Here is a 243,793-nt window from a genome sequence, read left to right on the forward strand (position 1 = left end):
CTTCTACTGTCATGATACAACATACATACTAGCTGTTAGAGCTTTTTGCAGAGTTTGGAAGCATGATACCCTCTGTGGCTGGAAAGGTGTTGAACACTCAATGCTGGAAAACTCAAAATATGTGATGTGTTTAGAGGTGTGCATCTGGTACACACCAAGAGAAAATAACATTCACACCTTCTGTGCCTTTTTACCCCGCTAGTCTGAACCTAAACCAACATCATCATGAGCTAATGTTTAGTTTTGTTTAATTTCCCTGTACCCTCTCATTAATATTTATCATACAAGGTGAAGAGTGAATTAAGGACAGGTTCTGATGACAAAGGTCTGATGATGCTTGTTTGTTCAAAGTCTCTGAATGCATGTTCTCTATCAGCGCGTGTGCATCTACTCTCTTTGTTCAGATGATCCCTCGGGGTGCATTAGAAGTCGCAGGGTCAGTGTCTCCTCTGTTTGCCTCTGAACTCACTAACACTGTATTTAATTAGGCCTCTAATCAGCCACTAAACACACAATAAAATGAGACAATCTGTATCTGTTTACCTCCCTCTCAACTCCCTAACACACATACACACACACTCTGCATATTTGCATGTATAGCTGGTTAAAAAAAAAAAAGAAAAGAAAAAAAAACACATTTATCAGGGAGAAAGATCAAGGTCATGACTCCTCTTCACACCCGATTCCCTGAAACCAATTAAACTGCCGGTCGGTGAAGTTCAGTTGGAGGACACAGATTGGAAAACAATAGCAGATGACAGCTTCTCTCCACTATCTCTGGCTGGGTTTTCTTGCAGCAGTAATTATATTTGCAGATTCTGTCATTAAGACTAAAAAGCCGAAGAAGTTTTGCAATCGGTCGGAAATATTCGAAACGTTCTGCTAAGTGACGTTATCAGGGTTTGGAAACAGAATGTCAGACGTTGAGGAGTGTGATTGGAGGTCAGACCTGTGTGAAAACTTTAATGGGGGGGTGGATGTGGTCTGTAATGGCAAATCAGTTGTGTAGGCTTTCATGAAACGCAAACACGTCCAAGGCAACGTTGTGCAGTTGGGCTACTTGTTTGGACAACACCATGCTCAATGATGGTAACGTATTGTAATTTAATATGATGACCTTAGTTATGTATTCACTAATACTCATTGGTGTTGATGGACACTGCAGTTTATAGTCCAAAGGGGAGAAAGGAAACATGATTAAGTTGTCCCTGCTGATGGCGAGAGAGAAGGACTCCCACAGTCTGACAGGTGGTTTAGTAGGTGTCACCAGACAAGAGCCCCACACACATTTTCTTAGGTATTTCTTAAACCATATTTGCTATTTAGGATTTTGTTCACATTATTTCCATTATTATTTATGATAGAGTGAACAAAATTCAGTTCGCAAAGTGAAGGATGGAATATGATGGAAACAGGGAATGACATATATCCAGATACACAAACATTGTGTTGTATATCGTTTGATTTGGTTTTCTTTAGCAAAGACAGAGTGCAGAAAATGTGAAATAAAGACTGAGGTATATTGCGATGGCAATGTCACTTGGTAGGTTAGTTGGTCCACCACCTTGGTCCAGGCTGCTGAATGGATTTCTGTGAAACTGAGTGCAGACATTCACGGTCCCCAGAGGATATATCCTAATGACTTTGGTGATCCCTTGACTTTTCATTTACCACCACCATGAGGCTAACATTTGTAGCTGTAACTCAGATGTCTCAACAACTATTGGTAATCATTATCGATCACATACTTCATCATACTTCAATTCATGACAAAATACAGGTACAGCTAGCCTCAGCTGTACTTTGTGCATAATACTGTAAACGTTAGCATGCTGACACACTTAACTGGGATGGTGATCAATATTAACACAGCAAACCTGCGTAACAGTGGCACAATAGCATTATCAGTGTGAGGATATCAGTATGCTGATGTTACAGCCTCACAATGAAGCATGGCTTTAGACTCTGAGAATAAATATTACAGTTCCTTGCATTTCCTACACTGACTTTGACACACCATAAAAACAAAACCGCAGCATCTTTATTTCCAAACTTACACTCGACACTGTTACCAATTAACACCAAAGTAAATCTTTACCTGAGAACAGTCGCACTGCATTGCAAATCATGTGCCTCTCTGTTGTCAATCATGTGTAATCCTCTCAGCTCCAGGTACTTCACATTTTAACTGCCCACGCAGGTTTTGCACTGCTGACATTCCTAAATGCATAAAACATGTTGTTCTCTCAGATATATTTAAATGTATGTGAATAATAAATGTCCTGCCAGCTGGAAGTCATGTTTGTAATGGCACTGACCACTGACCTGTCTGAGGTAAATTATGCCATTGGGTAACTTACGAATATCCGTTTAATAAATCACAAGCTTCTACAACTCCTTAGTGTGGGCTCAGTCCCACAGTACATAAACTAGGACAATACCTAGAAATGCGCTACTGTATAACTTGGATTTTTTTTTCCTGGAAACTGCATGAAAATAGGAGGTTAGCTACTGTGCAAGGCTGCCTATCACTGCCTCAGTCGAAACAGAGATGGGCAAGGATGCTTGGATATTCTCAGATCCTCATGAGACGTTTCCCCATGTGGGCTGACCGTGCTGCAGCTGGGAGAAAGGCGCACACATACTGTTCTACACAAGCAGTATAACCAACTTCTCTGCCTCTATGCAAAAGGGAAGGAGAGCAGCAGACTCATTATTTAAGTGGCTTTTGACAGCTGGGGCATAGCATGGGACAGAAAGTGCGTGAGCGCATGGATGTGTATGTGAGTGACACAGAGAGAAAAAGAAAGCATGTGTGTGTGTGTGTGCATGTGTGTGTGTGTGTGTGTGCATACACATGTATCTGTGCATGAGCTTATATGCGTGTCCATCCCCATTTGCATTTGTGTGTTCTCGGCCATGTGCATATGTATGTGTGGCACAGTGGACCAGAACAGAGCTCTGACAGTAGCAGGGCTGCTGCTCGCTGATGCCTGCCTGGAGGAGCTGACAGCGGCCCGGCCTGTCAATCATCAGGCATGCCCACTAGCCACCTATTCGTATCATGCTATCTTGTTAACTCTAAATCTGACCGGGTACTGTTTATATCATGTGTGTGTGACTGTGTGTGTGTGTGTGTGTGTGTGTGTGTGTGTGTGTGTGTGTGTGTGTGTGTGTGTGTGTGTGTGTGTGTGTGTGTGACTGTGTGACTGTGTGACTGTGTGTGTGTGTGTGTTAGTGGGGTGGTGTATTCTTTGCTGTGATTTGTTATTTGTTTCAGTCACTGTCTTAGCTGTGTATGTCTGTTTCAGAGAGATCAGTCAAGACAAAGATGAAAAACTGAAACATGCTATGCTGTGAGTTAATCTGTTATTGTAGGAACACGCCCACACAGTCAGTACAATGCATTGATGTCAAACTGATTATTCAACATATTCAAGAACTATTAAAAATTACAGTTAAAACCCCTTGCAAGTAATAGACATGTCCCTTATCAAAAAAAAAAGAGGCAGATTTAGTCACACAGGGGTTTTTTTTTTATCTGTAAAGTGATCCACACTCTCTATTATAGGCCATGCATTGTTGCCACTGGGAGAAAGAGAGCAAAAGCTCTTGTAGTCAAAGGTAATTATCTCCTCTTGTCACCAACAATGGATGCCTGCTAATGAGAGCTGGACTCGTGATTGGTTGCCCGTGGGTCTGCAGAGATGCTCAGCTCTTTTTGGGTTTTGACAATAGAGCCACAGTGCACTGCCGAGACAGAGTGACTGGACAAGTCATTCATCTGTGCAAATGCCAGCCAAAATGTGACCACCGCCGTACACAAGATCCATTAGGCTCTTAATTGTCAGGGGATACAGGGTGGTGTGTCTGTGTGCATGTGTGTGTGTGGGGGAGTGAGTGAGTAAGTGAATGAGTGAGTGAGAAACAATCTGTGAATATGAGATTGTGTGCATGTGTCTGATGTGTCCATGCATTTTAAAAACTTCCACCTGTGGTTGTAGTAAAGAAAAAAAGGAAGATCCGACAGCCTGGCAGCTGTGTCACTGTGTCATACCAGCAGTATTAGAGTTAATATCCACACTTGCTCAGTTTTAAGCTCATTCCACATCTACACGCTGTCAGATTTGGTCTGATACTGCCTTGAGGCCTGAGATTAAACCCAATTAAATTTTGTCCTCAGTTTAATTTCAACTCACTAATCAGAAAAACCAACTTAAAAAAACCCTCTAATTTCTGGTGTCGTTGGTATTGTTCCTCAGACTATATATGGATATATTGTTTGATAAATTACCAACCTTTCATGAATTTGGATTTTTCAAGAATAGAGCATGGAAACTTACATCGACAGAGACACAACTCAGATCTATTTCACTAGAAGATGTACAGTGGCATAACTGGCCTAGCTTTTGTACGTTTTGTGACTGTGTGACCTGTGGAGTTCCCTAAAAGAAAATTTCTAAATTTCACTCTGATATTTTAAAAAAATGATCATTTGATGAATGATATTCCATGTAAATTTGACCAGTTCTTATACATAAATGCATATATGCATGCACAGTTAAAGTACTGTTACTTTTCTGAGTTTGACACTATTCATGTAATGCATTTCTTACACTCATACTCACACACTATATTACTGTCCACAATTTTCAAAAGCACACTTCTTTTTCTTAAAATTCCTCTTTCACAATTTAAAATATTTTACTTCCTTTCATTTCAATTTCCTGCACAAATCATTTTGCAGAGATCTGAAATATATTTTAACCGCCCTGCATTAATGCTGCGGAGCTCTTTAAACATACATCTAGAAATTAAAGGAAAGGCATTAATAGTAATTTAGTAAAACAGTTACTATTGTTTTATGGTAATACTGACAAGTGACCCTATTATCACTGCCAACTAACAACACAGATGTGTTAAATATAAAACTTAACAAGTGAGTTTCTTCTCCATTTTAAGTTTCTCAAACATTAAAGTTGGTAACTGTAATGATTCTGCATTAATAAATCATCACAGTCATTAATCATCTTAGTAATGGGTTATTACAAAACATACACAGACCAGCACAGCTCCTGTGTTTTCACTTGTTCAAACAAGGACACCTCTACAGGGATTTATGGACTTCTTATTCTCTGGAAGTGTATGTTTCCACCATCTTGTTTTCAAAGTGGCTGGTCTTCCATGCACTCCCTCTAATGAATTTAAGGAACACTAGACACAACAAGGTTCACTGCAGGTCCCTACTATACATCATCCTGAAAGAAGCACCAGTCTCCTGTGGTATCTCCGGATCCAGTAAATGATCCACAGCAACAGGACATTATGGGTCCAAAAAGCTGGCTGAGTTTAAGATTTATGAAAGCAAAGATCTGTGTGCTTTGTTAAACTTTCATATGACACAGGATGTTACCTTTGGAATACAGTGCAAACCTGGGAAAACAAAATATTTCTCAAACCACTAATAACTCACCACGTAGTGCTTTAACCTTTACAGGACACCGGTGTGACTTTGGCTCTTTGTATTTATGGCCATTGGAGAGTCTCCCAGACAGTGAAGACGTTGCCATCTCTTCTCTGGAGAGCAGTGCTTTCATCAACTCACACACTTGTATCGTACCATGACATCTTTGTCGGCTGTGGGTGGAGGGTTTGGTGGGAGGGATGGAGCCACAGTGGAGGTTAGAAGCTTCTCTTCTGCAGAGAAGAGGCTTTTAGCACGTGGGAAACTCTCACCTAGGCTGCTAGCCCCAAAACAAACATACTTTTCTTAATATCTGTAAAAATGTTGATATTTACATCCATTAAAGTTAATACACCACTAGAAATGACACTGCAGCATGCACATTCAGATTACATTAGCATTATTTATTGATTTAAGTACACTGTATCTACATTCTCAGGCATTTGTGAAAAAATAAAGTGGCATCACTAAAGCAAGCAGAGTACTGAAGCCATTAACTAAAATAGTTAATGGCTTCTTTGGCAAGTAAGAACAACTTTCCAATATTTTGTAACAAACTGATAATGATGTTAAACTCACCACAGCTCTGCATCAATGCAGAAAATTGAAAAGAATGGTAAATACTTTTAAAATAAAAGATTAAGCAAAGATCAAGCAAATTAAGCAATTTACAGTGTACATTTCTGGAGGTTTTATGAATGTCAACAGGTAAACGTGCAAAAGTCCTAACATGTTTGTCTGGTGCTGACTCTCCGGTCACTGCTTCAGTCCTGGATGGTGAGAATATGAACAAGGAGCCCACTAGAGAACCAGACTTTGCCATAGACTCCACCAGACTCTCCACCAGTCCCCCTCCTCCTGTGACCCCTGCTGATGAGTCTCCCGAAATCACCATTGCACAGGATGACCTGACCACCAGTGCTGAACCTCCTGCTAATTCTACCATCCACAGTGGTTTGAACAATAGCCTGGATGAAGCAGAGGAACAGCCAGTGCTCAGCCCAGAATCTTCTGTCATTTATCCTCCATTCATCTCCTCCACTGAACCTCCTGCCCACACGGCCCACATGGTCCACACGACCAAGAACGCCAACACCGCCAACTCTACCAACAACGCCAAGAACGCCGCCACCATCATCATCACCATCAGCCAGAAGCACCAACTCTCAGCCCAGAACCAGACTCTACTTTTGTAACCTCTCCTCCCCCACCTGTGATCCCCCCTGCTGATGAGTCTCCTCTTATCTCTGCAGTACAGGATAACCTGATCATCAGGCAGCAGCCAGTCAGGGTGGATGAGTCCTTCAGCACCACAACAGGTAGGAATTATTATTCATGTTGACTGGTGTCTGAGGCATCAGGTCCATTCACAGTGGTTAACTGCTACTTCTGCTGCGATGACTTCAGGCACTGACTGTCCTCCTCTGGTTTTTCAGACAGAGATGAGTGGATTGAACTGCTTCTTTACTTAGCTGAAAGAAAAAAAAAAATCTGCTGCTGCTTCCTGCCTGAAGACAACACAGACAGAATGAGATTCCCTCAGTAAAGCATAATTGTAGTGCTGCACAATAGTTCTGTCTTGCATACATAGTATGTATGATACTGCACACACAGTACAAGCTTGACTTTGTACAAGTGAACCTGAGGGTGTTTTTTTTTATTATTTATTTTTTTCAAACAAACGCTTCTACTTTGGGAGAATCAGAGTTACAAACAGGCAAATATAATGACTGTCAAGTTTTACCAAAAACACAAAAGTATTAACACAAAACTATTAAATATTCACACTGACATGTCTTTGGATATTTTGGCCAAGGTAAAACAGCGACTGCAGCACATATCTGCCTTCGGATTTTATGGAAAAAGTAGGGAAGGTAGCTGCCAATATTTAATATATGAAAATGATTAATTTTCTCAAATAAACCAGAAGACTCAAAATCTGCTGAAACTATAAAATGTTAAATTATGGATAAAATTAGCAGGGCTATACTGTGGTTGCAGTATTGCACAGCCCTGTGTGGTGTGATATCCCATATTGTAAGTGAAAGCTGAAGTAGTTAAAAACTAGAGTTCATCCTCAAGCTGCTCTGTGCAGGTTTTTCAAACAGTTCACTCTGCATCCCGTAGTAACTGCCTACAATTGGCACTACTGGCATTTATGAACCTGTTCTGTTGGGAACCCTGATAAAGAAAAAAGTAAATCACTGCTATATATACATATATTCCAGTGTCTTTTTTAAGAAATACTTTTGCATATTCTTTGCGATGATAAAATTTATATTCACAAACTTTACCAAATAATACTAAAAAATCTGTAGTTAGCAAGCATTTCGAGAACTACAGTTCCCCTAATCCTTTGCTTTAAAATATTGCTGACCGGATGTTGACAATTTGTTGCACGGAATTCATGAGGCTTTTAATGTTCCTGCGTAACTCTTTCTTGTTTCAGATATTCTAAAATCGGCGTGGTCACATATTATTTCTGAACAAAAGCATGTCAAAGATGACATGGCACTGTTTGTCTTCTGTCGTAGTCGTTTGAAAAACTAAGTGATATCCACCTATTCTGTACGGCAGCGGGGCAACTAAGACTAACAAGGAATTTTACAGCATTTATCGCTTTTATCCTCAACTGCTGACTTGACCTTTGTTGGTATGAACTTTATTTTCTAAACTTAATGTCTCAAAAACCTGCCATCATAGAAACATTAGATATTCCCCACACTGTTTTTCGATCTATATTGGTTGATTTTAATGTGCGCTCACTGCGTTTAGTACTGTCCGACCGTCTGAGAAGGCATCACAAGGTAAATGGCAGTAATGTGGTTTAGTGGTTGAAGTGTCCAGCTAAAGGGAAGAAGAGGACTGCTCCTCATGAATGGATATATCGATCTACGTTTAACGTAAATTTAACTTGTTTAAATGTCTCTTTTCTTCTTTGATTGTTACGTCTTGTAGAGCTAGCTACGGAAGCTAACAGTTATGTTTTCACAGCTCAGCTTGTTTGTAGGCTGTAGGCTAGCTAGCTAACGCTGGCTAACTAACACCAACCATTTAACATAAACACCAACAACATCAGCTGGGGGGTTACTTACATGTTATTTTGTTATCTACCATGGTGTTAAGAAAGCAACAGATTTTCCTGGCAGATAGCTTACTCAGGTTAATGTCACGCTAATGTAAAATTGAGAGTTCCAACAAAGTTAGCCAAGGTTCTCGGATAATTTAGCTTTAATTGCTCAATGAATCATCCTCGACAAACGGAGAGGGGTAGAGAAGAGATGGCACTTTACAAGACAGACTTAGCTCATGCTAAAAGCATAACCATTTCTTAGTACCACTGATAAAGCAGAGCCCACTTACTGCCGACTAGCAATGCAAGCAGTATCAATGCTTAAAAAACACGTTTGCTGTAGCCAACATTTGAAAAAACTGGCAACTTTGATTGAACTGTTCTGTTGGCCCGGGGTTTGAAAGGCCAGTCAATTGATAGCAGGGTTTCCAGTCCTGCCTTGAATATTTCTGATTGGACTGTGGTTGTGATTCAACTGTAAACAGGTTGTCCCAAAATGGAGTAGTACTGAAAACCCGTGTAGCAGGGAGGTGTCAGACCCCAGACCTTGAGGTGCCTGGCGTCCTGCAGGCCAGTCCTGCCATTTAATGAGCCACTCTTGATTTGTGTGTACCTTAATCAGGCATGGTGTAACTATCTGCAGAGTCTGCAGGATACTAGTCACTGAGGTCTGGAGAGCTCACGCTAGAACATTTTGATGATTTGGGGTGTTAACATGCGTTTTGACTGTTCATTTTGACCCGACAAACATGCTTTCATGTTAACTTGCTGCCTGCATGTTATCATCACAAAGAATGGTCCTTAATAGAAAAAGATATCCTTCCATCGTGCACAAACAGCAGCATTCAGCCTACCTTTGTTAATACAAGGTGTGTTTGCTAAGTAAGACAGTTTTACACCTGACAGCACATCATAAGTGGTGTCAGTAGGTTTTAAAAGCTAAACATCTCATCTGTAAGCTTTACATTCACGCTCCATGAGCCTTTGTCCTCTGGATGTTTTCCTGTGCTGTAAGTGCTCAAACAAGGCATGGAGCTATTAATTTATATTCTTTTTTTAAATACAGATGTATTTTTATATTTTGTAAAGCTTCCATTTACATTCAGCTAAAAGTCAAATTGACACATATTTCTCCCTTTTTTTGTAAAATAGATAAGCATAAGCATTTGGACCTGCTGTCTTGCTGTTCTCACTCTTGTATGTGTTTGTCTCTGCCTAACCCACAGGTCATGCATGCAGTCAGACCTCTAGCCTGCACTTTGTACAGCCCCAGCCCTTGAGCCAGTGCACTTCCACTAGGTGGAGGCTCTTCCTCCTACTAGCCTCAGTTTCTTCCCTCTGCCCCCGTCAGCCCCAGAGTTCCCTATGTTAACCCTCTTGAGCATGTTTTACTATATCTGTCTGCGGCGACGCTCCAGGAGTGGGACTCGAGGCGAGGCTCTCACCAGTCGACGGGCTGTGGAGTCCGGCCAGCGGGCGGTGTTGCCGGTCAGTGTGGAGGTGGAACAGTATGCAAAGGAGGTTCTGGATTTCAGCTCCCACTATGGCAGTGAGAATAGCATGTCCTATACCATGTGGAACCTGGCTGGGGTGCCCAACGTGTACCCCAGTTCAGGGGACTTCACCCAGACGGCTGTATTCAGAGCTTATGGGACATGGTGGGAACAGTGTGCCAGTGCTCCGCCACCTTTCCGCCGCACCCCTAAAGGCTTCCACAGCCAGGATTATATTGAGCTGGGTTTTGAGGAGCCTGTTTATCCTACAGCAGTGGAGGTGCTTGAGACTTATTACCCTGGGGCCATCGTCCAGATCTTGGCCTGCTCTCACAACCCCTTCTCCCAGAACCCACCTACTGATGTCAGGTAACAACAGCCGTCTGTTTTGGAAAACCATCATCAGTCATTCTTGGTGATATTAAGTTTATTAACACCTCTTAAGAAAACCATGCAGTACCAACTCATTAGTATAGTTTTGAAGTAGATGCCAAGCCTCTAGTTTTTGAAATGAACTTTGGCAGCCTAACAAACATGATCTTATTTATCTCATATCACATTACTCTGTGTTTATTAGAGTTATGTTCCAGTGATACAAAAAGCTTTAAAGGTTCACTTTAGTGAAGAAAAGTGATATTTGATTAATAAATAAACCAATCTGAATTTATTTTGTGATGGCCATGTGTTGTGTGCTGTGGGTAAAATAGCAGGGATGTGTACAGAAAGATATTACTTGTGTGAAACCAAACTGATCTTGTTACAACCAAATGAGAATCTACCTATTAGGAAAACTCAGTACTTCTGGTCATTAACATAATGGAGTAATAAGTGATTAGTATATTTTTGGCCACAGTTTTGTGGGTATGGCGGGTTTCCCTAATAAAAGAAATTGATTCATACTTAAATATATTTGTAGACATACAATAAATAATTAATCAATAAACTTGTCTTTTTTTTTCTCATTCAGCATGCAATAGTGATTGTTGGACAGTGATATGATTATAATGAACTCTACTTCCTCAGCTGTTAGTCTGGTGTCAGCAGAGAATACTTCCTCAGATGGACCTTTGTAGCCCTTTGCCTCCTTAATAGTACCAGAAGAAGTTGAGTTGATAACCAGTGTCAAAATGAATACTACAGAGCCAAATTAATAAAATAAAAATGTCCATAAATAAATACTGGGAAAATAAAAATCTGTTTGAATCACACTGTTCATCTGTGCTCTTATAAATCACATACTGTATCTTCTGTAAGCCAGCAAAAAACACAGCTGCAGGAGGGAGACAGCCCATCTCTGCCCATGAGTTGTCCTTCATAAGTCATTGCTGGTTTATATCAAACCAGCAATCTGTGAAGTTATGAATGAGGCATAGCATTATCCCACACTACTTTTTTTAGAGGTCACTGTGTAACGGTTTCAGTACACGAAGCATACAAAGCTTAGAAACACTGAGCCAGCTGCTGAAGATGAACAGTGTGAGATAAATGTCAGGGTATGTTTTCCTGGTGGGTAATGAAAGTGGTCAGGTGTTATAAGCCATATAAAGCATTGTAGTGCCACTGCTGAATTATAAAAATGAGGTTGAGATGGATGCAGTGCGTTGTACTACAGGTGGACTGTTGTGTATAAATTAGCAGTGTTATGGGCCTATTTTCAGGGGAATAAAATCTGAGATCAAAGATGCCCTCTTGTTATCCTTCATGAAAAACCCGATTTCACTCACCTTTCACCTGTTCTGAGATTTAAGCCAAACTGTCTACTTTCTCTTGTCCAGGTGGGAGGTGCTGTGGTCAGGGGAGCCCACCAAAGTGCTGACACCCCAGGCACGCCAGTTTTCCCCTAACATCAAGCATATCAACTTCCCCACCAACCTGCTGCGTCTGGAGGTCAACAGCTCTTTGCTGGATTACTACACCGAGCTGGATGCTGTTATTCTCCGCGGGGTAAAAGAGCGGCCCATGCTGGCCCTTTATAAGATGCCTGTCATCGACATTAGCGACCTGAGCGACAGTGAGGAGGAACTGTCAGACGTGGGCGGTCCTTTCAGGCAAGGGAGCGACGGCAAGCACCAGAGGACAGGAAATGGCTACTTTGACAAGCTGCCCTATGAGGTAATTACAGACCAGATTGGTGTGTACGCTGAATCAATCAGAGCTGGGAGAAAGAATAGACGCTGGTCTGATTCTGTAAATCCTGATAGGAATAGTTTTGATCAAATGCTGATTTACTAAATATTACATTGAATTGATCATTTCATCCAAAACACAACAGAGTAGAAACTAGTGAGAGGTAGTTATTTAGATTGTTTTTAATAAAACTACAGTGACAGAAGAGAAAGCCGTAGGTTTGTAGCTGAGCTAATATGGAACATAACATTGCCTGGTGTAGCATCCACCAATGCAAATAAGCTCACTGTGCTAGCAAACTTGTCTTTTTAGGTCTTTGTGGCTATAAAACCCTTTGCACTTTATACAGACAAATACCACGACAAACAATGAGTCAGCAAATTACGTAACTAACAACAGACATTTTCATACAGCCCGCACACCAGCTTCAGACTGCCATATTTCCAACTCCCCTGACACTATAAATCACATCACACACACCTTATCTTTGTAAACTAGAAATTAAGGTGAATGTCGGTGGATAATGTTACCAGAAACACAAATGAGACACAGGTACCTGCCTGCTAAATAACCATTTGGGGATTATCAGTCACAAGCACAAGCAAATGGAACAAAGCAATACTGACCTGTTGGGTCTGTGAAACAACTGTCCTCTTCATCCCAAACCAGCTCCAAGTCTGGAGACTGTGCTGTTCTGCTAATGTTTTGGTTCATTAATTTGCTGTAGGATGAAGAACAGTCTGTCTTCCTGTGTTACTGCCTTTTTCTCACCATTCTAACAGAAATACACAGCACTACTTCCTGCAGTAGAGTATTGTTCTATTAACTTATTAGAGGCTATAGTAGCAGTTTGTTCCAACACTGTCTTTGTACAGACAGAGGGTTTGGGTCACCTGTAGAAATTTTTTGCATTGACTTTCATTTATTCATTTATTTCCATTGCTGTAGGGAAACTGTGAGTTAACCAGTTTCTTCATCTCTGAAAAGGCTTCTGTATTAACCTGTATTAATTTACCTGATTTTTTTTTCAGTTGTTGATGACATAAACTTTTTCCTTCTAACATTTAAGGTTCATGTCTGGATTTGAACTGCTGAAATACTGGAAAAATAGACGTGTTCTAAACTGATGAGTAGTGTAACAGAGAAAAGCAGCAAGTCCACACTGTACCCAGAGAATATCTGGCAATTTAGTTTAATTAAATGACTCAATCAATTAATTGAATCATTATTGTTGCTGATTCATTTTCTGTTGATTGACCACATCACAGCCTTATACTGTGAAGGTTTCTAGCAGTTGGTGCAGCAAAAATATGTATATGTACATGCATCTTACAGAGAGTTGTGCACCTTTGACGTGTAAATTAACAAGTTGTTATTTCAGTCGGCTGTAGAACATAAATATTTAACTTTCCTGGTAAAGAAAACAAGAAAAAAGGAAAATCGATTTAGCTTTCTCCCCCCAAATAATAACAAATTTCAACATTATTAAGATTCAGTGAATCATTATTGTAAATTCACAGCAGATTATGATCATATCTTACAATAAATCCTGAAATCATTTGCAGCAGGTAGTTGAAAAATATGTGCCCTGTAGGAGTGTATATACACACTCCATTTAACAGTGTTCCACACAAACACGTGAACACTGTGGCTTGGACCCGTTGTGACACTTGATCTCGTCTGCACTCACGGACACAGAGTCATTTTCATGCCATGCAGACGTATCATGTTGTCTGAGGCGAGCTTCAAAACACCGATGGTACTCTCAATATTAGTTCTCTTATCTCCTCTCCAAACCGCTGCCATTAACAGCAGTCTTCACAACCGGCGTGTGTTTGTTTCAGAAACACAATATAGCTATTATCTGTCAGCTGATACCCGCTTGAACACTGTGTATTGTTAATTCACAGCAACACACACTCACACAAGCACAGTCATTCTTTCTTTTGGAGAGGCGCACGAAACAAAGTGCAAAACAAGCCGGCTCACCTCGGCACTGATCCTGCTATCAGTTCTTTGTGTTCCTGATAACCACTATTTAGATCTGACAGAGGGGATGCAATTAACATTCTCTAATCTACTCTGTTATTCTCTGTTCTCTACAAGGTTCTACTACTCTTTACTGTTCTGTGCTAATGCTTTGCTTTCTGCAGTGTTCTCCTACGGATATCTTTTGTCTCTCGTCTTTCTTCCTCCCCATGTATCCTTTCTTTTCTCCTCTCCTCCCCTAACCCCTCTCCCTGTCCTCCGTCCACAGCTCATCCAGCTGATACTGAGCCACCTGACCCTGCCAGACCTCTGCCGTCTGGCCCAGAGCTGTAAGATGCTGCACCAGCACTGCTGCGACCCGCTGCAGTACACCCAGCTGAGTCTGCAGCCCTACTGGGCCCGTCTGAGTGACGCTTCTCTGGGACACCTGCAGAGCCGCTGCACCCTCCTCCAGAGGCTCAACCTGTCCTGGACCGGCAACCGCAGTGCTCTCACCCTGACCGGCTTCAGCAGGTCAGACTGTCAGCAGCCCACAAGTGCCAGGAAAATAGAAATCACCTTGGAAAACTATCAAATACTCATAAGCATAAGCATGTGTTTAGAGAGAAGGACATACTGAGACAAACGAAACATTTTTCTGTAAATCCTAACAGAAATAAATTAAGAGATCCTTGAAAAGCCTTATCTGAAGCAGGGACGAAGGACTAGGAAGTTGCTAATGCGGGATTAATTTATTTCCTGTTTTTTTTTCCTCTCCTTCCAATCATTTCTCTCCATCTCCCTCCCCAGTTTCATGAAGGCTTGTGGGCTCAGCTTGGTCTGTCTCGAGCTGTCGTGCTGCCATTTTCTGAATGAGGCCTGTCTGGAGGTCATCTCCCAGACTTGTCCAGATCTGCAAGAGCTCAACCTGTCCTCCTGCGATCGCCTCCACCCACAGGCCTTCACTCACATTTCTAAACTAACCCGCCTCCGCAGGCTGGTGCTGTACCGGACCAAGATAGAGGTAGGCACGATCAACAGTGTATCTGGGAAACCACAATCAAAGTAACATTTTCAACTGCAGACTCATATCTGTCTTGTTCAAACACACCAGGTCAACTGATATCTTTGTATCTTAAGTGGTTGCACTGGCTTTGTAATATGGGGATGTAAGTTGCTTAGTTTCCTTATAGGAGTAGGCTACATGCTTCTGGTTTTTGCCAATATTTATTAAAAGGGTCACTTGACATTGATATAGCAGAATATATTTTTGAGCTTGTTTCAGCAATAGTGAAACAACATGGTGATTTTTTTAAAATCAGTTTTACTTATAATAGTTACTACGGTTAAACTACAGGTGTCAAAATGTTTTATGGGTGTATTAATGTATGAGAACTGCATGACTGTGTCTGAGGGGTTCGTCTTTGTCTTGTGTTTTATTATAGGTGGCTTTAAAAAATGTAAAGGCTGAATTTTTTTTTTTATTGAAAGAAAAAACAAACAAAATGAAAATTAACCTTAAATGAATCTTCTTCTTTAGTTACAACTTAGATGTAAGCTGGTCACCAAGACCACAAGAAACCAAAGTCCTCCCAACTCTGTATCAAAGATCAGGTGCCAAGATGCTTGTTGATCTAACTCTGTGCCAAATTACATGAACTAGTTGCGATGTCCCAAAATCATGATCATACGTATGAAAAACATTAGACTGAGATTTTAGGCCAGTACTGAAGAACTTTCCCGCTTCAAGAGATGAATGTGAAAACTGCCTTGTTGTGTCAAAGCCTGCACCTACGTCATTATGCAGAGTGAACCTCCTTGATCATGTGATGTAACAATGACCAAACCCTTTTGAATGTAGGGGGACTTGTAGTTTAAATTCAAATAAACAGTTAATTAATTATTTTTGTTAATTATTTTGTTTTAATTAATTAATTAATTAAAACAAAAATGTATCCAGTTGCTTACACATCCAGAAAATGATTAGTCAGTGTTAAAAGGAGAATATAGCAGTGACGAAAAAATTACAGTACGTCTGGTCACTTAAATGAAGACTAGAAGAAGCTTAGGCTGCGGTTTGTTCAGTACATACTGAATAGCTTCAATAATAACATATACAGGTGTATTGAGGTTTTAACTACAATTTAATAAAACATTCAGAAGCCCATCAGACGTGATGTAGGACTGATGATCTCCATAAGCTGCTTATTTGATGGCACATGTTTTGGGGCAGATGCAGCTAATTCTCTGTTGTTGTTTTTTAAGATGAACTGAGTCAACTCAGAGCTCAGACACGTACTCCAGGTGTTCAGGTTCAGGCCTGCCTGACGTGTAAAACCACTGTCTTTTGTTTTGGTGTTGCACCTCAGCGTTTCTCCAGTGTTTGTCATGTTTCAGAGCGGCATTGTGGGCAGGAGGCAGTGTAGAGTTTCTGCGGTGGAGCCAGGCAACATGCTGCAAGTTGTTTATATCCAGGCAGACAGAGCGAGCTGTGTGTCTGTTTGAAGCCCTGACATCTCAGCTGTCATTACCCTGTCACTGTTCTAATTAAATGGCTAGCTCGCCGGCGAGAGGCGTTTATAAAGATGCCAGCGACAGGCTCGAGTACACACACCAAACACACACAAGAGGCTTTCGCTTTCATGTCTGACACTTTCTCCTGCCACTGAGGTTCATGTGTTGGCAGTTGCAGTGTTGAATTCCCAGATCTCCATCCTAGCTGCAGTGCCACTGGAGAGGTCTCTGTCCTCGCTGTGCTTACTCTGAGAGATGTTAAAAAAAAAAAAATCAGTTGTGCGATATTAAATTCCCTTAAATACATCAAGTGTTACCTGAGTGTGCCAGGCAGCAGACAGGAAATCACTCACGAGGAACTTTGGACAACATGACTGGACCTGTTACTGTTACTTAAACATATACTGTTATTTTAATGTATACCTTTTTAGATTTGCACTCAGATAAGATGGCAGGGGCTTAGTTTGTTGCTGAACATGTTGCTCCAATACAGCAGTTATTTAAGATGTGTCCTTTTTTTCTAGCTATTTTGTCCTTCATTGTTTCCTTCTACTTTTTTGTGTGCAGTCTCTGAAATTTAACCACATTAAAACAGGAAGGAATGATGTTTTAAAAAAATATAAGTAAGCAACTGTGTGTCTTTCTTTGTCCTTGTCTCTCCAGCAAACAGCTATTCTGAGCATCCTGACTTTCTGCATAGAGTTGAGACACCTCAACCTAGGGAGCTGTGTGAGGGTGAGAATGTGTACACACACACACACACACACGCACAAACACAGAGAGCAGGACCAGCCTTGTCACATTGCATGCGTTACTTCACAGAAATAGGGAAGCTGTTAGGCTCTTTACATTCTTAATAAGCAAATTTGCTATTTGCTACCAGAAGTACAGATACAGCTGCCCTGGATCTGTACTTCTGGTTTTTGTACTTGTGAAATCCACCTACTGGATCCTCTAAAACTCATTTGTTTACTTTGTACAAAAACTAATGTGTAAAAAACAACATGAGTTATGTACTAAACCTGTTTTTTTTCGGCTCTGAGGACCTGTAAAACAGCAAACTGGTGTTTTTTTTACACGTGTAAAGTAGCTGTAGCCTTATGTTTAAAAGGGAGATAAGAGAGTGGTATCAGTCTGTAACTCTCTTCCCCAAAATGTCAAACTGTTCATTTAAGTAAACATGTCCACCAGGTTACGCAGTACACAGTATGTGGCATTTATTAGATTAATTTATTAGATTAATGAATGAGGCATTTTAGTAAGAGATTACTGTATCATGGCGATAATGGTGGGACAGATCCAGCGACTCTTAATGCATTTTTCTAAAATGCATTTCAAAAAGAGAAGAAAACTCACCTTACACACAGTTTCCTGGATGTCTAATTTGCTCACTCACCCAGTCTTTAGATGAGAAAATGAGTCAGTAACTCAACCACACACTGTGTCATTAGCTGAGTTTCCATCCAATTGATTGATATTTGATGCAAATTATTATGTAGCAAATGAGAAAATGTGAGAGGAAATCCAAAAATTTCAGCACGGTTTCCTGATGTACTTTCTCTGAAGACATAAAGTGTCATCATTTGTAATGGAAAGGAAATACACAATGACAGCAACTCTTTCAGCCAAAGTTTTAATATGCGTCCACTGCTAACCCAGAGAAATATTCTGCATGCTGTCATTTTTGTGGGTAAGGTGTCTGCACTGGCTGTTTGGCTGTTAAATTGCATTTCTTTGCTTTCATCTGTGGATGAAAAGATGAAATATGGCCAACATTACCTGACACCAAAGAATAATAACAGTCTCACAAACACAAATCATTTCTTGAAAGACAGTTTCTTTTTTTTTTTTTTTTTGATCAAGATGTTCTCTGTTAGAGCTTTGTTGTCTGTTGAGGAAGTGAGGTTATGCACCTCAAACCAGCCAATACATCTAATCAACTATTTATTATCACTACGTTTCAAAAGTTTCTTCAAAATCCACAAAAAAGACAGTTAGAACTCAATTTTATTATTAGTCCTCTTGGCAACCTCAAGGCAAAATACTGAATTCTGTGACTGCATGAAACACAGTGACTGTGTTTTGTTGTATCTATAGTAGCTGAAGCAAACATGACAGATTCTCCCCTGCCGCTTGATAATGCTGCTTACACAAACACAGTAAACATTCATAAATCATCTCCTCTGAATCAGCTGCAACATTTCAGAGGGTTGCTGTAGAGTTGCAGGTTGTGAGAGTTCATTTTCAAGCTGGTGTTGACCCTCCAAAGATTCTCCTTGAAGCTTCAAACAAGCTGCATGCACTGGAAAGAGTGTCAGTCAGTGTTAACTGCTGCCCGTCTCTCCTGCAGATCGAGGACTATGACGTTGTGGCCAGCATGCTGGCTGCTCGCTGTCGCTCACTTTGCTCACTGGACCTGTGGCGCTGCAGAAACCTGACGGATCGAGGCCTGGCCGAGCTCGTCTCCGGCTGCAGGTAGGTTGTGCTGTTGTGTTTCTGTGCGTTATAAATGTTTATCTTCTGCTTATGTTCACTGAGGAGAACAAATAATTTGTTTTTCACCAACATTTCACTCTGTTGCTTTGTGCTGTGAAGCAATCCAGCAGTCGAGATGTCAAAAATGCAAAATGTGTAGAGACCAGTGAAGGCAGCCACTATTGTCAGTGATCCCCTTGTGTTTGTTAAATCACTACATGAGTTATTATCAGTTTTTTGATTGTTTTAATTAAATTAATACCACTATGATGCTGAAAAAGCTGAGTTGTTGCAGATCACAGATCCAGAGCAGATCATATCTGATTCCATTGAACATGTGACTCTGTGGACTGACTCACCCCAGTTTCCCTGCTTTGTTCTGTGGTTGTTTAGGTTGCTGGAAGAGTTGGACCTGGGCTGGTGTCCCACACTGCAGAGCAGCACGGGGTGTTTCCAGCACCTTGCTCGCTGTCTGCCACGCCTGCGCAAACTCTTCCTCACCGCCAACCGCACCGTCTGTGACTCAGACATAGAGGAGCTGGCCACCAACTGCCCCTCACTGCAGCATCTTGACATACTGGGTAAGATTTTATCTCACGCATATGTGGATACCCCTTGACAAACATTTGTTATTTATTAATAATTCGTTAATCATGGCCACAAACAGCTTATTTAAATATAGCTGTTAAGATGTTTTTCATATAAACTTTGCCTTTAGCAAAGCATTTTCAGTGTGGCACATGGTCAGATGTCAGAGTAAACTGCAGCAGACCCACAGCAGCTAGTCTCTGAGGACAAAATCAAAGCCACACAAATATGCAAACATTACCATATGTGTAATGGCAACATGCCAACACTGTTGCCTTGTTCTTCACACCTGGCCATCATCACATCAGTGAATAGGGGACGGCATCAAAGAATCATGGAAATAATTCTGCACGGTCACAAGTGCACTTCATATGTACATGTTCCTGCAAAATGATAATTATTTTTTCCTTGTATTAAATTTATTCTTAAGTTTTAAGTTTAAGAGATTAGAGTCTTACAATTGCATGTGATACTTTTCCCAGATTCAGTTAAAGCTGAATGATTATACAGTACAGTGTGAAAGGTACTTAGTACCTAGTTAGTATGATCATCACTTATTCATATCACTTACTGATTATTTAGCCATGAAAAACCGTAGTTGTGCATATTTCAGTAATAAGCTCACGTATATTATGAATGATTGCATTTATTTGTGGTTCAGCTGGTCATTACTCAATCATCACTTTACATTGGATGGGTCTGTGGCAAGCCCAACCTCACATTTGCATTTGAGAATTTTTCAGAAGCTCCCAAGTTAACTGCAAACAGTAGCCCAAGTAATCTGCTTAATATTGATATGAATAAAATATTGCTCAGTAAGCAAAGTTGCAGCAGCTCACCACAGCAGTAACTTCCGTGCACTAACACTAGGGTCCCGTTTGCGTAAGTTGACGAGTTTGACAGCACAGTAGCATGACGAGCGTAATTCAGGCTGGCTACAATTTGCTGATGTTATCAGTTCTTTGACTTTTACAGGTGTGCTTCAGTAGTTTGGGTCATGTGTATGCTGCAAAGTAAATCATGAGTAGCACGTAATAAATGTGAAGAATGTTATTTTGGTCTGGACTGTGTTGGACTAATTAATTGTATTATTTTCCCTGTGTTTCTTTTATGTGATGTTTTTATAACATATCTTCTTGTCCGTTTGGACACGTCTAACGGACAGGTACGCGGCTGGTGAGTGCTGCCTCACTGAAGAAATTCCTTCAATCGTGTCCCCAACTTCTCCTCCTGGACGTCTCCTTTTGCTCCCAGATAGACATGCGAGTTGTCCAGGAGCTCAGTGGCCTCTTCCCCAATGTTGCCATCAAGAAGAGTTTCACTCAGTGACCCCATCCCTGGCACTGTTTCATTTTCCATTGTCCAGAGGAACTGAGAGCAGGGAGGTGCTCACCAGCAAACACTGCCCCAGAGTGAATACAAGTCAGGTCAGATGCTGGAGGAGACTGAAGATCTGCCTGCTTCTCTATCATAAGATCTTTTAATGGTCAGTAAATAAAGGGATTGGACTGGGTGAGGAGCTTCTTTGGACTAACTGGCTGAACACATACAACCACGGACTTCAAGTATTATAGAACGTGAGACTTTTTTTTTTTTTTGGACACTTGAAATCAGGGTCGTTGCAGTAAAACTGCTACATCTTTCCAGAATATGAATCACCATGTATTTATTGCCAAGAAACAACAAGGCTATAAAATATGCCTTGCTACTGGATGCAAGAGACACAAACAAACCAACATTTGTGAGCAGTCCTCCCGTGAACATCTTGCTAGGACAACGAAAAGGGGACAAAAAAGAAGTGTGAAACTGTGAGGGAAAAACTGGTATTTATTAGTCACACGTTAGCTGGTAACATATTTGAAGATCAGGGCCTCGGTCAGTGCCTTGTCAGAATGTAAGGCAAACATGGGCTAGTTTAATGCTTGGGGGTCATTCTGACGGCATCTGTCAACATCAAGCCTGTTTGATTTCATTATAAGAAATCACACTGGATGCTGTTGTGTTCAGAGGTAAAGGTTAAACAAAGGACTGAACGCAGCCTTATTTCACACACTGCTCTGTGTGGATCGTGCCAACTCAAACCTTAATGCAAGCATCACAAGTTATTTGTTGCTGCAGGCTGACTGCAGAATCGTACAAAGGGTCTCGTGAAGAGATGAAACAACAGCAGCAGCAGTACACCATCGACTGTCCTTGCACCTGAAATTCACTAGCAACGTGTTTGAAAACTTGTGAAAAACCAAACTGGAAAAAAAATGGTTTTAATTTACACGTTACGGATGCACAAGTAAAAAAAAAAAAACACCCAAGGCATCAAATCAACAGCAGGTTTGAAATAAAACCAGTGAAAAGTAACAGTTCAACAGTCTAAAGCCCATAAATATACGAATTACAATGGTATAAAGAGAGAAAAGCAGCTAATCGGCACTTGGATGAAGCTGAAACCTGTGACTGACATTTTGCTTTGCTTTTGAAGAAAATAACTGAAACAATTAGTAAATTATCTAAAGTTTTCAATTTATTTACTCTGAGTTGGCTAATTAATTAATTGAGGAATCATTTCAGTTCTAACCTGTCAACCACATAAGTCTGATGCAACAAATCCATTTAAAAGATTTCAGAAGCAGTATATGGAATTGTTTTCAATGATTATATAAATTAGAAAGAGCTTTAACTGGAGAATGTGGCATAGTAGGTGCCTTTTTAATCAAACACACAAAGCTTGGGTTAAACTGAACTTGAGACTTTTTTTTGGTTTGGATCTGTAGAGAAAGACACTATGTGTAACTTGTAAATTTTTGTTTAAATCTGCTCTTTGACTGAAATAGTGTTTCAGAGTCAAGTTTTTGATTATGTGAGATGCTTCTGAACACTTTATCTGCCCCATGTAAAGCAGTTCAGGTCAGGTTTTTAAGTCAGCCTGGCCAATCTTAATGGTAATTTGATTGATAATTGTGAATGTTAGGTCATACAGGCCGTTCATTTTGTTAGCAATTGTTTTGACTGTTTAATTTTAAAGCAGGTAGGGGTGTTGGTAGGATGTGCTTAACCTGCGTTTGTCCAGCTCGCGGCTTTCTTGGGAGCATCATCCCAGCAACTTCACACTCAACACTGGTCCTCAGCAATACACCCATAAAGTCTGGAATTGGCTGGATGAGCGGCTGTTGAGAAAACTGAAAGGCAGACAAAAACACAGAGATTCCTCCATTAATAGTTAGACGCTCTTTGTCTACAGTTACCTTCCCCTGTACTTACCTAACAAGAAATTTCTGCCGATGGGAAGGAATACCGTGAATTAAGCTGAGTATAATATGTTACAATGACAGTGTTTATACCCTATGTGATCTCAGTATTTGTCCTGAAACTCAGGGGTTATATAGTTCATCTGCTTTTATTTTTTTAACCTATATTTTACTCCAGAAACCAGCACAACACACCAGAGTAAGTCAGCTTTGAGGTTACCTGCTGTAGGTGTTGCTCTTGAACAACAAAAACACATGACACAAATGATCAGTGAGCACTGAAATGACTGAGACAGAGGAAAAACTATTACTTATTGGGTGTTGAATGTTGCAGTAATTGTATGACTGTGATGAATATATTCCTGTACCTAATTATTTAATTTTGTAATATATAAAGCCACAGTTGAAATGTGGCAGAAGTGCTTGAAAAGCACTTCTTTTTTGAAAAAAAAAAAACTTGAAATTTCTTTTAAGCACATGCTGTTAGTCAATATTTGTGCCTTATACTCCTGTTTGAATGTGGTGTGATGTCTATGTGTTATATGTAGATTGTAGTGAAGTGCTTTGCTTTTATGCCCTACAACCAAAGTAATACACAGAAGCCTGGTCATTAGTCCCACTACTATATTTGACCAGTTTATATGCCATATGTTGTATACCAGCCATGTTAATTAATATGCAAAATAATATTTATTTATACTTCCCTGTGTGATAAAAATGTTATTTAAATTCATTATCCTTATAAACATAAACAGTAATATACATTTCAGGAAGTCAGTGTTTTGTTTTCTTACCCAAAATAAAAGAGGAATTATATCAATTTCAGCATTTAGCAGGTCTAGCCTAGCTTAGCACAGAGAGTGGAGGACCTCTTTAGCCTAGCTTAGCACAAAGACAGTAGTAAATCCTAAACTTAAATTAGCACAAAGAATGGTATGTCTACAAAGAATGGAAGCAGGGGGGGGCATTGTTAGCTAGCTCCATCAACAGTAAAACAAACAAAAAATGCTTCCCCAATAGACAAGTAGCACCTCCAACAGTGAGGTGCTAACAGGGGTTAGCAGGCAGAATATGCTCTGAATTCTACTGTGAACAACGCTACCTTGCTACTTTTAGCCTGTGTATATAAGTTAGCTTTGACGCTGTTGGAAGCATATTATATATTTGTTTTCATTTCTGATGGTGTGCACTAGCGCAGCAGCACCTCTGAGGACACTGAAGTCATGTCCTCAGTATTTTTTTTCTGGACGTTCTACAAACTACACATAATGGGACTTTTCTAAAAGCTTCGCAATGGTCTTGATGCTAGCAGTTACCCTCCTCCTTTGTGCTAAGCTAGGCTAAAGTCCTGAGAGACTGGTTATAGTACAGGATGCCCCTGAAATCCAACATTTCAATCTTCCAGTTTAATAATGGGTTTTAGGGAAACCCCCAAAATGCCGCACTGTCCCATTAAAACTGCACTTATACTGAACTTGATATTTTCCAACATTAAAACCAGTTACCAGTTTTAATGTTCTGGCTGATCGTCATATTACTTCAGTGAGTGGAAATCAGATTACTGACGCTGATAGCAGTTCTATTATAGCTGGTTAACGAAAAGCCAAGAAGTGCATACATCACATTTGCCTGCATTTACAGTGCATCCGGAAATGGCACAATGATGATGAGCGCTTCACTTTTTCCACATTTCGTTATGTTACAGGCTGTGGTGGCTCCTGACAAATCTCTGTGGTGGGGGCAATTGTTGTTCAATGAGTAAAATAACCAATGTTACATTGCATTGTACAATTTGGTTTTCCTGGTCACCTTTCCTGTTCAACCACTGGCTAGATGGTAGCATCAAACATGAATTGTACATGCTGTACAATATCAGAATCAGATTTATTGGCCATTTTAGTATAGCTACACCAAGTTCATAGTTAATTTCTTGAGTACAATTATTATGGTTCTACAATGAAACACTTCCACTGTGGCCATCAACAGATACATTGTCATCTATTAGTTTGCCCTCATTTATACCTCTGAAAGTGAAAAAATGAATCAACAATCCCATTGTCTTCATCTGACATTTTAGGTGCAGCAGTTGATTGGATGAATGAAATCAATGTTGGCATAACCTATTTACTCTATATACAGTCATCATCGCAGTAACCATGGCAACACGCTTAAGACAATGATGTTATACTGAAAATCAAATCAAACTATACTAAAATCAAATCATCACAGAGCATATTCAGTATTTACAGCGATATTCAGCAGGCAATGTGCAATCAATACCACTATTTGCAATTCAACATTTAGAGAGTACAATAACAAGGCCGTTTTTAAGCGCTCCTCAAACACCTCGTCTAGCGACGCCACTAAGTCGACCAGTCCACGAAAAATCCCGGGGTTGCTGGACCCCTCGATTTCATCCTTGCCTCCAAGGCTAACTCAAACACGCCACAGATTCTTTCACAGTCAATAAGGCGGCTTAGCATATGGCGGTTCTTACTCACCTCATCGTTGTGACGACACACAGGTACCACGTAGCTCTCATCCAACTGTGTGGCGATGTTAAGTCTTCCAAAAGACGAAAGTTTCAGGCAGCTGTCCATATGCATCTTCGATGTTCCATGTTTTCTCACCAGCTCCGAGAGGTGGTGCATGTCGGTGACACCCGTGGTTGTCCAGGCGGTGTCTGTGTTTCCATCCCGGTGAATCAGAAGGCAGGTGTAGCAGAACAGCGCGTTAGATACTTCGCATCCTGCTAGCCACGTTTTCCGCTCATACCAGCTCCGTGAAAATTCGCGGCTGAAGGTTTTCCCCGCCTTTACAGACATCCGCTTGATATTTAAATTTGGTCTGGGTGGTCCTAATTCTTTGATAGCCAATTTATCTTGATTGCTCCGACGACAGAATAGTTACTGCAATGACACGTTGGAGTTGCTCCGTTGAGTTGCAATGCTAGCCATGTTGAGCTTGAACGTGAACTCGATGCGTATGCGCACCTGACTTCCTCAGGGGGTATGACGAAAGCACGTTGGGGCAAGCCCTCCCGGAGCCCATAGAAAGGCATTGTAGGGTCTACAGTTAAAAAAAAACAAAAACAAAAACTTAACATGTAAGTCTCTGAGAGCGCCTGAGGCGATTTACAATCTGACTGTAAGTTCAGTAAGTTAAGTTAAATCACCTCAAGAGGCTGCTGATTGGACAATGATGTTCATGTTGCTGATTGGACAATAATATTCAGACTTGATAGGGTAAAATAAATTCTTATGTTTATCGTGTGGGTCAAGGACGGCAGCGCCCTATCGCCCATTATTAGCCAGCAGTTTGGTTCATCGCTTTACAATATTGTGTTGCATTTGCTCACCACCTTGAGTGACTGGGATGTCCCTGCTTTCCTGTCATGCAGTATGCATCCTCTCCTCTCCTATGTCTGGGTGTGTGTGCCATTGCTAGGACATGCAGTGATGCTCCCTGTGCTGCCGTGTGTGAAAAGATTGTGCCTCTGTCAGGATGAAACCAGGTGCTTCACTTTCACCACATTTTAAATAAACTGAAGGCTGATGACCGACTACAGAGCAGTTGTCTCCGTGTGTGGCTCCTTCAATTCTTACTGTCATTAACTTGCTAATTAGGGCCCAAGCACGAAACTCGTGTGAGGCCCTATTGATGATACAGTCATAGCGCCACCTACTGGCTGCATGCATTATTTTTAGCTCTATTTTCCACATTCCACACATTGTATTTTAATGAAGTCCTCTTAGGGACATAATCTGATACATTTGAAATGTTGTCTCATGGTTCAGAGGACATTGATGAGTAAAAGTTATCAAAAGCTTTCATCAAAGTTACACAGTGTGGCTGTGGCGCCGCCCCGAAATTGACCCTTCGCCAACACACAGGAAATGGATGTTTTTGTGCCTGTATCTCCCACATACTTCATCCAATGTAGAACGAACTTTACAGTCAGGATGACCTTCAAACTCTCAACTGATTTATATGCTCATTTGATGATACACTCATAGAGCCCCCTGCTGGGAGGGGCACATGTATTTTCTGTTGCTGTAAACTGCTGTGTTTCTGTGGGGAGAAGAGCAGGAGAGAGGAGAGGACATAATCTGATACATTAGAAATGTTTTGTCATGGTTCAGAAGACATTGATGGCATATTTTGACGCCTTACTATACTATTACATTTTTTATGACGTTTTGAGGTCTTACTAAAATATGACTTTTTTTTTTGGCTTATTTTGACGCCTTACTGTACTATGATGTTTTTTATGACATTTTGAGGTCTTACTAAAGTATGACTTTTTTTGGCCTATTTTGATGCCTAACTAAACGATGACGTTTTTTGGCACATTTTGAGGCCATTCTAAAGTATGACTTTTTTTGGCCGATTGTGACGCCTTACTATACTATAACGTTTTTTATGACATTTTGAGGTCATACTAAAATATGACTTTTTTTGGCCGATTTTGACGCCTTACTATACTATGACGTTTTTTATGACATTTTGAGATCTAAAAAAATTTTGACTTTTTTTGGCCGATTTTGACGCCTTACTATACTATGACGTTTTTATGACATTTTGAGGTCGAAAATTTTTTTGACTTTTTTTGCCTGAAAAAAACGCCATACTACACTATGACGTTTTTTATGATATTTTGAGGTCTAAAAAAATTTTGACTTTTTTTGACCGATTTTGATGCCTTACTATACTGTGACGTTTTTTATGACATTTATAGGCCCAAAAAAATTTTGACTTTTTTTGCCCGAAAAAACCGCCATACTATACTATGACGTTTTTTATGACATTTTGAGGTCTAAAAAAATTTTGACTTTTTTTGCCTGATTTTGACGTCTTACTATACTATGACGTTTTTTATGACATTTTGAGACCGAAAAAATTTTTGACTTTTTTTGCCCGAAAAAAACGCCATACTATACTATGACGTTTTTTATGACATTTTGAGGTCTAAAAAAATTGTGACTTTTTTTGGCCGATTTTGACGCCTTACTATACTATGACGTTTTTTATGATATTTTGAGGTCTAATAAAATTTTGACTTTTTTTGCCCGAAAAAAACGCCATACTATACTATGACGTTTTTTATGACATTTTGAGGCCGAAAAAAATTTTTGACTTTTTTTGCCCGAAAAAAACGCCATACTATAGTATGACGTTTTTTATGACATTTTGAGGAATAAAAAAATTTAGACTTTTTTTGCCCGAAAAAAACGCCATACTATGCTATGACGTTTTTTATGATATTTTGAGGTCTAAAAAAATTTTGACTTTTTTTGCCCGAAAAAAATGCCATACTATACTATGACATTTTTTATGACATTTTGAGGTCTAAAAAAATTGTGACTTTTTTTGCCCGAAAAAGACGCCTTACTATACTATGACGTTTTTTATGACATTTATAGGCCCAAAAAATGTTTGACTTTTTTTGCCCGAAAAAAACGCCATACTATACTATGACGTTTTTTATGACATTTTGAGGTCGAAAAAAATTTTGACTTTTTTTGCCCTTAAAAAACGTCATACTATACTATGACGTTTTTTATGACATTTTGAGGAATAAAAAAATTTAGACTTTTTTTGCCCGAAAAAAACGCCATACTATGCTATGACGTTTTTTATGATATTTTGAGGTCTAAAAAAATTGTGACTTTTTTTGCCCGAAAAAAATGCCATACTATACTATGACATTTTTTATGACATTTTGAGGTCTAAAAAAATTTTGACTTTTTTTGCCCGAAAAAACGCCATACTATACTATGACGTTTTTTATGACATTTTGAGGTCTAAAAAAATTTTGACTTTTTTTGCCCCATTTTGACGCCTTACTATACTATGACGTTTTTTATGACATTTTGAGGCCGAAAAAATTTTGACTTTTTTTGCCCGATTTTGACGCCTTACTATACTATGACGTTTTTTATGACATTTTGAGGCCGAAAAAATTTTTGACTTTTTTTGGCTGAAAAAAACGCCATACTATGCTATGATGTTTTTTTATGACATTTTGAGGTCGAAAAAAATGTTGACTTTTTTTGGCCGATTTTGACGCCTCACTACACTATGACGTTTTTTATGACATTTTGAGGTCTAAAAAAATTGTGACTTTTTTTGGCCGATTTTGACGCCTTACTATACTATGACGTTTTTTATGACATTTTGAGGCCCAAAAAAATTTTGACTTTTTTTGCCCGAAAAAAAACGCCATACTATACTATGACGTTTTTTATGACATTTTGAGGTCTAAAAAAATTTTGACTTTTTTTGGCCGATTTTGACGCCTTACTATACTATGACGTTTTTTATGAGATTTTGAGGCCCAAAAAAATTTTGACTTTTTTTGCCCGAAAAAAACGCCATACTATACTATGACGTTTTTAATGACATTTTGAGGTCTAAAAAAATTGTGACTTTTTTTGCCCCATTTTGACGCCTTACTATACTATGACGTTTTTTATGATATTTTGAGGTCGAAAAAAATTTTGACTTTTTTGCCCTTAAACGCCATACTATACTATGACGTTTTTTATGACATTTTGAGGTCTAAAAAAATTTGGACTTTTTTTGCCCGAAAAAAACGCCATACTATACTATGATGTTTTTTTATGACATTTTGAGGTCGAAAAAAATTTTGACTTTTTTTGGCCGATTTTGACGCCTCACTATACTATGACGTTTTTTATGACATTTTGAGGTCTAAAAAAATTGTGACTTTTCTTGCCCGAAAAAACGCCATACTATACTATGACGTTTTTTATGACATTTTGAGGTCTAAAAAAATTGTGACTTTTTTTGCCCCATTTTGACGCCTTACTATACTATGACGTTTTTTATGACATTTTGAGGCCGAAAAAATTTTGACTTTTTTTGCCCGATTTTGACGCCTTACTATACTATGACGTTTTTTATGACATTTTGAGGCCGAAAAAATTTTTGACTTTTTTTGGCTGAAAAAAACGCCATACTATGCTATGATGTTTTTTTATGACATTTTGAGGTCGAAAAAAATGTTGACTTTTTTTGGCCGATTTTGACGCCTCACTACACTATGACGTTTTTTATGACATTTTGAGGTCTAAAAAAATTGTGACTTTTTTTGCCCCATTTTGACGCCTTACTATACTATGACGTTTTTTATGACATTTTGAGGCCGAAAAAATTTTGACTTTTCTTGCCCGATTTTGACGCCTTACTATACTATGACGTTTTTTATGACATTTTGAGGTCGAAAACATTTTTGACTTTTTTTGGCCGATTTTGACGCCTTACTATACTATGACGTTTTTTATGACATTTTGAGGTCGAAAAAAATTTTGACTTTTTTTGCCAGAAAAAAACGCCATACTATACTATGACGTTTTTAATGACATTTTGAGGTCTAAAAAAATTGTGACTTTTTTTGCCCCATTTTGACGCCTTACTATACTATGACGTTTTTTATGAGATTTTGAGGCCCAAAAAAATTTTGACTTTTTTTGCCCGAAAAAAACGCCATACTATACTATGACGTTTTTTATGACATTTTGAGGTCTAAAAAAATTTTGACTTTTTTTGGCCGATTTTGACGCCTTACTATACTATGACGTTTTTTATGAGATTTTGAGGCCCAAAAAAATTTTGACTTTTTTTGCCCGAAAAAAACGCCATACTATACTATGACGTTTTTTATGAAATTTTGAGGTCTAAAAAAATTTTGACTTTTTTTGGCCAATTTTGACGCCTTACTATACTATGACGTTTTTTATGATATTTTGAGGTCGAAAAAAATTTTGACTTTTTTTGCCCTTAAAAAACGCCATACTATACTATGACGTTTTTTATGACATTTTGAGGTCTAAAAAAATTTGGACTTTTTTTGCCCGAAAAAAACGCCATACTATACTATGATGTTTTTTTATGACATTTTGAGGTCGAAAAAAATTTTGACTTTTTTTGGCCGATTTTGACGCCTCACTATACTATGACGTTTTTTATGACATTTTGAGGTCTAAAAAAATTGTGACTTTTTTTGCCCGAAAAAAACACCATACTATACTATGACGTTTTTTATGACATTTTGAGGTCTAAAAAAATTGTGACTTTTTTTGCCCCATTTTGACGCCTTACTATACTATGACGTTTTTTATGACATTTTGAGGTCGAAAAATTTTTTGACTTTTTTTGGCCGATTTTGACGCCTTACTATACTATGACGTTTTTTATGACATTTTGAGGTCGAAAAAAATTTGGACTTTTTTTGCCCGAAAAAAACGCCATACTATACTATGGACGTTTTTTATGACATTTTGAGGTCGAAAAAATTTTTGACTTTTTTTGCCCGAAAAAAAAACACCATACTATACTATGACGTTTTTTATGACATTTTGAGGTCTAAAAAAATTTTGACTTTTTTTGCCCGAAAAAAATGCCATACTATACTATGACATTTTTTATGACATTTTGAGGTCTAAAAAAATTTGGACTTTTTTTGCCCGAAAAAGACGCCTTACTATACTATGACGTTTTTTATGACATTTATAGGCCCAAAAATGTTTGACTTTTTTTGCCCGAAAAAAACGCCATACTATACTATGACGTTTTTTATGACATTTTGAGGTCTAAAAAAATTTTGACTTTTTTTGCCCTTAAAAAACGCCATACTATACTATGACGTTTTTTATGACATTTTGAGGAATAAAAAAATTGTGACTTTTTTTGGCCGATTTTGACGCCTTACTATACTATGACGTTTTTTATGACATTTTGAGGTCGAAAAAAATGTTGACTTTTTTTGGCCGATTTTGACGCCTTAGTATACTATGACGTTTTTTATGATATTTTGAGGTCGAAAAAAATTTAGACTTTTTTTGCCCGAAAAAAACGCCATACTATACTATGACGTTTTTTATGACATTTTGAGGTTGAAAAAAATTGTGACTTTTTTTGCCCGAAAAAAACGCCATACTATACTATGACGTTTTTTATGATATTTTGAGGTCTAAAAAAATTTTGACTTTTTTTGCCCGAAAAAAACGCCATACTATACTATGACGTTTTTTATGACATTTTGAGGTCTATAAAAATTGTGACTTTTTTTGCCCCATTTTGACGCCTTACTATACTATGACGTTTTTTATGACATTTATAGGCCCAAAAAATGTTTGACTTTTTTTGCCCGAAAAAACGCCATACTATACTATGACGTTTTTTATGACATTTTGAGGTCTAATAAAATTTTGACTGTTTTTGGCCGAAAAAAACGCCATACTATACTATGACGTTTTTTATGACATTTTGAGGTCGAAAAAAATTTTGACTTTTTTTGCCCTTAAAAAACGCCATACTATACTATGACGTTTTTTATGACATTTTGAGGTCTAAAAAAATTTGGACTTTTTTTGCCCGAAAAAAACGCCATACTATACTATGATGTTTTTTTATGACATTTTGAGGTCGAAAAAAATTTTGACTTTTTTTGGCCGATTTTGACGCCTCACTATACTATGACGTTTTTTATGACATTTTGAGGTCTAAAAAAATTGTGACTTTTTTTGCCCGAAAAAAACACCATACTATACTATGACGTTTTTTATGACATTTTGAGGTCTAAAAAAATTGTGACTTTTTTTGCCCCATTTTGACGCCTTACTATACTATGACGTTTTTTATGACATTTTGAGGTCGAAAAATTTTTTGACTTTTTTTGGCCGATTTTGACGCCTTACTATACTATGACGTTTTTTATGACATTTTGAGGTCGAAAAAAATTTGGACTTTTTTTGCCCGAAAAAAACGCCATACTATACTATGGACGTTTTTTATGACATTTTGAGGTCGAAAAAATTTTTGACTTTTTTTGCCCGAAAAAAAAACACCATACTATACTATGACGTTTTTTATGACATTTTGAGGTCTAAAAAAATTTTGACTTTTTTTGCCCGAAAAAAATGCCATACTATACTATGACATTTTTTATGACATTTTGAGGTCTAAAAAAATTTGGACTTTTTTTGCCCGAAAAAGACGCCTTACTATACTATGACGTTTTTTATGACATTTATAGGCCCAAAAATGTTTGACTTTTTTTGCCCGAAAAAAACGCCATACTATACTATGACGTTTTTTATGACATTTTGAGGTCTAAAAAAATTTTGACTTTTTTTGCCCTTAAAAAACGCCATACTATACTATGACGTTTTTTATGACATTTTGAGGAATAAAAAAATTGTGACTTTTTTTGGCCGATTTTGACGCCTTACTATACTATGACGTTTTTTATGACATTTTGAGGTCGAAAAAAATGTTGACTTTTTTTGGCCGATTTTGACGCCTTAGTATACTATGACGTTTTTTATGATATTTTGAGGTCGAAAAAAATTTTGACTTTTTTTGCCCGAAAAAAACGCCATACTATACTATGACGTTTTTTATGACATTTTGAGGTTGAAAAAAATTGTGACTTTTTTTGCCCGAAAAAAACGCCATACTATACTATGACGTTTTTTATGATATTTTGAGGTCTAAAAAAATTTTGACTTTTTTTGCCCGAAAAAAACGCCATACTATACTATGACGTTTTTTATGACATTTTGAGGTCTATAAAAATTGTGACTTTTTTTGCCCCATTTTGACGCCTTACTATACTATGACGTTTTTTATGACATTTATAGGCCCAAAAAATGTTTGACTTTTTTTGCCCGAAAAAAAAGCCATACTATACTATGACGTTTTTTATGACATTTTGAGGTCTAAAAAAATTTGGACTTTTTTTGCCCCATTTTGACGCCTTACTATACTATGACGTTTTTTATGACATTTTGAGGTCGAAAAATTTTTTGACTTTTTTTGGCCAATTTTGACGCCTTACTATACTATGACGTTTTTTATGACATTTTGAGGTCTAAAAAAATGTTGACTTTTTTTGCCCGAAAAAAACGCCATACTATACTATGACGTTTTTTATGACATTTTGAGGTCTAAAAAAATTGTGACTTTTTTTGACACATTTTGACGCCATACTATACTATGACGTTTTTTATGACATTTTGAGGTCTAAAAATTTTTTGACTTTTTTTGGCCGACTTTGACGCCTTACTATACTATGACGTTTTTTATGACATTTATAGGCCCAAAAAATGTTTGACTTTTTTTGCCCGAAAAAAACGCCATACTATACTATGACGTTTTTTATGATATTTTGAGGCCGAAAAAATTTTTTGACTTTTTTTGCCCGAAAAAAACGCCATACTATACTATGACGTTTTTTATGACATTTTGAGGTCGAAAAAAATTTTGACTTTTTTTGCCCGAAAAAAACGCCATACTATACTATGATGTTTTTTATGACATTTTGAGGTCTAATAAAATTTTGACTTTTTTTGCCCGAAAAAAACGCCATACTATACTATGACGTTTTTTATGACATTTATAGGCCCAAAAAATGTTTGACTTTTTTTGCCCGAAAAAAACGCCATACTATACTATGACGTTTTTTATGAGATTTTGAGGCCGAAAAAAATTGTGACTTTTTTTGGCCGATTTCGACGCCTTACTATACTATGACGTTTTTTATGATATTTTGAGACCCCAAAAAATTTTGTCTTTTTTTCCCCGAAAAAAACGCCATACTATACTATGACGTTTTTTATGACATTTTGAGGTCTAAAAAAATTGTGACTTTTTTTGCCCGAAAAAAACGCCATACTATACTATGACGTTTTTTATGATATTTTGAGGTCGAAAAAAATTTTGACTTTTTTTGCCCGAAAAAAACGCCATACTATACTATGACGTTTTTTATGACATTTTGAGGTCTAATAAAATTTTGACTTTTTTTGCCCGAAAAAAACGCCATACTATACTATGACGTTTTTTATGAAATTTTGAGGTCTAAAAAAATTTTGACTTTTTTTGGCCAATTTTGACGCCTTACTATACTATGACGTTTTTTATGACATTTTGAGGTCGAAAAAAAATTTAGACTTTTTTTGCCCGAAAAAAAAAAACGCCATACTATACTATGACGTTTTTTATGACATTTTAAGGTCTAAAAAAATTTTGACTTTTTTTGCCCGAAAAAAACGCCATACTATACTATGACATTTTTTATGACATTTTGAGGCCGAAAAAATTTTTGACTTTTTTTGCCCGAAAAAAACGCCATACTATACTATGACGTTTTTTATGACATTTTGAGGTCTAATAAAATTTTGACTTTTTTTTGCCCGAAAAAAACGCCATACTATACTATGACGTTTTTTATGACATTTTGAGGCCGAAAAAAATTTGGACTTTTTTTGCCCCATTTTGACGCCTTACTATACTATGACGTTTTTTATGATATTTTGAGGTCGAAAAAAATGTTGACTTTTTTTGGCCGATTTTGACGCCTTAGTATACTATGACGTTTTTTATATTTTGAGGTCTAAAAAAATTTTGACTTTTTTTGCCCGAAAAAAACGCCATACTATACTATGACGTTTTTTATGACATTTTGAGGCCGAAAAAATTTTGACTTTTTTTGCCCGAAAAAAACGCCATACTATACTATGACGTTTTTTATGATATTTTGAGGTCTAAAAAAATTGTGACTTTTTTTGCCCGAAAAAAACGCCATACTATACTATGACGTTTTTTATGACATTTTGAGGTCTAAAAATATTGTGACTTTTTTTGCCCGAAAAAAACGCCATACTATACTATGACGTTTTTTATGACATTTTGAGGTCTATAAAAATTGTGACTTTTTTTGCCCCATTTTGACGCCTTACTATACTATGACGTTTTTTATGACATTTATAGGCCCAAAAAATGTTTGACTTTCTTTGCCCGAAAAAAAAGCCATACTATACTATGACGTTTTTTATGACATTTTGAGGTCTAATAAAATTTTGACTGTTTTTGGCCGAAAAAAACGCCATACTATACTATGACGTTTTTTATGACATTTTGAGGTCGAAAAAAATTTTGACTTTTTTTGCCCGAAAAAAACGCCATACTATACTATGACGTTTTTTATGAGATTTTGAGGCCGAAAAAAATTTTGACTTTTTTTGCCCGAAAAAAACGCCATACTATACTATGACGTTTTTTATGACATTTTGAGGTCTAAAAAAATTTGGACTTTTTTTGCCCCATTTTGACGCCTTACTATACTATGACGTTTTTTATGACATTTTGAGGTCGAAAAATTTTTTTACTTTTTTTGGCCAATTTTGACGCCTTACTATACTATGACGTTTTTTATGACATTTTGAGGTCTAAAAAAATGTTGACTTTTTTTGCCCGAAAAAAACGCCATACTATACTATGACGTTTTTTATGACATTTTGAGGTCTAAAAAAATTGTGACTTTTTTTGACACATTTTGACGCCATACTATACTATGACGTTTTTTATGACATTTTGAGGTCTAAAAATTTTTTGACTTTTTTTGGCCGACTTTGACGCCTTACTATACTATGACGTTTTTTATGACATTTATAGGCCCAAAAAATGATTGACTTTTTTTGCCCGAAAAAAACGCCATACTATACTATGACGTTTTTTATGATATTTTGAGGCCGAAAAAATTTTTTGACTTTTTTTGCCCGAAAAAAACGCCATACTATACTATGACGTTTTTTATGACATTTTGAGGTCGAAAAAAATTTTGACTTTTTTTGCCCGAAAAAAACGCCATACTATACTATGATGTTTTTTATGACATTTTGAGGTCTAATAAAATTTTGACTTTTTTTGCCCGAAAAAAACGCCATACTATACTATGACGTTTTTTATGACATTTATAGGCCCAAAAAATGTTTGACTTTTTTTGCCCGAAAAAAACGCCATACTATACTATGACGTTTTTTATGAGATTTTGAGGCCGAAAAAAATTGTGACTTTCTTTGGCCGATTTCGACGCCTTACTATACTATGACGTTTTTTATGATATTTTGAGACCCCAAAAAATTTTGTCTTTTTTTGCCCGAAAAAAACGCCATACTATACTATGACGTTTTTTATGACATTTTGAGGTCTAAAAAAATTGTGACTTTTTTTGCCCGAAAAAAACGCCATACTATACTATGACGTTTTTTATGATATTTTGAGGTCGAAAAAAATTTTGACTTTTTTTGCCCGAAAAAAACGCCATACTATACTATGACGTTTTTTATGACATTTTGAGGTCTAATAAAATTTTGACTTTTTTTTGCCCGAAAAAAACGCCATACTATACTATGACGTTTTTTATGACATTTTGAGGCCGAAAAAAATTTGGACTTTTTTTGCCCCATTTTGACGCCTTACTATACTATGACGTTTTTTATGATATTTTGAGGTCGAAAAAAATGTTGACTTTTTTTGGCCGATTTTGACGCCTTAGTATACTATGACGTTTTTTATATTTTGAGGTCTAAAAAAATTTTGACTTTTTTTGCCCGAAAAAAACGCCATACTATACTATGACGTTTTTTCTGACATTTTGAGGTCTAAAAAAATTTTGACGTTTTTTGCCCGAAAAAAACGCCATACTATACTATGACGTTTTTTATGACATTTTGAGGCCGAAAAAATTTTGACTTTTTTTGCCCGAAAAAAACGCCATACTATACTATGACGTTTTTTATGATATTTTGAGGTCTAAAAAAATTGTGACTTTTTTTGCCCGAAAAAAACGCCATACTATACTATGACGTTTTTTATGACATTTTGAGGTCTAAAAAAATTGTGACTTTTTTTGCCCGAAAAAAACGCCATACTATACTATGACGTTTTTTATGACATTTTGAGGTCTAAAAAAATTTAGACTTTTTTTGCCCGAAAAAAACGCCATACTATACTATGACGTTTTTTATGACATTTTGAGGTCTAAAAAAATTTAGACTTTTTTTGCCCGAAAAAAACGCCATACTATACTATGACGTTTTTTCTGACATTTTGAGGTCTAAAAAAATTGTGACTTTTTTTGCCCGAAAAAAACGCCATACTATACTATGACGTTTTTTATGACATTTTGAGGTCGAAAAAAATTTTGACTTTTTTTGCCCGAAAAAAACGCCATACTATACTATGACGTTTTTTATGACATTTTGAGGTCGAAAAAATTTTTGACTTTTTTTGGCCGATTTTGACGCCTTACTATACTATGACGTTTTTTATGACATTTTGAGGTCTAAAAAAATTTAGACTTTTTTTGCCCGAAAAAAACGCCATACTATACTATGACGTTTTTTATGACATTTTGAGGTCGAAAAAATTTTTGACTTTTTTTGGCCGATTTTGACGCCTTACTATACTATGACGTTTTTTCTGACATTTTGAGGTCTAAAAAAATTTTGACGTTTTTTGCCCGAAAAAAACGCCATACTATACTATGACGTTTTTTATGACATTTTGAGGCCGAAAAAATTTTGACTTTTTTTGCCCGAAAAAAACGCCATACTATACTATGACGTTTTTTATGACATTTTGAGGTCTAAAAAAATTGTGACTTTTTTTGCCCCATTTTGACGCCTTACTATACTATGACGTTTTTTATGACATTTTGAGGCCGAAAAAATTTTGACTTTTCTTGCCCGATTTTGACGCCTTACTATACTATGACGTTTTTTATGACATTTTGAGGTCGAAAACATTTTTGACTTTTTTTGGCCGATTTTGACGCCTTACTATACTATGACGTTTTTTATGACATTTTGAGGTCGAAAAAAATTTTGACTTTTTTTGCCAGAAAAAAACGCCATACTATACTATGACGTTTTTAATGACATTTTGAGGTCTAAAAAAATTGTGACTTTTTTTGCCCCATTTTGACGCCTTACTATACTATGACGTTTTTTATGACATTTTGAGGCCCAAAAAAATTTTGACTTTTTTTGCCCGAAAAAAACGCCATACTATACTATGACGTTTTTTATGACATTTTGAGGTCTAAAAAAATTTTGACTTTTTTTGGCCGATTTTGACGCCTTACTATACTATGACGTTTTTTATGAGATTTTGAGGCCCAAAAAAATTTTGACTTTTTTTGCCCGAAAAAAACGCCATACTATACTATGACGTTTTTTATGAAATTTTGAGGTCTAAAAAAATTTTGACTTTTTTTGGCCGACTTTGACGCCTTACTATACTATGACGTTTTTTATGACATTTTGAGGTCTAAAAAAATTTAGACTTTTTTTGCCCGAAAAAAACGCCATACTATACTATGACGTTTTTTATGACATTTTGAGGTCGAAAAAATTTTTGACTTTTTTTGGCCGATTTTGACGCCTTACTATACTATGACGTTTTTTCTGACATTTTGAGGTCTAAAAAAATTTTGACGTTTTTTGCCCGAAAAAAACGCCATACTATACTATGACGTTTTTTATGACATTTTGAGGCCGAAAAAATTTTGACTTTTTTTGCCCGAAAAAAACGCCATACTATACTATGACGTTTTTTATGACATTTTGAGGTCTAAAAAAATTGTGACTTTTTTTGCCCCATTTTGACGCCTTACTATACTATGACGTTTTTTATGACATTTTGAGGCCGAAAAAATTTTGACTTTTCTTGCCCGATTTTGACGCCTTACTATACTATGACGTTTTTTATGACATTTTGAGGTCGAAAACATTTTTGACTTTTTTTGGCCGATTTTGACGCCTTACTATACTATGACGTTTTTTATGACATTTTGAGGTCGAAAAAAATTTTGACTTTTTTTGCCAGAAAAAAACGCCATACTATACTATGACGTTTTTAATGACATTTTGAGGTCTAAAAAAATTGTGACTTTTTTTGCCCCATTTTGACGCCTTACTATACTATGACGTTTTTTATGACATTTTGAGGCCCAAAAAAATTTTGACTTTTTTTGCCCGAAAAAAACGCCATACTATACTATGACGTTTTTTATGACATTTTGAGGTCTAAAAAAATTTTGACTTTTTTTGGCCGATTTTGACGCCTTACTATACTATGACGTTTTTTATGAGATTTTGAGGCCCAAAAAAATTTTGACTTTTTTTGCCCGAAAAAAACGCCATACTATACTATGACGTTTTTTATGAAATTTTGAGGTCTAAAAAAATTTTGACTTTTTTTGGCCAATTTTGACGCCTTACTATACTATGACGTTTTTTATGAGATTTTGAGGCCCAAAAAAATTTTGACTTTTTTTGCCCGAAAAAAACGCCATACTATACTATGACGTTTTTTATGAAATTTTGAGGTCTAAAAAAATTTGGACTTTTTTTGCCCGAAAAAACGCCATACTATACTATGACGTTTTTTATGACATTTTGAGGTCTAAAAAAATTGTGACTTTTTTTGCCCCATTTTGACGCCTTACTATACTATGACGTTTTTTATGACATTTTGAGGCCGAAAAAATTTTGACTTTTTTTGCCCGATTTTGAGGCCTTACTATACTATGACGTTTTTTATGACATTTTGAGGCCGAAAAAATTTTTGACTTTTTTTGGCTGAAAAAAACGCCATACTATGCTATGATGTTTTTTTATGACATTTTGAGGTCGAAAAAAATGTTGACTTTTTTTGGCCGATTTTGACGCCTCACTACACTATGACGTTTTTTATGACATTTTGAGGTCTAAAAAAATTGTGACTTTTTTTGGCCGATTTTGACGCCTTACTATACTATGACGTTTTTTATGACATTTTGAGGTCGAAAAAAATTTTGACTTTTTTTGCCCTTAAAAAACGCCATACTATACTATGACGTTTTTAATGACATTTTGAGGTCTAAAAAAATTGTGACTTTTTTTGCCCCATTTTGACGCCTTACTATACTATGACGTTTTTTATGACATTTTGAGGCCCAAAAAATTTTTGACTTTTTTTGCCCCATTTTGACGCCTTACTATACTATGACGTTTTTTATGATATTTTGAGGTCGAAAAAAATGTTGACTTTTTTTGGCCGATTTTGACGCCTTAGTATACTATGACGTTTTTTATGATATTTTGAGGTCTAAAAAAATTTTGACTTTTTTTGCCCGAAAAAAACGCCATACTATACTATGACGTTTTTTCTGACATTTTGAGGTCTAAAAAAATTTTGACGTTTTTTGCCCGAAAAAAACGCCATACTATACTATGACGTTTTTTATGACATTTTGAGGCCGAAAAAATTTTGACTTTTTTTGCCCGAAAAAAACGCCATACTATACTATGACGTTTTTTATGACATTTTGAGGTCTAAAAAAATTTTGACTTTTTTTGCCCCATTTTGACGCCTTACTATACTATGACGTTTTTTATGACATTTTGAGGTCGAAAAAATTTTTGACTTTTTTTGGCCGATTTTGACGCCTTATTATACTATGACATTTTTTATGACATTTGGAGGTATAAAAAAATTTAGACTTTTTTTGCACGAAAAAAACGCCATACTATACTATGACGTTTTTTATGACATTTTGAGGTCTAAAAAAATTGTGACTTTTTTTGCCCCATTTTGACGCCTTACTATACTATGACGTTTTTTATGAGATTTTGAGGCCGAAAAAAATTTTGACTTTTTTTGCCCGAAAAAAACGCCATACTATACTATGACGTTTTTTATGACATTTTGAGGTCTAAAAAAATTTTGACTTTTTTTGCCCGAAAAAAATGCCATACTATACTATGACATTTTTTATGACATTTTGAGGTCTAAAAAAATTTGGACTTTTTTTGCCCGAAAAAGACGCCTTACTATACTATGACGTTTTTTATGACATTTATAGGCCCAAAAAATGTTTGACTTTTTTTGCCCGAAAAAAACGCCATACTATACTATGACGTTTTTTATGAGATTTTGAGGCCGAAAAAAATTTTGACTTTTTTTGCCAGAAAAAAACGCCATACTATACTATGACGTTTTTAATGACATTTTGAGGTCTAAAAAAATTGTGACTTTTTTGCCCCATTTTGACGCCTTACTATACTATGACGTTTTTTATGAGATTTTGAGGCCGAAAAAAATTTTGACTTTTTTTGCCCGAAAAAAACGCCATACTATACTATGACGTTTTTTATGACATTTTGAGGTCTAAAAAAATTTTGACTTTTTTTGGCCGATTTTGACGCCTTACTATACTATGACGTTTTTTATGATATTTTGAGGTCGACAAAAGTTTTGACTTTTCTTGCCCGATTTTGACGCCTTACTATACTATGACGTTTTTTATGACATTTTGAGGCCGAAAAAATTTTGACTTTTTTTGCCCGATTTTGACGCCTTACTATACTATGACGTTTTTTATGACATTTTGAGGTCGAAAAATTTTTTGACTATTTTTGGCCGATTTTGACGCCTTACTATACTATGACGTTTTTTATGACATTTTGAGGCCGAAAAAAAGTTAGACTTTTTTTGCCCGAAAAAAACGCCATACTATACTATGACGTTTTTTATGACATTTTGAGGCCGAAAAAATTTTTGACTTTTTTTGCCCGAAAAAAACGCCATACTATACTATGACGTTTTTTATGACATTTTGAGGTCTAATAAAATTTTGACTTTTTTTGCCCGAAAAAAACGCCATACTATACTATGACGTTTTTTATGACATTTTGAGGTCTAAAAAAATGTTGACGTTTTTTGCCCGAAAAAAACGCCATACTATACTATGACGTTTTTTTTGACATTTTGAGGTCGAAAAAATTTTTGACTTTTTTTGGCCGATTTTGATGCCTTACTATACTATGACGTTTTTTATGACATTTTGAGGTCGAAAAAAATTTTGACTTCTTTTGCCCGAAAAAAACGCCATACTATACTATGACGTTTTTTATGACATTTTGAGGTCTAAAAAAATGTTGACGTTTTTTGCCCGAAAAAAACGCCATACTATACTATGACGTTTTTTATGACATTTTGAGGTCGAAAAATTTTTTGACTTTTTTTGGCCGATTTTGATGCCTTACTATACTATGACGTTTTTTATGACATTTTGAGGTCGAAAAAAATTTTGACTTTTTTTGGCCGATTTTGATGCCTTACTATACTATGACGTTTTTTATGACATTTTGAGGTCGAAAAAAATTTTGACTTCTTTTGCCCGAAAAAAACGCCATACTATACTATGACGTTTTTTATGACATTTTGAGGTCGAAAAAAATTGTGACTTTTTTTGCCCGAAAAAAACGCCATACTATACTATGACGTTTTTTATGATATTTTGAGGTCTAAAAAAATTTTGACTTTTTTTGCCCAAAAAAAACGCCATACTATACTATGACGTTTTTTATGATATTTTGAGGTCTAAAAAAATTGTGACTTTTTTTGCCCGAAAAAAACGCCATACTATACTATGACGTTTTTTATGACATTTTGAGGTCTATAAAAATTGTGACTTTTTTTGCCCCATTTTGACGCCTTACTATACTATGACGTTTTTTATGACATTTATAGGCCCAAAAAATGTTTGACTTTTTTTGCCCGAAAAAAAAGCCATACTATACTATGACGTTTTTTATGACATTTTGACGTCTAATAAAATTTTGACTGTTTTTGGCCGAAAAAAACGCCATACTATACTATGACGTTTTTTATGACATTTTGAGGTCGAAAAAAATTTTGACTTTTTTTGCCCGAAAAAAACGCCATACTATACTATGACGTTTTTTATGAGATTTTGAGGCCGAAAAAAATTTTGACTTTTTTTGGCCGATTTCGACGCCTTACTATACTATGACGTTTTTTATGATATTTTGAGACCCCAAAAAATTTTGTCTTTTTTTGCCCGAAAAAAACGCCATACTATACTATGACGTTTTTTATGAGATTTTGAGGTCGAAAATTTTTTTGACTTTTTTTGGCCCATTTTGATGCCTTACTATACTATGACGTTTTTTATGATATTTTGAGGTCTAAAAAAATTGTGACTTTTTTTGCCCGAAAAAAACGCCATACTATACTATGACGTTTTTTATGACATTTTGAGGTCGAAAAAAATTTTGACTTTTTTTGCCGATTTTGACGCCTTACTTTACTATGACATTTTTTATGACATTTGGAGGTCTAAAAAAATTGACTTTTTTTGCCCGAAAAAAACGCCATACTATACTATGACGTTTTTTATGACATTTTGAGGTCGAAAATTTTTTTGACTTTTTTTGGCCAATTTTGACGCCTTACTATACTATGACGTTTTTTATGACATTTTGAGGTCGAAAAAAAATTTAGACTTTTTTTGCCCGAAAAAAAAAAACGCCATACTATACTATGACGTTTTTTATGACATTTTGAGGTCTAACAAAATTTTGACTTTTTTTGCCCGAAAAAAACGCCATACTATACTATGACATTTTTTATGACATTTTGAGGTCGAAAAAATTTTTGACTTTTTTTGCCCGAAAAAAACGCCATACTATACTATGACGTTTTTTATGACATTTTGAGGTCTAATAAAATTTTGACTTTTTTTTGCCCGAAAAAAACGCCATACTATACTATGACGTTTTTTATGACATTTTGAGGCCGAAAAAAATTTTGACTTTTTTTGCCCCATTTAGACGCCTTACTATACTATGACGTTTTTTATGATATTTTGAGGTCGAAAAAAATGTTGACTTTTTTTGGCCGATTTTGACGCCTTAGTATACTATGACGTTTTTTATGATATTTTGAGGTCTAAAAAAATTTTGACTTTTTTTGCCCGAAAAAAACGCCATACTATACTATGACGTTTTTTCTGACATTTTGAGGTCGAAAAAAATTTTGACGTTTTTTGCCCGAAAAAAACGCCATACTATACTATGACGTTTTTTATGACATTTTGAGGTCTAATAAAATTTTGACTTTTTTTGCCCGAAAAAAAACGCCATACTATATGACGTTTTTTATGACATTTTGAGGTCGAAAAAATTTTTGACTTTTTTTGGCCGATTTTGACGCCTTATTATACTATGACATTTTTTATGACATTTGGAGGTATAAAAAAATTTAGACTTTTTTTGCACGAAAAAAACGCCATACTATACTATGACGTTTTTTATGACATTTTGAGGTCTAAAAAAATTTGGACTTTTTTTGCCCGAAAAAAACGCCATACTATACTATGACGTTTTTTATGACATTTTGAGGTCGAAAAAAATTTTGACTTTTTTTGCCCGAAAAAAACGCCATACTATACTATGACGTTTTTTATGACATTTTGAGGTCGAAAAAAATTTTGACTTTTTTTGCCCGAAAAAAACGCCATACTATACTATGACGTTTTTTATGACATTTTGAGGTCGAAAAAAATTTTGACTTTTTTTGCCCGAAAAAAACGCCATACTATACTATGACGTTTTTTATGACATTTTGAGGCCGAAAAAATTTTGACTTTTCTTGCCCGATTTTGACGCCTTACTATACTATGACGTTTTTTATGACATTTTGAGGTCGAAAACATTTTTGACTTTTTTTGGCCAATTTTGACGCCTTACTATACTATGACGTTTTTTATGACATTTTGAGGTCGAAAAAAATTTTGACTTTTTTTGCCCTTAAAAAACGCCATACTATACTATGACGTTTTTAATGACATTTTGAGGTCTAAAAAAATTGTGACTTTTTTTGCCCCATTTTGACGCCTTACTATACTATGACGTTTTTTATGACATTTTGAGGCCCAAAAAAATTTTGACTTTTTTTGCCCGAAAAAAAACGCCATACTATACTATGACGTTTTTTATGACATTTTGAGGTCTAAAAAAATTTTGACTTTTTTTGGCCGATTTTGACGCCTTACTATACTATGACGTTTTTTATGAGATTTTGAGGCCCAAAAAAATTTTGACTTTTTTTGCCCGAAAAAAACGCCATACTATACTATGACGTTTTTTATGAAATTTTGAGGTCTAAAAAAATTTTGACTTTTTTTGGCCAATTTTGACGCCTTACTATACTATGACGTTTTTTATGATATTTTGAGGTCGAAAAAAATTTTGACTTTTTTGCCCTTAAACGCCATACTATACTATGACGTTTTTTATGACATTTTGAGGTCTAAAAAAATTTGGACTTTTTTTGCCCGAAAAAAACGCCATACTATACTATTATGTTTTTTTATGACATTTTGAGGTCGAAAAAAATTTTGACTTTTTTTGGCCGATTTTGACGCCTCACTATACTATGACGTTTTTTATGACATTTTGAGGTCTAAAAAAATTTTGACTTTTTTTGCCCGAAAAAAACACCATACTATACTATGACGTTTTTTATGACATTTTGAGGTCTAAAAAAATTGTGAATTTTTTTGCCCGAAAAAAACGCCATACTATACTATGACGTTTTTTATGACATTTTGAGGTCGAAAAAATTTTTGACTTTTTTTGGCCGATTTTGACGCCTTACTATACTATGACGTTTTTTCTGACATTTTGAGGTCTAAAAAAATTTTGACGTTTTTTGCCCGAAAAAAACGCCATACTATACTATGACGTTTTTTATGACATTTTGAGGCCGAAAAAATTTTGACTTTTTTTGCCCGAAAAAAACGCCATACTATACTATGACGTTTTTTATGACATTTTGAGGTCTAAAAAAATTGTGACTTTTTTTGCCCCATTTTGACGCCTTACTATACTATGACGTTTTTTATGACATTTTGAGGCCGAAAAAATTTTGACTTTTCTTGCCCGATTTTGACGCCTTACTATACTATGACGTTTTTTATGACATTTTGAGGTCGAAAACATTTTTGACTTTTTTTGGCCGATTTTGACGCCTTACTATACTATGACGTTTTTTATGACATTTTGAGGTCGAAAAAAATTTTGACTTTTTTTGCCAGAAAAAAACGCCATACTATACTATGACGTTTTTAATGACATTTTGAGGTCTAAAAAAATTGTGACTTTTTTTGCCCCATTTTGACGCCTTACTATACTATGACGTTTTTTATGACATTTTGAGGCCCAAAAAAATTTTGACTTTTTTTGCCCGAAAAAAACGCCATACTATACTATGACGTTTTTTATGACATTTTGAGGTCTAAAAAAATTTTGACTTTTTTTGGCCGATTTTGACGCCTTACTATACTATGACGTTTTTTATGAGATTTTGAGGCCCAAAAAAATTTTGACTTTTTTTGCCCGAAAAAAACGCCATACTATACTATGACGTTTTTTATGAAATTTTGAGGTCTAAAAAAATTTTGACTTTTTTTGGCCGACTTTGACGCCTTACTATACTATGACGTTTTTTATGACATTTTGAGGTCTAAAAAAATTTAGACTTTTTTTGCCCGAAAAAAACGCCATACTATACTATGACGTTTTTTATGACATTTTGAGGTCGAAAAAATTTTTGACTTTTTTTGGCCGATTTTGACGCCTTACTATACTATGACGTTTTTTCTGACATTTTGAGGTCTAAAAAAATTTTGACGTTTTTTGCCCGAAAAAAACGCCATACTATACTATGACGTTTTTTATGACATTTTGAGGCCGAAAAAATTTTGACTTTTTTTGCCCGAAAAAAACGCCATACTATACTATGACGTTTTTTATGACATTTTGAGGTCTAAAAAAATTGTGACTTTTTTTGCCCCATTTTGACGCCTTACTATACTATGACGTTTTTTATGACATTTTGAGGCCGAAAAAATTTTGACTTTTCTTGCCCGATTTTGACGCCTTACTATACTATGACGTTTTTTATGACATTTTGAGGTCGAAAACATTTTTGACTTTTTTTGGCCGATTTTGACGCCTTACTATACTATGACGTTTTTTATGACATTTTGAGGTCGAAAAAAATTTTGACTTTTTTTGCCAGAAAAAAACGCCATACTATACTATGACGTTTTTAATGACATTTTGAGGTCTAAAAAAATTGTGACTTTTTTTGCCCCATTTTGACGCCTTACTATACTATGACGTTTTTTATGACATTTTGAGGCCCAAAAAAATTTTGACTTTTTTTGCCCGAAAAAAACGCCATACTATACTATGACGTTTTTTATGACATTTTGAGGTCTAAAAAAATTTTGACTTTTTTTGGCCGATTTTGACGCCTTACTATACTATGACGTTTTTTATGAGATTTTGAGGCCCAAAAAAATTTTGACTTTTTTTGCCCGAAAAAAACGCCATACTATACTATGACGTTTTTTATGAAATTTTGAGGTCTAAAAAAATTTTGACTTTTTTTGGCCAATTTTGACGCCTTACTATACTATGACGTTTTTTATGAGATTTTGAGGCCCAAAAAAATTTTGACTTTTTTTGCCCGAAAAAAACGCCATACTATACTATGACGTTTTTTATGAAATTTTGAGGTCTAAAAAAATTTGGACTTTTTTTGCCCGAAAAAACGCCATACTATACTATGACGTTTTTTATGACATTTTGAGGTCTAAAAAAATTGTGACTTTTTTTGCCCCATTTTGACGCCTTACTATACTATGACGTTTTTTATGACATTTTGAGGCCGAAAAAATTTTGACTTTTTTTGCCCGATTTTGAGGCCTTACTATACTATGACGTTTTTTATGACATTTTGAGGCCGAAAAAATTTTTGACTTTTTTTGGCTGAAAAAAACGCCATACTATGCTATGATGTTTTTTTATGACATTTTGAGGTCGAAAAAAATGTTGACTTTTTTTGGCCGATTTTGACGCCTCACTACACTATGACGTTTTTTATGACATTTTGAGGTCTAAAAAAATTGTGACTTTTTTTGGCCGATTTTGACGCCTTACTATACTATGACGTTTTTTATGACATTTTGAGGTCGAAAAAAATTTTGACTTTTTTTGCCCTTAAAAAACGCCATACTATACTATGACGTTTTTAATGACATTTTGAGGTCTAAAAAAATTGTGACTTTTTTTGCCCCATTTTGACGCCTTACTATACTATGACGTTTTTTATGACATTTTGAGGCCCAAAAAATTTTTGACTTTTTTTGCCCCATTTTGACGCCTTACTATACTATGACGTTTTTTATGATATTTTGAGGTCGAAAAAAATGTTGACTTTTTTTGGCCGATTTTGACGCCTTAGTATACTATGACGTTTTTTATGATATTTTGAGGTCTAAAAAAATTTTGACTTTTTTTGCCCGAAAAAAACGCCATACTATACTATGACGTTTTTTCTGACATTTTGAGGTCTAAAAAAATTTTGACGTTTTTTGCCCGAAAAAAACGCCATACTATACTATGACGTTTTTTATGACATTTTGAGGCCGAAAAAATTTTGACTTTTTTTGCCCGAAAAAAACGCCATACTATACTATGACGTTTTTTATGACATTTTGAGGTCTAAAAAAATTTTGACTTTTTTTGCCCCATTTTGACGCCTTACTATACTATGACGTTTTTTATGACATTTTGAGGTCGAAAAAATTTTTGACTTTTTTTGGCCGATTTTGACGCCTTATTATACTATGACATTTTTTATGACATTTGGAGGTATAAAAAAATTTAGACTTTTTTTGCACGAAAAAAACGCCATACTATACTATGACGTTTTTTATGACATTTTGAGGTCTAAAAAAATTGTGACTTTTTTTGCCCCATTTTGACGCCTTACTATACTATGACGTTTTTTATGAGATTTTGAGGCCGAAAAAAATTTTGACTTTTTTTGCCCGAAAAAAACGCCATACTATACTATGACGTTTTTTATGACATTTTGAGGTCTAAAAAAATTTTGACTTTTTTTGCCCGAAAAAAATGCCATACTATACTATGACATTTTTTATGACATTTTGAGGTCTAAAAAAATTTGGACTTTTTTTGCCCGAAAAAGACGCCTTACTATACTATGACGTTTTTTATGACATTTATAGGCCCAAAAAATGTTTGACTTTTTTTGCCCGAAAAAAACGCCATACTATACTATGACGTTTTTTATGAGATTTTGAGGCCGAAAAAAATTTTGACTTTTTTTGCCAGAAAAAAACGCCATACTATACTATGACGTTTTTAATGACATTTTGAGGTCTAAAAAAATTGTGACTTTTTTGCCCCATTTTGACGCCTTACTATACTATGACGTTTTTTATGACATTTTGAGGCCGAAAAAAATTTTGACTTTTTTTGCCCGAAAAAAACGCCATACTATACTATGACGTTTTTTATGACATTTTGAGGTCTAAAAAAATTTTGACTTTTTTTGGCCGATTTTGACGCCTTACTATACTATGACGTTTTTTATGATATTTTGAGGTCGACAAAAGTTTTGACTTTTCTTGCCCGATTTTGACGCCTTACTATACTATGACGTTTTTTATGACATTTTGAGGCCGAAAAAATTTTGACTTTTTTTGCCCGATTTTGACGCCTTACTATACTATGACGTTTTTTATGACATTTTGAGGTCGAAAAATTTTTTGACTATTTTTGGCCGATTTTGACGCCTTACTATACTATGACGTTTTTTATGACATTTTGAGGCCGAAAAAAAGTTAGACTTTTTTTGCCCGAAAAAAACGCCATACTATACTATGACGTTTTTTATGACATTTTGAGGCCGAAAAAATTTTTGACTTTTTTTGCCCGAAAAAAACGCCATACTATACTATGACGTTTTTTATGACATTTTGAGGTCTAATAAAATTTTGACTTTTTTTGCCCGAAAAAAACGCCATACTATACTATGACGTTTTTTATGACATTTTGAGGTCTAAAAAAATGTTGACGTTTTTTGCCCGAAAAAAACGCCATACTATACTATGACGTTTTTTTTGACATTTTGAGGTCGAAAAAATTTTTGACTTTTTTTGGCCGATTTTGATGCCTTACTATACTATGACGTTTTTTATGACATTTTGAGGTCGAAAAAAATTTTGACTTCTTTTGCCCGAAAAAAAACGCCATACTATACTATGACGTTTTTTATGACATTTTGAGGTCTAAAAAAATGTTGACGTTTTTTGCCCGAAAAAAACGCCATACTATACTATGACGTTTTTTATGACATTTTGAGGTCGAAAAATTTTTTGACTTTTTTTGGCCGATTTTGATGCCTTACTATACTATGACGTTTTTTATGACATTTTGAGGTCGAAAAAAATTTTGACTTTTTTTGGCCGATTTTGATGCCTTACTATACTATGACGTTTTTTATGACATTTTGAGGTCGAAAAAAATTTTGACTTCTTTTGCCCGAAAAAAACGCCATACTATACTATGACGTTTTTTATGACATTTTGAGGTCGAAAAAAATTGTGACTTTTTTTGCCCGAAAAAAACGCCATACTATACTATGACGTTTTTTATGATATTTTGAGGTCTAAAAAAATTTTGACTTTTTTTGCCCAAAAAAAACGCCATACTATACTATGACGTTTTTTATGATATTTTGAGGTCTAAAAAAATTGTGACTTTTTTTGCCCGAAAAAAACGCCATACTATACTATGACGTTTTTTATGACATTTTGAGGTCTATAAAAATTGTGACTTTTTTTGCCCCATTTTGACGCCTTACTATACTATGACGTTTTTTATGACATTTATAGGCCCAAAAAATGTTTGACTTTTTTTGCCCGAAAAAAAAGCCATACTATACTATGACGTTTTTTATGACATTTTGACGTCTAATAAAATTTTGACTGTTTTTGGCCGAAAAAAACGCCATACTATACTATGACGTTTTTTATGACATTTTGAGGTCGAAAAAAATTTTGACTTTTTTTGCCCGAAAAAAACGCCATACTATACTATGACGTTTTTTATGAGATTTTGAGGCCGAAAAAAATTTTGACTTTTTTTGGCCGATTTCGACGCCTTACTATACTATGACGTTTTTTATGATATTTTGAGACCCCAAAAAATTTTGTCTTTTTTTGCCCGAAAAAAACGCCATACTATACTATGACGTTTTTTATGAGATTTTGAGGTCGAAAATTTTTTTGACTTTTTTTGGCCCATTTTGATGCCTTACTATACTATGACGTTTTTTATGATATTTTGAGGTCTAAAAAAATTGTGACTTTTTTTGCCCGAAAAAAACGCCATACTATACTATGACGTTTTTTATGACATTTTGAGGTCGAAAAAAATTTTGACTTTTTTTGCCGATTTTGACGCCTTACTTTACTATGACATTTTTTATGACATTTGGAGGTCTAAAAAAATTGACTTTTTTTGCCCGAAAAAAACGCCATACTATACTATGACGTTTTTTATGACATTTTGAGGTCGAAAATTTTTTTGACTTTTTTTGGCCAATTTTGACGCCTTACTATACTATGACGTTTTTTATGACATTTTGAGGTCGAAAAAAAATTTAGACTTTTTTTGCCCGAAAAAAAAAAACGCCATACTATACTATGACGTTTTTTATGACATTTTGAGGTCTAACAAAATTTTGACTTTTTTTGCCCGAAAAAAACGCCATACTATACTATGACATTTTTTATGACATTTTGAGGTCGAAAAAATTTTTGACTTTTTTTGCCCGAAAAAAACGCCATACTATACTATGACGTTTTTTATGACATTTTGAGGTCTAATAAAATTTTGACTTTTTTTTGCCCGAAAAAAACGCCATACTATACTATGACGTTTTTTATGACATTTTGAGGCCGAAAAAAATTTTGACTTTTTTTGCCCCATTTAGACGCCTTACTATACTATGACGTTTTTTATGATATTTTGAGGTCGAAAAAAATGTTGACTTTTTTTGGCCGATTTTGACGCCTTAGTATACTATGACGTTTTTTATGATATTTTGAGGTCTAAAAAAATTTTGACTTTTTTTGCCCGAAAAAAACGCCATACTATACTATGACGTTTTTTCTGACATTTTGAGGTCGAAAAAAATTTTGACGTTTTTTGCCCGAAAAAAACGCCATACTATACTATGACGTTTTTTATGACATTTTGAGGTCTAATAAAATTTTGACTTTTTTTGCCCGAAAAAAAACGCCATACTATATGACGTTTTTTATGACATTTTGAGGTCTAAAAAAATTTTGACTTTTTTTGCCCCATTTTGACGCCTTACTATACTATGACGTTTTTTATGACATTTTGAGGTCGAAAAAATTTTTGACTTTTTTTGGCCGATTTTGACGCCTTATTATACTATGACATTTTTTATGACATTTGGAGGTATAAAAAAATTTAGACTTTTTTTGCACGAAAAAAACGCCATACTATACTATGACGTTTTTTATGACATTTTGAGGTCTAAAAAAATTGTGACTTTTTTTGCCCCATTTTGACGCCTTACTATACTATGACGTTTTTTATGACATTTTGAGGCCCAAAAAAATTTTGACTTTTTTTGCCCGAAAAAAAACGCCATACTATACTATGACGTTTTTTATGACATTTTGAGGCCCAAAAAAATTTTGACTTTTTTTGCCCGAAAAAAACGCCATACTATACTATGACGTTTTTTATGAAATTTTGAGGTCTAAAAAAATTTTGACTTTTTTTGGCCAATTTTGACGCCTTACTATACTATGACGTTTTTTATGATATTTTGAGGTCGAAAAAAATTTTGACTTTTTTGCCCTTAAACGCCATACTATACTATGACGTTTTTTATGACATTTTGAGGTCTAAAAAAATTTGGACTTTTTTTGCCCGAAAAAAACGCCATACTATACTATTATGTTTTTTTATGACATTTTGAGGTCGAAAAAAATTTTGACTTTTTTTGGCCGATTTTGACGCCTCACTATACTATGACGTTTTTTATGACATTTTGAGGTCTAAAAAAATTTTGACTTTTTTTGCCCGAAAAAAACACCATACTATACTATGACGTTTTTTATGACATTTTGAGGTCTAAAAAAATTGTGACTTTTTTTGCCCGAAAAAACGCCATACTATACTATGACGTTTTTTATGACATTTTGAGGTCTAAAAAAATTGTGACTTTTTTTTGCCCCATTTTGACGCCTTACTATACTATGACGTTTTTTATGACATTTTGAGGCCGAAAAAATTTTGACTTTTTTTGCCCGATTTTGACGCCTTACTATACTATGACGTTTTTTATGACATTTTGAGGCCGAAAAAATTTTTGACTTTTTTTGGCTGAAAAAAACGCCATACTATGCTATGATGTTTTTTTATGACATTTTGAGGTCGAAAAAAATGTTGACTTTTTTTGGCCGATTTTGACGCCTCACTACACTATGACGTTTTTTATGACATTTTGAGGTCTAAAAAAATTGTGACTTTTTTTGGCCGATTTTGACGCCTTACTACACTATGACGTTTTTTATGACATTTTGAGGTCTAAAAAAATTGTGACTTTTTTTGCCCCATTTTGACGCCTTACTATACTATGACGTTTTTTATGACATTTTGAGGCCGAAAAAATTTTGACTTTTCTTGCCCGATTTTGACGCCTTACTATACTATGACGTTTTTTATGACATTTTGAGGTCGAAAACATTTTTGACTTTTTTTGGCCGATTTTGACGCCTTACTATACTATGACGTTTTTTATGACATTTTGAGGTCGAAAAAAATTTTGACTTTTTTTGCCAGAAAAAAACGCCATACTATACTATGACGTTTTTAATGACATTTTGAGGTCTAAAAAAATTGTGACTTTTTTTGCCCCATTTTGACGCCTTACTATACTATGACGTTTTTTATGACATTTTGAGGCCCAAAAAAATTTTGACTTTTTTTGCCCGAAAAAAACGCCATACTATACTATGACGTTTTTTATGACATTTTGAGGTCTAAAAAAATTTTGACTTTTTTTGGCCGATTTTGACGCCTTACTATACTATGACGTTTTTTATGAGATTTTGAGGCCCAAAAAAATTTTGACTTTTTTTGCCCGAAAAAAACGCCATACTATACTATGACGTTTTTTATGAAATTTTGAGGTCTAAAAAAATTTTGACTTTTTTTGGCCGATTTTGACGCCTTACTATACTATGACGTTTTTTATGATATTTTGAGGTCGAAAAAAATTTTGACTTTTTTTGCCCTTAAAAAACGCCATACTATACTATGACGTTTTTTATGACATTTTGAGGTCTAAAAAAATTTGGACTTTTTTTGCCCGAAAAAAACGCCATACTATACTATGATGTTTTTTTATGACATTTTGAGGTCGAAAAAAATTTGGACTTTTTTTGGCCGATTTTGATGCCTCACTATACTATGACGTTTTTTATGACATTTTGAGGTCTAAAAAAATTGTGACTTTTTTTGCCCGAAAAAAACACCATACTATACTATGACGTTTTTTATGACATTTTGAGGTCTAAAAAAATTGTGACTTTTTTTGCCCCATTTTGACGCCTTACTATACTATGACGTTTTTTATGACATTTTGAGGTCGAAAAATTTTTTGACTTTTTTTGGCCGATTTTGACGCCTTACTATACTATGACGTTTTTTATGACATTTTGAGGTCGAAAAAAATTTGGACTTTTTTTGCCCGAAAAAAACGCCATACTATACTATGGACGTTTTTTATGACATTTTGAGGTCGAAAAAATTTTTGACTTTTTTTGCCCTTAAAAAACGCCATACTATACTATGACGTTTTTTTATGACATTTTGAGGAATAAAAAAATTGTGACTTTTTTTGGCCGATTTTGACGCCTTACTTTACTATGACGTTTTTTATGACATTTTGAGGAATAAAAAAATTGTGACTTTTTTTGGCCGATTTTGACGCCTTACTATACTATGACGTTTTTTATGACATTTTGAGGTCGAAAAAAATGTTGACTTTTTTTGGCCGATTTTGACGCCTTAGTATATTATGACGTTTTTTATGATATTTTGAGGTCTAAAAAAATTTTGACTTTTTTTGCCCGAAAAAAACGCCATACTATACTATGACGTTTTTTATGACATTTTGAGGTCGAAAAATTTTTTGACTTTTTTTGGCCAATTTTGACGCCTTACTATACTATGACGTTTTTTATGACATTTTGAGGTCGAAAAAAAATTTAGACTTTTTTTGCCCGAAAAAAAAAACGCCATACTATACTATGACGTTTTTTATGACATTTTGAGGTCTAAAAAAATTTTGACTTTTTTTGCCCGAAAAAAACGCCATACTATACTATGACGTTTTTTATGACATTTTGAGGTCGAAAAAATTTTTGACTTTTTTTGGCCGATTTTGATGCCTTACTATACTATGACGTTTTTTATGACATTTTGAGGTCGAAAAAATTTTTGACTTTTTTTGGCCGATTTTGACGCCTTATTATACTATGACATTTTTTATGACATTTGGAGGTATAAAAAAATTTAGACTTTTTTTGCACGAAAAAAACGCCATACTATACTATGACGTTTTTTATGACATTTTGAGGTCTAAAAAAATTGTGACTTTTTTTGCCCCATTTTGACGCCTTACTATACTATGACGTTTTTTATGAGATTTTGAGGCCGAAAAAAATTTTGACTTTTTTTGCCCGAAAAAAACGCCATACTATACTATGACGTTTTTTATGACATTTTGAGGTCTAAAAAAATTTTGACTTTTTTTGCCCGAAAAAAATGCCATACTATACTATGACATTTTTTATGACATTTTGAGGTCTAAAAAAATTTGGACTTTTTTTGCCCGAAAAAGACGCCTTACTATACTATGACGTTTTTTATGACATTTATAGGCCCAAAAAATGTTTGACTTTTTTTGCCCGAAAAAAACGCCATACTATACTATGACGTTTTTTATGACATTTTGAGGCCGAAAAAATTTTTGACTTTTTTTGGCCGATTTTGACGCCTTACTATACTATGACGTTTTTTATGAGATTTTGAGGCCGAAAAAAATTTTGACTTTTTTTGCCCAGAAAAAAACGCCATCCTATACTATGACGTTTTTTATGATATTTTGAGGTCGAAAAAAATGTTGACTTTTTTTGGCCGATTTTGACGCCCTAGTATACTATGACGTTTTTTATGACATTTTGAGGTCTAAAAAAATTTTGACTTTTTTTGCCCGAAAAAAACGCCATACTATACTATGACGTTTTTTCTGACATTTTGAGGTCTAAAAAAATTTTGACGTTTTTTGCCCGAAAAAAACGCCATACTATACTATGACGTTTTTTATGACATTTTGAGGCCGAAAAAATTTTTGACTTTTTTTGGCCGATTTTGACGCCTTACTATACTATGACGTTTTTTATGACATTTTGAGGTCTAAAAAAATTGTGACTTTTTTTGCCCGAAAAAAACGCCATACTATACTATGACGTTTTTTATGACATTTGGAGGTATAAAAAAATTTAGACTTTTTTTGCACGAAAAAAACGCCATACTATGCTATGACGTTTTTTATGACATTTTGAGGTCTAAAAAAATTTTGACTTTTTTTGCCCGAAAAAAAGGCCATACTATACTATGACGTTTTTTATGACATTTTGAGGTCTAATAAAATTTTGACTTTTTTTGCCCGATTTTGACGCCATACTATACTATGACGTTTTTTATGACATTTTGAGGTCTAATAAAATTTTGACTTTTTTTGCCCGATTTTGACGCCATACTATACTATGACGTTTTTTATGACATTTTGAGGCCGAAAAAAATTTTGACTTTTTTTGCCCGAAAAAAACGCCATACTATACTATGACGTTTTTTATGACATTTTGAGGTAGAAAAAAATTTTGACTTTTTTTGCCCGAAAAAAACGCCATACTATACTATGACGTTTTTTATGACATTTTGAGGTCTAATAAAATTTTGACTTTTTTTGCCCGAAAAAAACGGCATACTATGCTAAGAAGTTTTTTATGACATTTTGAGGTCAAAAAAATTTTTGACTTTTTTTGCCCGAAAAAAACGCCATACTATACTATGATGTTTTTTATGACATTTTGAGGCCGAAAATTTTTTTGACTTTTTTTGGCCGATTTTGACGCCTTACTATACTATGACGTTTTTTATGACATTTTGAGGTCGAAAAAATTTTTGACTTTTTTTGCCCGAAAAAAACGCCATACTATACTATGACGTTTTTTATGAGATTTTGAGGCCGAAAAAAATTTAGACTTTTTTTGGCCGATTTTGACGCCTTACTATACTATGACGTTTTTTATGACATTTTGAGGTCGAAAAAAATGTTGACTTTTTTTGCCCGAAAAAAACGCCATACTATACTATGACGTTTTTTATGAGATTTTGAGGCCGAAAAAAATTTAGACTTTTTTTGCCCGAAAAAAACGCCATACTATACTATGACGTTTTTTATGAGATTTTGAGGCCGAAAAAAATTTAGACTTTTTTTGCCCGAAAAAAACGCCATACTATACTATGACGTTTTTTATGACATTTTGAGGTCTAAAAAAATTGTGAACTTTTTTGACACATTTTGACGCCATACTATACTACGACGTTTTTTATGACATTTTGAGGTCTAAAAATTTTTTGACTTTTTTTGGCCGACTTTGACGCTTTACTATACTATGACGTTTTTTATGACATTTATAGGCCCAAAAAATGTTTGAATTTTTTTGCCCGATTTTGACGCCATACTATACTATGACGTTTTTTATGACATTTTGAGGCTGAAAAATTTTTTGACTTCTTTTGCCCGAAAAAAACGCCATACTATACTATAACATTTTTTATGACATTTTGAGGCCGAAAAAAATTTTGACTTTTTTTTCCAGAAAAAAACGCCATACTATACTATGACGTTTTTTATGACATTTTGAGGCCGAAAAAATTTTTGACTTTTTTTGCCCGAAAAAAACGCCTTACTATACTATGACGTTTTTTATGAGATTTTGAGGCCGAAAAAAATTTTGACTTTTTTTGCCCGAAAAAAACGCCATACTATACTATGACGTTTTTTATGACATTTTGAGGTCTAAAAAAATTTTGACTTTTTTTGGCCGATTTTGACGCCTTACTATACTATGACGTTTTTTATGAGACTTTGAGGCCCAAAAAAATTTTGACTTTTTTTGCCCGAAAAAAACGCCATACTATACTATGACGTTTTTTATGAAATTTTGAGGTCGAAAAAAATTTGGACTTTTTTTGGCCGATTTTGACGCCTTCCTATACTATGACGTTTTTTATGATATTTTGAGGTCGAAAAAAGTTTTGACTTTTCTTGCCCGATTTTGACACCTTACTATACTATGACGTTTTTTATGACATTTTGAGGCCGAAAAAAAGTTAGACTTTTTTTGCCCAAAAAAAACGCCATACTATACTATGACGTTTTTTATGACATTTTGAGGTCTAATAAAATTTTTGACTTTTTTTGCCCGAAAAAAACGCCATACTATACTATGACGTTTTTTATGACATTTTGAGGTCGAAAAATTTTTTGACTTTTTTTGGCCGATTTTGACGCCTTACTATACTATGACATTTTTTATGACATTTGGAGGTATAAAAAAATGTAGACTTTTTTTGCACGAAAAAAACGCCATACTATGCTATGACGTTTTTTATGACATTTTGAGGTCTAAAAAAATTTGGACTTTTTTTGCCCGAAAAAAACGCCATACTATACTATGACGTTTTTTATGACATTTTGAGGCCGAAAAAAATTTTGACTTTTTTTGCCCGAAAAAAACGCCATACTATACTATGACGTTTTTTATGACATTTTGAGGTCTAAAAAAATTTTGACTTTTTTTGGCCGATTTTGACACCTTACTATACTATGACGTTTTTTATGACATTTTGAGGTCTAAAAAAATTTTGACTTTTTTTGCCCCATTTTGACGCCTTACTATACTATGACGTTTTTTATGACATTTTGAGGTCGAAAAAATTTTTGACTTTTTTTGGCCGATTTTGACGCCTTACTATACTATGACATTTTTTATGACATTTGGAGGTATAAAAAAATTTAGACTTTTTTTGCACGAAAAAAACGCCATACTATGCTATGACGTTTTTTATGACATTTTGAGGTCTAAAAAAATTTTGACTTTTTTTGCCCGAAAAAAACGCCATACTATACTATGACGTTTTTTATGACATTTTGAGGTCTAAAAAAATTTTGACTTTTTGTGCCCCATTTTGACGCCTTACTATACTATGACGTTTTTTATGACATTTTGAGGTCGAAAAAAAATTTAGACTTTTTTTGCCCGAAAAAAACGCCATACTATACTATGACGTTTTTTATGACATTTTGAGGTCTAAAAAAATTTTGACTTTTTTTGCCCCATTTTGACGCCTTACTATACTATGACGTTTTTTATGACATTTATAGGCCCAAAAAATGTTTGACTTTTTTTGCCCGAAAAAAACGCCATACTATACTATGACGTTTTTTATGACATTTTGAGGTCGAAAAAAATTTTGACTTTTTTTGGCCGATTTTGAAGCCTTACTATACTATGACATTTTTTATGACATTTGGAGGTATAAAAAAATGTAGACTTTTTTTGCACGAAAAAAACGCCATACTATGCTATGACGAAAAAAACGCCATACTATGCTATGACGTTTTTTATGACATTTTGAGGTCTAAAAAAATTTTGACTTTTTTTGCCCGATAAAAACGCCATACTATACTATGACGTTTTTTATGACATTTTGACGTTTAAAAAAATTTTGACTTTTTTTGCCCGAAAAAAACGCCATACTATACTATGACGTTTTTTATGAGATTTTGAGGCCGAAAAAAATTTTGACTTTTTTTGCCCGAAAAAAACGCCATACTATACTATGACGTTTTTTATGACATTTTGAGGTCTAAAAAAATTTTGACTTTTTTTGCCCCATTTTGACGCCTTACTATACTATGACGTTTTTTATGACATTTTGAGGTCGAAAAAAAATTTTGACTTTTTTTGGCCGATTTTGAAGCCTTACTATACTATGACATTTTTTATGACATTTGGAGGTATAAAAAAATGTAGACTTTTTTTGCACGAAAAAAACGCCATACTATGCTATGACGAAAAAAACGCCATACTATGCTATGACGTTTTTTATGACATTTTGAGGTCTAAAAAAATTTTGACTTTTTTTGCCCGATAAAAACGCCATACTATACTATGACGTTTTTTATGACATTTTGACGTTTAAAAAAATTTTGACTTTTTTTGCCCGAAAAAAACGCCATACTATACTATGACGTTTTTTATGACATTTTGAGGTCTAAAAAAATTTTGACTTTTTTTGCCCCATTTTGACGCCTTACTATACTATGACGTTTTTTATGACATTTTGAGGTCGAAAAAAAATTTAGACTTTTTTTGCCCGAAAAAAAAACGCCATACTATACTATGACGTTTTTTATGACATTTTGAGGTCTAAAAAAATGTTGACTTTTTTTGCCCCATTTTGACGCCTTTCTATACTATGACGTTTTTTATGACATTTTGAGGTCGAAAAAAATTGTGACTTTTTTTGCCCGAAAAAAACGCCATACTATACTATGACGTTTTTTATGATATTTTGAGGTCTAAAAAAATTTTGACTTTTTTTGCCCGAAAAAAACGCCATACTATACTATGACGTTTTTTTATGATATTTTGAGGTCTAAAAAAATTTTGACTTTTTTTGCCCGAAAAAAACGCCATACTATACTATGACGTTTTTTATGACATTTTGAGGTCTATAAAAATTGTGACTTTTTTTGCCCCATTTTGACGCCTTACTATACTATGACGTTTTTTATGACATTTATAGGCCCAAAAAATGTTTGACTTTTTTTGCCCGAAAAAAACGCCATACTATACTATGACGTTTTTTATGACATTTTGAGGTCTAATAAAATTTTGACTGTTTTTGGCCGAAAAAAACGCCATACTATACTATGACGTTTTTTATGACATTTTGAGGTCGAAAAAAATTTTGACTTTTTTTGCCCGAAAAAAACGCCATACTATACTATGACGTTTTTTATGACATTTTGAGGCCGAAAAAAATTTTGACTTTTTTTGGCCGATTTCGACGCCTTACTATACTATGACGTTTTTTATGATATTTTGAGACCCCAAAAAATTTTGTCTTTTTTTGCCCAAAAAAAACGCCATATTTTGAGGTCTATGACGTTTTTTATGAGATTTTGAGGTCGAAAAATTTTTTGACTTTTTTTGGCCCATTTTGATGCCTTACTATACTATGACGTTTTTTATGATATTTTGAGGTCTAAAAAAATTGTGACTTTTTTTGCCCGAAAAAAACGCCATACTATACTATGACGTTTTTTATGATATTTTGAGGTCTAAAAAAATTGTGACTTTTTTTGCCCGAAAAAAACGCCATACTATACTATGACGTTTTTTATGACATTTTGAGGTCTAATAAAATTTTGACTTTTTTTGCCCCATTTTGACGCCTTACTATACTATGACGTTTTTTATGACATTTTGAGGTCGAAAAAATTTTTGACTTTTTTTGGCCGATTTTGACGCCTTACTATACTATGACATTTTTTATGACATTTGGAGGTATAAAAAAATTTAGACTTTTTTTGCACGAAAAAAACGCCATACTATACTATGACGTTTTTTATGATATTTTGAGGTCTAAAAAAATTTTGACTTTTTTTGCCCGAAAAAAACGCCATACTATACTATGACGTTTTTTTATGATATTTTGAGGTCTAAAAAAATTTTGACTTTTTTTGCCCGAAAAAAACGCCATACTATACTATGACGTTTTTTATGACATTTTGAGGTCTATAAAAATTGTGACTTTTTTTGCCCCATTTTGACGCCTTACTATACTATGACGTTTTTTATGACATTTATAGGCCCAAAAAATGTTTGACTTTTTTTGCCCGAAAAAAACGCCATACTATACTATGACGTTTTTTATGACATTTTGAGGTCTAATAAAATTTTGACTGTTTTTGGCCGAAAAAAACGCCATACTATACTATGACGTTTTTTATGACATTTTGAGGTCGAAAAAAATTTTGACTTTTTTTGCCCGAAAAAAACGCCATACTATACTATGACGTTTTTTATGAGATTTTGAGGCCGAAAAAAATTTTGACTTTTTTTGGCCGATTTCGACGCCTTACTATACTATGACGTTTTTTATGATATTTTGAGACCCCAAAAAATTTTGTCTTTTTTTGCCCAAAAAAAACGCCATATTTTGAGGTCTATGACGTTTTTTATGAGATTTTGAGGTCGAAAAATTTTTTGACTTTTTTTGGCCCATTTTGATGCCTTACTATACTATGACGTTTTTTATGATATTTTGAGGTCTAAAAAAATTGTGACTTTTTTTGCCCGAAAAAAACGCCATACTATACTATGACGTTTTTTATGATATTTTGAGGTCTAAAAAAATTGTGACTTTTTTTGCCCGAAAAAAACGCCATACTATACTATGACGTTTTTTATGACATTTTGAGGTCTAATAAAATTTTGACTTTTTTTGCCCCATTTTGACGCCTTACTATACTATGACGTTTTTTATGACATTTTGAGGTCGAAAAAATTTTTGACTTTTTTTGGCCGATTTTGACGCCTTACTATACTATGACATTTTTTATGACATTTGGAGGTATAAAAAAATTTAGACTTTTTTTGCACGAAAAAAACGCCATACTATGCTATGACGTTTTTTATGATATTTTGAGGTCTAAAAAAATTTTGACTTTTTTTGTCCGAAAAAAAGGCCATACTATACTATGACGTTTTTTATGACATTTTGAGGTCTAATAAAATTTTGACTTTTTTTGCCCGAAAAAAACGCCATACTATACTATGACGTTTTTTATGACATTTTGAGGCCGAAAAAAATTTTGACTTTTTTTTCCAGAAAAAAACGCCATACTATACTATGACGTTTTTTATGACATTTTGAGGCCGAAAAATTTTTTGACTTTTTTTGCCCGAAAAAAACGCCATACTATACTATGACGTTTTTTATGACATTTTGAGGCCGAAAAAAATTTTGACTTTTTTTGGCCGAAAAAAACGCCATGCTATACTATGATGTTTTTTATGATATTTTGAGGTCGAAAAAAATGTTGACTTTTTTTGGCCGATTTTGATACCTTACTATACTATGACGTTTTTTATGATATTTTGAGACCCAAAAAAATTGTGACTTTTTTTGCCCGAAAAAAACGCCATACTATACTATGACGTTTTTTATGAGAATTTGAGGCCGAAAAAAATTTTGACTTTTTTTGCCCGAAAAAAACGCCATGCTATACTATGACATTTTTTATGACATTTTGAGGCCGAAAAAAATTTTGACTTTTTTTGCCCGAAAAAAACGCCATACTATACTATGACGTTTTTTATGACATTTTGAGGCCGAAAAAATTTTTGACTTTTTTTGCCCGAAAAAAACGCCATACTATACTATGACGTTTTTTATGAGATTTTGAGGCCGAAAAAAATTTTGACTTTTTTTGGCCGATTTTGACGAATTACTATACTATGACGTTTTTTATGACATTTGAGGTTTAAAAAAATTTTGACTTTTTTTGGCCGATTTTGACGCCTTACTATACTATGACGTTTTTTATGACTTTTACAGGCCCAAAAAAATTTTGACTTTTTTTGCCGGAAAAAAACGCCATACTATACTATGACGTTTTTTATGATATTTTGAGGTCTAAAAAAATTTTGACTTTTTTTGCCGGAAAAAAACGCCATACTATACTATGACGTTTTTTATGACATTTTGAGGCCGAAAAAATTTTTGACTTTTTTTGCCCGAAAAAAACGCCATACTATACTATGACGTTTTTTATGAGATTTTGAGGTTAAAAAATTTTTTTTGACTTTTTTTGGCCGATTTTGACGCCTTACTATACTATGACGTTTTTTATGACATTTTGAGGTCATACTAAAGTATGACATTTTTTGGCCGATTTTGACGCCTTAGTATAGTATGACGTTTTTTTGGCCGATTTTGATGCCTTTCTATACTGTTATGCCTAGACTAGGGATCAGACCAGGACCCAAAAGCAATAACCCCCAAGATAGGCTAGGAAAAACTTAAAGTTTTTTAATGAACCAAAAATCACTGGAAGTGTCCAAAATACAAAACGTTCTTACTTGCAAACAGAGGAAACCGAGGTAAATTCATGAGGTGGGGAAAAAATGCAAGGCACAGGTACGGGAACGATCACGGGGAAGACACACACTCAGGCAAGGAAACAGACTCGGGCATGGAACACAGACAAAACGACAAGGACACAGGAAAATCACAAGACTTAAATACACCAGGCAATGGGCAACAGGTGAAACCAATTAGGGCGGGGCAGACAATCACAAAAGGAGGGAAACAAGACAAAGACAGGAAGTAGAACAAGACAAGATACACAAGGGCCATGATTTCAAAATAAAACAGGAACAGTGAACAAAACTTAAACTAAACAAGAATCTGAAAAGGTCCTTCGCCAACACACAAGAAACTGATGTATTTGTGCCTGTATCTCCCACATACTTCATCAAATGTGGATTAAACTTTACAGTCATGTTGATCATGTGATTCAGAACAGATTGATGTATTGATATCATGATACACAAATAGCACCAACTACTAGGAAATATGTGTATTTTTGATGTAGTTATGAGTATGTTTCGTGTAGTTCACTGGAAAGCAGACCAGATGAAGAGGGAGAAACTGATCAGCATACAAAAGAGAACACAGTGACATGCTCATATTATGCTACACACATACAGCACCTACTGGGGGAGTAGACATGTCTTTTGTACATGTGTATGTCCCTGTATATCTGGAGAGCAGATGAGATTAGGGCTGTTGGAAAGAAGAGAAGATAGTGGAGGTATTGGTGCAGTTGAGCTCCTTTTACTTGGAGCCATAAATGTTATATAATAGAAATACATACATTCTACATAGATGTGTTAACATGGAGTTGTCATGACAAGCTGTGTAGATTTAGGTTTTTGTGTGGATGCTACATCATCAATCTATTAGCAGGGCACTGCAGGAAATTGAACCCCACCCTAGTGTACTAGGTGTACCATAACCAGTGCCTCTTGCTTTTTCAAGTGATGTAAAGGTAAAGCAAAACCTATATTTCAACAGCATTTCTTAAATATTGTGTCATCAACATATCTAATTAGAATGAGATATGGCATTCATGGAAATGCTGTTGTAATGTAGGAAAGAAAACCTTACTTTGAATAATGTATATGACATATATGTACAGCAGTAACAACTGCTGTACATATATGTCATATTTGATTCTATATATGACATATATAGAATCAAAGCATGGATTTATGACATATAATCAGATAAGAAGATAAGATAAGAAAACCCTTTATTAGTCCCTCAGTGGGGAAATTGCATTTTGCAACAGCAGGGTACAGTAAGTAAATATAAGTAAGAGGTCAATATGGCCGGAACAAGATTAAATAAGCACTATTCCAATAACAGAATAACTAAGAATTAAACTAAGAAAGATATCTGCACTCTGATTTGTCACTGAAGCTGCTCTGCAGAGCTGACAGGACGTCCTACAGGGGGTGGGACTCATGGTCCAGCATAGATGACAGTTTTGCTAGGACCCTTCTGTCCCCGACCTCTCGCACTGACTCCAGAGGACAGCCCAGGACAGAGCTGGACTTCCTGATGACTTTGTCCAGCTTCTTCCTCTCCTTCTCAGTTATGCTGCTGCTCCAGCAGACTACACCGTACATGATGGCTGACGCCACCACAGAGTCATAGAAGGTCCTTAGGAGTGCCCCCTGCACACCAAAAGACCGCAGTCTCCTCAGGAGGTAGAGCCTGCTCTGCCCCTTCCTGTACAGTGCGTCTGTGTTGTTAGTCCAGTCAAGTTTGTGGTTTAGGTGAACACCCAGGTAGTTATAAGAGTCCACTCTTTCAATGTCCATTCCCTGGATGTTCACTGGTGAGGGGGCAGACCGGTGTCTGCGGAAATCCACCACCATCTCCTTGGTCTTCCCTGCGTTGATGAGGAGGTGGTTTGGCCAACACCAGTCCACAAAGTCCTGCGTCACTCCTCTGTACTCTGCCTCATCGTCATCGCTGATCAGGCCGACGATAGCAGAGTCGTCAGAGAACTTGAGCAGGACACAGCCGTCCGTGTTGTGTCTGAAGTCTGCAGTGTAGAGGGTGAAGAGGAAGGGCGCAAGCACCGTGCCCTGAGGAACACCCACACTGCAGGTCAGGGGATCAGACAGACAGTCCCGAGCTCTCACAAACTGGGGCCTGTTTGTGAGGTAGTCCAGGACCCACTCTGCCAGCTGTGAGTCCACTCCAGACTGCACCAGCTTGTCCCTCAGAAGCACAGGCTGAACGGTGTTGAATGCGCTGGAGAAATCAAAGAATAGAATCCTCACAGCACTGCCAGGCTTCTCCAGATGAGTCAGAACACGGTGCAGCAGGAAGATCACAGCGTCCTCCGCTCCGATCCCAGGTCGGTAGGCGAACTGCAGTGGGTCCATCGCTGAGCTCACCTCAGCCCGGAGGTGGCCCAGGACCAATCTCTCCAGTGTCTTCATCAGATGTGATGTGAGAGCCACCGGCCTGAAGCTGCTAGGAACAACAATCTATAATGTGTTATGTATTTTTGCATTACATCTGTGGGTAAGTGGTGATGTACATGCTTGTATATGATTTGAAATAGTTCTTAATTGTTGAGAAAGTAGAGAAAGCAAAGGATCTGGACATGTAAAGAGCACACAAACACAGTAAAAATGTGGAAAATGCACCAGAGCTCTGTTGTGCTCCAGCACATAAAACACAGTACATATAAACATATAAGTTCAGAAAAACAGGTAAAAAAAAGACTGCAACCTATCTCTGTTCTGCATAACCAATAGAAACACAGTCAAAATAAGAATATAAGTAAAGGACAAATGGTAAAAAAGGCTGCGCCACAGCTTTCTTGTGCACCAGCTATTTAAAACACAGGGAAAATACAAATTTCATTAAAGAAAAAAAGAGATTAAAAAGGTTGCAACACAGCTGTGTTGTGTATCAGTAATAAACACATAGTAGAAATAAATTAAGTAAAGATAAAAAGGAAAAAAGGGCTATGATGCACACCTGTGTACATCAACAAGCCACAACCATTGTAAAATTGCTTTTAATCACTCAAACATTCTCAACCTCCATGCACAAACTCTAACCAACACTAAGGTGATTTACAAATAACACACTGTCCATCAAACCAAATTTTTTACAGTTTTTTACGTTTTACTCTTAACATGCAACTTTCTTGTAACCACATTACACATGTAGTCACATAAACACAACTCACTCAAAGTACAAGTGTCCATTAAAGTTAACTTTTTCATATATATATCCACAAATACCAGGATATATTTAACCAAGGACATCCTGGTATTCTTAACATATGTGGCTGAAAATAACACCATTGAAATGTATACACAAACTCTATACAACACTAAAGTAATTTTCAAATAACACACTGTCCATTAAACCAAATTACATGTTTGCACAGATAATCAGGATGACCTTCACACTCTCAAATCATTTATATGCTCATATGGTGATACATTCATAGCGCCCCCTGCTGGGAGGGGGCCATGTCTTTTCTGTTGCTGTATACTGCTGTGCTTCTCTGGGGAGAAGAGCAGGAGAGAGGAGAGGACATAGGAGGACTCTTGTGCGTGGCTGCGCTGGCTGCAACTCCTGCAGCTCGCAAGCAGTGCGAGGGCCCGCCCATCGCTGCTTGCAGCTTTAATATACCATTGTCCTTACTTCTCCAGCTTCAGTGAACAGCACACCATCACTGTCAAAACAAATTGTGCTATCGTGTCATGCTAAGGCTTCGTAGTAGACTCCTCTAAGTGTGACTGGGAGAAAAGTAGGGTCGTCTACTGAATCCACAACAGTGCATGAAGCCTTTAGTCAGGATGACTGACTGGATAGCAGTGGTGGAATGATCCTTTATGCCTTAACCCTCTGCTATTTTACAGTCTATTAATACCACAGGGAGAAGTGACATTAGCTTGTCTTCTTAACGGCCTTTTAATGAATTGTTTATGCCTGGTTTAATGATGTATATTGTGGCCCTGTAATGTGCCCTAATGACGGAGAACGAGGCGGCCTCGGCTGAAGTATTAATTTGGACTGCCTCCCCAATGATTATTCCTCAGCCACCAACCACCACCGCTGCTGCCTCTGCTGCTCTGTGTGTGAGTGCAGATGCAAACATGATTCACGGATGCTTTCCACTCTGCGCTACGGCTTGATTTCTTGCTGTCATGCTACTCTATGAGGCTGATATATCCGAGGGGGATCCACAGCAATTAGTTCAGCTTTTTATTTGTCTTTCAGGAGCTTACAGACGTTGCTTGATGAATCTGTGGGGGGAATGTATGGATGGAAATATTGTTCTTGAGTTATAAATCCACCATTAAAATCTAAACAAGGGGAGGGTTAGGGGGCTGTCGAAAGGTTGCCCCATACCTTCCTTCCTTCCTTCCTTCCTTCTCTTTCTCTATCTGCAAACCACATAAATGACACATGAACATACCTTGACAAATATGGCAGCACCTCGCCAGAGTAGTGATAGTCTTATCTTCAGTGAGACACATGTCTGCAGAGTGCTGTGGTCTGCCTCCTCTGAGTCCTCCTCAGGCTGGGACTCGACAGGCCTCAGACCTGCCTGAGGGAGGCCTCACTGTGATACCCCTCATTATGTGGCTTGGCGTTCCTTCTCTAGTTTCCCACCTTAGTCTCCAATAATGAAGACATCCCTGTCAGTCCTCACACTGCTGAGTCTAAAGCTTATTATTTTTGTTTTGTTTTTAAGGATGTGGAGAATGTCAGCACTGAGTTTCTTAAATCCATCCAAATACTATAATCCATAGGTAGGTTTCTGAAGCAGCAGGGATGCAATGCTTCTTTAGCCACATCTAAATCCACGAGGATAACAGTTTTCATTTGTACACACTGTCGAAATGTGATAGTTTGCTGTAATTACTGTAAACAAGTGACACCACAGTTGAGACAAATTTCGTAACCCTGGGCTAATGTTAGTGGTGCAGATCTAGAGCTAGTGTTTCTCAAAATTAAGACCAGATATCTTCTAAAACCTACCGTTTCCTGTTACAGCGAGTCTTTGCCTGTTCTTTCAGTTAAAGGTTGTTTTCTTTGTTAAAGGCAGAGGATATATATCTTCCTGAAATTTGTTCTTAGACCAGAGGTGTTTCAGCCTCTTTGGCTTGTGACCCCTTAAAATGAAGCAAAGTCTTCTCGTGACCCCTCATTTGGTTATGGCCTCAGTGTGGAAGTGAGTAATGGGGTGTTGAGTTAGCGAGTAAGTGACCTGAAATTGGGATTATTTTTTTTCCTGTGAGAAATTTATGGTAGATTAATGTTAAAAAAAATTGGTCATGTTTGATAAAGAACACTGCCTCAGGTGTTACATATGCATTTTAACTTGAAGCAGCACCAAACTGTGAAAACGTTTAATTTTTTTTTTACCTTACTTTTAAGCTCTCCTGATTGGTGTCCATCTAAAGCCTCCTGATCTCTCAGCGGCTGTAAACAGAGACATTCAGAGGCTCCTGGGCCTTCTCAAAGAGGATCTGGCACAGACGGCCTTGCTGAGAGATGCGCATGTTTCACAAACAGGCCGAGCAATTATAGGCTGAATAATTATGTGCTGAAGGGGAGACACGTTTCGCCCCACTGATCAGCAAAGTTCATGTGAAGTTATAATTAAACAATAACTCGTTTACAAATGAACGCACACACGCATTTGTGTACTTAAGTGTGCAAAGTGTAATTAGCTGTGATGCATCTGAGTGAGATTGAAGAACAACAATGTCAAATGGTGGAATTATGTTCAGGTCGTGAGCTTGTATCACTGTTATCTGTGTGCTGGGGGGGGGGGGGGGGGGGAGGAGGAGGAGGAGGAGGAGGAGTGGGGGATGGGTGGTGTGAGCAAAGAGAGAAAGACAGACTGAACGAGTGATTGATACAGAAAGCGGATTCATCTTCACACGATTCAGAGATGGACATGATGTTTGACAGGGAAACTTTGTACCAAAACATTAGATTAATATCTCTGGGGCGTAAATAAAGTTAGGCACAATAACATTCATTTTCAAAATTAATTAGACCCCAGGAAATCATATTGAAACATTATGTAGTTACACACAATGTTAAATGACACTGTGTGATCACAGTAAGATTAAGTATTAATGTTGTTTCTTGAGGACAGATCGAAATGTATCTGCTTGTTGTTGTGATTACGCTTTAATTTGTCATTTTTTCAACAAGTCAGTGAATCTGCTAATTACAAGCACAGTTTTCATTTAGCGGCAGGGCTAAAAGTGCTGAGTTCGCACTGCTTGCCTTAACCATGTCTTGACACCAGGAAGCACACTGTATGTCCCACTTCATTACCCATCGCTGGAGGCACTGGTCACTGAAAAAAAAAAAAAAAAAAAAGCAGCATTGTTGATCAGCAGCAAGAAAATAAATAGGTTTACTCACAGATGAGGCCTTTTTAGGCTCGATAGGGAGATGAGCAGGAAAGAGTACAGAGTAATCCTGCTAACCTGATAAAAATATGTGTAAAAGACACTTCAAACAGTTCGAGCTGACACCCTGCATGAGGTTGCCAGCTTGCCTGAACAGGCCTTACAGGCTGAGATGTCCTTTCACATTTAGAGGCTGATTTTCATTTGGGCAACTTGCAACAATAGGCACAAATCAGCAAGGCTGAGATATGAAGTTTGGTTTAAAAAAAAAAAAAAATTCTATACAACCAGTGTATGGGTTTAGTGTGATCTTCTTACTCCTGTAACAGCTGTATGTTTATTGATTTAGGGCTGCAAGTATGATTCTTTTCATTATCCATCTATTGATTTTTTAAAAACTTTAAAAACTTTTTTTTAAATTAATTGTTTAATTTATCAGAATGTGACAAAATAGCATTTTTTAAAGGTGACATCTTCAACTGGCTTTCACAGCAGAAATGTTTACTTGTCGTAGTTATTGTAGGAAAAGCACAGGTCTTATTAATAACATTAACTATGGCTCTGTTCTATTCCAGTGTCCCAGTGAGCCATGACAGTGCCACAACCCTGACACTGAAGCAGCTAAATGGAATTCAGGCATCATTGGCTGTGTTATTTACACCTGTGCTTTTCTGACTGTGACATGTCTGAATGTTCTTTGAGGAAAAATTTTACACGCCCTGTAGTTGATTATTTATTGCAACTGTTAATCTTTTAAAATGTTCCATGTTCATATTATATGTGAAATGTTTACTTTCTCAAGTTTTAATCTTCACTGTCCATGAAAACAAATGTGTAATAAAATTAACTGTATTTCATTTTATTTATTAAGGAGAACAATTACTGATTGTTGAACGTCTACTTTTATGTGAGCTAATTTGAATAACTGTCTAGGCAATTGTTCTGTCAAGTAAACCAATAAGTAAACCAGGCCTCCCCTCTTTATTTAACATGTATTAAATCATTACTAAATCTCTCTGCTTCAACTCTCCCAAAGCAGAACTCCATCAGACCACAGACTGTACTCTGACATTACATATTCCCATCATAACTTAATGATTTAGCATAGATTTGAGTATCCTCTTCATTTCTGACCCAGTCCCCACAGACAAGAAAACATCATGACAGCTTGGACTCACCCTCTGGTCGCGCTGGTGTCGCTAGATGGCGCTAGAGCACCGACTATCCCCCCTACATCACTCTCTCCACAGCTCAGTCAGCACCACAACAGTGGAGGTTTGTTCCTCCCTGGGAGCCTAATGGGAAATTTGAAGTCACCTAAATAAAAAGGAAGGTGTAATTAACGCGACGCGCTATTAATTGCATCTGCTAGAGAGCGGATGAAGGGCACGAGGGCGCACTTCTGTTTTGCTTTTTTTTTTTTTTTTTTGATTACTGGGCTCCACAAAAGTCGACTGGAGAGATCAGGGAGAGGGAGCGGGCTTTATTTCAGGGTGTCGTCTCAGGCCAGGCGTCCAAATGGCAGGTCAACCGGCCGCGATGATGGAGGGAGGGACACGTTTTTTATTTCCCCGCTGCAGCATCAGCAGAGCAGCGTGTGAAAACGATGCCGTTACAGTGAGAGACACAGCTTCTGTAGTAAGGAGGGATAACATCAGCTGTGCTGTTCGTCCCCCTTTAGAGGTAAATTAAACTTATCAGAGATGATTGCAAAAACCATCAGGCCCAGTAAGGTCAAATTCACCTCTGGATCAGAAACCATGTTCTCTAATCCTGTTTTTTTTTTTCACAAGAGGAAGGTGTTACGGTTTATGTCACTGTTTGGTTTTGTCTTAAGTGAAAAAAAGGAAAAAAAAGATAAATAAATAAATAACGTCATTAAGTACAGACATGGTTAGATAATCACATGATGTAAAGTCCCCACAGGAAATAATTCATTTCAATAGCCAGTAAGTAGTGTGCTCTGTCTATTCTAGAAATTAAACCTATCTATGAATAAAAAAATAAAAAAAAACGCTTTTTTATGACGAGGTTAATTGGTCATCAATGAGCAATCAGCTATCGATTCCACATTGATCCTGCTCATTTGGCTGATCGTGCTGAGGCGTGTAAATCTGACTTTTAGCTCATCTATAGGCTCATCCTTTCTCACAGGAGCTGGCAGCTTGTGGAGTGAAATGGAGAAGAATCTGATTGCAATTAATATTATTATGACAACCACACAGAGGGCAACACGTTTTCACAATGCTGCAGTTAAAACTGAAGGAAATAGCAACTTTTGTATTTTTGGCTGCCTGTTTCAAAATAAAATGAAGTAGCTCTTGGAAAGAGGCTCATACAAAATATCACACCACACGTTCCTATGGGAATATTGTGGAGAAATTAAATACTATAGGGAATGGGCAAATACCACTAGGGTCACCACTGTCAATATCACTGTGACTGTACAGTACAGTCCCTATAGAAATATTAGAATGGATTTTTTCCTCTAAAGAGTATTTTTCTATCTATTAATCCAGGACTTTCTGTTATGATGACAGCAGCTATACCAGGGACTAAAAAAATAAATAAATAAAATCCAATACGTTTTGTTGAAAAACAGAAAGCAGTTATTTAAATCGCACAGCCCATGATGCGTTCAAAGTCCGGGTTGTTTCATTAACCTTCACTTTGTAGGCCTCCTTTAGCTCAGGTGAGGAGAGATTTACAGCCAAGAAAGATCCAAAACAGTGCAAGTTTTTATCTTTTGAAGGTGAGAAATATGAAAAAAAAACTTTGTCTTTTGCATCTTAAAGCAAGAATACAGAAAAAACAAAACAAACCCTGCAACTCTGTGGATTTTAGGGATTGTAACACATTTTAAAACGCTTATAATCTTTGTTTTAGACGATTTCAGGATGGTTTTTCTTTTTTTTCCCTTTTTTTTAAATTTTCCAGTACTAGTATGCAAGAAAGACCATAGACCAAATGACCATATTGGGGAATGTTCAGCCCTTCTGTGGACCACTATGGGTCTTCGGACCCCACTTTGAGAACCCCTACTTTAACCCTATATGGAAGCTGTGGTTTTCCAGCCAAAGCCAGTCCATTAAAAAGCAGCCTGGGGCAGAAACAACACATCATCGGCTCATAATCTTCCATTCATCAGCCCAGATTTTCTCTCAACCATTAATTCAACCCAAACCAATGGGCTGAAAGCAAGAAACGTATTTTTAACAGCACAGCTGTCAAAGCAGATAGTGAACTCACTGCAGCAGCATTTTGCTTTGCTGAATTCAAAGAGGTGGGAAAAAAAATACATTTAGCCTCGACGTTGGAAAAAAGCTGTTTAATATCAACCCCATTATTTAAAAATGTGCAAGTCCGTTGTTCATGTACCAAGTGATGAAACACCTACAGGCATTTATCACCTCTGCTTTATATTTACCCCAAGTTCATCCAGTGAATATGACATAGCCTATACCCCCCACCCCCCCCCCTCCCAAAAAAAAAAAAAAAAAAAAAAAAAGAAAGACTGGTTTAACAAGCAATTAAACAAAACAACAAGAAAACAGCGTCGGATTGCTACAGGTCTACGTCCCACAACTTGAATTTCCAGTGAATTATGACTTGGATCGATTCCTTAAAGCTACCGAGGAAAGATTTCAATGCCATGATCGTTTCTGCTTGTTGTTTTCTGCAGGGGGAACACAAATCAGGAAGGAAGAAAGAAAAGCTGTTTCCACATGAGAGAGAGAGAAAAAAAACATCCCTGGATATTTGTCTTTGCATAAAACAAAAAGCAAGCTACTGTACGGAGAAAAGATGTATATACATTTAGCTGTGACGGTCCAGGCTGTGGCAACCCCGCTGAAAAATATAAAATATGTCTCCCGTCTTCCCTACAAAACAAAAGCCTTCCCGGTGTCCTTTCATACAGGCCTATATCTCGCACTTTGTGTCATCTGTAAAAACCATCGTAGAATAAATTACAATCTCATTAACAAAATTAAAAAAATAAAATAAAAGGTCTGCGAACAATCCCCTCCCTCCCCCCATAATAAAGCAACTCAGACGAAGATTAACAAAATGGCTGAAATGAAATGCATGGTAACGAGCTGACAAATTCAAATAACTCCTTATGAATAATAATAATAATAATAATAACAATAATAATAATAATAATAATAATAATAATAATTTTGATCATATGCTGCAATTTTTGGGAATGAATTTAAAGGCCTTGTTATTGTTTTTCTTTCTTTTCAAACACAGATGATGGTAATCGCTGCTTTTATCTTTTCTAGGTCTGATTCATTTGTGGACGACAATAATGTTATGGATTAATCTGAATTCAGTCCTTAAAGCGCTATATTTTGATTGGAAACACAATCTGATATAATTTCAGAGCAGATATCAAATGGCAAAACGGGTCTCCCTGGACAATTTAAATAAATGAAATTCATTTCACATGAATTAAAAAATCTTTAGAGTCAAAATAAAATAAAACGCCACAGGAAATTATTAAACCGCAAAGGAGCAGAATTTCGGCAACAAAATGAACGTTCAATAGCACACAAATACAAGGCAGTAGTTGGCTATGGATGAAAACTGGATTTAAAAAAAAAAACTCAACCTGCTTGTTTTTGAAAACATCAATCCCAAAAAAGTGCCCCAGTGAAGAAAGAAAGAAAGAAAGAAAGAAAGAAAGAAAGAAAGAAAGAAGGGATGAAGCCATGACTTTTAAAGTTATACAATATTTACAAAAGTGGATCCAAATGTTCCGTGAGAGTTGATGACATATATTTTTGTAGATATCTATATATCTATAGCCCATCCTGTTGTGGAAAAGTGCCAGATAATCCAGTCAATCGCCACGGAGCCTTTCCTGGAGCTGGGAGACCCTCTGAGGGTTAAAATAATATTATTTAACGCCTGTTTTCTGAAAAATATAACGGACTTTTTGTTCATACTGCTGTTTGACTTATGATAGAGGTCATACACTGTTTATTTACCACATCACTGCACTCAGGCCAATTACTGAAGAGTTCAGCCAGTGAGCTGCACACATGTAGGCTAATAATAATAATAATAATAATAATAATAATAATAATAATAATATGTGTTCATAACTAAATCCTGACCACAGTCCTCACAGAATAAATAAGAGCAGAATGACCTGCAGTTTCCCAGCAGTGTATTTAATGCAGAGCGGCTCTGTGCTGCCTGGCTGACAGATGGGACTCGGGCGATGCTCACCCTCAGCTGGACTCCACTGGACTGGGGCTGCAGCCTTTACTGGCCTCCAGTTTACTCCATTAACGCAGCTCCTTTGACCCCACTGCGCCACCCGCCCACCCATCACTGCTGGACGCACAATTTAGAACTACAAAACTAAACGCCTCTGACTCAGCCTTCCCTTTTACGCACAGGAAAAATGTGTTGAATCTGATATAAAAGTGGCGAATGGAAACCATTCAGCGATGCTTTTCGTCTAAAACCAGGTTACCCTCCTTCCCCCCTCGCTCTTGTTTTTTTCCGTCAAGTATGATTTCAATACACAATAGGGGCTACACCTTGAAACTGCGTCGACTGGAGTCACAGTGCTGGGCATGTATCCTCGGAGAACGCAACACAGGCTTATGTTCCTTTAGCTCTGGGAGAGGAAAAAATGTCTTGTCCTCCCCTCACTCATTTTCCATTTCTCAGATATTCACTGCAGATATTGTGTGAGTACTCACTGCAATCTATTATACATAAAACACCCACTATATCGTTTCATAGTCCAGTGATTTATATATAACCTTGGGGATAAATAAAAAGGATAAACAAGTCCTGGAGGAGCGATCCAGTAGAGTTCATTGGACCGGGGTCTGGACCCCGTGGTGCGGCGGCGTGTCCCCGTACACATCCTCGCTCCCCGGCAGAGCTCCTCCGGGAGGGGTCATGCGTTTCTCCTTCTGTCTCCTGTTACAAAACCAAACCCTCACCACTTCTTTCTCCAGGTGCAGACTGTCCGCCAGGGTGATTATTTCCGACGCTGCCGGTTTAGGGCACTTCAAAAAATGGCTCTCCAAGGCTCCCTTTACGCTTACCTCGATTGAAGTCCGTTTTTTCCTTTTCCTCCCCTGCGCCGCGATTTTGTCCAGGCTGGTCGGGCTGCCCGAGGTGGAGTCCGCCTCCTCCAGCCACTTGTTCAACAGAGGCTTCAGCTTGCACATGTTTTTGAAGCTGAGCTGCAGGGCCTCAAACCTGCATATGGTGGTTTGGGAAAACACATTTCCGTACAGTGTCCCCAGGGCGAGTCCCACGTCCGCCTGCGTGAAGCCCAGCTTGATCCTCCGCTGTTTGAACTGCTTGGCGAACTGCTCCAGGTCGTCCGAGGTCGGCGTATCCTCGTCCGAGTGGTCGTGGTGGCTCTGCGGCCGGTGCTGGTGCTGATGCTGGGACGGAGGGTGCCCGTGTTCACTGAGGTGCGGGCTGTGGTGGTCTTCATGACTGTCTCTTAGGTTGTGGTGGTGCATTCCCTGCCCGCTGCTCGGGATCAGCCCGTTCACGCTGAAGCCCGGCTGGGAGTAAATAAGGCTTTGGCCGTTCGTCGTCGCCATGCTTGGTATGTGCGCCGTGGTAGTGGTTCTCCACGCCCGGCCGTCGTGGTGGTTCCCGTGCGTCTGGTGCACCAGGTGGGGCGGTCGCGACTGGTGCTGCAGGTTGCTGCTGGAGTTGTGCATCTCGTCCCGGGAGCCCTGCACCGCGGGTTTGATGTCCTGCTCTGCGCCGAGCGGGCTGGAGGACCACGGGGCTCCCTCTCCGTGGGACAGCGCCGTGATCCACTGGTGTGCGTGGCTGAGCGTGTGGCTGTTGCTCTGCAGCGGGTAGTCGCTCTGCAACAGGCTCTGTGCGTCCCGGTACGCCGTGGCTTGCTGCATGCTGCCGGGCTCCGAGTGCACGATGGATGCGCTGGAGGTGAGGATGTTGTAGTGGTTAGACGCTGCGGTCGCCATGACTCTCGGAGCCGGACTGGTCGCTCTTATTAAAGGAACCTCGCATTTGACAGATCCTCTCCTGCCCACAGGCGGCTCCCAGGCGCTCTGCCAAGTGTACTGCGAGGCGCACCTGGGCTCCGCCCCGCCCCCGCCGCTCATTGGGCGTCAAAAGATGATGGACGTGGTTACCAAGGACAACGGCGCAACGATTGGCTGCGGGGAAGTCTCAACAAACACTACTCTCTTTGTTGGAGAGGTGCGAGTTGAGGCTCCCGTGGAAGCGGAGAGCCGGAGTGCAGCATGGGGAGACGGAGCACCGGGATCAGCAGTGCAACTGTAAGATACAGTTGATTTACTTTGATAATCATGCTCTATCAAGACTCAGACTGTAGGTAGTCTAGTTCCAGGAGATCAGGATTTCCTCTGTTGGAAAGATTAATACAGAAGCTGTGGTGTGCACGACGTCTAAATGTTTATTTAACTTTAAATTCTGCTGTGAATTGTTGACTGTTATTATGCGCACGTTGGTGATATTACATGCTGTTATTGGAAACGTGCCCGCAACATCCTGATATGATTAGACAATGTCAACTCTGTCATTGCTGCAAAAAGATTTCAGATTACACAGAAGGATATTCATGTGATCTGCATACGCACAATATAACAGGTCACATACTTGGACCTATCTGACAGAAAACGACAAACGAGTGTTTTGAGGAGTCCTGCAGTGTCGCAACATTTCTGCTAAAACGTTGTAGGTGTATGCATATTAATCCGAGTCTGTTGTTTGTGCAGGGTTTTGTGTGTATGAAACAAATTACAGATACATTTTGTTTTTATTTCTGAATCCTTAGATAGTCAGTCAGTCATTACTTTAACATAAATTAAACCTTCATATTTTTAAGCCAATGTGTTTGTGAAATAAAATAACAAAATCATTTGAAAAATCTAATTTATTCAAACCGGTTTTAAAACAGTCGTGCTGAAATAACGGCAGATAAAACACAGACTGTGCTGTAAGATTCTCTATGTTTTTGAGATGTAAGACATGCGATGCATTGTAGGAGGAATAAAACCACGTATATTTTGTTTTCTAAATAGAAATACGTGATAAAGGAAAACGCTCAGTCGCGTTTCAATCACACTGATTTTATGGGAAAGTCTCTTGTAATAAAACGTCAATAAACTGGATGAAATTGTAGGCTAGGTCAAATGGGAAAGTGTTAGACCTCATTTGTTGACATGCAGCCTCCTCCTCCTGTTTGGACCTGATCTGTCTTTAGAACATACAGGTTAAAGTTTTACAGTTGGTTTAAATGGAGCAATTTATCATTTGAAAAACTGACACTGACAGAAGGCGTCAGTGTATAAAGTCTGTTATTTTCCTGGTGTGTATGGATCTCAATCTGGCTGCTAAAGCCAGAATGATCTGCACTTTCTCAAACACCAATGAAAGCTTGTAAAAATGTAGATTAGTTTTTTTTTTTTTTTTTCCACTCAAGTGTTGTAAATGTAGACATCTTTCACACATCTGGACTTAAAAACTTTTAACAGCCCATAAAGTAAGCAAATCAACTTTTGTGTCCAACTAGGCTGTAAAGTAAATTTTACAAGTCCATCTCAGGAGGAGTGGCTACACACAGAAAAAGGAGGGTCCCTGGACTGAAGCTGAGCTTCTATATCATGAATGACTTAGAAGATTCATTGATTTTTTTTTTTTTTAAACACAAAAATAAGCTATCTACTTCTCCAAATGTTCCTTCAACAAATGTAGTTTGAAGGGTTTTGTGTGCTCCTAAATGGCTGTTTACAGCACTGTAAAGAATCTATGTGGGACCATTAGAGCGTGGTGCCACAGTGCTGAGAGCCTCCCAGGATTCCTTACATCACCCAGAGATTTAGAAATGATTTTCTGCTCTTATATACAACTATTTTAGAGTTAATAGTGTGTGAAAACTTCACTGGCTGCTCATCATCCACTAAAGTGAGGACAGACAGAAGTGAAGAGGAGGATTAAGTCTAGACTCAGGCCTCTAGTCCAGGGTAGGGAGGGCAGGTTTCTATCCCATCCCAGCTGTCGTCCCCACGGTGTCAGCTTCAGGGACCAGGACTTTGTCCAGAGAGGGGACATTCCTGGCCGACTGCTGCTGGTTGCCATAGGGAGAGGTAAATGAAACAACAGCAGTCGCGTCGCTGCTGCCCCACCACCCCCACCCCACCCCGTTCCTGGACTATCTAAAGGCCTCTATTTAGAGAGGCTCTCTGCTGTGGGGACAAAGCCTTCGTAGGGATAAAGGAGGGAGGAGTAAAGAGCACAGGGCCCTGAGAGGGAGAAAGGACTAGAAAAACTGAAAAAGATGAGAGAGATTATGCCCGTCCTCAAAGCTGCTCCTCACACTCCAGTGAGATAAAGCAAAATGTGTGAAAAAAAAATTACAAACAAAACTTCAAATGCATATTTCTGCATGTAACAGAAGTATGTTTCAACTTTCTAACTTCTGAAGCAAACCCTTAATTCCGAATATTAGAAGGCATTAATAATTCCTACTGTATATATGCAATTAAAAGGCACTTTTAGTTAGTCTAAAGCCCATAACAATTCAATCCACCAGAAATAAAGTAATACATACTGCCCACAAATTAAACCTATAAATCAATGCAGACAGTTCTTCAATATCCACAATTTATAACTTCTAAACTATGCAAATCACTGAAACTGTAATTAAACATTTTCTTTAATAACGTGGACCTCAGAGTAAAATTAAAAGGCAATAAAAAAAGCTGTTATTAAAGAAATATTTTCACCCAAAATATTCAAACTGTGCAGTGAAAACAGAAAAGTCGACATAGTGAATATGCACGCTCACAAATCATTCTCAGCAGCGTTAATTTATTCTAGAAGTTCACGCGAGGACACATGTCATGTGAAGAGACTGAGGTCTGTGAACAATACAGTGGCACGTAACAAAGGGCAAAGTGCTAATTATAAAATGTTCCTGGGATTTAGATTTCACAACCTGATTTAAGGTACAGCTTTTCTGTTTGTCCTGATGCTGCCTCAGAGGCCACAGATGTTGCTCACACAGACCAATAAAATATCTGAATAAAATGTAGGTCTCTTATAGTAAATAAATGCCCATCAAACTGTATATTAAATGCATAGTTTGTTACATTCATCCTTTAAAGGCACATTGTGTATCCAAACATATTTTTTTCCCCCAAAACATACCAAAATGTTAAATAAAAGATATTACTATAATTTGTGATTAACAGGGATGTATAACAATAGTTAACTGTAGTAATTATAAGTCAGTAATGTTTTCTGATGTTGTTGGTTTGTTTACATTAATAAAATGTGCAAACAGTAAAATAAACCAGGCCTATAGAATCAGTTGAGACTCACACAAAATGCTCATATTCCATGTATAACTCCAGCTCTTCAATTAAGTGTTACTGATTGGGCCTTTAATGGATCTCATTTCATAGGCTAATAATCCTTTATGGATGTGAATCCAGCTGCACTGACAGCACATGAAGCCGCCAGGATTTAAAGTCATACGAGGAAAAGTTTCCAGGCACGGTTCAGTAATTCATTCTGGTAATATTGAACATTATTGTGGCGTAACATTGAAATCGGCCAAATCAAAAGAACATTGTGGTAATTAGGCTGTAATTCAAGGAATTACCACATCGCCACACAGGCTTAAATAGTCGTGTTGGGAGAAACGCAAAGCACATTATTTTAATGGTGTAATATGCAAACTATGGCTCGTTTCAATTACATGGCTTAACAATGCATAAATGATGCGAGCCTTGTTATTTGGACTGCAGGGTCCTCAGTTATTCAGTCACTGAGAGGGGCCAGTGTTAGGGGCCATGCTGCCTCCTCTTCTACTGTAACAACCCAGTGCCGAGCACTGAGGGGCCGCTGCCAAACTATATTTAAGGGAATAAAAATGAACAGCAGAGAATGTAAGCGTTAAATTAACAGTAGGATAATTATATGACCCGTGTGCTGTAAAGATTCAATTTCTAACGCTCTAATTAGGCGACTGTCTCCCCATACATCAGCTCACATCCCTCTGCCAATTTCTCACCAGAAAGCGTCCTGTGAGCGGAAATAATTAGATTTTATTAAGACACGGCTCGTGTAATAAAGAAAATCAAAGGAGGGGATGGTTAAATTTGATATGTTTTTAAAATTGTTGAATGGTCCACACACACAGTCCACTGAGTCCCATTTAAAGGCAATGACAGTTTGATCCAGACTGGAGGAGAGAGACTGGGATCTGTCTCTGTGACTATATTAACCCATATAATGAAGCGTCCACTGTAGAGGGAAGATACAGTAACTTGTGGTCTCAATCCCTTAACAGGGTTTTTTTTCCAAAGACTGCTGGAAAATGGGAAATGTGTTTTGCTTATAGTTTGTTGACTTGGATGTTTGATCTTCAGTGTGAGTTTTACACTGAAAGGTTGTTTCCACATTTGTCTCCTGAAGAGGGAAAGTTTCTCTGTGCTCACCTTAAACCTCAGTATGAGACGTGTGTGTGTGAACAGGATTTTGTAACACCACAACTAGTTTGGAGCCAATCACGGTCTGATACACAACTTTACATAACCATGATGTGAAAACTAGAGTCTCCAGTGCACATACGCTGAGAATGGACTCGTGAAGTGAAGTAGGATCTTGTGCTGAGATGTTGAAGTGTTTGCATATTCATATTGTTCAGTGAGGGAGAAGGTTTAGGTGATTTCAAGAATTTTTAACAGTGTAAGCGAACTTTTTGTCTGGAGGAACCAAATTATTATTCCAAGCTGAGGATTTTAAAACATGTCTGGGCTATTACTATAAGATATAAAATCCAAATAAGTACATTTTTTTTAAAGTAAGATCTTTAAAACGTTGTCCTTACTGCCACAAAGACACAAAACATCCCTGCTGGAGCATTATGGGTGTATTACAGTCTCACCTTCAGGGAGCAATCCTCACTAAATGGATAACTCTTTGTTTTGCATCTACCACATGGATTATAGATGAGCAGATACAAAACCAAAAACCCCAAGCAGTGAAAAGAAAAATAAAACTGTATCTTCAGAATATATCCTGTGTTTCTGAAAGGCAACTTGCTTTGTTACTGCAGACCCGTGAATATATATAGTAAAAGGCAAAGCAGTCAATATTTTTTCATCAAGCACAGATCATTTCTTGCAAGCTAACAGCAGAGATGTCATGTTGTCGAGGTTTTATTTCAGATTAGCTGTTCAGATATCAAAAATCCCTGCTAAGGCCCGTTTCAAGTCTTACATAACGAGAGCCTACCCACGCCTTTCATCCTTACTGTAATTGTTGTGTGCATCAAAGAGAGGGGAGATTGACAGGCTGTATGGGAGGATTAATACAGTGGGTGAGTGACGACATACCGAGGGGAGGGAGGGTGGAACAAGAGCGCGAGAGGAGAGAGAGTAAGATATGGGGTGAGAAGGAGGAGAATGAGAGAAAAGTAGGAGAGGACAAAAAGTGGGGAGAGAGTTAACGAGAGGGAGAGCATTAATTGTGTGCATTGTGCCGGGGCTCTTTTGCTGAGTGTGGATGTCGAGGTGCGGGCTCTAACCCCTCCAGCAGCCCGCCGTGATCTGAGCCAGCTCTCAGACTGCTGTATTCCAATGCAATTAGGCCACTCAAAGGCCTGCTTAAAGCTGCACCCCCACCACACACACACACACCCACACACACTCAGATAGCAACAGCCCCTGTGGGTCCCCTCCATTGTAGCAGGGAGGTGTATTCTGTCCCTCTTTGAGGCCCTGGATGAAGAGACCACCCCGGGGAGCAGAAAAAAGGGAGGATTACCTCTCTTTCTGTCCCTTTCCCTCTGTCTTTCTCTCTTTCTGTCTCTTTATCTCTCTCCCTCTCTCTCTTTCTGCTTTCACCTCTAAAGTCCATGAGCTCAGGCAGGAACAGAGCACAGCTTTGGTTAACTCCCCCAACGAGACACAACTTGGAGTTTTTGCAGGAGGAAACAGAAGAAGAAGAAGAAGAAGAAGAAGAAGAAGAAGAGCAATGAGGCCTTTCTGTGATAGATGTCATTGTGGGACTGCTTTAGCAATATCACTTTCTTTCTCCTCTTTCATTATTCATACAGTCATATATTTCAACAAGTGGCGTGGGGCGCGTAGCTCACTAGCTCGTCTCTGTTGGCAGCAGTGCAGCAGCCTCGGTGAGTCAGTCCCCTCTGTGTGCTGTATTAAGAGAAAGCTCTTCATGATAGCAGAGTTCTCTTGGCTGGGTTTCAGCGTGTCTCATTCCCCAGAAAGCATTTAAAGCAGATTACCAACCTAACGCTACACCTCCCCAATAAGAGAAGAGAGAGAGAAAAAAAAAACTGGCACATTATCACCTGCAATACTACTTAATGGCATCAACAGATTAACGAGGTAATCCACACAATGAGGTCTTTGATTCGTGTGGTTTGGCAGGCAATAACGCCAGGCATAATGCACACTGTTATTTCAGACCGTCCCAGCACAAGAAAACCTGGCAGAGGCAGTTGCCTTTTTTTTTTTTGTCTTTCCGTCAGATGAGCTTTTGAAGATTTTTAACTTGTGCATCTGGTGCGTTTGCCTGTTTCCTTGTCAGAGACATAACCTGGTGGCTGCTCCTGTGGCACATGTGAAGGGAGAAGGAGAGGAATCACAAGCTTTCTGAAGGCTGTTTAAACAGCAGGGCTGAGGAGTTCTCCCTCCCCATTTTTCTGAATAAGGATGTGTGTAGTATAGGCTAAGTGTGAGTGTGTGTGTGTGACAGATCCCATCGCTCATGTGCGGCTCGATTAGCCCCACGTGCCTCGTTCGTCAGACGTGGAGGCAGAGCAGATGGCAGGAGACGCACCATGTTACCATGCTGCGGCACTATGTAACGCTGCTCTAATTGAAACATCAATAGTGCCCTGTCAATACACTACTGCTACTTTACAAAACGTCACTACCTACAGACCTGCACTTGACTGGGAAAAAGGCGCCATTACTCTCACATCTTTGTTTCACACTGAGGTGAACTGCTAAAAAGTTTCCGGCCGATTTCAAGATGGTAACACAGCAACGTTTTCCAACAGGGTTTGTAGTAATGCTTTCTGGGGTTTTTAATATCCTAAATATCCTAATTCCTGTGAAACACCTCACTTGGTTTCTGTTTGTATACAGTGTTGTGGTGGTAAAGCAAGCATGCGGAAAAAAAAGGGAGAGAATTTCCTCTGTAGCATCTCCGCCGTGGCACATTTTTAATGAATTGATAAAAAGTTGAGGGAGCTCACATGGCTGTGATCGGTAATTCAACGTTATCGGAAATTCAGTGGAGAACAGAGAGAAATTAGGCGGCTAGAAATTAATTTGTTATTTGTCCAACCCAATGAGGAGTGACACAGCCCCTTTAATAAATGGGTAATCCATTTCTTATTGCACTGAGCTGAATTCACCCTTCACTGAAGTGGAAAAAGACAAACATATCTTTCACTAACCTTTGCAACTTCTGGAGGCAAACGAAGAGTGGAGATGAGCGCTGAGACCTGCTCCTGGGACTATTTGTTTTTCAGGAAGGATTTATATGTTTGTGTGTGTTCCTGTGGGCGGGAGAGGAATTGAGTTTTAAAGCCAAAGTTAGGAATCTACAATAAATGATCCCTGCTGACACTGAGGCCACACAGTCGAAATACAGTACATGGAATTGATTCATGATCAGTTGGCATGCTGCACTGTGGAACACAACAGTCTTTATTTAACCATTGGTTCATATTTGTTTCCTTCACTTCCCTGCCCACTGCCCCGTCCCTTCCCCTTTATTTCTGCTCACAGTTCTTCCGCCTCCTGGATCTGAGGAGTCTGACTGCTGCACCTCCAGTGTGACGACATCCTGCGATGGTAAGGACCTGATCTCTCTGCTCACATCTTCTGTGATGGTCTTTGTCTCATGAAGTTCCTCCACAGCAGTGCGTCTCGTGGCAGACCTCTGCACATTTGTCTGATGTAACTGTAGGACACGAAATGAGTGATGAGTGCACGACACGAGGAAACTTAATCTACACCGACCGATATGAGGAGCACACAGGCTGCATAAAACAATTATTTTCAGTGTCAGATAATCTGCTGATTATTTTCTCAATTAATTGTTTAATCGATTCATCTATAAAATGTCAGAAAATAATGAATGAATCTTTTCCTAATGCCCAAAGTGACATCTTCAAATTGCCTTCTCTGTCTGACCAGAGCCCAGAGAGACTCTGTTTGCTAGCACATAGTAAAATGAAATCCAGCAAATCCTTACAACTGAGATGCTGGAACCAAGGAATATTGGTTATGTTGGCAAGAAAAAAAAAGATTAAAATATTCCAACGATTAATTCATAATCAAAATGGTTGTTTTCACGCATTTCAGATGCAAAAGCAACCACACTGGCATTTTGGTTCCAAATGTGTTAAACACCATGAGAATGAGAATGAGATGAGAATGAATGCCCCCCTCCATCTTCTTCATAACATTACATAATTTCCCTTCACTCTCCCAACCTTCACTGTCATCTGTTTAGTTGTGCAAAAAAAAAAGAATTCTTTAAAGTACAAAGAGAGAGAGAGAGAGAGAGAGAGAGAGAGAGAGAGAGAGGACAAGAACACATATTAAATTTGCACTAGATTTAGATGGAGACTTTACCATAGAATTCTGGATGCTGCAGCTCACCTGGAAAGCCAAACCTGACTTGTGGGGCTTGTCTGGGGTCCGGTTATCCAACACTAAGTTTCCAGGAATCTTCCACATCTGGGTGATGGAACAAATGTTTGGTGTAAAAGACAAATAAAAGGTGGGAAAGTACAGAACCACAGATCTCTTCCTCTTCGTGAGAATAAAACCCAAGATGACAAAAGATAATAAGTCACCGCATCATTGAATTTCGGGCTGAGACTATCGATTGTTTTAATCATCGATTCATCTGCTGATTACTTCATTGATGTATAGATTAATTGTTTAGTCTATAGAAAGTCAGAAAACACTGAAAAAGTATCTGTTCAAGTCCAAGGTCACATTGTTTGTAACGCAGACTTTCTCTTAAAATTTAAGTCTCCATCCCCAAATCTGATTACATTACAAGGGGGGTTATTTTCTTAGACAGCTCCTCCAGAGCCGCAGAAGACATTATATAAGACTCCCCATGACTAGTGTTCTGACATTCATGTGATAAATCTGTGAAGTAGCCCTTTAATCTGATTCTAAAAAGCTGTGATTTTATTTATAGTTGTTGTGGTACATTATTCATTCTTGTTAAGACTCCTTGAGGTCCTCCGTCTGTTGCATTTCACACCAGCACCACTTGCAGCAGGGGTTGTGACTCCTTTGACATCCTTTTCCCCCCTCCGTATGGATGTTGGGAGTGAAAAAAAAATTTGAGAAAACACTCACGCAGAAGACACAGGACATGAGCTGTTCAGAGAAATCTGATTCAACTCTGTTTTCTCAAGGAAAAAGACAAGGACAAACAGCTGAATTTGAAATCAATCAAAAACTGGCTCTGTCCACAGGAGCGATGTTCAGACTCCAGTTACGATTTGATCTTGGCTCAAGTTTTCAGTGAGTGTTGACGTCTCAGAGTTGTGAGGAATCCCGAGCCGGCAGCTTACAGCAGGGGTTTCAGTGATACAGTATTTACAAGGCATGAGGAAGTGGGAGCACTGCAACAGACGGCAGCGTACACGGCGCTTTCAATTATTTCTCACAGCATTCATGAAAATAGAAGCACAGCGGGGCGTACAGTATGAACGACAAAACTATAAAAAGACATGGAGTGAAAAGAGAACTCCCAAGCCAAAATAAATGGCAACGTATGCTGTTGCTGGTGAAGAGCTGAGGACAGTGTGTGTCTCGGAAATAAGAGAAATAGAAATAGTGCGGTGGAGTGTAGACAGGAAGAGCAGCGACGGAGCGAAAACCTAAGAGCAAATAAGGAGTGAGGCTGAGGTTTAGAGTTGACACAAATCTGCCCGATAAACCTGATAACAGGCCTCATGCACAAACCACTCATAAAAACAGATAAAATAAAAATAAACAAGGCTGAAAGTCTACAGCATTCTAGCAGCTCTGTGAGGCTGTACTAAGGCACTGCGGTGCTTTGGGACAAATGCTAGCATCAGCATGCTAACAAGCTATGAAAGCAGTGTACGTCTGCCTCATTAGCCATGTTTCCATCCAAATGTCAGGCAAATTTTGCATAAATGTTTGAAATGTTGCCAAAAATAAATGGAATTCATGTCTACCGACAATATTAACTGGAGTTGGAGAGAGAAATAAAAACTCAAAAACAAAAGGACAGAAACCAGAAATAGGTCCTTAATATTTAATGACTTGAAATCTTTGTGAATCTGTTGATGAAAAGTGGAAAAATGTGACCTAGTGGTGGAGCTGAACATCAGGGGATAACCAACATTTCTAAAAATGTAATAAACTGTAAAATTAATTTTCTGTTCTTTATATCAGTGTGATGGTATTATGTCACGCAAATGCACAAAGATTTTCATTCATCAGCTTTGTATATTTTGTACTATTTCTTCATATTGTAGTGGCGTGTAATAATAATAGTGTTACATGCTTTGCCATGATGACTTATACCATTCAGCAGAAAAACCTGCCGCCTCAGGGTCTTTATGCAGGTTGCTGCCCAGTAACATCACCTATATGGAGTCTATTCTATCGTTAATCCCCGACTGTCACAATACTTGGACCGTCTCAAAATTTCAGACGTTTTTTTCAGCATCTATCTTGATGTCAAACCATTTGTTCTTTCTGTAGTTCTGTTTCCACTCTGTGATGAAACAGTGTTGACAACCGCAGTAATATTTTCTCATATTTTTGGCTCCCCTAATACCACGACTGACACTACTAAATTTGTTGTTTTTACAGGGCTTCAAGCTCTCCAGTATGAAGTTTTTCTTTTTACTCTTGTATGACATTTTTATGAATGAAGCATGCCCAAAGAACAGGGAGGAATGGGCAACCTTATAACTTTATTATGCCCATAAAGTTGGAATAATTTGGTTTTCAGTCACATTCCTCTTTTTATTCCTTTTTATACATATCAGTAATCACATTGGAAGAGACTGATCAATAAACCTTTGAGAAGATATACACTTTATCTATCAAGACTAAATCACATTGTCACAATAATTTCATGAGAAGAGGTAAAATATATTTTATTTCAACTTTACGGTTAAAAGTGTATATAGAAATTTTGGGGGGTTGATTATAATGATCAAATCTTATGAATGTGGTCATCTTCACAAACAGGTGCCAATCATCAGGCAGAAACAGGTAATTTACAGCTAATTTGTGCTGGAAAAGCGAGTTTAGTGACTCTGACTTGCAACGCTTGCACAAGCAGAATAAGGCGAGAGAGGTTTAGGATAAGAATATGAAAATGTCGAGTGAGTCTTAAAGGATAATTCTGGGTCTTATTTACTGGGTTGTAGTTTTAGTTGTCATTTCTATTGGTTATGATGAGATGGCAAACCTGTCTGATTGCTCGTGTTTTTAGAAGTGTGAAAGTCTCAGCAATTCTCAGGAATTAACTTGGTGAGCACAGAGTTATTTTTAGACCTGGGAATGACCCAAACTACAAAAATAAATAAACAAATAATACACGTGGAAATAAACAGGAAATATCCTTCAGATTGAAAGCTTCAGATGGGTAAATTTAGCATGTGTCTAAGCAGTGGAATGCACACACACCGACAGTATATCCTTTCTGCCCTCTAACTCATCAACAGAAACAGATGATAACCAGCTTTTCCTGGAGCTGATCTCTTTCTCCTCCCTCAGATGAGAAGCTGTTAGTGAGGGAGAGAGAGGGGGAGAGAGGGGGAGAGAGAGAGAGAGAGAGAGAGAGAGAGAGAGAGGCTCACAGACAGAGATGTTTGTTTCCCAGCCCTTCCACCGTCTCCGTGGGACGACCCTCCCCATCCACCCACCAACCAACCCCCCAACCTAATGGATCAAACAAAGGACATCATTTGTAGGCCAAGTCTTTTCTGAGCGTCTCTCTCCTCAGCTCTGCATACCAATCCAATACAGCCCAAGGAAAAAAAGCCACGCTGTGGTACATGTGTGTGTGTGTGTCTGGGCCGGGGGTTGGAAGGTCTGTTTGCCTCTCCGCCAAGCATCGATTTATCCTTTTCTCCAATTTATTTCTCCTCCTAGCCTCTACGATCCATTCAGATCTGCCTCTAGGGGAGGAACTCGGGGTAAAGACGTTGTCAGGCCTCGTCGTTGCCTCCTAACACCGGCTCAAAACTCATCTACAAAACTCATCTACAGGCCCGGGGACCATGTACCCCTGCAAGGACATGTCAGGCAGCAACATGCACACAAACAGAGCTACCTGTCGTCCAGCGGCACTCTTTTGTTACAAATGTAATTGGCCTGATAATGCAGCATAAAGGACACAGGCAGAAGGCTTCAATGACTGTGAGAGGATAATCTTGAGTCTGAAAGAGAATTATATTTGTTTCAGTTCAAACACTGAGCCGGGAGATGATTAAGTAGACCACAAAATACCCCCTAATTTCAAAAGGGAGTCATACCCCAGTCTTTTTTTCAGCAGCAACAACTGTTGGAGAAGCAAGACTGATATTTAATTGTTCCTTATAATCAGGCCTAGACTCAGTGTACGAGCAGATATGATCAGAATAACAATATCTCAAGTCTTGATTCAACTGTCTGATCCCTATCTCTGTCTGTATGATTCTGACATTTTCAGATGTTATTACTCAGACTCAAGGATTTGTATCCTAAAGCCTTGATGGTGACGGCAGTGTTCAACAGGAATGCTGCATCTGCACAAATCCCCCTTTCTTACCCCTGCACACATGCAGAAAGACACACACACGCACACGTATGGCAGAGATCTGTGAGCCATTTTTCAGTGTCACAGTGAGCGACGCCTGGCACATCCTTACACCTGAAGTTGATCAATGCAGATATGTCCAGAGGGAAATTGAAATCCATAGGAAATTAGGTGGTGCCAGTGATTTATTGGAATAGTAAATCACAGTGCGTGTGTGATGTGTGAAACGTGTGTTCTAGTCTACAGAACTGTACCTTGGGTCTGGCTGGTACGGTGATATCAGCAGCTCGCACCTTCCTGTCTCTTTCCATTTGGTAGACCCATTGAATCAGGTCCAGAGGGGGGTAACAGTCCCTCTGGTACACCCCCCTGTGAGGGACAGGGTGACGCGACCCCATGGACACAATGCTCTGCAGGGGTCTCTCTGAAGTAAAGAAAGAGAAAGCATAGAACTACTGTTAAAGTGTTGTTTGGCACTGTCTGCCTCAGTAGCTACGTTTTTATCCAAATGTCAAGTAAATTTTTCACAAACGTTTAAAATGTTGCCAAGGATAAAATGGGTATTAGGTCTAAATGCATCCAGAGGCTGGAGTAAGACATGGAAAAAATAAGAATAAAAACCCGAAACTGGTTTTTCAGGGTTTCTTTTGCTAACTTGAAATCCTTGAATTTGTTGGTATTTGCAAGTGTGTTTTAATTTCTTTTCCAGCAATAGGCATTAAATGTATTTTTACTGGTAGTGTCAGGGTCCTTCATTCCCACAGAATTTCAAAATGCCTTTACACATATGAGGGCTGAGCTGTACTAAGTTAAAGTAGTACACAGCACTCAAACTGTAAAAAATGTGGTGGCTTTTATTGTAACACGGTCACAGGAAATGTGTGAGGCCCAAAATAAAGAGGTGAACTTGGCATTTCTTTGACATACTATGGCCATTCAATCATGTTACTAGCTTATACACATGTAAAACAAACAGGAAGGTCAAATACTTCTGAAAGGCTGGGATGAGGGGATCAGCTATTTTACAGGCAAATCATGCCATTCTCACATCTTTAATAATTAGGTGTCAAATTCAGTTTATTACATAATTTCTTTAGCATAAAATTAAAAGAAACATTCTGCTGTGTGATAAAACGTTTTTATAGGGCATTAGTATAAAATGCATTTGTTATTTTCATTCAGCCTTTCTAATTTTTTACACAAAAAAATCCAACTTGAAAATGGACATGCAGCTTTTCTATCTTTTTGTTCACTTACTGTAAAGTGTGATACTGTGAGTGAAAGAAAAAAAAAGACTCACACAAGTGTTTTACCTTAACCATAAATCAAAGAGCCAAAATGTCTTCTCTTTAGAGGGGTTTCCTTGACTTTGTGTGCTTGTGAATGAAATCTGATCCTTTTAAAGGTGGAACTATAAGACAAACACTTACAGTACAAGAGGAAAATCAAAAATACATATCCGACACTGAGGAGCTGTGTGAGATTCTTAGAGGAGACTGCAGTCATGCGTGAATGTTCAAATAAATCCAGGAAGCTTTTCTTGAGAATAAAACAGAGATAGTGTGTAGAATGACCCCAACTGAAGAATCACCGCCCCACACCCCTTCCCTTGCTGTTTTTTTTTTTTTTCCAGGTACACTGCTTGTGCTCTAGCTTGTTTTTGTCCTGCTTTAATTGCTTTTTTTCTTTTTTCTTTTTTTTTTCGCAGAGAAGAAGAAAAGACAACAACAAGGCGGTGAGGGCTGCAGCTAATGGAGAGGCTGTAATTGTGAATGGAGGCATTCATCTGGAGACGTCGTCCGTGAATTGCGCCGCACAATACCCAGCACCAGGCTGCTCAGATCACCAACCAGTCACCAAACACACACACAGATACACGCATACATACACACACTGAACCCTCAGATCACTGGTGCTCAGAGGAGGAACGTAATCACACCTCCGCAGAGAGCAATACACCGAGGAAGGGAGGAGAGAAGGAGGAGAGGAGCTGGAGGGGAGGAGAGGAAGAAGAGAGGAGAAATTATACAAGGAGAGAGGAGGGGAGGGGGAGGAGAAGAAGAGAGGGGATGGTGAAATTGATGTTTCCTACCATTTGATTTGGGCCATAGAGCCCAGGAGGCAGATCAGATAGAGCCACATGCACATACACACATACACTCACATATTTCGGACGTAGAGCACATGCTCATGCCATTTGTACACACACAAACTCACACAAATGAAACAAACACAAGAGGATAAATGCACAGTTTCCTTCTCACACCCTCATAAAGCAAACTCATACTCACAGATACACATAAATACACAGACACTCACAACTATGCAAGTAAGCATGAATATACATACACACTTTGACAGACAGTTAAACACACTCACACACACAGACACATTAATTTAAAACTATACATCCTTATAAACATTTGTATGTGTATAACTTGTCAGAGCTCAGGGAAGCATCTCACAAACCCCACACTTCCCTCTACCTGCTGAAACTGTAAAACCCACACACATATATACCTCAGTCGAACAAACACCATTAAGCCAAAACACACAGAAAGGCGACTGAAAAAAGACACAACAAAGCCTACGTGACGGTATATATATATATAAAAAAACTCTCATCTCAGCGAGGCGAGACGAGGCACCTGTCAACGCTGCGGCTCCCGCTACTACAGAGAAACATCAGGACACAACAACTCAATTAAACACACCATCCCTGTTCAATTACTGCCACATAATCACAGCAATTTACCTTCACTTGCCGCACAGCCACCAAACAAACACACATGGGGGCACATACTCGTACAGAGGCGGTGAAACACGCACAAACACGCACAGATGAAGCAGGATCGCAAAAGACACCCAGGCTGGAGCTGTAGCTTCATCCTACATATCAGGAGTGTAAAGCTCACCATGAGGTATCTGCAAGGTAACTGGCTTAAAGTAAACACAGAGGATGCTGGCAGAGAACAATTTAAGTAGAAGGCTGATTTACTTTTTCTCTAAAAACAATTACATTTGCAAACATGTCCACTACAATATTACCAACATCAAAACTATGACAGTTTCTGTTCAGCAAATGCAGCTGGCTATATAAAAATGTCTGTGAACAGATTCTGTAAATTAAATTGTAAGTAAAGGGAACTAAAGGGAATTTTGTTAAATTTCACCCCTTCTTGAAAAGGACGGAAATCATAGATGTCAAAATCAGCAATCAGTTGCCTTTATATAAAACGCCCAGATGCTTCAACATGTATTATGTCAAGTGTTATAGTACAAGGAATGAGTAAAACAATTATTGTCCTACAGTTGTGCCCACACTTGTTGTCTTGGCCCTAATGTTCTCTCCTTTCTGGATGGCATAAATATTTGTAATTCCTGCCGAGAAATCAGTTTAATTTGGTTTTCCATTTAGTTCAGTTCAGTTGCAATAAATCCCACTGTGATGAAGGTTGTTATGTTAAGTGTTGATTCAACTTCATGGTCATTTTGGAGGCTATAGTTTGTGGTGCATGAAGTCAGGATTTTGTGCGGGGGTGTTGTGTTAGATTGTTTGGGTTAGGTGTACCTAATAAAGTGGCAGCTGTATTCCTTTTTTTTTTTTTTGCTACAACGAATTACAGAGGTAAAGAGGATTAAACAGAGGACACGGAGGGTCACAGAAAATCAGTATACGTTATTTGCTTGGTAATTTCTGCTCCCACTGGGATGTGTGTGGTCTATAATAATCACAAGGTAGACCTGGAACAGGACAGAAATCATTTAAGTCACTCCAGCAAAAACCGGAGATCTTCTAGTAATACTAAATCTCTCTGGACAGGAACTGGTATTTTACCCAGCTTAAGAGACAAAAATCTCATATTCACAAGCTCCCTGCTAAATACTGACATATACACTGACCAAGTACTTTTTTTTTTTAAGTACTAATGCTTAGTACTCCAAGCATTTTTGACAAGAGTGCTTCCAACTGTGTGGTGATGAAGAACTTGACCTGCTTGGACAGAGCTTTGGCCTCACATCCATCCAACTTGTTTGGGATGAATTAGAACCCCATACTGCCTGCAAGCTAGACCTTATCAGCCAACATCAGTACATAACCTCACTAAGGCTCTTGTAGCTGAATGTGAGCAAAAGTCTGCAGCCAGGTTCCAAAATTTTCTGGAAAGTCTTTCTTGTAGTGGTAGTGCTTATTGGTTATAGCAGTATATTAATGATGATTAATAATGATTAATAATGATTAATAATCAAATATGGGTGCAGTGTTTGGGTGAACCATGTAGTGTATGTGGCTGCATCTGGCAGGGTCTACTACATCCTGTTCAACAAGCAGGGAGACTGTGTACAGATAAACATCATGGCTTGTGAAAATATGCTCGCTCATGAAAAAATGGTGAAAAGGTATAACTGAGTTACATTAATACATTTTTAGAAAATAGGACACGTGTATACGTTCTAACCTTAAATCAGAAGACAGTTAAAGTAGTTTGACATTTTAAATATGGAGCTAGAGCTATAGGAGATGGTTAGCTTAGCTTAGCACAAAGACTGGAAGCAGGGGGCCACACCTAGTCTACAGCTATCTAAAGGTATTATACAGTATTTAAATATATTCTTCACATGATATAGGAGCTCGTCAGGAAATAATAATCACAATGTCATGGCTGTGGGTGAAGTTCAGAGCACAGTGTGGTAAACTACTACAGAATGATGTCATTGGGGATAAAACTGAGGAACAGCAACACTGTAGGAACCTGTGAATGAGTAGTGTGTGTGTGTGTGTGGGTGTGTGTGTGTAGACAGCAGATTGACTAACAGCTTGAACTTGGGTTAGATCCAGGAGCACAGAGAGGGATACACGGATGGATGGAGAGAGAGGGAGAGGAGGAGGGGGGAGAGCCATTGATTTCTCAACAGAGAGATCAGCATCTTGACAGAAAGAGACGAGAGAGCAACAGAGCAAGACACACACACCCACACACCCACACACGCACAAACCCACAAAAAGAGAGAGAGGGTTCCCACTGTGGCCCTCAGGTGAAATTCCATGACGTTTCCATCTCTTTCCAGGTTTCCAGACCTGAGACAGAGTAGTTTCCTGCCCTGAAAATGTTCTTCCTTCCTCGTAGTCTGGTTTTTAATAAAGTTGGGTTAAAATTTGTGTTTTGAGGGAGGTAAGAACTTAAAAATCTATCAATAAAATAAGCCCACCAATAAAAATTCCTCACTTTAACAGCATGTTTGTTAAGGTCCCTGACTTTTCTTGGCTATCTTTCAAAAGTCCATGATATTCCAGGACCTCCATGACCAGTGGGAACCCCCGTTGACAGAGATCAACAGGAAAGTCTGGTTCTGTGTCTCTCTCCCAGCATGCCTCGGTGATTCTAACAACCCTAAAACCCCCGACAGGGACAGGGAGGATGGTGCTGTGGCTTCGTGCCGGTGTGGCTAACGAGGTGTGCACGTGTGTGTGTGTGTTTTTGGAGGTCGTGGGCATTGGGGGAGCTGACACACACTGTGGAGGGGAGGGGGCGGGATTGGGGAGGGGCAACCAGGGGTCATGCTGTAATTACACATCACAGTCCCTATGGTCAGTGGCCCGACTGCCTTCTTCTGACTACACTTCCTCAGCCAAAGAGGCAGAGATGGCAGGTGGAAGGCAGGTGGTGGTGGGAGAGAAGGGTTAGGAAGTTTTTGTTTTCCACTCTACACCAGAAAACTGATCAGCATAAATTTGCTTTTTTTTTCATTTTCTACTTTTTTAATGAACTTGCACATCAATTAATGTGTCTGTCAGTTGGTGTTGTTTAAGTACACTCAGTGCATGTATCAAACCTTTTCAATAACCCTGGCTCCAGGCTCACCTTAATTTCCAAGAGTTCAAAGATCTGCAAGTGGTTGACACTTTCACATACCGTGCGTGGTCCTGTGTGGGTGGTAGGTGCCGTAGAGGATGAGTGTAACACTGAGCAAGGCTCCGGCTGCCTCCTCTCCCGTCAGCCTCGTACAGCTCCTCACCATGCCTTTGTGGTCACTCACCTGGAAACAAACATATCAGCAAGCACATCATGAAATGAGTCACATGGAAAACTCACAAGTTATAACATCATACATCCTCAGTAGAGAAGGAGTAGTCAGTCACTGATGACTGACAATATGTTAAAATTTGATTGATGTTGTAAATTATTAAATGTTGTTCACTAAACTATTCTATTAAACTATCAAGCTTTTATCAACCCTCTTAACAAGAAAAAAGCCAATCCTCTCTCTTGAGGATGACATGAGAATCGTCCTAAGCTGTAAAGAGTTCTGAGGAAACTGCACTGAAGTGATGGCATGTATGCACACACCTGGACTTGATGGATGTGTGGGGAATAGCAGTGATTTAAGAAAAAAACAAACAAAAAAAAAAAAACACAAAAAAACCCCAGAAGACTTTATGATTGGATCAAAAAGACTGAGTAAGATCAGGCCGGCATACTCACATACATTACAGACTGTGGTCTATTGTACGCTGCATAGTTTTGTGCACTCTATGATCTTTTCATGTTTAATTTATTGTGTTACTTCAAGGTCACAAGCAGCTTCTACAACAATAAAGCTTCTTAAAATGATACATATGTGGATAGGAAGCCAATAAGATTCCACAACACCGTACTGCTAAGAAACTAAATATGTTAAGTTTTGATCTTTTGATTAAATATAAGATAATATAATTATAATCTATAAATGCCTCGACAGCCAGTCTCCTAAGGTGATGAGTGGCATGGTGATACCTCTCAGGGCTGATATCACATAGTTTGATCTCAGCATTAAGTTAACGCAGCGGCTTGGACTTAAGTCATGTGACATGGACTCGAGTCAGGCTTGAGTCATGAATCAGATGACTTCACACCTCACCTTACAAAAAACATGACTTCACTTTGACATTACCACCAATGACTCATCAGTCAAGCTTCAGGTTTTTACCCAGTGCAGACTGATGGTTTTGCTGCTTTCACAAACCTCAGCTGTGGTTAGTTGACATTCATATTATAAAAAAAATAAAGCTTGTCTCTAGTTTGGTTTATATATAATCAGCAAACCACTGTCCGTGCTTTCCAAATATCAAAATATCATTTGTGCGGTGCAGTACCTGCGTCCTGTCAAGTGAAACAATCTATCATGCAATGTCAGTTGCATAATTGTTCAAATCTCCCAGTTCAGCTTTCATTTATCTCACGTCAGTATTTTAAGCTGATCACCTATGTAATTATGTAAGATTAGAAACCAAAATGTTAACCTCACTTTGGCTTCTATAGACAACTACGTCATGTCACACCCAACAAACACTACTTTAGTCCGCCATATAAACTCTCTACATCTGCCATACCAGCTACCCAGCCTACCTGTTTTTTTACACACTTTATTGTTTTGTAGATTTAATAGCAAATCAATAAAACCGCCATTTTTTCCCATTGATCAACACTCAAAAACTCATAATAGCATGGGCCACAAACATGTTAGAAACTTTATTAAAAAATGTCTCATTTACGAAAGTATTCAAACTTTAAACTGTCTTGGCTGTGTGCTTTGGGTCATTGTCCTGCTGAAAGCTGAACCTTTGCCCCAGTATCAGGTCATGTGCACTGTGCTGCAAGTTCCCTTCAAGGATCTCTCTGTATTTGGCTGCATTCATCCTTCCCTCAATTCTGACCTGAATTCTGAGGAGCTCCCACCATAGTAACCATCATGCTAGGCCATAGGGATGGTATTATCAGGTGATGAGCAGTGCCTGTTGACATAGTGTTTGGAGTTCTGCCTGAAGGGTTCAGTTTTTGTCTCATCAAACCAGAGAATCTTTTTCCTCATGCTCTCTTTAAATGCTGTTTGACAAACTTCAAGGGGGCTGTCATATGGCTTTTATTCAAAGCTGCTTCCATTTACCATAAAGGTCAGATTGATGACCTGACCACAAGAGTGCTACAGCAAAGGGTCTGAATACTTTTGTAAATAAAAGATTTCAGTTTGAGGATGATTTTTAATAGATTTGCAAAATTTTTTAAAACCATGTTTTCACTTTTGAATGTAGATTGATGGGCATCCATTTAAAATTCAATCTACAACACAATGAAGTGCATGAAAAGTGAAGGGGTCTGAAAACCAGTGTGTGTGTGTGTGTGTGAGTGTCTGTGTGAGCACTCTGAGCAGACCAGAGGCCAGGCATTGCGGCCCCCAGCCAGGCGCTGCATTGATTTGTTGTTGGTAAACAAACAGCTGGATGCTACAGGTAGATCGATATGCCTCTCATGCCTCCCAGCCTCCCAGCATGCCTTTCTACTGAGTCGACATGGCTCTCCTAGGAGCTGCGACCCCGCTGTCGCTGGGAAACCTCATGAGTCAAATATTTTGAGATGCCTGAGTGTATTTATTTTGGCTGGAGTTAATTTTAACATAAAGTTACACTCTCCTGACACAAGGATTATTGGAATCTATAAATAGTGTTTTTGAATGCCATAACTTTATAGTATAATTTTCTGTAGCAGCAAAATATCGTCTTTTCATGTTTGGTAATGATGTCAGTCATAAGTGCACTTTATCTTCACATAAACTGGCCTCTAGTTGTCTATCAATAACCAATAATAGAGAAGAAATAAACAATTTATTACACTACTGCCATGATTAAAATCAGGTGTAACTACAGTGGAATTAAAAACTGAGAACTACAAGCAGAGAGAAACCAGGATATAAAGAAAAGAGAAACTAAACTGACTTTTAGACAAAAGAGAGACAAAGAAAATGAAAGGATTAGCAGAAGCTGAGGAACAGAGGGGAGAGGGAAAGGATTTCAAAGCCAGAGAGAGAAAGTACAGAGGAAAAAAAAAGAGAGAGTTGGGAGGATTAGTGATAGGGGAGAGATGGCAGGATATCGAAACACGTGAGTGTCAGAGAAAGGAAAGTGAGAACCAGAGATAGAGGATGAGCCTGAGAAGAGAAGGGAGTTCAGAAAGAGATGGTAATACAGAGGTGGGACGGGACACAGCCAGACAGGAGGAGGAGGAGGAGGAAAAGTACGAAAGACATAAAAGTGAGATGAAAAGAAAGAAAACACCTCAAAAAGACGGCAATCAAGCAACTTTCCAATCCAGAAGAAATGTTGCTAACAACTGCATCAGGCAACACTGAGATATTACTCTGTGGTTCTGTATTTATTTCTACATGATTTGTTTATTTAAAGGGGAACTTCACAGGCTTTATGTGCCATGGTCAATTTACTAGTTCTAAGGAGTAAAACTCAGCCCGTGAAAACAGTTGTATAATGTCTTCTGTGTCTCTGTAGGAGCTTTCTAATGTCTGAGAATATCACTCAAGTGATATCACACATCCAACTCAATGTCACTCTTGGACACTTCAGATTTTTAACAGAAAGCCTGTTTTACAAACTGGGACTATGAGTTTAAAGGATGTGGGTGTTTAACAAGAACGAGGGATTTATTAAAAGACGCTAGCGAGCTGCATCATGAAAAGTGTAGGATCCAGAGTTTGGAGCTTGACTCAAATTAGAGACTGAAATGAGTCAAGCTCATTGGCCTCTGTTGCTTTGATTTTGACTATTCTAATATTTTAAGTCCCCCAGTTTTTTGGATGAATAATACTAAATTTTAAATGTACTGCTCTAACAATGAATTACATAAGGCTTGAAACATATACACATTTTCTGCAGGACTGTGAGTGGACTAGAGAAAAGAATGAGGATTTGTGACTGTTTGGTTAATGGTTCAACTTCCAGGACTGGCTAAGAAAAATGAAGGCAAGAAAAGTGAATGAGCAACAACTTCTCTTACTAAGTGGTCATCCATTTATTTTCTGTTCAGCCATGCTGTGACACAAGCACCATTAACGATGCTCTTCCTCCTGTGACATGTCAGAATGTCTTCTGTGAAAAATGCCTGAAGCTCAATCTAAATATCAAGTCTGGTATTCTACCAAAAATGTGAACGGACATTTTTCCTGGGATACACTAAGCCAGGTCTGGGGTCAAACAGCAACTAATTGGATCTACATGAGGAAAAGAAGTAAAACACAACTTAATAATTTTTGATTGTCCTGACCTGTAATACATTAATATCATAAACTGTACAGAGGTGAATACTGTACATGATCTATTATTAAATACTAATATTATCTATTGAAATTTTATTGTCTTTTCTAATTTTGTAAATTAGCTTATATGTCTTAACTTGATAATGACACCAATATCTTAGCACTGCAGCTGATATTTTTTGCTGATATTCAGTACATTTATATATAACAATAGATGGTTCAAACAACATTGACAAACGCTCTGTGTTTTCACTAAAATGTCATTTTTGCAAGGGTTGAAAAAAGACCATCACAGTCTTGACTGAAAAGGAGGATAAACAACAGTCTTAAAATAGGTGTTCTTGTGTGCAATCTGATATAAGTGTTTGAGTAGATTAAATTTAAGTTACCGTCTTCCAGTGCAAACTAGGGTAGTATCGATCTTTCCTCCAATAAGCACAAACAACGAATAAAGTGAAACCCTCTGCCGGGTGATCTTCACCTACCAGACTGTGATGTTTAAAACAATTACAATTCGTCTTGACCTGGAGGCAAAACAGAGGCAAAACCTATTTATGTCGAAGTCTAAATACATTTGTTTTATTACTTTAACCCCCGGCACCTCAGACTGCGATTGTACTGGGTGACTATCAGATGTAAAAAGTGAAACGGGAAGTTGCTAGAAAACAGCGCAATACTCGGTTTACTTTCATGGAATAAACAGAAGCTTCAAAATAAAACCCTTGAAGGAACCTGTGAGTGTTGGCTGTGTTGGAGAGGGAGGCAGTGTCAGATGGGAGGGGAGGAGGAGTCTTGCTGCGTCTACATATGTAAAGCAGCAGGGAAGCAGCAGTGTGTCAGACTGAGGCTCTGGCCCAACCTGAGCTCCTCGCTGCTCCTTCCAACACATCAATCATCCAAAACAGGGCCATCATAGCCGCTCTGCATGCTGGGAGACATGCACATGCAGGCACGCACACACTGCAGCATGCTTAAATACAAACAACTGAACAAACACAGAAATCAACTGACACGACATTTAAATTCTGTACACACGCACGCACGCACACACGCACGCACACACACACCGACAACACAAATATGTAGTGAATTACAAACACAGGCACATACACTGAGAAGTAAAACTGACAGGTACATACAGTATCACAGTTCATGCGCAGAAACGCACACACACACACACACACACACACACACACACACACACACGGATGCATTACACCAATGAGCATTGGACAACAAACATACGTAAGAACACACCACAAAAGTGCACATATTAAATGACACAAGCAAACACCTACAGTGCAAAGTATACACACACACACACACACACACACACACACAAATACACACACAGGCACGTGCACAAACAGAGTCACACTCTCTCTGCCTCCCAGCCTCACACAAAGCACGCAGACAAACAGAAATAGGTATCCTGTGCCCACAGGGTGCCCTCGCCCCCGACCATCTGTGACGGGTGCCAACACACAGTGGGTGATATTTACATGGAGACCCACCCCACCTCCACACACACAAACAGAGAGAGAGGAAAAAAAACAAAACGAAAGAAATACCCACAAAGGGCCGCTCGGATCGCTTGATCTCCCAAAACTCATTAAACATGCAGATATATGCAAATATATGCACCTCTAGAAATCCACCTTGGGCCAGAGTGAGTGAGTGTTTGTGTGTGTGTGTTTGTGGGTGAAAGTACACATTTGAGAATGTGCGTGTGAATGTGTTTCTACTGTTGCAACTATGGATGCTTTGACAGTGTGTCTGCCAAACTTGATGCTGTGTGTGAGTTTGTGTAGTTAGGTTCTGTTAGAGTAAAGTCTGGAGATGATTTTACACTTGTTTACCAGAGGTAAGCGGCAGCTTTCCCTGTTACAACTGTGCATCGAATCATATTATTACCACTGAAAGTCATAAAACTTTATTTATAAATCAAAATCAACATTGCCACTTTCTGCCTCACCACGTGAGGCGGAAAGTTTAACATTCCTCTTCCATCTTTATTTCTAGTTGTCTCAATATCAGATTGGATTAAAAGCAGAGGATAAAGTTGTGTAACAATATTCCACTCACAGTTATTAAAAGTAAAGTAATAACATTAGTTTAGAAATTAGTAAGTCATTCATTAATACTCTAACCACCTACACTATCACCCCCTGTACCTGCACTATAATACAAATTTAGAACAAAGACTTAATGGAATAAATCCTCAAAGATGTGTTGATAGAAATCACACTTAGTCATTATTTCTTCCTAACAATGTAATCATGATAAAGCCTGCAGGGGTACATACACAGTATCTGGTCTTCTGTTGAGTTTTCTGCTTTTTGAATGATTAACTTTGATGTACTAATGTACTGAATAGGTTTTTAGGAATCAGCTGATAGGTTTTCACTTGATAACTTGATATGACACAGATATCTTCACACTGCAGCTGTCAGCAGCTGATATTGTGTGCTGATATTCAATATCTTCAAACATGACAATGAAATTATAAAAGAAACCACAACAAACATTCTGTGCTCTTTTTTTTTTTTAAGAGGGTCATTTTTGTGAGGGTGGAAAAGCCCCTGGGACAGCGTTTAGACCATTACATTTTTTCCTGAAACTAAAGATAAGAACCAATCTCTCGACATATTCAAGTGTTCTTGTGTGGAATCAGATCTAAACGCTTCAGTTCAAGTTATTACCTTCCTACAGAGAACAGCCGTAATATTTTTCTATTAGCGACACACACATTATAAACTCCATAGTTCTTAAATTATCTGCAGGTTATTCTGTTATCAGTTAGTCACTGTGTGTGAGGGGAGGAACAGGAGTGACTCCAGTCGAAGCACCAGGGAAGATGATGGTAAATATGTGATCTGTCAGTCATGGCCAGCAAGAGTGGTTGTGTGTGTGTGTGCGTGTGTGTGTATAACAACTGTGCTGCAGGCTAAATAGCACCATTATATTCCTACAGCAGCACTAGTCACAGTCATCTTGAGTCTCAAAGTCCTCTGGGAATCAGAGATGTCTCTGCTCAAAGACCGCTGTCACCCTGATACACACAAACACACTAACACACACACACACACATGCTGTCACCCTGATACACACAAGCACACTAACACACACACAGGCACACACACTCCCTGTGGGCATGGCAGCATAGAGCCAGGTGGGGTAGAAAAAAGAAGGAATGTGGATGTGTATTTATATTTATCTTTGTGCTTTTATTTTCACAAGCACACACAATCCATTCTTTGAAAATGTGCTGTTTTAACCTGCTGAATTACATACAAATACACACTCACTTAAAGGATCAGTCCACCTAAATTACAGAGAGACATTTTTCTCCCTCCTCTATAGCTGGATACAGCCATGCAGATAGTTTTGTCCAGGTTCTGACTTCTGCCTCCATCCCAGTACAATGGTGGTGAACGGCTTTTATTATACGGTGCTTACAGCATTTTAAAATTTTTACAGGAACATTTCTAACCAGACACATTGTTCCTGTTACTCTAGAACACACTGACATCGCTGATCCTGGAAAACCATGTTACTGCACCATTTTTTCAAGTGCTTAGAGCAGCACAAACAAATTCTTCTACTTTCATTGTATTGTGGTGGATATCACAAAGAATGGTATCTAAAAACCTGAACAAATAAAACCAAAATTAACTGCAGATACCACTAGAGGTATGTGAGGAAATACCGTCTTTTTAAATCTTTTGTAAATTGGGTGAACTGACCCTTTAAATTAACCCCATACTAACTGTAAATATGCTAAATAAACTGTCATATTTTCCTATTTCCCATAGAATCTTACCTCTTAGCACTAAATGAGGAAAGAAATGTTTTGAAAAGAAAGGACACAAGGGAGACATAGAGACAAAATATGTGTGCGTTTGTAAACAGGAGCTAAAAAGTGGTGTGAAAGAGAAACAAGAGGTAGAGAGAGCTAGAGATTGACTGGGAGAGAGTGACAGAATGAAGAAAGATCAAGGACACACAGGGTCAAAGTAATATCTGATGTACTTTTATCTGCTTATGAACGGTTATCATTGATATTGATGCTTATATGTTATTGTTCTCAAATCATGTAGTTAATCATGTCTGTCTGGTTTAAATGCATACTGTTACACTGCTGTGTGCTGGCTTTCTATACTGTGCGACGCTGCCTGCAATATTGTCTCTGATCAACAGCAAAAGCACTGAGCTGAGCTGAGGTGAGGTACCACAGATGGCGGTAGAGCGAGCACAGGGGAGAGCAGATATGAGAAAAGAGAGAGGGAGAGAGAGGGAGGGAGAGAGAGAGAGAGAGAGAGAGAGAGAGAGAGAGTGTTTCCAGCCCTGCGGTCTTGTCTCCTTCACAGCGCTGGAAGGTCAGCCGAGCCCCGAGCCATAACACTCGCTCCCTTTTCACTTCAGTCCCGCTTTCATTCCAGCAGCACCACAGTGGTTTTTGACAATTGTCATCATGACAAATCAATACAGACTCTCCACAGAGCGCACCCCCCTCCTTTCCTGCCCGTGAGTTTTTAAACACTGATCCAGCAGATAGTCCAGTTAAAGTCACTTCCCAGGGTTTCCATTTTATAGTTGACCCTTCACTCTCTACCATCCCTCCTCCTGTCTTTTCTATTAGTCCTGTTTGTCCTCTGTTTCTCTCGTATCCTCTTCTGTTCCTGTCTGCGTACCATTTCAAGATTTGCATGGCGGCTTGTCAGAGTGAACTTTGATTTTTGAAACAGTACAGATTTAAACTTTGGATGAACTGTGATATTTAGTCTGTACTAACAGTTTCTGAGACCTATATTTTAATGTATTTAAAAGCCAGCTTGGGTGTATTGGACCTTGTTTCATGTTCATGTTTAGACGTGTGTTACCTTCATACACTGTAACACTTATTCTTGTGTTTAGCGTGCTGTATTTGTGATTGTATGTATACACGTCGCTCCCTGATCTATGGTAAAGTTGACAACCAGTGTTAAACCAATCAGTGTGTATGTGTGTATGCTGATTAGCGTTGTGCTAAGGCATGCAGCACGTCAGATGCGAGTGTTAATTCGTGTTGCAAGCATCACAGTGACTCATCTCGGCCCTCCAGTAATGAGCAGTGTCGCCGTTATGTGGCTCGGCTTCATGGTGTTTCCTCCCTGTCTCTGCGACACACCGGGTCCTGGTAATTGGTCACAGAGGGGACACTAAATCTGCACGAGGACGTGGGAGAGACACAGAGAGGGAGAGATAGAGAGAAAGAGTGTGTGTGTGTGTTCGTATGTGTGTGTGTATCCGTGTGCATGTGTTTGCAGGAAGAGGTAGGTGATAGAGGACAGGGGGCGGGTGTCTTTCATCTTCACAGCTTTTTCTCTATAAACCTCCAACTGTTTACAAGGACTGATGTCTATTTGCACACACACACACACACACACACAGTAGAGAGTACCCCCCCCCACCTCTACTGCTACCACCCACACGAATATACAGTAAATGACCTCAGTGCGCTACTGTCTGTGAGTATGGATTCTAATCAGACGTCGGCAGTATTGTGTCTGTCAAACCCGGCCAAGGTTACTTAACCTTCCAGTCTTAATTTCCCTTCCATTTTAGCTCCTTCCTCCATATCAAACATCAGCACATTTATGAAGAAAAAAAAAACAGGAAAAGAAGAGCGCAGGGAGGAAAATGAAGATTGCCATGCTTGGCTGAAGCTTGGAGATGAAAGTAGAGGATGATTCACATTGCTGTGGCAAAATGAACTGAACCAAGCTGAGCTGAGCTGTGCTGTGCTGGGCTGTGCTGGGCTGTGCTGGGCTGGGCTATTTTTAAACTTCTATACATCACAGCTACTGGAAGAGGACAATGTGAAGCAGAGCAAATCATTTCTATATCATGGGAGAAGGTATGTGAAATGGGGTTTCCAGGTGGATACGTGAAAATGAGTAAAAAAGCTTTGGCAAGAAGATTTTTTTTTTTTTTGGTAGATTTAAGTAAGCTAGCAAAGTTAGTGATTACTTATTATCATGAGATCCAGGGGACTTTTACTGACAAAACTGCTAATTCATCTCTGGATTCAAAGTCATATCAAAGGCATTGAGATGAGAACAGAGATGTTAACAACTGTATGATGTTAGTGTAATGTTTACTTTTTTTTTTTGTAGATTTCACAGTAGCCAAAATGTGTATAACAGTAAAGAAACCAAAAAAAAGACTTTGGACTTTGGTCATAATAATAAATATTAATAATAATATTAATTAGCACTGAGCACAAAGTACAGTCAAGCAGCAGTTTACGATGACAGCAGTTTACTTCTCTCACCTGGAGGGTCCAGAGGCCTCGCGGCTGCTCGCCCCAGCTGTGCACGGTCATCAGGGTCCAGTTTTTCAGGCCGGCAGTGGAAGCGTCAAGGGGTCGCGTGTCCAACAGCAATGATACTGTGCCGCCTGGGGACTCCAGGCTTATGGAGAGGTCACCACGACACACAGCTCTGATGCTCACTCTCACCTGGTGAGAGACAGGTGGCAAGAAATGGAAAAAGAGGCAGGTGTGAACAAGGACACTGATGGAGGGATATCAAAGAAGGAAAACAAGAGGGAGGACGTGGGTGTACAGAGACAGAGTAACGTAAACATGTTATCTTCCATTGACGACCCAGGTCTTCTTGCAGCTTGTCAGTACCACTGTTTGACATCCTCTGGCTGTTTGTTGAGTGTGACAGAGAAGTGAAACAAGGACTTGTCTTTATTCTTTTAAACCTACTTTAAAGATTAAATAGTCCAGTGTTTACCTAAATGTCAAGCAACACCCATTCAGACCAATCACATTTTAAAGCAATAGTTTGACATTTTGGGAAATATGCTTCTTTGTATGCTTATTTGTATATTTGCATATATTTGCCGTAACTATGGACAGGAAACAACCTTTCACATGTCCATTGGTTTTTGTACAGATCAAACAAAAAAGATAGGATGTATTAATTAGTGAACTTCAGATTTTCTTTACTTTGCACAGAGCCAGGGTAGCTGTTTCCCCATTCCCAGTCTTTGTGCTAAGCTAAGCTAACCAGCGACTGGCAATATATTTATATTTACCATACACACATGAGAGAGGAATCACTGAGGTAATTTCCTCAACTGTCCAGCAATTCCTTTAAAAATATGGGATTGGTGTTTTCATTATCGATATCTGAGAAGATACATGTGACACATGGATGAACAAACAATGTATTTTCCCCTGACCCCTGATCAGAGTAACCCTTGAAATGCTGCAGTGAAAGTGCTAATGTGCATTGTTTTCCTAAGTTTAAATCCAAATCCATATTGCTGCAATATCGTGTGTACCAGACAGATGGAAATACCAGTCTGTCCATATCCACCCAAAGATGAGGACAAAGAAATGTACGGAGCAGAAGAAGGCACAGTGACAAAAATGGCTAAGGGGAATATTAGCTAAATGATTTAAATAAGCGTATGTACCCCTCAAACCCCTGCCCCCCCCAATTCCCTCCCAGTAAACACTCTCCCTGTCCCTGTTCATCATAAGCAGCACATCTGGTGTGACAATGGCACATCGCAGAGCGAGCCGCCAAGCTGCAAAAAGACTGACAGCCCGCTCCTGTTTACGGCGTGTTACCACGGCAACACGTCCATCAATCACACCTCGCAGCGATGGTCTGACCCACGCTTTCTGCCAGGGAGCAGAGCCGCAAAGATGAAGCCTTTTCAATTTACATGCTGACACACTCCCGCACTCTCTCTCTCTCTCCTCACTACTTCACAAGTACACACACTCACAAACATAGATAACTTGCACAAACCCAAATGTGCGTGTACGTTGACACATACAGTACGTATGCCTGCTGACACAGTCAAACATAAGCACATTTGCATGTATGCGCCTGTACTCAAGAAAACACAGTTTTGCCATTTTCTGCAAATGACACAGCCGCACATCACAGTGTGATCCTTTTTTATCTCTTCTATTCTCAGATAAAACACATGACACAGAAACCTGAAAACAATTTGTATGAAATCGTCAAGCTTCCCCAGTTGTTGGCAGAAGTTAAGTTTTAAATGCGCTTCTTGATTGGTATCTTGTCAAAGGCAGTGGGGGAACATGGGTGACTGATCGGATTTCCAGCCAAACCACAACACAAGTATGTAAGAGAATATCTGCCTCTACCACAGCTGAAAACTGATTGCAGTTTTTGTGTGATTTAAAAGAATAGTTTGACATTTTATATTCAATTTCTATTTCTTGGCTGGGAACTTTCCAGTGAGTTTCCAGAGGAGCCAGGCTGGCTGCTTCCCCCCTGGTTTCCACTCTTTATGCTAAGCTAAGCTAATGGCTTCTGACATGTGACAGAGTGATATGGATCCCCTCATCTAATTCTTGGCAAGGCAGCAAATAAGCATATTTTGCAAAGTGTACTATATCTTTCACATATCTCATTAAGAATCGATGGCAAGGAATATAACAACATTTTCCATTATTCCTAGAAAATATAGAAATAAAATAAATGTAAAAACTGTACTGTATGTTCATGATATTTGGCTTTGTTTAAAAACTTGTGCCAAACCTGAACATGTTCCAGAGTATTGATCTCATTAGTCCTCCCACGGCAGGCCTCTGATTGGATGTTCACACTGACGGTGCCTCCTGAAGAAAGGATCCTAACCAATGAAAAATCATCACATCTGTCAGTCACTAGCCAAACCTCTTTCTCACATACTTATTACACACTCATACACTGCAAAAACACACACGTAGACAGGATTAATCCCTGTGGAGAAGCTGTTTTGTTGTAGGAGATAAAGTACAAGAAGACAGCAAGGAAAAACTGAAAGACAAAATCAGTCAATCAATTTATATGCAACTAAAGTCAGTAAAAGCAATGAAAAAGAGAATATTAGAAAATATGGGGTTACATAAACATAGCACATGCAGCTTTTTACCTGGTGGGATTAAGTGGGACTTCTTGGATGCACTTCCTTTGTGGAGCAACAGTGCTGAAGTGTGCAGCCTGCTGCACCATCAGCCCTGCATCCAACAATCCAAAGCCATACCTGAAACAAGCAGGAAACATTTACTCTATTATGTACTATTATATGTGTTTGTGTATATCCTCACACATGTGTGAACTGGAGGCTGTTTACGTGGGAGGCTGAATGTGCTGCAGGAGTAGAGTAAGTGCTAATGTCTCCGACACGAGGAGGCAATAAGTCATTGAGGAAGATGATGTTGTCCTCTGACACAATCGCTTCCTGCTCTGTCCGGGCTGAGGCTGTGGGCTGCTGTTTGTGCCGCCTGTAATTGCCTGGAGGATTGATCCTGAACAATGTACCATCTCATGGACTGTAATCAAGCCTCATTATTCATTCTTTACCACCCCAATCTGGGTGCTGGAGACACAATGACCGCCCCTTAAGCGGCATCGCTGCCTGGTGACTGTGTGACCACTGCCTATCTTACTCTCTCTCATCCACTTTACCGCTCCTGCTTCGCCATCTCTTTATGTCTCTTTTGAATCATCCGCTCTCATCTTTCCTCTTTGCCCTCTCTTTTCCACAGAGCAGCCTGCTATTCAGTCTTCTCCCCCTCTTTAAATTCTCCTTCACTCTCCTCCATCAAACCTGAATTTCTTGCATCAGAACTCCCCTCTGCTGCTTCAGTGATGCTGAAATCACAGTCCTCATAAGTCTCTCCTTAATTCTCCCTCAAATCTTTCATTTTCATGCACTTTCTCTCTTTCGGTTTCCTTCTTGTTAAAATCACAGTCCTCAGACAGAGTAACAGGGCCGTAACAACCTTCATCCCTCCTCCTTTTGGAAATCCAGAGGGGGTGACAAAGAGCTAATTTCTGCCATTATTACCATACAAACCTTATGCCGTTAATCTGCAATAAGTGAAATTCATTATCCTGATGACGGAGTCTCTTGGAGGAGCAGAGAGAGAGACAGAGACAGGAGAAAGGAGAGAGCTGATCAATAACTCAATCTGCTGCCCTGCATGGGGCTCCATCTCCTCTGTCTCAGACTGTCAGTGTGTGTGAGGAGCAGAGGCAGGAGCTGCAGCCCACGTCGTCCTCGTCCTAACAGCACGCCGCACGATCAATGGACACAATCTAATCAGCCACTATCACCACCAATGACTTTTAGCATGTAGGGCCCAGCATAATAGCATTAGGCAGACGGGTGTGTGGGGTTGAGGTGCGCCGCTGAAGTTCAAGGTCATTCAGGGGGTTTGAGAAAGCTGTGAGGAGTTAAAGCAAAACACAGCTGACAACAGCTGAATGCGGGAGACTAGATTAGTGACTGCTAAGGCATCACTTCACATGGATCCTCATAAAGAATAAAGAACCTAAACATATTATTTGGTCATTCAAGTTCCAGATGAGATGATTCTAGAAGCATTTTTATTTAGTTCATCATTCGAGCTAGAAGTCACCAAAATCAGCTGATTACAAGGAATTGGGATCTTTAATGCTCCCAAAATTACATTTAAAGTAGTTTTTTTTTTTTTTTTTTTACTAATTTTACTGTCTAGGTCTGAATGCAGAGGCTGGTGTAATACATTTTTCCATAGACCAAAACCAATTAAGTGTCATTTTGTCTCTAATTAGTGTTTGACTTCCTTCCTATTGTAGACATGCATCTTTAAATACAGGTCACAAATATATACTCTGACTTTAAAAAAAAAAAAAAGGCTCTCCTAGAACAGTTGGGCACAGTAGTTTTTTAGCAAACATCACTCAAACGGGAGTATGCAATGCATTTGTTGGAACTATTTTCAGCAGCGGAGTAATCCACATTTTCTGTGCTTGGGAGTATTAATGGAACCAGGACGGTGTACGTGGGACTGACTCTGGTCTCTATGAAAGAGCATGACTCTGAACATGTTAGCCAGAGCAACAGTGTGGCTGTATTTTTAATAGCCCTTGGACAATAATTGAGCTTTATGGCACAGATGAATAAGGTAGATCAGACTCTGGCTAGACAGACAACACCTGTTGGTAGGATCAAGATATTGTGGGTTTTGATCTTTACATGGAATTTTTTTGGCAGTTGAAATAATATAAAATATTACCAGCCCTATCCTTTAGGACACATGCCCAGTTTTTCAGTATGACACTGGCAGATTCACCAGCAACGACACCAACTAGAGGAACTTAAGCTATCTTATGTCCCTGGTATATTTAATGTAATGGTGACCATAATCACTATTACACTAAACGTATCCAGTCATGCTAATTAGTTCATTAACTCACAAATTAATGCATTAATTAAGGAATATATCTGTGTCACCTTACTTGTCTTATATCATAAGGGTTATTAATATGAAATCTGTGTCTTAAAGCTCTAGGGAGCCCTGGTATTTTCAAGAAAATAATTCTTCTACTTTGGCTAGCATGAACACATTAAAACCAAAACACTTTCTCTCTTTTAGTTTGTTTTTCAAAACGAGAGCTCATACGTCATGTACAACGGATGTCAAATATGCTCTGTAAAAGAAAACCCAATAAAAAATTAACTATAAAAAAACAAACAAAAAAAACCCCAAACACGTACTTCCGCAATACACATGGATGCACATCAGTGACACTCAGCACATACTTTTGCTTAATTTTCTTGAGTTGCCTACCCATAAAATGGAAAAGTACAATAAAACACCAGCATTAACAATAGATCATGTACGATATTTCACAGTGTGGGGAAAACTGGTAGCCCGACTTCTCATAAAACAGAAACTATTGGTGACCAGGGCTTGCCACCTTGCCCCCTTTTAGTCATTAAATACACCCTCCCCACCCAGCACCCTTTAGCGAGAGCAGTGCACCTATTAAATGCTATAGCTCCCGCAGATCGATCGGGCCTGCCCGAGCTCCATGGCCATAAACCCACACAGACATATATCTGATAGAGAAAGCTGCAGGAAACAGGTTTACCCACAACAGAACATGATGAAAATGACAGATTTTATGTCCCCTGCCATGTCAATGAAACAGCAGCGCTGAGCCGCTTTTCAAGAAGGCTCCCCAGCTTTTCAGGCATCTCATCATCAGTAGCAAGGAATTCAGAGAGCGGGACACTGCTACATTCAGCGAGGGTCTTGTGATTTCTCCAAATAGAAATGTGCAGTACAGGATTTATAGCTGTGGTGGTTTATGACATTTTTTTAATCACAGAATTTGCCTACATTTTCCTACAAGAATGTGATTGAGATTTTTAGAACTACTGCAAAAATGTCTGGGATTAAAATGTCTTTAAGATGAAACCCACATAATGCAATGCATATCAAGCAATTAGTCAGAAAACACAGTCATCCAATTTTCAACTTGTTCTTTCTCCACCTCCTGCGTGGTTGGAGGGAGGTTGAGCCAAGCCGACTACAGAGTGACAGCAGATCTTCTGTCCACGCAGCACGAAGCATGTTAAACCCCCGACCCCCCGCCTCCACACATACTCGAATCTGCGGCCCTCGCATTTTCTCCATCCACTCTCGCTCCTCGACGGCGAATGCCCTTGCAAACTCTTACTCCCTCCTTCTTTTTATCCATTAGGATGACGGCAACCCCCCCTCACCCACTCCCCACCTATCCATGGGGCCTCTTTGTAACTGTCGAGGAACCCTTTTCACTTTTTGTTCTGCACGCCTTCCCGGGTCCTTTCTCTGTTGATATTCACACCATCTGCCAGCAGCAGAGGAAGGTGCACACAAACCCAACTAGCCCTGAGACATCAAGATCTCCAGGGTCGAGGTCTTTGCTTCATCTTTGCACACGCCATTAAAAACACAGCTTTAACAACTGCAATGCTGCAACCAAAACAGATTTTTGCAGCTATCCAGGGACCTAACTATGGCGGTCTCACCCCTTGTTTGCAGTGGTACGTCCTGCTAAGTCCCCCCCAATAGAAGTGGCTATAAAGAATCACTCAAGCCGCACTAAGCAGCTGCCTGTGAGTTAGGTCATTTTCCCAGGAGCCACAGAGTGGGCACTGGCAGGACCTCAAAAAGAGGGGACACCATCTGTTCAGTGCCTGAAAAGGTTGGTGACACCTTCTGTGGTATCAACAACTTCTAATTAAGTGGCCAAGAATGCAGCAGCACCTCCAGTGCATGATTGGTGGGCTTGCCTTAGTTAGTTGCCTTAGACGAAAACATAGCAGACCCCCGGTCGGTTTCACACACCTCTCCGTCACATCTGGCGATGGATTAATGAAAAATGAACAAAGACTGGATACAATAAAAGCTTGATGACAAGAGCAGTCAACAAAAACTATATTTACTTTAGTTTTCTATGATTTTTATTTTGTCCTCCTTTTGTACTACTTAATTGAATGTTTATCAGGAGCATAGAAAACTGCATTAACCTTATGGTCAATCCCAGTGTGGCTTGTTTCTGTTATATCATGATGCACTAATTTCATTAACATTAGGATTTAAATGAAATAACAAATAGACTTAACATTCGTCTGATTTCCATCGCTCCTACAGCCAAATCCACGGCTCAGAAATGTTACTAATTAGGCTTATTAAGTAATTAAGAAGAGGTCTTAATTATATCTGCGCCACTGGGACCTGCATGGCTGTAACCGTGAAATGCTGTGCCGCGCTGCTCAGCTTTGTTGGTTTGGATGTTATACAGTTTCATCCATTTTACTGTTCTGAATGTGTGTTTTTATAGAGAAACGATTTTGGAACATATTTTTAGGGCTGTATCAGGCAAATATCCTCTCTGACATAAAATTACAGAGAGAGAAACACTCAGCAGCCTTCAGCAGCACAGCCTCAAAATGTCAAGTGAATTACCTTGCAAAGAGTTAAAAGTTTAATGAAATATATTGCAGGGGGGGAAAATGAGGGGTTTGGCACAGGCATGGACTTAGTCTCAGGAGAATGGGCACCAAACGGCTCTCTCAGTCTCTACAGCCATCAGTCAAAGTAGCAGCCACCCTTCCCGTCTCTCACACAAGGAGACTTCTCTGGAAGCCACAGTGATCTACATCCCATGACCTCACTCTCAGTGTCCAACATATTTTGATTTGTAGCTCGAGTGTTATTCAAACACAAATTCAAAAGAGGATGAAATTCAGCAGAGAGCTTTTGTTGGACGCACACCAAGGTACAGTCCTTTTAGATGTCTCTGCCCTTGTGGGGAGGGAGAGAGAGAGAGAGAGAGAGAGAGAGAGAGAGAGAGAGAGAGAGAGAGAGAGAGAGGAGTGAGTGAGGCTGCACTACAAGCTTGGCAAAAGATTCCCTCCCAGGTGCCGAGCGCTCGCCTTTCACTCCGGACAAAGCAAACACTGAACCAGGAGCTTTTGTTTGCTTCTTCAAAGGCACAAGTTCTTGATGCCACATCACTAAATGTGGTACAGCAAACAGAAATGTAACAATCAAAAACAAATTCTGTTTTTATGTGTTTCCTGAACGGTGTGACATCTGCTACATGAATTCATCATGGGAGCTACATCAAGTTCAGAAGTTCTGTATTTCACATACAGTTTTAAAAATCTATAACATGATTGATGATTGTCTGATTGCACCTTTAGATTACAGGCCTGTTTAATGGCATATGGCATTATTGTTTTCAAATGAAGCACAGTGGCTGTGGGCAAAACAACAGTGACTATAGATAAAATGGAAAGCAAATATGCATAAATAGTATAAATAGCATAAATACCCAGAAATCTACTTGATAGCAATGTTTATGTAAAAATGTGTATTTCCTATAAGTTGTTTGTTTATTATTTATCAAATTAACCCTTGTGTTTTGTTCTCACTGGCTTTACTGCCTTGTTCAGGGTCTCACAGACTCAGGTTCTGTGTTTTTACACAAAGTAAATGTTGAATCAGTTCAAAACCAGGCTAATAAGCAATTTTCATAAAATAAGGTAAAATCATGAAGTATCAAGATGATAAAATCGTGTAAAGTATGTTTATTGAGCTGTTAACAAGGATTCAGGTCTCCAGGACCCCAAACAGAAAATCTGAGTTAGAGTATAGGAGGCCATTTGAAAAATATTGATGTAAATAGTACCAGATGTAGAAACTAAAGCTCTGTAAACTCCGGGGAAGAGTTACCGACCACTCACTGTCAGCTCGTCGTGGCAGCGACCTAAATGAAATAAGGAGGATGACTGCGCAGGCTGTTGTGGAACTTTATTTTGAAATTTCTCCTATTTTTCTAACCCCCTAGCAAAATATCAAAATTGCTACTTGTACATGAATTATGCATTAGTGGAGGTTTTAGAAGAGCGCAGGGTCCCTACAACCCCTCCACCAATCTTGTAGCGCAGTATGGTGGAGTGGGATGTGTGTGTGTGTGTGTGTAGGGGCTTGGGTGGAGGGGTGTACAGGCTCCCCTCTGTTTGCCTGCTGCACCCCCCTGCCGAGAGACACGGCACCCCCTGCAGGAGGTGCAGTGCTCCGATTCCCCTGTCCCTCAGGGCGAGTTGGTGTATGTCACACACAAACACACACTCGGCTCATTCAGCCCAGTTTATCTGCTGACACATCAATCAAATGCACATCCACATCCAAACACACACACACACAATTACCAGTAACATTTTGCCTCTATTATAGTACTTCAGACTTTCAAAGGACAGGAACATTTTCAGTTGAGCCATTTTCCACAAAAAAACAAAAGTTAAAATAGAGGAAGATAATAAAGAATGAGGTGAAGTGCTTAACATTCAGATTTGATAACATATTTATCTAAGCAAGTCCATCATGTCTGAATAACCAATCATGATATTAGGTCAGGGGTCAATAAAAAAAACCACTGGCCCACCAAGATGTCCCACTTTCATCCTAATAGACTCTTATCAACATAAGAACCTTATTTCTCACCTTCTCTTCTACCCACACACTCACTCACGTACACACACGCACACACACACACGCACACGCACACGCACAAACACACGCCATAAAGACCCTCCACTTCCTCTCAATTAGCCAACAATTACCCACACATACAGCAGATCTACTCTCCTTTCACGGGAAACAATATCATTGCGTAGCTACTCTAATATTAAGTGATAGTGGGATTGTTAGTCTGTGGATGAGCTATATCTTTAATTACCCTGCACACACATACACACACACACATACACACACACACACACTTTCTCTCTCCCTTCTAAAACACATGTATATAGACCACAGGCTCAGTCACAGAGTAATTGGCTCAGCAATGGAAAAAGAGAAGGTCTGGATAATTAATTAATCTATCTGGCTGGGGCACAGACGCAAGGCCAGTTTTATAACCCCAACAGAAAGAGGGTGTGAGAGTCAGGGGTGGGAGGTGGGGAGGAGGAGAGGGTGGGGGCTGCTGCCCCCAGACGATCTATGGCCTTGCATGAAAGGGAAATGGCTTGCCAGAATGCATTACGTTTGTGTATGGGCTCTCTCATTTCACACACAAACACACACATACATATTCCATATTCCTTGCATCCGAGCGCCTTCAGAGAAACACACACACGTTTTCTCGTTACACACACATACAGACGTAAAACACTCAACTGCAACTGATCCACATATTCACCTGGATTTATAGAGCTGACAGAGTCGTGAGGTTATTGATCTTCAGTCAATTCACAGACACACCAAACAGAAACAAACCAGGCTGGTCTTGTCATATTTTCTAAACAAGATTACACTGTTTTATTTACAGTGATAAATGTGGGAAAATTCTGTCAAGACTGATTTGTTTTTCCATTCATACTGTAGTTTGTTTTTGCTCGGTCCTCCTGAGGTTACAGGTATCTTATAAATCTTAGAAAGCACACTAAAACATTGATTGTTGGATTTTTGCTGGGCTGTTAACTGAAGTGTAGGTTATTTATAATGTGTTTCCACAGCAGGAACTTTTCCAGGGACACAGGAACCATTTCATGAACCATTTTGGGAATCATACTTGCTTTTCAAGGGTTAGGGTCAGGAACTATAGTTTAAATTTAGTTCCACTTCCATAATTCCTGGCTCCAAACAAAAATCCTGGCTGAGAGGGGGTTTAGCACTTTCTGACCCACAAACTATTAAGGTGGAATTTGCAGTACACAGTCTGCCCTTTATCAGTCATTACATCTATTCAAACATCAGAGTAGCCTCACAGTACATACAGTGAATATCACATGACTGTGTTGTGTTTTTTTTTTTTTACTTCTGGTTAAAATTGAGTCTAAAATGCTGCTGTTGTTTTTTAATCTGATATTGGAGCAATTTGCCTAATTCTCACGGTTCTTCTGGTGTGGTGGAAAAGCAAACAGGAATTTACAAAAAAAGCTTTAGGTACCTGATTTAATTCCTGAGTTTATATCTTTTGGCTCCATAGTTCCTGGAACTCAGTAAGGGGCTTTATTCTTAGTTCCTGATCCAAAAACAAAATTAACCATGTAACGTAAATTATTTTATTTAGGCAACATCTTGTGTTCAGGCAACATTTAACATTTGAGAACATTGTTTTCTGTTGTTAATTGAAAAAAGAGGTTTCATAGAAAAGTATTTTACATATTTATTTATTCATTCATTCTTTTTGTGACCTTTTATTGCAGGCTAAATGTGCAATAAAAAGTCACAAGACATTGACATATCATAACCTTTTAAGTTGACATGATGCAATTGTTAGTAGCTAGTTGCTTCTTTACACTTCTAGCAGTTATGGATCAACATTAGCTTTCAATATAAGACTTGTCTCTGACCACCAGGTGAACTTAAGTCCAGTGTTCACTCTCTAACTGTCTGTCTTCTGTTTGGTGGTGTACAGTGGGGTTTTAAAGCTTTTATCTCTGAAAACATCTGCCTGCTGTGGTTTAAAAGAACATTATGAGAGCAGTGAGAGTGAACCAAAACAGCAAAGTTTGGGTCCGAACAATGTAACAATGAGCTTGAACTCACTATAGAGGTCTGTGAAGCTGAGGGGAGCTGCAGACTTGGGTGATAATTCTCTGTGGGTTCATCAGTACGAACAACCCCTTTTCCATTGTCACATTTTTTTTTTAACCTTATCATTTGATACACTGATTTTGTAAATATTCATCATAACCACTTTTAGTCAGGTCAGTAATGAAGCTTTGGTATTGAAATGACACTGTTGCTGAAAATTGTCAAATGATATCCAGGTCTTTTGGGGATGTAACAACTGAAATTAATAATTTACTCTTCAGCACACAATAAGACAGTAGAGGGGACAGAATCAGCTAAATGCCTAATGGAGCATGGAAATGTTAATGGGCCTTAACAAAACAAATTTAGGAACCTTCTGTAAAAGCAACCGAATATTATTACATAGTATTGAGGATATACTCCACCTTCGAAAAGGGTGTCAAAACACTTCTTGCCTGCTTAAATCCTGGAAAGGAGAGAGGTGAAGAGTGTAAGTTAAGAGAAGAGTGTAGCTTTTCCTCAGTTCTAGACAGTTTGTCAAACTCAGGGTGGGAGCTGGAACTTGAGAGTACCCCCCCCACACACACACCCTACACACCCCCTTTTGTCACCACGAGCCTGTGTTAGTGGTTGTCAGATCTAACAACAGGATGGGAGAACAGAACACACACACACACACACACTTCAGCTGAGGAGGGAAGTGGCAGGTACATCACGTCTATGGTAATAGAACAGCAGATGGAACTGGCAGGCACACACAGCACCTTGTGCTTTGACTCAAATATACACACACACACACAGACACACACACACACTCTTGCATGTTCATACATTACAAAAACACACTGACACAAGCATGCAAGAACAAGCTGCTTTTACCTTATGGTGATGAAATATCACATCTGAAAATAAATACACAGCCATAATCTGCACATGAGCTTAACAAGATGGCAGTTTGACTTTCTCCTGTCAAAGTGTAAAACGGTGCAGGCTGGCTATAAATGGCTCCTCCCCTATAAGAAATAAAGGTGTCAGAGTGTCGGTCCTAGACGGTGTTGTCTGTTTCTGACCTGTCTCTCCAGGGCATCGTATGAGTGACGGCGTAGCTACTGGCCCTGATAATCCAAGAGATAAATCATCTTTAGTCACTCTCTAACAGCCTGACAGACAGACAGGCCTAAGTACCTGGGAGGGTGGCAAAGGGACACTTTAAAACCTCCGGTGATGAGGAGTATTGCCATGAAGAAAACAGTTAGCCGCCCCTAGCTCCCTCCTATCCCCCGGAGTCTCTGGCTGCCATTTTGGCTGCGTCTCAAGGCGCTATTCCGGCTCTATCTCATGTCACCGTCCTGGCTGTCGTTCAATTCTCACGTTGGCTCCTGTTCAGCCTCCAGTCTGGCTCTGGTTCAAGCTCCACAGTGGCTGTGTTTCGGGGGCTTCATTGTGGCTCTGTTTCAGCAAAGTCCACCCCCCCCACTCCCTCCCCTCTTTCAGTTTCAGCACCCCAGGTAGCTGGCCTCCTGCCCGGCCTGCAGATCAGTGGGAGATCCAGGCTCGGGCCTTTTGTTTGGGGTGGCATTTTGCCTTTGTTTTCCCATCTTGCCTGTAATCTAAACACCCAAAACATCTCATGCTTGACAAATCGGCCCTGAGACGAGGGAGCAGCGGAAGACAAACGGCTGGAAGCGGTTCAACCCCAGGCAGGACTGATGGTGTCCGACTGGGTCTGACCTCCCAAAGGTTAAAGACACGTTCACTTACAAAGCAATCAATTACCCAGGCTGTGTGGGCGCTTTTAACCAACCTCCCCTCCTGCCTTCCACACAGCCAGCGTTATTGATGAGGGTCCCAGTGTACAGCACACTCCAACCTGGAGTGTGTATTGCATTTCACAATTGAAATAAATCTCAGATTCCCGGTGTTAGTGCCTACCTGAACCACTCTGCCGCTTTATATCGTCTTTCTCTCCCCCTCCTCCACCCCCTGCCTCCTCTTTCCTGCCTCCCTACCGCTCTCCCTCTTCTCTGCAGGTTGTTGTAGCAGGTTTATTCTGGTATTTGGGCTCCGTGGGCCCCGGCAGGCCCCTCAGCTGTTCCGCTGGGTTTGTAATTACCATTTCATTAAGAATGACAGTTTCGGGGGTTGAAGCACCATTTCATCCGGGTCTCGTGGGGAAGGCGCTTGCCAAATTTCCAGTGTGAGTGGCAATTATCTCTCTTCGTGTCTGCAATTCACCATTTTGTACTTAGTGGCTTGACAACGGCTAGGAACATTTAGTTGGATTAATAATAGGTCTGGGATATTTACACTGTAGCCCACTCAAGCTTAGCTCTGTGAAAAGACCGATATGCGCTATCAGAAGAGATAGAAACAAACAAGACAAGCACTATACTTCTTTTTTGTGTAAAAACTGTAAAGGAGTGGTATTTCAGTATGATTTCCATAATGCTGTACAAAATCAGGTAGTTGGAACCTTGAGAATTTATTTAAGGTTTGATTTTATTTCATGTCATTTGGGGATTCAATAAGTACTTGTAGTATATTTTTATTTTGGATTCAATCATTATACTTCTTTACTGCACTTTTGCTTCTCGTAATGTTTCTCTTTTGGCCACTTGGCAAAATGACTGAATCTCAGTGGAGCTACTTGGTTTCTACTACAAAACTATAAAAGTTCTACCAAAGCTTTGCAGTGTGTTCACTTGTACTGTAGTACCTCATTAATATATACCATATATCAATATATCAGTTACCAAGAGACTGATCAGAAATCCTTTCAAACTTTTTTCTGTGCTTAGTGAAAATGTACAGTAAGTACAGCTCCAGAAATTCAGCAGCTTTACCTGCACATATCTATCATTTTTATGTGATCTGTATGACCTCTGTTCTCTCTGAATGCCAACATTTTTATAATTGCCTTTTCTTCTCTCTTAAAGTACAGCTTGTACACTCTGTTATATTTATCTGCATGCCAAGGTATGTGCATTAAAGGATAGGCTCAGATTTTTGATGTCTTATTGTTATTACTCACATGTCCATATGTACGAAGAAAGGATTAAAGACGGCTGTATTTTTTTTTCCTCTTCCCAGCATGAGTACAGTGTTAGAGACAGGAGACACAGTCCACAGTCCCTGCTCTGTGTAAAAAGACTTTCTAAAACTGAGTCAAAACTAACTTGAGGCTTCACCAGTCTGTGACAAATCAACTGGCTATCTTTTCAAGTACGAAACTGCATCTTTGTTTTTCCCAGTCTGAGAAACAGTTATGGTGACCTGTCATTTTTCAGCACTGTAATACTTTATAGTGTGGTGACTAAAATGAGAATATGATGCTGTGCTTGTAGGCAATAGCAAAATCCTCTACCATCAAAGAGCTCATAAAGAAATGGCTGAAAATGAACAGACAATGACTGGGCTTCATCCATCTGATGCCAAACAAGGGTCACCATGCGTCCTACGCCATAATAGGGGGAAATGGATGTTGTGAAATGAGGATGATATCAGGTTTCATCTTATTTACTTTTTTCATTTTTCATTCTAACCATAAACCAACCATCGCTTAGTCCACTAAGAGTGTGACCTATGTTTTTGCATCATGGTTGCTTTGCGAGCAGCTGACTAAAGGAGTAAACACACAGTAAGGGGCAGATTATACCACAAAAAACGTAGCTGGTACTTATGATGTGTTGTCTGACCACAGGGGAAACCAAACCTTTTTTTTTGGAGAAACACTGGAACAAATGGACTATTTTCATCTTACTTAAACATTCATATTAATTTATTAAATTAACTGACAGCATAAAATCACATGCACGCCATGCCAAGTAGGATGTCATGATATTTGGTAGTGGTGAAATTCCACAATTCATGATACCAAATTAAATACCACAGCACACACACCCACACACGCCCCTGTGTTGCCTTCTTTTGTTCAAAATGCTCTTGTCCCTGATGCTCTGCCTCAAACTCAACTACCCGTGACATGTTTTCTTCCACAGGTGACAGCAGACCTGTTGCTGCACCCACCCTTACTTACTTATTGCCACCATTTCATGTGTGGTAGTTATTATTATTGCTGTTTTTTCTCCTGAGGTATGTTTGAAGTCAGACTAGAACAAATGTAGGATTATTATGCTGCTCTCATCAACCACAGAAGCGTCCTGTTACAGTAGAAACACAAGTGCCGTCATGTTTTCACAATTTTGGCATTGAATTACTACTGAAGTATTGGTTCTAGTGACATCCCTATTGCCACACATGCATTTTTTGTCTGCTCTTGTCTTTTTAGAACAAATGTCCTCTCATCACTGAAAGTGATCTGTGGATTTTGTTCACCATCTTTTCCAGTGTAGTCACTCTACGAAGAGATCACTTCAGGGCCAGCGTGGACAGGAGGAATTATTATAGCAACCAATAACTCTTTCCATGTACATATGGACATACAAGTATTGTATTAAGATAGACTTGAAAAAAAAAATTGAAGAGCCTCTTAAGCGTGTGCCTGCCATTTTTTGTTCCCTCTTAAGAACAAAAAATGGCAGGCGTCCGCTGTGTTGAGTTATAGAGCCATGGCTCGCATGATGTCTACTGCGAGTGACGGCTGCAGCTCTTTTAATTGCGTGTCTGTGCTGAATGATGGGATACTTAATTCCTACACATTCCACTCAATTGCTTTTCACACTGGCAGAGGCCTGGGGAGGCAGCGGAGGAATTCTGTGGCCATATGGAGAGGGAGGCAGAGCCCAGGCTGAGCGATCGGGAGCTTCCCGCCTTGTCCCTGCACCAGACTGGCTGCTATACTGTACTGAAGCCGCAAGACTAATGAAACACGTTCCACACACACCACAAAGCATACACACACATACCTAGAAGTGGGATGTGGTAAGGTTTACTTTGGCTTTAGTCTCCTTAGCACACTCCTAGATACACAAGCAAACACACGCTCATCAGTAGTCTCTTACTTGAACTCGAACACATGCATTCACATGTGGTCTATAACACACAGGCACAATCCCACACACATACTGATGCACAGTTTCACACATACTGTACAGAAACGTTCTCAGTTACATACACACTGTATCTTCACACATAGCGGACATGCAAGATACTCACATACAGTATATTCTAAGATACACACAAACACGCACGCACGCATGCACGCATGCACGCACGCACACACACACACACACACACACACACACACACACACACACACACACACACACACACACACACAGAGTCAGCTGTATAAAGTGTGTTGACAGTCCTGTCAGCTCACAGTAGCACCATCAGGCTACCTGCTGTCCTGTGAATGGGTCACTTCTCCTTCTCCTTCATGTCTCTTATCGCTCTGTCATATTGCCCGTTTTCTGTTGGGTTTGGAGTAAGAATAGGGCTCTAGCACCACAGCAGCTGAGTAGCTGAATAGTGCAGTAACGTTCTGACCCCAGAGTTTTGCGACACTGGGTTCTTGATGGTTATGAGGTGGAAGGGTGATTAGTGATGTGGTAAAACTAAACATGCTGTACCAGACTGTTCTTTAAACTATACAGAAATATTAATATCTGTATATAATTTAATCACTCAGTAGTTGCAATATCACCATCTTAAGAGCCACAATAGTGTGGCTAATGGGACTAAGAGTCACAAGCCATGTGAGCAGCTCTGTGATGCTGTACTAACATGTAATAATGTCAAAATATACAAATGAGCATCAGCATGCTAACATACTGACACTGCTAATATGGTCATGTTGTTCAGATATAAAGTTCGTCATTATTACCATCCTAGTTAGCGTGTTGCTAAAATTTGCTAATTAAACACAAAGCACAGCTGAGGCTGATGTGAATTTCAGTTTTACAGATATTAGGTCACAAACCAAAGTACTGGACAAATTCAGTTTCTGACCTGATGATGGTGCTAGATAAAAAGTCAGGGGATCTGTAGGATTTGTCCTCTGAATGTCTGCACACAATTTCATGGAAATCCATCTGATAGTTGTTGAGATGCAGTGCACCAATATTCATCTTTATCTATAGAAATGTCTCTGATTATCACTTGAAACATGCTGAATGTCAGCCCAAGTTTTACCCATTGGCAGAAACATACTGGTATCGTCCTCAGATGTAGTGGTTAAATGTCAGCTCCAATTGATGTGACCCTGGAAATACCCTGGCCCCCACAGACCCCTAACAGTCCCCTGTGCATGCAAAATGAGGGGGAGAGAGAGAGAGAGAGAGAGACATATAGTATATATGGAGAAAGACAGGACCTGCTAATGCATTTAGTAGCCAGGCCTCATTTAAGAAAAGCCCTTAATGACTTTAATTGATCTTTATTAGCTTCAATTAGAGGGGGACACTGGGGGGAAACAAGGTTGTGATTCCTGCAAACAGATCAGAGGTGAGCAGGACCAGAGAGAGAAAGAGAGAGGGAGGGAAGAATGAGCATGAAACAAAGAAACAATGAAAGATACAGAGAATAAGAGCCTTTACAGAAAAGTAAAGGCTCTTATTCTCTGTAAAAAAAAAATAGCCGCTTTTTATGCTTTACAGAAAAGCATTCTTTTACTTGTACTAGTTTTTAGCTGGATGGAATTTATGAACGAGTTTAAAAGAAACTGAAGAACTGAAGAAAACTAAGAAGGTATGAAGTGAACACAGCTTATAAATAACACAGTGGTGTTCCTGAAAGAAACTGCCCTCCCACAAAAATAACCCCACAGGTCATTTGTGCAAGCAGCTTATTATGGCTATGGCTTATTGTTGAGTGGTCATATGAGACAGCAAAAGCACTAAAATGACACGTTTACGCTCACATGACAAAGCCTTTTAGTGGCCGTAGTAATTATGATGAGAGGAATGGAGGAAGTCAGGTGACGCTGTGATATAGCAACAAAGTCTGTGCATGGAGGACACCGGGGTAGATGGGTGGGCCATCAAAACGTTGGACTCTAACACTTTAACATGATGAATTTCCTCTAACCTCGACAAAGTTCTTACTTTAACCCAAACCATGTCGCAAGGTCACAACATAAAAAGGGTCAGTTATTTAGTTTTCAACAGTGGTTTTTTTTAACAGTTTATCTGTGGGGGTGCTAATTCAGAGTGCTCCTATGGGATGTATCACACACATCATGTCTCTCAGCCTAACTAGAGAGGAAACCTAATTGATAAGCTCTGTATTTTGGCATTTTAGCCTTTATTGACAATGACAGTCGAGACAGACTGGAAACATGGACAAAGGGAGGAGGGACACGCAGCAAAGGCCTCAATCACACCTGAACCTGTGATGTAGTGATTAGGTCACATTTATCTTAACCACCAGGCTACCAAAAAGTCCAAATGATGATCTATTTAAAACAAACAGCAGCCTGCAAGTATTTACCACACCTGATCTCTGTTTATATATCTGTATTGACCTGTAACATCACTTATCATGAACAAAAGTTTTGTCTATTTTTGAAAAAGGTTTGCTGCCACAGGATCGGCAACTCAAACTGGACTTCACCACTGATACTAAAGCATTCCTCCATTACTCTGGTACCTCAGTTTCATACTAGTAAAAATGTGCTGTAAATTTAAGCACTAAAGATTTATCATCCTAAAACAAAATAAAACAGCAATGTATTAAAGTAGCTTTATTCCACAAATAAAAAGGTAAATAAAGCAAACACAGGCTGGCTAGTGCTTTGTCTCCACCTCAGCCCCAACCCTCCAGTCCCCTCATCCAGCCCACCATCCATCCCTTCTTCTCCCCAGCGCTGTGTTTGTGTTTCTAGGGGGAGCTGACTGACCCCTGACCCCGGACTAATGAGAGCGATAACGAGGATTAAAAGGGGGTGACTGGAAGGTGTCTGAGAGTGGGGTTTAAACAATTACACTGGACTGCCAACATGCCTTTCTTCATGACTCAGGAAATTACAGTCTACCTCTCTCTGTCTCCCCCCACACTCTTTCAGTCAGCACACAAAAGAAAGGGCTTATGGAAAATAATAAATTATCTCGGGGCCACGTTAACTTGGATGTAAATCGCTGGGCAATTATGTTTTAATAGCCCTTTAAGAGAATGAGTAATTGGGTTGACACTACTGGGGTTGATCAGGCTCACCCATCTCTCTCCCTTTGTGCCCACTGGAAGCGAGCTCTGCGTCTACGCCGGTCAGCCTGCAGTAAGACCGTGTGCTGGTTAGTTAGACTGTGAGACACTGTAGCTGTGATATCAGAGATGACAGATCCAGATGACTATGATTTTGAAAACATCAAATCCTTACTGTGGCAAGAAAAATAAATTCATCCATCTTTTTTTATGTTCTATTTTGTCTTTGGTTCTAAAAATCTTATTGTTAAGATGTTTTGCACGTATTTGTATTCTGTCCTGGTGACGTCTTTGTTTTTATAAAAGAGATGCTGTTTCCTTTGTCTGATCAACCATTGTGGCCCTTTAATCTTTGGTTTCTCTGTTTAAGGCAAACTAAACTTTATTTAAATAGCAGGGGTGCAAAACAAAGCTGTTATCGGTATCTGTTTATTTCTCAAAAATATCTGTATTAATATGTTTATTCAGATTTATACCAAAAGAAGATGGGGGCCTATACAGGAAGTTGTTTGAAATAGTCTCAACTCATCACAAATGAAAATTAAGTTTGTTTAAAGTTTCTATAAAAAAAAAAAAAAGTCAAGTTCCTGTCTAGTGTCAAGTTACACAAGGCACCAGAGTTCAACACTGGATCATAAGCCCACATGAGTTAACCTCTATCATGCACTGCACCACAAATCTACTGATAACTGACGAAAAGTCAGTGAGAATAAAACACGATGAATCTCTGAATGTTGAAAATGGCGGTCAGTGTTTATCAGACTGCTGTAAAGGAAAGCCTCTCCTACACCAGCCTTGGCAGACCAGACCTTCAGTGTTGTATGTTTTTGAATATTTGTATTCACATAGTTGTATAATTAAAAAATGTTTTTATATCTTAATTTGACTTAATTATGCTACAATCAGTATGTTTAAATGTGTGTGAGTCAAGTGTGTATGCATGTTTGTGTCTGCATTAAGTAGAAACAAGATGTCTGATGGACAAAGCCCCCCCTCGCCCTAAATGTCCCTTCTAAAACACAGGCACACATAGAGGCAAGAAGGACCCCAGCCAGTTCCCTTTGACCTCTGACCTGTGTGTGTGACCTGTGGATGATCTGCGTGTGTCTTGATTTGGCCGCCATGGGGGGAAGAGAAGGCCAGATCGATATGAGGAGGGAAGAGATCACCACAGGCCAAAACCTGGTGAGCTGAAAACCACCAAATGAGACTGGAACAACACAAACAGCAGGAGGAGGAGAGAGAGAAAAAAAAGCAAAGAAAAAAAAAGAAGACACACACACACACCAAAAAAAAAAACAGTGATAGAAATCTGAGGCTAGACGGAGTCTGACACAGAAGAAGGAAGTAATCAAAATCCTCGGCAGGATGTCAGACCTTACTGCAACGAACAAGCAAATGGTGGGATAAACCTATATTTATCTCCTCCTACTTTCATCTCAGAAGGAAGACAAACGGGGTAAGAAATTGATCAGATGAGCATCTGTTAGGCTTGGCAACAGTCACGAGTCTTCAGAGACAGTTTTTAAACCCCATTTTTCAAGCTTATCTCCATTACTGTCAACGCAGGACAGGCACTTAAAGGACCGTTCCACAGTAAAAGAAGAAAACGAGAAGCTGTATATGCAAATGTAGTTGACTGGACCTCAGTTCTTCACCCTGCTGGTGTTTCCTTTCAGATAGAGGTTCTCTCATGTCTGCAGCCACAGTAAGTGCTTGACATGGACAATTTATGCAGCGAGGTTCTAGAGGAGTAAAGGAGTAAGAACTTTTGTCCTCTGATGATACAGCTTGTTTTAAAAAAATAAATGGCTATCTACAGCCTACAGCTACACAATCCTCACTATATGCTCTTTACAGAAACATAATAGAGGTCAACTACTATGGGTTTTTCAACGCTGATCCTAGAGCAGCACTAACATGCTGCTTCCAGGTTCACAGTGAACTATGAATGACAGTGTTAGTCGGTTGGTTGCCCTGTTAGATGTCCAGTAAGACCCTGCACAGCCTCAGGGGACTCTGCTAGCAGGCTCTTATTCTCTGTATGTGAGTTCAGACTGAGCTACAGCTGCGACTAAGTCTTATTTTTCATTATCAATTAATCTGCTGATCATTCTCTTTTTTTAATCAATCAATTACCAGTTAAATTGCAATTAAATCACATGATTTTGTCTGACCAACAGTACAAAACCCATATGATATTTATTTATTCATATTTATTTATATGAAAGTTGGAATTGACTTGCATTTTAAAAATGAGTCTGACTGACTATTAATAAACAAATGACTTAGACTGAACACATTACAACAACAACAACAACAACAAACAAATTACGAATGAATATTTGACCTCTTGAATGTTTTAGCAGTGTGTCTCCTGATTTCAGGGCTTAACATAAACCCCATTTGAATCTCTTATTATCCTCAGGCCTTCACTGATTTAATGCTGCCTCTTTGAGTCATACAGGTTTGGGATTAGGAGGTTCAGGTGTTCAAAAACACAAAACAAAACAAAGAAAAAGTATTGTGTTGATGCTGTCATATTGGTACATGTTAGCAGCTGAAGATGAAATATGATCTGGAAAATCCACTTTGAATACTACATTTGTTATGATTAAGGCTTATTAGACACCAAAACACTGGACAATATGAGACATTTCTGACTGTGAAACTTTATCCTCTGCTGAGACATCCATGAAGTGAACAGGAGAATTACTTTATCTTTATGTTATAAAATAATCTAAAAGAAATGTACACCTGCACATACTGTGCATTCACTATATACATTTTATTTTGCAGCGTTATGCTAAAATAGCTCTGGACCAGGTTTTCACTAAGGATGCATCTGTACTTCTGACTTCCCTCAACCATTACCAGTTTCCCAGCCCCTGCTGCTGAAAAACAGTCTGTGGTGGCATCAGTTGTTCAGCTGAACACCCGACTTCAATGCTGTGATGGTATTGAGCAGGAGATAATCAGTGCCTGGTTTCCTCCAGACATGAGGCATAGAACTGAGGCCAAACAGTCACCAATCTTGGTGTCCTCAGACCAAAGAATCCTGTTTCTCACAATCATCCTTTAATTTTTTGCAAACTCCAAGCTGCTTTCACATGTTTTTCACTGAGGAGAGGCAGTTCCTTCAACTTTGCATTGTCAGCTGAGAACTTATGAATGTATGTGTGTTTCCAAATCATGTAGGTGGACTGCCATCACAGTGTAGGAACATCTCAGAGATGATCAAGAGAAATGGGAGTCACCTGAGCTAAATTTCCAGTCATAGCAAAGGGTCTGAATACTTATTATATATTTCAGTTTTTCCCTTTTAATAAATATACAAACATGTCTAAAATTTTGTTTGCACTTTGCCACTGTGGGGAGTGTAGATTGATCAGGGAAAAAAAATAATTTAAACCCTGCTTTCTCGAAATTATATATATACTACAAACTTATTTTCCTTGTATATTTTTGAAGGAAATTTCAACCAGGACTTTTGTTCACTCACAAAAAGAAGTATGCTGTCAGTTAATGTTCAGTATCAACATTTTGTGACTCGTCAGATATCTTAGATATCTTAACAACACTTACTCATTACGCTGAGAGAAAACATGTAATCACTACATTAGATTTCTTACAAAGTGCATCTGCTGTTGCAAATTAGTGGTACACAAATGTCATTTCTAAAATGTCTGTCTATCTAAGCCAGGCGAGAATTGCAATAGACAGGTTGATTTTCCTGTCAACTGACAAAAATCAGGGATAAATTACTGCTTTTGAGTTCAGAACACGTATAAATATCATTGGCCACTTAAATGAAAAATTAAAATGTAATTTAGATAAAATAAGATCATGTTGTGAAAGGTGTTATTGCTTTTTGCCGATATTTATGTCTTCAAAGAGGAACATTCATCTCAACAGAAGTGCATCACACTGACAGGGCCATACTGACATTAGCTAATAGACCTTAATGCGCACACAAGTGCTCTATATATGCTATGGAGAACCTGATGATGTGGTTCTGTATCTTTATAACTGTGTCAGTGTGTCTCTCTGTATCCTCTCTACCTCCTCTCCTCTCTGTGTTCCTCACTGAGGCTCTTTTATTCCCTCCTGAGCAGCTCCGTCACCCATGTCGCTGGGGGGACAAGGAGAACGTGGCGGTTTCCCTGGATCAAAAATTTACGAGCAATTAAAAGTCGGCCGACGCCCGGCATCCATCAGCCCCGCGTGCTGCTGCCAGGCTGGGAGAGGGGGACTCACAGTAAACCACAGGCTATATACTTTTATATCTGTTTTCCCTCCAAAGAGGGAAGGTTATGACAAAATTATGTTTTACTGTCCCTGGTTTCTAGCGAGATGTAGACATCTTTCATGGAACTGGCTTGTTGGAGGTCAGAGCCCCTGGAAGGAAGGAACAGATAGAGAAATATGTGCGTGTAAAACTGTGTGTTGTGTTTTTGTCATGTGATGTTTTTTTAACCTGTGAGAGAAGCCTTTAACACAATAGGAATAACATAGTATTTGCTCCTCTGGTCCATCAGTTACTGAAGGAAAATGACCTAATTACTCCGTTGTTTATTACTGCAGAGCTCTGATTTATTTCCCTATGCTGATGTAATTTCAACACTCAGTCTTCCTCTTCAATAATGGCAGCAAGACACTTTTTTCTTTTTTTTTGCATTCAAACACACATACACAGTCACGCACAATGATCCATTGCGACGCACCTAATACACAAAAAAACACGCAAACCCTCATACATCAACACAGTCACTCTTTCACTTTTCCTGGCTCCTCGCGACAGGCCCAAACTCATTTGCATCCTTAATTGTGTTGTAATGTACTTTTAATTTGAAAATGGAGGCAATTAATTATTTTGATATGGAACAAAATGCCGCAAATGTAAACATTCTAATAGTTCTCTGTGAACTGAGTATCATTTTTCAAAAGAGGGATTGAATCTTATCTCATTTTTTAATGCCATACCAGTTTTTTTTTTTTTTTTGAAGATATCATTTCACCACTCATGCATTCTCCTTGATATTCACTTTGTCTTTGCAGCGAGGGCAGTGTTCCTTTGATCTATTCCACCGCTGTTATTTTCTATCTAAATCTCCCACAGGATAATTACTGTAGTTTCACCTATGCTATCAAAAGAGATTAAATGAAATTAAGCCTGTTTGGACGTTCTGCTTCTTCCCTGTACGTCATCCCTCTGGTGCAAAGCCGCTAGCACCAGACTCTCCACTTTCTATTTCTGGGTCAGAGAGGCTTCAAGTGGAGATGTGAATCGCAGATTAATTTTTTTTTTTCCGCTGCCGACCATGTGATCAATAGGTGTCAGTGTTCAAAGGATGCAGAGCAATGCCGCAGGAGAGGAGAGGACAGGGAGAGGAGAGGAGAGGAGAGGAGAGGAGAGGGAGATCCATTTGTATAGGCCCTGGAAAAAACTGACACTTTCACTCCCTCAACCTGATAAACTCACCACAGAGAGGAACAGGATGGATGCGTGTTATTTTTTTTTCTTCTTTTCACCCATCTCCAATACCTTCTCTCCCTCATTCCTTTTCTCTCTCCTCTCTCACACACACAAATTTTCTGTCCTCTTATATCTTTATCCCCCACCCAACCACCACTCCTCGCCCCTATCGATTTCACTCTCTCTCCCTTCTGATTCTCCCAAGGGTGCTGGGAGCTCGCTGACATCACAGCCGGCCTGGCAACAGCCTATAAATTATGAGTGACAAGTCTTTGGACCAATAAAAGCACCACCATATTTCATGCACAGTAAATCTGATTGCAGATTGCTCTGGCGTGTGGCGGCTGACATGTTTATAGTTGTCACGGTGGTGGGAGCTGAGGGTGGAGAGGTAGAGGGTGGGGTCGCTCCCCAACATGAGAGTTTTCGAAAGCTCCCGGTCTACATGGAGGTCAAACAGATGGGAACCCACCCAACAGCCCCTTAAATCCTCAAACACACACACATACACACACACACACACACACATCAATGCCAATTCATCCAGCATCTATAAGGCAGCTATTTTTCCTTCAGCTTTTACAAAGCCATGGAGTCGCTGCTTTCCCTGCAACCATCTGTCCTCAATTCACACACGTTCCCTGTGAAACTTTTAAAGAGGTTATACATGACACTTCCATTGATTTTTCTCATTTAAAGAGAGACTGTGTAACTTTTAATGACTAATTACCATGTAGGTTATTTCGAGTCAATCCCACACACAGCTCACTATCCTTGCTGCTGTAAATACTCACTGGAGAAGCAAATGTACATTAATCTTCAGTCCCCAACTATTTGCCTTGTTTGAGTAATGTTTGCTAAAAACTACACTGCCCAGCTGTCACAGCATCTATAGTAGGAAGCAGCTGGGTGCCACAGACATCGTAGCAAAGTTGGTCATTGTTGGTAGGGGGATCCCTTTTCTTTATGTGCTTGGCTTTAAACTTTATTGTTTTCATCTTTATTTCTTTCCAAACAAACAGCCTTAAATTTCTCACTTCCTGTTTGACAGAGGCCATTTCTAGGAAATGGCCCAACGCAAAACAAGACCTTAAATTCATCATTATGTCTACTGGCAGTAGGACGTAGAATAATGTACATTTTTTTTTACAGAGAGGTGCCTTCATGTTCTCTGGACCTCAAATTAAAAAAAAAAAAAAAAAAAAAAAAGTCTCACTTCTTCACTAACCTCAAACTAAGCATTCAGTGTTATCTTCAATTTTCTTAAACATGGATCCTCTCATTACAGATATCATATCTAATCTTTAATGTATTGTAACAACCTCATTGATGGTAAGTGACCCTGTGCTCATTGCACTGTCTAGTCCATCCGTCCTCACCCATGCAATAAACCATTCTTCATAATTAGCGTGGCCGCTGCAGTATGATCAGGGCATTACAAGTCCTCTGCCACAGTCCCTAAATGGACAGATTTCAACAGACACCCGCTGGTGTGATCGGCATCATTATATTTTAATTAATCCATTCTTCTCACAGCAACACAGTAATTACAATCTATTTTATGACACGGCATGCTGCGAAAGAGGGGATGGAGGAGAGGAATAGGAAGGCAGCGAGAGGGAATAAATAGCGAGAAAAGGGAAAAGAAACTGCAAAAAGAAGTGAGGACAGAGAGAGAGAGAGAGCCGGGACGAAGGGAGGAAGTTTTAAGGTGACTGAGACAGAGAGCAGAGGTAAAACATCACAAAGGCTATGACTGATTACCAATATGTCATCGCCTGGCTGACACTGTAAAAGCATTGTAAAAGCATTGTAAAAGCGTTTATACGATGTCTGGAGGAGCACAGGGCCCCCCCCCCCCTCTCTCTCTCTCTCTCTCTCTCTCTCTCTCTCTCTCTCTCTCTCTCTCTCTCTCTCTATCTCCCTCTCTCTCTCTTTCTCCCTCTCTCTCAGATTCATGCTTCATACAGTGAGAGCGAGAAGCTCCATTTCCTGCAGCCTCTGTCTGTATAAATCAGAGCAGGTACAGACACTCAGACACGCTGTGGGTGTGATAATATCATTAGAGGATTACAATGACACTCCTCCCTGGACAAGATCACCTGTCTCAACTGTCATAAAACAGACTGCTGCTTTTTGTGGTTGAAGCACTTTATATTAAGAGTGTGTGTAGGTGTGTGTGCGACCAAAAGTGGTGTGTGTGTCCACGCGGAAATGACAGTGCTGGATAGTGGAAGATGCCTGATGATCACACTGCTTACCTGGTTAAACTGTCATATGTAACACCTGATTCCTCCAGCTTTATGTTACAACCATTACTCTCAGTTAATTTAGGCTTATTTCACTGTAGGTATAATTACTGTAATCATACATTTCCTAATCAAAGCCACTGCATCCCCATGCTCACTGCAGACAGGTAAACTATTCAATCAGAAAATATCTTTATGTCACACAGATAAACAATTAACAAAATATTTTATGTCCACTAATAAAATGTATTTTGTCCATGCTGACAAATCCATATTATTATCACCTAAAAAGGAGCATTCACAACACACGTTTAATCAAAGTACCTTTTTTTCAGTTTTACTCAAGTCAAATGTGGCACTAAGCACTAACTTTTTTGGGGTCAATACCTAGAATTATTTACTACAGCATAATAACAATATATAACATAGGCAACAATGCACAGCACCAGTGAAGACTCTGAAAACCTCTTTGCTATCTTAAAGAAATAATTTGAAATGGGAAATACGCATGTTTATTTTCTTGCCCAGAGTTAGATGAGATCAATAAAACTCTCATAGTTTAGTTTAGTTTAGCTTAGCACAGCGACTGTAAACAGGGGGAACAACTAGCTGACAAGTTATACAGAGGGTCATGTACCAGACTATTTCTTGGATGGGAACGGTAAACTGCTGAAGGCAGACAAACCTTATGGTAACAAGTCTTATATTTATCAGACCATAGACAGTGGTATCAGTCTTTTTTATCTGAAGTAACTTTCAGCAAGAAAGAGAGATGAATTATTGCTCTAAAGAGAAACTAAACTAAAACTAAACTTGATAGGTGCATATTGTTTAGATAGGAACAGCAACAAGTGATTGAGGTTTTCAACCAAGCACGGTAGCTCCTTTAAAGCACAGAACTACTGATGTTTAAATTGATTGATTAATACACCAATGTGTTTACACGTAAGCTTAGTTGGGGGCAGAAAGGGAATGGATGTGTCACAATACCTATGGTGAACATGGTATCCTGCCGCGTTGATGTTCCACCCAGGCTCTTTGGGGTCGGGGATCTTTGCTGTGTTGGCAATCAGATGCTGAACATCCCTCCACGTCAGCTCAGGACTGGGGCAAGAGACATAAAACAGAATATCATCAAACGCATCCTTCCTTCAGCCCGTGTTCTACACCAAGCGAAACCACAGAGGAAACACTTCAACTCTGCCTGATACTCTGAAAAGAAACCTGCAGGGAGCTCAACACAAGCTCCCGTTTTGAGAAGGAGGCTGGAGGACTGTTTTATGGAGCTTACAACACATTCTATCAGCCATACATGTAAAGCTTATACTGCATTAATGCTAAAATTTATTGATACATAAACTGCTGAGATGAGACACAGCCATACCTTTTACAGCAGGTCCTCTAGACATAAAAGCACCTGTTTAAGTCAAGCTTAAGGTTCTAATAATGGTGTCACTAAAAAACAGTGAATCCAACAAAGCATATTTGAGACTTTAACAAAAGAGCCTAGAGAGTCGAATGCAGAAAAAGTCTTCTTTTTAATCCCAGGCAGGGGAATTCTAATAGAGCGGACTCAAGTGTCATGTCAAGCAATATACTAATGGAATCCAATTAAGACCTTTAAACTGCGCCGAGAGCTGGAGGATATTAGCTCAGTTTTCTGTAACAAAAGACCAAAGGGTCGTCAACGAGGGCTTTTTCAGGATATAAAAAGCATAAAGGAAATTGGGTTTTTCAGCTTTATCCACTCATTATTGTTCCCTAAGAAAATGACTTGAATGGAGTCTAAGAAAACCGCTTGGCCACCCATTCTGAACAGCTTTTTTTTCTGTTTCTGAGGAGAAATGCCTCCACTGTCTGCCACAACATCTGTACACGGACAGTCATTTCTCCAACACGTGAGAACAAAACAAAGGTAATAATTAAAGGTGTACTATGCAGTTAAACCTAGCTTCCCCTATCACTAATGACATAACTGCAATTCATCATGCATGTCTATTGAGCCATAGTGAAGTATATCTTCATAGTTTTACTGTACAGCAAATATCTGCACAAAGATGTGAAGAAAAGCCCGTGGAAAAAAAAACATTAATTCACAAGTGGCCTCTTCATTATTGTGCTGTTGGGTGTTAGGCATCTCAGGAAATATCAGGCACAGATATAAACAGATGTATTCCATTCACGTATTGGAAAAATCGAAGCAGAACAAAAGTGAGGAGAGAAGCTTTCATTAGCAGCATAAAACAAAACCCCGGCAAGCAGCGAGAGCAGGCAGCTAAAACAACATGATAGGAATAATACCAGTAACACTAATAATAGACAGATAGAATGAAACAAAACACAACACACAAACAATTATTTTAAGCTTTGATTTCAAAGGGATTGGAGTGTGTTTGTGTGCGTGCGTAGGGGGGGGATAGGCTTTGTACTTTTGAACTGTTGCTGCTCACTGCATGTGTCTGTGTGTATGAGTGTGCGTTCTGTATTATATATTAGCGGCAGCAGCGTGATTCTGTTGTGTGCACTCCCCCACCTTCATCATCAGCACCACCACCACCACCACCATCACCCCTCTGGTGGAATCAGAGAAAGCCCCGCGGCCCCGGCTGGTTTGCATAAAGCAAACAAAATTAAATTTGCTTTGCTAAATCAAAGCATGTATGGTATTCCAAGCCGCTCTCTCTGGGACAAATTACTTCAAACGGCCTCCTTTGTATCATAACAGAATAAAAAAAAAAATCAGCCCAATCAGCGGCTCTCCAAAACCCTCGACTCGGGAATTAATTATTGAACCGAGGGCTTTTCTCTCTCCTAGCAGTCCGTGACACAGATCTATTTATTTTGGAAAAGTCGTTTTGCTCTTAAAAACACAATGTTGGCTGAGAAACCAGTTTAGTGCTATCTCTCCCTCTCTCTCTCCTTCAGCGTTTTCACTGTTTTCACTCTTCTTTGCCACACAGCCCCTGAAAGGACATGAATAAGTCTAGGCCACGAAATAAATCGGAAAAACCCCACGACCAGCATTTACCATGGTGCTGTAATGGATCTTAGATGAACTGAGCTGTTAACGTGTGAGGTTCCTTTTCACATAGAGGTGGTCTTATTTTGCTCTGCAGTGTCAGATTTATATGGTTTCACTACAGTCTTCAATACAAATGGTTACAATAATAACACATAGTATTCATTTAAAAAGGAATTTCAGCTTCAGGTTCCTGGTCACACCATAATGTGGCACAGCTGAATTTCTCCTTCTGTCTTTGCAAAATAGGTGAGGTTAGCATAGTGTTTTTCTTTTAAAGAAATGTATTTGTACCATCAAGTCCTCTTGCTGACCACACAACATGCCTCTCTTGCAGAGCAGCCACACCGGCGCCATCATTTTTTCACCTTAGGCCTTTTTCATACTTTGACTCGTCACAGTGGGAAAAGCAGAAACGAATAATGGCTGAATTCCAGTTAGCTGCTTCAGTCTGAGGGTCCTGGTATTCTGCATTGTGACTCATTGTCACATTGTCACGGCTCACTGGGAACCTTGAACAGGAGAGAACCATTGCAAATGTTATCAGTTCCACCTGTGCTTTTCCTACAATGACAAGCCAAAATGTCTGCTGTGATAAACGCCCATACCCTCATAGGTCAGCAATATCAAGATGGGCTGCTATTGATCAGTGGTGTGAATTCAGAAGTGAAAGTTGAACGCAGTATAAAAATCCACACTGATTTACTTCACCTCGAAATCCTCTGATCACAGTGACTCCACTGAAAGGGGATGCTGGTCTAAAGAAGCCCTTACCCTGAAATATTTCTAAGAGGATTCTGGACTGACCTCTTCCTGTGATTGTTAAGTGACTTATAATAAGCTAAAGCTAAAGTAGAGTAACACTAACATACAATGATACTAAAATTTTAACAAAGCCTAGAGAAGGAGTCACATTGCCTGTCATGAATTATCTTACTGTGTGAAAGCTGTCAGTGGCTTCCTCTGAGGGATAAACAGAAACACTAGGAATAGAAAAGGGAACTGACACCACTGTTTCAACAACGACAAAAATTAAAGCATGTTGTCCAGCACACACATGAACACATCTGGGCTGCAGGGGCACAGTGGAACAATATATAAGCCTCCTCCAGACCCTAACAGCCTTCATCCCCTCGCCAAGGCTCACAAAGCAGCACAGCAGCCGTCACAGTGAGCACACAACTGTTTACAAATCCCCAGTTAATAGGATCAGGCCTCATTGACTGGGCTGCTCCGATGTGTCTGATGTAATCTATTAGCTGTATGATAGTCAGTGTCTCAGTCCAATCGATAACCCTGGGCCTCCATATTGCTCCACTGTGGACTGTTACTCCTCTTTAGTGCTGCTTAGAATGCAGGCTTAGTGACTATAAAGTGTGTGTGTGTGAGTGTGTGTGTGTGTGTGAGTGCGTGTGTGTGCAGAGATCTGTGTCTGTCTACTGGTCTTTGTGTGTCAGATCATGCACTTGTCGGGATTTCTGAGTTTTAATGTTGAAGTATGTGTGTGTGTGTGTCTTTTTGTATGTGACCGTAGGTGTGTGTCCAAGTGTGTACAATGCTGTATTATGTCCTGCAGTTTGTATGTGTGCAATTCTAAATCATAAAACACACACACACTGTAGCTGATACTTGGGCAGATGTTAATTCTGTAACACTTTAATGCATGAATGCATGTGGGGGTCGCATGTCTCTGTGTGTGTTGTGTAATTATGTTGCCGTTTGTAATATCTATGCACATATACACGTATGGATTGCATGCCTGGAAGTGCATGTTTGTGTGCGCGTGTGTATGTGCTGTGTATGTGTGTGTCGGGGTATGTCTGTAGCCGGTGTAACTGGGTTTCCAATTAAGTTGAACCACAGGCCGGATCAATGCTAGTCCTCTGTGTGCAGGAATGAGCAGCCCTGAGCCCTCAGAGCATGGCCCACGAATAATTTATCACTCACACTGGGCCCAGGCAGAGAGGAGGAGGAGGACGAGGAGGAGGAGAAGACAGGGAGCACAAGGACAAAGTGTCCAGCCCAGGGGAGAGAGCGTGAGAGATGGGCAATCGAGGGGACAGAAAGATGGAGGAGTGAAGAAAGAGAGAGGGATCAGGGCCCAGAGGAAAACACTGTCAGCTCCCGATCGTTTAGAGGAATAACACTCAACTTTTTTTTTTTTTTTTGTAAACAAACATCGAAAATGGGATTCTATAGCGAGCAAAAGCCACATAATTCTTTTTACCACAATATACTGTGTGTTTGCTAACACTGAAAGTAGTAAAGGCAGGTGGATATTTCTGACATAACATGTCATAAGAATCACAGCTACGTCAAGATCATTTTAATGTGAAAATGTCAAATGTCAACCTCATGGTGGCAGTAGGTGAAAAGTCAGGGGATCATCAAAGTCAGTAGGATTCATCCACTGGGCACCATGAATGTCTGTACTTTCCCAAAACTACTGCACAATACCACATACTGGAGACAGTATGGACTGAAGTGCTGGACAGACTGTGCACACCATTAGCAAAAAAAAAAAGATCTTAAACAAAACACAAGAAACATTAAATATCTGCAATTTATTGGCTTGAAAAGGTCCAATTTAAAACATGAGGAGTAGCCAAAAAAATGAACTATCATCAGCTTCACCTCAAAAATCAGTAATAGGCTTCAACCCATCATGTATAATAAACATATTTGCAGCCAGAAGAGATTGAGGCATTTACATTCATTCTGATGCTTGCTTTACTGGAGCTCAGCATGTTCAATTTTCTTCTTCTTTTCTTTTTCTTTTAACAGTAACTGAAGGAGATATCACTAACAGTCAAGCTTGTTAGTCAGCAGGGTATAATGTGTCGGTACAAGACAAACAGCAGTTTAAACCCCACTGCCTCATCCCAGGCAGCACATCTTCTGCTTGGACACTTCGCATTAAGATCTTCTGCTGAGCCACATCGCAGCTTTAGTTGAAAGGCAGGGAAACTAACACACATGTGGTTATATTTACAGAGCAGCACAGATCCACCCACACAGAGTCAAACACACGCGGCAGAAGCAAACACGCAAACACACACACACGCATATACATATATTCCCAAGAGAGGGCCAATCATCATCCACTGTGTCATAACCACACTAAAACATGTGCAGATGAGCACACACACAGAAAAACATACAAAAACACTCATACAGACACACATCAGACCCACTGCTGTACAACACACACACACATATATATGTATATATAGAGAGAGACTATCCCCACCCTGTGGAGTGTCAGAGTCCAACGTTCCCACCATCTCTGTCCTTAGTTTGTCTCTATTAATCTCACAGTAGCGAGGCGTGGACTGGTTAGACGCTCCACATCGCTCTGTAATCTTCTCTTAATGTGCTGCACTCTAAGCCTAAGTGAACCCATTTGGTGCGACTGTGAGCAGACTGAGATTCCTCCCATGTTATCTGAACAAGTGTTACTAATGGGTTTATCAATTAGGCCAAGTCCAATAACTGCATGCCTGCGATCTCCTTTAAATACACTCCACCAGCGTAGCCCTGATTTCTGTAGCTAATGAGTACATGTACACATACAAGCGTGTGTGTGTGTGTGTGTGTCTGTATGATTGTGAGACCATGGACAGCTTGTATCTAGATGTCTGTATTTGAGTGTTTATTTCTGTGTGTGCCTGTGTGTGTGCGAATATGTCTACACCAATTTATGCAAGTTTATAACTCACAAAAAGATGAGTTTCGGGACCTGAATATACACTTCAAATGTGTGTATGTGCGTATGCATGACACGCTGAAACAAAGTTATGCACTTCTACCATTTGTATGTGTGTGTCCAAAATCCTTGTGCACATTCAAACTTTTTGCATACTCTTTGTGCACCTGTGTGTGTATATGCATGTATGCAGGGAGCAGCTTAACTAGATATACACTACGGTCCAGAAGTGTGAGACCACTTCTCCTTTTCAAGGGAAAATGGTCTCACACTTTTGGACCCCACTGTAAATCTGAAAATGCCTAATAAAGCTAGAGAGGTATGTTAATATCAGCTAATATTCATATAGCCTAGCTCTTCACTTTTCCACGTGTCTCTCCCCACTGAGATCACCAGCTGATTACTAGTCAGCTCCCCACAGAGAACATTATGGACATTATTTCCTCTTATTCATTCAATGTATTCTGGCAGAGAAAGTGGGAGAAGGGAAGAAAATGAATTATTATATTATAGAAATATTTAGTTTAGGAGTACAGGTACAGATACACAACATGGGCCATTTAAAGCCCTAAGCTGAAATGGTCAAACTGTAGATGATCTAACATAAAGTATTAGTAATGATATTAATGATGTTTTTGATAATTTTGTGTTTATTACTATAAGAACACAATGCTTTGGGTAGGTAGGTCAGCTTATTAAAAATCTATGTATTAAACCACCCTCTGTTTTATGAGTTTCAAATATAAACCACTACTATATAAAGAATGCATCACATATGCATTCCTATACTTTAAGGACTGAAAGGTCAGAAGACAAAATCCATCAACAACATGTACTGACAAAGGTGAGTCCCTTTACTTTGGATGATGCAAGTGCAATATGGAGATATTTGGAGCACTACAAGTGGATGGCTTTGATGGTTAAACTGACCAAGATTCAAAAAGTTTAACAGATTATTCATACATTTTCACTGCTGCTGTGACTGAATGAAAGGACTGGCTGAAAATTGTTCACCTGATCACGGAGCAGAGTAGGGTGGGGTGAAGGAGGAGACAATCCACTTCTCACAGTCCAAATAAACTCAGCAGGAGCAGAAAAGGATGGACATAAAGGTGTCCAAATCCAAGAATTTTAAGGGGGAAGAAAACCAAATGTTCTGGTCCTTTCGAGAAAATGGACAGACATACTGATGAATGGACGAGAGGAACAGAGATAAAGTGACAGAGAGGCTGACATGGTGATAAAGTGAACAAACAATCCGAGACAGAACGACTGACAAAGTGGATGAGTGAAGAATTGATTCACCCTGATGGTTTGTTGGGCAGCCGTCACGGCGGATGGATGGAGACAGATGGAAACACAGACAGACAGGCCAGCATCAGAGGGACAGAGAGACAGTGATCACCCTGACACTGTTAGGGCAGTTACACACTGCAAGCCATTCTGGTAACATAGACAACAACACACCGAATGTCCATTTAGACCCTCTAGTGTTTCTAGTGTTTTATGTCAGCACTGTATGTTGTAATTTCAACTGCTGCCAGCAGAAGACCTTCACATTCTACTGGAAATGGGCGTCCTGGCAGCCTGGTGGTTAAGACACATACCATAGTATCCCAGATTCAAGTCCTGCCACACACCTTTGTTGCAGGTCATCTTCCTTCCCTCTACCATTGGTATTAATTATAAAAACAAGAGGCCGAGCTGATTAGCTTCCAAATCTGTGCAGTTTCTTAAAACATCTAGGGAGAACAAGAAGTAGTGTAGCTTATGAGGACTTTTTACAACTGTTGTCAATTTGTTAATTTGTTATGATAAGCAAACAAAGAAAAACCAAAGGATCACAAGGACAGCATTCTTCCTCAACAACCACAGAAAAGCTGCGATGCTGGAGAGTGCAGCCTCGTGAAAAGAAAATGGACGTGGAGATGATACAGTGATAAACAGCGGGATTAAATCCGCAACCTAATAACCACACAAGTAAAAATAAACAGACTATATACTGTATATCTCAACAGAACTATAGGTATGTGCAAATACATAAAGTCCACAGAGGACACTTAAAATGGCATGTGGGTCAGTAGTCTGAGGTGTGAGCTCCACTGATGCTGTCTTATTAACAATAAACACATATTGCAGATATTTCTCAGTAAAAGTGAAAATTCGACCTGCTGGTGCCACTAGATGAAAAGTCCAGGGATCACTAAAGTCTCTAGAGACTAAAGTCAAGTCAAGAGTCATCTACAGAGCTGCTAGCACAGGTAAAAATCAGACATCACGTTAAACACAAAGAATTCATCAATACACCAGGGACTGTCTACATAACCCTATGGTTCCCAGCACAATGAAGCTTTGTCTTCTACGGCCCCACATCACAGATCATGTCCTTATGAGCGGCTCTAACAAAGACCTTTTTTTTTCTTGGATTTCTGAGTTGAATGAAGAGGAGAAATTTCACAACAGAAGAAAAAAAACTGAGAAAAGTAATAAAACAATAAAGAAATGTGTGGTCTTATCCCTTCGTTCATCTGATAACCCATCAAATCCTGGGATCCCCTGTGGTATCCTGACCCCCAGGTTGGAAACCACTGCTTTAACATGATGAGATTTTGATGTGTTATAGTCTAAATGCTGTTTTGGAGACAGTGATACAAAACAAAACTGACAATGAAGTGCAATTCTGGAAACATTTCACTGAATTTCTACAGTATGTATCAAATATACCCTCATGTCTATAGATACAAATGCTTTGGGGCCTGTTGTTGTTGTTCTATAGGAGGCAGGTTGTTTCTGATGAATGGGGATCAGAGAAAAAACTCTACGCTTGCATGTGTGTAAGACAGACAATGGAAGAATATACGAGTGTGTGTGTTTGTATGAAATGTGGGGAGAAAGAGTGAGACACAGAATGAGCAAGTGTGAGAAACAGAGAAAGAGAGAGAGAGAGACCCAGAAAGATATACAGACAGAGAGAGAGAACCCAGCTCCATAAAGACGTGAGCAGAATGCTGCCGATCTGAGCCAGAGAGGTGATATATAGTTTAGTCAGTAGCAGCGGGTCACGACAAAGCCTTTAACAGTAATGTCCTGGGAGTCGCCTCGCCCAGGGGACCCGCGCTCCATTTTACAGCCAAGCGACTGAGACTGAGACGCTGTGGCATGACAGCTGGAGCAGTAAAGCCAGGCTCTAGTACCATCCATAACATGAAGGAGGCGTAGACGCCGTTGATACCACCACAAAACACCAGGCCCGAGGCCACACCGACAGCTGGCGAGTTAAGAGGGATGAGGAAAAAGGGGGCTTGGGAAATGGTAGGAAGTGGCAGGCGAGACAAAGAAGAGAAAGGAAGAAAAAAGAGCAAAGGAGATATATCTACAGATTTAGAGAGAGACAGAAAGAAAGAAAAGGTAGGAGAAAAAGATGATCTACATCAAAGGAGGGCCTTAAAAAAACAAACAGAGAGACAGGGAAATGGGGAGGAGAGACAAGGTAGGAAAAAGCTCAGAGATACAGGGTGCAGAATTTTAATGTAAAAATTCTTTCGTCTCTTTTATTGCTGAAATAATTAGTCAACTCCTTGACTAATTGATTAGACAACTGACAGAAAATTGATCCTCAGTCCTTTTTATAACTGAGTAATTTTTAAAGTCATTTATAAAGTAAAATGTAAAACACCAGCTCTGTTCTCTGGATTTTGGACTGTTCAGTGGGCAAAAAAAGCTATTTGAAGACATCACCTTGAGTTCAGGGAAAATGATGAACGACTGGAATTTTTCATTATTTTTTGACATTTTATACAGAAAACAATTAATTGATAATTGCAAAAAGAATCAACAGATTAACTGAAAAGGAAAATAATCAGTCTGCGGAGATTGATTTCCAAAAGAAAGGCTCATAGCTTTACTGCACAAAACAGGAGGAGGGGCCCGTCCTGGAACTATGTTTTCATCTCCATGAAGTGACTAAGAGTCCACATCAACCTTAGTGGCACTGTAAGGTTTTAATTCAATCCAGTGGTGTCTTAAGCTAAACTAAACTAAACTAGGTATCACACGCTAAAGTGTGTCCCTGAACAACACAGTGAACCCCTATACAAATCAACAAAGTATCACATTTATTGGTTTACTGTCGTGTCAATAGTGTGTGGTACCGCTGGTCAGGTAGACACTCACTTTACTTCCAAGACAAGAGCCAGAATTCCTGCAGCGATTGGAGCAGCACTGGATGTTCCTGGAAATTGTGTGACACAGCCATCCCCAGTGTTGGTCACAGTGACCTGGAGAAAGCAGAAATCAAATATATAAGTATATAGATGTGTCAGTATACAGCATAAGAAGATGGGTGCATGTAAGCTGTTCTACACAACTACTCAGCTGAGATGTATTTCTCTGGGAAGCCTTTAGAAAAGTATGCAGCTTTGATGCCAATCAAGCCTTCAGAGTTCCAACACTGTGTCTGCAGCAGTTTTTTTTCCCTGTCATTAGAACATGTCAACACAACTTTACAGTGATGATAATTAAAAAAAAACAAAAAAAGAAACAACCTGTGTCTGGTTTGACCACCTCCTGATGTGAGGTGGAAAAGGGCAGACATCCCAGCAGACAAAGGTGATATCACACTGATAAAATTGGCTTTTCTGTTTCTGTAGCCCTGGAGTTGGCACTGCATTTTTTTCCTGGCTTTTCACTGTTACCTCCGCCATCAACACCTCAACTCCTTCCTCTCCCTTTCTCAGCCACTACAGCCATGCTTTACCTCCAATTAACACTCGTTTGCTTCTGTGTCTACGTGTGTGTGTGTGTGTGTGTGTGTGTGTGTGTGTGTGTGTGTGTGTGTGTGTGTGTGTGTGTGTGTGTGTGTGTGTGGTGTGTGGTGTGTGTGTGTGTGTGTGTGCGCCCAGCAGTCACCTAGGTCATTTGGCAGGCCTCTAAAAATATCACACCAGTGGCTGCTCTTTAACAGGCTTCTCACAGCTCACAGGAGTCAAAGAGCAGGGCCGCTGGCACACACACACACACTCAAACACACACACATATATATGCACTCATTAATGATAAACGTTGTTGTTAGATGTGTTAGGGGGTACATGCACACTAACCAGAGGTAGAGAGCCTCCCACGCTGGCCCCTGTCAGAGTGACGGCCATCACCCCGGGGCAGGGCTCGCCGAAGTAGGTGGGCTTCCCTGTTTGAGTGACAGCACCGATGGCAATGTTGTAGATAGAGTTAACATAACCGTCTGCGCCGCAGTGGTCATGTTGCATTCCACCATTACCTGCCGCCCACACAAAGATGCTGCCCTTCCCACCTCGACCCTGAAAGCACAAACATAGTGACGTCAAAGTGAAAAGTGGATTTCATGAAGACCGTCCATCCGTGGTCAGCAGAGTATTTCATATATGAAATACTAATAAATAATATGTACTTACAATATCTGGAAAAGTGAAAAACATCTATTCTTTAATATAAAAAAAAGAAAGAAATTGAAACAGTATTTCGAGAATGCTTTAGTATAGGGCAAGTGGCCAAGAGAATCTTTGTGGTTTAAAGAAAAACAATTATTTCAATGTTCATTCTCTTCAGCTGTTTTGATGTGCTGAAATCTGTGGTTTTTAACAGCATACAAATGAAAGACAGTGGGAGTAGTCTACAGTATCCTCTCAGTTTTCATTTTGCCAGTGATGTATTTTTACAAGCATCAAGTCCAACAAACAAAGCCAGAACCAAAGAAACCTTAAGCCACAAAACAATAATCACAGCAGCAGTAAAAAAGGCATTTTCATTGTCAGTGCAACTCCAAACAACCAAAGGAACTTTAGGCAACAGCAAAAATGGGCATACAAACCCGAGAAATAAACTAAAGTTGGGAGACAAACAGGTCCAGGGCGACATAATCAACCTGTTTTCACAAGACGTCTGTCAAAGTCAATGTTCATTTACACGATTTTTTCATTTTGACCATAACGGCTTTCTGAAAACTTGTAAGTGAACAGGTTTTGAATATTTTATCACAGTGTAGGGGCTTCACAGGCCTCTTTAGGCACCCAGTTTCCCACAGTCCTCTACTTACCACATTCCTACCTGAACTCCGACCATGAACGTTTACAGTGATGACTAGCACTGTAGATCAGTGACCCATGAAATAATTGTATCAATAAAACCCACGTTCTCACTATATTCTCATTCCCTCCAGTGGATATGCACCTGCTGCTTCTCTCTCCCTCTTTTTCACTCTTACACACACAAGTTAGGACATTGCACTGACATCCATTTATTATAGACAGCCTTGCCCTAAGCTTAACCAGAACCTCAGAAATGATATTTAACCTCATTAGGGGCTTTGGTCTCCACGAGGACTACAGGTTTCCAAGTTTGGCTGAAAAAGTCGCAACGACGTAACAAAATTATGTGTAAAAACACACAACGCAATCCTCCCACAGTCCCAGATACATATTTCCAACGTCAAGACTAAATCTCTAAATTTTGGTTCTACCGTCTTACTCCATGAAGTAAAACTGCACTGTGGGATGGCCCAGGGACTATCACGGAGCAGTTAGCAATGTTGAACATTAACTCACTGGTCAAACACACAGCTTGCAGCTGCTACAACTTGTGCACTGAATTCATTCACACAGAAAGCAAGCATTGTGCTGCTAGAACAAATATTAGTTCAAAGGATCAGTTTCAGTTTCAGGACTTAGTTCCTGATTTATGTCTAAACTAATAATGCACCACTTGGCATGGACATCTGTTTTATAAGATCTTAAATAGAAAAAAGAATTTGCATCTAAATCTGGCCAGATAATCCAAATGCTCAATATTTTGTCTTTCTAGTCTCAGCTCCACAGACAGCACGAGTGTGAACTTAGAGATGAAAGCTGTGCCTTGTGAGTTCCTAGCCGGAGGGCTTGCTCTGTCAGGCTGTGCGGCCCGTCCATCTCGGCCCCGTCGTCCCGTGGGCCCCAACTGCAGACGTAGATGTCAATGAAGTGGATGTTGAAGGTCAGAGCTGTGGCCTCCATGGCATCAGTGACAGAGCCGTTCAACAAGCGGATACCTGGTTGGATCGAAAAGGTCACAGAGATCAGAGTTCAGAAGGGGGCTGGTGTGAAAATGAAACTTACATTTAAACTCCAAACAAAAATACAGAGGGAACAGTTTGTATCCTGGTGCTGCTTGAACACAGACACAAGGATCCTGTTTTTCATTTTGTAAAAAGTTAATGTGATATCCCACCTACAAAAAATGTATACGGTAACTACACAGTGACACAATACTCGAGGTGAATGTGCATCACAAACATATTGTAAGCACACTTATAGCAGCTGTGTTGTTTGTTATTCTATCTGTGTGTGTCTCCTCTTTTCCCCCCTGTTTGTTTCTGTCTGCTCCTTTTCTATATCTGTGTTTTCTCTCACTGGCTGAATTCCTGCTCTGGCTGTCCCTCTGCCATTTTCATTTCTCTGCATTTGCTAAATCACTGGTTGCTGAAATTAAAATGTTGAAAGGAATTTTTTTTGTGAGAATGTAAGTCAATGTGATTTCAGTAACCTAGCCACTATCAGTAAAATAAAAGCACTGAATTCTATATTAATTACTTTCTTCTCAAGCAAACAAATGTTTGCTGAAAAGGAGCCTCTTCAGGCTCGCTGGTTAGGCTGACTGTTACTAACTACCTTTCACATTCGGGAACATAATGACTTTTGATTTTTCTGGATTATCAGTTACCATGAGTCTGTTAAAAAGCATCTAACATCAAGTATTTTAGACTATAAACCTCTGCTGGTTATTGTAGAAAGGTGTCATGAAGTTCACCAATCATTCATCAGTTACCTGCAATACACATTAGTGTTTGATTTGCCACCATTTGATTGGTTAGACACCTTCTATAAATCTTACTCTTCTATTCAATATATGCATTGCACAAATTCCAAAAAAGGGGGAAAATTAAGAAAATAAGACAATATATATTTTAAAAATTCAGTGACAAATGTATTAACAATAGAACATAATTTAAAAAAAAACAGACAGGAGGCGCTTGAACATCTTATGAGGTCATTTGGTGAAAGGAACTTTATCAATTATATTCAACTATTTTCATACAAACCTATGATACACTGGTGTGGCAATATTGCTTGCAATACTTGCAATTTGACGGTGGCTGTAGTAGCCTAGGTTGACATGCAATGTTATATTTTGACATCAGTGGCTGACAGAATAACCACAGGCAGAGAAAGCTGAGGTAAGTATTTTCTTCTATTTGCCTCCAGGGAGCCTAGAGGGCATCACTCTGCCTTGGTATACTTATCAAAGTTGAGAATGGCAGCCAAATTAGCATCCCAATATGCAGTATGCACATAATACATGGGTGGGACTGTGGATTACTTCACATTATGTAACATTTTGTCAGTCCACTACTATTGCGGAGAAGAAGAGTTGTAATAAAGAAGAAAGGTTCAGGCTGTAGCTGCTTTCAGCAGGAAGCAGACCTACAGCGGAGACTATAGCTGCCTCAAACACTAAGAGAGTGGCGACGCTGCAATGATGCTACTATGGATCTGTTGGAAAGAGGTGTGTGTGAAATAGGTTTGTTGAGGCTTTCTTGAAAGATTAATCAAAAGAAACTGATACCAACAGGAACACGGGTTGATTGATTAAAGAATTATATGTTAACTTCAGTGACGTGGTCTTCTTCTAATTGTCTTTTATAATCTGCTTGGAATACATGAAAATGTGTCAAGCTGATTCACTGGGCTTTATTAGCCTTCTTTCTTACTGATTCATCACATCTTACTGATGTGATGAATCAGTAAGATACAGTCAATAACTACAAATCTAACAAGGCTACTTTAAAATATAAATGCTCTGAGATTTGTGAGTACATTTCCAAAGCGAAGGTGGACACAGAGGTAAAAACTCAGCTCAGTCATCCCTCATTGTCAGACAGCGAGCACAGGCCTCAACAGCACCCAGTAGTTCAACATGCATCTTTCATTTGGGTCCTGCCCTTTCATCTCCTGTGTGTGCTAGACTCTGTTTATGAGTCGGGATAAAATAGACTCAGCAAGGTGAAATTAAGACTAACTGTGGAAATAAATTCATGGTCTTGCTTCACAAACTGTTTTTTTTTCTCCCCCACTTTTTTTTTCAGTTCTGAAAGAGGCCCTCATCAGCCTCTGACAGATGAGGGGAGGTTAAGGGTTAAAGATCACTGAGCAGGGTTCAAATGTCAGAGTTCAACCGAGGGATTCCTCTATTTATTGTCCGTGCTTCATGCTGATGATGCCACTGTATGAAATTGATTTCGAGGCATTCAGATCTGAGCGCTGTGGGAAAATTTCTTACTCAGACTCAATCATATGCCCCTCGTTATTTATGCTTTATGGCACCCTTAGTGTATCCTATAAAAACCTTTGATTTCATAAGAGAAAATCTTGTGTATTCGACTCATTCATTCAGTGTTACAACCAACACTAAAAAAGCTATTACTGAAACTCTAAAAAAAAAAAAAAAAAAAAAGAAACCCAACAACTTCTAAACAGGGTCAGTATGTCTTGATAGCAGCCAGTCACTTTGTAGTCTGTCGTATTCACACAGACAAAGCTATGTACACACACAAAATGCACAATATCTCCATTTTCTTATCTATAAATGATATGCTCTCACAGCCTTTTTATTTTTCAAGAAATATTTCTCATTGCATGCAACCACAGCTCTTGAAGACTTTCTAAGAGATATATAGCTTTCATTTTCTTCCATGAAATTTCTAAGTTTCAAATACAGTCGATGAAGCTATTTCCGGCAAGAATTTGCAACCACACACAAAACCAACACTGACTGGGCCAGGCCTTCACAGACGACCAGGACACAACACAAACAACAAATATATTCAGTGATTTTCAGCCAAAATGAGAGATTTCGTTATGATAGATTTTATTTTTATTATATTGTAATAAATGTTGTCTCAGCGAGCTCTAACAAATGTTTTTGAATTTTTGCATGTCATAGTCTCGGCCAGTGCAACACACCCACAACGCACTGCCTCCCACTGTCTCTATGAGGCTGTATTGTTTTCCTCACCTCCAATCCTGGCGTTGAAGGCAATGCCCACACCGCAGTAGGAGTTGTTGGCCTCCATGGCAACTTCCCCTGCACACCGGGTCCCGTGACTGAAACAGAGAGGGAATAAGATGTTAGCCACATACTGAGACAGAATATGCACAGATGTGAGATTTTTTTTTTTTTTTTTAAACTGACCTGAGCATGTACCCAGACTAAGCCTGGACAGACAATTTCGCACAGCACATCCCCAATTTAAGACTGGTACAAACAAACACAGGATACCACAAACCGAAACTCAAACCAAGGAAAACATTCTGCTGCTAAAAACCTGTTCATACACAGCAATGAAAAAAAAAAAAAGAAGAAGATTTATGATTTATTTTCCTTGTTAAAGGAAAAGGCTTTTTGAAGGAGAACTAACCAGAGTAGTTGGAGTTTAACCCGTTCATTACACTGTTGTTCATCTAGATTAAATGAATGGGTCAACTGAATAAGTCTCCCAGGAAAAGAAAGAAAAGGACAACAGTGTATTTATTACCTGTTCTCCTCGTCTCTGATGGGCATGGGATCATGAGACAGACCGTGTGAAGCACACAGGTCAAAACTGGCGAGGGCTTCCTGTACGCCAGACAGAAAACAAATGAAGCACTTGTGTAAGACAACGTAACTCCCAGCACAAAACATCTGAATGGCACGACAGGAAATGAAGGAATCCCATGAAAAACTCCCGATACTGGCACTTGAATTACAGTAGGCTGTCATCATATTTCTTCTGACTGATGGCAATCATTGTCACGGACACGATCCCTGTCTGTGTGCGTGCGTGGTTTATGTGTGTGCCTCGTAAAAGTGAACATGTTTGAATGACTTGTTTGCCAATGTATATAGGCATAACGGGAGGAGGATGTCTTGGCAGCAAACTGAACAAGAGCAATTATGTATCGCTCGCTCTCTCTCTCTCTCTCTCTCTCTCTCTTTCTCTCCAGTCAGGCTTATCCATGCCAGCCAATCTGCTCTGACAAAGTACAAGTTGGCCTGCATGCCTCAAACTGCCTATAGGATTATAAATGACAAGGCAGGAGCAAACAACACTGCCACTCCACATATGCTTTATGGCCAGCCAGTGCAACACCAGCCTAAAAGAATAAAACCGTTTTATCACTATATGAAACTTGTTGTCCAAGGTTTTAAGTAATGAAGAAGTTGGGCAGCTAAAGAGAAAGTCAATATAAAGATTTCCTTGTAATGAAAATCCACTTGTCTGTGATACCAAACAGCACTGGTGCCTGAACATAATCGTGAAAGGACAACTGAATCAGAGCTCCGCTTGAGATAATTGGAGTGATGATATTTTATAGCCCGGTTTTAATCCAATTTGGTAGAAATCAGTTATTGTTCAAAAATCTAATTTTAAGTCATTTCGATTTTACTTACAAAGTTTTTCTTCAGGTCCTCATTTGTGTGATCGACACCTGAAAAAAGAAAGAAAAGAAAAAGTTAGTTTTATCAAAAAACACAACAAAATTGTAACATAACACAATAAAAACACAATAAGACAATTCAAGACAATTCAAGTACCATGATAGATGTTTTTTCTGCCAAAATATGCCTGACAGAGGAGGCTGCTGCACACCAGTGATTTTACTTGCTACCTGACAGTGTTGCCCAGTTGGTTCCAATTTCACAAATTCAAATTACTACACCAATCAATCCACAAAATAAATCACATCAGCTCAAAGCTCAATTTCTGGTCAATTTGTGGACAAAGGCTCCTGCAGTTCTACATAGTTTTCACCAGTCTGAGAAGGTGATGATTTTCTGGAGCCAATAACCATATCCTTGGTTTTAGATATTTTCAGACCACAGCCTCGTGTGATGAGTGATTTCCATGAAGCAGACTGACAACAACTATGTTATCTGCAAATTTAAGATGGTCCTGTCCATGTAGTGTCCTCTACAGTCACTGGTGTAGACAATGAAGATTGGTGGGCTAAGAGCACAACCCTGTGGGAAGCCATTAGAGGACAAATTCTGCTTAGACATAAATGAGACACAGTTTACTTTGACCCTCTGACGTCAAGTGAGGACGTCCACAACCCATCTGACAACATGTAAAGTCTAATTGTAGTTGTTATTGTCTTAATAGAAGCAGAGGAGAAAAAAAAAATCAATGAATAAAAGTCTTGCATAAGTTTCTGTGCCATCAAAGTGCTTCGAATAGTTGACTCTAGGTGAGTGCAGGAGGAACCAAAGGATCAATTTCTCATTTTTAATGTTTTGGAGCAGTAAAAAGGTGCATTCAGACCTGCCATTGTTTCATTACTTTCTGTGGTTATGGGAGCGGTGCTGTTTCAAGTCATTTGAACTTTCAGTGTGGAAGACAGGTTATTAAAATTTTGCATTTTGAGCGCCCTGCTAATAGGTGTAATTAGTTTGCCAAATTGTAATGGTGAAGTCTAGTCTTTAAAGGGAGGTTTGTCAAGATCCAGGCTGTGCTGTGTGAGACGTAGCACATGACTGATGGATGAGCGAATGAACAAATGGGCACAGAACAATCTCTAGTCCCCACAAATTTCATTCCATTTATTCTGCCACCCTTTCCATTTCTTATTCTTTCTGCATCTTTTTACCATCCTGTCTTTCCACATCAGTTGCCTTTCTTTCGCTTACCCCCTCCCCATCCTCCCCCTGTCCTCACCCCAACCACCACCTCCTCTTCCTCCTCCTCCATCTCTGCTGCATCAGGGCTCCTGTGGTCTCAGCGAGAGACAAACGAATGAGGGCCCCAGGAGGGCCGCGCCTGCTCTGCCACACATCACTCACTCTCTCTCCTTCAATCACGCACACACAGACACACACGCACACACACACACACGGGACCTGCCAGCCTTTGTCCCATGCAGGCAGTGCCTCCGTGTTGTCATGGTAACCTGAAGTCGGTTTCACTGTCGAGGCCTGATTGTGTTGAGCTCAGGCGGGATGGAGCCCTGGGTGGGTGAAGCCTCATTGGAGCCTGCCATGCCATGCTGTGCCATGCCACGCCAGGTCAGCCTGCTACGTCCTTTACATAACCAATGATGCTTTATTCTCTCCTTGTCCACCACTGGACACAGTTCTTCCTATGAAATAATGTTTCAGGTTTCTGCAGGTTTCTGCATCATATCTGGACAAAATTTTGTTAATTTTTCCTCTTTTGTGTGTTTCGTTTTGTATTTTGCAGATAATTTGTTTTTTCTATTTTTCTCTGTGTATTTCCACCCAGTTTTCTCCTAATTTGCACAGCTAAAGTCCCTATGCACTGCTGCAATTCTTGTCATTGCCAACTCCACTGTTGTTCTGAGAAGGAAACAGACGGGAATGTGCTGCCTGACAAATGGTGTCACCAGTATCCTCTTTTCACCTGTGAGGAACGAGCTTCAACACTGAAACCTTGCTAACAGCTGACCCAAGGACACAGCCAATTGTGTTTGTTGGAATGCACCACCAATAAGCAAGGTGAGCAAAGAGAAAGAGCAAAAATCGAACTGAAAAAACTCCATCCACTGAGATAAGGTTCAGGGCTACGGCTACAATATACAAGTTCAGGATGTTCAGTGAGTCTGGGTCACAGAAGCCTGTGAAAGCACCTCTCCACTGTTTTGGAGCACATTTCATATAAAAACATTAGAAAAATGTTACACAGTCTAGATGAAACTGTGGTTTGGTGTAAGAAAATGGTAGAGAAAGTAGCACCAGTTGATACTGAGTATTTTTTATCGACAATCACAAAGTTGTGTTGTTTTTATAGATTTCTAATTTCTCAAGGGAACAAGAGGAAGAGCTCTGTGGCCAGCTTTCCTCCTTGCCTGAGCCAAGTTGGACTTCCACACTGAACACAAGGCCAAGCGAGTGTGCTGAGCAGGTTTTGCGTACTCTGATTTAAAGAGATATGTGGAGTGATTCTACACAATGATCTCACATAATTCCTTCATATGGAATTGATTCATTAAAGTTTTCAAGTGTCAAATATCTTTTCCAACCCCCCCACCCCTCATGCTGCAGTGGTTTCCTTTTTAGTTCCTAAACTTCCTCATCAGTGAACTCAGGAGATTCGCCCACATCCTCTGCTACAACACCATGTCTTTTGCTCCAGTGTTTGTCTTTTTTTAGGTCAGAATCTCTAAGCTTCTATTCAGTACATGAATGCAGTTCTAAAAACAGTGGCTCACTGCTGTTATGTCAAAAGAATTGCTTGTCTGCAGGAGGCAAAGGAGCCTTCTTTATTAAGAGTTCATCTTTGTTTCAACTCGATTATAAGAAAGACGCCTTTGCATTCACGCATCTTCTTGTGCTTCTATGTGAGCGTGTCAGCCTCCAACACAAAGGCGATCACACAGTCACGTCAGCATTTAAAAGGTGACACCGTCACTTCGGCAAGTTTGAGATGGAGAAATCTTTGGGAATTAACGTCAAATGGCTCAGGAGAGAACAAAGTAACAAGTGAGCAAAGGATGGAGGAAGGAACAAAGAATGAGGGATAGAGGGAGGGGAAGGATCACTGGAACCATAATGTCTGCCCCAAAACCCCCCTCAGACTAGTACAAGTGTGTGACACCAGTAACATTGGTAGGATGAGGTGTGTTGGCAATCACTGTGATAAAAGACTAAAGGCAAAAGTGTTTCATATTCAGCAGCAGTCCAAAGTGCTTTATAAAACGCATAACAAAATAAATCAGACAAATTGTTAAAAAATATAAACAAATTGCAAAATCAAAGCAGGGACAAGGATTAAGTTAGAGGCAGCAGAGAACGGGTAGTTTTTAAGTTTAGTTTTGAACCTGGTCAGATTTGGGTTGCTCCAAGATCATCAGTGAGGCTGTTCGAGGTATGTATACCACAGTGACAAAATGCTGCTTCCTCATGTCTTTGCGTTGACTTGAGAAAAAGTCAGCACACCTGAGTCACAAGTTACTGATTATAAATCCAGGAATTTTAGAATGGGTCTAATAGGTTCATAATTCTTCTGTTTTGGTTAGAACTTGCAACTGCACTTTGGATGAAGAGCTCATTGTCATTGGTTGACCTCAGAAAAGACTGTGACTATAGTCTAATCTGCTCAAGATAACGATACATGTATTAGCTTTTCAAGGCCACATTTGGACATGCGTCCCCAACTACAAATATTTTTAGATGATATAAAGGTTTTAATAATGCTATAATTTAGATCTGAGTCCAAGACAACATCTAGATCGCTGGCCTTTCTAACAACCTTGACAGATAAGGGATTCCTTATCCTATCTCCTTAGTTTTGAATTTATTTAGCAAGATGATTTAGACAGTTTTGGATAATAATTTTAGCACATCCAGTCATTCATTTACGCAAAGTATAAGCAATTAAAGCTTTTGCTTTGAAAAATCTGGCTTTATGCTGGCATGTATGGACTGAACAGGAGAGTCCAACCCAAAATGGTGTGATTGGAATCTTGATTGGAATTTGTCAAAACCATTATGTAAATACATGTGAACTTGTTGGTTGACAATTATCTCAAGTATTTTTGAGGGTAAATCAGATATGGCTTGTGGTTTCTATGTATGTGTGACAGATCTCTGGATTGGATGAGTGTGTATTTATACATAAATGTGTTTGTCCATGTTTCTCTACAGTGGAGCGATGTCTGTGATGTCTGGGATCAGGGCTGACGTGCACAGCATGAGCACATACACGCTCAGAGCTGGTGTGTCACAGGGGTCAATTTGAGCATCAAAATACTGCACACTCAAGTATTTATAAGGATGATCTGAGTGGAAAAATACATTCAGTCTAGTGCATTCACTCAGGTAGCACCATCCTGCCATAAATACAGCCATAAACACACTCCAACACAGTCCAAGGTCTTCTGAGTGTGAAAGTAGAAAGCCACGTCCCACAGTTAGATGGAACACTGTAGGTGGTGGAGCCAATGCAAAACCTTCCATGAATACAAATGCTTTGAACCTGGCTGACCCAGTCTAGATTGTGATTGTGTGTGTGTGTGTGTGTGTGTGTGTGTGTGAGAGAGAGCGTGTGTGTGCGTGCATGAGCGTTTGCTGCTCTGCATGTGTGTCAGCATTCAGCGGCAGCAGCTGCACTCTATCTCCTTGCTCCTGCAGCATTCACGCCGGTCCTCAGGGTCAAACACACACACAAATCAGACACAGAGATGTGTCGGAGGCCATTTTGAGTTGACGGTGAGTCGTGCCTGAGCTGCTTCTGAGAAAATGAACCGACATTACTTCAGAGGAGGCCCTCGCTACACCTGGGGCCCCGCGGCTGGCTCTTGCCGCTTAGCTCTCCTCTGCAGGAGTTACTGTACAAAAAAAAAAAAAAAAAGCAAAAGTCAACAAGCTACCTCAGAGACTGAAAGGAGAAGCAGGACAGAAGCATGGGAGATGAGGTAAGCCATATGACAGCGATACCAATATTTCTGTAATGAAGCTGCACATGGCTGATAATTTGTGTTTGCAAGTGTGAAAAAGAAAAGGAAAGGTGTGTATGTGCGAGTGTGTGTGTGAGAGAGAGAGCTGCAGAGAGACAGGGGTGTGTTTCACCACCCGCCGAGGGTGAGACTTCCTGGCCCTACACCTCCGTCTCATTAATCAGATCGGTATTTAAGAAGGGCTGGAGTGGACACTTGCCTGTAATTAGCTGGCTTTGTCAAGATGTGTGTGTGTGTGTGTGTGTGGGGGGGGCTTAAAAAGTGAAAAGCAAAATGAAAGATCATGGGGAGAAGACAGATGAGTGATAGAAGGTGGAAAGTTGGATAGAAGGGTGGAGAGAGAGTGTGGTTGATGGAAAGCCTGGGATGGGGAGGAAAGGAGAACAGAGCAGGAATGAAGAGGACGAGAAGACAAGCTGGAAGGATAGAGAAGAAAGAAGAAAAGGAGTTTTAGGAGGAGTGGAATAGGTGAGAAAAAGGAAGGTAGACGAGAGGAGAGGAGAAAATGACAGTGTGGTAAAGACGCAGAGAGAGACGGGGACAGAGAAGAGGGGATGTGGGGATGGAGAAAAGGTTGACTTCTAAAGTGGGGCATTAGTATTCAAGCAGCACCCATTCACCCCCCCTCACCACACCCCGCTGCCCTGTCTGCCCAGCGGCCAGCTCTCCTCCTGCGATAGACCCAGGCACGAAGCTGGAGGTGGCAGAGGAAGCTTGTGTGTGTGTGTGTGTGTGTGTGCGTCTTGTTTGTGTGTGAGTGTGTGTGTGTGTTGGGACTTCATTGCAGGTCTGAAACGCTTCCATCAATGGAAATCTCCAGCTTAGAGAAATATCTTCTGTGTTTCCACAGTGTGTGGGTCTCAGCGTGCTCTCAGCTGTTACTTTACTGTGGTTACTTCTGAAATTCATCTGCAAAATTTTACCCGCAAGTTAAAACATTTACTGTCAATCAGTGGGTATGCATGACTTGAAATTTCTTGTTATTTAAAACAAGTGAAAAATCCGAGCGGTGCCGCACGCCTACATGCACAGATAGATCCACGGAGGTAGAGCCAGCAGAGCAGGAAAGTGAAGCAGTGTGATCTGTAACGCCGTTCTGGCACCGGCGCAGCAAATTACTGAATCATGACTTCAGCTGTAGAAGCAGTGTGGCAGAAAAGTGACCTGCCAATTCTAGACATCATTCATCCTGAATCAGGAAAGATGAGAGCTCAGGCATGTCATGCTCACGTAAAGAGTCAGTATTTAAAGAGGAAAACATAAACGCTACAAACACAAAGTTTGTTAGAATTCAAAGAGGCGTGCACTGTTAAACTCTTACATGTCATGAAAACTACTTTTGTGTTTAGTTTTTAGTCAGACGAAAACAAAGTTCATAATCACTGCTTCATTTGTAGCCTGTGGACTTTTTACTCCCTGTGATGCTCCTGTGTTATATTTGTTATGTGTACAAGTGCCACGGACAAATGTGCTGACTTGCTCTGCAAACTACCATCCTCTGCCTGCTGCATGAAACCATTTATTCATTCTGAAGCTTGAAAAATTCAAAGCACTGGCAACAATATAAGATGACAGTCCCAGAACTTAATGGAACGGCTCCAGTGATGTACAGTTGGCATTATTCAGCATGTCTAATAAGTTGTTTATTTTTCATAAAACGGAGAACCCTCAGGGGAAAAGGAGGCGATTTTTCTCTCAGTATTTGACACATCCACTGGTAATCTCATTCATCTCCATCAGCATCACTCCACACACATCACAGTCGCAGGACCCACTGTACATTTCTCCCATCTATTAAATTCCTCATAGCTGCCTGCTGCAGTGTCTGAGTATGTCATCCTGCTAAACTACTTCCCAACTCCTCCTCTGGTCTCCTCCACTGCTTTGCTCTCATTTGACTAATTATATTCACGGGGAACGGTGTTGACAAATTCATTTTGAAATCCATTAGTCCCGTGGCGTTGTTTAAACAATGTGCACGTTAATGTCCATTGCTTTAATACCCCTGATTCACATTCTAATAGCCGTCTGATAAATCAGGTTATCTGCGACACCTTCTACACGCCGTGAAGAGCGGAAATTAGAGAATTATTAACTATCCGTGGTGTTCTGTCGTGTCCGGGTGTGTTAGGAAGAAGAGGAGAGGAGATGACAGAGCAGAGGAGGGAGAGGGAGAGAGAGAGAGAGAGAGAGAGAGAGAGAGAGAGAGAGAGAGAAAGGAGAGACAATAATAGAGAGAGAGCAGAGAACTTAGAGGGATAGCTGATGCTAAAAAGAGACCAGAGGGAAAAACAGAAAAAGAACCAGATAATAAGGAACATGAAGACCAGCAGGACTATGTGATAGTAAATCCAGATGAGAGTAAGACAAACATTAAAGAAGAAAGACTGAGGGCATAATAAAGAGGAGCACACAGGGAGGGGTAGGACAAGTCGAATATCAATTTAAGAACAATGAACATTTAACTTTCTACTTTAAGCCCTTGGTCACTTTACATCCCCTCCTTTAGATCTGAACTCAACATTACATATATCACACAACTAGAAACAGGAAAACATGGAGAGCCTTTCAACATTCGTGTTATACATGTTCCGTGTTATTCCTCTTAAATGCCAGCTCATGCTGTCTGTATTTCAGTCTGTCGTTCTAAGCCATAAAGTTGGCTTTAAAATATCCTATTGCACAATCACAGGTTTTCATCCACGGTGGATGAGGCACAAATGGCAGCAGCAGCATGTATGTGTTTAGGATGTAGAGTCATAAATTCAGTTCAAGTTTTGCTTTTTCATGTTTTTTAGCTGTTTATATATAAAATTACTGGACGTGGAGTGAGATTACTGTGAATCTGCATTAATTTAAGAACAGTGGACAAAGATGTGAAATTGAATCACAGCAGAGACGAAAAGAAAAAATTCTCTACACACTAACACATTTATCTGCGTATTTACCCACCAATCAATTTCTCCACTCTTATTCATTAGCGGTTATTTCTGTCATAATGGATTCATCATGTGACTTCTGTCCTTTAAGTGGGCACGTTCAAACCCAGAATGTGAATGGTAATGTTTGTTGTAAGATGGAAGCACGGTGTTCACAAAGTATTTTCTATTTATGATGCCTCCTGCCTCCTGGTGTCTCCTATTTAAGAAATTCTCAGTGAAATTTCAACAGTTTTCTAACACAGTTCACTCTAACCAGACATTCACACCAAAAAAACAGAACAAAACAAGTTTCAGGTAAGAGTTGAGACAAATAAAATTCGATCCAAGAAGGCTGCTTTGAGTAGTAAATCCATGAGATGTTAAAACACTGCAGAGTGGTTTATAAAACTATGAGATAAGATTTTACAACTCTGGAAAGTTATTGCAGAGTCTATTATTTTATCTTTCTTTCAGACGACAGCCAAGCAAACAGTAAATATTCGGTGCCCACATTCGGTAATCTCAGGCATGTGTACTTACATTAATTTGACTGGCCAACACACTGTGGTGCCTGATGATCCTCCTCCTTACTGACTGGATCAACCTTCTGATCCAAACTATCTCAAAATTCCCACTTCTCCTCCACCTCCTCTTTCTTGCCCTCATCTCTAACCAAAACCTGCCTGCTTCTCCTGCTCCTCGTCCTCTTCCTGCTGCCCCACCTCCCTCCTCCTTCCTCCTTCCTCCCCCTCTCGATACACGCTGAACAGAAAGAGAGTCTGTTAGTGTCAGTAGCCCTGCCTGTGGTGCCTGGTGGAGAGTGTGGATTAGACACACAGGCCTGATGAGCTGCTTGTTTACCTACCAGCACCACCACTATCTCCACCACAGGGCTTCAAGGGCAACACCAGTGGATCATCTCCCCACACACACCCAAATACACACCAAAAAACACGGTCAGACACTCTCACACACACACATAAACACTTCTTGTGAGTGTGTATGTGCTGTGTGTGCCATCATGCCCCCATTGAGTTGCCCGCCGTGGCACAGGGCTCTTAATTAAAAGGAGTGTGTTTGTGTGTGTGTGTGTGTGTGTGTGTGTGTGTATGTGTGTGTGTGTGTGTGTGTGTGTGTGTGTGTGTTCTGGGGGCGGAGCAGCTGGCAGGAGGCACTGGGGCCAGAGAACATCTGGAGGCCCCAATGCAACATGCCTGCACACACACCTAAACACGCACACACACACGCGCAGACACTTAATCACACACACACACACACACACACACACACACACACACACACACACACACACACACACACACACACACACACACACACACACACACACACACACGCAGACACTTAATCACACATATACTGGTATATGAACACACATAACTGCACACACCATCGGCACTTGGCAACTCATACCCCTGAGAACACAGAAATACACACTTGCAAGCACACACGCGGACCCGTTGAATGCTACCATCGCCACTGCCGCCATACCAGTGGGACTGTCACCATAGCAACCCAGGACTGGTCATGTCACCCTGATTTAGTGAGATGGGTGACAGCAAGAGAGAATGAGAGATAGGCAGGCGATAAAAAGAGCATAAGACAAAGACAGAGAGTGAGGGGCATTAAATACCCTCCACAATGCTCAGCTTCAGTCTTGTTTTGAAACAAAAGGGTAAAGAAAGAAAGAAAGAGAGAGAGAGAGAGAGAGAGAGAGAGAGAGAGAGAGAGAGAGAGAGAGAGAGAGAGAGAGAGAATCCAAAGGCGTCTCATCCACCAAGCAGCTCTGGATGTGAGGAGGTCAGCAGCTTAGAGGACTTCAGACGCACCACAGGGCCCTCAGAAGTCAGTCTCCTTTTTCAGCAAGTCAAAAGGAGCTGTATAGTTGTGTAACTCACACACACACACACACATACAAACATAATGTCATCATGGCGATAGAGAGTGGAAAGGTAGAGAGGAGGAGAGGGATTTTGTCCTTGCTATGGGGCAAAGGCTACAGCTGAGGGTAAAGGATTAAAGGATCATATCAGCCTTAGTGAGTTTTCTTTATCTCCTGCTGTTCTGTGTGTCAGCCCATATAAGGAATTTACTCTAACATCGAGGGTTTTGCTTTGCTTCCTGCCCCTCATGACATGATACAGTTCGTATTTTCATATCAATAAATGACTGCCACATTAAATTAGAGATACGTCTGCAATTACCTAAACAAACAAGACCGTCACACAGTGCATTTCCATTGTCCATAAAATATGATAAAGTGCAATGGAAACAGACACAGAGAATAAATCGAGACGTAAGTGAAACATCTGAATTATATGTCACTCAAGCTTCCACTCAACCGAAGAGACAAAAAATTGCGACAGACGAACGACAGACCGTGGAGACTGCAACCTTCCTCAGATGAGTACGTGAATCAAACATAAATGTCATATTTCCATCACCTTCTCTTCATCATGTTTTCTGTCTACCCGTTTCAAATGACCATTGAGGTTCGACTGGAACTCTTTTAATTACATTATCTTGTTGTGCCCCCTTCTTCTGCAGCGGCGGTGAATGAATCTGTGACTTGAGTGAGCTACAGTCCCCAGCCACCACACTTGAAATATTTCAATTAATTACAGTTGAGCGTTTAATATTGTTCAGTGTTTCACATTTACATGAGTTAACCTTCTTCTCCATAGCTTGTTTAAATTTTGAGGACTACGAATACAGACAATAACACTGGTGTATCACACTCAAAGGTTTTCTTCCCTGTGGAAAAATAACTGTTAACACGAGCAACTGCTATGTGTTTCCCTGAAAGATGAAGTGAGATACAGACTACCGATCATCTAGCCCATGGCCTCATTTGTTTACAGTAATTGCACCAGGGTATCACTATTAATGGTATAATGATGTTTAAACATGGGACACGGAGCACCTTTAAATCATCCTCCGTTTGTGTTTTGCATGGACGTTTTATCACGGCGTTACATAACAGAGGAGTGGGCTTATTAGCAGATAAAGTGGATTTCTCAGAGGAAAAAGCTAATATACAAAATAATAAAACTCAAATCGCATTTAAGTGTCGTAGCTTTTGGAGACATTTGGTGGTTTAAGGTGAGTATCTTTTGTTTTAAAATTCATAAAAAGCCAAAGGGTGGTAGTGAAGAAGGGAAGGGGGAGTGTAAAGTGATCTCTGGCTGCTGAAGGAAAAGGGTCAGTATCACCAATATGAGTCCCTGAGCTGAACTGGGAAATGATCCATATAGTGCTGTTGTTACTAGCTACAGTTGCTCGTGTATATACTTCAGTCTCAGCATGTGGCAATGAGTGTGTGTGTATACAGACACAGACACGTGCTCATGTATGTGAGTGTGAGAGAGGGATATAGTGTGACATGATATTTAATCATATTCATTATTCAATATTTGTGCTCCCTGGAGTGTTCTGCACAGTTCTACACAATATTGATCTGCAGCCAGAGCTTAGAGTATACGCGCTTGACCCTTGACCCCAATAAAAGCATAATATGCCTCCATAAAAAACAATGTGTCCCCAGTCTGCAATGACTGGGTGAGCAGCTACTGAACTGGAGCTGAAAGCTGCGACAGTTCCGAAAAATATGACAAAGAGTGACTGTTCAGTACTTCTCAGCTCATTTCACTTCAAATAAAGACCTGTGAGTGCATTCTAGTGATATTTTTGAGATTATAGACAATAATATCATTATATTACAGACCATTACCTTGTTTTAGAAAGCTGTTTAACACTTGTGAAAACATGTTATAAAGAGGGAGATGATCACATTCTAACAGCAGATTTTTGGGGTGTGACTGATTCTTTGTACGTGTACTCAATGAAGATGCAGAGTAGCAGGAGCTGTTTCAGACATCCAGAAGTAAAAGTCATATTCATTTTCTGCTAAAAACATTAGCTAACTGGAATTTGGAGCATTTCCAAGGCTTGGAGGGACATGAAACTCCTGGTTGACTCATCAATACAAAACAGAAGCAAATGCATTATGAAATATCAGGTTCCTTGATAAAAAGTCAAAAGGGAATTTAAATACACATGGAGAGAAGTTAACTATGCCTGCATTAGGATAAGAACTAGGATAAGAAATATTCAGTCACTAAGCTTAAAACTTTGTAGCGTACAGTGCTAATGTCATGCGGAAGCTAAGAATTACACATTGTTTAAACATTCAACAGTTTGAATAAGATCCCTGCTAAAATTCAAAGCATTTTGAATTTGGTACAGATCAGATTTGTTTCTCCATGGAAACAGCAGCTGAGACTAATGGGTATTGTGCAGCATTTTTCTTCAAAGTCAAAAAACATGATTTTTCAGAAACAGAGCTTTATATCCAAAGATGATATATGATGACCATGGTGTAAATCTATAGCACTGTTAAACTATCTATGAAACCACTGTGTTTATATACTGAGAAATATCAACGATTTTTGGCCACTTGAAGGCAGCAGAACAAGCTGTAAAAACAATAATATTTGACATTTCATAATACAAGGATATGGTGATTGTGTTAGTAAATGGGTACTAATTTAATACTAAGCGCCAACTTTCAGTCTAATACTCCTTCTATTTTTAGCTTTGTTTTGGTCTCCACCAACTCCTGAGGGAAATGTCTGGCTCTTCAGCTGCTAAATGCTTCACTATCTAATTGCTAACTTTGTTTGTCAGCTGGTGATGGACAGATGCACAGTCAGTTTATTACCTCATTTGCCAAAAACAAACGCCTACCACTGCTGAAAATGACGATGATGAAAAACTTGAGAGTGAATCGGTAAAGCCAAGTTGCAGACTGTAAAACCAAAATATTGCACTTAAGGAGGCTAAAACAATCCATATATTCATGAGTGCAGTTTTGAAAGAAAATTTGGAAATTTACAGTGGCAAAAAAATACTTCCAGATTTTCACTCTGCAGGAAGAAACAGCTAAGGTGACAAATTGTGAGCAACAAAACTGAAGCTCTGGTTTTAATTTGTGAAGATTCACTGGAGAAGAAAATCTGTTTTGTTGCCTTAACCAAACCAGCACAGACAGACAGAGAAAATAAACATGTTATGATTAATTTAGGGACTCTTACACAGAAAATCATAATAAGGACATAATGTGTGCGTGAACATGCATGTTTGTGCGTGAGAATAATACAGTAATGAAAGCATGCTCTGGTTCCAGCCCAATTCAGCATTAATGATGGACTGAGATCACTTCTAACTGTGGGATCAAATACTCTGTCTGCTAAATAATGTAGTGTACCGGGCCGATGACAGTCCCATATGGACCAGAGAGAGAGATGTTGGAAGCCTAATGTATAGCGGGTACTGGAAGCATGCCAGCAGCTGCTGTCAAATACTCTGGGGCTGAAGGAAGGATCACTGCCAAATATGTATAGTATTTATATGTTCATGTGCACACATTTGAGATTGAGCGGATGTGCACATAAATGAGCGTGTTTGTGTTTGTGACTATGTTGGCAATGTGTGTCACTCATCAATAATGTATGGTTCTTGGTTCCCCCCTCTTCAAAGCTAGTGATGCTCTAGTGTTCCACATAATTAACTCTCTCTCTCAAATACACACACACACACACACAGACACAGACACAGAGAGAGAGTTAATAGAGTTGAAGAAACAACAGACAAATATACAGATATAAATGAGACGTCCACAGGCAAACTTATCTCAAATGTCTTTGTTTTGTTATTTAATAAAACCTACGATACTGTCTCTTTTCGAAAGAAAAGACAGGCAACTAAAGTTGACTTGATCACATTGATTCTACTTTGTACTTCATCCTCACTTTCCTTATAAAAAATATCCAGAAAGTATTTTTTTTCTCTCAAAAATCCTCTTCCTTTGCTGTGGGGAAACAGGGTTTCTAGCAGGATATCTGCACAATCCTCCAGTCCTCTCCAGTGTCCTCCAGCTCAATGCCATAGTTGACCGGTCTAGACTGTAACCTTGAAGCTCTCAAATCTGTATCACTGACACACTTGGCAGTGTTGGACATAGGTCTTGTTATCCACGCTCATTTTAGGCCAATATACTAGAGACTGCAATCTCCTGTAGATCTTATGCCTGTCAAGGTGATGAGCCAGAGGGTCTTCATGGAGCATCTGCAGCAGCTGTGAGTGGAGACTGTTATGGTATGAGGACCTAGTAGATCGTTTTATGAGGCAGATCTAGTACTCGACCTTGTGCTCTAGGATGTGTATCGAGTGGAATCACTTAATGTGACATCTCCCACGTCCACTAAAGACTGGTACAGACGTTGAATGGACTGTCGGGGCTCTCAGAAGAAAGGACCACCACTGACACTGTACATGCATGCTTGTGTAGCTAAATGGTAAACTCCTGCCATCCCAGAGGTAATTTTCCTTCTCTGTCAGCTAGAAACAGCAGTTTGCTAGACCAGAGATTCAAACTGACATCCTCCTCCCTTATGGCTAGCCACACATCCTTGTTTAGATGTGCAAGTCACTGAGCCACTGAGCCAGTGGGACAACCAGTTGGAAGGGAAAAGGCCTGGAGGATGAAAAAGGAACTCTGTCCTTCTTGGCTGCAGGTGTGAGACAGAATGTACTGTGGGATGACTTCTTGTGGAGGCCGAGCTGGTTTCGCTGACTGAGGTTTAGAAGATATCTTAGTGAGTTCCACGTCCAGTAACGAGAGGTTTGCTCCATTACTACCTACCTCATCCTCAGGAGTCCCCAGTTAACCAGCCGAGGGCAGATTTCCCTGGCAGCCTGAGGAGAAGGTTTGTGGTCCTGGTAAGAGTTGGCAGACTTCCTCCAGACTCATGGCAAATGGCAAACTGTAACTGTTCCCCCCCTCGCCAGTAAATGGCAGTGTGTCTGGTAAGAGATCCAAGAAGACAGCCATTGTTTTTTGCTCTCCAAACAGCCTCATGTTAAAACAGAAGTTTTAAGATGAGGCCTTTAGTTGAACTTTGAATGCCCAATGAACCTTGATGTCCTTTAAGTTGTGTGTGTTTTGATTTGCTTTGAGGTGGCTTGAGGGCTGTGTGCTCCTCTGTGGAGATCTGATGTGATTGTGGAAGTTCTGGGACAATCTGGGCGTCTTCCTGCGATGAGCGGACGCATCATTCTCTTTTGAGACCCAGCAGAGTTATTTCTTCAGGTGACACTGAACCTGAATTGTTCCTAAGCATCTGTGTGGTACAGTTGGACTGTGCTGCATACTCTACACCATGACATTGTGTCCCATTCAAAATACAACACTTTCTTATTGTATTAAATCCAGTTTGAATTAAAGTGTAAATCTGAAAATATTCCATATTTTTCTTATTGTCAACAAATCCCATGAAAAGACCAAAACCAACAAAGAACTGATCCTACCAGCAAGTATCGTCTGTGTACCCAAAGCCTGTCTTATTCCTCTGTGCCTCCATTGTTTTCCATGAAGTATTAAAAACCCATCAGTGATTCACAGTGGTGCACTGGCTGATATGTTCCTTCATTGCAATGAACCAGTCCAGTCCAGCACACCCCATCATGCTGAAGCAAATACTCACTAGTACACCTCAAAATAGACCCCAACAAATACAATGTAGTGTTAACTACTGTTCGAGGAGTGTTTGCTAAAAACTACAGTGCCCCGCTGTTTTAAGAAATTATTTAGACTTCTTAAAAAATTAAATTACATTTGTGACCTGTTTTTAAAGATGTCTTTAGTAGGAACGAGTGGGCCTGAGAGCAACAGATAAGCTCCAGAAGTAAGAAAGTAAAGAGTGACTGATGCGTTACTGACTCATTTACAGTCATTTACAGTTAACGCACACAGTGAACACACCACAACAAGGTGTAATGACATCACACACACACGACTCTGGATGCTGATGTGTTTAAAACCCATCTCACTTCATTTCTAATGGCTAAAACTGAAGAGGAAGACTGACAGATAGGAGATAGATAGATAGAAGTTAATCACTGTGATCATTTTTCAGAAAAAATAAATGGCTAATAAAGAAATAAGCAAGCAAGAAATGCAATGATGGCCATAACGATAATGATGTTTTTGTGTGTCTCATCGGATTTTCCTCTCTTGTGCTTTTATTGAAATGGATTCAAATCGGCAGAACGACAGGATCTATTTTCTGACAATTGTGTGCTTTGAAATTGTGCCTCAATGAGGAGATGTGTAAAATACACACAGACAGACATGCAGAGACACATCTGCACACACATGCACACACAAACACACACACACAAGAAGTGAGTGGTGTTGATGCCAGCTTGGAGTGATGGTAATATCAGAGACTGGAGGAGCTGCTAATGAACAGTGCGAATGGGAAGAAAGACTCCAGCTCAATCCACTAATTGCCTTAAAAGCTTTTCATACAATTTACCCTGTCAACAGAGATGGTGGTGTTGTGTGTGAGTGTGTGTGTGTAGGTGGGTGGGTGGATGGGATGTGGGATTAGAAAAAGAGATAATTCTGAGAAAACATATTGTAAGAAAGCAAAAAAGAAATGCACAATGGTTTTACACCTACGCAGCCGCAGTCTCACACATCCACCGAGACGTCTTATTTAGCTGAAGCCAGTAACATTTAAAACTACAGCCAGACATTTCAGACACTCCAAAAGAGCCATAAACATTGAGACACACACACACACACACACACACTCTCTCTCTCTCTCTCTCTCTCTCTCTCTCTCTCTCTCAGTCACTCATTCCCACACACATTCATTCGACTATATAGCCATATCTTTTACACACACACCACCAGCTCAACACACACCAGAGTGCACTGCAGCAGGGTGCTATAGCACTGCCCGGCCCTCATTAAAGTAAAAAGCCTGCTGAGTGTTTTAAGCAGCATTAAGGCAACAGCAGAGTCATAAATACAGGCAGCTCTCCCCTCTGCTCTCCAGCATGGCTCCCTGGCCTATTGTTCATAACACACAGCTCAAGGACCGGCGTGACATACACAGCACAGTACTGTACAGGCACACAGATTCTCTGCATCAAAGACTTAAATAAAACCGAGCTGTCATGCCATTACATGGCAGCATAGTCAAACCTCTATTGGTTGTATTTAATACATTTTACTAAGTGTCACTGCCTTAAAAAAATATGCAGTTAACTTTTTAAGAACTTGTGCTCACTTCAGTACCAACACGTTCATGTCTAATGACAATGTAAATGGCATTCACTGTGTTTTCCTATCTACCATTCCTGTGGTGAAGGTATGGTTAAATTACAGACAATTCAGGCAAAACTTCTTTCCAAACTTTCTGGGCTGTCTGCCTTCTTCAGGGTGGTAAGTTTATGCAACTGAAATTGCAGTTTAGGTAAAGGGAAGGACCATGATCACACCTTTATGGTTAAAAGAAACTACAGCTCTCTGTTGGTTTAAGTGACAAGGAGCTATGATCTCCTGCATCAAAAATGAACAGCACTGGCATCAGTTCTGCCCTTCTCCCTACACTTTTTGGCTGAACTATGAGATGACTGGAGCACACTCACACTATTTATAGCAGTAAAATTGGGACCAAAATCAATAAATCTCAGCAGAGTCACTGAGATTAGCAGACAAAGTAAATTTCCTGAAGTTCTGTGGTGCCAAGTTCAACTTTGACATATAAATTGCCAACCATTGTGACTATGCTGTGGAGAACACAGAGTGGGTAACCATAAATGCCCCCTCCTTAAATGATTATGTGTCTTCAAGTTGATATCTACAGCACTGGTGTGTTTTTGGACATGAGCTAAAGATTAATCTACAAAGCTGCTGACAAGGGATTTTACGCAGTGGTGGTAATGGTGGTGCTGAGGGGTCAATTCTCTGACATGGTTTCCTGTCAGAGAATTGGGCAACACATCCAGGAAACCATCAGCCCCCCCACCCCAGCCCCGTCTCAAATAAAACAACCAAACAAGTTGTTGTCACACACGATTGCCTTGTAGATACCCGACACATGTCCTGCATCAGTAGCCATGTCAAGCGTGCCAAATATCCATGGATGGGTTTGAGCTGAAAGGGATGGCTGGCAGAGTAAGACAGTGGCAGGTCATGAGCGGTGAAAAGGGGGTGTAAGGGGCTGCAAGGGGCAGGGCTGTCAAGTGTCTCTAGAGGTCAGAGGGGGTCCTAGGTCAATTTATCACAGTCGATAGATGGATGGATGGAAAGATTAATAGGTAGGTAGATAGATACCCCCAGAGGGCTGATGATGAAGGGCTGATGGTGACAAATAGAGCTGGAGGGGACAGGAGAGGAGGAGGAATAGGGGCATGGGTTGGGGGGTCAAGTTTGTTTGTGTAGGCTGAGGGTTGCATGTGCGAGCCTGAGAGTGTTCAGGTTCCATGTATGCCATCCAAAAGGATATGTTTGTGCATTTTTGTGCTTGTTTGCGCGTGGAGGTGTGGACGTCCTGATCGGTGGAGGTGTGTGTCTCCATTGTATGGAGGCCTCCAGACCTCAGACTCCTCCCTGGAGTCTCACATCTGTCAATACAGACAGCATGGACAGGCAGCGCTGGCCCTGGGTCAACACCAAAGCCAATACCCGAAGACAGGCAGCACATGCATGAGCATACACAAGCACCGAAATCACACACACATGCACACAGCTGGCAAGCCAATAACTGCAGCCCATTATTGAGCTGGCCAGGTCCAAGTTCTGACACAAGCCACAATTAACCCTTGAATCCTCAGCGGGCTGCTGGATGTTCATTCAGAGCGGCTAACGAGGCTAAATGTGAGAGCAGTGGCTTCAGTAATGAGACAGGATAACTGTGCTGTGTTCCTGCCTGAGCAGGTCAGCTCTCACTGGCCCTGAGGATAATATCCTACTTCCAGATTCATGTTAGGCCTGCTCTGCCTTGAATTACCTAGTTTAGTTTCTGGAACGGTGCAGTTGACTGTCATTGGACCAATAAACCAAACTCCTCTTATCTCTGCCTCACACACACAAACACGGGTGGAAGCCTAGAGGTTGGAGGAGCAGGGTAAAGGCTGCTTTATGCTTCAAACAAAGTGCTGCTCAGAAAAAACCCGTGTGCAGAGAAAAACTCCTTGCCTTACTAAGGTGTGTAAAGCTGGTCACAGGTTCAAGTGCTCCACAGAGGCTGTTCCTTTCAGCTTTACTGCACAACAGTTAACTATGAAAAGGTGTGAGCAAATATTCTGCTGTGAGGGTTAAACCTCATCTGCATGTATGATTTCTTGTTATTCATAGTCCATAACATTTATGTCCAGTTTATCTACACTTACCACCCAAAGTCCAAGCTCCAAGCACATGGCTGCTAGAGAAGAACCACTGCCATCATTGCTGCCTGTATGTTAGTGTCCAATGTACATACCAGCTCACAGCATACACTCTGTTCTATTCCTCCATTCCACAATATTTACACACCAGGTTTATTTTGTCCAGGCAATCTTGCGTCTTCACCATGAAACTGACTTCTGAACATATATCTATATGAATGTAAACAATTCTGAAAAATACCGGAAATGGGTAAAGGTGACCATGACAGAGCCTTGGCATAGCCACAGCACAGCACAGCCACATCCAGTGAACAACTGAGGTTAAGCTTCATCATTTTCTGATTCACTTTTCCTGCTTCACATTAACATATAGTGTAGCTGCCTTGGGAGGTTTTTCCACATTGAAAGAGCTGTGGTAAATCTTAGGTCAGTCTCCAAAAGCTACCGGTGCGCCATCATTTTTTTTTTTTTCATTACACGGAAAGAAGTAGAGTTGAGATATTGTGAGGTATGGACTTAATTAGAGCTCTAACAACACAAAGGAAAGTGGGGGCAAATCTAAAAGAGTGAAGTTTTCATTTATTTCAGGAGTAGTAAGATCACTTAAGACAAGCTCTGTTTTAGTCTGGAAATCATTCAATGAGAATCAGTTCAGCCCACCTGATGGAAGCTGGTCCAATCAGCACACTGAGGGAAGGTGATGTGACTGGCTGCTTCTCAAAACTCCTCAAACTCATGGGGAACTATTTATACTAAGGAATACAGAGAAATGAACCATGAGATTGTAACTGCATGGTCAGAATGTGGTAATTACAAACCATACAACTTAGCTTGTTTGGATGATGCTGAAGCAATAAAAGTCCCAGAGGAGCGGCTAGATGAGGTTACCCAGAAATGTGAGTTACACTCACACTCTTTGCTCGACCACAAGTAAAGTTGTTACTATGACTTCAGGACAAGTTTGCTACCACAGCATTCAATTAAAAGCAACACAGGTTGAGTTTCAGTGTCTTTGATGGCACAATGTAACACACAGAGAAGGAAAAAAAGGAAGGGCAGTGGAAAAAACTGATTCGTACACAGAACAACAACAGACAGGAAGAACTACACAGCCTTCCTTCTCCCTTTCAGTTCTACTCTTCTCTTCTCCCCAACATTTATTTTCTACCAGGGCCGTTATCAGACGCAAGTGTGCGGTGAGCGGAAAGGAGAACGCAGAGAAAATAATTACCCTCTGCCTCAACCAGCTGGTTTGTTCATAAACACGCAATTATGATTTCATGGCAGTCCATTATATACCAGCCACTCCAGGGCAGAAAGCTCCGCCAAGGCACGATCACTGAAAACATCTAAAACACTCTGCAACGGCTAATACCTCAGCTACTGAACGCAATTTTCTGATTTGCTTGGCAGCTCCTCAATAAGAAATCAATTAGGCTTTGAGAAATATGAGCAAAAGTCCTGTAAAACCAATGCGCCTGGCCTGGAACTGCTCTGTCTACATGGCTACAGCATATTCAGGCCACGGAAGGCAAAAGGCCATAGTGAGTGTGCGAGGGGATTTATCACATTCTGTCAATTTATTTGTTTATATGTCGTCAGATATAATATTTCAGCAACAGTGATTGGATCCTGATTGAATGTGAGCGAACCTGTGCTTTCTAGCAATTTGCAAAATCACAGTGACTGGCTGCAGCCTTGTGTCACATTTACAGGTAGATGAGATCAAACAGACAGAAAAAAAAAACAGAAATGCATACACAGAGACATAATGAACCAAAACAGAAAAAAAAGCCTGACTGATTATGTATATACTAGTAACATAAGACTTGTAACTGTGACCTTTTCCATATTTACTCAGCTGATTAGGCAGTGCATCATCTATAGAGACATTTTATGAAAAATACTTTCATATTTATGGCAAAAAAAAAAGAAAAGACAAAACATGGCACAAAAATTGAGGATACATCTTGATGTTCTACGGTGTAAAGGTGAGATCATAATGTTCTCCTGAAATCTCTGTGTTCTTTCTCTCATTTACATAGACTTACATAGTTCTAAACTTTGTTAGATTTTGTCATACATTAATTCTAAACATTTATATTTTAGATTCTGTACATCTAAAGAATGAAAGAAAGATCCAGTTGCGCTGCTCCACTGACATTTCTGACTGCTGAAATGATATTTAAGTATTACATAGAAATATTACTTTTCAGGACTGGGATCGGTGACTGGAATTTGAATTTATACCGTTACTCCATTTCATTGTCCAGGTACATTCATATTCAGTTCTTTGAAAGCTATCCTACCAAAGTAAGCCACTGCAGCTTTCAAATTCAACCCAGCTTATTAAAATCTTGCATGGAAATAAGTATCGCTGCTTGTCTTGTTACTATTCACAAACACAGCTGGTGTGCTGTAGTGGAGACCGGTTGAACAGCGAAACTAGAGGAGTGCAGCTGAGCAAAATAAGTCAGAGTCATCCAAATTTAGGTCAAGATGAGATTCCACCCACTCGTACCCTCCATCAATGACAGATTCCTGTGGACATCATCAAATCCTCTTTCTTTAGCGCGGTGCACAGAGGATCTGTGGCAAGCTATCTGCAGAGTTTAAGCCCATTATAAATCCACTGCCAACTGACCAAGAGATCAGAGATCTCTGTGGAAAGAAATTGAATGGTGTGTCAACCTTGCCTTGGGTTATTCCTTGTCGCTGTAAAACATTTTCGGATGTACACAGGGCTGCTGGATGTATTCTTGTTCTCGCTGTTAGCCCTCAAACACAATCTGCTGACCCTAAACTGTGGGTTCAAGAATGAAACCGCTCTGTTAAAGCATTAAAGGACAGGAGGGAAAGAATGGAGCGACCGAGACTGGAATAAAAAAGAGAGAGATGAATGCTGTTAGCAGCAGGCTGCCAGATGCGTGCCAGTAGCCTCCAACAGGAGCAAACACATTGTGTGCATCTCTAAGGGAGCCACCTCGGTGCATTATGGGAGTTGTGTCTCAGCAGGGGGGCGTGTCACTTCCTGGTAGGAGAGACCTCACTGTTAGAGCAAAGTCTCCCGGGATGTGGAGCTTTGAAATACCGATGCATTGTGGGAGCCGGGGTGTATTGTGGGGAGTGGTAGGCCCAGCGGGTGTTGTGCCTGTGTGTTGTTCCAATGATTGTGTGAGAGGCAGTGATGCGCATGCACACACACACATACGCACACGCACATTTGCACACAAATACATTTCTGATCTACTATACACAGCAGCCCAGCAGGATCCTGCCTTTGTTGGTTCAGAATACACACAGAGAGTTCACTCTGAACAATGCGCTCATAAACACACATCCTGATACACACAGTGTACAGATATTACTCACACTCACAGAGGGAGTAAAACTCCCCAGTGCTCCTGCTGCAAACACATGGGAGAGAGATGAAAGACTTTCACATTCACAGCAAGCAGCAGCAAAAGATGGATCTCTTAAACTTCAGCCACTGACTTCCAGCTTCACTATCAATACACGTGCAGTTAACACATTTCCCTGAGCTTATCTACACCACATCCTCAGCCGACGCTCCCAGCCTTCTCCTCAGAAAAAGGTGGAAGTGTTGCAGCAGTTGAGCTCTGGCCATCCTCAGCTCATCCACACTCCTCTGCACCCACACCACCCTCTCCCTCCCTCTGCGATCAATGCTCTCCTCCAACCTGGACTTACATCAAAGTCGCCCACTTCCCCTCACCCTCCACCACCACCACCACCCCCCCACCCTTCTGTGCTGAAGGTTGGCTGATCCACAGGTAACCTTTTTCTCTTTCATTGCTCATCTCTGTCTTTCTTTCTCCCTCTCCCTCTTTCCCCCTCTCCACCTCTCTCTTCCTCTGTTGGCTCTCTCCCTCAGAACCAGAGAGCATCAAAGACTGCTGGGCCCCACGCCAGGGGCTCCCTGCTAAGCAACGTACCCCCGACCCCCTGCCAACATCAACCCCCTAACGCCACTACACCTCTGCCGCCACTGCCTCCTCCCCCACCCCCTCCAAAATACGCATGTAACACACACTGCCGTATCCACCTCCCACCAGGCCCCCTGATCGGCGGGGGCTGCCCCACGCTGGCTGCACATACTGTAAACAACAAGCTGTCAACAGGGCTCAAGTGTGCCAGCCATCTGATGTGACCTATGGAACAGAAATCTGGCTGTGCCGTGCGGCTCAGGGCTCAGTAGGGGGGTGGTCAGGGGGTACTGCTTGAGTGTGTGTGTGTGTGTTTGTGTGTGAGTATATGAAAGCATGGAGGGGGAGGCAAGGCTTTGGCTCTCCAGGTGTAGCAGAGGTGGACTGGGTTGCTCTCAAAATCCTGTCACTTTTTAACATATCAGTGGCTGCAGTTCAGGATAAACAGCGTGTTTTCTTTAAAGAAGTTTGTTAAAGGTACTCTAACCAGCATTCATGAGTGTCGTCCTGTATCTATACCTTCTCTTATAGTACATTAGCCCATAAAATAAAAATTCGCTATCAAACTCACAACAATAATAGGTTACAGGGATGGCTGCTCCTGCTGACTTGATAATGTTATAATAGACCATTTAGGTTTAGGAAATAATAAAACTGCACAAGTATTGCATACAGATTTGCCCTACCACAGCAAACATTAAACAGTGTGAAGAAAAATAATGGGAAATCCATGGGAAATCATAAAGGAATAAAAGTATGTACAGTAACAGGCTGTTAGTGTGAAAGATAATTGAGTATGTAGTAAAAAAACCACAGATAGGAGAACTCATGCTGTGACTGAGATAAGACATTGTGACAATACTGTTTTCAACTCCTCTCTTCTCAAACCTAGATTTATGTCTGATATCCTTTTTGTCTGCACATCCTGTCTTTTGACACGACTTGTACGACCGCACTCAATCGCTGTCTCCCTCCCTCACTATTGTCTATATGCTATTATTACTCTCACCTCCCTTCTCCTCCTCTCCATCCCCCATCCCCCACACCCACCCCCTACCGCCAATGTCTCCTCTCAACTCACACTCAGATTTGTGGCTCTTAATATTGTATCTGTCTACCAGAAGGACAGGAGCACAGGAAATGACATGTTTCTGCCTGAGGTGAAAAGACACACACACGTTCACTCGCACACACACACACAGGCACGCATGCACGCACACGCACACACGCACACACACACACACACACACACACACACACACACACACACACACACAGATAGCACACACTCAGGCGATGGAGACTGCGTCAAGCTCACAATGTAATTATAGGGAAACAGAGCAGTCAGTTACACACCTGAGTGCAGCTCGGATCAGAGCTGGGGTGTTACTCTGACACTGACGGGGAAAGCCAGGAGTTAGTCTGTTAAAACACAGTGACAGACAGCTACATCTACTGACATGGCCGTGCTGACAGACCAAATATTTGGACTGGGGAGAAAAAGGGAAAGGACAAGCTCCGATGTAGAACATGAAGGCGACGCCGTCATGCCTTTCATGCATGTGAAAGCATAAATATATTGAACAAAGCTATGTGGACCAAGATGTCTAATAGCAGAGAGTACACGAGCTTGTAACAAGTCATTCATCCATTCGTTCATTCTCTCCCTGCATTTGCCATTTTATTAACTCTCTTGTCATTTCAGACCCTCTCCATCCTGACCTGCAGTAACCCCTGGCGTTTCTGCCTTTCAGCCACCTGACGCTTCCCTGCCCTTCTACTCACCTGTTCCTCACTCCCTGATAAATTCCTAGTACGGTATGTACATCAGCCCATTTCTGCCAGACAGTTCGCTGCCTGATTGCCTATTGTGCTCTCCATGCTGTGACTAGCCAACCTTTCTTATCTGTTTTTGGACTTTTCCTTTTGTTTGCTCCTTTTGCCTTTTTTGTCTGGTTTTCCTGCCTGTTGCTGACCACTGCCCCTCAGCCCTGACTTTGCCTATTGCCTGTCCCCTGCCTGCTTTTGTCTGCCGAGCCTGAATAAAAGTGAACTATTTTGAACTCACAAATCAAATATACATATATATGTGTCTCTGAGTTGTGCATTTGAGTCCTCCCAATCCTGAGCTGTGACACCTGTGGCTAATACAATTTTTCATGGGTTGACAGTGTTGGTTTGGCTGCACATAGATCCAGGGAAAGTCTGGTGCTGAAGCTGTAGATTTTTTTCAGAAATGAGTATGTTGTACAATATGCAGTGTGCACTGTTTTTTTTCCTCTAATGAGTCAAAGTGACTGTTCTTTTTGTAAGATAGCTTTACCAAAAGATGCACATAAACCTTCTGCCAACTTGAACTGAAAACAACACTGTTACAGCCCCAGCCACAATCATAAGCATGCACTACATTACATTTAAATGGCACACTTTGCAACCTTAAGGGAATAAATCAAAATTTAAGGACACATGCTTCATTTCAAATAGTTGGACGAGAGGATTGATTCCTTTCTCTCGTCAGTGAGTTCAGAGCTGGAGTCAGGAGGCAGTTAGCTTAGAATAAGACTAAGCAGGAAACAGCTAACAGCTTGTCATCAGTGAGGTTAACACGCATCAGTGATGTAACCAAAAATGCTTCACAGAAGCACTAAGACAAATTTTCATTTTCACATTTCTGTTTGTGAATGTGTTTAAAGAAAAAAACAAAACAAAACGATGTAACATATTACTTAGTTTGCTTTATAGGTGTTGCCAGGGTTATTTTTTCTCTACAATTTTATTCTCATTTTCCAAATATATATCAGCCCACAGAATCTCACAAGGTTACAAAAAACCTGATTCATGTGTCATGTTTTAATATTTTTCTACTGCCATTATCTACTGCCATTATTTCTCTTTTTTTTTTCATATTGATTTTATAACCTGAGACTACTAAATATTCTGGAAAACACGTTGCAAATGTGGTTTGTTTTTTTTCCAAGTTGGTTGAACACATTAAAGGATCATTTGCAAATGAAGTAAGTTTATATTAATATCTACCTACATTAACACCTGTAGCCTTTGGATCTTGTGTGATTCTTTCTCTAACTGCTTCTTCTTGCAGTGTAAAAAGCAGTGAGCAGAGGGGGCAACTGGTATATTTCTGAACAGGTTTTTATGCTAAACTTAGCTCATCACTGATCAGCTCCAGCTCTGATGCATTCAGGAAATGTCAGCAGAATGGGGAGAACATGAAAGCCATCTGTTATTCTGACTTGGGAATGTTATGCATTGTTCCAAAATGGTTTCCCCCGTTTCTAGTCTCGTAGTCACATCATTTGGCTAAATATCTTCATTTGCTGTGTTACATTTCTGAAGAAGTTTAATACAAATCAATTTTCTTAGTGTTGATATTTGATTTTACTTAAGTGTAACTGCCTGAATCTTTGTGGACATTTTTTCCAAGGCTTTGGTGATACCTTTGTAGTTCTTTATAATCGTTGTCAGAAATGGAGGCTGACACAGTTTTTCCAACTCAGCTGCTCACAATTATAGTCTAGACAATGTGATGTGAACGCTGCATTTAGAGAGTGGCATCAATCGCCACGTCAAACTCTCAAAAAGAAAGCAAATCAGTGGATCTCATTCTTTTTCCAACAGAAAGGCAGGCAGGATGTTTTCATACACCTCAAGTAAGGCCTGAATATAACTGATGCATTTGTTCGGGCCCTGCCAGAGATATGAGGACATGTAAGACATACAGTACATCTTTGGTAAACAGCAATGAATGGTTACGAAAAACAATAACCAAGAACTGTGAGTGTGACCCTCACTCTTGTTACTGCAGGCATGTGATCATATGAGATAAAACTTCAGCACTAGTGACTGAACAGATTTCCAGTTTTCTGGACTCCAACTGATGTCTTTTCATTTCCTGACAGCTCCACTGACTCTTCTCCTCAGCTGCTTCAGAAAAGAAATCCCTAACAGAGAAAACCTCAGTAAATGGGTGGAGGTTGTAGCTACAGCTGTTAGTTCAATATATCAAAGCTTCTTCCTTTCAAAGACGTCATCTACCACTTAATGCTATAGGGCAGTTCCAGGTCAGATGTTACTCTGGTGTTGAATGTCTCAGATAGGATGCTAATTAATGGATCAGTGTCTGTTTCCCAGATCCCTCAAACTACGTTTACTAGAGTCTTTTTAATAAACATTTCCAATCCTCTTCACTTTGATGCAGAGAGCCAGTTTCACACCATAATGTTTGGATGTTTTGAATAAAAAGGCATAATTGACATCAAAATTAATTCAACAAGATTGTGAAATAGCAATTAAAAAACAGATCTAAGCAAAGCGAGGTATTCAGAACGCCAGACTCCTATATGATAGCACCACCTACCCTCTCACCAAATTACCATGCATTAAGAAGCATACGGTTTGAAGCGAGCACGTTGTACTGTGTGTATCAGCAGTTTCTCTCTAGAAGAAATAGGCGTGTAGCTCATTAAGTCCACGGTCTGCCATGTTCACATTGAACCTTATCAACTTATACATGACACAACATGACTGTACAGCAGCTCCACGGTGAAGGAACGGAGAGTCAGTGCAGTTCTACAGTATTCGGATTCATTTCTTCTTCTGTTAAGCACCGTTCGCTTCTGTCTCTCTTTGTTCTGTTTACTGTAAGCTTAGTCTTCTCACTTAACCAAATGGAGGAAGAAGTCTGAATTATCCTTTTCACTGTGTAACATCCTTCCCTGGTGTGAGTGTGCATATGTGTGTCTGTGTGTTCGTGTGTTCCACCATAAGGGACGAAAGGGCCAGTTTGATAAATGGCTTAAATAATGAGGAGTCCCAGGAGCTCTCAACTTAACTACAGCGTAGGCCTGCTGTGATGGAGATATAGACACACACACAAACCTGTACTTCTAGCTTTGTGAGGACACTCATTGACATAATGTATTTCCTAGCCCCTTACCCTAACCTAATTTGAACCTGATCCTTCACTCTCAAAACAGCCCTTTGAAGGTGAGTCAATGAGTCAAGAAAGTGAGGACCAGCCAAAACATCCTCACTTCGTAAAGCCTATACTCAAACTGGTTACACACACCCACGCACGCACACGCACAGAATATCATAAGCATGCAATCTAATCTTAAAATCATACATTTGTTGAGCTCTGTGTGCACATACACACAGATTAACTGGCATGAAAGAAATGCATAAAACAATGTTGTAAACAGTAGTGGATGCTTGTTAGATATGTCTCTTTTATCAGCAACACAATGCCTGCTATAGAAACATGCATGACACAGTCAAGGTAGTGACTGTTAGTATTGTCACTGTGTGATTGTTTTTTTTTTTTTTTTATTTAGATGATCCATACTGTAAACACGTTTTGGAATGGACCAATCCTGTTTTTTTTTTTGACATTTTCATGGACATACTGTAATAAAAATAATGAACTGAGTGGGCTATCCCTCTACAAGCAGTCTAGGCAACTGATGTGAACTTTCTCTGTAAAAATCAGTCTCTTCAAACAAATATTTACCTACAAGTACTGAAATCTACTGAAATCTGAGGCAAAACACTCCACTCCATAGGCTTAAAATATGGAAATGTGTCCACTACACTGTCTTAGTATGTCATTTCTTTGAGTCGCTTATTAAAAACTGCGATTTTACAGTGAGCTTAGTAAACTTTTGATTCTTGCATACAATTCTAACATCAATATATTCCCTAAAATATTGTTAAAATGACTAATGATATTTGTTTACTGGTTTACTGTGAAGTTTACTGTGAGTACATGTTTCTCAGTGTAATAAGTACTGCCGGTCTGTGTACCCTGTCTAGAAATTGTCCAGACAAAGAGATTTGTCTTGAGATTAGATTTGGAAGAAATATGTCTGCCACTTGTCTGTCACACATGCTGCACGAGTCAAAGCTGAATGCTGTAGGGAATATTTATAATACACCCACTTTAGGATCACCACATCCTGTGTGCCAGGACAAGCTGGAGAATACGCACCGCGACTGCGTAACCAGCTGTTACCATCGGTTGGAGCTTAATCGGATCATTGCGTGAGATGTTGTAGAGACAATCATACACCAACATTATTTTTTGGCTTCTGCAAACATAAATTACACAGTCCTATAAGGTTTACAGAATAAGGCATTAAAAAGTGTGTATATATAATAATACTAGGTCTGCTAAGTAAGATCAGTAATGGTTCAATACACCAGTGGATCAGAGCATCACTAAAACCTGTAGCTTCTGTTACAAAGAAGATGTGGCAACAACGTCCCTCCCTGGGTTCAAACTTTGTGCATTTGTTTCCCCTTTCTCTGAACTGAAGAGGACGACTACAGTGGTAAACTATAGAAATCAGGCTGAAATCCTACAGTCATAAAGCCGCCCAGCAGATATTTCACAAAATCTATCAAGGCAGCACAAAAACTTAAACACCGTTTGTGTAGAAGCTGCTAATCTGAACCGTGGTAACGATGCTTCAATGTTAAACTGTTACAGTACATGTAGCACCTTTAAATGACTGCATATGTTCTGTGTCTGTGAGTGTACACAGCCAGGTTCAATATTGTGCCAACAGATCAGAGGAAGAAAAGGAGAAACAGTAGCAGACAAAATGACCCAGTGAGCCAGTGAGAGAAGCAGCAGCAGCGTGGGTAGGGCTCCAGCACCAGGCACAGGGTACAGCACCCTGCATGAATATCAAAAAGCTCCCTCCCTTTGACCTTGAGATTAATATTTAAAAGCTGGCTACAGTCTACACACACACACACACACACACACACACACACACACACACACACACACACACACACACACACACACACACACACACACACACACACACACACACACACACACACACACACACACACACACACACGCAAAGCCATGTGCACGTTCACCATGCACACACTGTTCACTGTGTGCCCCACGGCCACTGGTGCACTGAAGTCTTTCTCATTAACTGACTGTTCTGTTCTGATTCTTGTATCTATAAATACTGCATAAAGGAAAAGCTGATTATATTCTGTATATGGTAAAACAGATGAGGATGAAGGCATAAAGAAGCATATATATTTAACCCTCACATATATCACAAATACCACCATTTTTGTCTAGTATTGTGATAAATTACATATAGTAGAATAAATCATGTTTTAAGTCTGTGAGCTTTTTTTCTTTCTTTTTTTTTAATGGTACATCAGTGAATAGAAACTGTCCAGTCAATAGAAAATTGCTGTGTGAAGTAGGAAAAAACATCTAAAATAATGTGTGATGTTTTAGAAAATGGTTGGAAATTATAAAAATAAAACAAAATCATGCAAAAAACTGTTGTTGCATGTAACAAATGTTCTTGTACCTTTTTCAACCTTTAGCTTCAGCTTTATTATCTGACTACCAATTTTGCATTTTTTTGAATAATATGTATTTTTCAGGGATGCATGAATCATGTGAATCCCAGCAGCACAGAAAAGAAACAAGTAAACAAAAATAAATAAAGATTTTTTTCCTTGGTAATGGCATAAAATACAACTTTTTTCCACTGAGATTAGTCATTTTTATCTTTGTTTGATTTTGCCTCTTTGTTCGTTTCCTCTTCATCTCTCTGGTAGAGAAATGCATGTTTAGTGTCTTCCGCTGTTTAAGAAACAAAAGATATGTGTTACTTCACAGTTTTTCTCATGCTACAGGGTGTTAAATTGAGTTTGATACACATACAGAAGCAGCCAAGCCTGAGCCACCTTCAAACTCTGCCTTCATAAAAACAAGTTTATTAAAAAAGTTTTTTAATTGCATTAAAATGTGTCACTTTACTCACCTGTCCTGAAATATTGTACATAAAAATATTTCAGGACAAACTAGTTTAGCATTGCCATGAAATCATACTAAGAAGTATGTGCTTTGGAAACAAGCAGATCCCTGATCAGTATAATGCTGATGTCCAACTGCTTTTATTTGCCATTTCTGCAATATTATCTTACTACACTTGTAGTATTTGTAGTGTTTGCACTCTGGAGTGAGACTTTCTGTGAGAGAATGCAGCTTAGAACTGATTCGTTTCTGTCACATCAACCTAGCTGTTTGTGTTTCCAGAATAAAATGTGAGCCTGTCTGGGTTTTATTCTGTATTGTTTCTGTGTTGTTGAATTTCCGTGGCTTTCTGTGGCTTATGCTGATAAATTCAGCTTCAGTCTCTCAGGTGGGGATGCCCTGCCTGGTACTCTACAGGCAGCAGTTCTGGTTTCACTTCTGATTTACAAGGAAAGTAACAGAAAATGCTCGATGACCAATTTTTCAGATGCTAAACAGCAGCTGCTGTGGAGCCTCTGAATGGTGTGTTTACAGAGATGTCTCTCTCCTAGGATTGCACACCTACACGAAAAAAAAAAAAATTAAATAAATTAAAAATACATATAAAAATCATGGCATAAAATTTGACTTCTGTCATTCTTGTGTTTCTTTTATTTGATTGTACTTTCATGTCCTTTTGTTTGGTTCTTCGTCTTGATGCCTCTGGTGAAAGAATGCACACACTGTGTCTCCTGCTCTTAAGGATGTAAGAATATGTTAGTTTACAGTTTTTCTGAGGACTTAAAACTTTTCTATTTGCACTTGCATTTTACTAAGTTAATGCAATTCATATCTTGAACTGCACTGTAATTTATATCTGTAATTTATATCTGTAATTTTTATTCTACTGATTAATTGTCTTGTACGACTGTAGCCTGTTTCTAATATTCTATTTTATTTGGTTTTGCTTTTTAAAATCCCATTCATGTGTCTTTGTACTGTCCCTTTATATTGCCTTGTGTTTCTTATATATCTTGTCTTAATGCCTTTATGTCTCATGTGAAACATTCTGAATCGCCTTGTTGAAAGGTTAGAAGGTGAAAGGTGCTATTGTAATAAACTTGCTTTGCCTTATGGAGTTTGACTTTGTCTAGGTGGTGCTCTTTTCTTGTTCTGTTCAGCCATTATTCATCTGTGTATTCCAAATAAGCCATGGTTGCTTTTACTAATACAGTAAATCACAGACGGATGTAGATGTTTGGAACAGCAGATGTAAATAATGATGGAGATTTGCAAACCTGTGGCTACCTGGGCTCAATTTCTAAAATATCACTGGTCAGAGACGTAATATGATGATATTTGGCATCCCACGACTGATCGTCACCTTTTCTCCCACACTCACCTCAGCTCACAACATGCACAAACACACACACACATACCAGTCAGAAATGCCCGGCCGCATTCAAACACACAGAACACACACGTCTCCGCTCACAGCTCTTTCTTTCACCCAGTACGCTCAAACCCACTTCTGTCCACCGCTGTGAGGGATGCAAACAAACACACCAACAAACAAAGTGATGAGCTGACGTGACGTCTGAGACTTGGCTTTTGTTTTATCTTCTTTTTCTTGTCTATTCCTCTATGTTTATCGCAGTGTGTGAGGCCCCGGTGCAACACACTCCTTTATGAAGGCTCAATGGGGAGGCAACCTCACTTCCAGAGCAGGTTTATTTTGCTGAGTGTGTGATCAAAACCTCTGTGCGTGTATATATGTTTGTGTATACCTGTGTGTGCTTGTCCTATGAGAGTTTATGTGTGTACTGCAGGTGTGTGTGTGTGAGACAGATTGATAGCCACTGGCCTGTACAGCAGTGGCTGCTGTGTTTACTGGTTTTAAGTTGGTACGTTTGATGTAAAAATCATGATTTTGGGCAGAATGGTCAGTGCTGAAATTATATTATTATATGAGGGCTGCAGTTTTTGAGCAGTTTTAAAAAAAAAAAAAATGCTGAAATACAACTAAACAATATCTACATATTTAAAAATGCAGTACCAGCTGCACAAAGCTAAAATAATAAACTACAACAGCTCCCCTACAGGCACACGGCCACCAGGTCTGACACTGCTGTTAAAAGGACTGATAGCAGAGGTTTTGGCAAACCTGTTGGATACTGAGCAATGAGACCTCATTCAACAACCAAACCAATAACAACACCAATCAAATAATGATTCATAATATCTGATTGACAGATACTGACAGGTGATGTATAAGAACGGAAGGTGACAAGGCAAACTGCCAGGGACTGTGGGAGCTGACCGGGAGCCAAGAGCCAAAAAAGAAAAGAGGAAGATGGGTCACACAGACATTGTCATGGAAAAGTTACGATATACCCTGACAGCTCTGTACTGTACTCACAGCTGGTATTCTTACCTGGAACTACTGCAAGTGAGGCTGTCAATCAAATGAGGAGACAGGTTCCACCTGTAAACACTGTGGCTAACTTTGGTAAAGTTTTCAAAACATTAAAAATTAGTATTTTGTGAACAGTGATGAAGTAATAAACCGTCAATTGAATGTAGCTGGATTTAACAATATACAGTTAGCATGTTGTTTGTTAGAGAAGCATTCTTAATATGTTCAGTCATCTGTAAGAAGCATTTCTCATAAAAGACATTTGACGTGTCCCAGTAGGAAAAGAGGAGGTGATCTATTGGCCTGGTTGATATTATTGGCCAGTTTCAGCTGATCACAGATAAAACAGTACTGATCTAAATATCAGGCTATAAAAACATACTGGTTCATAACACATTTGATGTTTATGTTCGATATTGTTCATTAAAAAGGTTTTGACTTCTTTTTAAGTTTTAATAGGATGGATTTAAACATATGAGTCTTATTTTTCTTCTCAATTTAAACATGTTTATGGTTGTTACAGATACTAATTTAAAGTAAAGATTGTGGCTTAAGATTTACTGATATATTCGCTGATGCTGCAGCTTAATATATTTGTCACACCTTCTTAATAAACTAATTTGGGGATCTTATAGAAATGTTTACACTACAGTATATGCAGATGTTAAAACGTAAATGCAAAGACTTTGCGTTTGTGTCCATAAACAATACTAAAAGTTGTATTCTGATGATAGAAACTGGTTTTGTACCACGTATTAAAGCAGTCTTGTGTTTATCAGAGGGACAAAGGAAAATCAGGCAGGAGGTACAGTATTGACATGTCACACACCCAACACGATACTACAAAGCTTGTCTCTATGATTTCATCCTTCCCTCTATCTCTTTGCTCTCTTTTTGCCTTATCTTTCCTTCCGGTGCTGCTCTCATTCTCTCATGCACCCCCTCCCACTATCTGTCCTGCACCCTCTTACTTCTTATCCACCTCTTTCACATCTTCTCTCTCTCTCTCTCTCTCTCAGACGTGTAATATCTCTCAGTATCTCCTACTTACTTCCTGTACCTTTCTGTTCCTTCCGCTTTCACAACACCTCCACTCTCTCTTTCCATTCTGATGTCCTCCACTCCCTAAATCTCCTCACAGCATCTATGAACACATCTCTCGTCTCCCCTCCCTATATTTATCTCCTCCTTATCTGGATCTCCCTCCCCTCTCTCTCCATGCATGCCTATCTGTCTGTATCTGCTCTCTCCCAGTCTCAGCGGGCTCAGCTCTCATAAGAGGAGGGTGCAGAGGGAGGAATGAACCTGAAATGGTAAATTGTTTATTTCTGACAGCTCAGCGGCTACATTAAGCACCACCCCGTTCCCACTAAAACCAGATGAAGGTAGTGAAGTAAAAGAATGAAAAAAAAAAATTAAACAACAAAAACAAGTCATATTCATCACGGTAATTGTGTGGGTGCTTTGGGTACGCGGGCGGCTGGGTGCCGATGAGGGATGGCGCTGCTCATGGGCCTCCCTGACGTCCATGAATCACAGCCAGAGTTGCTCGCCGGCCCTCAGCCGCCATAAAACAAAAGATGGAGATGAAAAATGCAGCAATTAAGTGATTTGATTTCTGCTCTACCCTCCTGTCCTCCTTTCTACCAGCCCCCTTTCTGGCCACACACACACACACACACACATAGACACACACAAACACAAAAAACACAAATACAAACAGAATAAAAAACACTCCTGTGCAAACCTTATGATGCACAAACATGCAAAAGAACATATACTAACATGCTTAGACACTGAGGTGCACAGAAAAACATAAAAATACACAAACTGAAACATATGTACACAAAACACACACATGCATGCACACAAATTTAATTTCAATTACTTCCTCTTATCCTATTTCATATGCTTTCATTTTATTATGTAGACAGCTCCAGGCTTTTGGATACCCCCCGTTAGCTGTAGATACGTCTACAGAAAAGTGACATAATTTAACCAAAACAAACAGCTTTGGTGTTGTTAGCTTCCTAATTAGCAAGCAGGCAGGTTTAGAATGCAACCAGTGTTGTAGTAAATATTAGCCGCATCTAGCTTAGAGCCAGCAGGTAATTGAAAACCAACTTGAGAAAGATAGATTTTAAAAAAAAAACCCAATGCAACAGTGTCCAAGATGTCCTGATTTTTAGATCAGACACTGGTCACATATGACAGGTATCAAAACACCCACACCCTCTGTTTTGCATGCGAGTCCTCACACCTCACAGAGGTATCCTCACAATGCCTCAGCATTACAGAAAAGCATTAGTTTTATCACAGTCTGCATTTTTACCCTCACTTGGAAATGAGGGGAGAGAGAGAGGAGTGTGGCGTGCAGCAAAGGAACTCAGCTGGAATCAGACTGAGGATGTTGCATTTAAATGGTATCTGCCTTAACATTTGGCTACTGGTTGGACAGTATCATTTCTACTGGTCTTCTTACTGGTGTGACTCCTCCAGTTAACACTATAGTCATTAAACCAGCAGTTTGTGTCACCTGAGAAAACCTCGCAAACTTAACAAAGTCAAAGAAGACATAATACAACTGTTGTCACAGACTTTCCAAAGACTAGGAAACTGACTTTGGCATGCAAAATCTTTAGACTGGCACTGACGCTACCTAAACAATATCATTCAAATGTATCATTGATAAAATGGTACATTTTCGATCCAAACATGAGATTGTTCTTTTTAATTACACATCGGCTGTTCATTACTGTTCCTTTGCTTCCCTGAGAACACACACTGCAAAGATGGCCACCAAGGGGTTTGTCAAAGTACATCACCTGAAAACTCTTCAAATACTTGACAATTCCCCCATCTCCACACTACACACCCAAGTTATATGAGCTGAAATCCTGACACGCAAACTAACATGGCAATAATTAAAACACAGCAACAATTAATATATTTTTGGCATGAGCTGAAACTTTCGATAAAGCATCACTATCTGGTCCTCAGTTCCTCTCTGGAGCAAACGTATTAGAACAATTTCCCTCCTACACACTGCAGTGTAGAGACTATATTTAAACACTGCACTCTATGAGAAATGTGGATGCTTTAACATTGTTTAGCATGGGGGTGGGGGGAAGTGGGGGGGTTGCTTAATGGGACTTGGCTAAGCATGTGTAATTAAGAGCAAGGGTAAGTGGTGAGTTGTAGAGTGCATGGGGTGTGTGTGTGTGTGTGTGTGTGTGTGTGTGTGTGTGTGTGTGTGTGTGTGTGTGAGGGATATGGTAGCAGCATCAGGCTATGATGGAGTGCTTTGCGGAGCCAAACACCCATTCAGCAAGCTGTGTGCTCATTAATCCTGCCAAACTCCACTTGTTACATGCACGCACAGGAAATCATGAGGCTAGGTAAACAGGGAACTGCTGCGATCCATCACTGTGCGCCAGCGGACACAGGAACACACCGATATGTAAGTGCGTGCACGCACACACACACACACACACACAGATGCAGTGTACATGCAAAATGATAAGCTTAAACCTGTTCAAACACAGTCAAAACACACACACAGCTCTGTGTGCACGTGACAAGTATACAGAGATAAACAGATCCAAACTAAGTCATGCATTCAAACTTCTATCTGTTGTCTTTTAGTAAGCGCTGTGCATAAAACACTGTTTCTCTCATCATAACATTTACCGTGCTGTGCGTTGAGATGTTAGGGGAACGGTCTCAATATCAATCCAGATATAGCTCTCTCCTGTACATTACACAGATCCCATCCAGTGCTGGTGAAGGCCTGCACTTGCTATTAGTAGAAAGAAATACTGCCACAAAGCCTGGAAAGAAATCAATAGAGCTTGACCCCAGTTTGACCTCTGGTTGAATGGAGAAGTTATGGGACCACACTGGCCTTGACATTAGCTTATTTGATGTGTATTTTCCCAACAAGAGTTCTCTCTGCTCTCCATCTCTCCTCCCCTTCTTTTTCTTTTCTCTCTGTACTTGCTTCAATCGCTCTGTTTCCATCTCCATAATGCTTGTGAATATGCATGCATGCCTACATGCAATGCCCCCCCCCACAGACACATATCACATGACGAATGTTGTATAGGGCCAGTTACACAGCCCAGTGGTTAGATGCAGTGTTGGAGCAGATCTGTTAAATCTGTACGGCTGCCTGGCTGGAGCATTTACTGAAGCCATCAGCGAAACGACATTCCATATGTCTTTGACAGAGAGAGGGGAACAATACTATTTACACCAATTTAGCCCTGGGAGGGGGAATTTCCAGTTAATAGGCAAGTTTTTTTCTACTCCTATCATCCGGTTCTCAAAATGGCCACCCTTCTAGACAACAGATGAGACGCACTCCTAGGCTGCCACTCACATGCTAATAAACTCTATTACAACAACAACAAAAAAAAAACAAACTGTCACAAACAAGTCTGGTCTCTGTTTTACTACACTCCCTCATTACCTCATCACACACACTTACTAAAAGCTGCTAAATAAGAAACTAATTCCACAAGCAAAACACACACAGCAGATAAAGAGAATCATAATGTCCTAATATCATTGTTATACTATTACAGATTTAAAGAATCACAACTTCCTCTCTTACTATACTCTCTCCTATGTTTATGTCAGGGTGCCGCTGTAGCGTACACACAGTTGAGTGGCACACCTAGCATGGTCTCCCTCCACAGAGGCAGTCTGGGAACACAAAACCTGATGAGGTTAAAGGTCATGAGTCACCCAGGGGCCAATCAAGGGTTAGTAGTGGAGCAGGTTCAGGTTTGGGATGGATGCAAAAGGTCATTGGGGTCAGGTCAGATCAGAGACAGGGCTAGCTGTCCGCTGGGGTTTGTAAATGTGTCAAGAAAATGAGGGTCTGTTTTACCAACATGGGCAGGTAGTGTCACGCTGCAGCTGCCACAAGAAAGAGAAGAGATTTTCAAATATAAGGATGGGTTATGGATGGGTTTATGTGGTAGAGAACAACAATTCCAAAACAAAAAGAAAAAAGAAAAAAAACAAAGTTTTACAGTATATCTTCATTTCAGATTTAATATGTAATATGTTAACTAGAGAGTACATGACCATTTTTACAGTGCAGAGGTTATTAGTGTGTGGAGGTAACCTGATAGACTGGATTTTCATTGTGTTTTCACTTTATTTTGTATTATTATAACTATATGAATTACAGCTCATTAAGAGGACACCATAAGTGTCTATATCAAATTTCATAGCGGTCCATCCAATAGCCGTTGAGACATGTCAGTCTGGACCAAAGCGGTGCACTGACTGACTGACCCAGAGGTCACATAGCTGATGTGTAGGCTGCTATTTTAGCATGAGAAGTGATTGGAAGAAACTGCAGAAGCTAATTTATTAGCACAGTTTATTAGTAAGTTATACTATCGTGATGATGTTATTCCAAGCTTGAACTATGCATAACTACCACAGTTGTGTGGCAGTGTGTGATGAGGTCTGCAGATGGCATTATATTCAGTACATATGACAGAGATCAGAACACAGACAGACAAGACAAATGGACACCTGACAGAGGGAATTCCCACAGGTATTTTACTTAGGAAACCAAAGCAGATCTTGGCAAGACAAAATGTGATGAAGAGCACAGTAATGTCCAAAAATGCATGAATTCTAAATATTTTGTTTGTGAAGCTGCTGCTACTGCAGGCTGAATTTAGACATGTTTTCTTTTTTAGTGGTATGATTTTCTCAAACCTTCATTCCACTTCAAAAACATCTGCTTATATTTTAGGGTATAAATAAGTGAAACAAAATAATGGGCAACAGTTTCCTCAAAATCTTTTTCTTCGTCCCATTTTAGCCTCTTATAAAAACAAAAATGACCCACGGAACTTTGCAAACCACAGTATCAATGCCTGCCTGACAGAAATGGAGCTCTACCTCCCTCCTCAGCGGCCTGCGCAACACAAACAGTCTTACAATGAAGTCTGGATGAATGGAGACCTGTCAATCACAGGAAAGCCATCCATCACCAGGCAATATACAAATGATCATCTCCTAGAATCATATCCACCAGGCGTGAGCAAGTATGCAGCCACACACACACACACACACACACACACTGTAGGTACTGTAGATAAATGCACACAGACACAAACAATCAAACACCGGCATAAACAAAAACACACACATTCACATACAAAATGCACATAAACATACACACAGCCCATCCAGAGCGTTGGCGCCCAGACTGTAGAAGTCATCAGGGACCTGTAAAGCATTACCCTCTGCGTGACTCGAGCCACTCCAGAAATAGCCTCTGTAATGTATTCTTACCGCCACCGTCTCTTTTGCACAATAGTGCCCTTAATAACACACTCCATTTCTGTTGGCATAAATAAGGGCTCCATTTCCATCTTATTTCATGCAAATGAGCGCGCCGGCGCCCAAACAGGTAGTGGGAGTAGATGTGTGAGTGGAGTGTGGAAGTGTGTAGTCGCTGAGTGTAGTGGCATGATTGGGGACGAGCAAATTCAAATGAGCGTTGGAGAGACCCCACAATGTGCCAACGACTCCCACGCCAGCCTGCCAACAGCGTGACAGACAACGTCACTTATAGGCCCCGCCGCCTGCACAGGGTGCCATTACAGGGTCCAACGCAAAACCAATATTTATCCAGGCAAATGGTTCTCTGGAGAAAGATTATTGATGCAGACACAAGAGTTGCACTCCGGTAGTAGGTGCTGGTGCAGCCCATTCCCATGGCATCTCTCTGATTTGCTAATTCCACTGGTGCACTGTGTTTTGAAGTGCAGCGATTGGCTGTCTTCTTTGTAACCATACCGAGAACAAGAAACCTCAGCAGGAAGCAACTGGATTGACTGGTTTCTCGCTGGGAATCCTGTGACTGACAATGACAGGCCTTTCTGAAAACATGTCTGCACACAGATCATGTAAAAGTTCCAGTTCAGTAGAACAGTTTCACATCTGATGGACGGCTAATGCTGTGACGTCCCGTGAGTGTGGAGCTGTTTCATCTGACCACCCTCCACGACACTCAGCCACTGTTTTCTCCGTGTATTCATAAACTGCTCTTCGATCATGTGTTGTCTGCAATTACCCTCTTCATCCTCTTTTCACATCTCTTGTCTCTTCTCCGTGTGATCTTTCAGTTTTGCTTCTTATGTGCATGCGTAGTTTGTCCACTTTTCAGGTATCCTTAGTACAGAGGATGTTTCATAGCCAAGGTCTTGCCCACTATTGGCAGCACCAGGACGTATTTGATGTCTTCTCAGTCTATCCCAGCTGACTACGGGCGGGAGGCAGGGTACACCCTGGACTGGTCACCAGTCAATCACAGGGCCGACACACAAAGACACACACACACTGTAGAGCAGCCAATTAACCTAATGTGCATGTTTTTGGGATTGTGGGAGGAAGCCGGAGTACCCGGAGAAAACCCGGACAGGCACAGGGAGAACATACAAACTCTGCACAGAAGAGCCCAGACCGGGGTTTGAACGTGGAACCCTCTAGCTGTGAAGAGACAGTGCTAACCACTACACCACCGTACCACCATTATGTTTTATCCTTTATTTTCTTAATTCTTTCATGCTGTTTCTCTATTTTGTAATTCTAATTCTACTACTGCTTTTGTTTAATCTGTGTGTACAAAATGGATGTGCAGTGGTCAGTGCTGTCACCTCGAGCAAGAAGGTTTTGATTTTAAATCCTGTGGAGCCAGTGGAGTTTGCATGTTCTCCCCTCGCTCCCTAAAGGCAGCGACTTGTGGGAGGCAGTCTGCTATTTAATAATGAGATAAGGTGAGACAGAAGTTCCCTTGATATAACTCTGCAAGTATTTGCGTAGCGCACTGTCACTCTATGTCACAAGATAAATGACAGAATGTAAGCACAGTTATGGCGTGGAGTATGATTAAAGCATGATATGGTCCGTGTTGAGATGGTGACAACGATGAGTGAAATCTGACATTGAACAAAATCAAAACCTGTCTAATTTTGCTTTTTCCTATAAGTAAAGCTGTAGTGTTGTGAAATGACCACTGGTTGTTACGTCAGAATTTTTTTGTTTTTTTTTAAATCATTACAGACTGATTCCATGTGTATGATCAAATATATTGCAACAAAGATCTTTTTTTTCAAGACAGCACCTATAATGCCAGCGGCAACAACGGATTATCGATCATACTGATTATCTGTGATATTTCACTCAATTACTCAAGTAACTCATTTTCTGGGTCCAAAACATTATATATCTAAGTGACACAGGTGTGGTCTATGTGACACAGGCGTGGTCACAGATAATCAAATCAAAATCATATTTCATTTTTCAAGAAGTACAAAGAGCCTAAAATGCTTGTGGCAACGCCAATGGCAACAACTGATTCCTGAGGCAGCTTATGCTGCAGAATGACTGTTAGTTACCTCATACTGAGGTAAAAGATGAGGGTGTGAAGAACATACATGATTTGCTGATGTGAAATTTTGTAAACCTTGAATTTTTCATTGTGTTATTGAGCTTGTCTCAGTTTTTGGTTCCTTTTTCTCTGCACATCCCAGCAAACAACTTGTCAATCAAGCAGTGTGGGCGGCTTTTTTTTTTTTTTTTCTTTTTTCTTTTTGGCATTTTCATGCCTTTATTTTGATAGGGACAGTGACAGACAAGAAATTTGGGGAAAAAGAAAGTAGGGGAATTACATATGGCAAATGGTTTGGCTGGCTGGGAGTCAAACCGAGGACTCACCACTCAGGGCATTTACGCCCATGTAGTATGCACCCTCACCACGCTGCCTCATGTGGGCGGTTTTCTGACAAATTTTTCCTTGGGCTTTATTCTGTTGATGAAGTTTCAGTTTCTTCCAAGTTTCTTTTTCTACCCTGGTATACTGCTGCTCTAAACAGAAACACATCAGAAGTGTAGGCAGACATGTAGGTATCACTTCCTGAGCAAAATACATCAGGTGTTTCCAGCAACATGAGAAAAGCTTGGCTTCAGTTACCACAATTTTCTATCAGTCAGCGACACAAAGTTGACAAAATCGACATAAACTGATGGAGAGATTCTTCCTTCAGCTCAGTGAAACCAAAGCTGATCGCGATTACATAACACTTTTGGGAAACACAGCCCTAGAGAAGCGGTTGGTGATGTCTGAGGAGCGGGAAGTAGAGGTGGAGAGGAGAAAAGGTTTACAGGGGTGGATGGTGGTCAGATAAAACAGCTCCACACTCGCTTCAAGGAAAGGTTAATGTCTCTCTCTCGATTTCTCCATCTCTCCCTCCCTCGCTTTCCCAGCTGAGGTCTGTGTGACTTACAGCAGGTCCAGACTGCATTAGATTAAATCATAAATTACCCACCCACCCCCATATCTGCATCCCCCCCTCCTCGCTTCCTCCCTCTCTCCCTATCTCACTCTTCCCTCTCCCGTTCTCTCCCTATCTCAATCTCGCTCTCCCTTTATTCTGCTATATTCCATTCCCCATGTATTTCTCCTGCTTCCCCACTATTATTTCTCCCCAGCTCTAATCATTATTCTCTTTTCTTCACCCCCTCATTTCTCTCACTCTCCCTGTACTCTCCAATATGAATGCCTTTTCTGTTAGAGCAGTGCTACAGTGGGTCTGGACAGCAGGCCATGTGCTTGCTAGTGTGAGGTTTTGTTTGGTCTTATAATGTGTCTTGCGTAGTGTGATGCCGTGTGCCACAGGCCTGCACGCTCATATGTTTGCTGCAAAAAGTCCTGGGGTGGAGAGCTGTGGGTTAAAGATTCATCCTGTTGGTTATATGGTTTCGTGTGGTACACAGAAAAAAAAAATCTATTTTATCAAGTCAAAATGACAAAACTACCTACAGTAGTAAACAAGTGTCACTTCCAAAGTTAAACAGCACATCACTAGGTTACTAAATTAGTTCCCTGTAACCACAGTTTATGTTCACTAGCACAACGACTGTGTGGTATTTTCTGGCCTGGATGCTAATTGGAGGTTAGGCCTGTGAACCCTGCCAATGCTTCGTGTGCGAGCTAAGCAGAGTGAAGTTAGATGGAAATAACAGACTGATCTTGGACTAAGGAGTTCTACACTGCAACATAAGAACTGCGCTGTTTCTTTTTTCCTGGGACATTCAGCTGTAGCCTCCCTCTTTTAGCACAATTTCATGTATTTCAGCCAGAGATGGACTTTTTAATCATTATCGACCACCAATTAGCTTAATTAGCTGGCCAGCTACAGCTGATAGAGGGACAACTGATCAGGGACAACTGATGTCAAATTAGATCATGATTTGACCTAATTCTTTAAAAATGACTCAAAACAGTTTGATTGCCCTGGTGTTTTTAAGAATATAAACAAAACAGATATACATAGAAGGGAGAGGTGTGTGTGTACAGCATGGGAACACTGAGAATACTGAAGTGGACACACACTTCTACAAAGAAGGGTTTCTGGTTAACTGTAATTTGCAGATGCTCCCAGAGTACCCTCATACACACTCAGACTCTACATGTAGTGTAAATTTGTGGTCTTGTGTATCAAACAGTGTGGTAGAGAAGGGAAGGGTATCAGGAAGCACGGGGGTGCTTTATTTTTTTATTATTATTTATTTTTTAGTAGATTTATTTTCTTGAAATGAAAATGGGTTTCCATCTCCAGGTTTCTTCCTCATCTCCTGTGTATTCTGCTTTTGGTAAATACGGCCCTGCCCCCTAGCGCACGCATTAATGTTACGTCTACTGTATGTATGATGACAGACACCTATGTGAACGTCTGCACGTCGTCTGTTATTGTTTATAGACTTACAGGCACAGAGGCATGTTCCCGGCTTAACAGAGCGTTGGCGGGATAAGTGAGAGCCCAGGTGAAAAAAAAAAAAAGAAAAAGAAAAAAACAACAGTCCCTCCATTCAACCCCCACACACCTTGCTCCACTGCTCCGCTGGAGAAAAAAGGGAAATAAAATAGAGTGACCCTGCCACTAGCAGCTCTCTTTTTCCCCCACTGCTCTCTTCTTCCTCCCCCTTGCCGTGTGAAATCAAATTTCCATGTGGCTCCCGTATCTGTTGCACAGCGAGGTGATTTATCAGGGATGCAAAGAGCATGCAGAAACAATCTTTATTACATCCATTTCCTGCTTGTCAGCCGGGATCATGTTGGCTGTTCATTAAAGGCGCGGCGCAGGTGAGGAGAATGCATCCCGATGCCTTGATAGATTGTCTGCTCCCCTGTGGTGACAGCAGCTGGATGGATTGAACAGCGGGGGGCGAGGAGGGAGGAAAAAAAAGCGCTGACTCCGTCGCTCCCCCTGTCAGACACACTTTTACATAGCCGGCCAGTGTCATTTCTACCAAACAGCCCTCCCACCCCACCCCACACACACACACACACACACACACACACATACACATGCACACGCAGACTTCTGACACTCTTTGGACTTAAGCCAGAAGCCTGCCTTAATGCATGGATGCATACACACCATGAGCATACAAACACAAGCATTTATGGACACTGATGTAAAGGTACCGGGACACACATTGTAAAGATGAGATTTATCTTATTACACAGTTGCCAACCTTGGCTCCCTCTGTTGAAAACACCTGCCTGAAAAAACCCTACGAGGATAAAACACTCAAAATGAACTGCGACAGATTTTTGCCAAATTTAAAAAAAAGACAACTTCCAAAAAGGCAGTTAATTACAACGTTCAAAAATATAAACAGGACAGTCACAACTGAGGCCTGCTTAGGGTCATTATAAAATAAATACTCATTTTAATAACCAAAAATTATACTCATACAGGTACTTTTGTGTTGCTTGGCAACCACTTTGTTTAGACACCTATTGAGGACTTTGTGGCTTCGTGAAAGGTAATCATGTAATTGCTCTTATTTTGTGCTGAGGAGAAACTCAAACAGCAGCCTGCAGTGTGTTCTGTGGCTTGTATGTTTCTCAAATGCGTAGAGATCAGAGAAATTATGGCCTGTTGTGTTTACACTGAATAATGACAATACAGTGTGTGCTCAGACACTAAGTTAACACGATAAAATTCAATCAAGTATACAGTAACTTTGCATTGGTGCGTGGCTAAGTCACTACGTATGGACCTATACTGTAGCTGTTCTCTTTATGTAATAGTTTTATTTTTTCTTTTAGATGCAGCGGTACGTTACTGCTGTTTTAGAAAATCAGTAAGTCACACACCAGTGGCTCTAGTGAAATATGGTGGATATATGGATACATTTTGGATGACTAATATTTTTGTTACTTTAATAACGGCAGTGCTCTGCAAAGCCTTCAGATGACAGCTCCCCGGGTACAGACTACGTATGATGACACCCGAGATACAATGACCTAAGAAAGCAAATTAAATTGGCACAGTCAAGTGCTGAAGATACTAAAGTTCATTATAATTGACTTGTCAAAGACGCAGTTATTCTGCAGGACTCTGACCCACTCAGTACAACTCTGACGCACAACATGAGCAGACAGTAGAGTAAATGCTTCTCATACTGTATGGACACACCTCATTAAGTCAATCATCTGGGGTTGTAGAATATCAAAAATACTGCTCTGCCTCTTACAACAGCTACGTAAGCCTTCCTAATCAGCCATAAAATCTTTTATCACACCTCCTACATCAACAGATAAATACGTACAGTATGACAACTTAAATACAGCTCTGCATCTGTATTAGGCTGGTATTATTCTCTCGGTGGACTGCTTTTCAAAGTGCAACTATAAAATCCCACCATCTTCAACCTTGTGCGGTCTCTAATTCCTAGGACATAAAAGAGAAGAAATGGTCTAATGTCTGCATCTACAACAGAGTGCAGTAAAGAGAAAGAAAACAGGATTGGCTCAAATCGATGTTTATCTGTATATATCCTACACATTATCCTGATATCCAGCATAGAGCACAGTCAGATAGCTTATTTAAAAGGACCATTTCCGTGCTCTTTGCAAATCAGTTTGACATAAACAGCCCTGCATTATAGGACACTGAGCGCACTGAATTATCTTTGAGACTGCTCAGTCTTCTTTGTGTAAATCCTGTCTCCCTCCTGTCTCTCTCTCCACCCACCCACCCATCCATCCATCCAGCCATCCATCCAGCCATCCATCCATGCATCCATCCTTCCTCCTCCCTTCTGCCGTCTAATTTGTGTCCCGTGTCTCCCTGTGTACCAATGACAAGTAATGACAATGGCGTAAACGCCGATCAATACTGGAGTGTTTTTGGGGCGTGCGGCCATGAGGGACAGAGGTCGGTGTTGATAGCAGGGTGACAGGGACACTGTGGAGCTGTCATGGGACAAGGTGGGCGGGGGGTGGATGCAATTTCACTGATGAATCTATATTCTTAACCCACTCACCGGTCATAATCAGTGGACGACAGCCTAATGACTACTGTTTATGTTGATTCGCACAGCATGTGACATGTCTTTTATTCCTGCTATGAAACAGTTCATGAGCCTCATTGATCAAAGCATACACAGAGGATGTTAAAAAGGGGTGTGTATGAACTGCCCACAGGAAAAACATGGTACCTGTGCTCACACCTTGATGCAATGAACCATGATAAATCTCACCTGCACATGCAGGTTCATTTACATACAGAAACTACCCCAAAATACCAAATATGGTATGGCATAGTAATCACTAATTCTGAGCAGACTTTTAGGATGTAGTGTGTTCAAATTAGAAAAGTGACAGAATAAAATATACCCATAGCAGACTGAATGAATGCTAAATATGGTCAGTTTCTGTTGATGCATATTATTCTCCCACAATGCAATGCATTAAACGGATGAAGCAGACGGAGGAGCTGCTAAACTGGAAAAACTGTAAGTAAATTGAGCGTAGTGATGAAACAGCTCCCAAAAATCATTTCCTGTAGATAGTATAGGATTAGTATGTAGCATTGATTTGCAACACAGCTAATGTCTCCTGCCTGTGCACAGAAAGGGGATTGGCTGAACTGAAGCTACCCCTGCTGCCACCTCACAAATACACTGACTAATGTCAAACGTTCTCTTGCTAACATGTCATCGATGAAAACCCTACATTGCCCTAAGAATAAATGAAATCCAAAAAAAACACCTTGTTTTCTCTGACACTTCCACAGCTGGCTTGTTCAAAGATAAAGATGCAGTATCGGAGAAAGTTAAAAGTCAAATAAAGAATTGAAGGGCACACACAAAACAAAACAAAACAAAACAAAACAAAACAAAACAAAACAAAACAAAACAAAACAAAACAAAACAAAACAAAACAAAACAAAAAACCCATTGTGAATAGTAAAAGCTCAGTGTGATTCAAAGATTATACATTTGCTTTGCTTTTATTTTTAATTGTAGGACTTTTAACAGTTTTACCATAACTGAAAATATATCAGGCTCTATTAAGTTGTTAAATGAATGGGACTGAGTTCTTTATCAACGAAGACTGATTTCAATTGAATGTCATTAACATCCTCTGGATCTCTAAGAAGGAGCCACAGGTGCTATCTGATGTAGCACTAGAGAAACAAAGACAAAAACAGAGGCCAAAATGGAATCATTTTACTCTGGATAAAAAAATGACCTTATTTTCAGACTAACGACCGAAATGCATGTCTCCAGGAATGATGGTGACAATCTACCAATTATGCTCCTGTGCCTGACAGTAGAGATGGTTTGTGTGTCTGTAATTCAGGAATTACTTGTGATTACACTGGATTTCCACTGAGAGTTCGTTGGTACACATGGTCAGGAGTGGATTTAAATCTATGCACATTCTCAAGGACGAGAAGAAACTGGCAAACAGGAAGAAGCACAAAACTGCTGTCTGACGTCACTGGTTTTACTGAGCCATGTTTTCTGAGGGTCAAGCTAGAGTCCAGGAAGCACAGTAATAAAAGAAAGATAAAGCAAATATATCTAATGGTGTAAAAATGAAAGAACAGCCTGAAAGAGTAGAGTCAGAAGCAAGCCCAAACACGGGCATACAAATTGAAGATGGCACGGTGAATGTGATTCAACGCTTGCAGAGGCCCGGCCTCAGATGCCAATTGCATTACCTCTAAAACAGAGGGATTGAATTGAAGGATGGAGACAGCGAAGGAGGGCTGGAGGAAGGAGGAGGAGGAGGTGGTTGGGGCGCTTTCACTCAAAGAAAAATAATTTATTTCATTGTGATATTAAAATCAATAGGCATCGATTGAAAGGTGGCTAAAGGTGAACGTGTACATGATCCTTCAGCTGTGAGAGGCAGACTGTCCGAGAGGGAGGAAGAGAGGGAGGGAGGGAGGAAGAGAGGGAGGGAGGGAGGGAGGGAGGGAGAGATGGAGAAAAAGGAGGAGGAGGGGGAAGGACGAAAAAAAAAAGAAGAAGGGTGGCCAGAGGAAGAAGTCACCTCCTAGTTAACAAAGAAGGAACAGAAAAAAGAGGGGGAAAAGACTAAGAAAATGAGAGAAGGAGAGAGAAAGAGACAGAGAGAAAGAGTGAGGGAGCTCTTGCCCAGTGGAATCAATACAGAGAGGTGGAGCAGAGTACAATAGCCTCAGAGGAGAGGAGATTCAGTGGTGCAAGTCTAATACTCTCTGTCTCACACACACACACACACACACTCGCCCCCTTCTCTGAATCCTTTTTGCTTTTGCTTTCTCCTGACATTTCCCTCTATATCCTTCCTCTATTTAATTTCTTTCTCTTTCTCTCTCGCTTGCTTGCTCATTCTGTATCCACCCTCCACCCCTCGCCACCCCCACGCACTCACACTCCCTCTCTCTCTCTCACACACACACAGGCTCTGTCTGTATGCAGAGGGATGCAGAACAGAGAGGACGCCTTCTGTCCACAGCACCACCATAACAACAACGAAAACTGACACTGAAGCAATAACTGACACATAGCAAGTTGATTCACATGCATGATACAAGTGGCAAAAACACACACACACACACCATTTCTTAGAACAGTGTCACCTGTGTAGGATATTTTCTCCAAGTCCACTTTCACACTCATACTGCAGAGTCAGAGGCACTCTAACTCAATAAAAAAAAAGTGTCACATGAACACTTTAACACACACACATACAAACAGCACACTCCAGCACTACTCCAGCTCTATCAGCACTTGAGACTAGTGAGGCTTCAATTAGTTCTTGATGAATGAGCCCATAAGATGCCGCTCTCTCATTTCCCTTGTTGCCAGATATCCCAGCAATCAGAGAGAAATGAATTCTCATTGTGGCGTGACTGAGACGAAGATGACGGTGGTGGTGGTGGTGGTGGTGGTGATGATGATGATGAGTGGGGGGTGGGGTGGGGGGTAACATAAATCATTCACCCTCTCCACTGAGGGCCAGAGTTCAGCTCTATCACACCAAACTTCACAAGTCTTCACCAAAGTAAAATCCTTCTAATAAAGCACACTGTTGCCTTTCACAACATATCGCACAAAAGCAAATCGTATAAAATATTAAACAGATAATATGAAATATGGCACAGTGTGCCAGTATGTACCTGTGTATCCAGTGAAAAGATCCAATCAGTCTGAAAACCAGTGTGTAAGAGCGTGTTTGTCGTAGCGAAGTTTAAACTCACCATCATCGATGATGCTGACCACGACTCCATCACCCGTGATGTTTTTGCTCCAAACTGGCATCACATTCAGGTCAAACCCACTGGAGTTGTACTCGCCCTGTGCAAACTGAACACACACAGACACACAGACACACACACAAACAAAATTATTATCACAACTTGAAAAGCTCTGATGCAATGAAGATGGTTTACTGTTAAACATAAACCTAAATGCATCACTCACAAAACAGTCTAAGACTAGTACTATTGTGCCGGTGACAAATTAGTACACTATCACTAACATTTTCATTGGACACTATTTAGCTCTTTTAACCCTGTGAGCCCGTACGTATCATATATGATACCCACATTTCTGGGACTCATTGCATCACCATCAAGCATAAACTTTGCATTTAACCCTTTTAGATGAACTCTTATGCTCGTATACTGACTCCTGGTAGACACTCCTCACTTTTCTAAATGTTTTGACATGTGTGATACAAACAAAAAATATACTTAGAATTTTTTTTTTTTAATTTTTTTTTTTTACATTTTGTCAAAGGGACAAATAAAGAGTTCATATTTGAAAAATTAGAATTTTCTGACCATTCTTTCATAGTTCAGGTCTCACAGGGTTAAATATTCACCTGTTTGTACATTCTTTGGTTTGGTAAAGCAGACATTATATTTATGCAGATCAGTCCTTTTGGCATGAAATCGCACTTGTGTTTCTGCCTGCTCGTCCCTGTCGTGCAATCATCAGTATCATCCTCTTCTCCTTCCTTCTCTCTTCCCACTTTCTCTCTTTAGTGTGTGAATTTCTAACATCTCCTTTGTTCTACAACTCCTCACCTGCCCTTTAGATGCTACTGCTGCCTTTCTGCTCCCGCTTCCCACCTGATCCACTCACGTGCCTGCCTGGCTGCTCAGGTAGACATGTGACTCCACCTGCTGACACTGTTTTCTTCCTACTCGTGATATATTCATCCTACCCCAGCTTCTTCTCCATGTTACGTAATGTTGTGCTGTTGTCCCAAATAATTGATAACTGAATCAGAAAAAAAAAAAAAAAAACATATGCAGAGCATCATGTACTTGAGCAATCATGCAGCATACAGCAATCATGTACTTGAATACTGAGAGTGAAATAGCCATTACATTATTTTATATTACATTACACTGTGCAGCACCTTCTTATGTTGCATTATTGCACTGAGCCACCTCTGCAGAAATATAACCTTAGCTAAGTTAGGAAAAGAGAATATTGATGAGATCTGTTCTAAATGATTCTGCGCTTTGCACTTGGAAAAATGGAACATTCTAGATAAATTATGTTACGAACATTTTTGTCTCCCTCTTCACAATGACTGAATGGGTTTACACTTTATCCCTGTTGATGATGACAGCACTTGTCCAGACAAGTACACTTTTGCCTATAAAGGAGGCAATGCTAGTAATTTGGCAAACCACAGGTTGAACTAACATCCTAAATTTACAGATATCCACAGTCTTAGACTGCTGTGCTCTTAGTCATCTTCTGTATCAGCTCCAGTTGTCTTGCCTTTCATGCTCATTGCCATAACAATAGACACAGTGGTCAGAAAGCCATTAACGTTGTTGCCGTTGCTGCCAAAATAACAAAGAAATTCGGTTCCTACTCACGACAAGTTCCTTTGTTTCATTTGAGCTTTTAGTGTTTATCAAAAATATCCCATAAAAACATTTTTCCTGCATCACAAAGTAGAGTAAGCAGGGCCAATATTCAGTGATAGTATCAATAAAACCCAACCCTGTCCCTGTCAGGACCTCACTGTGCATTACTGTCTACTAATGTTGCTTCCTTGTGATTTCTATAATGTATGTGAATATGCTTTCTGCAGAGTCTTTGCTGTGTGTGCATGAATGGGCCTACGTGTATGTACTGTAAGCTGTTGGGTTGTATGTTTATGTGAGAGAATTGTCCACAGCCCCGTGGTTCAGTGCACTCGGACACAATACATGTGTTCAGAGTGCCCACGAGGAGCCCAGAGAGTTCATGTGAGTCACTGAGACAGATTTTTCATCCTTGCACCTCAAACCACAAATCCACCCACACACAACGCACACACACACAGCAGTGACCCCGGCATGGTGAGGCAAAAGAGCCATCACTTTAACTGCCATGAGCCTCAGTGGCCCACAAACTAAATACATCCAGTTATAAACATGCAGTACACGATACATAAAATGTGTGTGTGTGTATATATATATAGATGTATATATAAACACATTTGCTGTAAAAGGTGTGTATGAGCCAGCAATAGAGAGAGTGTGTGTGCATTTGCATTGTGTAGCTGAGGGGCAGCTGAAAATAAAGGCAGAGAAACAAGTGAAATTCTTTTGTTGTCGTTCTGTTTGCTTGTGTGTCTTCTGCACAGAAAAAGTGTGAACGTGTTTGTTTTGTGCTCTAGTGTGGCATGAACTTTTTTGCAACTCTGTATACATGTATTTATGTGTGTTTGAGCATATCTGTGTGTGTGTGTGTTAGGATTGGTTGTGTTCCAGTGCTTCAGAGAATGATTATGATTCTGTGTGTGTGTGTACATGTCTTTCTGTGATTGTGTGGACATTTTGGCTGGTCCTCACAACTTCAAAGGGCTGTTTGAGGGTTGAGACTTGATTTTAAGGCTCAGGTTAGAATTCGGTTGAGGTTAGAGTTAGGGTAAGGTATGTATTTGAGATGGATAATTATCCTCACAGCTCTAGAAAGACCAGCATGTGCATGTGAGTGTGTGAGAGGCTCGTATTGTTGGCTTTCACTTCATGAACAGTGTGTGTGTGTGTGTGTGTGTGTGTGATGTGAGTCAGTGTTCAAGATGCCTCTCTGTGGGCTTACATCCAAGTTCACAAAGGTGTGTGTTTGTATTTTTGCACGTGTGTCTGTGTATCCTGAGTGTGTATATGAGTGTGAGTGTGTGTGTGTGTGTGCACACTCCCTAGGGCTGGTCCTCATGCTCTGGTGGACGTTAGCTTGCTAGCTGTCTCCATTCATCTGCTTTATTCTCACACACTACAAAGCAGCACTGCTCCCCAGATGCAACCCCCCAAACACACAACAAACACATACACGTGCAACACCACACAAACACACAGACACACTACCCTCCTACTGAGCCGTTTTTTTCCCCCATTGTGCTCTCTTCCCCTCTCTCTCTCTCTCTCTCTCTCTCCATCATGATAACAACAACAGAGTTGAAGCCTCTTGAAAAACTCACTTTGAATACAAACATTCACACATACATTTAGACATATCGATGTCTATACATCTATATCTATGAATATTTGTATATAAGCATCTATAGACACACACACACACACACACACACCTACACACGCCCACGCATGCCCACCTGGTCCCTGGCAGGTCACCAACCCTGGGCTGGTTACTGACCCTCAATCAATATCCACACCCACCAGAGGCTGATTAAACACAACAGAATGAGAGCAGAGGAGGAGGGAGGGAGAGGGAGAGAGGGAGAGAGAGGGAGAGAGGGAGAGGGAGAGGGAGAGAGAGAGAGAGAGAGAGAGAGAGAAAGATGTCCTCAACTTTAAAAATGGATTACATTTTACCTTGATTATTGATTTATTGATATGTTCTAATGTTCAGTTTATGAAATCCATATACGTAGTTGAATCTGTATTTAAATTCTCCATCATACTGTCACATATGAACAATCACATCAAAATTTCTAATCAGAACAGTGAGTATATGAAACCATTAACTCTCATATAGAAAAGTTGTGTCTGATTTTTCTCTCACTTTTTGCCTCATATTCCTCCTCATCTTCCCTCCTCGCTTCCTCCGTCTGTCTCCTCTACCCCCCACCCCCGTCCTGACTCTCACCCCTCCATCGTGCCCCAAGAGCTGAGGTGTCAATCAATCTGTTGCCAGTTGCCTTGGTGAATCTCTGACCACACCTCCCTCCCCTCCTGCCTCTGTCAGAGTACACCCTCACACGTCAGTCAAGAACATCCGCGGTGATGATTGGCTGAGCCCTGCTATGTGAGCAGTGTGTTTGTGTGTATGTCAAGATCATTTTCTGTACCATACCAGAGATGTTTTATAATCTAAATACAGGCTAAAATTATGCTTTTGACCATGATCTTGAAATGTAAGAATTATTAAAGGTGGCAATGGTCAAATGATGTGAAATGAAGTGAATACATACATTTATAAAGGAACAAAAAAGTAAATGCATAAGGTGTCCTGTTCACATGCTTCATATAAACCATCTGAAAGATGAGCTGCAATGTTGGCCAACTATTGTAAAGATGGACAGGTGCATTTTTATTAGTAGGGCTTGGTATCAAGCTTTGGCATTTTCTTTGTACTGACCAGAATGTGTCCAGGAAAGAACCCAAAGCTATGAAGTATCTAAAGCTGGAGTGTACTGCTTTCTGAACTACACACTCCTCTTTACTTTCTTTAATTAATCAGTTTCTGAATGAAGTCATAATTTGACTGAGCCATTATATCACTATATACACATTTTCTCTATGAATGTGTAGGTTAAAGAAACATTTTTGTTGTTGTCAGTTTTATCTGATTATTACTGTATTTGGATTATTAATGAAATAAAAGGTTGTAAATACAGCTACTGAATCATCTTGATATTTTGTGCTGTGTTCTCGTGTAGGGTATAAAATGACATTTTCATGCCCAAACATACCAATTCTCCTCTCCTGTTGGTCTTCACAAACACATATTGATCAAACAGTGAGAACAAGACTATGCAGAGGGGATGAGGTTGTCTTGTTGTTGCAGCCCAGTTGTGTGTCAGTGTTACTCCAAGCCTCATCAATCCCCGACATCTGTCTCAGTTCAACACGGACAACTCCCTTCACCTCCTCTCTCTCCTTTTCTCTCTTTCTCCGTAATCTCTCTGCCTCCCTCATATCTTCTTCCTCTCTCTCTCTCCAGTCACACATGAAAGCCTGCCTGACTTATGCCTGTCAGAGGAACATCCTTCACCACGAGGACAAGAGCTGAGGGGAGAGAGAGAGAGAGAGAGAGAGAGAGAGAGAGAGAGAGAGAGAGAGAGAGAGAGAGAGAGAGAGAGAGAGAGAGGAGACTTCCCGATAAGCCCAGTGAACACAGAGACACACACACATACACACAATTACACCCACCAGTTCCCACTGCATGGGCCAGAGTGGGTCATTGAAGGTGAGGGACTGGTCACTCTTATTCTCCCCAGGCTGCCTGTTAGTTGCATACTCCCTCCTCTGGGAACCTGCAAGCACACAGATCCATCATACGTGTGTGTCTGTGTGTGTTTTCTTGTCCTGAACTATGACTTCAGGAAGTCCCTGGTCTCCAACCAATGGTGAAAGACCTCCCAGATTGCCTTTCCCTCCAGTGAGGTGGAATACTGCTGGCAGATTACCATATGATTAGCATATCATTAGCATAGCATTGCGAGCGAGCGCCACAGCTTGGCTTGCTGTCTGTGAATGTGCTATCGGCTCATCAAGGTCTGCACCTTCCTCTCCATGCACTACATGTTACACTCACTGCCACTGGCTCTCTCTCTGTCTCTCTCTCTCTCTTTCCTCACATCTTTCACCCCTGCACAGCACTCCATCTCACTGCCATTCACTCTTTTCTCCCTCTCTTTCTCAGATATGATGGATATGAATCAGTTTGTTTCATAATATACTGTATGTATTACAGGGCTCACACATCAGGGCTCACACCAATTGTTAATGGGGATCTCTTTTTCTGAACTGACTGTAATAAAACATCACATGCAGACATGCAGGAATATATTTGAAGCTTTAGTTTTAAATTAGCGATGTAATGGTACATGTATTGGTCTTGAACCATCTCATTCACTATGCAGCTTTCTGTGGTTCAATACTCTCTGTGAACCAAGTAATTGCTGATACATTAGCCTTCTACACATTAATTAGATTTATGTCTTAGCATGAACTAAAATTAGCACATGGATGTCTAAGCCATACACACAGTGTTGTTAGCGTGGCTAACACCAGCAGGAAACCAGAGCTGGAATAGTCTCAGATGTTATTCAGATTTATCAGCCTTAGGGTGTCCCACTAAATTAAAGTGACACTGGACAAAGAGAAGCGGATCGGATGGAAACTGTCTGCTTACAATGATCAAACCTGCTAAACCATTTGCAACAGTGGACCCGAACAGGCTGTGATGGAGAGAACACAGACAGCAGCACAATGCACAGTTAACAAGCAGCCGTGGTAGAAAAGCACAAGTCCCAAAAATTGATATAAAGTCATAGAAAGGAAATCAAAAAAATAATTTGTTTCCTGTGCAACAACCGAAAGTCCAAGTTTCACCTCATGCACAGACCAAAAAAAAAAATCTTTAAAAAAATCTTTAAAACAAAACACTTTAATATTATTCTGAAAAATAATAATAAAAAATAATATTTCTTGTTACTGATTTCCTAAAATATTTTCTCTTGTATCTATTTGGATCCAGTGGGGTATTAAACATATTGACACAAAGATCAAAGACACTACCAGCCCAATTACACTGAGTAGAATTTGGACACGGCCACTAATTAAAACAAATTATTTGACATTTTGAGAATTTGGGATGAGGTGATCTATACCAGTCTCATGTCTGTACGGCAAACATGAAGCTACCGACAGGAGACAGTTTGCTTAGCTTAGCATAAAGACTGGAAACAGTGGAAAACATATAGACTGGCTCAGTCCAAAGGTAAAAAAAAAAAAAAAAAATCTGCCTGTACAATCACATCTAAAGCGTGCAAATTAACACACTGTATACAGATTAAACAATCAAAATATAATGTGTTAACTATTATGCTAATTAACGTGATGGAGCGTTACTGACATAGTAATATTTGTTATTATTTGTTTTTCTTATTGACCATATGCCAGTGTTTTAGTGCCTCCATTTTTTCCAGTAAAAATTATGATGAATGAGCCACTGTTTGAGATTTCCATTAGAAAATAAATACTAAAATGTTATCCTCTACATTTGCTTTTCCCGCTGAACCAAAACCGCACCAAACCATGAATTTTGTGTACCATTACACCCGCAGTGCTAATACTGGTATTACTAATTGTATCCTGTGCTTCAATAGAGTTTAAAGTGCTAAAATGAGGATTTTTCATCCTGCCAAGAAACAGTGTTTGGCAGGAATTTTTCAAACTGGCACACAATATTGAACACTGGCAGCTTTAATCCAGAAACACTAAGAAAGAAACATTAGATTTTAAAAGGCCATATTGGTCAAAAGAGTGCTTTCTCTTTTTCTCTCTCCCTCCTGTGTGTGAATAAACACACAACTGCAGTGTACTTCCACCATCTTTATCTTTTTCTTTCTCTCACTTTTCTATCATCTGTCAGAGCAGAAGCCGAACGACACAGTGAGGATGGCGACACACAATGAGAGAGAGAGAGAGAGAGAGAAGAAGAGACTGCAGCATGACGTGAGCCAGTACATTCCTGAACAAACACACCCGCCACTTCCCAATACACACACACACGCACACACACACACACACACGGTAATGCATATCACACAATAATACACATATGTCTGGATTTAAAGGTATACACATGCATGGTGTAACATATTAAACAGGCATCAAACAGCTGCAGTGGTTGTGCTGGTTGTGCTGGTTTCATCACAGAGGTTTATTGTTATTGTAAAGATCAAAATGATGTTTCAAAGGTATTTCGAAAAACATACGTGGTAAAGACTGACACGTACGCAAATGAAATACCCATCACAGAGACAAACACACTTAAGTATGAATAAACCTGAAAAAGCCTGTTATGCACGCACTGCAAAACAAATACACCTCAGTCCCTCCTGTAATGCTGGATGCCAGACAGTTTATAATACAGTTGTTATACTAAATTTGACATGTCAACCACTTCTGACAAGGAAGAGTGACTCTAATACTTAAAGAGGAGCAAAGAGAACAAAGTTCTCTAGATACCAAGACCACAAACTATTAAGAACTGAGCACAGCCTCACACACCCAGACTCATTCAATCAATTAAAAAAAAAAACAGGATAAGAACTAACTTCACTGTTCCTTCTTTGTTTGAACAGGTTAACTGTTCCTATGACAACCTTACATATCCTCCTGTGCTAATCTTAAGTACACAGCATTAACATGATAACGTTATAATAATATAATAGCCCCTACTAGGTATTACGTGATAAACACATGATAAGAATAGGAAAACACACAATTTTGCTCATTAATGAGCAGTTAACACGGCTGAAAAACAGCTCTGGTATTACCTCCACTCTGTGTGTTACACTTGGGCTGTAGCTTTCTAAAACCTTTGAAAACCACAATGTATTTACTAGATGTATTTTTAAGGCTGTGAATACATGGTAATTTATTCACAAAAGCTTTATTTTTGTCACATTTTTCTTTTTCACTTTTATTTTGCCTCACCGTGCAAATAATCACATTGTGAAAGCATCTAAACATCTTCTACATTACACTAATACAGTGTTTGAAAAGCTTTGAAACAGTTGTTGAATCAACGCCAAAATGATAAGCCATAAAGTCAAAAGACAAACTCGTTCTAAGCTTAATTAAAGCTAGCATGCATTGCTGAAATCCTGTTAGGCCAGACTTAGGTTTGAGATGGGGAGCTACAGATTGAAAACCTGTCAGAACTGTCTCGTCTCATTCAGTCCAGTTCTACTCATTTCTTCTTTTAACAACATATTTTCAACCCTCAAGTCTCGGCCTTACAACTCAAGAGACTGAATGCACTGCTTACAGTTTTCACTGTAACATGATGGAGCTGCTGGATCATTATTATCACCGGAAAGCATTTTCAAGTTCTTTGTGGGTCGACTCCCTGAGACGAGGTTCTGTTATGAGAATCTGGTCTGCAGTGGGACGCTTGTCCTATCTCGAGTACATTCACTGAAAGGATTACTCCTGCAGCTGATGACTTCTCTGAGTTTGTTCTTCTGTCTTCTGATGAATACATCTAACTGCATTCCTCTTCTCTTCTCTGGGGTTGGCACATGTGAAAATGGAAGGGATGTAGCAAGGTGACAGAAAGATATCACTCTCTCTCCCTACAACATGAGTAAATGTACATGTAGTTATAGGCTTACTAGATGTGAAGGTATCAAAGTTGATGCCTGTAACTAAAATGTCCTGCGAATTTTTGGTTAGCAACAGGCTTCTTTTAGTTCAGCCTTTGTTATAAGTCAAACTTGCCATTTGTTTGAATTAAATGATCAGAAACTATTAATAAAAGCTTTTTAAATAAGACATCAAAGTTAGGGAGTCTTATATAGTGTACCTGATATGAAGTGGTCGCTGCACAAGTGGAATCTGTTGCTTGCAGGGTCCCATTTCTCAGTTTTCTTCTGTTCACATCTGGCACGTTTTATGGCAGTAATCCATTTATGTCGTCTTTCAGAATCTTTAGGAATCCAATAAAATGCTCTCCCATTCACTTGCCTCGGGGTGTTCTGGCATCCCGGCGCGCAACAGCAATCCAACATGTTTACTTTGTATAACTGCAGCAGGCGAAAATAATTGCTGCTGGCGGTCGTTAGCCCGGCAAACAGCAAAACTCCCGCTATTCCTGCCAATATGGCGGTGTTTTCATTTTGACTGATGCATGCCGGGACTGCGTGATGTCGACTACTGGAGGTCTGGCCACTCACGCCACTACCTCACCAGTCCCGTGCACTTGGCTTTACCTCTTGGTCATTTTGGAGCCAGGTAAAAATCAACGTTTTCTCTTATTGTGTACATTTTCATGCAAGTATCTGTCAAAGTGTAACTTAATACCAGGCTGAAAAGTTGTGTTATTGTGGGAGTATAGTCATAAACCTGTTTACCGTGAGGGACAACTACAGGTTCATTAAAGACAGTCACTCATATGATACACGTGAAAATTGAAAATCACATCTGTTGCACCTGTAACAACACACTGACACACACTGACATACCCAGGAGTACACATCTACATCAGAGCTGAGACATTAAAGGCTCAAAACATTTAGCTTTCAATCAGCCTTTCATTATATGATGGGGTGAGTGATGTGGTTCTACACAACTTTCTGCCAAAAATAAAACAGTTCTTGTTATTTCATCTGAGAAACTTCTGCATTTCCTTTTATTCTCTGTGCTCTTCAAGCTTGTTTGAAAGGGGCGGGACTCAGTTTGAAAACCACACTGTTAAGTTGCTCTTTAAATATCTAGCTCTGTAAAAAAAAAAAAAAAAAACAAAGCATTTTAATCAAAACTTACTGTGAGCAGTACTGTGGTCCAGTTCCATCACAGGAGCCCGTTTCTCTCTATGATGACTGTGCTGCCTCTGCACCCAGTGAACCTGGAAATCACAACACAAATTTCTTTGAGAAATATATGAAATAATAATAATGTTGGCTTTGGTCAACTGCTAAAACATTAGACACGTAGCTTTTACTCACTACAAAATGTCATCTGTTTTCACCTCACTTTGGTACATTTACACGTTGGCTTACCCAATAGATGCTCATGTACTACAGCCCTAATAATCTTCATCCATTTCTGAAGTCTTATTTTCGCTTTGTATGGCTTTCTGTCTAGGACTGTGGATTTATGAGGATAAAAGCAAAACCGTGAGAAGAACTGAGCAAATGAAATATTCTGGCTTATTCTGTTTCATTCTATTTTGAAAGAGAGGGAAATCCACAGCACAGGGTAGAGTTGGGCATCTTTATAGAGGAGTGTAAAAGGTTTCCTCTTCATTAGTTCAAAGAGTACTCGCTCGCTCTGTCCTTTGCAGTCCCATTGTCCTGGGTTAAAAGCAAGGAAAACACCCCCGCCTCACCTACACCTCTGCCCTGCGCAGCACACACACACATGCACACACACACACAATTTCTTTCATAGGCTGCCTGCTTGCAGCTTTGATCTGATAAGAGGCTGGTCCTTGTGAAGGTGGGCACACTAAATCAAACAACAGATCACAGACGCACACAGGCACACACACAGACACGCACATATCAGTGTCAGGCCACTATTGTCCTCTTACACTTAAATCAGAGTGGAAGAGGTTGAAAATAAATACTATTGAGAGGCGGCTGCAGTCTTTTATGTCCTAAAAGCCTGCTTGCTTTATTCCCCCTTCATGTTCTTCAATTAGACTCAATTAACGAGAGCTAGGAGTTGCACTGAACTGGCCAGGTAGTGGATGTGATAGGTGTAGGTGTACAGTTCTGCATATGTAATTAAATTAATGTTTGTACTAGTCTGATTGATTGAGCCTATATTGATTTACCTTGATTTGAGGCGAGGTTAAATAAAAATATAATAAGCTCAGCGTGTCACATATACTGGAGAAGGCCATTATCTTTATTTATGCACATGTAATGTCAGCCATACTATGGCATTTTTAGACAAATGTAAAATTTCAACATGTAAATTCACAGTATGGTTCCTAAACAGAATATATATATATAAACTGTATAGCATCACAGTATAGACTGAATACACTAAACAAAAATTGCAACCTCAAAAACTGCTAGGTGTTTTCTTTCAAAAGTATCAGAATATCATAAGCAATTACCCTTCATTAACAACTATATATCTGCACTCACCATGCATTTACATAAATGCCACAATGCTGATACTAAACAATCACTCACATACAGACGTGAGCAGATTCCCAATGTCTGCAAGATCCAACAACCAGGGCAGCTCAGTGAGCCTTTATCATTGACATGCAATGGACAGTTTCAGTAAGCACACCCATTAGCTTTCATTTAGTTTTCATTTACACTGAAAAAACATTTGTAAAAAAAACAAAACACATGGCTACACTCTAACATGTGCTACAGCTTTATATCAGCTCATATCATACACAGTATAATTGTATGTTTCCACCAGCCAGTAACTGGAAGGCCTTATTATGGTCTGGCTGGAGGAAGTGAAGCCTTAGTAACTGAGATTATGACCTTCTTTAGCCATAAAATTTTTATCTGAAACAAGATACAGAGATTTTCTGATGCTCTTTAATCGTCAGGTCATATATTTAATGGTTAATGAAGATGCAGCCACTGTGAGAGAGTGAAATCCAGAGCTGATTACTACAGTTTGGGTGAGCTCAAATCTCATTTGTCATTAAAGTAAGTTATTTTATTGCGCCACTGTTGCCAATTTAAAAACCATTTTCACAGCACCTACATAATGGGCCTGGATCACAGTCCCCAACCCCCCCCTAACACACACACACACATACACACACACACACACGCACACAGATATTCTAAATATTGTCTTAATTTATCATATGAGAAAAGTAAACACATTTTACTGCACCACCGTTGTGATTTTAAAAACTACTCGCAGTATGCATGGTTTACAGTCAGATTAGAGTTGCTCTCCATGCAGGTATCCAAACTGAATAGAAATCTAACATATTATATATATCCAAAATATAGATCAATATGGTCCCAGAAACTGTAGAGAAACCCTTCTTGCTTCTGTAAATGACACCCATGTACACACACACACAGATAGACAACATGAAACACCCTTATATATGATTCATGATGCAACATATAATAACATACACAGGTGTGTGTGTGTGTGTGTGTGTGTGTGTGTGTGTGTGTGTGTGCGCGCGCCCTAACTACCTTGTAAAAACCCTTCCAGCCCCTCCTCTAGAGGAGCAGCCAGGACACGGTGATCAATACACATGATAGGGAGCTAATCGCTCTCTGTCAAACCAGCCCCTGCCAGCTACTAATGGCACACACTCACTAGGGAATGTCTGTGAATGTGTGTGTGTGTGTGTGTGTGTGTAGGCGTGGGCCTTAATGGCAGATTGAGACTCTTTAGGGAGTGTTGCTCAAGGTTAGACTCAGGGGACGAGGGGCAATTGACCACACTGTCTGTGACACTGACCCCTCCACTGTCAGCGCATTCATCATCCAGCTGTGACATATAGGCAGCACATACACACACACACAAACAAACGTAGAGGCAACACACACCACAAGTAAAACACAGAACACTGTACAGTAAACAAAAAAAGTCCCTATGTAAACGCACTAAAAAATGACATCACCAAGCAGAAAAGCACGTTTCATAAACCGAACTTCTTTCAACAGCTGCCCAGCACATGCTACAATACAAAGTAAGTTGGTGCAACTTCAACGTCAAATACAAAAGACTCTGACAATGCTCTCTTCAGAATAAAAGCCTGGCTAAATGGAAAGGGAGAAATAGGCACAGAGAGAACAAGGTTTGAGATCAGTGAGAAAAAGACAAAGGCAGGATACATAAAAAAATAAACTTGTTTGGAGAAATCGTTTTCCAACAGTGAGGAAGAAAAAGAGCAGAGGAGCACTTGCGTGATCGAACGGCTGAGGTAGAACTGATAGAGGCACAATCTGAATGTGAGGAGGAGAAGAAAGAGTAAGATGGAGGGAGTAAAAGTGGGTGTGTGTATGTATGTGTGTGTGTTTGTAGACATCCCATGATGAATGTGTGTGTGTGTGTGTGTGTGTGTGTGTGTGTGTGTGTGTGTGTGTGTGTGTGTGTGTGTGTGTGTGTGTGAATAGAAGTGAACATTTGAGAAAGGTGGTGAGGAAACAGAAAGAAAAGTGTGGGTGTGAAAGTGTGTTTGTGCACATAATACTCCCATGTCTCTACATGAATGAGTGGATGCAGTGGATGGCAGGCAGCTGCAGCAGTGTGATACGAGCCGAGCTGCACAGATATCAGCGCTGACATTTTGGGCTTCGCTACCCACCCACGGCCCCCTGGGAAAGGCAGCGGCCACATGCACCCCCCCCCCCCCCCCCCTAAGCTCACCCCTACTCCCACCGCCTGTCAATCACAATGCTGTGCTTCCTGACGCTCTGTCAGCCCTCGCTGGACCTATGACGCCACTCGGTAGTGAATGCACCGCATGACCCACTGTCACTAGCACCCAGACCCCGATGCACCGCCGATCCCAATCTGGTCCTCAACCCTCCAACCCCACCCACCAACTCTCTGCCTCTTCATTCAATCTCCCATCTCTACCTGCAAGACTGATAGCCCTGACCACTGAGAAAAAAGACAGGAGAGAGAGACTGCGTGTGTGTTACCACCAACCAGAAGATTACCAGTGAAACGAACACAGACACGTTAAGTGTGAGCTCTAGAGTGGCAAGCTGTAATGGGAGGGAGGGGGAAATTGCATAAACTGAAAGAGAGGAGAAAGATAACAGGGAGATACACTCTGGCCCCTCCTCTAGCCTTCTTCTAGGGCACCTCTTGGCCTTCTCTCTCTCCTTCGCCTCACCCTCCCTCCATCCCCCTCCCCGCCCACCCCCGGGCCCTCTGGTGTGTTGCTCACTCCATTGTGTCAGCCTTCAGAAGTGCTCAGTTTGAGTGGCAGGCCGTCACAGATCAGTTCTCTGCTAAAGCGGCCCGGCAGGCCGGGGTGACGGGCCAGGAAGGGATCTAAGTGGGGTTTATCAGCGCTTCTTAACGCCTCTCCGGCTCCCTGACACAAAAGAGAGGGGGTATTAAACATCTAAAGCAAACCAAAAAGCGTGAAAGCTCCTTATAGGGCCGCGGGATTGCGGATGTGACTAGAGTCTTTAAAAAAAAAAAAAAAATAGCCAAAAAAGGAAAATAAGGGAGGAAAAAAGAAAAAATAAAAGCACACAAACGCTTCAGCAGAGAGGAAGCATTGAAGGAACATTCAAATGTTTTTTTTCTGTCCTGTGTGGATAGAGGAGTGGGTGGGAGAGAGAGCGAGATAGACAGAGAGACATCTGTAGCATCAAGATGGTACTAAGTAAGCGAAAACTAGCTAAATAATGCTTTATAGCTTGCCACCTGTTTTGTTTGTGAAGCTGATGAATGTAACAGCCTTATACTAGTACTGTACGTATACTGAAAATAACTGAGCACTGCCAATATATAGGCTAGTTTATGACACTATAGCCAAAACAATGAAATTAATAAGGCTGTGCAGGTAGCTCGCTTATGCCTCTAAATGATTTTAGATTAAGAAAGGGTTGATTGTGAAGTTCTAGCGCACACATAAAGCTTCCTGGAAAATCTAGTGCTGCATTATGAACAGACTACACTGCACTTATAAAGTGAGTGTCCTCTTATTTAACCACTGATGTGGGGCACCAGTGAGACCCCAAGAAAGCAAGACTGCAGATTTTGCTTACAATGCTGCAATAGTTCAGTCTTGCATCTCCATGTAAGTCAGACGGTCAGATCAGGGGAACAGAAACACACTCACGAAAAAACATGTAACACACAGGGTCAGGCTCTCAGACTGTAGCCTGACTATTTGCTACATAACAAGTGTGATCTTGACAGAGTCAGTAACATCTGTCAGTAAAATAACACACAACTGCTCATGACACAGTGGCCCACAACATGAAATAACCACAGGTGAAAGTCTCTGGGTTTTTATAGGCGCTGAATGTGCTTATCATGCAAGTTTTCTCTACACATATAAAAGGTGAGTGGCTAAGGCTGCAACCAAAATCACTCCCTTGTTCACCCATTCACTATTCCCTATGTGTTAGACACTCAAAGATTACTCTGCAGTGAGCAGTAATGTGGGACCCTGGACACTCATGAATCATCATCATGCAGCATTGCATGTTTGTAATTTTCCAGTCTGTAACATAAGACATTATGCACTGTGGATTTGTTAGTCTCTTGTTAAAACCGTGAACATGCAATACGCGCTTTTAAACTTCATTATGGGAATTTTATAGTCCACTACAGTGCATGAATCTCACACTCAGGATAAAGACATTCAAAATGGCTGACAGTAAATATAGTAAGTATAGTGATTTCAGACAAAGTTATTTTTAGCATTGAGTAGATTTCACAAATTACAAACTATCAGGCAAAAACAGACTTGGTAGTTAAAAATAGTATCTACTACATGTTCAAACACATGCAGTGGTGTCACGCTGCATACTGACGTTCGGCACTCTCTGTTTGCTCAGCGCAAATAAATACCAAACCATTTTTTTTGCCAATGATCAGCCAACATCTCATTAGTTGGGTAAGTGTCAGTCAAAAGGAGATGGAGCCATGTTTGACTGGCTGATTGATTGACCTGATCCTGGCTTCAGATGGTTACATCTTGTAGTGTGAGAAAACCGATCACTTCTTAGATAACTTCGCTCAGTGTTTCAGTTTATTTCAAGACAGCTTAACACGAGTTCTCCTGCACATGTCTTCAACCTGTCTCTCACAGCAGAGAGCCTTGTCGCAAGTTAACGTGGCTGCAACAGTTAGACATGGCCTCCAAACAGCTGCAGCTTGGATTAACTGAGGATGGGTGTTAAGACAAGGAAATAAATAGGATTCAAACACGTCAGAAGCCTGGGACATACTGTGAACAGCAGTGTGCTGTATGTGTGCATTAAGTGTGTAGTACACCAGCAGGGTGTACACCCTTATTACGTGAGAGATTTTGTAAAAGGTCAGTGGAGAGTTCAGTCAGACACATAACTGTGTGTTTGAGGATGAAACTGCTAGAAATAGCTGAAAGACTTAGAAAGAGGGTCACTGAGCAGAGTCAGGGTCTGAGGTAAACACGGTGTGTGTGTTAACTGAGTTGTGGTTGTTTGTGTGTCTGTATTCCTGTTTGTACCTCCAAAGTTAATATGTGTATGTATGTTAGTCTGTCACTGCTCGTGTATGTTATGTCCCTATCTGTGTGTCGACTCTGACCCCTGACATGTTTAGGATGAGCTGTTTTTCCACCACCTTGGTAATAGCGTCATTAGCAGCGCGATTAATTCAATGTAGCTTTTAAACATAACGGCAAAACCACCTCCTCCTCCTCTGAGAAACTACCATGGACCTGTGCATGTGTGTGTCTGTGCACATGTGAGTGTCTCTCCTATGAACTGATTTACCTTAGCCAGCATTTGATATGACAGGCGACAGGGGCTGATGGGCAAGGCCATATGCAGTAAGGGAAATGAGCTTGAGTTTACAGGACGATCTCCACTCAAGGCCCACTTACTCGCTTGCTCTGCAGCTTTCAGCAGATCAAGTTTGCTCAGTTGGCCTGGAACTATAGACAGACTATAGATTTTTAGTTTTAGGGCTTTGTATCGATGTTGGATTAAAACTTAAAAAATGACAGCTGGGTAAACTTCTACTAATGATGACTGTGTGATGCAGGCAAAAGCTCCAGGACAAGCGAGTACCTTGACCTTGAGTGGGAACAGTTTTTTTTTTTTCAAACTATGGGGGGAAATTCAGACATTTCTGAAAACATCTATACTCATAAAGTCAAACAGCACATGTCAGTTTGGACAATATAAGTAATACTGTTCTATTTGCCATGTACAAACATAAAACAAGGTCTGTAAACTGAGCATGAAGGTTATTCTTTATCAACACACTTTGGCCATGTTCTTGTATAACATGCTTCCTACGCAGCAGCACAGTTAGTTGATCTATGTTGAAATCATTTTAACTGCAGTTTAGTTTTACTGAGGCATATTATTGTATACAGGAAACAGGAAACTATGAGGTAGATAAATACTGTACAGGGTATTTGCTCTACAATGTATTTTACAATTGCATTTTAAGTTAGAATAACAACAAAAATAAAACTAATTGAAGAGGATCAGCATCAGGCAGGACAAGGTCATTAGACTTTTCCTCAGAGCATGTTACTTTAACATCATCTATCAGTCTGGCTTCAGATGGTGCAACCTGGTCGTCTCTCCTGATGTTCCAAAGATGTAACTTCAACATGACTTTTCTAGCAAACGCTTTCATTTTAAGTTCAAAACTTCAAAGAATTATAGCAACAAGCATCTAAAAACTTTATGTGTGATCCCCCGAAGATACCTTATCATGTTACTGTAACTAGTAACACTGCTTTTACCTCAGCAGACAGTAAAAGAAGCATTAAACTAACATTAACTCTGTCTCAACCTTGCATCCTACTCAACCTTGCATGGCGCAGCAATTAGTGAGCTCTATAATATAACCCACCTGCCATGTGCTGCAAAGTACAGTGTGTGATGCAGAGTGAGAGGCAGCACACAGGTTTGTATAGACAGAGGTCTGGTCAGAGGTGGGCGGATGGAGGATAGCTCAGGCTTTGGCAGCTGGCCAGCTACTGTAGCTAACACACTGTAATTGTGTTTGGCAACACATAACCCCATAAATACTTCTTCCATAAAGCTATTACAATATTGACTGTTTTCAGCTCGAAAATGCAATTAAAGCGGATTCTATTAGTCTGATTGGTTTAAGGACAAGGAAATGATCGTCCAATTAAAGAGGATTTTCTGTTGGGTTCAAGTTAGCGTTATTGGAGAAGAGTTTTCTCGCCTCAGTGTTAAAACAGATAACTTCACATAAGACAAAACAGGCAACAAACAGAGCTCAGTAAAAAGGTATTTAAGTATGCAGCAGTGTCTTGTAAGGAGCTGCGATGTCTAAGTGTGCAATTGTTCATTATCCCAAACATTATTTGTGCAATCCATTAAATTTAAGACTCATTACAAAATGTGGGGCATTTTAGGGGTGCAAATTCATTTTCACCTAAAGTTACCATGGTAGAAAAGTAATTAAAGTTACAGTTTAATGAAATCATGAACCATACATGGAGTCACTGGAGATTGCGCATAAATTACTTAAATTAATCACACACATACTGATTCAGATGATAACTCTGAATCAGAAAGTTTGGAGTCTCTCGCTCTTTTACTTTCTGTCCATTTCATTCTCTTGCTCTTGCTTGTGTGTCCTTGCTGCGTGCATGTGTGGCCTGTGTGTACAAAGGCAGTGCCGCTTTGTGCGTTGTGTTTTTGTGTGTCACTAAAGGGGCAGTGTGCTGGGGAAGGGCCAGAGGTCTGGTGCACTCTGGAGAGAGCACGGGGCCAAAGTCACATCTCCGATACTCCCTCCCGTCCCTCCGCCCTCACCCTGCGCTGTCACGGGATGTCTCCGCGGGTGACGGTTTCCCTGGCAACGGAAGCCCGGCGAGGAGGCTGCATTGTGTGCTCCGAGGGTGATGCAGAACGGCTTGTTGAAGGTAGCGAGGGAGGGGGGGGGGGGGCACAAAGTGATATCGGGTGGAACAGGCACACGAGCTAGACAAGCAAGGTAAACAACTTTCAGCCATTACTCACCACATGGCTCTGTTTCTTTTTTCTTTTTTTCCCTTCTCACTAATCAACACTAGACCCTGATTAAAACAGCAACGCCAGCCAAATGAAGTTCCATTTGCATATACATGCTGTGTAAAATCAGAAGTGATGCCAGAGTGTGAATTCACCTTGACGTGGCCATGTTAAATGTATCAAACCCTCGCGTCTAAGTATCCGAACACTGTGATTTGCTGTAGTTACAAATCCATTTCCCGCTGTGTTACACAGACAGTGCGAGTCAAGCCAAAAAAAAAACACAACAACCTCGGAGTCACTTCTTTTGGGAACATGCAGCATGATCCACTCTCCAGAACCTACTGTCTGAAGCATATTTTATTTAGCAGACTATTCATTTATAGGTACACTTAAAAATACTCACCCCTGCTGAAGTCACAAGTGTGTCCTCAAAGGTGGCTCTGTCAGAGCGCCACCTACTGTCTCTCAGGCTGTACAGACCCTCCAGGCTGCCGACCTGTCAGCATGGAAACATAATCTGTGGTCAGGATAGAAAACCCCACATTTTCAAGGCAAGACTTTCTTGGTTGAGCGTCTTCTTAAAGAATCTGTTAAAATATTGTGCCCTTAAAAACTACAATAAGAATACAAAAAGATGCAGTTTGGCAAATCATGCAAGTGTTTCATCATGACAAAGACCAATACAGGTTGAGTGTGAGGGTCAAACATATAACATATTCAGCCTTAATCACCCATATGACCCTGTGCACAACATGATTTCAGCGTATCCCCTCCAACCATCTGTCTTGTGTGGGTTTTCTGCGAGAGGTGGGCCGAAATCAAATAGCACACAGTTTATCTAACCTTATCCTGGGCTTTTCATTTCCAAGCCTTATAAACTCAATCGTATTGACCGCCTGGGAGAGTTAGAACTAACTAAGTGAAATCTACTCGGCGGCAATTGTGTGCAAGGCGCACATTGTGTGTGCGCGCACACGCAGGAGTGTGTGTGTGTGTGTGTGTGTGTGTGTGTGTGTGTGTGTGTGTGTGTGTGCTTGCTGATTCTATCTTCCTTCACTTTCATTCTCTCTATTCTCTGTCCCTGAGGTGCATCAGGGCTGAGACTGCCGAGTAAATTGTCCCAAATTGAGTTCCTTCTTGCCGGCAGATACAGGCCACATCCCGACCGTTTAGAGCGAGACACAGAGAGAGAGAGAGAGACGGAGAGGGAGAGAGAGAGAGAGAGAGAGAGAGATGGAGAGGGAGCGAGAGAGAGAAAACAATCACAGCACACATCACTCGCTTGAAAATTTTCTCTCTAATTTCTCTCTTTGCTTTTCTTTCCCACCGACCCTCCCCATCTCACTCTCTTTTCCTCTCCTCCCCCGATTTCCCTGCTGCTTCTCTTTCTTCTCAGGGCACATCATTCTTCTGCTTTTCCCTCTTTATATCACTCCCTGTGTGTCTTCCCTTGTCTTTGTCTGCTGCGACAGGTATACATCAGGCTTTCCTTGCTCAGCTTGGCTTTTTCTTTCCTTTGATGATTCTTTCCCCTCCTGCGTGTTCTCTTTCCTCTATCCTCTCCTCTCCTTTCTCCCTCAATCCCAACCACCCAATACCAACGGTGCTTCTCTTCCCTCTCCCTGTGGTTTTCTCACCCCTGTTTCTATCTCCAGTGTTCGCCCGCTCCTTCGCTCTCCCATCTCACCTTCCATGGCTGGCTGTACCCGGTGACACAGTGTCCATCAGTGCAGACCTCCTGGGTGGAGGAGTCTCGCTCTGACAATAATCACACAGTAAGTTTATAACGCTAGCAGCCCAGCTGAGCTGAGCTGAACGGAGCACACGCGACTCCCCTGACACCGGCACACTCCATTTAACTCAGTGGGGGGCTGCAGGCTGGCTGGGCCAGGGATGAAGCATGAGACAGGAATGGGGATGCCAGTGGGTTTTTTTTGAGGGGGGGAGGGTGGTACTGGGAGGGCTAGTGAAGGAGCAGTGACTGGAAACATATGGAAATGGGATGAGGAAGGATGGCTGGAGCTGAAACTGGTGCTGCAGGGGATGAAGAGGGGATAAGGTTTTGGACTTCTGGATTTGGGCAGAAAGTTATTTTTTTAAATTTTTTTTTTTTTTTTAAGAAGATGCTCGTGTCACCGTCTCTGCATGGAATGATAACCACTCTCTACTTTCACTGTTTGCTCTTTGCAAAATCCTTTCTCTCTCTTCCCTTAGCTTTTAGGGTGTTTTATTTTTATGCTGGCAGCAGGGTGGTGGAAACTTCTCTTCTACTGGAGAACTTGGGTTTCAAGTATCTGTGAAGCCAAGATTCCCTGCTAACTAACAAACCTTGATCTTTGATATCACTGTAGTGAGACAAGAGAAGAAAAAAATCTCTCCAGGGACCAATTCAGAAAAACTTTGATAACTGTTTTTCCAGCACTTATCACAGAAGTTATTAACAATAATAATGCAATAACAGTAAATCTTACTGCATAACTTTAATTAAAGGTAATATGAGGACCTGGGCCTTCATCTGGCATGAGTCTGCAGCCCTCTGTGACTTAAGAACTATACCGTAAGTGACAGCAGAGACACAAAAAAAATTTATGCCACTGAGCAAAAACACTGTACTTAATGTGGATCAGTCGTGTCATGGCTGATATCCTGTCCACTTGCCCACATCTGTGTCCACAAACAGAGTAAGTGACTCCTGATAACCACACTGATGGGGCTGTACACTGAGTCGCTGTCCATGGTGCTGATCCTGTGCCTGAGTGGCAGTTCTAACCAACACTTCACCACGTCTCATCACTGACTTCACCTGTTGCCTAATATTTGCTCTTTTCAGAACTGTATATGAATGAAAGCCCAGTTTTAGTAGTTCAAACTCTACATCTCATTAGCAGGCCGAAACCTGACAGGTCATTTTCTAGGACTGGGCTTCAAGCTCAGGTTAAACTCAGGTTTTATTGTCATTTCTCTTCAGATTTATTAAGAAATGATCCCCTTTTTCTCTGTCAGTGCCAATCATCTGAATCCATATCTCATGAGCTGTAAGAAGAGTGAAAGTGACAAATGAGTGCAGCCACTGCACTGCATTAGGAAAGAATAAATACATCCCCATGTCGGCTGTAGAGTTTTTGCTTTGCCGAGTTAATAAAGCTCCTTGTGTGTCTTCTTTGTCTGCCTTTCTCAGCACTTGGGTCTTTATTACATTCTCACACAGACCTCACTGTCAACAGTTTTCATGGGGACCATTTCTTCAGCAGACTTCAGTTCCAGTGAGTAACCGGGTTATTGTTTCTGAAAATACACACTGCGTTCAGTATTTTAGACGCAGTTTTCCATTCATGCCCACTGCACTGGAGTAGCCACGACAATCCCAGAGACACACACACCCTTTAAAACTGTAAAAGCAACCAGTGGCCCATAAAGACAGATTAAACACTTGCTGCTAAATGTGTCACTTTGACAACCTGACATTATTGACACCGGATGTGTGCAACATACACACATGTACACACCGTAAAACTACAGCTATACATGAAAATTAGTGAGCAATTTCACACCAACCACAACAAACACACACTCCATCACAAACATACACACACATCCTAGTGCCCTGCCAGAGCAGGTTCACAGCAAAACAATATGAGGCCAATCAGGGGACCATTGGTATGGCTCTCCCTCTGCTAATGAAGGCACTTTGAAAAGGTAATCTAATTCACCAGCAGCAATTAAGGCTGGGAGCGCCTTGTCACTATCAATTATCCGCTCCTTCACTCATGTTCTCCAGTGCGGACGCTGAGGCTGCCTGACACACAGCACTGTCGGACAAATCAACCCTATCAGCCAGCCAGTCACTGAAAACACTAATCATGAGAGTGTTCAAACAAACACACACACACGCACACACACGCACACACACGCACACACACACACAAACGCACACACACATTCAGACACAGATAGATACTGTACGCTTGAATCATTGCACTGTGAACTAAGTAAGCTGGACATGAACTGGGATGTCCTGACCAGCAGCAGTCAGAGGAGGATTCATAAACAGTATAAACAGTAGATACTGGAGCCTACTGAGTTTTTCTTTGTTTGTTTGATGTGTGTTTTATTTTTCTTTTTTATACAGTTTATACAGAGATTTTCATCTGATTTCATTCACCCAACATGAAACTAAGTTTTTATAAAGACTGAATCCCAAAATACAGCCTAAAATTTGGAGCCTTCATGTCTTCTGGCCAATTTACCTGAAAGTTATCAACTAATACTGTTGATTAGTTGATCAACAGAAAATTAAGCATTGACAGATTTGATTATTCTTAAGTCTTACTGGTCAAACACAACCAGGACATGTCCCTAGGATTTGGGGACTGCATATTTTTGTTTTTACTATTTTCTCAAATTTTACAAATTAAATAATTCTACAGTCATAATAAAGAAAATAATACACACACTGATTACAAAAAACCAAATAAATCCGCTGCCTAATAAACAAAACTGAAAGTATATATTGACAAATAATCAACTATGAGAATGGAAGAGTACATGTGATGCCTAGAAACGGGTGAAACAGAGCACACTTTTATAATGAGCTACCAATATTAAATTCTCATTAAAATGAACACTGTTCATGTCAACTTTGAGTTTGAAGAATTACATAACATTTGGCTTCAATCCTTTTATTCCATTTCCCACATGTATATTTCTGTTTAGGGTCACAGTGAGTCTATCACAGCACACATTCATCAGAAAGCAGAGGTACACCCTGGGAAAGTCTTTCTTCAAGGAGCTCCCTGTACCTGACTGCATTCATCCTTCCCTCATGTCTGACCAGTCTCCCCCAAGAACCTGTTGGGTTTTTGGTCACCTCCCTGACCAAGGTCCTCCTTGCCTGGTTACTCAGTTTGGCCAGACAGCCAACTCTACGAAGAGTCCTTGTGGTTTCAAACTTCTTTCATTTCATAGTTATTGAGGCCACCATGCTCCTGGGAACTCAGGAAGCTTTATAAATGGTTTTATACCCTTTCCCTGATCTATGGCTCAGTGCAGCTTTACCACAGAGGTCTACAGAGACTTCCTTTGTCTTCATGGCTCAGTTTTTGTCTTTTCTTTTTTTTGTGGGACCTTATCTGCGCTTTTGTACACTATGCCCAATCTATTCAGTTTGCCAGAGGTGGACTCATATCAAGTTCTGGACAAGTCTCAAGGATAATTAAAGGAAATAAGAAGCACCAGAAGCACAATTTAAAGGGCCACAGCACAAGGTCTGAATACTTTTGTAAATGAGAGAATTCAGTTTTGATAAATTTGGAAAAAATTCTAAAAGATTGTTTTTGCTTTGTCATTATGGATTGTAGCTTAATGGGCTGAAATGGCAAATTTATCCTTCTAAAATTAAATTTAAACATTATAAAATGTGCAAAAAACTGAATATTTCCTGAAGTCACTGCATAGCCCCCAAATTTTTTGGGATCATTTGGAGCTGATGTGTGCATTTGATTTGGTTACAAAATTTTAATGAATGATATTAAATTCTAAGCAATTATAATTAAATATATTAATATGTTTAATATTATAATTGAAATAATTGAAATCTGTTAAATAGCTTGAAGACATCCTGCTAACTGACAGTACCAAAAACATAACCTTTATGAAAAAAAAAAAGTGTTTCAGACTGAACAAAGCAAAAGTCCAAGTTCAGAGAAACACAAACTACTTCAAACTCTTTCTAAAGCAGGATATGAAGAATGAATCTGTGCCACTGATGTTGTATACACAGAGGTGCAGCACCCTGACCTAACATCCTCTTCATGGACTGAGGAAGACTCCACAATTCAACTCGACCTTCAGACTCCAGACAGAAATATAAGCTGACAGACAGAGCTATTCAAAATGCTCTCCTCGAGCTCTTGACTGCTTAACTGAATCTCTCCGATGCATAACCTTAGTCCAAAGCACCAATGAAGAGGAAATTAGCATGACAGTACTGCTGCTGTAGGAGAAATGCTGCAAAGCCTTCAAAGGATAATATCTGACTATGTAGCTGCAGGAAATCAAATATCTTTGGTACAGACATATGTTTATGATATGTGAATTCAATTTAATATTATCTGAAATGTACATTTTATCTAAGATTCATGCTAAAATGCAATTTCAAATATTTTCGTAGTAATGAACTGTCATTACTAGAGTATTACATGTATGTTCAAGAACTCGTTTGACTCTGATCTTGATTAGAAACACTGTTGGAAATGAGTCATTTTATGTGTATTAACGGTTGCAAATGAATATGTTACACAAAGGAAAAAAACATCAGAGCGGTGTTTGTGCTGAACTTTGGATGTTAAAAAAATTGACTGGATCATTAAATCAAATGGTCTCACATAAGCAATGGCAGCTTATTTAAAGCTTAACTGAATCTGTCCGATTAACCACAGACCACAGCACTGATGAATGGAGCAAAATCACACAACAGCCCCTGCCACAGAAAGAAAAGGGTACTGAGAACCTCCCAGAATGCAACAGACAGTCAGCACTTCAAACAATAATTTGCAGTGGGAGACACTGCATTTGAAAACTACTCGTATCAGTATCATTCACGTTTTCAGATGTTTCCTCAAATTCATGTGCAAGACTAACTGTAGGAGTAGCTGTGTAAAACAATTCTCTCCTCATATCACCTCCTGTCTTCTGTTTAAAGCTGCACATCAGCTAAGAGAAAAAGAATACAAGCACCTGTGGAAATAACCTCCATCAGTGCTCTGTATATGTAATCCAAAAGTAATCTAATTCCATTAACACAATCTTCTATTGTACGTGCAGTTTAGAATTTCCTAAAGATTTGACCTGCAGGTGAAAACCTACAGAGATGAAAGGCAGTGTATTCAAACACAGGAAATCATTTCTATAAGGGGGCGCTGTTAAAAGGGAGTCTCACTGAATATGCTGTATGATAGGGAAACAAAAAAACAAACAAAAAAAACCAACTTAATCCTCAACAATGACTTTCAGTTGGATCAGCTGCAGATCTGACTACTACAGCAGAGATAAACAGCTAATGAAGCTCCCATAAGGAGTAAAATTGGACTTCAGTATTTTGGACCCCAACCAAAAATCACTTCCAATTATGCAAGTTGGAAGTCTGAGCGATTAGAAGGGGGAATAATAGATTATTCAGTTAAAGAAATGAATTTTAATTATACCACAGTGGCTTTTTATTTTGTCTTAGCATCTACCTAATGCACAGCCTGAGGAACAAGTACAGCTACACTATAATATTCCCTGTGTTACCATGTCTACGCTTTGCTGGCTAATGTGTTGACATCAGCGGAGGAGCTCTGTATAGCTCAGACTTTTCCTATATTCTGATCTAAAGGTTGACAGAACAAAAACACATGAACAGTAACCACTAAAGGACACAGTATTATAAATCAAGACAATAGAAAAAAGCCAAATCTACCTAAATGAATATCCCTATAAAACACTGAACCTGGAGCTGCTCTTCACTTACAGGTCCACAACATCTCTGCTGGTTTCTCTTTCAGCTGCAACACTTGACAAAGTAAAGCCAAAAGCCCTAATTATTCTCTTTCAGATTGATTTTTATTTTCAATGAAAATATTTCCAGACTAAATTTGGGGAAACAAAAAGACGAATTTTGTCATGAAACCGGTCTGAACAATTTTTGTGTTTGATGTGATTTTCATTTAACTGTAAAAGCTTGTCACAAGAGCCTACTGATAAACACTTCTACCACTTTTATAGTACAGCTAGGGATGGGAACACTCTGTCTGTCAACATCTAAAATGGATGAGAAAGTATGAGAAATGAGAAAGTATATGGTATGTACAGCATTCCTTTACATTTAGCTTTTTTTAGTCAAAGAAAAAATCAGCTAAGCCTTTCCTGCGTGTCACTAATGTGATTATAACAGAGGAAATTTACCCCTGATAACGGACATGCTGCTCAGTTAGGATGCAGTCGCTCTCAGGTTTAAGCCCATGTAGCACAGAAGGATGTTTCTGCATATTGCCGATGTTTCCATCCATATTTGAAATGACCATTTTACAGACATTACAGTGTTTCCCACAGGTTGAGAATTTACTTGTGGTGGTGGGTGGAGTGGCCTGTGACTGATGTGCATGCAGAGAGTTGCAGATGCAGTTTAGAACGACAGTGTAATACTCAGGTTGTTTTCTCCAGCTACAATTTACAGATGTCCCCTAAAAGTCTCACGTGCAGGCCACTGATAGATGCTAGATAGGCAGCTGCGCACAGAGAAGCCTCTGGCCTCCACTCAGTCGCTGCAGCACACGCAACTCACACAGGTGTGTGACTAAAAATTAGTTAGTTTGAAAAGAGTGAAATAAAACGTTGGGTTGAAAATGAGTGATTTTCTACCAAGTAGAGGGAAACGCTGCTTTACAACCAACACTGTCAACACCTTTCTTGTGAAATGAAGCCACGCTTTGGACCATTTCTTCCTGTCCACCATGACTCCTTTTTGTTGCAAGTTTCCTGCAGTGCAGAAGTATGAGTTTGATGTTATTGTTTTGTGATAAACTGTCAGAACTGAGCTTGGAGTAATACAATTCCAATGGTACAGAACCAGTTCTCAACTGGAACCGGTTCTTGATTTAAGCACAACTCAACTTTCGTACTATGTGCTGTTGTATTTTTGTTATGTTCAGTCAGCGATTTCTCTAGATTTAGAATTAACCAAACAGTGTTATTACACATTTTCCTAGTCTGTATTTTATTTTGATTTTTTCACTGACTATGGTTAAAAAAACAAAAAACTGTGCTCCCTCTTCAAGTGTCACATCAGATTATCATACTGCTCAGCATATGATTGAAAGACCCAAACACCAAAATTCAAAACAACTCACTTGAAAGAAAATGCTGATTTAAGACATTGTGAAACACTCAGCAGGAGCTGCAGGTGTTATATTGTACTTGTTCTATCTTTTGTTCCTTAATGACTGTTTTTTATACTTTGTTTATTTTTTGTCTTTGCGCTCTTTAATTTTCTGTTATTTTTTTGTTTTCTAAGAGCTTAAAAACATTACTTGATCTGGAGCTTTATGATAATAAGTAAGAAACTGTCCATCTCTGCCTTTGTAAGTTGACTAACCAATAATCGCTTTTTTTTAAATAAATAAACAATTATTTAGTATCACAAGTTAGAAGAGCTGAAAAGTAATTACATTCCTATTTTTTCTGAACTTCTCCCTGAAATTCATTTTAAAATATGAACAAGACAAGAGAGTAAACGTCACATGAGAGAAACTGTAACCAGCAGAAGATAAATGTTGATACTGAGATTTACACTGTATACGCTGTGTTGTTGAATCAGCCTAATGGATAGCTAACACAAGCTAAAAGCTAACAGTCTGCACCAAGCCAACAGTCCATCCAGGGAAACTGAGCTGACCAGATGCAGCAGTCGTCTACATTTCACAGACTCACATCCACTGCTGACTGAGGTGTTACAAGGTCATTTTTTTTCCATCTCAAAGGCCTGATGAAAAGTCTCCCAACTACAAACACAGGAGGAGCATAAGTGGGGCATGCGCACACACACACACACAAAGATGCAGTGAAAACAGCATAAGAAAGCTGAGACCTGAAACCTCTGAAGAGAAAAGGGAAAGGAAAGCAAAGGAAAAGGCAAAGACACAAAGCTGAAATTAACTATTTCATCTCTGTTTCATTTTTAAAAAAATCCTTATTACCAAAAAAGGAAACTTAAAGCTGCACTTATCGATACTGTTATGTAACAGTTGGTTAAACAACTATGCAAAATGTGAAAGAAGACGCTTCATGAGAAGAGCCCACACAAAGTTATCACCCAGCTATGCAGTTCCTCATCACCTCAATGCAGCGTTTAAGAATTCTCCGGCTCATGGTTTTAGTTTTACAGCCCACGACTTTGCTGCTTTATAAGCTACTGTAACCTAAAATTTTACATGTTGGCGGTAACACAAACTATGAGCTATCACAAACCTCAAGTCCAACAATATATACAGCACATGTCCTCAGCAGCCTTCAAAAACAACCATCACCGCACGCCTGACGAGTGCTACAGCCTCTGATATCGCTTCAGCAGAGATGGACTTTGAGAAACCTCCACAGGAGCTGTATGCCTCACTGCTGCTGACAGCCTCCAACAGACAAAACAGAAAACGAGGAGAGAGGAAGCGAAATGGAGGGAGGAAGGAACGGAAAAGCATGAATGATAAACAAAAACAAACACAGACATCAAGAGTCACTGAAGCTGTGTGTGAGAGCCATGTGAGGCAGCCCACCCTATGGAGGAAACAGCAGCTGGTGTGTACACTAACAGCCCTACAGGGGCCGTGGCCTCCACAGCCCTGACTATGGAGAAGCAGCAAGGAGAGATGGGAGGAGGGCTGGGTGATGGAGGGGGTATGCTAGGGGCTAAATGGGGTGAGCAGTTAAGCCTTATTGGTTACAGTATTGGCAGCAAATGCAGGAGATAGAGGGGGGGGGGGGGGGAGTGAGGGGCTCTACAGTCCATCTTAAAGTGACAAATACAGGGACTGATCAGTTATAATAGTTTGGGATTGAGTTGTTTAGTGTCAGTTTTACAGGTGAATTCCAGTTTATTAAAACCTGTTGGATTACAACATCCATAAAAAGAAACCAAATGAGGCAAGAATAACAAGTCAGACGATCAAAACAAACCCCCACATTAGTCTTACGGTGTTAGCTTTACAAACAAATAAAGAAATGAAGCCCACAGAGATATGATTATTTACAAAAAAGCCAAAAGCTATACAGTATGTTATCAGTCACAGGGATGTGAACAAACATACCTGATCATTATCACAAAATTCCTAAAACGAGATAACGCCTCTGATTACAAAACAAAATAAATAAAACAAGAAAAGACCAAAAAATGATTCCAAGAATGGAAGAAAGAAAAGACGTCTGCACACACCTACACGTTCAGTGTTCCCACTAAATGTAATTCTACTCAGGGTGAAACTAGTCAACATGCCATGTTAGAACAAACTCGGGGTTTACGATTATTTTCTATTTCGATTACTGTGCTAATTATTTTCTTTCTTTAACTGATTTTTTTTTTTAGTCTATGAAATGTGCAACGACATTTAAAAAAAAAAAAAAAATGCCTCACAGTGACATTCACCAACTGCTCGTTTTTCTGACAGTCTAAAACCAAAAGCTTTTCATTTTGTTATCACACGTAAAGAAGAAAAGCAGAAAATTCTTCCATTTCAGATGCTGGAACCAGGAAATGTTTGGCACTTTGGCTTGAAGAATGACAGAAGCGATTAAGTGATTATTGAAATAGTTGTCAATTAATTTTCTCTCGCAACTAATTAAATGATCAACTAATCGTTTCAGCTCTAAAAGCAGAGTTAATACTGTCACAGGAAATGTGAACATAACAACTCAAGTTGGTTGATGTTATTACTGTCATTAGTTAATAATACACTCAGGCACTTAAAAAATGCTGTACTCACGTCCAGTGAATGAACTGAATGAATGAATTACGTGGGAATCAGTTGATAAATGCATTAACAGGATTACTGCATTTTCAATCCCATTCTTTATTATTACAGTCAAGTCCAAGTCGCTACAGGCCTGCTACACTTATTTCTGTCCATCAAGAGTCTAACTCAGTTATGAATCAGCACCCAAAGTAAAAACCATGAAGACTCACAGTTTCTCCAGCTGAAAAATAACTATCCACCTGGATGAAAATAAATCTACAGTCATCTGCTATGTGGAAATCAAGACTGACACTCTCAGCTTCTTATTTTGGGTAGAAAATGGAAATCACAGAAACTGGAGCAGACGATACAATCGACAGGAGCAGCAGCAGCTGACAAACGCCTCATAAAAGTTTGTCCACCGAGCTTCTAATAAACAACCACTTTTCAAAACCTGGTTTATTTCACTTGTTTCTCTCTCAGGTCTTTTTTATGTCCATTCCAAACAAAACCTTGTCGAAAAAAAGATCTAACAGTAAAACTATAAAACAGGCAATTTCACAGTATCTCTCTATAGAGTCCATCTCACCTGGAAGAGCAGTGTGTATGAGCATGTTTGTGAGCTTCTACCACCACTCCCTGCTCTCGTCCACCATCTTCCTTTATCTTCTTTATCTATCTCTCGTTCCCTCTCTCTCTCCATTTCAATATTGAAGAGAGTTTTATTAAGGGCTAGACTCGGGTGTGCTGAGGCGCTCTCAGTAATTTTCCTACAAAGTGCTTTAATCCATCACACGGCCAACATGTGGCCTTTGCAGCCATACATCATCTCAGCCCAGGGAGAGAGAGGAAGAGAAAGAGAGGGAGTGGTATCATAATTTGTGCTCTCCTCCTCCTCCTCCTCCTCCTCATCCCCTTCCTTCCTCTCTCCTCCTCCTCCTTCTTCTTCTTCTTCTCTTCTACCCTCACCTCCCACCAGAGTTTCCCACCTGGGAGGGAAACCACATCTTCTCCACATATTCCTCAGTCAAGTCCTCTCTCCATTTACAAATGAGAGTGAGGTATGAGCGGGGATGGAGTGAGGGGTGGAGGTGGGGAGGGGGGGTGTAAGCAAAGAGGGAGCGAAAATGAAAGAGATGGAGATAGGCATGAGTGAATGAGTGTGTGAGGCTGAGAGAGCCAAAGAAAGAGATAAGGGAAATGGAGAAAAGCTTACTGGAATGAATGAAATTGGTGACAAAAGCGGGTGATAGGAAGTCAATGTGTGTGTGTGTGTGTGTGTCTGTGTGTGTGCTGTGCATGCTCAAGGTGTGTGTGCATCTGTACTTGCATGAAGAAACAGAAATAGGCTGAGAAGGAGCGGAGATGTGCATTTCCCAGTATGCAGCTGGTGGTGTGTTGCCCTCTGTGTTGCCCCCGGCCAACACCTGCCTCCATTTCGTTCCCTCCACCCTCCTCATTCTGGGGAGCGGCGGTGAACTCTGGGCCCCCTGACTAATGGAATGGGCCCTCGCTCCCAACCATTAGAGGATTGGTGTCCCTTTTGGCGCCCCTGGGTGCCCTACGGTACAGAAAAGGGAAAGGAAGGGGCCAGGGAGAAGATGGTGGCACGTCTGCCTTTTTTTCCTTTTGCACATAGACACACACATAGACACACACACACACACACACACACACAACTGGTCATAACATAACAGCCTGGAGTAATCCAGCCAGAGTAAGGCTTGACATAGCTTAGCATCTCACTGAGGCTATTTCTGAGAGGATATTAGAAATTCTGAATTGGGTGCAGCGCTATGAGGTTTCAGAGAAGGAGCTCTCTGAATGTGTACGACAGCGGCCCCGGCTGATCATGAAGCGTTTGTGTGATTTCATTTAGCCAGTAAATCCAGTGCTCTACCTCAATTACATCTGCTTTACTTGGATGGAAAACACACCTCGAGTGTACGGAGGGAGGGGAGGGGAAGGGAGGGGAGGGAGGGTGGAAGCATGGAGCCGATTGGGGATTGAATCTCTCGATGAGCTGATAGCACATCCGCAGACAGCGAGCCAAGCTGTGCTGCACTAATGTTATGCTAATGATATGGTAATGATATGGTAATCTACCGGCAGTATTCCACCTGACTGGAGAGAAGGGGAATCTGGGAGGCCTTTCACCATTGGTTGGAGACCAGGGACTTCCTGGTGTCAGAGTTCAAGACAAATACCCTGCATATGCACGTACGTACACACACACACACATGCACACACATACACACACATACACACACAGAGGCACGTAATTCTTAAAGCAGTGATCTCAGCTAAAATAAAAAAAAAACAATACAACTCATAGACTTAATCTGGCTCTAATCGGATTTGCAAACCCTTAAGTAAGCAAGAAATAATACCTGTAAACAATGCAGCATCATGTGATGCAACTTTAAACTAGGTCGGCTGTATTGTAAATAAGGCTGCAAGCTGACACTTTTATTTTATTTTTTTTTAATCAACGTGTAATATCAAGTTGCTGTGCTGTTGTTCTGTGGCGGCAAAACGTGAAACAGAAAATCATCTATTTTAGATCACGATGTGGTTGTTTTTTTCCTTTGTCGTCGTGTGTGTGAAACCCTGCACCTATAATGGCTGCCATCACCTGCCTAGTCAGGGCATTTCTTTCTCTGTGGCTCACGATGATTGTTGGAGATGAGACACACCATTGTATGGCACTAATCTTTGAATCCACGTCAGCACTGCCACACAGCTATAATAATTAAAAAATAAATGAGTTGATTTACCCTCTAAATATAAAGGAATGTTGACAAACTCTGAGCCATCGTCCAACATTTCTAAATGCGCAAAGGTTAAGACAAGTGAGAGGTAAATGTGGACAGATCAACTCTACCTCTCTGACACATTTCAAAATTATTTAGACTGACAGGAAAGGCTTCAGTGTGTCTGCTACCTAAGAGGCACTTGCAAAAAGCAACTCCAATGCATCACAGTAAATCTGTCCGTGTGGCATAAAGACATCAGCTCGCTTTGTTTTTCTTTGTATTTTACAGTTGCAAAATGGATATGTCAAGTCTACACAATGGAGAGACGCAATGACATTTTCCTGGATGCTGTACACTAAATCAAAGAGACCAACAATATGTTGAGTGCCAGCATGGAGACATTTGATTCCCATTCCACTCATGCAGCATTACCACCGGAATGCCAGCAGACATCACAATCCTCCGAGCTGGCGTTGGGCTTGTCAGACTTTTCATTCCACTTCAATGTTTTCAAAAAAAAAAAATCAGAGCAAATTATGAAGCGCCAGCTTCTTCTTGATATACGATATTTGCCACACGCGAGGCGCAAATCACAGCTGACACAATTAAAATAGGTTTAACTTAACAAAGGCGATTTAGTGTCAGTGACATTTAGCATCAGCCTCTGGCGACAGACAGGTAAAAGAAGCCAGTCAGCAGATTGGACCTGAGGGGTGACTGTGAAAGTGGGGGTTGTCTGAGGCTCTCAGGATATGGTGTTGCTGGGTTGGACACCTTATTAACACGCACGCTTACTGCATATGCATAGAGTCCTCCAGGGTCACACTACAGTATCATATTATCACTGATTCCTAACATGCTGCAGGATTGTTTCACCATTAAACCAGAATATAAACTAGCAAAATAACTGAACTGGGATGTGTTTTACAGTACTGTATAAATGCATAATGTAGTGTGACTCTCTAAAGCAGAAGCATTTGCTTTTGTTTTGGTCATTACAAGTGATCACTGCATCGAGGGACTATCAGCGGTGTATGAAAGAGCAGAAAACAATGCAGGAAGAGGAAGAGGTGTTTATGTGCATAAATGAGGGACAATGAGAGAGAGACAGGCAGAGAGGAAGACAGAGACGGGGGTGGACTGTCCAATACACTTCTGATAAAGGTCAAAGAGATGTTTTATTCATGATCCAGGCGGCAGCAGCAGCAGAGGCAGCAGGGCCAAGGTTGAAATGAGCTTGCGTCCCCGTTCCCCAGAGCCAACGCTGCACACAGCCTCACACCAGACCAGCGGACACTCCCGCTAACTCTTATCAATAATGTCAAAACACACGCACAGTCACACATCTCCAGTATCAATCATCGATAACTTCAAATCACTGCTTTTTTTGATCATCTGCTCTGAGCAAAATCAATTGGAGGAATATACGTTTGCCAACAAAGAACAAAGACGACCAGGCTTTAAATGAATGAAGTGACTCTTAGACACTGTAGGTGTGATTTAATAATATTTCCTCAGATTCCTCTCCTGTAGGGCTCTGCCTATAACCATTTATACACAGAAATATGAAAATGAAAAACACAATGTCTCCAAATTTTGTGTCAAAATTTAAGAAATACACTACTTTGGTGTAATTCTTTAAAATGCAACCGTCCATGCTATTTAATGTGCATGTTATGGTTTATCCACACTGTATTTAAGGTCAAGCACTGACAGTATCTGGATCCATTACCACCTGAAAATTTCATGATCGATTGCTTATCATATGTTTTTAATCAAATAGAACATTTTATCCAAAGTATCCATGTTGATTAGTCAGTCTTTACATCTGAAAAGTAGAAGTTAAATAAAGGGATCCCTTTTAAAATCTTGAATTTAACAGAGCACAGCAGGAATGAATGTCAATTCATAAGGGCTCTTACCTTTTAAATCTTTCTGACTGTGAATCTTTCATAAAAGAGAATCAGAAGAAGTTCATTTCAAAATCTCTTATACCCTCGAACCCCCTCTTTGAACTCACTCTCACGAAAAAAAAGCAGAACTACTGTATTCCACCTTACCAAGACCCGCTCCGAGCCCTTATTTTTTAGTGCAGCCGAGAACATTTTTTTTTTTGAGAGAGCTGACACACTTTCACTCTCAACAACCAAAGTAACCTTTAAAGTATTGATGTGGATAAATCACATCTAGTCTTCTGACAAATGGAAAGATTTCAGCATGACAGATTAAAACTCAGGCAAATAGGTAAAGACCCCATCATCTCCAAAGACATTCAGCTGGAGCCTATTCCACATAGAGGAGTTTCTCACTGGCATAAACTAAGGTTGGCTAGACACAAGTGTCTATGTGCTTATGTGTGCCTTTTTGGGTGCATGTATAAGTCTTTTCGTGTGTGTGTGTGTGTGTGTGTGTGTGTGTGTGTCTGTGTGGACGGTCTACTCTGTGCGTCTTTGATCAGATATGAAATATTCAGAAACGCCGCTGTAATTTGATGAAAGTCAGATATCCCTCAAATAGGAAATAGAAGTCAGCACTTTGGCAGCTCTTGAGAAAAAAAAAAAAAAAAGCCCTCAGAAACCGGATTTAGAAAATGTAAATTGAAGGCCCATAGGTGGAGGTAATAACAGGGGTTTTAAACATGCACTGACCCGTTGTATGAACTCCAGTTCGTGATGTTCGGCCAGAGCTCTGGCGGCTCTGATGCCTCCGTCCATATGCACTGCATAGAAGACATAGCGATTGGTCCCACGATGCCCCTCTGTGGTTACTAGTTTACTCTGCAGCAGACAGCCAAGCACCAGCACAACTGCACTGAACATGGAGCCTTTAAATGAAAAGGTTTAAGAGGAAAATGACTGGTTAATGGCAAATAATTGGTTTTCAAATGGTTAAAAATACATTTAGAAAACTTTTGACAAATGTATAAAATCATCTGTGCATTAGAACATTATGTGAATCTTAGACCATATTACTGCATTTTAGAATGAGGAAAACAAGTGTGAGACCCTGAGGAAAGCCAGCCATAAAACTGCATGATATTATGGAGAAAACTATGTCAGTAAGGACGTAACTAACAATTATTTTCATTATGAATCAATCTGCTGATTGCTTTCCCAAATAATTCCCACCTCTGTCCATAAAATGCCTGAAAATGGTAGCAAATGTGAAAAACCAGTTCAACAGTTTAAAATCCAACTATACACAGTTTATTATCATATATGGCAAAGGAGAGAATCAAATGTTCACATTAGAGAAGCTGGAACAATCTAATGTTTGTGTTCAAATTTTCAAATGAATTAATCAACAAATCATTTCAGTTCTACATGTCAGACATCAACTTCCTTTTGTCAACTGAGACACAAAGGCATTACCGCTAATACTAATGAGTATCCCACTGGATATCCTCACTCTCCATTGGTTCTTTATGATGAAGTCTAAAAACACATATTACAAATATCTATATTAGAAAAAAAAAAACAGAAACTCCTACGATTTTAAATATTATAACTCCAACACTCCAAATGCCATCTAACTACACAAATGAGTTTATAGAGTGTGGGATTCAACATCTCAGCACAGAGTATTGAACATTGGCAATTGTGAAACAATTTGCCCACAGCCACCTCCTCTGTACTTTTGCATGAAATCCACAGTGGCTGCCACCTACAGCATGTGAACCACCCACCTGTAGCCACAGAGAGTGAAACGTCCAGGAGAAATCTTTCACCCAGTGCGATGAAAGCTAGAACTCTGGCATCGGGGGCCCCAAGCGAGACAACACACTCTCTCCAGTTCCCAACCCACACGTTTAATCTCCTGGCCTTGATGCAAATGCTTCTGAAAGCATAAAAACAGAAGCGCTCTCATTGTGTGAACTAACTTCCCTCTTTAAGCAAAACAGGAACTTTATCAGTCTGTCTTTATGCCTGCACTTTCCTGTGAACAATGATGGAACAAAAAGTTGTCACCTCACTCTTCTCAGTATCTACTCAACAAGAAAAACACGCAGTGCACTATGGGAAGAATGCAGTATTAAAGCATATTAATTACTTAAACTCCCACACCGCACGGATTTATGCAACTAACCTTTATTGCTGATGCGTGAAGTTTGTTTTTATACACTTTAGTTTATATTAAATAAAGCCGCGTGCATTTAACATAAATTAAAGCAATCGCACATTGAGACGATGGCCCACAGACTACTATCTCAAAGAGCACTTCAGCTGTTTACTACACCGACAACAAAAATGGAGCTGACTATAACCGAACATTTCATGACAACAACAAATCTCAGGGTCCGTCCTCTCTCGTGATTTTGTGCTGCCTGTCTTTCGTTTGCTGAAATCCTGCATCTTGCTGCACTCTGCCTGGACATCTTCACCTGTCTGCACTCCTTCCTGGTTGAAGAGGTAGTTGTGAGGATTATTCCTCTGAACTGTCAGTACAAATATCAAATGCAAGGTATATAGGAAAAATATCTTTAAAAAAAAAACATCTATGTTATTCTTCAAAATATTCACCATTAACTGACCATGGCACACTCCAGTGACTCAAGTCTGTATTTTCCCACTTCAATATACTATCTCAAACTTCTCTAATTGCAGATCTTGCACAGAGAACACTACACCCTGATTAACAGAAAGGATAAGATATTAATATGGTAACTAAACAGAAGAACAGAATTAAAAGGCTGAGGTATTAAGTTACAAGGCTAAGTGCAAAGATGTAAATTGAATAAATACGTCTGTGAAAGCTTTCCTTGCAGAAAGAATTATTAAAAGCAGCTCAACAATACACCTTAACTCCTCGTCATCACACGTTGACCAAGGTGATTAGTGAGACAAATTATATGGATCTGAGATGAAATAAATAACAGTGGAATTTGCACTTGTACTTACTACTGCGACGTCTTAATGCTTAGGAAGGAAAGACGTAATTTTCTAATGCACAAGCGCAGTAATTTTCGCTTAAATACGCAATACGCAAGTACAGTTTCCACACATAACTATGCATGTGTATAATAACGTATCCAATAAACTGATCAGTGGAAGCTGAGAGAAGAGCAGCCTAACGAGCACACTTGTCAGTAGCTAGCTATAGCTGGTCATTCGTGAAAGAGGGACTTGGATTAACCACAATGTTCATGTGTAAACGTCCAAAAGAAACGCTGCTCCTCCCTCTGCTTGACGAGCTGCAGCCTCTGTCTATAGGACGTGGCCACACCCACAAAATGAGAGTAATGACAGATGCAACGCTTGATAATCAACCTCGCTTCAAGAGACAATACCCTACTGTGGCCACAAGAGGGCAGTGAATGACAAGATGAACGTAAAACAGGTCATATCAAATCTTTAAGAACAGAACATTGTTCTGAGATGTAAGATGGGACATCGTTGCCACTTCAGTATCTTTCTAACTGAAGTCTGTTTTTAGCTTTAGCTAGTCAAGCACTGCCTGCCTGGCCTGTCCCGACGGCACACCACTGATTCAATTCATGTAATGTAGCACTTACATAAGGTGTTGACCAAGCTGATTCCCAAGTGTTTACTGTCCATACACAAAGCAGTTAGAGGTGTTACCATTAGTCAGTTTACTGCTTTGTCAATCAACAGAAAATTAATGCAACTATTGTGAAAATAAACCAAGCCATTTTTTAAAGGAAAATGCTCAAAATCCTTGGTTCTTGTTTCTATTGGTCGGAAAAAAAACTTAAGAATATGTAATACTATTTTTTTTTTTTTTCACTATTTTCTTAAATTTCATGAAATGATTACATGATTCATTGAAAATAACTAACAGATCAGTCAAAAAAGAAGATAACTGGTTAGTCACTGTTCATATGCAACATCTGTTGTCTGCAGTCTTTTTGTCTTTTGCATCTGTTTGGGCCATTTTTTCTCCCAAAATACACACACTAACAAACTCTACAGTAAAACTACAAACAAGAAGATTAAGATCTCTCTCGCTAAATATATAATTCTGTTTGTATGTTTATCTGACTTCTTGTCAAAAGCAAAGTGCCTCCTCCTGCAGCATTTTTCCGCCAAACAACAAACAGTGCAGCTGGCCACTGTTTAAAGTCTAAAGCATCATTCAGCTCCAATCTCCCAAGCCACTGATTGAAATCGATAACCTCACTTGGGGCTCGAGCCCCAGTCAATCCCACTGAGGTGCAGGGCCGCCAGCGTACACCCCAGCCAGAGAGGAGCGAGCCTCAGGCAGAGACAAAGTAGACAGCGAGAGAGGGAGGGAGAAAGAGAGAGCACATGAGACTGGAGTACAGGAGAGCCACATTGAACAGTGTCAGGGCCTCGGGGCCTACTGGGACGCTGATAAAGTACCTGGACATTTTTATAGACAAACTACTTATTTCTGTCCTCATATCGCTTGGGAAGACTGATAACTTTATATTCCTCTCAGGCAGAGGAATGAAAAGAGGGGGGCCCTTTCAGGAGTTTAATTGATCAAACTGTAGCCACAAGGGTTTTCTTCTAGAGATAAAAGGGACTAGCACTTTCCCCTGTACAATACAGAGATCTTTTAGAAAGCACACCCAATGAAAAAAGAGAATGTAACTCATTATGCAAAGTCATTATACGCCTCTGACTGCACTCCTTAAATAGGGGGAGTTAATGGTAAAATTGTATCGTACAGGATTTCCAGAGGTCAAACTACCAGTCACAGAATAACATTATTTTACAACGTCCAGATTATTTCTCCAGCCAAAGTTATAGATGGCTGTTTTGAGGTCAACCTTAAACACTATGACTATTTTAACTGTCTAACAACAGTAAAATATCATTTGATCACTGCTGATGGGGCACTTTGGAAAGGCATGTGGGCCTGGTGCATTAGCCAGGTGTACATTTAAGCAAGCATCCACAATACAATATAGCAGAATAGGAATTTATAGTCTCACCAGAGCAGGAAATTTGTCATTTATCATAATAACAGACATTGTAAAAACAAAAATCCTAACACAATAAAAAATAAATAATCAATATCCCCATCTCAGATCAACAGTAACACAGCAACATAAGTACAAAAGTTGTAACAACTTGGTGAAATTTAATGGGATTGAGGTATTTTCGTATTTGGGACCTGTTGCTCGCAGACCTGCTACATACTGAGATATAGAGGTGCTAGGAGGCAGATAATTTTACCTGTGGACAGAGCTGTGGAAGCTGTCTGGAAGCTGCTCCTGTTTGCAGTCTTCACACTAAGCTAAGATACGCGCCTGAAATATCCAGCTTTTTCTTTAACAATAAACAAAGCCTTTCTGTGCACATCAGCATCGTACAGAACATTGAATGATTCCTGCTGGCAACCTACAATCTTTGTGGCTGTTTCAACAACTCTAGCGAATGTGATTTTGTTTG

The 243,793-nt window shown here is 39.7% G+C and overlaps 3 protein-coding genes across 4 annotated transcripts; 1 reads left to right on the forward strand and 2 right to left on the reverse strand.

The window, feature by feature from the left end:
- Positions 1–7,971: 7,971 nt before the first annotated feature.
- On the forward strand, positions 7,972–22,029 carry fbxl4 (F-box and leucine-rich repeat protein 4). 2 transcript variants are annotated; one of them, XM_041045025.1, is made up of 9 exons: positions 7,972–8,117; positions 9,764–10,399; positions 11,806–12,142; positions 14,415–14,659; positions 14,936–15,149; positions 17,303–17,374; positions 18,990–19,114; positions 19,508–19,695; positions 20,868–22,029. In XM_041045025.1, the coding sequence occupies exons 2-9, from the start codon at positions 9,903–9,905 to the stop codon at positions 21,029–21,031; spliced, it is 1,842 nt and encodes a 613-aa protein (XP_040900959.1). In that variant the 5' UTR covers positions 7,972–8,117; positions 9,764–9,902; the 3' UTR covers positions 21,032–22,029. The 2 variants fall into 2 exon arrangements, with proteins under 2 accessions (XP_040900959.1, XP_040900960.1); XM_041045026.1 differs by lacking the exon at positions 7,972–8,117 and adding an exon at positions 8,266–8,367.
- A 55,029-nt stretch (positions 22,030–77,058) lies between these two features.
- On the reverse strand, positions 77,059–78,345 carry pou3f2b (POU class 3 homeobox 2b). The gene has a single exon (XM_041044784.1). It carries the CDS (start codon positions 78,343–78,345, stop codon positions 77,059–77,061), a length of 1,287 nt encoding a protein of 428 aa, XP_040900718.1.
- Positions 78,346–84,757: 6,412 nt separating this feature from the next.
- On the reverse strand, positions 84,758–240,204 carry LOC121186588 (proprotein convertase subtilisin/kexin type 4-like). Its single transcript, XM_041045364.1, has 20 exons — positions 240,100–240,204; positions 239,063–239,238; positions 222,582–222,674; positions 213,309–213,390; positions 208,182–208,285; positions 203,034–203,139; positions 153,086–153,123; positions 152,190–152,269; positions 151,670–151,758; positions 148,474–148,646; positions 146,689–146,904; positions 145,763–145,866; positions 135,855–135,968; positions 110,102–110,212; positions 109,726–109,819; positions 107,466–107,651; positions 96,982–97,105; positions 91,321–91,490; positions 86,917–86,994; positions 84,758–86,212 (listed from the first exon to the last, which is right to left on the reverse strand). The coding sequence occupies exons 2-20, from the start codon at positions 239,231–239,233 to the stop codon at positions 85,988–85,990; spliced, it is 2,358 nt and encodes a 785-aa protein (XP_040901298.1). The 5' UTR covers positions 239,234–239,238; positions 240,100–240,204; the 3' UTR covers positions 84,758–85,987.
- Positions 240,205–243,793: the final 3,589 nt, after the last annotated feature.

The sequence above is a fragment of the Toxotes jaculatrix genome, chromosome 8 (genome assembly GCF_017976425.1).
Source record: "Toxotes jaculatrix isolate fToxJac2 chromosome 8, fToxJac2.pri, whole genome shotgun sequence".
Classification (NCBI taxonomy): Eukaryota; Metazoa; Chordata; class Actinopteri; family Toxotidae; genus Toxotes; species Toxotes jaculatrix.

Excerpts from the sequence above, each read along its gene's own strand:
- fbxl4 (XM_041045025.1), top strand. The coding sequence starts at position 9,903 with ATGTTAACCCTCTTGAGCATGTTTTACTATATCTGTCTGCGGCGACGC. Across the intron at positions 12,143-14,414 it reads TTGACAAGCTGCCCTATGAG|CTCATCCAGCTGATACTGAG; the intron begins GTAATTACAGAC and ends CTCCGTCCACAG. Across the intron at positions 14,660-14,935 it reads ACCCTGACCGGCTTCAGCAG|TTTCATGAAGGCTTGTGGGC; the intron begins GTCAGACTGTCA and ends CTCCCTCCCCAG.
- pou3f2b (XM_041044784.1), bottom strand. The coding sequence starts at position 78,345 with ATGAGCGGCGGGGGCGGGGCGGAGCCCAGGTGCGCCTCGCAGTACACT.
- LOC121186588 (XM_041045364.1), bottom strand. The coding sequence starts at position 239,233 with ATGTTCAGTGCAGTTGTGCTGGTGCTTGGCTGTCTGCTGCAGAGTAAA. Across the intron at positions 148,647-151,669 it reads CTTCAACGCCAGGATTGGAG|GTATCCGCTTGTTGAACGGC; the intron begins GTGAGGAAAACA and ends CGATCCAACCAG. Across the intron at positions 146,905-148,473 it reads TCCGGCTAGGAACTCACAAG|GGTCGAGGTGGGAAGGGCAG; the intron begins GCACAGCTTTCA and ends TTGTGCTTTCAG.